Source organism: Anopheles coustani, chromosome 2, assembly GCF_943734705.1.
Source record: "Anopheles coustani chromosome 2, idAnoCousDA_361_x.2, whole genome shotgun sequence".
Taxonomy (NCBI): Eukaryota; Metazoa; Arthropoda; class Insecta; order Diptera; family Culicidae; genus Anopheles; species Anopheles coustani.
This window is the reverse complement of record NC_071289.1, coordinates 46,693,738-46,938,821: the sequence shown is the minus strand read 5'-3', so window position 1 is coordinate 46,938,821 and position 245,084 is coordinate 46,693,738. Positions and strand designations below refer to the sequence as shown.

At 42.4% G+C, this 245,084-nt stretch overlaps 13 protein-coding genes and 2 long non-coding RNA genes across 19 annotated transcripts; 6 read left to right on the top strand and 9 right to left on the bottom strand.

The window, feature by feature from the left end:
- Positions 1-24,404: 24,404 nt before the first annotated feature.
- Positions 24,405-25,346, bottom strand: LOC131262551 (transmembrane emp24 domain-containing protein 2). The gene is made up of 4 exons (XM_058264587.1): positions 25,156-25,346; positions 24,896-25,077; positions 24,674-24,826; positions 24,405-24,599 (listed from the first exon to the last, which is right to left on the bottom strand). The coding sequence occupies exons 1-4, from the start codon at positions 25,286-25,288 to the stop codon at positions 24,450-24,452; spliced, it is 618 nt and encodes a 205-aa protein (XP_058120570.1). The 5' UTR covers positions 25,289-25,346; the 3' UTR covers positions 24,405-24,449.
- A 1,524-nt stretch (positions 25,347-26,870) lies between these two features.
- LOC131262568 (uncharacterized) lies at positions 26,871-201,294 on the bottom strand. Its single transcript, XR_009178228.1, has 3 exons — positions 201,210-201,294; positions 27,554-27,661; positions 26,871-26,979 (listed from the first exon to the last, which is right to left on the bottom strand). It is a non-coding gene; the product is annotated as an uncharacterized LOC131262568 (long non-coding RNA).
- On the top strand, positions 28,912-32,628 carry LOC131262537 (succinate--CoA ligase [ADP-forming] subunit beta, mitochondrial). Its single transcript, XM_058264571.1, has 7 exons — positions 28,912-29,031; positions 29,404-29,495; positions 29,670-29,822; positions 29,908-30,070; positions 30,153-30,281; positions 30,347-30,482; positions 31,779-32,628. Exons 1-7 carry the CDS (start codon positions 28,966-28,968, stop codon positions 32,378-32,380), a joined length of 1,341 nt encoding a protein of 446 aa, XP_058120554.1. The 5' UTR covers positions 28,912-28,965; the 3' UTR covers positions 32,381-32,628.
- On the bottom strand, positions 32,662-38,357 carry LOC131262512 (transcription elongation regulator 1). The gene is made up of 7 exons (XM_058264535.1): positions 38,130-38,357; positions 37,454-38,027; positions 36,251-37,388; positions 36,037-36,187; positions 33,458-34,143; positions 33,229-33,391; positions 32,662-33,146 (listed from the first exon to the last, which is right to left on the bottom strand). The coding sequence occupies exons 1-7, from the start codon at positions 38,340-38,342 to the stop codon at positions 32,853-32,855; spliced, it is 3,219 nt and encodes a 1,072-aa protein (XP_058120518.1). The 5' UTR covers positions 38,343-38,357; the 3' UTR covers positions 32,662-32,852.
- On the top strand, positions 48,851-50,275 carry LOC131262556 (uncharacterized). 4 transcript variants are annotated; one of them, XM_058264598.1, is made up of 4 exons: positions 48,851-49,055; positions 49,502-49,673; positions 49,757-50,105; positions 50,197-50,275. In XM_058264598.1, the coding sequence occupies exons 1-3, from the start codon at positions 49,035-49,037 to the stop codon at positions 50,038-50,040; spliced, it is 477 nt and encodes a 158-aa protein (XP_058120581.1). In that variant the 5' UTR covers positions 48,851-49,034; the 3' UTR covers positions 50,041-50,105; positions 50,197-50,275. The 4 variants fall into 4 exon arrangements, 3 of the variants coding, with proteins under 3 accessions (XP_058120581.1, XP_058120579.1, XP_058120580.1); XM_058264596.1 differs by having other exon boundaries at positions 49,754-50,105; XR_009178224.1 differs by having other exon boundaries at positions 48,851-49,673; positions 49,734-50,105.
- Positions 51,017-53,613, top strand: LOC131262519 (THO complex subunit 5 homolog). Its single transcript, XM_058264543.1, has 4 exons — positions 51,017-51,233; positions 51,330-52,077; positions 52,149-53,227; positions 53,300-53,613. Exons 1-4 carry the CDS (start codon positions 51,105-51,107, stop codon positions 53,537-53,539), a joined length of 2,196 nt encoding a protein of 731 aa, XP_058120526.1. The 5' UTR covers positions 51,017-51,104; the 3' UTR covers positions 53,540-53,613.
- LOC131262513 (uncharacterized protein C05D11.1-like) lies at positions 53,993-57,763 on the bottom strand. Its single transcript, XM_058264536.1, has 6 exons — positions 56,516-57,763; positions 56,157-56,252; positions 55,717-56,049; positions 54,965-55,641; positions 54,548-54,884; positions 53,993-54,486 (listed from the first exon to the last, which is right to left on the bottom strand). The coding sequence occupies exons 1-6, from the start codon at positions 57,746-57,748 to the stop codon at positions 54,118-54,120; spliced, it is 3,045 nt and encodes a 1,014-aa protein (XP_058120519.1). The 5' UTR covers positions 57,749-57,763; the 3' UTR covers positions 53,993-54,117.
- Positions 67,813-68,212, bottom strand: LOC131262565 (uncharacterized). Its single transcript, XR_009178225.1, has 2 exons — positions 67,985-68,212; positions 67,813-67,911 (listed from the first exon to the last, which is right to left on the bottom strand). It is a non-coding gene; the product is annotated as an uncharacterized LOC131262565 (long non-coding RNA).
- LOC131262542 (oxygen-dependent coproporphyrinogen-III oxidase) lies at positions 71,624-73,164 on the top strand. The gene is made up of 3 exons (XM_058264576.1): positions 71,624-71,818; positions 71,899-72,901; positions 72,964-73,164. Exons 1-3 carry the CDS (start codon positions 71,727-71,729, stop codon positions 73,054-73,056), a joined length of 1,188 nt encoding a protein of 395 aa, XP_058120559.1. The 5' UTR covers positions 71,624-71,726; the 3' UTR covers positions 73,057-73,164.
- On the bottom strand, positions 89,525-96,565 carry LOC131262511 (eukaryotic translation initiation factor 4 gamma 2). Its single transcript, XM_058264534.1, has 5 exons — positions 96,203-96,565; positions 95,229-96,124; positions 92,254-94,657; positions 92,022-92,187; positions 89,525-90,207 (listed from the first exon to the last, which is right to left on the bottom strand). Exons 2-5 carry the CDS (start codon positions 95,972-95,974, stop codon positions 90,023-90,025), a joined length of 3,501 nt encoding a protein of 1,166 aa, XP_058120517.1. The 5' UTR covers positions 95,975-96,124; positions 96,203-96,565; the 3' UTR covers positions 89,525-90,022.
- Positions 184,684-192,022, bottom strand: LOC131262509 (condensin-2 complex subunit D3). The gene is made up of 7 exons (XM_058264531.1): positions 189,838-192,022; positions 189,613-189,763; positions 186,765-187,176; positions 186,512-186,698; positions 186,156-186,444; positions 185,662-186,063; positions 184,684-185,136 (listed from the first exon to the last, which is right to left on the bottom strand). Exons 1-7 carry the CDS (start codon positions 191,949-191,951, stop codon positions 184,783-184,785), a joined length of 3,909 nt encoding a protein of 1,302 aa, XP_058120514.1. The 5' UTR covers positions 191,952-192,022; the 3' UTR covers positions 184,684-184,782.
- Positions 195,939-197,396, top strand: LOC131262541 (F-box/WD repeat-containing protein 4). Its single transcript, XM_058264575.1, has 2 exons — positions 195,939-196,830; positions 196,892-197,396. The coding sequence occupies exons 1-2, from the start codon at positions 196,013-196,015 to the stop codon at positions 197,310-197,312; spliced, it is 1,239 nt and encodes a 412-aa protein (XP_058120558.1). The 5' UTR covers positions 195,939-196,012; the 3' UTR covers positions 197,313-197,396.
- LOC131262543 (vacuolar protein-sorting-associated protein 36) lies at positions 197,370-198,778 on the bottom strand. Its single transcript, XM_058264577.1, has 2 exons — positions 198,644-198,778; positions 197,370-198,447 (listed from the first exon to the last, which is right to left on the bottom strand). Exons 1-2 carry the CDS (start codon positions 198,737-198,739, stop codon positions 197,371-197,373), a joined length of 1,173 nt encoding a protein of 390 aa, XP_058120560.1. The 5' UTR covers positions 198,740-198,778; the 3' UTR covers position 197,370.
- A 2,546-nt stretch (positions 201,295-203,840) lies between the features above and the next one.
- On the bottom strand, positions 203,841-205,770 carry LOC131262538 (proteasomal ubiquitin receptor ADRM1 homolog). The gene is made up of 3 exons (XM_058264572.1): positions 205,596-205,770; positions 204,879-205,461; positions 203,841-204,787 (listed from the first exon to the last, which is right to left on the bottom strand). Exons 2-3 carry the CDS (start codon positions 205,424-205,426, stop codon positions 203,995-203,997), a joined length of 1,341 nt encoding a protein of 446 aa, XP_058120555.1. The 5' UTR covers positions 205,427-205,461; positions 205,596-205,770; the 3' UTR covers positions 203,841-203,994.
- Positions 205,771-207,197: 1,427 nt separating this feature from the next.
- Positions 207,198-225,282, top strand: LOC131262552 (oligoribonuclease, mitochondrial). 2 transcript variants are annotated; one of them, XM_058264588.1, is made up of 2 exons: positions 207,198-207,276; positions 224,664-225,282. In XM_058264588.1, the coding sequence occupies exon 2, from the start codon at positions 224,666-224,668 to the stop codon at positions 225,245-225,247; it is 582 nt and encodes a 193-aa protein (XP_058120571.1). In that variant the 5' UTR covers positions 207,198-207,276; positions 224,664-224,665; the 3' UTR covers positions 225,248-225,282. The 2 variants fall into 2 exon arrangements, with proteins under 2 accessions (XP_058120571.1, XP_058120572.1); XM_058264589.1 differs by having other exon boundaries at positions 207,245-207,276; positions 224,686-225,282.
- The last annotated feature ends 19,802 nt before the right edge of the window (positions 225,283-245,084 follow it).

Sequence of the window (245,084 nt, the reverse complement as noted above, 5' to 3'; positions counted from 1 at the left end):
GCCCGACCTTGCCTACTAGTTACCGTTCACTAGCTATTCATTTATATTTAACATTCTTCACAGATTTGGAAACAACTTGGAATATTCAATATATTGCTACATGTATCTCTATTTTAATCTCGTTTTTGAGCTAACTGTCTTTCATACCTGTTCTAAAACTGGTGATTACATTATTTGATCTAACAATGGAAAAAAGTAATATATACTTCATTTCTTTGCTCAAATTTAAAAAAAACAATGAGTCGTTACCATTTTTCAATGAATGTTTAACTTCAAAACGATAAATTAAAATAACTAGAGAATTTGAAGCATGCGACGAGGTAATCGAACAGGCGACTGGTAAAAAAGACATGACCCCGATAAACAGATCATTCTGTGTGCGGTGGGTGAGATAAAAGGTGATGGCTAAGGATGTTACTCTGGGGATCTTCCGACACTGCAAAGTACGGCACAGAGGAGGAAATTTACCATAGTGGAATAAAGTGGATGAACCTGTCTTTGGAATGTTGAACATTTGTGTCACATAATCTTCTCATCATCATTAGTATAAAAAAACTGCCACCATACGAAAAGCATGGAATAAAAGGCACTGATTTTGCACACTATTGTGATTTTAAAAAAATGTGCGCGTAATTTTTTTTTTCGTGCAGAGTAACATTTTTCATCACATCCACTTTGCACACACTATTTAATTGAAAAAGGTGTTGATGAATAAATAGAGATGTTGACACTTCACTGTGCTACCACAAATGCACAGCACAATAAACTGTGTGTGGTACCACAGTACGGCACACCAAAAAGTGTTACAGGAACAAAGGGCTCAAAAACATGTGAAGCGACCCAGCTGGTCCACCACCTTGCCGCCTCCAGTCCTTCCCGCCCGAAGCCTACAAACACCAGCTATTCCCGTGCCCGCGGACAAATTCAACCAATATGGGAAACGCAACGTACATCGTAATACCCCGAACCCCGAACCTCGAACCCGTGCAACCGCCACTCCCACCCGCGCCGCACAAACATCGGCAGACGAAACCCAAAACACAAAACACCGTGTCAGCAAAACCCTGGGAATCAGCGAGTGTCCACACCAGCACGCAGCTAGCAAGCCGCGTGCGTAAGGCAGAATCGTTATCACAGGAGCCGGACCACGCGTCAGCAAACGCAGAAGGTCGCACATGCCAATACGCCGCGGAGTTCGGATTACAAGCGTGTGCGCACCGAACACTGAAGATCGCGAACACCAACCTGCGTGGCCGCCGCATGATTCCGCGATGCATCAACACGAAGTTCGTATTACGAGCATGACCGCACTGAACACTGAAGATCGCGCACGCCAACCTGCGTGGCCACCGCATGATTTCGCGATGCATCAACACGCGCATGTACGCACCCAATGTCCGGAACCCGGGTTTCGGGTTACATCGAGGAATGCATCGCTACGACTGGAAGTTCGACCGAACAGGTTGATTCCTGTCGAAACGTGTCTTGATAAGCGCTGATAAGCGACGGAAACCAAAACAAGGAATGCCGCATCAGCTCGTTTCCTTTCGAAGCGTGGGAAGCGCTGCGTTGGCGGATTGGGCGAATTCGGGAACGCACGTTTTGATAAGCACTGATAAGCGGGAAGTGGAAGGAAGGTAGCGGTCCAGCGGGGTTAGCCAAATAGTATATAAGGAATCAGAATATTGTAATAAAGGCCGCAGTTTTGACCTGGAGGTGCCAGGGAGATATAGAACCTATCCTTGTTGCGTTTTAATTAAAAGTCCGTTTCCTCGCCGTTTGGAAGTCCGCTTCGCTTCTGATAGCAAAGTTAAAGGAAATTGGTAGAAGCCGTTCAGCCTGGCCACTCGGCGTCGCTTCATTTGGTGACAGCGGTGGGATTCTTATCCCAGTATCATTTAGTAGTGACCCGGTGGGTCGCGAAGGTGGTACAGTGAAGTATAGAAAAAAAAGGTAGTGACATTTAACAGAAAATTATAGTGTGGAAATAGTGAGTGCATTAAAAAGAAAATAAAAAGACTGTAGCAGCACGGCGAGAATCCTTCCAGTACGCAGGACAGCAGGCGGCATAATCTACAAAAACAAAACAACGTAGAGTCGCTGCACTTCATACGCAGGAAAGCGGACAACGGGGAATCGATCAACGCAGGACAACAGAGATCGACCCCTGAGATGAAAGCAACGCTATTGGTTTTATGGTGAGAATAGTGCCTTCCCAGGAACAACTAAATTGTGAGCCAGCAGCATTAGTTTTTTTTTTTTGCTGTTCTTTTTTTTTTGTCTTTTGATGAGAGAAAGACGACTTCGCAGTGAACAAGCTGAAAGAAGTAGGAAATGCAGGTAGTCGCAATAATTGGAGTTAGCTCCCTACCTATTGAAAGTGAAAGAGTCAATATATAGTGTACCTATTGCACCCAGTCTTAGAGAACTCGGGGAACGTAGTGAAAACGGTTTCAGCGAAAACAATCCGAGCGAGAAGATTAATTTACGGGCTTGAAAATGAGTGTAGCAAAAGATTACCCGATCACGAGTGTGATCGCGCGTATTCCTGAGTTTCGAGGCTCAGCGGATGAACTCGAGCAGTTCGTTAACCAGATAGACCGGATACATGAGCGTAATCTTGTAGAAGAAGATATACTACTTGACATAGTTTACTCTAAATTGAGGGGTGATGCAGTGGGACACTACTCTCGGATTAAAGCTGGTATATGGGCGGACCTAAAAGAGCTGCTTTGTCAGGAATTAGGAGTACAATATAGTGTTGAGGCTATATTCCACTTAACCGAAACATTATGCCAAAAGCCACAGGAAACGTTTCGGAAGTATAAAGATAGGGCCCGACAAATTGTGGAGTTGGTATCATCGTATGCACCAGACAACGAAGCATTGATGGAATATGCAAGTCGGCATATAAAACATCATTTTGTTACGGGGCTGAATGACGAAAATTTAAAAGTGCTAGCACTTATGCAAAACAATATGAAACTTGAAGCCCTCATGGATTATTTAGGAAAGATGCATGAAAATGTTGATCGGGTTGCAGAAGCGACAAGACGATTGAAAGCAGCGCAGGCACCTTACCCACCCTGGGATGGATATCGTGACTATGACTACAATCGTGATACAGGGTTTTCCGAGGTGTACGATGATAAGAATACGTCAGGTTGGCAGGATAGCAGATATTATGAAGAGCACAGACAGTATCGACAGCCTTTTGAAAATGAATGGCCACAAGCCGATCACAGCGGCGGAAATTACTATAGAAAAGATCATAGAGACGAAGGGAGACAGGATGGGTACGATGATAACATGGGGTCTGACATCAGATACGCATACGCAGATGCGAGGGATAGTCCACCACTAGGAAACCACCGAAGAAAAGTAAGGTTCGTTAATCATCCGGCGAACGAAGGTAATGATGAAAATGATTCAAAAAAACGAATAATTGGGGAACCCGGAAGCCCGCGGAGATTCTCCAAATTCCGAAAAAAATTGAAGAAGGAATGGAAGTTTAACTTACTAGCACAAGTATTCAAAAAAACAGGGCAGTAACAATCATCTACAACAGAAGAATTATACAGAGGCAAGAACAAGAAAAACAGAATTAGCTATACAAGTGCATCATCCGTTGAGCTCGTCTTCAAACAGACAAATATATGTCACTTTGTCTACTGTAGCAAACCCATCATACAATACCGAATATGTTATAGATACTGGTACAGAGGTGAATCTGCTAGACTACAAAATGGCACAAAAGATAGGCGTAACTCGATTGGATTTATAAGACCAAACGTCGTTAGTGGGAAAACCAGATCTCAATACATCGTTGATAGGAGTGTGCACTGTTGATCTACTTTTAGGAAATGTTGTATACCCCACCAAATTTCACGTAGTAATAGGGCTAGAAAGCTCGTCAGCTCGTTTAGGTATGGAATTCATCAACCAATATGTGGATGTGATAAACCTTGGACAAAAACACGTAGGGGTTACCAACGGTATTCTTAAGCATACCACTTCAAACAAGGAAGAAGAGCAGAAGAAGTTAGAAGAAGATCAAATAAAACAACGAGATGAAGAAAATGAGCAAACGATTGATGACACGAAGTTCGCATGCGATCATGAGAATCCTGAGAATGTCAAAACCTATACAGCAATAGATACGGAGCCTTTGAACAAAATTGCTAAGATTTGCCACAGCGTATTTCAGGCCAACAGAAAAATAAGCAAGAAGATAAAAATCCGCAGAGAACAGTATAGGTATTCGGAGGCTGCGAAGCCTCAGGACAAGAAACAAATTAAGAGGGTATCGTTACAGGAAATGGGGAGGTCAGACGAAAATCCGTGGATTTCTCCAACGTCTGCAATAAGTAAAAACGAGGACGTCAAGTGGTTACACTTTTATCCACCCTAAATAATTATTGGGTTTGAGTAGTTAATTTGTAAAGCGACACTGCAATGAATCGGCTAACCACAAGGAAAGATTAACGAAAAAAAAAAGAAAAAAAGAAAACCGACACTAAATACCGTTTAATATAACGAAGGAGCCAAAGTTGCTCAAATAAGAATAGCTAGGGACAGTTAAGACGTGATCGGAAACGCAAAAGAGCCAAACATGCTCAAGTAGGGACAGTTAGGGTCAGTTGAAAGCGTATTAATTCTACGGAACCGAAGGGGTTATGGCCGAGGAGTATCCGTACTCCCGGATTCCTTTAACCAACGATTGTTTTAGGGCTGGGTTCAACTCCCAGTGCCCATTCGGATTCCATAGGTTGCTAGGCAGAGAGGAAAGAAAAGAAGTAATAGGCCGCTCAACATAGCGAAGGAGCCAAAGATGCTCAATAGTATTGTGAAGGGGGAAAACCACGGACACCCACCTAAAGGACAGTAGGCCGCTCAACATAGCGAAGGAGCCAAAGATGCTCAATATTATTGAAAAGGGGGAAAACCACGGACACCCACCTAAAGGACAGTATGCCGCTCAAGTTAGCGAAGGGACCAACGATGTCCAATATCATTGTAAAGGGGGAAAACCACGGACACCCACCTATATTAAACTCATGCCGCTAGAGTAGCGAAGATAGATAGCAATGGGAAAACCGAAGACACCCATCAGTAGTAATGACGGAGAAAAGAGTTACAAATCAGTAGGGACAGTTAGGGAAAATGCTCAAACCTTAGTGGGAACGAACGGGTTATGGCCGAGGAGTATCCGTACTCCCGGATTCCTCTAACCAACGATTGTTTTAGGGCTGGGTTCAACTCCCAGTGCCCATTCGTTGCCCAGGGACAAGAAGCAGGAAGTATAAGAAAAAAAAAAAATAAAAAACACAAACCATATACCGCTCACGAATAGCGAGGGAGCCCTAGATGCTCGAAATTATTGTAAAATTGACCCCCGGATCCCCTGAAAGGAATGACTAATCACTGATGAAAAAGATAGTTAACTTCGAGTATGGATTAATCGTCGAAAAAAAAAAAAACTATGAAACTGAGAATCTAATAATATTAAGAATCGTAACTAAGTCGTCTACAAATTGCAACAGCAACTAGAAAGATATTAGTTTGAACACTGGGCGCGCTACACCGGGAACACCCCAACTCTGAAGGGCAGGACATCCCCGAAAGCCCCAACGTGTAACAACCGTACGCAACCACCTGGCGTATACGACCGCGAAGGGCAGGACATCCCCGAAAGCCCCAACGTGCACCAACTCATCGCGCGCAGGCACTAAGCGCAAACCGTCTCTCGACATTCCGGACACGCATGCATCCGGATTCGCAGAGGTCGGGCAGCTACATGAGACTCCTTTAAGGACGCTTGAAGGATGATCACCAAGCAGAAGATGACACCGTATCGGCAGCCGATGGGTCCACGGAGAACAACCTGATCCCGCCAATTTCCAACAAGCTCCAGATCTTTCTACTTTATATTTTTCCAGATCTGTGAGCTCGATTAAGTGTGGGGGAGAGCCCCACCGAACAACAAGTTGGCGAACCAGCCGTTTCGCTAACCACCGCCGCTCAGCTAGCTCAGATCTTCCTCTTCTAGGTAGATCTTTGAGCTCGAATAAGTGTGGGGGGATGAAGCGACCCAGCTGGTCCACCACCTTGCCGCCTCCAGTCCTTCCCGCCCGAAGCCTACAAACACCAGCTATTCCCGTGCCCGCGGACAAATTCAACCAATATGGGAAACGCAACGTACATCGTAATACCCCGAACCCCGAACCTCGAACCCGTGCAACCGCCACTCCCACCCGCGCCGCACAAACATCGGCAGACGAAACCCAAAACACAAAACACCGTGTCAGCAAAACCCTGGGAATCAGCGAGTGTCCACACCAGCACGCAGCTAGCAAGCCGCGTGCGTAAGGCAGAATCGTTATCACAGGAGCCGGACCACGCGTCAGCAAACGCAGAAGGTCGCACATGCCAATACGCCGCGGAGTTCGGATTACAAGCGTGTGCGCACCGAACACTGAAGATCGCGAACACCAACCTGCGTGGCCGCCGCATGATTCCGCGATGCATCAACACGAAGTTCGTATTACGAGCATGACCGCACTGAACACTGAAGATCGCGCACGCCAACCTGCGTGGCCACCGCATGATTTCGCGATGCATCAACACGCGCATGTACGCACCCAATGTCCGGAACCCGGGTTTCGGGTTACATCGAGGAATGCATCGCTACGACTGGAAGTTCGACCGAACAGGTTGATTCCTGTCGAAACGTGTCTTGATAAGCGCTGATAAGCGACGGAAACCAAAACAAGGAATGCCGCATCAGCTCGTTTCCTTTCGAAGCGTGGGAAGCGCTGCGTTGGCGGATTGGGCGAATTCGGGAACGCACGTTTTGATAAGCACTGATAAGCGGGAAGTGGAAGGAAGGTAGCGGTCCAGCGGGGTTAGCCAAATAGTATATAAGGAATCAGAATATTGTAATAAAGGCCGCAGTTTTGACCTGGAGGTGCCAGGGAGATATAGAACCTATCCTTGTTGCGTTTTAATTAAAAGTCCGTTTCCTCGCCGTTTGGAAGTCCGCTTCGCTTCTGATAGCAAAGTTAAAGGAAATTGGTAGAAGCCGTTCAGCCTGGCCACTCGGCGTCGCTTCACATGCAACACAATTACCATGAATTTTTTTCTAAATTTATAAAATTTCAATTTAGATTAAACTAAAAATTTTCAACAAGGACCCAAATTAAAATTGAACTTTAATTTTTCTTAATCATATTCCATTGGAAAGTTTTCATTTCCAGTTTTCAGCTTTATTTCATGACAAACCATCAATAACGAATATAATTTTCTATTAACCAAATTGACAAGTAATTTAAATTTTGACTTTTTTATTAAATATTATTTTAGTCCATTGAAATTGACAATCGTGATATGTTTGAAAAAGAAAAAAGAAAAAGTAATATCAAGAAATGTTATTATTTTTAAAAATGTGCTGGACATTTCTTTTGCTAATTCATTTCCAACGTCCTCAAACTGTTTTGAGAATTTTCCTCTTGTTTAACAAATAACAAACAAACATATCTTTACAATGATCTCTTAATTTACGTTAAGGGGTCAATCATACATTTTCTTCCAAAAACCACTGTACCTTTTATGCATTGAAGCACAATTAATATAATTTGAATCAGTCACGCATTTTCATATTTTTCATTTAATTTTATCCAAAAGTAAATTCACAAACTCATTCGGAAACAGCTGCTCAGTTAGCGTACCCTATAAGTCGCCTTTGGGTGAGTCATAAAACCATGTTGGTTCGGAGAAATGTACGAGCCAACGTACAGAAGGGTGGAGGAGTGGAGAATGGATTTGGAGGTGGCACAAAGGAGGGAGTTGTCTCTATAATCAATGAAGAATGAAAAGTATCCCTTCGTTTCGGTTGTAACAACCCTGGCCGATTTCCACATTTTCTTTGCAAAGTCGGCGAGATAAGAGATGCGCCAGGTTAGCAACGAGAGAAGCCCCGCATCCACATATGAATAACGGAATATAAAGGAATCATACCAGGTCCAGAGGAACCATATTGCATGCATGCACACCAAAAATTGCATTATTTTTTTATTTTGAGTTTTATAAAACAAATGATAAAAAATTACTAAAGTAGTTTACCCGATTTTTGAGTTTGGTCGACGACTAGATCATAAAAATTTTTACGGCTTGTCGTAACGAGCGCGCAAAAAAAGAACTCAAGAGAAAATAGCTAACAAAAATTCTAGTCTTTTATTGATTTATTTCCAAACTGCGTGATTTTAACCTTAAGCGCACTATTTATAAATTCAGTCCGGTGTCGATGGACGACCTAAGAAACAATTGATCTTTACGATCCCAGTAACCAGCCAGGTAATCACTGAAGATCCCTTTTTTGGTGTTTACATTATTGATCATGTCGATCGGTATTTTCTGAACCGAATTGGCAGGAGGAGTTAGGAACGAAAAGTGTTTCTAACAACATTAAAATATACCTGAATCCATAGCTAATTTTTCAATCGGGCACGCCACACACACCGCGGTTGCCGCAGCATCTCAAGCTCTACCGCTCCAGAGCTTTTTAAACCGCGTCAAGTATTCAACCCAGAAATGGTGGGTTTTTCGTTTTGTATGGGAATGACAACGCAGCGCGTTGTCAAAAAATTTGGATCGAGCACTTTTTTGAACGCCAGAAATGCCTTCAATTTCAAAAAAAGGGACGTTACAATTTTTGATACGAAGTTAATTTTTCAATAAACGATACCATGTTATTATTTATTGTTCGTGTTAAGATGGTATTCGTTATTCGCGATATTTTTAGTAGTTTATTATTCCAAAACTTCATGTGAATAATAAATGTTTCTTATTTTGATTTTACTTTCCCGTGTTGACAATGGTGAAAAGGATGGAAGGAATACTTCTAGAACAATTTAACTCTCTCGATGTGTTTTCTGGTTTGGTGGTACTTTAACATCCGGCATCCGGCGCGGTTCCTCCCGCATTTCCCATTCCATGTCTCTCACCGCAGAGACCGCTTTCTCTCCTCAAGGCTTCCAAAACTTTTCGCCACGCACTTTCCAAGCGTTTTCGTTGGCCAGGCTCAGTCGGCGGCCCCTGGCTCGACGGGCCTTGCTCATACCCCCCGTGACATCCTCACTTGCAACCTGCTGGAGATCAGCGAGGGTGTTTGGTGTGGTGCCTAATAACGGGCACTTGCTGTATGCTAACCATGTAAAATTATTCCTTCCCGTATCCTCTCATTCCATCTTCTTACTCCTTCAAGAAACCCTCAATCGCTTTGCACATTCAATTGTTCTGTGATATCCTTCAGACGATCCGCTGGGGTGACCCACCACGACTACTGTATTGGTAGCGCAGCTTTGTCGCGGGTATCGGCTGTCAAGGACCTTTGGGTGTGGCTGGACATCACCTTGTCCTTCTGCGTGCAGATTGATGATGTTGTATTCAAGGCCAACCGTACTCCGCGGCTTATTTATCCCCTAGCGTCGGAGGTACGGGACCCACGCTGCTTGCTGGCGCTTTACTGTTGCTGTTGTTGCGTATGCTTCCGTGGTATGGACCTCAACTGGTGTCATTGCCTTGGGACGGTTAAAGGCGTTTTAAATGATTGCAACTTTCACTTAACAGCAACTGTCAAACACTCATTTCACTCATGTGAAACCCAACTTAGCACGTCTAAACGCGAAATAAACAAACAATTTGAGTTGCGCAACTAAAATTTCACTTAACGTAGCCGGGCTGTAAATTTCTTTCACAGCAATGAAAGTTTCTTGACAGCTCGTGCAACTGACAGATCTAGAAGGCGTCAACAGTACAAAACCATTTAAAATGATAGTTAAACGAAATAATCAAAGTCGTTTTCTGCGATTTAAGTTCACTAGCATGATTCACAACGCTAAATGAATATTATTATTAATTTTAGAGATAAAATAATACAGCTCATTTACAATTCTTCATCATTTGTTTACCGACTCACCATTGCCGGTTGACAGTTAGCGTTAATTTGTTGTGAGTCGTGTAAACGCGTGATGCGTTCGGAAACTTTCAGTTCAGTGAAATGAAGACAACTGAAAGTTTCTCTTGCATGAAAGTTGCTGTCATTTATCTGCACCTTTAGAGGGGGTGCAAAGACGCTTCACGCGTCTGGCCGTAAGGTGTCTTCTCGGCTACAATGCCTGCTCCCTTCTGGCTCACGAGTCGCGATGTCTATTGTTGGGGCTATCCACGAGTCAGACTCGCCACCGGTACACTCAAGCTACTTTCATCGCCCAACTTCTCCTGCACTCCACTGACGCTCCGGAACTCCTGTCCCATATTCCTCTCTATGTCCCTTCCTATATCCTTCAGGAAAGGTCATCTCTCTGTATTCCCACAATCCGTACACATTTCTCCCGGAATGATCCATTTTGTCTGCGCCATGTCTTCCTTCAATACCTCTAGTCACCTGTTTGATTACAACGTCTCCATCCCTTCCTTTCACTCACGTCTTACCAATATAATAAATTCCATAATCAGAAAACGTTATAGAAGCGTTATAGCGTCGCATACATAAGTGTAAATTTTTAACGACCTAATACAGTTTCCCTATCATTGAAACGAGAGTATTAGAACACTCGTTTAGTTGTCCGTTATAGTTAACGTTGATTATTTGAATTGTTTTGAAAAGACAAATCAGAGCTTTCGGTAGAACGGGACATCTTTGGGAAAGAGCGAGAGGCTTCGCGGCTACGCAAAACGCGCTAGGATCAAGCAAATCGAGTAGTTTCTGCGTTGTCAAATTTGACAACGCGCTGCGGAACGCGGTCTGTGTGGCAGCGGCGAATAACAATGATGGACACATAGTCCGAACCTTATTTGGCATAGCAGTAAGAAAGCACTTGCTTGCAGAAAATTCGCAAAACGTGCCGCACTTTTACATGCCGAACTATTTGTAAATACAAAGACTTGTACGGAATTATTTTCTTATTTAATCTATCCTGCTTTTGCATATTTTTCATTAGTTTTCCATTCAAAACATCATCAACGTTTTATCAACACAAAGTAGGAGGCGCATGGTTTAGTAAAACCGTTATGTTCAAACCAATTAGTTTTTTTAAACTGAACCGATCTGACCGGTTGAAGCAGTTTTCTTGCGGAAGGTGAAAACTGGCCGCCATGCTTTAACTTTCATAAAAACTGCTTGTGTTGTACACAATTTTCTGTCCTGCTCTGGCGCACGGGCTAGGCTAGAAGGTTCGTCTGATTGCATACTTTGCGGAGTTAACTTAGGACTGTTGCATACATTGCGGTGTTAATTTGGCCGCTTACCTTTCTCGAGCAGCGGCTGCATTTTGCTAAGGCGGCTGCAAAATGACGTCACACATGCCATATGTTTACGTTTTGCTACCACCGACAGGGATCATGATATTATGATCAACGCTTAAGTAAGCATTTGAAACATTTTCTTTTGATTTTAGAATTGCATTCCATCATGAGATTTCGAAATGTCGTATTAAATTTGATTTTAAAAGCAAAATGCTATTATGCTGAAGACAAACCAATACAATTCGATTCAACTCATTTCAATTCTTGCTACTGAACATATTCAATCATATGTCATTCTAAGATTCAAAAATACGTTGCTTAATGTTGTACTTATGACACGGTTTCATCAACATGCGGTAAACATATTTTTTATAAAAAAAAACAAATTTTCATTGGAATACAGCTTAAAATTTTCTAATGACGTTTTCATTCAATTAATAGCCTGTTCCGAGCAATAACGTTAGAATTAAACAAAATAGACAAATTTTAACGACTTTTCATGCAAAACCGGAATACGCTAGCAACTTTCTGTTGAAAGCTAAATAAAGAGTAGCATTTCTTTTAAATTCAAAACAAATATGACAATTGTATGATTTAAGTTGAATCCGCCGTGGACAAAACAGTAAACCAACTACATTTGATTATATGTTTGACCAAATATTATTTAAAGCCAGTCGACGACAAGTGGGAAAAAACCCCTGGTACTTTATGTTCCTTTTGAAGCTTTCTCCAGTATATTTTAAATGTGTTATGGCCCGTTAAGTTCCATAGAACGCCATATCGTGGCTGAAAACCAGCGAGCACAAAGTCGTTGTTTTTCCTGGCAAGACTTGCGGCGTCTGGAGAAGTGTATAGCGTGCAGTTCATTTCGTAATTAAGCAACTTTATCAGAAAACAATCATAAAGAGTATGATTCAGTGGTTTGGACATACCCGGCCACAGTAAATCATGCTCAAATAGCATCGGAGGAATTAAACGGGTCAAACATAATTTAAATACCCCACATTTCTAACCCTCCGCATGCATCTCAACTAAAACCAATCGAAAACCCATGAACAGCACCCTAAGGTAGGACCTATTCCAACATTCTAAAGTCCAAACGGAGAAGCATTTGATCGTGAATGCCACACAACAACTGAAAAATCTCCTAAATCGCTAAAGTTTCAGCCAAGGACCGTAAGGACGCCGAAATATTTTTTGAAAGTACTTAAAAGATGAAGTTTTACAACAAAATTTACTTCATTCAATTAGCTTGGTTAACTTTTTTCTTATCGCAAATAAAAATTTGTCTATTTTTTAAATGCAAACGTTACATCAGTTCAGTGTTCTTCTATTGTTACAATGGTATAATATGATCCCAACAGTAAATTGGTGAAGATAAAACATCATCAAACAAATAGTGAAAAGCTATGCGAAAGTTTATCTGTATTTGATCTGCTGATCAGTCATGGCAAGAATTTGTGAGATCTACATATTGATATTCAATGAATCTTAGGTGTAAATTAGGAGTTATGCAAACACCATGCCACACTTTTCTGATCTATGTTCGTCAAAACGTATGGAATGATCCATGAATGAATTATCTGAATGAATTATTGATACCATTGCCGAAAACATTTGACGAAAACACAATGCTCTACTTGTGTAAAATGGCCAATGACCAATTCATGTCTGCAAATAGTTCATGTACAAGGAACCTGAGCAATAACTGGGATAACAATTGAAATATTTTTACGTTTTTGTTTGTTTTTTCGATTTAATACATTGGTCCTGCACAAGTTTTAACAATGTTCACAATATGCAGATTTTGATCCTCCAGACATTTTCCAGATAGTTGAGATCAGCATGATTATTCCGTCGGGAACTGTCAGTTTTCTCGACGCTGCCTCGTACAACAGGAAAACAACACTTTGAAAATAGTGAAAAAATGGCTAGCCTCGTCGTTTTGTTTTCGCGCAGAGTCTTAGTGGTGTCGTTTTGATCCTCGAGAAAATATCGACACGGCCAGCCACAAAACAATTTAGGCAGAAATTTGAATCCCTTATAGAACGAGACTGTTCAACAAACTATTTCTTAAAGTAAAATACCGATAATTAAGCTACGATTTTAACTTTACCATCAACAACGTGTTTACTTAAACACAATGAATATAATATTCTTTTAAATGCATATTGTATGGAAGCTTCTTGTTTACCAGTTTCTAAAAGTATTCATATCAGTCAAGACCTAAGCCATAACTAATTTATTGAAAATAATGTGAACAGTATAATATTAACGTAAAATATTTTAGATCTTTAATGACTCTAAGTTGTTTTGCGACATTTTCCGTTCAAGTAATTCTTGATAGATGAAAGTCATACGCCCGCGCGGCGCACAAGCACGACTCATACATTCGTCGATCTCAATTCCTAGGGAATGGCGCGACTTGAACGAAAAATTTACTGTCAGTCCTTAATATGGCAGTTAATGTATTAAACTATGTGAAATTTTCGTAGTCAGATTGATATATGCTGGCTGAAAGGAAATGCTGAGCTGATAGCAGCTATACCAACGAATCGTTGTAAATCAGATTATAAATACTTTTGAGTTTATGTAATGAGTTTCATTGTATAATATAAAGAATTTAAATATATTCATGTTGGCTTTAAGTAATATTAATAAAACAAAAACATTTATGGAATACAATCTCGCCAATAATTTATGACGAAAATTGAAACATTCATGGATTGGTCGTATTCATTTTTAATTTACACATTAATAATACACATATGTAACCATTCTACGGTATTAATGGAATGGACTGAGAGTTAAAAAAAGGACATCCAAATTCATTTTACTTAAACTTATACCACATTTACCCAACTTAAAACAGATAAAATATATTACCCAAGCTAAGTTAGAATACGTCATAACCAGCACGGTCAATTTGAAATTCTGTCAGTGCCATCTAGTGGCGTGCGCAGTTAGTGCGCGGCTAATTTAGCAATAACCGATTCATCAAAGACACAGTTTTGCATACAATGCGGCTGTTTAATAATGTCGCTCGCTTCCAGCTCGAATTCTGCTCGAAGTCGCTCAGCGCCGCACTCGTGAGAGGGGGGGGACATCATACTTTGTTCTTACCACCTATTTTTAAAACAAACCTTATGTATAATTGTGCAAAAGAAAAATACTTTTAATTTTTCTTTGCTTTTATTATGGATTCCAGGCCTTGTCAATCTGTCCACCGGCGCTCCAGTGATTTGTGCGGAGCTATTTTTGGTCGATCAATTTCCATTTTACGGCGTTTAGCGAAAAACAATAGTACAGGTCTGAAACTTTCACAACTTCATTGTTATTGTTTACTAATACTACTAAAAACATTAGTTTCCGGCTGACGCCACTAGAGGCGCCACAGTAGCGCGCTTTCTTTGGTTCAATTTAGTTATGGTCATCTATATATATAAAAGTCAACGTTGTCTGTATATATATATGTATGCACTCGCATCACGCAAAATCTACCAGGCCGATTTGTACCAAACTTGGCAGAAAGGTAGCTAATTTTCCATGGTTGAATGATCTGAACTTCGTTTGTTGATATTCCCATACCTCCCTACCCCTCCCGAACACCTACCCTCTAAAATTAATGAAAAACAATTATAGATCAACAATTATTGAACGAATTGTCACAAAAATTGGTACAAATACTGCTGACATATGGACATATCATGGGTTAAAACATCATCCATCTAGGGGAAGGGAAAAGGGGGGCTCTCATATTACCCCCTACCACAAAAATAGTAAAAATGCAATATGGGTATCAATTTCGAGTTATTTATGGTCTCTAAATCGAATAGCTTCACTCTTAATGTTCAATCTTACCTCAGACTCCCTTTGCGTTTCTCATTTTCAGTAAAAAAATAGCAATGCTCTAAACGAAAAAAAAAGTGCATACTTATCATATCATGTTACGCAAAATCTACTAAGTCTATCTGTACCAAACTTTACTGGAATGTTGTTAATTTTTTATTCTTTCGAATGCCCTCCTTCCCTGCCCCCCTTTCGAACACCTATCGCTTAAAATGATGAAAAATAATAATAATTCGTCATTTATGGAATGGATTCCTACAAAAATTGGACATACTATTTTAACATGTAGCCATCATGTGATAATATTTCATCCATTTGACGGAAGGGGTAAGGGGGGCAACCATCCTGCTTTTTAGCTCAACAATGGTTACAATGCAATATGGGTCATTTTCGAACAATTTGGGGTCACTTAATCGAATGGTCACAGTTTGAGTGCTCAATCTCATCTCTCCTACGTAATAAATATTCTCAATCATACAAAATCGGTCAAATCAAATCAACCAAACATAATTATAAGAAAGTCAATTTTTCAAGTGCGAAATCTCCAACATTCTTATGCCTCCTTCCTGCCTATAATTTTCAATCACCCAAACCAGGGTTCTCCAAACTTTTTTTAACACGGGCCGCTTTGGGTGGAATAACCGTAGCGTTAGGCCACATTTACTCAAGGAGGCGAGGGTCGTAGTTTGGAGACCTCTGACGTAAACGATAGAAAATATCTAAAAAAATATGATGCCACCTTACAACAGATGCGACGGATTAAAAAAAAAGACGCTATCTAACACCGTAAATATCGGGGTGATGATAGAAGTGCTCTTAAATAATCGTCGATTATCTGTTGTTTTGGTCCAACTGTGGTTTAGGCACAGTTTGTCTCATACTTGCTTTAATGGATTAATTTTAAATGCTTGCACTAAGCTGGAAGCACATTTAAGTAATGAATGCAAAATGTATATTTACATGGTTTCGTCGACTAAAGGTAATACTAAAATTTTCAGCACCAACACAATGCCAACACTCTTCAGTTTGGAATTTATTTCTACCCAGATGAAATCGGGTTAATCAGCTAGTACTTTATATAAATGGAGCAAGTGCATGCAATTCAATATGTAGAACATTTTATTACAAGCTTTTTATTCTGAGTATGTATTTTTAAATACATATTCCAAACGCTCGCACGACTACAAAACAATAAATGTATCGTTGTAAACCGTAAGAACGGTGTTTAATAATACTTGATCTTCTGACATGATTCTTCCCATAAAAATGATAATGACGAAATGAGGCAAATTCCAATACCTTCCAACAGCCTTCCAACAGCCAGATATTTTATCTATTTTCAATCCAGTAATACAAAAACACCATTGTTACATTTTCATGATGCAAATCTTTCAGTCCGTTTCCCGAAATGTCCTCCTGCTGGAGTGGATTGTTGGCCAAATTTTTCGATGCGGCCTGAGTCACGGTCTAACTATCACTGTGTATGTTTGTAGCTCCTCCGGAGAGATCCATTATGTGAATGCTGCTTTTTTTAAAACTAGTTCAAACGCACAACTTGAACCTTGCCGGATGTCTTCGTCAAGCACACATTGTTGTACGTAGCGTTGACGATAGCAGCAGCACTAGCCATCGTCCTACGAGCCGCAGCAGCCATGCTGATCGATGCCGGAATTCGCCCCCGCGACGGAAGGAGTTGTCTATGGTAGCAACTCGCGCCGATCCCGAGGACCGTAGCCGAACCGAGGAACGAGGAGGCGGGCTACTGCATCACCACCCGTTCCAGAAGTAGGGGCAGTCACGCTGCATGGGGAGGTGACAGCCGATGAGACTAGCCGCAGCCCTCTGACGTTAGCGGGCCGCTAACCGGCGGTAGGTCGTCCTGTAGGTGGCACCCGGCACAGATGTCGCGCAGCTGATGTGGCCAGACAGGAGCTTTCTAGCGCAAGAACTTTGGGAGAGCCCAAGCGCCTTTCGGCGTCAATGCTTTTCAATGAGCCATGCCCCAACCACTGGCTCAAAGCTCGCGGTAACGACCAGTGATGAAACGGGTAGCGCCCGTCAGGTGGTTTGGTCGGACAAAATCCGGCATTCGGAGTCGCGCCCGGATCTTTCGAAGATTCCCCTGATTTTAAACAAAAAAAGCACAGGTTGTTATACAAGCAATTATGTCTGAAGATGAAAGCGGGATCACTGCGTTGAGTTAAACTTCCGAACAATGATCCGAACATTTCCTCTACCTCAGCTGTGTCGTCTGCTGTTGCCAAACCTTCTTACGAAATGTTCTTTTCTTCACTGTGATGAATTTTTCACCCTTTTCGTTCATTGTATCGATGAAAAAACTCTGATCTATGATGCTACGATAGTCGGCTGCACGGAATAAACAATCAAATATTTACGATTCTTATCGTGCCTGTTTTGCTGTGACAGAAATACAATGCAAGGAAGAAAAATAAGAACCTTCAAAACCAGATTGAAAATCGCACGAAATGCACTTTAATCCCGCTTGACAGTATGTAACTACACGGACACAAGCAGAAACCAAGCGCAGTAAAAACCATTCAAACTCCTCAACCCTGCATCGTAAATTGAGGCATTCGGTCGTTTAAGCCAAACCTTGCAGATTGGGTCTACAACATCACGTAGCAAGCAGAGCAATGACGAAAGACAGAGACGTGGGTGTTCGAAAAAAGGAGGGACAATTTTTTATTTCGAATTTTCGAAATCCCCACTTTTTGACATATGCGGTCTTTTAACCGTGTTATTTAGACGTCTTTTAGTGGTCTTTTAATCGTTTAAAAGACCATTAAAGTGACGTTTGCAGCTTGGGAAGTTGCCGCGTACCTACCCCGTGCGAATCAGGACCTAGCAAGTAGCAAGTGGCAAGTAGCTACTTGCCACTGGAATAGAACCGAGTCTATTTGTCAGGCAAGTAGGTGGATGTATTGGTTAACAACTCGTGTAATTACAAGTTGTCAAACAAAGACTGTTTCATTTTCGTCATTTTTAGAGGATAATTATCCTGCAAAAAATTTGAATTTTTGTCAACCGGGAAGTGTGAAAGAAGTGATTGTCAGCCAGTACAGACAGCAGCTGATGTATAAAATGGACCACGGCGAAGATGCGGCTCCAAAGCAGAATGAAGGCCTAAACCTGTGGCCACAGCTTTTTGCCAAAAATAATACTTCAATGTTTGAATATACCACTTATATGAGCATACAATCTCATTAAAGTCTACTAGGAACAATATTTACTGTTCACATATAACAACGCAAGAGTCTGCGGCAAGAATCAAACTCGTTTGATTTTTTAGTACAGAAACCGCAAGGTCTTGCGTCTGCGGTGACAGCCCATGACAGCTCCTATCTCTCCCATGGGAAAAAACGCAACCGCATGCGGTTGCGCAAAGCTGTGACCAGGGGTTAACACCAGGGATGGAATAACGCTCGTGGTTAAACTAACGGATAAGTATTTAAACAATATCAGCAGTAAAATATTGTATTCCCGGTTGACAAAAATTCAAATTTTTTGCAGCTGTCATGTAGTACCAGCAAGTTTTTCCATGGCAGATTGCTGGGACTCTTGCTGGAACTACATAGTACCAGCAACAATGTCAATTTCTGTCAACCGGGTTGTATTTGATTGTTTTAATACTACTGTGTCCAAAAAGTAAGGTGACTTTGGTGCTCATACTGGGTGCGTCAAAGGTATTGGTGGATTGTTATTTTTTTATTGTTGCTATATGTGTTTTTGATTTTTACAGCAAGTTTCATGTAAAAATATTCATCCGGATAGGATATACGATTTATTTTGTGCGTTACTACACGTATGACCCTCGTTTGTCTAGTTTTTTGGTTCTGGCTTATTCCTGGCACGCTATTTATTCGATTGATTGATTGTTTTGCAGTCTGAAGCATAGTTCCAAGTCTCGTCTACAGTAATAATGCACTTCGTCTTGTCAATTTAGTCGGATAGCGCTGTTTCACCCACTTCAACGCAACGCCTTTTTTAAAAAAAAATCAGCGATTTTGGTAGCAGTCGAATTCCAGGCCCAAAACCTCCTCTAAAATGATATTTACTGATACTTTCGATAATTTAATATTATCGGTGAAGTCTCTAATCATCAATCGACGATTATTTAACATTGATTCCCTAATATTTTGAACGTGAGCTTCGTCAAATGATGAATCGTTGAGGATAATGTGTCGCATGACACCCTTTTGGCCATTGTGGCCCTGGCGGCCATTTTGGAATTCACTAAACCCGTAGCAAACTTGTTTTTTCGACATTACTGCATCGCCAAAAACCATTTCAACGAATCTGCAGCTAAAAATTAGTTACGCATACAAAATTTTAAGCAAATTTTTTGCTCCCCAAATGTGGCCAGAGACGAAAAACGAGGTTCATACGTGTAGTAGGGCACAAAAAAAATCATATCTCCTATCCTGATGAATATTTTTACATGAAATTTGCTGAAGAAGTCAAAAACACATATTGCAACAATAAAAAAATAACAATCCGCCAATACCTTGGACGCGCACAGTTTGCGTACCAAAGTCACCTTACTTTTTGGACACAGTAGTAAATTGTCATCCTCGCGATTTTAAACAGTTTTCTTGCATTCACCTTCCCGGATGTCGCAAAAATTGAATCGGACAGAGATAAAAGACAGGAGATCAGTAATGAAAGAGTGTGCCAGCAACACCCGCATATTTCGCTCCCAGATTATGACTGTGCGTTGGCGATCCCGTTCTGGCCCACTTGAACAGATAGCGTGCTGGTATCCTTCAGCAGCTCTCCCGGGAGAGCGCTGTGTGACATTGAGAGATCGCATGTTGTGTTCACTCGCAGCAGTGCTGAAGAACGAGAGCACTTCCTCAGTGCTCATAGCAAACGTTAAAACAGATTGCAGCCTCACTCTTACTCCTTGATAATTGGTACTCGGACATCGCGATCCTGTTCACTGCAAAGCAAAACGAGTTGCGCCAGATCTTGCAGTAACAGGCAGTGGATTTCTACTCCTTTCTTAAGTACACTCCGACTCAACTAACTTAATGACAATTTTCATATAAAAGAATAAATCCTGTTTTCTCTGTTCATGTAATACGTAAAAGTATAAAATAAATTAAATGAAAAAATAAATTTTCAAAACAACAGTTTTTCCTTAAACGTACTAAAAAATAAAAAATAATGTAAGTTAAATGACATATGTATTTATGTATCAGTTTTTTGTTTTTGTCATTATTCGCATAGCATCGTGGATGGCGATCGAACTGAGAGCAATCTCGATGCAATGCGAATAATGATCAAAACGAAAAACTGATACATAAATACATATGTCATTTAACTTACATTATTTTTTATTTTTTAGTACGTTTAAGGAAAAACTGTTGTTTTGAAAATTTATTTTTTCATTTGATTTATTATAACATACCAAAAACACATGCTTTTATTTGACAAGAAAGAAATGGGGTAGGAGAAGAAATAGCAGAGAGCAAGCGAAGCGGGAGCGAGGAAGCGCAGAGAGCGATGACGTCACAGCGTGCATTCTCTTCTGGCTTATACTTTGACTGTATACAAGCCAAGTACCCAATCGCAAAAATCGGATCCTGTTCGGACCTCTCACTCTAAATTTGCACTTTCTCTCTTGCTTCCACTCGCACAAGGGTATGCAACCACTTTCTGCCGCGGCACCGAGCTGCGAGTGTATTCGTGAGCCATGCATGAATTTACTCCCCGCATCACGCATCCCCTTTTTGGGTCCCACGAACTTGCATCGTTCGTTTCCTCCATTCTTCATGCCCCGCGGCCATTGCCCTGCGTCTGTCGATTTAAATCGCTTTCTGTCTTTTATGCGCTTTTTTTCTCTTTTGCTCATCTTTCGCTTCGCGCCAAAACTATGAAGTGACGTCACATTGCATTTGTTTAATACGATTTTAGTTATCACTTGCGGTAGATTTAAAACCATATTTGCGTTGATTACAAGTGAACAAAGTTTTCCAGTGTTTATAAAGTGCAAAATCATAATTTGCGTTGGACCAAAATGTCCGATCTTGATAGAATGAAAATAAACTGGCAATTTCAGTCGTAGGGTCGCAAAGTACCTGAAGATGGATTTACCAGTCGATGAAGAAGCAGGGTCAAGTGGATTGAGTGAGTGAAAATAATGATTTAGTAATATTGAATTAGTGTTAAAGCTTTATTTTCCAGTGTCACAACAATTACATGCCGTTAATCCTTCGGATAGCACCGATATGCCATCTGAACCACAAGAGCATCAAGGAGAAGGATCCATTCATTCCGAAGATCCGAACTTAACGGATTATTTAGAATCGAATTCTATTAGTATGACAGGATGTCCTCTTGTTATCTTTTATATGCACTCTGGCTGCAGCATGTTGCAGTTTCTTCATCAAAAAGTTAGCAACATGTTTGTCAGCTACTATTTTAATGCTCGTTACTGCCTATTTCCTTAAAAATACTCACCACCTCTTTAAAATTAATCAAACCTGTCGTTGCTTGCCTAGGTGTCCTACTGATACCCGACCAATTAATACTGGCAGAAAATGGCTTAGCAAAAATAATATCAATAGAATCGTGCATACAATTGGAAAGTTCTGCGCGCCTGACTTGACTTTGCAACCAAGCCAACAGTTTTCTTTTGAATTGAACGTTTTTTAAGTCATCTTCAAGCTTCAAAAGTTCTTCTGTGCTAGATATAGGAGAAAATTCAAAATCCGTCTACTTACGGATGAAGCCTTCTCTAGGCCATCTGACTGCCACCATCGTGTTCAAAGTGACATTCGTAGTCGCAGTGTTGCGCAGAACTAAATCCAGTTTGGCTTCGAGCCTCTCATTTTGAAGTCGAAGTTCTTTATTCTGATTTTCTAGTTTAGTGAACTTCTATTCAAATTTTTCAGACATAGACACGATGCCGTGTGGACGCGGCCTTAGAGTTTGCATTGTTGTATTGTTGTCCATTCTAATTGGATTTTGTGTAGAGCACAATGTGTGGGTAGGTAAAGCAAATGAATTGTATTTTTGCTTAACAATAACATTCTGCTAATTAATTTACACAGCTGTAAAACAAACAAATATAAAAAAGAAACACAAATAACTCCATCGCTTTTGGATCCATTGCTTCAGGATAGTTTGATGGTGATGATGATGGAAATGAAGAGCAAGGTTTGGATAAACAAATAATAATGAAAATAATGTAATTTAATCGATCTTGGATGCTGCTTGATCGATCACGAACGGTTCGATGACAGTTGACCAGTCGAACAAATTGCCGCTAGAGGGAAACTCCTGCTAAGGATGAGAGAGTAAGGACCAGTCGTTCTCACTCTACTATCTGGTATCTAGACAAGTTATTGAGGATGCATCAGGAAGCACTTGTATCAGCTGATACAAGTCAATGACCTGTGACAAATCCGAATTGGTTGGTGGATTTGAGAACGACCGTTCTTTCGTTCTGCATGCATAGAAAATTTTTAAACTTTGGCTCTAGTAAAATTATAGTCAATTTAAATGCGGAGAACTTTTTACACAAAGCGGAAAAAAAGCAAGAATCGATGTAATGGCACTAGATTCGAAAAATTATTAAATATTGGATTACGTAGCACTTTAAGGTGTAAACTGAATTATGCTTACATTCAAACATTTCGTTATTTATATTGAATCACCAACTGGTCATGCAGAAGAGCAGCCGATAGCACAACTGGAAAACACTTCGTTCCATGGGTAAATATAAACCATCAAATAACGATAATCAATTCTTACTTGCCTTCTTTCAGTAACAATTGCACCGTAAAAAGTTAGCTCTTCAATTAGAATAAAGGCTGATTCGCACGTCGGCAAGTGGCAAGTGCAAGTGGCAAGTTGCCGCGTACCTACCCCGTGCGAATCAGGACCTAGCAAGTGGCAAGTGGCAAGTAGCTACTTGCCACTGGAATAGAACCGAGTCTATTTTTCGGGCAAGTAGCTGGATGTATTGGTTGACAACTCGTGTAAATACAAGATGTCAAACAAAAACTGTTTCATTTTCGTGATTTGTTTAGGATAATTTTCGACTAATGTTCAAGAAATATTATTTGATCGTATCGTTGATCGATCTTTTCATTTATTGATGATGAAATAATGGTAAAATAAAATTTATTCGTTATTGTGTACTTGTGTGAGTGATCAAGTTACCGGCAAGTACTTGCCTGCAGTGCGAATGGCTACTTGCCACTTGCCTGCTTACTTGCCACTTGCACTTGCCGACGTGCGAATCAGCCTTAATATGATATGGCGCTTCCTTTCACGCCACCGCCACAGGCCCACAGGCACGAAATACCCGCGCGTGTAAGAGCAAACGAGAAGCAGACAGCTGTCTAGACTCTCTGAGTCAGCACGGAGCACGGAGCTAAAGTACAAAGCAGGAGAAATAATCGAAGAGAGGGAGAACACGGGCAAAACAAATACGACATAGATTTTTTTTTTATGCAACGCGTTTGTGACGTCATCAATCCGACATTACCCTAAACACACCGCAACACCGCAAAAATCGGGTGATGGCAAGTGCTCATGTGTGTGTATAACGCGGCGCGCTTCGACCGCGACACCCAAAAATCTTGAATTTGGCGATTGTTTAGGGGCTCAATTGGATATCCAATTTTTCTATGTGTAATATCCAATTTAGTATCCAAAACCCGCGTGTTCAAGTGACTGGGTATAAAAGCCGAGTTAAAGCCGTTTTTTTATATGGACTTCTGTCAGCGGGGACGAGAATCCATGGATTGCACTGCAGTTATTTCCTAGTCGCGTTTTACAAGGCGCGGTGGTTCTAGGGAAGTAAATTACTTCCGACAACTTGTTACCGATCGTTCTTGTGTGCTTTTATTTTTAAGCGAAACTAAATACGATTCACCTCCCTCAAAACCCACCTTGGGTTCACCACTCTTAGGACTCACCTAGGTCAAATCCAAGATTTGTTGTGCATAGGATGTTTTTTCAGATTCAGTCCACCACATTAGAAAGTAACGAAATGAACTGAATTGAAATGGTGTAATGGAACAACTTTTTTATGGTGCATACAGATTACCCATATAACTTACTTGGAAATACCTACCTTTACTGTGCATCGTGCGACTAGTAATTTGCTGCGTTTTTCATTTCGATCTTCTACCATGTTTTGGTACACATCCGCCATCCTTTACCTAACCAAGCATTTTTCGGATATCGATACAGCGACACTTAAAATGAGCTGGAAATGAGATATAGTCAATTTTATTTTCCACATAACCCTCACTGCTTTTTTATACTACTCTTTTAACCTCGAAAAATCGTTTGAGATAGTATACCTGCCCGACGGTCATGACAATGAGAACGATTGCTTCAAAGAACGACCACATTACTACGCGGGAGTTGGTACTTTCATTGATGGACCGATGGATGCGATCACGAACCTGGTCAATGTACAAAAGCGTATTCTCGGTCAGTAAGTGGAAATCGTTTGGCTAGTATCGCAGAAACTACTTACATGCATGTAATCTTGTTCGTGTTTAATGCTGGTTAAAGTGCCGGATAGTTCACGAATCATATCCTCCAATTTCGTGTGCCCTGCTTCTCCTTCATTCACCGCTCCTACAGTGCCCTTTGGGGCTTCTCCGATTTCCATTGAAAACATGACTACCTATCCAACAATTGGTATCATTGATTTAGATCGCACAAAACACATTGATAAGCAAGGATGTTCACTTACTTTCGGTGTTAAAGTTGACATTTTGTTGCTGAAGCAATAGTGGTACACACCGGTTTCATATGCCGAGAATGTATATTTTCCAGAAGATTCTTTTTCGCCTTGGTATATGACTTTCTGATCCGGACCACTAATACGCACTTCGATATCGAGGAATCCACCTTCAACTGTTTCGAACATAAGCCCTGAAATTAATCAAAGGATAAGTCTATCCGCCTGTAGTTGACTCCTACGTTTACAAAATATGAAGAGTTTTGACTCACCTAGCTTGGTTCCAGCTTCAGCTCGATCGAAGAAACATTCTTCTGAATGCGGATCTACTGTAATGAAATAGCCATTGATATGATTAACGAATTGTAGAAGACAAAATACGAGTACTTTAAGGTAAAAATTCATGTTGTTGATTATTTTGAGATAGTTTGCTAGCCACGTATTTCACTCCAACCCACACCACACAAAAATGCCAAAATGCCGATGTTCCCCACTACCAAGATAAATACAAACTATAAAAGGTAGGGGAATGTAGAGCATTTTGACGTCTAAACCAAGGCTACTCCCAAGGTTGGTATATGTGGAACGATTTCAGGTAAACATAACGCCATCGTGGAATTTATGATAAAGGCTGATTCGCACGTCGGCAAGTGCAAGTGGCAAGCAAGCAGGCAAGTGGCAAGTAGCAGTTCGCACTACAGGCAAGAAGGGGAAGGTGGGGCAAGACGCCTTGGTGGGGTAAGATGCCCGGCCTGTTTTACGCTGAATTAAGCCATTTAAAAATAATTAAAGTAATAGAATATGTTCATCAACGTATCTAATACAGCCTATGTAAATTTCACTGCACGAAATAACCATTTCAAAAAGAAAACGAGAAAAAACCAAATTGACTCTAAATGATCTAATATTTTGTCACTTTTATGTAAGGTGTGGCATCCTTTGATATTATATTTTTTAAATACCCAGGCCTTCTTTTACTACCTGATAATGGTATTTAACGAATACCGAACTCGGGGTCCACACTACAGCGCGACGTCCCGTCACGAAACGCGACGTCGCCTGACAGGCGGCCGAACTCCATACAAAAAAAATGTCGCACAAATCGCGCTAGTGTAGAAACAGCGAAAAACGCGTAATCGCGCTAGCTCTTTTACCAAAGTTTTTTCGGGTGCCGAAACGTAAACAAACTGCTCTTCAACAAGTAGGAGATGATGTGGAAATATATACTTCCTACGGCGGGAATTCAATAAAAAAATTTAGCCGAGTTTGCGCCCCAATGCGATACATATTTCCACATACTCTGCTACCTCTGTCGCGCTTGGAGTGCGCGATTGTTCTGCCGGAATTGGGCTACTTTTGTAACGGGACGTCGCGCTGAAGTGTGGACCACGAGGAAGAGAAACTGTTTTAAAATTCTCAAAATTTTAAATAAATTACATAAAACGGACGATCCTCAGAGTGGGGTAAGATGCACCGGCCGAGGTGTGGTAAGACGCTCTAGCATTCCAACACATTGTAAACAACCCAACGAGAAATTTTGGCGTTATTTTGGGGTAAAAGAATTCTCTTCAGAACTGCCCGCTCTTCTTTTCAGAACCCCTTTTTTACCCCTTCTTTTGCAGAAGATTTCCTATGCAATCTAGGCGTAAACCAACTTCTGAAAAGAGGGGTAAAACAATTCTCTTTATACTTGCGGGACGCCTCAAAAGAGAACGCTTTTGACGTGATTGTGCGTTTATAATATCTATTTCTGACTATACGCGCAAAAAACGTATACCCATTCGTAGTAGATTATATGAGCTGAGTTCAGGATATCTTTTCTTTCCCATAATAATTATTTTCATGCAGGAAAATATTTTTGTTTGTTTTATTGTTTTGATATATCGATAATAATAATAAATTATCGTCCGGTTCGGAAGGCGATCAGGCGAAACATCCCGAAATGGTCCGACCCCTCCTCTGGTTCGTGCTGGCAAACAGCGACCATGCAGGCTCCGTCGATGTACGATGTGCAGCACCACTTTGTCATGGCCAGTGAAAACACGTAGAACGCGTTGATGTTCGCTTGAAGCCGCTTCTTCCTCCTTGTCGAGACACTGAAATGTGTGAAAAGCGCGGAAAAATCATCATCAGTAAGAACTCTGCTGTGGGTTCTTACCGCGTGACTACATTAGGCGCACCATACCAGAAACTTGGTACGGTGGAGCTCCAGCGTACCATACCAAATGCAACCCAGCACTTCTGGGTTGGCTGACGATGGTGTGCTCGACAGAGCTCGATAAAGTGCTCGACTTTTCATATTGGTAAGAACTTGTCGAGCAGTTATCAGTTAATTTGTGGAGAGCGTCAACTATTTCGTTTTGAAAGAAGTTATACTGCATTCAATCCGTTGAAAAAATTATTCTCATCTTTTCTAAGTCGTGAAACAATGTGGTAAAACGAATCTTATTGATATTATTTGCCTGTAATTACCATCTGTAACCGTAAACTGCTGGATTCAGTTTGAATACATAAGGTGAGCAGGACAAAGCATAGGGTTAGAGTGAGAGGTTTTGTGACTACACTTGCAACGCTCGATTCTGACAGAAAAATAGGTTTTTGACACTTGGAGCGTACCAGTTTTTTGGTATGGTACGCCTAATGTAGTCACGCGGTTACACACGTACTTACTGTCTGGTGCGAGTTAACCCGGCCCCGGTTAACCACCCCGAGTCGGTCGATCCAAGCGCTGCTATTGAACACTGGCCACCGATACTATGTTACACCCGGTAACAACGGCTATAAGAAAAATCTAACAACTAATGAAACAACGAATACGCTGGTAAAAACACGGTCGAATGCTTGCTAGTTGGCCAGACTTGCACAGCAAACAGTAAACAGTAAACAAACAAAGGTTTGACAGCCAGTACCTCTTTCCACTGCGGTGCCTCCCAAAAAAAAAAAAAAATATTGGTAGGTTATGAGGAGTCCATGCCTACCAAAAATACACTTGGCAAGGTTCTTTTTGGTAGGCATGTATACCTTTAGTAGGAAAGTGCAGCAATGTTCTCCTTGGGAATGGGGCAGGACGCGCGGGCATTAAAACAAGAGCAAGTCGCACGGTGCCTCCAGTATCCACGCATTGTGGATTTAAATAAGTCTTATATTAAACATGTCATGTGAGTTTCATAGCAACGAATAGTTTTTAGTTCTTCATATGAAATTTGTGTTAATTTTTGATGATGTTCAACTGTGTTTTCATACCACAGATCATCTGGATTACAAAACGTCAAATTTTGACTCTGTCAAAAGTGCTATCTGCAAGGTTGATGTAATTGTAAAGGTAGGACTAAAGGGGGTTTTATAAAAGGCCAAAAACAGAGAACAGAAATTCAATAATTGTTCGGGATTCAGCAACAAATTTATACCCAAACTGTCTTTTGAATACTACATCACAAAATTCAATCCAATGTGGGTTACATGGGCTCAGTATCGGACTGCTTATTCGTGCCTCTGCATAGACTAACCTTTCAACAAGCAACTTTGGTCCATCTCCTGCTTGTTTTGGGTCGTCTTGCCCCAAGGTGTATAAATATAGAAGGTGACTTTATGTCGCTTTGGAAGGGGAGCCATCAAGATAAATACACACTATAAAAGGTAGTGGAATGTAGAGCATTTTGACGTCTACACTGCAAAAAATCGAAAAATAGCTTTTGACAGTATGCTGATACTCAAATTGGGCGGGAATCGTCCTTAGAAGATAAACAAACAACAACGCTTGAGAACCAAACACACCGATTCATCAATTGCTTTCATTTTGTTCGCATGGCAAATGTTTAAGTCACCTATTCAGTATTTAATCATCTTGGGTGCCATATTTGAGAAGAGTTGTGTCAAAAGCCCAATCCCTTTCCGATACCCCCTTCCCCCCAAACGAATCAAACCTGATCCGAATCTGTCCAATGGGGCTCAATCCTTTGGAATTCGTATAGGGATCGAATCTTCCAATCTTCCAAAAACCGATTCTGCCAACACTATCTTATTGTCTCGTAATCGCGGAAGGATTTCACGGAAAGGATAGTTGCTCGTAAATTGTTATCATAATGGCTGCTATTCTGCGTCGATCGAGCTTGCTGTTGGCGGATATTGCCACCAAATCGTCCCCTAAGGTAAGCGTAAGAAATTAATCCAAAACGCACACGTGGACGGTCAATCAACAAATTTCCTACATAAATAAATTTTTATGTAATATATTGTTAGTCACTTGCGTAGGAATGCTGTAGTGGTTGTTTTAAAAATAGCACTATATAAGAAGACATTGAAACTAATCCCTCCATTCCTGAATACACAATCTACAAAGTAGCAAAAATCAGGGATTATGCAATTCCACCTACCTTGCACCCTTTTCTTACACCCGTTTCTATCATGAACTGACGTTATTTTGCCAAGCTGTGACGTTACTGATCATGTGTTTCTCATGATTTATATATAAACATAGCAAAAAAGTTTTAGATCTAATGAAAATTTTATTCACACTACAGGTATTATCTGGTGGATCTCAACGGCGCCATCTTAATGTCCAGGAGCATGTTTCGTATAGCTTCCTTAACGAAGCGGGCATCCCAACCCCAAGGTAAGAAAAATGTATTTATGTATGCCTTATCACAAAAGCAGTAGACACTACGTGAACAAAATCAATTAGTTTTCAACTTGATTCATTTTCTTTCCCTGCTTACTGCGTTTCCCGTTGAATCGCGAACAAAGTGCAAAGTTGAATTTTCATTGTGATTTTTTTTTTCTCATGTAGATTTGGTGTAGCAACATCTGGTTCCGAGGCCGAAAAAATCGCAGCTGACTTGAAGACTAAAAATCTTGTACTGAAGGCGCAAGTTCTAGCCGGTGGTCGTGGAAAAGGCAGTTTCAAAAATGGGCTAAAAGGAGGTGTTCGTGTGGTGTTTTCGTAAGTATACCATGCATATTTGTACATAGGAATTTTTCTATGTTGTAATGTTACCAGCAACATCTAAATGTACAAACCATTATAGACCACAGGAAGCTAAGGAAATTTCGAGCAAAATGATTAATCAGCTTCTTGTAACCAAACAAACTGGTGCTGCCGGGCGTATTTGCAATTCGGTAATGGTGGCTGAACGGAAGTTCCCTCGTCGTGAATTTTACTTTGCTGTTATGATGGAAAGAGCCTTTAACGTAGGTCATATTGTTTCAAAAGCCACGGACTACTGAACCTTATCGAGCTTACAAAAGAGCATATTTGTAAAATTCCCCCTAGGGCCCAGTTCTCATAGCTTCTTCGCAAGGCGGTGTAAACATCGAAGAGGTTGCGGCAGAAAACCCAGATGCGATTGTCTACGAACCCATTGATATTAACAAAGGGTTGCAGAAGGATCAAGCGATCCAGGTAAATTTTATGAAAAAGATATATGTGTTAAGTAAGTTTTTTCAAACACTCAATTACGATTCTAGGTCGCTAAGAAGGTTGGACTGCAGGACAAACTTGAAGAAACAGCTAAAATGCTACTCAATATGTACGATCTGTTCGTGAAAAAAGATGTGCTATTGATTGAGATTAACCCGTATGCAGAAGATGCCGCGGAGACTTGTGAGTAGAGCGTTGAATCCTATATATAACCATTATAACATGACGAGTGAGCGTAGTAAAATTGAATTCCCCTGTCACATGCTACTATATTTCCTTAGATGCATACATACTCCAAAATCGTCTTAGCCTGTGTCAAAGTTGTCACTTGTAAATCTGAATTTTAAAATTTTAAACCTTTGGTGTGAAAATATTCTGATGTTTTGTGGCTTGAAAATCATACATACGTTAGATTACCGTTATTGCAGTAATCATATTTGTCATGTGACATGTGTTTCGTCTGTCAATACGATTTCCACTTACAAACGCAATAAATATTATAGATATAGTATTGTTTTTAACATATTTTTCGTCATTCTTCCCATATGCTATCAACATTGGTATTGGCATTGCCGCATTGGTATCGTGTACATAAAATTATCACTAATGAACGGAAACAATATACGATCCCCTTACAAATTATGCGTAAAACGTGTCTAACTTGCAACAAACATTATATGAACACATCTCATTGCCACATCGTTAGGTGAAGAGTGTAAGTAACTTTTATGATATAGCCCATAGTTTCCGGTATCACCACAAAATCTCACAGAAAATCAACGATCATAGCAAAACCCTAAAGTTCGTGTTCATACATTCCATTCCCGAAATGATAAAATTTTACGAAAGCAACGAACACTTGTGGATCGTTTATTTTTATGATTTTGAGGCCGATACTGTGTAACGTTGTGCATGATTAAAATTTATTTATTGATTCGTTTTGTTACATCTTTAATTAACTTTAATTTCTCATCAAATAAAGTAAGTTAATTGGAATTACCTTTCGGTTTTAAAGAAAGCATATTTGAAATATAGTCGAAAAAAAGCTAAATATTAAAATTAAACTTTGGTTTGTGATACCGATTGTGAAAAACAATCAATCCAGTCAAAAATAAAAGAACCCGGTTGACAGAAATTTAAATTGTTGCTGCTACTATGTAGTTCCAGCAAGAATCCCAGCAATCTGCCATGGAAAAATTTGCTGTAACTACATGACAGCTGTAAAAAATTTGTCAACCGGAAAGTAATTTTATGTACAAACCCAACCAAAGGTGTTAACATATCTCTTGCATGTTTTGTTACTCATTTTCATTTCTATTGTTTCCTTTTCATTTGGTTGTATGTTACTCAATTTATTTGCGTCTTGTCTTTGTTAACATAAGTAGCTTTTACTCTGTTTTATTTTTTGGTGTATGAGTTTTCGTAATCTTAAAAAATATTGAATAATTCAATGTTTCCTTTCATACGTTGTAATTCAAGATTTCGCTCTTGATGCTAAGATGCGCTTCGATGACAATGCCGAATTCCGTCAAAAAGAGCTATTCGCAAAGCGGGATCTCACGCAGGAGGATAAAAAGGAAGTGGAAGCTTCCAAATTTGATCTGAATTACATCGCCCTGGACGGTTCAATCGGATGCCTCGTAAATGGTGCTGGATTGGCGATGGCTACAATGGACATCATTAAGCTGCACGGTGGCGATCCAGCTAATTTCCTCGACGTTGGTGGTGGTGCGAGCGTGAAAGCAGTGAAAGAAGCTTTCAAAATCATCACATCCGACCCGAAAGTACACGCAATCCTTGTTAACATTTTCGGAGGTATCATGCGTTGCGACGTAATTGCTGAGGGTATTATTCAAGCTACGAAGGAGCTCAATATAAAAATGCCCATCATAGTGCGACTGCAAGGTACTAACGTGAACGAAGCGAAGGAACTTATTAAAAAATCGAAGCTACGCATCCTGCCCAAGGATGATTTGGATGAGGCGGCAATGTTGTCGGTGCATCTGGCGCAGATTGTACATCTTGCCCGGGAGGCCCACTTGGACGTAAGCTTCGAATTGCCCGATTCCTATGTTGTCTAAATTTTAATGAATAAATGATTGAGGTGTGCGAACACGCCAGACAATTAAAAAATATTAATAACGACGTGCATGTGTCAAGTAACGATACTAACTCTCACTATCTCTATTTATAATTTTTTGTGAATGTGTTTCACTCCGTATATCATATCGGCAAAAGTCATATGCAACAAAAAAAAAAAAAAAGAAATAAACGCACCATTAGACAATGTCTGCTGGACAAGAGATTGAAACGTTGTAAGAATGAAATTGCTGATATCAATAAAATTGAATAAACGTGGAACACTAATGACAATCCAAATTTATTTTATTTCTGTTTCATGACTCACAAAATTCCCCTTCGATTTTTAGGTGCAGTCACTCGATTCGTTAATCTAACTTTACATACCAATTATGGAAACTCCTTTTTGCTTATGCTAAGTTATTTTCTTGGGAGAGTAATTTTTGATCATTAAACAACGTTATGTTATCTTCATTATTTGCGTCGCAAGGATTCACTAGCAGTCGGCGGAGGTGGTGGGCCACGCTTTTGGAGGTCCTCGAGATGTCCTAAAATCATTTGTGTACGCTCTGGTGCAATGTGGTGCAGCACCAGGTAACGCCTGTCGTTTTGCAAAATGTTTTCCACCTCACGCAGGTGGTTCGAATTCTCTCGATAAAGCTCCAGACTTTTATGCGTAAGAAACTTACACTCTTGCAATAGTTCACGGAAAGCCAATTTTGCATTTGTCGTTTTATCTCTGATAAAGTCACGAAATTCGCGTTCTCCCTGAAAATTCGACCAAACAGGCTTATAGACAGGATATTCCAAACTCGTGGTAGTAACATGGCAACTAGCGAAGAATACTTACCCTTTCGCTACTGTTGTATTTCAAGTAACGCGGATCGTCACGAATAAGTTTCTTTATTTCCTTCCATTGGGACGTCAGTTCGAGCGACGGAATTTCTTCTAGCATTTCGCGGAATTTGTCCCGTTTCTTGCGCACAAGATTTGCAAGATGCTCATTAAAAAGTCTGAAAAATATTCAACCAAAAATAAGTACATGCTACAGCAAAATTTTCAAGTTTCAGCTACCTTACCTTTCACGATCGTCACGATCGAGCATGGCGATCAGTTCCCAGCGGTGATCTTTCTTTAGTAGTTTTTTTACTTCCTTCCATGTAAGATCGGCATTTCGTACCAGATCAACGAGCAATGCGTTAAAGTGCCGTATGGCTTCATCACGTTGATGGTGCTGGCGTTCTTTGTCGCGATCGCGTAAGTGGGTTGCCAATGTACGTTGAACTTCTTTTTCGCGTTCTTTGATGCTAGCCTCAGCTCGCAGCTTTCGATCGCGCTCTTTCTGCTGCCGCTCGATCTCGTCTTCGTCGGACGTGTTACATTCTTCTCCTTCGTCATCACCTTCGTTGTTTGCAAGAATAGCAGTTCCGTCCTCATTATTATTAACCTTTGCATTGCGACCAGATTCACGGTCATTTGATCGGCTTCGCTCATCTCGTGAACGTTCGATTGATTTTCTGTAGTTCTTATGTTCGCTCCGGCTATTTCTATCTTTGCTATCTTTTTCCTTTTCTTTCTCCTTGGCACGACGTTTTTCTTCCTTCAGCATCCTGATATGGTCCTCAAACATTTCTTCACGATCATGCTGCTCGGTAATAGCTTTGTATCTAATATCTCCTTCCAATCGTTTTCGAAGGTCACTAAATCGGGAATGCCGGTTGATGTCACTGCGCTCCCGTAACATTGCAATAAATTCTTTACGTGTCTATAAGATGGAGGAATTATTCATTATTTTGTTTATATTGGTTGAATGAAATGAACGAAGCTAAATTAAGGCAAAAACGATTTGCAACACAATCATTGTTAGTTGAATCAGTATCATTTTAATCGTCAAAATAATGATGAGAATGATTTTTTTTTCAAATTTTAGAATTCCCTTAATTTGTATAATAATTAATTCAATTAGGAAAATTTCTTGGATCTAACGCAATGAATGGTATCATCGCATGAATGATTAGGTAAATTTCTAGGATATAGGGGTGGCTGGGGTAATACGCACCCCTGGGGCAATACGCACCCCTTCCAATTTCCCTTGAAAGACGAGTTTTTAACGCGTAAAAAGTAGTCACTCTGTAAGATCAATCTAAAATATGTTCACCCTGTGAGTTTGGCAGCTCTACATCAACAGAAACGCGAAATAAACGCAAAACAAAATCATTCTCAGCTCAGACAGTTTTTGTTATAATGTGACGTACCATTCCGCTAAGGAATATTAAGTGCAAAAATCTATATTTACCCACGAGGAATACGAAATTTAGTGAATTGAGAATCAGTGCTTGAGACTGTTCATGAAAATTTCGGAAAGTATGCAGATTTACTCATATTTTAGTTGAAAATGTGTTCAACTATGAATGGGGGCAATATGCACCCAGTATGTCGGGGTAAAATGCACCAGTTTGTAAACAAACTATCTTTATTTGACGTTGGATGTTGCCTCTTTGTTGTGGTGCGTATTGCCTCTTTGTTATGGTGCGTATTGCCCCTTTGTTGTGGTGCGTATTGCCCCTTTGTTGGGGTGCGTATTACCCCTAGCACAGGTGCGTTTTGCCTCAACCAGATACAGATCGATCAAAAATTGAACTTTTTCAAAACTGAATAAATTACGATTTTCTTAGCTAAAAAAGCAAACATTCTTGAACTGGTAACTAGTTTGAACCTTTATGAATCCTATTCAGTGATAAAATCAACAATCAAGAGCCAACTTAATAGAAAATTTTATAGTTTTCCTTAAGGGGTGCGTATTACCCCATCCACCCCTACCGCAATGAATGGTATCATCGCATGAATGATTGTTGTAGACAAATACCAGTCGAAAGATGTAGGATAAGGTTGTCGACGATCGCTTTTTCGCATTGGGAAACGAGCGCGTATTAGGGTGAGCCACGCAACAGTATGTTTTCGACCGAAACTGCACTTTTATCCTACTTTGGTCGTTTCTAACACAATCATCCATTCGATACCTATCATTTTGGTAGATGCTAGAAAGCTACCAATTGACTAGTTAACCCGTTTGATATCCCACCATGAAGTGCTTTACAATAGACTTGCCGATTCAAGTAAACTAATTGATTAGCCTGTTGGTGATCAAATTGCTGTATGATATTGTCCTTTTTTGCCATAATACTCAAAGGTTTAACAGACTTGTCCATCCTTAGTACGTGATTAGAATTTCAAGCCTCACGTACAGGGAAGGAAAATGAGTTTGGTTAAGTTTTTGTCGCACGTTATGTTTCCTGCTTCGAAACACGTTCTTAAGTATTTGTAAACTTTTTTCATTATTTGACACTATTCGATGTACTTAAACCAAAGTGTTGCTTATTATTAGCAAATCATTGCTGATCACAATCACGAATAACACATATGCAAACTGACCATCATTTAATCAATAAAATCCTAAAATTTTTAGAAAAAAATATTTTTTCTTCGGTTCTAGACCAAAACCATACAAAAATGTAAAAAAAAAAACAGTGTGAAAATTTGTGAGCCATTTCCTCAACTTGGCAGGACTGTGAAGGGGCTAAAGACACATGGACGAATGCATGTCATAGCAATTTTAACCATTGATGTAAAGGTTGAGGAGATTGAACGGTTAACATACCTGTTCTTTTCGGTTCTGTTTTTCCTCCTTTTCGCGCTTCCTTACTTCGACAATGAACTCATTGAACAGACTTTCTCGCTCACGGATCTTTTCAATTACTCTGAAGCGCTCATCTTTACCAAATTTTTGAGCAAATTCACTAAACGATGATCTAGGTAAAAGAAAAATAGCAGTCAATTGCGACAACCACATCAACTTTGTTAAGCCTACTTACTTTCCATGCAAATGGGCTGATTCCATCAGGGCCCGAAAATCGTCACGCTTCTGACGCATTTTGTTACGTTTTTCGCGACGTTCTTCATCAGCGCGATCCTTGACGTACTTTTCGAATACTTGCTTGCGTTCCTTAGACGTCAGCAACAAATATCGCGGATCGAACACAATTTTATGCAGCTCTTTCTCCCATGTGCTAAAAGCAGAGACATCCTTTTCACGCAACATTTCGCGGAAAGACTTCATCCGCACATCCAACGGTATAAGAGTTCGTTCACGGGCAGCTCGCGCCTCGGCTTCCATTGCAATCACTTCTTTTTCCAGTTCATTGCCCGAACGCGAGGCGTTTTGCGTTGATTTCAGGGCAGTATCGACTTCTATCTTCAATCGCTTACTTGCATGGTCACCATTTTCTTCCCCACTGGAATCAGTGGTTTCCGTTGCCATCTTTCGAGTATCGTTGATATTTTTACTATTGTTAACAGTATGGGAAGCATCATCTCTTTCGGCAATAGCAGTTACCATGGCCGCACCAGGCGCAATCGTTAGTGCTTTGCTAGACACACTGTCCGTTTCTTTTGTTGCTGCAGCACTTCCAAGCAGCTCCAGTGGTGGAACAAGCACAGCCTTATCGACATCTGCCCGGTCTTTTAGTTCCTCCGGTCGCTCCCACACGGAAGTACGAGACGAAGGATTGTAGAAAAACACCCGACCATCTCCCGTCCAAACGACGCACCACGGTGTGCCACTTATTGGGTTGTGGTATATGGGACGGCTTTTATCCTGCGTTTTCATTACTTTAACACTTTCTTCTTCATCTTTGCGTTTCTTTTCTTGATCTGCCTTCCGTTTCCGCTCGTCCTCTGGAACTGACTTGTCATTTTTGGCCATAAACCCCAAGGGATCGAAAATTACACTAGTACCAGTGCCAACTGGTAGCTGCTGTAGTCGCATTCCGGAAATACCGTGCCCAGAGGAAGTCAATGGTGAAGGAAACTGCTGGATTTTTATACCTGTTGTCGATGTTTGTATAGACGACATGATGGGCAATTGAGGTGGAATTGGTGGTGCTAAAAATGGTGGCCCCGAGGAATTAACTTTAGCTTTCTGCTTAATGCTCCAAACAGTCAATTTTGCTTCTGTAAAATAGGATATATTGAAAGATAAATAGAGAAAAACATTGATGCATTCAATGCGTACATACTTTCGAGATCTCTTAATGCCTGCGGTTTCTCCCACACGCTTTCACCTTTTGAGGCGTTGTAAAAGAACGTACGTCCATCAGGCGCAGAATGTTCACTCCACACTTTCGCCTTGGCAACGATTGCAGGGTCAATTTCGTTCAATTTAATCTCAGTCATAGCCTGTTTGGCCACATCTACGGGATGATTTTGACCCATCATCCAAGCTTGACCATTGTTGACTGTGGATGGGTTCCACGGAGGAAAGTTAGGAAAATTTGGTGGTGGCATGCCGAACTGCGCCATCCCGAATGTAGGTGGAGGCCCGGAGAATCTTGGTGGATGAATAGCACTCTGTTGCAAGGGTAATGATGCAGTTGCATTAGAAGCAGGTACAACGTTCGTTACCGAGACAACATCAACGCCCTGTTGGTCTACAGTAGATTGCTGCGACTGTTGCTTATTTAGAACTTCTATTTCATCCTGTGTCATGATATTAACATTTGATCCTTCGGGGCGAGTCCATGTTGTCTCTCGGCTGATGGCATGATAGTAATACAACTTGCCATCAGTTGTTTTGGTTTCTACCCATAAGTCCTAAGCAAAATAAACATGTATATGTATACATTCATTAATAAAGCGGGCAAACATCCACACTAAACATTGCCAAAAAAAAAGTGAAGTATTGTTGATACTCACAGCAGTAGCGGGATTTTGTGTTTTTGATGGTGGGGTTCCAAGCAGAGAAGATGCAGCCACCGGGCTTGTTTTAGCAGATGTTTTACCGTCGTTATTTCCATCTGTACTAGATGCTGCAGGCGGTCGATGCATGAGTGGCTTTATTACCTGGTCACTTACTATTTCATTTTTCACTTCAGCGATAGATACATGATTTTCCCCTTCAGTACTCATGTTTCGCTCACGAACTCCAATTACACTGTGTTAACTTGGATAATTCAGAGAGAAAACTCAGAGCATTATTTTTCCAAAGCATCAACAATGTCGTGCGATATAGGGATCGATACAAATGAAAAGTGCTAAAACGAGATACGATAAGAAAATTATAAGGTGCACTAAGCTCTTCTGATTTGACGCAAACCCAGAGGGTAGAGTAGAACGTACTCTACCGTGGATTACTATCCAGGTAGGTTCATCCCGAACAAATCGCTTTGATTTTTTTAGAAAAAGAAAGGAAATTCGTTTTGTTTACGTTTTCAATTCGTCAGTTATTGATTTTCAAAAGTTGTTGTAATTTTTAATAGTGAGGAACAGTTCCGATTCGGCAGTGCATCAGAACGGATCGTTAGCAGTGCACGGGGTTCCTGAAATAGTTGGCGAAAAGTAAGGTAATCTTACGGCACGGCCGCATGGTGACGCCGAGCTGGAGCTCAACCCAACTAACAATTGACAAGCATCTTTGGAACATTCTGTCTGATCTTTAGAACGTTTTTCCACCTTCCAATAAACCGCTACATTAGGAAGTGTAACCCAGCCGTTTGAGTTTTGACAACTCATGGAGGCGGCCATTTTTACCGACGGTCAAACCCGGTGAAAAAGTATAGCGATAGAAATAAAAAAACGGTGATTTTAAAATAGTTTGTAGTTTCACTTGACGATCTTGCATCTCCCACTCTTTGGGATCAGCCACTGTATTTCCACCGGTCTCGCTTGTCATTAAGGTGCATCTACCCCAAGGTGTATAAATTAGAAGGTGAAGTCGTCCAGTGTAAAATGACATTTCATGACTTGACATAACACTTCTGGGGTATTCATATTGGTTTTGAGGGGGGGTATCGGGAAACGATTGGGTTTTTGACATAAAGCAAGCCGTAGACGTTACATATTAATCTGCACAGATGTTTGACGTCTACAGCCTTTCCGTAGCTATTTCCAACATCCCTCGAGATATTCGAGATATCTGGAGGGATGTTTGACAGACGATGGGTACGAGAGAACAAAGGAAATCTGTAGACGTCAAAGATCTGCACAGATTAATATGTGACGTCTACAGCCAGCTTAAGTCTTCTCAAATATGGCACCCCTTCCAAAGCGACATAAAGTCACCTTCTATATTTATACACCTTGCATCTACCCCAAGATGATTAAATACTGAGTAGGTGACTTTTTAAGAGGTATTTTTTTAGAAAATGGCGACCGTAGCTTTTGACAGCATGGTGATAAACAGCATAGAATGTAAACAACTATGCGAGTAACGAGAAGGTGCGTGAGGTGAAACTTCGATACATTTCGTCGAAAAATCGGTGACCCACTTCGGCCGACGGCTTCTTAAACATTTTCCATGCGAACAAAACGAAAGCAATTGAAGAATCGGTTTGTTTGGTTCTCGAGCGTTGTTGTTTGTTTATCTTCTAAGGACGATTCCCGCCAAATTTGAGTATCAGCATACTGTCAAAAGCTATTTTTCGATTTTTTGCAGTGTAGACGTCAAAATGCTCTACATTCCGCTAACTTATATAGTGTGTATTTATCTTGATCTACCCGCTAGGCAGCTCGAAATATCCTCAAAACGTGCTCCGCGCGAACAAACGTCCTCCATTTTTGTATGGGGATGAAACAAAAGGAGGACGTTTTTCGAGCAATCGTCCTCCTTGTCCTCCTCACCATACAAAACTGCTCGATGTTTGTGTCATGAAGGACGTTTTTGAGGACGATTTGCTCGAAATTGCCTAGCGGGTATTATTGTACAACCTATTAGAGGGGAATATGGATCGTTTGTTCCCAATCTTTTTATAACTAGTATTGTTGTTATACTCACTTGTGTTGGTGTTTGCTGCTTTTGAGGCTCGAACTGCTTGGGACAAGAAGAGGTATGTTGTTGTCGGCTCACCAAATCACATGAGCCACGCTCCGCTTCGACGATTGGTAGCTTAAAAGCCAATATCTATCAACAAACATTTTCAACAGGTGATGACTTATTTCTTGGCACAACGAAAAGCACCAGTCGGCTGTAAAAGTAGCCGCAATGTATCTGTATGTATCTGTATGCTGATGCACGGCTTTTGCTTTGATTCAGTATGTGCTGCCAAAAAGCGATTAAGTCTTTCTTTTTTATCAAGGTTTTCCAGGTGCGTCTTGTGGACCAACATTTGGATGCTTGCTATGGGTATTTCCGTGGAGATTTATGTCGGCGTATCACTTGCTGGAACATCGTTTTCATTGTGTGTTTCATTGATTTGGCTACTTTTCGTACTGAATGGTGCTTTTCGTTATTCCATGGTCAGTTTCATGATGTGATACTAGTTTTTTAAAGATAGGTTTTGTGTTTTCCATTTTGTTTATTTGTTTCTCTAGTGTTTATGTATACAAATAATCGACATCTCTTTTATCTGTAAAATTATTTCGGTGTTGAACGAATGGAACGAAAAATCAATATTTTGTGTATGTTGGATGCACAGATATGTTACATGTCTATATTATTCTTTCGATAGATTGATCATTTCTTAAACTTACTCCGCCAATGTATGAGATAAACATACAAATAAATAGTGACCCTCATCATCTACTTGGATGGACGCAAGCCCTCTTATTTCCCTGGCATCCCTTTAAAAACTAATGTGTGCGAATTCGGATTATATTCGGTAGTACACTAACAACTTCCATGTTTCCCATTGAAGTTTGTCACAGCTGAAAAACGACGTAACAAAGATGAGTAAAATAACGATTAGAGAGAAAGAAAGTCTTACCTTTAATAAATGCTCGTGCCGGAGCAGCAGCTATAATTCCACGAACTATTATCTCATGTTGCATTTCGATGATGTCTTAGAAACTCTTCGACCCTTAGCGGCTTCGTCGAGCCGCTGAAGATTGCCACTGAGTCACTTGCTCATGGATGTTCATAATAATTGACCAAATGTCCGGGCCGCGTCTGTGTAGTGGCAACCCATCGATAGATAAATTTAGAGATATCGCAGCAGGTAAAGTCACATTGCTAGAAATAAATAATAATTCAACATCACGATACGTGTTAGCGCATTCGACTAGTATTTCAATCATCTTACCTGAACCGTTTGGACAAACTACATAGGATGGCTTTGTGCCAATATAACCGATTGAATGTTGCACCCCACCCCCTTTTTTGGTGCAACACTTTGTCTCGTTATGAAGATCGAAAATTAACAAACGAGATGGTAACGATATGATAACGAGACAAAATTCGCCAGTTGGGCAAAGCCACGATGGAGCGAAGCCGGGAAAAAATCAAAGGTAAAAGAGTAAATGAGGCCCCGGCCGCCATGTTTTCGATCGTGGCTACACCTCTTGTGGACGTTTAAACTGAATGTATGCAATTGGTGATACATTAATTCGTTAAATTCAACCTACGAGTATTTGAATCGTAGTGTGTACCGTTAATTTCGGCTACGCAATCAACCTACGGGTGCGGTATGAGGGGGGCCCACGGGCCCCCCTTATTTCTCAAAACTATAACAAACTCTCTTTTTCAGTAGACCTAGCGCAGTCCGCTCGCTGCGCTCGCTGCGGGCGCGCCGCCGTTTCCAAATCATTTCTTCGGCTAAACTCATTGTTTCATGCTGTCCATCATGTGTGGTATAGTTAAGTTACTAGTAACTTACAGTAACTTAACATGTAAAAGTATATTAAACCGCATCCAACCTCCACTGCGTGATTAGCTTTTAAGCGAACCGTTAGCGATCAAATATTTGAAAAGCATGCATGCGTCGCGCTTTGCATAGCTTCAGGCGCTTAATGTGAACCAGTAGGAAGAGGAGAATCTAGCCCGGGGCCTCATTTACTCTTTTACCAAATCAAAAATTCATTTTTGGATTTCAGAAAAATGAAATATGTTTTTTTATGTAAGATGAAACTAAGAAATGACGCAAAAACTAGAGCCTCTGTTCTTCCAGATTCTGAGAAACAGCCCGTCGAAGTCAAGATTTGTGAAAATATTGGGTGAAAAATTGAAAAAAATCTATCAACTTTGAAGGTCTGTAACTCCTATAATAATGGCCGGAATCGAATTTCAGCTTACTCGGGGTCCACACTACAGCGCGACGTCCCGTCATGAAACGTGACGTCGCCTGACAGGCGGCCGAACTCCATACAAAAAAAATGTCGCACAAATCGCGCTAGTGTAGAAACAGCGAAAAACGCGACGTCGCGCTAGCCCTTGTCAAATGTCAATTCGAAACGTAAACAAAGCGACAGCAGGACAAAACGTAAACAAACCGAATCACAAACGCGAACAAAACGAGCAATATTCTTCACGAAACATCGGATTTTTCGTTGTACTACTTATTTTTAGGCTTCACAAATGTAACTCAGTTATCAAACTCCGTTTTAATTGATATTTTTACCAAAGTTTTTTCGGGTGCCGAAAAGTAAACGAACTGCTCTTCAACAAGTAGGAGATGATGTGGAAATATATACTTCCTACGGCGGGCCAAAATATCGTCGTTGTTTGTTTAAGTTTGTTGTCTCAGTGAATTTCAAATGTGGACGCGCCAAACTCACTCAGGGTGCATAAAATACGTAGCAAAACAAATATCATGCATTACTACCTCAAAATTCAATAAAAAACTTTAGCCGAGTTTTTGCTCCAATGTGATACATATTTCCACATACTCTCCTACCTCTGACGCGCTTGGCTTGCGCGATTGTTCTGCCGAAACTGGGCTACTTTTGAAACGGGACGTCGCGCTGCAGTATGGACCCCGAGTTATATAAAAAAAAAACCTTGCGCGATGTCACGTGAATCGCGCTAGGTATTTTTGCATGGAGTTCAGCGCCTGTCAGGCGACGTCGCCTTACGCGACGGTGCAGTCTGGAAAGCGTGTAAAAAAAGCCATGCGCGATGTCGCGCGAGTCGCGCTAGATTTTTTATTGCCCGCGACGGTGCAGTCTGAAAGCGTGTGACAGCTGTCAATCGACCGGATATGCGGTTTACAAGATTCATACAAGCGATTTACAAGGTTTATACAATGCTTGACGGCCGGCGTACGATCCGGACGTTACCGGGCCGCTACACGAACCGAAAACTCCAACCGAGAACTCAAAAACCGTATAAGTTTACGTCAAAATCTTCTCGGTTCGTGTAGCCGCGTTTTGTGGTACCAATTCTGTGAGCCACGCTACACGAGCCGCAAACTCAAAACTTTGCGGCGCAACGAGGTTTTTGTTTTTGATTTTTCAGTTACCTCAAAAATCTTCCTTCAAAGCAAACAAGATCTTATTTCAATTCACACAAAAAGTAAAAGATGGATAATCTGTTGAAGTGTGGCTAACTACCCTATCGCGGGTCATCGAGTTGAGTACCCAAAACTTGCAACAACGCAACAGGCGTATTGTGCGGAGGCAAGAAGATGGCAACCGTTTGCTGGACAATACTGTAGCAGAGCAAGCAAATGAAACTATAATTAACTTTCTTCGCATGAAGAAGGAAGATTTTGATGTTCTCAAGTTACATAAAAAGTGGTAGAATAAAATATTTTAATCTTTATCATTAAACTTTTTGAAACTTTTAGATTTTGGAATCAGTTGGTGGGCCGGACTTTGCGAACCCCTGATCTATAGTGAATTTATAATTGATATTCTAGCTATAAAATAACAAAATATTAACTAACCGTAACTACAAAAGAAACACGTAAATTTATCACCATATGTTCGTTTATTTGGTTTTTGAGATTTGTTATGTTTACATTTATTTCTTTTTCGTCTTCTTCTTCTGACGCATTTGAGTTTTCGGTTAGCTGCCAAAAACTTCTCGGGTGCAGTTTTCAGCTCACGGAGCTGAAAAGTTTTTGACGTAAACTTCTCGGTTGTTCCCCTCTTCTCGCCGAGAAGTTTTTGAGTTTTCGGGTCGTGTAGCGGGGCTCTATAAATATAGAAGGTGACTTTATGTCGCTTTGGAAGGGGTGCCATATTTGAGAAGACAGCCCAATCCTTTTCCGATACCCCCCCTCAAAACCCATATGAATACCCCAGAAGTGTTATGTCAAGTCATGAAATGTCATTTTACACTGGACGACTTCACCTTCTAATTTATACACCTTGGTTGTTTACATTCTATGCTGTTTTTCAAGGTGTATAAAATGGAAGGTGAAGTCGTCCAGTGTAAAATGATATTTCATGACTTGACATAACACTTCTGAGGTATTCACGAGGGTTTTGAGGGGGGGCATCGGAAAAGGATTGGGCTTTTGACACAACTCTTCTCAAATATGGCACCCCTTCCAAAGCGACATAAAGTCACCTTCTATATTTATACACCTTGGCTGTTTATCACCATGCTGTCAAAAGCCACGGTAGCCATTTTCTAAAAAAAATACCTGCTGAAAAGTCACCTATTCAGTATTTAATCATCTTGATCCCCATACAAAAAAGTAGGACGTTTGTTCGCACGTACGACGTTTTTAGAACGATATTTCGAGCTGCCAAGCTGTTTTCGGCTCGTTACCCAGGTGACAAAATTGACGGTTATTTTTGAAAAATGCAGTGAAATTGCCCTAAATCCCACCGATGTTTGAATGTATGGGTGCGGAATTTCGTATCGCCGTGTATATACACGGCCTGCCCAAGTGACAGAAAACACGATTTAGATAATTTTCGCCAGGCTTAGAAAGGGGCTGCATAGAAGATTAATAGCAGTCTTATTAAGCCAAAATTGCAAGTGTGTGCGTGAAAAATGAACCCACCGTGGGTGCACTGATCCGATCCTTACTATTATAAATTGAACCCTTCCATCCCAACTCCGTAACTGACAGCTCAAAGCCATCAAATCAAAACAAAATACAAATTCGAATTCAAACAGAGGATTTATTTTAACAATCTCAGCCGTTTTTCTGGAATAGTTTCTTCGCGTGTTCCAAAAACCGTCTAGTTGCAATTCGTAGTCATGAAACGAAAAAGACGAAAAGGTAAATATAGAAAAGTACAAATATACAAAAAATTACCTGTTTACATTTACCTTGCTTGCAAACAGGATAATCTTCCCCGATGAACTCGAATGCAACAAAATCGCAAACACTGCATTTATCGAGCTACCATGGAGTAAACCTGCTTCCTAGCTTGCTGCTCGTCCTGTATCACAGGGTTAGCTGCATCTGGCGGCGAACAGAGCGTCTGCATCATCATTGCATAAAGTTCATCCCTCGTCGATACAGTCACTGGAAATATTGGCCTACCCTGGCTTTCCAGCATTATTTTTGCTTGTATGTCCTGTCTCGTTTCCGAAATCATAGCCTCTACAAGCAGCAAACGCTCCACCACGGTCAATACGAGCAATGCAGAAACCTTCCGGCCTTTGTTGTTGAAACCTGCTGGACGGTTGCAAATAACACTTTTCAAATAAAAATTATCGAGTGCTGAAGCGATAACGCAAATAAATCAATAAACTTACCATAATCCTTGCTTGGCCCTGGGTAAACGTGTTGTTGGCTTTCATACTGCTGATCCACTCGCTGTTTAATCCGCCTTCTGATCGAGAAAATTAGAGTCGCATCTCTGTTTATCTTCGAACCACAATGTTGTTTTTGGTACATCATACATAGGTTATCTGCGTCATTTTCTTCAGCGTACTTCACACCCGGCGACTCGACACTGTTTCCAGCGCTGCTATCCAACTTTTCACTACGCTTTGTGAAAGTAACATCTTTTATCACCGACCTACCCGATTATTGAGAGGAAACATTCTCCTCGCTGCTGCTGCTGAGCGTGAAGGAAAACAACCCCGATTAAAGGTTGTGGCACTCAAGTGATGGATCGTAGAATCGCAGGACAGCATTTTTTTGCTCGAAATTCGCTTCGTGTTTAGCATATCGGTAATGAACTTGATCAGCTTCCTCGGCGCCAAATTGTCATCAACCGTAGCTTCGTGCTTCGTTGTGGTGGTAAGGGTGAGCCCGAATGAAATCCAAAACGAGAAAAATAGGAAAATGAATAAGCTTGTCACCTGAATCTTACGAACCTTTTCAATGTTAAACTCTTTTCGGATGTAACACTTCACGTTTGTCAACAGTGACTCCAGTACCATTTTGGTATCCTGCGGCGGAAGTGTCGTACCTATCGCGAAATTCTCCTGTACCACGTCCAACATCTACTGACGTGACGCCGACAATACTTCCGACCGTCCTTGATAATCGTACTGATGTATTGTATGTGCCCAGAATTTCACCAAGATATGGAAGTTAAACACCCGATTCCTCAGCAGCTTATGCAGTAGCTTTATGTTACCCAGGGACATCTCGTTTTGAATCGCTTCGATCAGCAATTCGAAAGCTATTGGCATCTTTTCGTCGAATATCCGCTGGTTGCACTATTGCAGCAGCGAACTGACGATGGCGATCACATCGTTCATCAGCACATTCTAATTGTTTGTTGCGAGTTTGTAGAGAATTCCCGAAGCCACCAAGTTCGTTGTGCGAAGTTCTACTTCTCAAAAAACCCTATATCGAATATGAAGTTCAAGAGATGGAATATTTAAAACCAAACTTCCTTCAACGGTTGTGATTTATTCACTCCCGCCGTGTCAACAAGTTTTGATACAAACCTCTGGTTTGTTGACGTTTTTTCATTCAACACCTACATTCGACCGACGTTGATGATGGTGCTAAATATGTTTCCGGAAAAGGCTTCTCTTACCTCTTTTCTTGTTATTCCATGAAAACATGTGTGATTAATAAAGATTATCATCTTTTATTTACGCTGAACAAGTCCGCACGATGCACAGTCGCATTACCAAATGAAAACACCAGTGACAGCTCAAAACTGATGCACAGCCAGCTTAGAAAAATGTTCAAGAAGAAAACATTCATCAGTCCGTGTATGTACACGGCGATACGAAATTCCGCACCCATACATTCAAACATCGGTGGGATTTAGGGCAATTTCACTGCATTTTTCAAAAATAACCGTCAATTTTGTCACCTGGGTGATGAATGTTTTCTTCTTGAACATTTTTCTAAGCTGGCTGTGAATCAGTTTTGAGCTGTCATTGGTGTTTTCATTTGGTAATGCTACTGTGCATCGTGCGGACTTGTTCAGCGTAAATAAAAGATGATAATCGTTATTAATCACACATGTTTTCATGGAATAACAAGAAAAAGGGTAAGAGAAGCCTTTTTCCGGAAACATATTTAGCATCATCATCAACGTCAGTCGAATGTAGGTGTTCAATGAAAAAACGTCAACAAACCAGAGGTTTGTATCAAAACTTGTTGACACGGCGGGAGTGAATAAATCACAACCGTTGAAGGAAGTTTTGTTTAAAATGTTCCATCTCTTGAACTTCATATTCGATATAGGGTTTTTTGAGAAGTAGAACTTCGCACAACGAACTTGGTGGCTTCGGGAATTCTCTACAAACTCGCAACAAACAAGGAGAATGTGCTGATGAACGATGTGATCGCCATCGTCAGTTCGCTGCTGCAATAGTGCAACCAGCGGATATTCGACGAAAAGGTGCCGATAGCTTTCGAATTGCTGATCGAAGCGATTCAAAACGAGATGTCCCTGGGTAACATAAAGCTACTAAGCTGCTGCGGAATCGGATGTTTAACTTCCGTATCTGGGTGAAATTCTGGGCACATACAATACATCAGTACGATTATCAAGGACGGTCGGAAGTACTGTCGGCGTCACGTCAGTAGATGTTGGACGTGGTACAGGAGAATTTCGCGATAGGTACGACACTTCCGCCGCAGGATACCAAAATGGTACTGGAGTCACTGTTGACAAACGTGAAGTGTTACATCCGAAAAGAGTTTAACATTGAAAAGGTTCGTAAGATTCAGGGGACAAGCTTATTCATTTTCCTATTTTTCTCGTTTTGGATTTCATTCGGGCTCACCCTTACCACCACAACGAAGCACGAGACTACGGTTGATGACACTTTGGCGCCGAGGAAGCTGATCAAGTTCATTACCGATATGCTAAACACGAAGCGAAATTCGAGCAAAAAAATGCTGTACTGCGTTTCTACGATCCATCACTTGAGTGCCACAACCTTTAATCGGGGTTGTTTTCCTTCACGCTGCCGTTCGAGCTGGAGCCGCACGTTATTTTGGGTTTGCGGGATCTCGACCTTGGGTCCGACACCGAGATGGCATACGCCGGGGCACTCTGTTTGATTTATCACACCAATCTGGCCAAACTGTCACTGAAGCTTGAAAATGCGCGACGGTTGATGATCAACACTTTTACCAAACCGAAAGCTCCGCAGATGATCGTGAAACAGATTGGCTGGCAGGAGTCGTTTGCTCGATTGTTGAACAAAAATCGGATGGAAAACCGCGTCCACGGAGGCGCGAAGGAGCAAAAGCAGGGTAATATTTTGATCGACATGGATGAGGTGGTCAAACGTGAAGGTGAATCGTCGGCGATCAATGGTGCTGGTGACGATCTGATACCTACACGTACACGACGGTGGCGGTAAGCATGGACCGAAATCGTTCATGTCTGAGGAGGCAATGGTGATCAAGGAGCAGGAGGATACGGTGTAAGATGCGGTGGTGAAGAATATCACCTCTTCGATCACTTCCGTCTACTTGGTGACAAACAGGACGCGATCGGTTCGCTAACGTTCGCTAAGTCGTAAGAAAAACTCGTCGCTCAGCAGCAGCAGCGAGGAGAATGTTTCCTCTCAATAATCGGGTAGGTCGGTGATGAAAGATGTTACTTTCACAAAGCGTAGTGAAAAGTTGGATAGCAGCGCTGGAAACAGTGTCGAGTCGCCGGGTGTGAAGTACGCTGAAGAAAATGACGCAGATAACCTCTTGTGCCTTGTAACGAGCAGTCTGTGGCTAGGTCAGACTGCATTAGCTTAACCATGCTCGCATCGTAGTTTGCGCTTGCATTCTCGAGATGGGTATTCAGGCTGGACTGATCGATCTTACTTGTCCTGCGGCACCGATAGAACGTAGCCCAATTGCCCTCTGGCATACGATCCAGTGGAAAAAGTGTTCTATGAAGCTACACGACGGAGTAATTTCGCTGCACTGTCATGGTACTCCTGCAGAGCATCAGCAATGACTGGACTGAAATGTCCCACCTGCGTCTCGGTCTGCGAATAACATATTTCCACATCTCTCTCGATTCAGCCGTTTGCACTGTACCAAAAACAACATTGTGGTTCGAAGATAAACAGAGATGCGACTCTAATTTTCTCGACCAGAAGGCGGATTAAACAGCGAGTGGATCAGCAGTATGAAAGCCAACAACACGTTTACCCAGGGCCAAGCAAGATTGTGATGAGGCAGTTTATCGATTATGGTAAGTTTACTGATTTATTTGCGTTATCGCTTCAGCACTCGATAATTTGTATTTGGAAAGTGTTATTTGCAACCGTCCAGCAGGTTTCAACAACAAATGCCGGAAGGTTTCTGCATTGCTCGTATTGACCGTGGTGGAGCGTTTGCTGCTTGTAGAGGCTATGATTTCGGAAACGAGACAGGACATACAAGCCAAAATAATGCTGGAAAGCCAGGGTAGGCCAATATTTCCATTGACTGTATCGACGAGGGATGAACTTTATGCAATGATGATGCAGACGCTCTGTTCGCCGCAAGATGCAGCTAACCCTATGATACAGGACGAGCAGCAAGCTAGGAAGCAGGTTTACTCCATGGTAGCTCGATAAATGCAGTGTTTGCGATTTTGTTGCATTCGAGTTCATCGGGGAAGATTATCCTGTTTGCAAGCAAGGTAAATGTAAACAGGTAATTTTTTGTATATTTGTACTTTTCTATATTTACCTTTTCGTATTTTTCGTTTCATGACTACGAATTGCAACTAGACGGTTTTTGGAACACGAGAAGAAACGATTCCAGAAAAACTGCTGAGATTGTTAAAATAAATCCTCTGTTTGAATTCGAATTTATATTTTGTTTTGATTTGATGGCTTTGAGCTGTCAGTTCCGGAGTTGGGATGGAAGGGTTCAATTTATAATAGTAAGGATCGGATCAGTGCACCCACGGTGGGTTCATTTTTCACGCACACACTTGCAATTTCGGCTTAATAAGTCTGCTATTAATCTTCTATGCAGCCCCTTTCTAAGCCTGGCGAAAATTATCTAAATCGTGTTTTCTGTCACTTGGGTACATGGTATGCTGAGACCTGTCTGTTAATTGACTTGGGTTCGACCCTAAGTAATTATTATACTCTTAAGCTGCGGATAGACGGATGCAATATTTCAATGCAATGAAATAAAATTTGACATTTATACCCAAAATGACAGTCATTGCAATATTTCTATGCGTATTTCATTGCAACATTGCAAAGATCCAAACGGGGAGGTTAAGCATCGAAATATTGCTTTCACTGTCATTTTTGGTAGTAATGTCAAATTTTATTTCATTCCCGCTAGGCAATTTCGAGCAAATCGTCCTCAAAAACGTCCTCCATGACACAAACATCGAGCAGTTTTGTATGGTGAGGAGGACAAGGAGGACGATTGCTCGAAAAACGTCCTCCTTTTGTTTCATCCCCATACAAAAATGGAGGACGTTTGTTCGCGCGGAGGACGTTTTGAGGACGATATTTCGAGCTGCCTAGCGGGTTGCAGTGAAATATTGCATCCGTCTATCCGCAGCTTTAGAACCCACCTTGGTTCGACCAACCTCGATCAAATTTTGTTGCAGCTTGTATTCGCATAGAAGCGTTTTCGGAAAATAAAAACCACCACCGTGCTTTGTATTATCAAAATGGTCAGCAAACTAGATGTAGTTGAGCGTGAAGTGGCTACCGATAAGAAACGCCGTAAGACTAGCGTAACTAACTCGGCAGAGAATGTCCTAGCGACCGCTAAAGTGAACAAGGAAGACGTTTACATGGTGTGTTTGATTAACTACAGTCGTCCGGCCGGCACTGGGGTTGAATTACATAAAACGAGCTGTTAAAATGTATTGGGCTATCATTTTTCATTACAGAATACTATCGCATGTGAGGAGCAGGAATCTATTGGAAGGTCTCCAGCTAAAGATGCCCAACTATTTCACAATACGTGCGAGGAACTGAGAATCTTATTCGGAGAGATAGCCAAGCTAAAGTTAGAAAGCAGCGAAGATTCAAAGGGCAAAATGACGGAAAAACGTATTGAGGGATCGTTGGCATTTGTGCTGTTAAAAAAATTGAACAGATTAGATAAAGTGCGTATTCGCGATGGTCGCGATGCTCTGCACAAAGAAAAACTACGTGTAGACAGCAACCGACTGCAGCTACAAAATCTTCTGTACGAAGCTGAGCATTTAAAGCGTGAAGTGCAGCGATGTTATCTTTTCAAGAGTCAAGACGAAGAAATTGAACTGGTTCCGGTAGAAGAGTTTTATGAACGAGCTCCGGAAACTGTTTCTCGTCCGGATCATACAAAAACAGACGAACATATCCGTCGCATCGCCCGGCTAGAGTGGGAACTACAACAACGGAAAGAACTCGACGCACAACTAAAGAAACTACAAACACTGAAAGATGCAGTTCAAAAGGATATCGTTTCCAAAACTGAAAGACTTGAATCTTTGGGGCCCCGTCTACGAGAGCTACTCGTTGCAACAAGACCCCTGCAAGAGGCTTTGGAAATGCCCATCGAAAGTGGATGGGAAATACTGAAGACCGTGAGGCTTTTATCTCAACCATTATATTTATTGTATGCTAACGTATCGGCCTACGGAGAAGCTTGTGGTAATGTATTGCGTTTTTTCAACAAGTTTTTTAAATCAACACATCCTCATTAAAATGTATTTCCTCCATAGACAACCTTATCTCTGCCACGATTCAAGGCGACGAAGAAGAAGCTAAACAGCTGGAAAATTCTCTTCAAGATGATGATTCTTTGAACCATGGATGTAACGATTCGGGGGTCTGCAACTTCCGTGATCGCGGAGATTCAGACAACGAAGAAAACGAGCATGAGCAAGAGCGTGGTATGAAAAAACGCGGTCATCATCGCGGGCAGACCAAGGCGAACCTGGCTGAGATCCGGAAGGAAAGACTATTTAAAGTGCATCCCCTCAGTGTAACAATCACCGTTCGAACACAGGATCAATCGTCAATGCCATCGGACACTCAAACTGGACCTGGACTTGCACTGACCTTTTCTTACTTGCCCAACATGAACGTGGTAACGGTAGATTGTGCGTTAACAGGGATACAGATATCAGGCGTTGCCGCTGGAGACGTCTTGGCCGTGGAAACGATATTAAATGAACTGTTTCCTGGAGACAACGGCGATGAGAGCCCAAATCCTAAAACAAAATATCAGCTTCAGGAGCTGTCTATTGAAACACCACTACAAATGGGGAAGCTGTTGGTTGAAAGTAACCTCGGAAGATCATTCCGTTGGGTACAAGAGCTGTGTGGACTGGAATTTATTTCCTCCTCTTACGAATGCCGACGTGATCGATACACTGGTACCAAAACCACAAATGCGAATGGTTGTCATGAAACTATTCCATCTATTATTCGCGCCATACGGAACCGATGGGAGTCGAGACTTAAATTGTACAAACAGATCCATGATCTGGAGAGCAAACTTATCGATACATCCACTAACGATGAGCGAGGACATTCAATCCGTATTTCCAGCTCGCTGCTACAGTGGAGCTCGATTTCGTTCGAAGATTACGTCGCATCTGGAGTGGCCAACGGATTTGTTGAAGATTCCGTTGCCACTGACAAAGATTTGTACTTCCGTGCAATCGTTATACGCGGTTCTGCCAAACTTGAATGTTACATTTGTGTATCATGCCGGTATCCGGAGGCTTCACCGTTGTGGTCGCTGTCGTTGAATTGGAATGGAAAACATACTGCCGCTGGCAATAGCTCCGTTAGAGTAGGTTTATCAATTTTATCAAAGATTGGTTTGCAAATAAAAATTTTTACTCGTCTGTTTTTTTCGTTGCAGGAAATGGAATACTGGGTAAATACCCTGTCAGCAAAAGACCACCCTCACAATGTTCTGCCAATGCAGCTTAAACGAGCAATGTCTTGCTTGGACGTATATCTTGAAACAGATGGCCAATTTTACACACCAGCAGAGTTTACGCAAGATAAAACCTTCCTAAAGCCTTACCGTGGACGAAGCCGCGCTAAACCTTTTCGCATTGCACCTAATGGTAGCAGCTCCCTGTTTACGCAAATATAAAAAAAACAAGTTGTCAAGTAAATCTATCAAGTTATACGGAAGTGGTTAAAAGAATTGTAATAAAACAATATTAATTTAGAACCCTAACAGTTCTATTTTTTAAGTTTTATGCTCAAGGATGCTTCCTATCCGGAGGTCCGCGATAGTCGAGCGGTTACGCCGGTTTACTTACACAACGTACATGCATTTATATACTTTCTTTCCCTAGACCTCGTTACTTACATGCTTCAAATGGTAAAATTGGATTCTATTTATTTGTTAAAGATTGGTATTCTTGGTTAGATTTCGGGGGTAATCGATAAACAACAACCTTTTGTACTTTATCTGCGTCTATCAGGACTTGATCTATTTGACGTTTCAGTAACGTGTTAGCAAGAAGCTGGTGGAATTTAATGAAAAAAAGTTTTCGTTGGTGAGGTCATCTAACATAGATCAATGAAAACTTTTTTATCCCACTCACGTGCAACTGAATTTTGATTCCTTTAGGAAAACAAATATTTTGGATTATCATTATTTTATGCATACGGTTTATTAAGTGTTGATGTTTAAAACTATGATGTTTTCGGAGCAAGTGGCTCCTACGCAAGAATGCTATTTTCTAGGCTTATTTCAACCTTCATCGAATATCCCATGGATTCGAAAGCGCTGGCGATATCAGCAGCTTTGTCCAGGTGACAAACGATGGCAGTACGCGTTTTGGGAACCGAAAAAAGATCTCGAACGTAGCGATTTCCAACCCGTATCAAGTCTTCTTTCGTCACCTTACCAACTTGTCGCACTAACGATTGATTGTAACCAGACGGAACCTGCTTGAATCTAGCCAGCAACGACGTCTGAACTACCTTTTCAATGCTGTTCTCACGAGCAATTATTTCAAAAATCAACGAACTTCTCGCCGACTCTAGGAGGGTTGAATCCCAATCAGCACTGGCGCTGAGCTGTTTTTCCTATGGAAAATAAATTGTATTAAAACACGCATGAAGATCGTTCAAACTCAAACCAATTTACCATGACCGATTCCGCTTCCTTGAACGCCGCAGCCACATTCGATGCACGGTAAAGAGTGAAGTAGAGCAGACCTTCATTGGGCCGTGGCACTATGTTGTATCCATAAGCGAATCCTTGACCACGGATCTGCCGCCATAGAGGGCCTTCTAGTTGGGTTAGGTACTGCAGAAACAGTAACAGCGGCACGTAGTCCTGATCGTTAAAATCAGTAATTGATCTGCATGTGCGGAATAGAAATGCACTTTCCACACTGCCCAGCCCAACGACGACTCCGGCGCGAGGATTAATTACATCATCTGCCGACATCATGTGGTTCCAATCTTGATTTGATGTGAATCTACAGAAAAAAGTAAACATATTCGATGTTTCTTTTAAAACAGTCGTTCGTGCTTTGTGGATTGCGTGCACCATGCGTACCGTTTAACAAAATTTTGCGATTCTTGGTCCCCGTGCACTAACTGCTTCCAAGGCGCCGACAAGTCGATGCCCATATCACTCATCATAGTCCAATCTGCTGCCATGTGGATGGCAAGATTCTCTGGTTTGGTTATAATGTTGCGTGCCTTATTGAGATTGTCGATAACCAGCTGGCCCCTTTCCGGGTCTCCTATCTGTTCCAGCAACGATGAAAGGAACTTGGATTGCTTCAGCAGCGAGCACATGCGAACGTTACTCTCATCGCGGTAGTACATTGCTTTCAGAATATCCTTCGCAATCGAGTTACCTTCTCGTTTGGCCTGGGACACCTCATTGATGAGCTTCGAGGCGCATACTTTTATCCTTTCAGTTGTAAATTCGGTCTTATGCAGCAATTCATTAATCAGTTCGATTCCCGTGGTGTACTTTTCACGCACCACCTGCATGTGTAGTGTGGCTGTGCTGGAATATGCTCCCACGCTGAATCGATTCGATGAGGTAAAACCCAATTCAGTGGCAGTCTCAACCGTGTTAGATTCCAGAGTTGATACTATTTCCTCGTATGGAATCAACGCATCACCTCGTCGTACTGGCGATTCGGTTAAAAGCTCCAACAACAAAACCATGTATGGGCGCAATTCAACACTCAACGTTTCCGTGTTCATAGTAACTTTTAGCTGAAAACAAAACAGAGAAAAGTTATGCGTAAAAATACATGTAAAACTATTTTAAATTCTAGAAGCTTTACTTACATAGCAAAAGTTGGTGTGCAAATCATATGCTTCAGTATAAACGGGCATTTCGGACAAGGTCAACCCGGGTGGGCTGATTTTATCAGTTGAACTATAAATTTGAACCGGGTAGAACTTTATGTCATTCGTCGAAGGAACGGGAACAGAAGTTATCATTTCGTCTGGCGGCGGAAGTTCATTTGCTCGCATTGCATCAGCTAGAGCTTTCTCCTTGCCCTGCAGACCATCTTTACCGAGCGACAGTCGTTGTGCTTCTAACCTGGTTAGTTCAACTTTCGCTATACGACGGTTTTCTTCGATGCTTGGTAGGGCTCGAACAACAACGTGTTTGTTCTGGGACATAGACAATGTTTGAAAGTGCATTAAATTTGTTTATCTTAGACATACTGTGGTTGGCATAGCATGTGGCCTATAGCAGGAAGGCTCTATCTTTTACTTACACTGATGAAATATTTTCTTAACAAGTTCAGCCAAAAGTTTTCATCCATTTCTTTCAACTTGGTCAGTTGGCGGTTTACATTCAGACGGGTTTCGAACTACAATAGAGATAAAATTAGTAATTTTTTTTTATAGCACGACATTTTCTTAGTTGGATAAGGCCTCCCTTCGAGGAGAGTTATTGTGACGGAAAGACGGTACATTATAGATCGGTGGTCAACCGTTCTTAATACCGTGGGTTTCCTCGTGCTACTGCACCCTCGTAGAATTGTTTAACTTAATTAAATTGTGTAAATGTAAAATGTTGTATAAACACGTATTAGTGTAAACACGAGATGTGTGTAGATCGAAGGCTACTTACTTCTTTGTCATCAGACCCGTACAAAACATCTCCTATAACATGAAAAGCGATATCATCATGAGGATTCGATTCCAAGCTGCTTAATGCTTCCAGCCTATACCTTTCGATGACATTCTTCAACCGCTGCATATCTAACTTTTCGTCCCCCTTCTCTATCGTTTGCAAGAGCAGTGTTAGTTTAGGAAATATGTTATCTTCCTTGCCAAGTGGAACATTTTCGAACGAAATGTACAGTAAAGAGACGGAGTTTTCAACTATACTGTAACCAACACGACTGGCATCGGGGTCACAATTTTCGATGAATTCTCGTTGGACTGGACTGCTGGACGTATCCGTGAGGTAGCGCAATAGCACCGAACATGCAGTCAAAGTCTCATATTCGGTCGTTGCCATAGGCCCCCTCCAAGCGACGTTTACCAAACCGCAATCTTCTTCGTCGGCCGGATACAGTATTTTGATATCTTTCGACTCGGCAAGTGGTTCGACTGGAGTTTGCCATGGCTTGGTGAACGATGGTAACTTGCCCTTAGACATAATTTTCTGCTCGATTGGTGCTAACGCCTTGAAAATATCATCCGGTTTTATTTGGCCGGTGATGATGATATACAAGTTATCTGGACGATAGAACGACGCATGGTAGGCTCGGACCTTCTCATTGGTCGTGGTTGTCCGCAGGTTACTCAGGATACCTCCAGTTTCAGCACTATAACCACAGTTCGGATACACTGCGCGAACCATTTCCAAATTTACTCTGGACTCGCCTGTGTTCTCTCGACCCTGCATTTCACAATAAACCACCCCACCGTCTTCGCCTTCTCCAGTTATGTGGTGAACTTCGGTAGTGAAACCCGAGTCAGTAAGGGTTGGGTAAAGAATGTGATCCAAGTATATCGGTAGCAGAGCAAGGAATCCTTCACTTCCAGCTGTCGTCATCGTATAGCATGTGTGGTCTCTATCGGTCCAAGCATTGGTACCAGATGCAAGGCAACGGTTAGCGACCAGGTCAAGAATACCTTTGTAAGGATACTTTTCGGACCCTAGGAAAATTAAATGTTCCAGTGTGTGCGGCAAACCATTGTCATCGTTCGCTTCGGTGGCTAGTGTAAAATAACCATTCACCACTGGCCCTTCCACTTCTCCAACAATCACGGTCAGCCCGGTGGTTTCCGAACGATACTTATGAACCGAGATAACCTCATTTGCCTTCACTGTGATCAGGTGGTTAAAACCCATATTGATCCAATAATGTTGCGAGAACAGTTGAAAGTAAATAGACGAACTCCTTTCCCGATTCGCTGTCTGAAAGACACTGAGAAGAACGCTTTAATTTATATTTTAAATGAAATAATACAGCACACTCGTCTAGTTACAATTGCGTACCAGAGGCTGGTTGTAAAATTGTCAGCACTATAATGATGAAATGTCAAAAAACAATATCAAGGTGGATCTACAAACGAGGTGGGTTCATTCCCAACCAGGAAAATCTGTCAAAAACATAGACGAGGGCGAGTAGAAGCACATTTCCCGCTGCAAGCGGACCGTCAATGTTTGAATGTGTGCATGGAACGGCAACGAATTCAGTGCAGTTCCAGTTCGGCGTCGCATCAGAGCGGATGGTTAGCAGTGCACGAGGTTCCTGAAAGGGTTAGCTGAAAAGTAAGGTTATCTTAGGCACGGCCGCGTGGTGTCGCCGAGCTGGAGCTCAAGTCAGAGAAATCCTAGCCGACGCACATCTCGTGCTGTTTGAGTAATCAAGCGGATCACGAGTTTCGTGCGATCTGACAAACGGAAGGAAATATTCCTTTCTTTTATGTTTTTGGGTTTAAAAGCTCTTTATTTTCTACTTAGACTCTTAGACAATAAAACATATTAAAATTATGGAACCCGTTGCGCTACACACGTCCGAACGCACCGGAGGTCAGGTAGCCAGAGAGCGAGGCCAACGCTTCGGCCCCGTCAGCTACGGCGATCCCTTTGTGATCCCGATCGTGGCATCACCCGAAGATGGAACTCATCTACGGAGAGCCCGGGTTCACGCTGCATCTTACTGGCGTATAACATCTCCCCCCTTTAAATTTGTCCGGTACAAGTCAAACCTACTAGGAACTTTTCTCCTACGAGAAGAGCGTCGTGGCTGCTGTACCGGTAACGGCTTTGGACCGGCAAATCTGGGTCTACCAGGAATCCTGCTGACGTGGGGATGCGATGAAGAAGATGCAGGTTCTGTTGCAAGAACGGGAACTGACGAAGATGCAGTCGGTGACGCTGACGATGACGCAGACGCTGGAACTAACGATGACACACCTGGTGCAGTAACTTGGACAGACGGTGACGATAGCGCACATTGTTGCGAAGACGATGATGCGGACGTTGACGATGAATTAGCCGTTGGTGTAGGACCTTTAGCGTGTAATGGTGGTATGTGCCATTCATCTAGTAAAATCTCTAAAGGCAACTGTTGTGGCTTTGTTGCAATAGGCGCGTCTCTAGTGCTGTGGGCGCGCTTCCGCATCTGATTGATATGCCGCCGAATGTTTCTGTTGTCTTCCGTGATCACTTCATACATAACTCTACCATGCCGATTCACTACTGTTCCAGCGATCCAGTTCCAGTTGTTACCAGAATACATTTTGACATATACTGGATCTGCGGGACGGAATTGTCTGGCAATTTCAGAAGATGGGTGCACTTTTACCGGAGAGGGCGGAGGCTTCAGTAACTCCAACGATGTTCGCAGCTTCCTTCCAAACATAACTTCGCCCGGAGTCCTTGAATGTAGACACGAATTGGGCGTGGAACGATACGTTACTAAGAAGGTGTCCAGTGCTTCCTTCATAGGACATCCTTCCCTTGAAATTTTCCTCACCGCTCGCTTAAAAGTGTCCACGAACCTCTCGGCCTGTCCGTTGGACTGTGGGTGATAAGGAGGCGTTCTGACGTGTTCTATTCCTTGTTGCATGCAGAAGTTTTGGAACTCAATACTGCTGAATTGCGTTCCATTATCGGAAACCAATGTTGTCGGGGCTCCAAACCGAGCAAAAATGCTTCGTAATAAATCAATAGTAACTGTCGACGTTGTGGTTGTCGTCCGAATGATTTCTGGCCATTTTGTGTACGAGTCCACCACCACCAGGAAGTACTCACCGTTCACTGGCCCTGCGTAATCAACGTGGACACGTTGCCACGGAGCAGTAGACTCTGGCCAGGGAGATGGATTGGAACGTGGAGCTGATTTGGCTTCCTGTTGACATGGCTGGCATGTATTGACCCACTCCTCAATGTCGCGGTCCATGGAGGGCCAATAAAAGTAGCTTCGTGCTAACGCTTTCATTCTCACTATGCCAGGGTGTCCGCGATGTATTTGACGAAGGCATTTTTGCTGCAGCTTCCGCGGAATCACCACTCTTTCTCCAAACAAGAGGCATCCGTCTACGGTTGTTAATGCCTCTTTCCTAGCATGAAGTCGTGACATCTCACCTTCATACGAACCACTCGGCCATCCAGTCTGTACGTATTGGTATGTCTTTTTTTAGAATACGGTCTGTTTTTGTTTCCTTTGCAACGTCGTGAAAGGTTAGTGGAATAGTTTCTAACGCTTTGACTGCTGTTTCTTTTATCTCTCTTTCCATAACTATGCTTGCTATCACGCAGTCTTCATCGGGCTTGTCGTGAGTATTTATGAGCCGCGATAGTAGATCAGCGTTTCCGAAGTTTTCGGAACGCACGTATTCAATGGTGAAATCGTAAGACAGTAAAGCGAGAGCGAATCGTTGCAACCGGTTCGCTGTGTGGACCGGAATGCCGGTTTTTGAGCCGAAAATTCTAAGTAGCGGCTGATGATCGGTTTGTAAATGGAAATGCCGGCCGAATATCATTTTGTGGAACTTCTTTACTGCGAATATTATTGCCAAGGCTTCGCGATCGATTTGGCTGTAGGCCTGCTCAGCCTTAGTTAGTGCTCTTGCTGCATGCTGCACCACCCGAACTGAACCGTCGCTATATACGTGGCTTAGCGTCGCACCAACACCCACCGAGGAAGCGTCGGCGGAAACCACGATTTTCTGTCTCGGGTCGTAATGAGCAAGTAGCAAGTTGGATGCCAATACGTCCTTGAATTTTTTAAAAGCTTGTTTGCACTGGCTTGTCCAACAAAAGGGTTTGTCTGCCTTTAAAAGTTCGTCCAAAGGATAGCGCAGTTTCCTCATGTTGGGAACGAACTTGCCATAGTAGTTAATGGCCCCTAGAAAGGCACGGACATCTGTGATGTTAGCAGGCTCTGGAAGACGGCGGATGACTTCGATTTTCTCTGGGCTAGGGCGTAGGCCGTCTTTGTCGATGATGTGTCCCAGGTACTGTATCTGCCGTGTACGAAAAACGCATTTTTCCTGACGTACGGTTAATCCATATTCTTGCATGCGTTTCAGGACCTTGGTTACGGCGGCATCATGTTCCTGCACAGTTGCTGCGCCGATTACTATATCGTCCAAATAACCGGAAACGCCTGTTAAGCCAGCCAGCATGGTGTCCATTAGCTGCTGGAAAGCGGCTGGCGCGATTTTGATTCCTGGCGGCAACCGATTATAAGTATATAAGCCGCGATGCGTGTTGATGGTCAGCATCGAGCGATATTGGGGTGCAATCTCCACTTGTAGGAAGGCATCTGACAAGTCGATCTTACTGAAAATGGTGCAGTTTGCCAACCGTGCGAAAATGTCCTCCGGCAGGGGTAAAGGATACTCGTAGGGCTGTAGTGCTGAGTTTAGCCCTGTACTGTAATCCCCGCAAATGCGAACTTGGCCGTTTCCCTTTCGAACCACCACTACCGGGGCTGCCCAATCGGATGATGTTACCGGGGTGATGACTTTTAGCTGCTCTAGTCGGTCGAGCTCGCGATTGACCGTGTCCTGAAGAGCGTACGCCACCGGTCGTTTGGGCCTAAAAACAGGAGCACAATTAGTATTTGGAACTATTGGTATATTTGCCCGAGTGCACAATCCTGTGCCGTTGAAGACTTTTGGAAACCGCTCGTGAAAGTTTCCGGACGAAACCGCCGACACTGCCAGGCTGCGGCAAAACTTGTCCATTGGCAGCGTCCATAAGTCCAAGGCATCCACGAGATCGGTTCCCAGGAGAAGAAGTCCGGCGTTTGCTACTCGTATTGTAGCCTCTGTAGATCGGTGTCCCATGCTGACTGTGCATGAGAACTCGCCGTCGAGATGCACGTTGCCCCCGGACGCAGATCGGGCGATGACAGATGGTGGAGCCAGATGAGGGCTACCAAGCTGCGTCCAGGCCGTCCGGTCGATGACGGTGATATCTGACGCTGTGTCGAGCTGCATCTCGAAACCGACACCATTGATGATGACTGCTGCGAAGCGACGCCGTTTTTGGACACTACGGACATCGACTGTGACCACCCGGATTGCTGTACGCCGCTTCCCATGGTGCTTTCCGGAATGGCGTCGGAAACGTTTCGGCTTGCAGAATCCGGTTTTATGACCGACCTTGTGGCAGGCGCCACACTTATTGGAACGGAAAGGACAGTCGCGGACCCAATGAAGCTCTCCGCAGAGCCAACACGCCGTTTTGGGTCCCGATTCCGTTGTAGGCCGCCGAAAACGTTGGTTAGCTGGTTTTCCACTTTGCACGGCAAGAACGCGATCGTGTGCGGGCGCTTCGATCCTGGCGCTGTCTTCCTTCAGCGTTACAATGCGGTTGCACTCTTCAGATAGTTGTTGCAGAGTGATTTCCGGGTGCTGCTCGATCCGTGCCAGAAGCTTTACACGGATGTCCCGGTCTTCTTCATCCTTCAGGCCGCTCACCAGCATAAGGCACTTAAATTGTTCCTCTGTCATGGCCGATAGCTCAGCATCCACACATGCCTTGTTGACCCGACAGGCGAAACCGAGTAAGTCCTCCCCTCGAGCTTTTGATGTATTGAAACATCTATGACGCTTGCTCAAAAGGGATTCCTTACTGCCGAATAGTCCCTTAAGTGTGGTTATGGTCTCGGCGAAGGTGAGGTCGCGGGAAGCGCGAGGGAGTATGAAACTAGTGAAGCGATTATGTTCGGCGGTGCCCAGCTTCCTCCCCAAAAGACGCACTTTTGCTGAATCGCTTAAACGGCAAGCGTCGCGATCGAAAAGGTCTTCGTAGCGGTCGTACCACGCTCCGAAAGTGATACCCGCCTCCGCGTCGTGATGGAATTCGGTGATGCTCTCCGCGAGTGCGTTCAAAATTATCTCCGGATCATTCGGCTCACGTTGGCTATCCGCTTGCTTTGCCATTGGCACTTGTTGTAGCATATTGGCCATCCATTGTTGCTGCTGAGATATTTGTTGCTGCAACAATTGCATCATTTGCAATATTACTCCGTTATCGCTGCTTGGGGACCCCGACGCGAGCTGTGGGAGCGATGGCGGCGCTGATGGATTTTGCGATGGCGCCGGGTGATGATGCTGCTCGGGCGTTGCCTCCGGGAGCGTATGCGGCATCGTGCCGTTTGGTGATGGCTGAAGCACGGACGATGCGGATGCGAACATTCCGGAGGATCTGCGCTGTTCGTCCGTGTGTTGTTCTGCTGCGTTGTTCATGTTCAGCGACGATCGTCTTTTTTTTTTTTAACACTTTCACGACACACGTTAAAAAAAAAAAATAAATAGTTCAATAAATAATCAACCGTTCACGAACACTAAACACGCTTAAACGGGGTTCAATCCACTACTATCCTCGTCGCCACTTTTATGTTTTTGGGTTTAAAAGCTCTTTATTTTCTACTTAGACTCTTAGACAATAAAACATATTAAAATTATGGAACCCGTTGCGCTACACACGTCCGAACGCACCGGAGGTCAGGTAGCCAGAGAGCGAGGCCAACGCTTCGGCCCCGTCAGCTACGGCGATCCCTTTGTGATCCCGATCGTGGCATCACCCGAAGATGGAACTCATCTACGGAGAGCCCGGGTTCACGCTGCATCTTACTGGCGTATAACACTTTCGTTACGGCGGGTGACCAGCCGTTTTTTGACTGCGCACTAGCGTGGTTGGCTAGCAGTGCTCCTGGCCGCATGGTGGCAGTCAAAAGGCGACGCCTACAGAAAATCGAAAACCACAGAAAATCAGGACATATGGCCTTTAGTTGCCAGTCCTTAACCTAAAGAGGTCTATGTCTCCAGGTTAGCTTGCGAAGGCCCAGGAAGCTGGATTCAATAGCCGTACTGGAGTAAATCCTCGACGAAGTGAAGAAGAAGAAGAACGAATTCAGTGCAAGAGGAGCTTTCATTATGGGCATTACACTCCTTCTTCTTCACTTCGGCGAGGATTTACGGCTATTGAATCCAGCTTCCTGGGCCTTCGCAAGCTAACCTGGAGACATAGACCTCTATTGGTTTAGGACTGGCAACTAAAGGCCATATGTCTGGTTTTCTGTGGTTTTCGATTTTCTGTAGGCGTCGCCTTTTGACTGCCACCATGCGGCCAGGAGCACTGCTAGCCAGCCACGCTAGTGCGCAGTCAAAATGCGGCTGTTCACCCGTCGTGACGAAAGGAATATATCCTTCCGTTTGTCAGATCGCACGAAACTCGTGATCCGCTTGATTACTCAAACAGCACGAGATGTGCGTCGGCTAGGATTTCTCTGACTTGAGCTCCAGCTCGGCGACATCACGCGGTCGTGCCTAAGTTAACCTTACTTTTAGTTAACCTACTGCTACCGTGACGAATAACCATGTTGAATGGATATGTAATTCAATGTATATTTATTGAAATAAACGAATATGTGTATTGAAATTATGAATTTATTGTTTACCGCGTGACTACATTAGGCGTACCATACCAAAAACTTGGTACGGTCGAGCTCAAGCGTACCATACCAAATGCAACCCAGCACTTCTGGGTTGGCTGGTTTGACACTTGGAGCGTACCAGTTTTTTGGTATGGTACGCCTAATGTAGTCACGCGGTTACATAAATTGAATACAGGTGAACGTCGATTATCCGGGGGTGTCGGGACCGAGAGGTCCACGGATAACCGAATTCCACGGATAATCGAACATATACTAAAATACGTTTATAATACCTGGTTTGAGTCTCGGCTAGTTCACTTTTGACCAGTTCCAGTAAGTTGATTAATCATAAAAAATGTTTGAATTAGGCAGCGCTCTGTGAACAGTCCAACAAACACGACAAACACGACAATGTTCGAAGGGTGCTCTGCGACTTGTCGTGAAGAACTGTCACTCTTCCAGCAGCAAGGTAGCAGAATAAACAAGGTATATACTGTTTCTCCGTGGGATACAGCCCTGCACGACAAAATCAAACTGTTTTGTTCTGTGTCGTGTTTGTCTGACATGTTCGATGCAGGTTGACAGAGCACCTCCATATGATTGCATGGATTTGATCGTTTTTTTTTTGTCGTGTTTGTCGTGTTTGTCTTGTTCGATAGCTCACAGAGCGCTGCCTTATTTTCCTATGGTATTTTTATTGCTATTTTCGATCCGATAAAATTTATTTGACACATTATTGCTACAAAATGTTGTGAACCAACCTAATATTCATGGAAACATGTTAGCCCGGTTGTGCAGTTGTCAGTTGCAAGACCCCCGGATAATCCGCCCACCGGTTAATCCGGCCCCGGATAATCGACGTCCGACTGTATATAAAAAAATGACCGCCTCTACTGCTTATGTGTGCGTGAAGCAGGTGTGTACATGTGTGCGTGCACTCATTGGCTAGGATTGACGGTCTTTCGTGCTTCCGTTAGACCCAAGATAAATACACACTATATAAGGTAGCGGAATGTAGAGCATTTTGACGTCTACACTGCAAAAAATCGAAAAATAGCTTTTGACAGTATGCTGATACTAAAATTTGGCGGGAATCGCCCTTAGAATATTAAACAAACAACAACGCTCGAGAACCAAACAAACCGATTCTTCAATAGCTTTTGTTTTGTTCGCATGGAAAATGTTTAAGAAGCCGTCGGCCGAAGTGGGTCACCGATTTTTCGACGAAATGTATCGAAGTTTCACCTCACGTACCTTCTTGTTACTCTTCTTCTTCTTCTTCTTTCGCTATGCGAGTCGGGGTATATCCTCCTACGCTAAGTCGAACGTTTGTTCCCTTACTCGTAATCAGAGGCGTACCGACTCTGTCCGAACTCCTATGAAGGGGCTCGTCCTTTAGGACCGGCTATAAAAGCCATATGTCCACCCAACGTCCACGGGAGGGATAATTCCTTCCGTTGTCAGGACACAAGAACTCGTGGTCCGCTTGATTGACTCAAACAGCACGAGATGTGCGGCAGCTAGGATTTGTCTGACCTGAGCTCCAGCTCGGCGTGACCACGCGGTCGTGCCGCAAGCTAACCTTACTTTTCCGCTAACCCTTTCAGGAAACTTGCGCACTGCTAACCTCCACTCTGATTCACTACCGAACTGGAACTGAGGCATGCCCGGTTCCAATTTTCTTTCGACTGGCATTTATATGTCAAAGTGGCGATTTGTTTACTTTTTGCTTTGTTGTTTGCAACGGATTTTGTTCGTTACTCTAGGATGAACAATACGCTAAATTCAAACATGAAAATGATCAAATAACTGCAAAAGCCATTTTGTGGAATTTTGCGTTATTACACGAGCGGTCATCATTTACATGTCAAACGCCCTGCCAGAGCCTACTTTGACAGTAAAAGGATGACCGGTTGACAAAAATTCAAATTTTTTGCAGCTGTCATGTAGTACCAGCAAGTTTTTCCATGGCAGATTGCTGGGACTCTTGCTGGAACTACATAGTACCAGCAACAATGTCAATTTCTGTCAACCGGGTGGAAAAATATGACAGATACATTCCTCGTCTAATAAGGGTATAAAGTAGTGATGAGAATAACAACTCTTTTTAGAGATTTGAATCAGAGTGAATAATCATAACGATGATTCGAATCTTTAAGTCACTCTTTTGTGATTTAAAACGTGAAAAATGACTTATTAACCTTCGAGGTGATTTGAAATCTTAACTGGGATTCGAATCCCAAAAGAATGAACGAGTGGGTTAAAGAGTCACTAGTCGCCATTGCGATTCGAATCCCAAGTTGTGATTCGAATCCCAAGTTGTGTTTCGAATCCCAAGTTGTGATTCGAATCCCAGTTTGGGAATCACTATATGGGATTCGAAACCCAAAAGAATGAACGAGTTGCTAAAAGAGTCGCTAGTCGCCCATGTAGTGATCCAAAACTGGGATTCGAATCACAACTTGGGATTCGAATCACAACTTGGGATTTGAATCTCTATGGCGACTAGCGACTCTTTTACCAACTCGTTCATTCTTTTGGGATTCGAATCCCAGTTAAGGGTTCAAATCAAAGGGAGTCACAAAAACTATATGTTAGGATTTAAATCGTTCATTCAATATTAAGATTCGAATCACTCACTCATTCTCACTCAGAGCGCACATCACTAGTATAAAGAGACATGTTTCCGGACGGCAATGTATTAATGCTAATTAGCACTTTGGAAAAGAGTAGAATGACCAAAAAAAGCGGAATGAACAAACAGTTAGACTAATGATTTGATAAGGTTTAGGTTTCCAAAACAAACAAATCGAATGAAAACATGAATACGTGCTTATAGTTTCCAAAAGCTGAATTTGATAGTTTGTCGGAGACAATGAAACTTTGTCGATGCGGAACTCGACGTATAGCGTTCCAACACTTTCCATTAAACCTAAACTTTCTCTAACAAGCACCGTATATCTTTTGTAGACGAACTTAGTACTGAACAAGTTTCCAACAATATTTTACTTTGTTTACCACAACACCATGCTGCTAGACGAGAATGCAACCTTTTACAATGCCTATGATAAAACTTAAATTTAGTATATAAAGAGTTTAGTCAGTATTTAAGGTCCTCAAATACGCGCAAGTAAAATGAAGTAACTCAAGTATTCACACCTCTCTTTAAATTCAGCTGAAAAGCATTGATGTTACCCATTATTTTTAAGCTATATTTAGCAAGGGTCAATGTCCCTAGGGTATGATAAGAACGTAATCGGAATTTGAGGTTAGACGAATATATTTTAGAAAGGTTCGTTGTGTCCGCTACGTCCACTCCATAATCCAGAACTGGGAAATCCTTCGCTCGGCAGTGTCGTGGATTGCACACAATACCAAACATGTTGAGACATTTGATTCATTCATATAGAGCATAAAATAAACGAAATTCTAGTCGATTCTCCCACATCAATGATCTCGAAGTATTCTAAAGTATCCGCATTTCTCAATATGAAATAAGCATATCCTTAGCTAATAAGTAGTGTAATGTATAGCTCTTATTTAATATGAAAGCGTTGATAATACCATCGTACCGTGATTGATTAAACCGTTCCTTCTTGTACCAAAACAGAAGCTAAAAATAGGAAACAAATAAAAAACTATAATATAAGATCTTCGATGTGATCTACACAAAAATTGATTATTACCTATTCGAATCGAAACGCAAAGCGCTAAGAAGGCGAATAGATTTTGTTGGACAGCTAGTCGCACTTTGCGTTTTTCCTCTGCGGCATCCGTCGGAGGAAGTCCGTGCATACGAAACATGATTTTACGCAACTAGTTTTACTTTTCAGTTTTACACAAGTAGTGTAAAAAACGTTTTGTTAAACAGAGCACGCGACGAGATGCGAATCTTTTTTTTTCTATAAGATGACAGGATGGCCAAAGAATATGAAATACAAGGAATAGTTGTTTGCATAGCAATTTGACATTACATCAAGATTACTAGAACTAGAGGTTGGATCACACAGCTTTTCATGTCTCTTTACCTTGTTGGTAATGATGACCAAAATACAAGGTGTATAAATTATCCCACCAACATTTCGCTATGGAAAAAGACCGCTGCTTTTCTGTGAAGTATTCGGCTACTTTTCCTATTAAACCCAAGGGGATTTTTGAAATATTTCCTGCGCCTGGTCCGACCCGTTTCCGCGTCGAAAACGGGTCGGTCCAGGGCACGATGCGCAGTAAATTTCGACCCGATTTGACAGCGATGTTGACGGGCTGTCAGATTCAAATTTGACCGCGTGACTACATTAAGCAACCCGTAGACTTTGCGAACTTGTACGTGCGAACAATTTGACAACCTGGCATTGCCTATGTTAAGGAAAGGAAAGGAAGATTTCCTCTTATATCTTCCTTTCCTTTCCTTTACATAGGCAATGCCTGGTTGTCAAATTGTTCGCGCGTACAAGTTCGCAACGTCTACGGGTTGCTTTAGGCGTACCATACCAAAAAACTGGTACGCTCCTAGTGTCAAAAACCGATTTTTCTGTCAGAATCGAGCGATGCAAGTGTAGGCTGAGTGAGGGTATTTTGGCCCACGTATGTAATTTTGGCCCACTAGAAAGTAGATCAATTATTTCAATGATTTCAAATAAAAATGCCCCCTGTAACGTCCGGATCGAACGCCGGCCGTCGAATTATAGAAACCTTACGATTATGAACCTTGTAAACCTATATGAACCTTGTAAATCGCGTATCCGGTCAATTGACATGTGTCAATTGACCGCATGGTAATGAAGTATCACTCTCTAATAAAACACACTTCATCATTGACCGCCGACGAGGTCGGACGTGCCCTAGTTGTTCGTTTTAACTGTTGGCTTTGCCGTTGTAATGTGCTTATAATCTCCGTACGTGGAGCCTTATTACTTTCTGTACTTATAATCTCCGTACGTGGAGCCTTATTGCTTATTTGTGCTTAATCTCCCTGTGTGGAGCCTTTTACTTATTTGCATCTCTTACCTCCGTACGTGGAGCCTTTCGATTATTACATCTCTACCATTAATGGCCGTTAGCCTTCCGGCCATTAAACGGAAAAAATTGTAATAAAATGTTCTACGTATTGCGCTTGCTCCATTTATATATGGCAACTGACTAAAAAAAATTGTCCAATCGAATGGTCTAGTGGTTAGGAGCGCTGAACACGAAATATGCAGTTGATGGTTTGATACACATGCAGGTATGTAATAAAAATCTACTAATACATATATGAAAATTTACATGCTTTCAGAAAAGGAAACTCTACAACAACACGTAGCAAGCAGAGCAATGACGAAGGACAGAGACGTGGGTGTTCGAAAAAAGGAGGGACAATTTTTTATTTCGAATTTTCAAAATCCCCACTTTTTTACCTATGCGGTCTTTTAACCGTGTTATTTAGACGTCTTTTAACGGTCTTTTAATCTATTAAAAGACCACTAAAAGACGTCTTTTAAAGTGACGTTTGCAGCTTGGGAACCCAAGGAGAACCCTGCTGCACTTGCCTACCAAAGGTATCCATGCCTACCTAAAAGAACCTTGCCAAGTGTATTTTTGGTAGGCATGGACACCTCATAACCTACCAATAATTTGTTTTGGGAGGCACCGCAGTGGAAAGAGGTACTGGCTGTCAAACCTTTGTTTGTTTACTGTTTACTGTGCAAGTCTGGCCAACTAGCTGCGAGTTAAGAATAACGCTTTCGCGGGTTTGGGTGTCGGAATCGGAGTGAAGTTTATTAAACAATGTGTTAAACAACATCATGAAACATGGTAGGAAAAGGGCAGGAAAGGAAACAGGATGAGACGATGACCCTTAGCGACAGGCGCCGAAACTGCAACTCAGTGTTAATAGTTGGTCGGTGTCGGTTGGACATCACGGCGATCATCGGTTGTTACCGGGTGTAACATAGCATCGGTGGCCCGTGTCCGATAGCAGCGCTTGGATCGACCGACTCGGGGTGGTTAACTCGCACCAGACAGTAAGTACGTGTGTAAGAACCCACAGCAGAGAGTTCTTACTGATGATGATTTGTCCGCACTTTTCACACATTTCAGTGTCTCGACAAGGAGGAAGAAGCGGCTTGAAATAAACATGAATGCATTCTACGTGTTTTCAATGGGCATGACGGAGTGGTGCTGCACATCGTACATCGAAGGAGCCTGCTACGATCCGTGGTCACTGTTTGCCAGCACGAACCAGAGGAGGCGTCGGACGATTTCTGAACATTTCCCCTGATTGCCTTCCGAACCGGACGATATGTATATTATATTATCGTTGTATCAAAATAATAAAACAATCAAAAATATGTTCCTCCATGAAAATAATTATTTTGGGAAAGAAAAGATATCCTGAACCCAGCTCATATAATCTACTACGAATGAGTATACGTTTTTTACGCGTATAGCCAGAAATAGGTGTTATAAACACGTTGCACAGTCACGTTGTCAAAACAGTTCTCTTTTGCGGTGTCCCGCAAGTATCAAGAGAATTGTTTTACCCTTCTTTTCAGAAGTGTTTTACATCCAAAATTGCATAGGAAATCTGCTGCAAAAGAAGGTGTAAAACACTTCTGAAAAGAAGAGCGATCAGGTCTCAAGAGAATTCTTTTACATCAAAATGACGCCAAAATTTCTCGTTGGGAAGTGTCCTGTTGGGGAATACTCGCGTGACAGACGACGACGCACTCGGTCGGGTTCACCTTCGCGCCCGGTCGGATAACCGCCTCGTTACAATCTGTTTGAATTTGAATGTGGTATTGAAGTTGAGTTTTGCTTACAGAGGTAAGTGGAAATCAATGTTTCATCATCACAACCAACAACAATTCGTAAGCAGATGGCAATGAGTGCAAAAAATACGTTTAATGTTTTCTTATTCAATCAGCGCGATTTGTTCTAAATGAACCAACCTTCTTTTTAACGGCGGACGATTAACGAATCGTTACTATGGCTATCGTACGATCGCATTATTTAACGTAGCTGGGGCCGAGTTAGATATTGAATGTGGCTTTGCAGAACGGTAATGTTTTGCCATGCCATTAATGATGCCAATATAGAGCGCAACTTGTCAGATGAAACCTGCTACTTGTTATTGTTTTGATGAGACTTTGGAATAAAAACCCGGGAAATGCTGTAAATAGATTCGGATCAAGTCAGAACCCAAACAAATCCCAATCGAATCAAATCTTTCAATCCATCATATGGGATTCGAATCTTTGGAATCCGTCTACGGATCGTATCTTCGGGTCTTCCGATCCGTATTCTGCCAACACTAGTAATCAGGAATTCTCGGCCTTTGAGGTAAAGGATCAGTTTTGTCTTTCATGACCACCGGTTCGCTTGTACAACTTTGGCGAATTTGGCGATAAGACATACTGTAGGTTACCTACTGAACATACATTGCTGCAAATGATTTCAAAACTGTTTCATAACAATGTGCGTCTTATCAGACGGCACATAGCGACTGCTACCGGCCCCAAGAGGAATTCATTTCTGATAAGGTAAACACTGGATTGATGATGCGCTGCATTTATCATGTTATGTATCATGTATGAATTTTGTAAATTTGCGCATTTTGTAGAATCGTTGGCAGTTCAGCATTTGTTGGAGGAAGCGTCTTGATAGCATACCAATGGATGAACCAAAAACGGGTGCACATGCTATCTGGTTCTGTAAATAAATTGGCCTCGGTAACTCGCTATATGGCTGAGCCAATAACTGATCGAAAGGTCCTTGATGCAAACCGGAACGATATGAAATGTCGAATGGAGGAGTTGGTAATGAAAATACAGCATGATTTTTGTCGTTCGCTCGAAGCAGAAGAGAACTTTGACAAAAAGTTTGTCGTTGATCGGTGGCAACGCAGTGAAGGGGGAGGCGGCATCACCTGCGTCCTACAAGATGGAGATGTGTTCGAGAAAGCCGGCGTTAACATTTCGGTCGTGCATGGCAACCTTCCTAAAGGAGCGATTCAGCAGATGCGGTCCCGTGGCAAGCAACTTGCTGATGGTGATCTTCCATTCTTCGCTGTAGGCGTTAGCGCCGTAATACATCCACGAAACCCAATGATACCAACCATACATTTCAACTATCGATACTTCGAGGTTACTGATTCAACAGGGGAAAAGCAATGGTGGTTTGGAGGTGGCACAGACCTCACTCCGTACTATTTAAATGAGGACGACGCAAAACATTTCCATCGGACTCTCAAAGAAGCGTGCGATCCGCATGATAAATCATATTATCCGAAATTCAAGGAGTGGTGCGATAAATATTTTTTCATCCCTCATCGCAACGAAAGTCGTGGAGTAGGAGGGATTTTCTTCGACGATTTGGACGGACCGGATGCAAAGCAGGCGTTTGATTTCGTGTCGTCTTGCGCCCACTCCGTAATTCCTTCATACTTGCCTCTGGTTCAACGACATAAAAACGATACCTATGGTACCAGACAGAGGCAATGGCAGCTTCTGCGTCGCGGTCGATACGTGGAGTTTAACCTCATCTACGACAGAGGCACAAAGTTTGGTCTGTACACACCCGGAGCGAGATACGAAAGTATTCTCATGTCCCTGCCTCTCCAAGCGGTAAATATCATGCTTGCTATTTTCGAACTATTCAATAACAAAATTTATGTTCTTATTTGTAGAAATGGGAATACATGAACATTCCAGAACAAGGGAGTGAAGAAGCAGTGATTATTGAAGTTCTCAAAAAGCCGAAGAATTGGTTGAATTTGTAGCACTGGACAGCAGTTTCTTTTTCTTATTTTTTTGTTATTGTAATATTTTTTATGTGAAATATATTCTTGTTATGCACTAACACAAGGAATAAACACAATACGTTGTTGCATAAATTTGAAAGTAAGGCATATCGATAAACATTGTTTTGAATCCGTAGGGAATCATCATTGACCCCGCGTCCACACGGCATCGTAGCGTAGCGATTTTGACACTTCGTCGTAGTGTAAATGTTGGTCGAGAGGCTTTACCCACGGCCATAAAAAATAGTTGAGACTACGACGTAGTGTCAAAATCGCTACGCTACGATGCCGTGTGGACGCGGGGTGAAATTAATTTATTTTCGTAAAATGTCGCTGTTATCACCGCCCTTGTGGTTTTAACATTGTGGACATGCTAATAATTAAAAATAATAAAAATAACTTGAAATAAAGGCTACCCCTAATATGTAATGTATGGTCTAGAACGGTAGGGCGTTGTAGATGTGACGGGTGAAATTTTTACAATATTTTGGAAAACACCTTCAAGCAAAGACAATTAACAGACAGGTCGCAGCATACCATGTAACGAGCCGAAAACCGTGGGAAAATTTTTGACAGTTGGTTAACATTTTGTTTACTTCTCACGAACAGCGAAGAAAGTGGGGTAAAACTGCAAATTTGGTATGTTTCATCAACAGAACAAAGAGTTGAGCGTTCGAAATATGTTCTGGAGGAAGGCTCCGTATAAGGCTTATTAATTAAGGCACACACTTAATTTCGGCAATCACAGCGAGCAAAAGGATCCATTTCCCATGATTTCACACAGAAGAGCAGTTTCTATCCGCAAGACCATGGATACTGTGATCTAGAATTACCAACTACCTATTTCGCGAAGATTTTGGCGGAGATCTCCCACAAGTAAGGCAGCGCTCTGTGAGCTATCGAACAAGACAAACGCGACAAACCCGACAAAAAAAAAAGATCAAATCCATGCAACCATATGGAGGTGCTCTGTCAACCTGCATCGAACATGTCAGACAAACACGACACAGAACAAAACAGTTTGATTTTGTCGTGCAGGGCTGTATCCCACTGTGAAACTGTTATACCTTGTGTATTCTGCTGCCTTGCTGCTCTGACATGTTCGATGCAGGTTGACAGAGCACCTCCATATGATTGCATGGATTTGATCGTTTTTTTTTTGTCGTGTTTGTCGTGTTTGTCTTGTTCGATAGCTCACAGAGCGCTGCCTAAGGCATTGCATGGATTTGATCGTTTTTTTTTTGTCGTGTTTGTCGTGTTTGTCTTGTTCGATAGCTCACAGAGCGCTGCCTAAGCTGGAAATTTTTGTAAACACTTTTTTAACCAACTGTCACAACAATGGAGGAGCAAAAATCAGCTATGACCCGACCTGTCTGTTAATTGTCTTTGCCTTCAAGTATTTTTTTTTTTTATGTGGCACGACATCCCCTAGTGGGACAAGGCCTCCCTCCGAAGAGAGTTTGAGTGACCGAAAGACGGTATATTATAGATCGGTGGTCAGCCGTACATAATACCGGAGGGTGCCAGAATCAAAATTCGATCCCACACCTGTGGTGTGGTGTTTCCTCGCGCTACCACTGCGCCATGGGCACCCCCGCCTTCAAGTATCTTCACTGAAAATTTCAAATCGATCCGACATACCTAGACCAGGGATTGGCACACGTTTTTCGAAAAGGGACAGATGATTAAAGAGAAACCAAAGGCGCGGGCCGGATTCTTTAAACGATGCTTCAATGTTTTCAAAGTAATACCCTTTGTAATGGAGAGTTGGACTTTCTAAAAAGCAAAGTTGCAAAAAAAGTGGTAAAAAAATTAAACATTTAAAATGTTATCGATAAACATATAACAGGAACACCTCGTTAAACAATTATCATCTTCATTTTGTCAGTCAAACCTGACATCGTGAACAAATCCTATAAAAATTGGAATGGGTTTTTAGTAAGAAGCACCTAAATATTCTTACGGGCCGTAAAAAATCATTTGGTGGGCCGGATTTGGCCCGCGGGCCGCACTTTGCCGACCCCTACGCTAGACGATGCCAATTGCAAGGTTAATCCCATGCAAAGTGATTACTATCCAGGTGGGTTCATCCCGAACAAATCGCCTTGATTTTTTTAGAAAAATCCCGCAAGGCAATTTGGAGCAAATCGTCCTAAAAAACGTCCTCCGTGACACAAACATCGAGCAGTTTTGTATGGTGTGTAGGACGAGCAGGGCGATTGCTCGAAAAACGTCCTCCATTTGTTTCATCCCCATACAAAAAAGTAGGACGTTTGTTCGCGTGTCGAACGTTTTGAGGACGATATTTCGAGCTGCCTAGCGGGATAAAGGAAAAATTTGACAATTTTTGTTTATGTTTACAACTTGCCAGTTGCTTCCAAAATTCTTTCCGAAAGTGTAAAAATGCCGTATTTATCCTGTTCAACTGTATTTTTTTGCAAAAATACAGGGTTTGACAGGCCAACATACAACTGGGGCAACGTTCCTTCTAAATCGCACCTTCTTTCAAAACAATAACAAAATTGAAGTTCTAACGTCAACTGGGTTATCGATCAGCATCACGCTGTAACTTGACACGGAGGGCGTAACCGATCAGTGTCAAAAAGGAACTTGTCAATGGAATGAGCGTTCTAGACAAGGCAGAAAATCATCACGCTTCTGATGTTTCATATTGTTGTACTTTTTTCATTGGAGTTTACCGCTGTAAATATTTTAAAAATCGCGCGCTTTTTTGTACGTCTGGTTTCACATACCTGGTGAATTTTACATATCTCAAGGAACTCGTTGAATTCGTTCTCACCCTCCATTGTTCAATACACAATGTAATTTCTCACTTGAATCTTCACAAGACACTTTTGCTACACTTTGTAATTCACCAGGTATGTGAAACCAAACGTACAAAAAAGCGCGCGATTTTTAAAATATTTACAGCGGTAAACTCCAATGAAAAAAGTACAACAATATGAAACATCAGAAGCGTGATGATTTTCTGCCTTGTCTAGAACGCTCATTCCATTGACAAGTTCCTTTTTGACACTGATCGGTTACGCCCTCCGTGTCAAGTTACAGCGTGATCCCGCTAGGCGATTTCGAGTACTTTCCTCCATCCGCAACCACTCCTGACCTATACTTTGGATGTTGTGTACAAGACTCGGCGCATGTTTTCTCCCTTACACGCCCAGGCTATTTTTTGCTATCTTCCTCTTCTGTGTTATGAACGTACCGCTTCGATCCCACATGGTGTATGAAACATGGTAGCTCGTGTCTGTACACTCGTGTGTTTCCTTGTGTTGGTACTAGAATTGCTCGACGATTCGGCGGAAATTTGACAAGTCCAAAGCGCCATTTGTAGTCAAGAGCAAGTCGGACTAACACGGTTGTGCACCAACGGCGCGGACCGAAAGTTTAAGGAGAAAAGAATCATTAAAAGACTACAGTGATTGACGCAAAGTGCTGGGAGTTGTCCCATCATGATGGAAAGTTTTAATATCGGGGTACGAAGGACTTCCAGCTGGCTGTTTGGAAGATCGGCTCGCACTTCGAGATGGCTGATCATTTTGCGGATGGCATGGAACTCCTTCGCGATCTCCGGTGGCCCTGGAGTGCCGGGTTCCTTTAGTGATAAAAGCAACTGTAATTTTTGTACCGTAAGTATTATTAGACTTTAATAATTAAAAGTGTTGAGTGCTGTCTTACCTTGAGTATGCGGCGGACATTTTTGTGTAAAGTGTATGAAACCTCAATCAAAAATTTGAATATTAAATAAATTTTTCATAGTTTTTCGAATTGGAGTCTGACATGTTTATTTTGCGCCACTATCCCGAAAGAAACCACGTATCACAACTACCTACATAAACCTGGGCTGCTCGTTTTCACTCACACACTCTCAAATAGCACAAATTGATGCACGCACACATCCCCATTTGCTTTTTTATTCGACTGCTCGAACGTCCTCCATCGTTCTACCGCGTGCAAGCTCCCATATAAAAACGTCCTCCCTTTACCCAGGCCCGAGGCCTGATGACACAAGTGGAGGACAACTTGCATGCGACCTCGCCTAGCGGGATGCTGATCGATAACCCAGTTGACGTTAGAACTTCAATTTTGTTATTTGAGGGTATTATGATTGGGTGCGCGGAAACGATGAACTTCTCGACGCTGGCCCATACAAAAGGTAAACAACACTTTGAAAAAAGCGAAAAATGGCTGGGCGTCTCGACGATCCAAAACGACGCCACCTGCGTGTCGAGACGATGCGCGGATACGAAACGACGCGCGTCGTTATCGTCGAGCAGTTTCAAGCACCTCCTGGTCGATGGATCTCTATAGACCGTATGTGTCCGAAGCATATGTGGGTTCTATGGATCTTGGTATTTACCAAGAACATGATAATTCAGGATGCACTTTTCATATCAACGTTGTGTTTAGACAAGTCACTTTGATTTATTTAGCCATTTAGCCATAGTATAAAACACACCAATAACTCGATCGTTTTGAAAATTGATTAAAAATCAAAGTGCTCGAAACTTGTTAAAAACTATATATTTATATACCTTGAAATACTTGTATAAATACCCAGGTTGCTATTCGAGCAAATATGCGGAAACTTTCGAGCAATAACGCGGAACTGGATCATAATACCCTCAATTGTTTTGAAAGAAGGTGCGATTTTGAAGGAACGTTGCCCCAGTTGTATGTTGGCCTGTCAAACCCTGTAACTCATGGAATGTGAAAAAATGCGATATGAAGAAGATATCGTAAATTTAACAAACACGTTTCGTGTAGCATTGTAGCAACAAAGTGTTGTGCCAAACATATGTGCCTTTGGATGACCAAACCGCTTTACCCATCTCGTCAAACCTCATTTACTAGATGACTTTGCAACATATCGTATATGGAACTGTGTCCTCAACCCCTGGTCACAGCTTTGCGCAACCGCATGCGGTTACGTTTTTTTCCCATGGGAGAGATCAAGGTGGGTCCTAAGGGAGGTGAGCTCAAAGGCCTGGTCGTGGCAGCCATTTTGAAATTAATTTTTGACAATCGTTCCTGGTTTTGTTTACCTACAAAAGGATAACGACGCGTTAGCAAGCTGCTGGTTCCAGTTGATACGGTTACCGGAAGACTCTGCCCTCATTAGCCACAACTTTACTGAGGACACAGTTCCATCTACGATGCATTGCAAAGTCATCTAGTAAATGAGGTTGGACGAGATGGGTAATGCGGTTAGGTCGTCCAAAGGCACATATGTTAACACTTTGTTGCTACAATGCTACACGAAACGTGTTAGTTAAAACGGCAATATCTTCATTATATCACATTTTTTCCCATTCCATGAGTTATTTTTGCAAAAAACAGCTGAACAGGATAAATACGGCTTTCTTACGCTATCGGAAAGAACTTTGGAAACAACAACTGGCAAATTGTAAGCATAAACAAAACCCGAAACGATTGTCAAATTTTTCCTTTATTTTTCTAAAAAAATCGAGGCGATTTGTTCGGGATGAACCCACCTGGATAGTAATCACTTTGGCCGCCACATACTGTTACCACCCTGCTACACGAGCCGCAAACTCCAACCGCAGACTCAAAAACCGTATAAGTTTACGTCAAAATCTGTGCGGTTCGTGTAGCCGCGAGTTAACTGAAAAATCAAAAACAAAAACCTCTTTGCGCCGCAAAGTTTTTGAGTTTGCGGCTCGTGTATCGGGGTTCTTATGGTTTTCTTTGGGTTTAAATGGTTTTTTTATTTGCTATCAGTTTTAGGGCATGGAGTCTTTTTTGTGCTTTGTTGGTGATTTCTTGTGCGTGTTTTTGAAAGTTAAGCTTTCCGTCAATCCAGGCTCCTAGGTATTTTATGGCTGTTACTTTTTCGATTTGCTTGTCTTGTATGTTTATGTTTAGGCTTTGGTTTTTTCTTTTTCATCCGAATAGCATATATTTAGTTTTTTCAGCGTTAATACTTAGCTCCAGGTGTTCTATTTCCTCGATAAAGGTATTTGTTATTTGTTGTAGTTTTTCTTGTAGGTCTGATAGGTTGTCTCCTGTTTCGATGATGCAGAAATCGTCGGCATATTGGAGTAGCTATTTTGTATATATGCTAAAAAGTGCTGGGGAGAGTACGTCTCCCTGAGGAAGTCCGTCCGATATTAGTTTGTTAATCTTTTTCTCGTAGACCGTTATTGTTATGGTTCTATTGTTTAGTAGTGCAGCTACCCATCAGGTGAGTTCCATTGGCATTCCGTTGAGTTCCATGATCTCTATGAGTTTGTCAGTACATACATTGTTATATGCGTTAGTAGGATCGATAAACATTACACCCGTTAGTTTGCGGCGTGATTTGATCAAAGAAACTGCAATGCTCAAATGGTTTTGACATTTCTATTTGCTTTATCATTTACCACACAACCTTGAGTACAACAGCCTTGGTGTTACCCAGCGAACGGCGCCCAGCGAACGGCGGTACACTGAAAATCGAGCAGTTTTTTGCCTTTTTCTTTCGCACCCCCCGATTTCCGCTTAACGGGGGGTCGGATTATACGTACACAACGTTGAGTCAGAAGTGGCACGCACACCAAGAGCGCCAGGCAAAAAAAGAACAAAAACATAGTTGCTCTCTTATTCCGCTCTCTACTATGCCCAGCCCCACTCTTTCTCCCAGCTCGTCTTCAATTCTCACCAATGCGTCTTTTTCTACTATTTAGTCGTCATGTTGTCTCGATAGGATAAGTCAGTGCTATAATTGCTCTGGGCTATTTGTCATTTGCCGATGCCCGAGGTTTAACATCCAATAATAACCTACGAGGAATGGACATCGGTTTCTATGACGTTCCATTCTCTCTCCCATCACGGCGCACGATGTGTTCGATGCATGCATGGGGTATTGTTTTGATTGCGGAATGAAATTGCGTGAAGCTAATTGAATGAAATTGCAAACATGAAACTAAGTTATTTCTTTATTTGTCGTTTAACTTCCTCTTCTACTTTGTTTTCCGTACTTTTCACTATAGAATTGAATAAATGAAAGAACAACATTAAAAAACGATTAAAAATAATGAATTGCAATGGGCTGAAATACGGTAGTAATGCGTCTTCACATTAACGCAACCACCGCAATAATGCCGTTAATCGCTCTATGCACGTGTCAGCATGAGTAAAGGTCCATTGGATTTCGGTTCATGGAAGTGAGCCAGAGCCTTCCCGATAATTTTCGCCATTCACATTATTGAAACAAACAGAACCGTATAGCGATTGCTACTAATTTGTAACTTGATATTTGAAATCGAATTTAAATCTGGAGACCTCTACATTGCTCAGCAATCAGCTGTGCCAATAACATAGAAAACTCAGAGCACATTTGAGGCATGCTCTTTTTGCACACAGCAGAAAGCATTGAAAGAGAATCCTCAACACGCATACCATGCATATGCCTTCCGTTTCACCCACACCATCAACCGATTTTTATTCCGCGTTAACCACAAATGCATGACCCAATGAGGAAGAAAGAGTCAGGGCATACCATCAATAGCAACTATCTTGTTCTTGTCCACAGTAGAGGGTCGCGGAGGTGGGATTCTCCCTACCCCTCGCCTGTAAAATGAACTGATTCGAGCAAAACCGTTCGCAGGGCGGTACACTGAAAATCGAGCAGTTTTTTGCCTTTCGGACCCCCCGATTTCCGCTTAACGGGGGGTCGGATTACACGCACACAACGTTGAGTCAGAGGTGACACGCACACCAAGCGCGCCAGAAAAAAAGAGAGCAAAAACATAGTTGCTCTCGTATTCCGCGCTCTACTATGTCCAGCCCCACTCTTTCTCCCAGCTTGTCTTTAATTTCACCAATGCGTCTTTTTCTACTATTTAGTCGTGATGTTGTCTCGATGGAATAAGTCAGTGCTATAATTGCTCTGGGCTATTTGTCAGTTGCCGATGCCCGAGGTTTAACATCCAATATTAACCTACGAGGAATGGACATTGGTTTCCATGACGTTCCATTCTCTCTCCCAGCACGGATGGTTTCGCTTACAGCTGTTCGACGTTAATTATATGAATCGTGTTTGTGTTCGATGCATGCATGGGGTATTGTTTTGATTGCGGAATGAAATTTCGTGAAGCTAATTGAATGAAATTGCATACATGAAACTAAGTTATTTCTTTATTTGTCGTTTAACTTCCTCTTCTACTTTGTTTTCCGCACTTTTCACTATAGAATTGAATAAATGAAAGAACAACATTAAAACAACGATTAAAAATAATGAATTGCTATGGGCTGAAATACGGTAGTAATGCGTCTTTACATTAACGCAACCACCGCAATAATGCCGTTAATCGCTCTATGCACGTGTCAGCATGAGTAAAGGTCCATTGGATTTCGGTTCATGGAAATGAGCCAGAGTCACATTATTGAAACAAACAGAACCGTACAGCGATTGCTACTTATTTCAAACTTGATATTTGAAATCGAATTTAAATCTGGAGACCTCTACATTGTTCAGCAATCAGCTGTGCCAATAACATAGAAAACTCAGAGCACATTTGAGGCATGCTCTTTTTGCACACAGCAGAAAGCATTGAAAGAGAATCCACAAATGCATGACCCAATGAGGAAGAAAGAGTCAGGGCATAGCATCAATAGCAGCTATCTTGTTCTTGTCCACAGTAGAGGGTCGCGGAGGTGATATTCTCCCTACCCCTCGCCTGTAAAATCAACTGATTCGAGCAAAACCGTTCGCAGGGTAGCTATCGAAACGCCTTTGCTGAGTTGGGTTGATGATTCTGTGAAGTAAAATCGTTGGCCAAAAAATGTATAAAAAGTGTTTTTATTGGTGATGTGTCGTAAGCAATCTACAATGAAACCAACATTGGGAAGTAAGATTCCTTATACAGGTAAGTGTTGTTCATAATTTTTCAGTATAGCAACGAAATACCTCCAGCATTAGCCGATGTTCCAGCATTCAGGGTAAGTGGAGTAGAATTGTAATTGTCCATTCAAAGGTTCTAATGGAATTGCTTGTCTGTTCTTTTCTTTCCAGAAGGTATGTAATTAGAAACTGTATTAACCCAACTGGCGGATTTTATCTTGTTAACATATTGTTATCAAGTTGTTAGTTAATTTTTTTTAAAGACAAAGTGTTGCACCAAACAAGGGGGTGGGGTGCAACATTCAATCGGTTATTTTGTGGTGGTGTTAGTGTCAAACAGGGGGTTATGAAGGTGTGCGTGTTATTTTACCATATTTGCATGCACACATTTATATAATGCGTTTCGGATATCGAATGAGAAAACAGTGTTGTGTTCTGCGCAATCCATCGACGCGGAAATTTCTATTCTGTATTAAATTCGGATTCTACTTCTACACTCTGCTCTCCCGGAACACTAAGGGCGACTTCTTCCTCCGGTGTTATTTCTGTGGAACGAAACAAACAAAGGAAAGGAATTAACGAATCGCTCTTTTAACGGTCATGATGTTGCTCTATCACACTGTTTACTTACCGATTCCAAGATGCTTCCAAACGATCAAACTTCTCATCCGTTTTACGGACCAGATCGTTCATGAGCTGACGCCGACGCGGACTTGTTGATGGATGCACTTTTTCTCCTTTAAGTTTCCCATTGGGCACCATGAACTTTGGAAAAACACTTTACACTTTTCAACACGACTGTTCTGGCGCTAGATGTTTTGAAGACTGAAAACTTCACCGTGCCGCTATTGACAGTTGGCGCGTGATGGCATTCATACAAACGTACTTTTTATTCTGTACATGATTGACCGACATAAAGTGCACGAACACATTTGCGGGTCGCTGTGCAGTGTGGGAATGCTACACGATCGGTTCCGCTATTGCAATGTGTCAGACTGAAAGGGAAGATGTGAAAGGGCAGATGTGACTTCTCCCCTAGCACGCCGGTTCATCATTAGAACGAGTAGGAAGACAAAGTGTGTAAGAGATAGCTGACAGTACTGGACTTAAGAGGGTTGCAATGTGGGAAAACGGGGTAATGTTGCATGTCGCCGTCAGTTGGGAAATGACTGAATAAATGACTGATTATGACTAGTGTTATTTAGTCAAAACGTGAGCGGTTTTGAGCGACCCTCCCCTGAATTGAGTGATTCCCCTCTTCACACCACTCTCTCCTCTCCCCTTCTCCCTTCCTCTACCATTCGTCTGCACCCACCCAGTCTCGTAAGCCCTTAACGGGCAGGCATGACCAACAAGCTCGTTTACACCAAGGAGAAGATACTTAATAGTCAAACAAATCATTTGTTATTTAGCTAGCACAAATGTATTTGTCTACTTTGACATTAGCCGCTTTTCTGTGGGATTTTTATGAATCTCCTTGATTGCAAATCTCACAGGTGAAACGATATTTCCACTTAAATTAAATCAAACATTCCATGGTCTGGAATGTTGTGCGCTCCGTAAGTTCCTAAACCATCAGAGCCATTTTTGTAGGGAACACTAGGTTATCCGGAACGACAATAACTTTCGTTTCTCAAAAAATTATCGTCGGTTCGCGTTGTAGAAACCTTTTGTTTTGCAGATGTCCGGAAACGAACAAAATTTTCACTTCTTCTTCTTCTTCACTTCGGCGAGGATTTACTCCAGTACGGCTATTGAATCCAGCTTCCTGGGCCTTCGCAAGCTAACCTGGAGACATAGACCTCTTTAGGTTAAGGACTGGCAACTAAAGGCCATATGTCCTGATTTTCTGTGGTTTTCGATTTTCTGTAGGCGTCGCCTTTTGACTGCCACCATGCGGCCAGGAGCACTGCTTGCCAACCACGCTAGTGCGCAGTCAAATTGTGGCTGTTCACCCACCGTCACGAAAGGAATATTTCCTTCCTCAAACAGCACGAGATGTGCGTCGGCTAGGATTTCTCTGACTTGAGCTCCAGCTCGGCGACACACCGTGCCTAAGATAACCTTACTTTTCAGCTTACCCTTTCAGGAACCTCGTGCACTGCTAACCATCCGCTCTGATGCGACGCCGAACTGGAACTGCAAAATTTTCACAAATGCTTTGTTTTGCCACTTTTTTGCATTGCTTTGTGTCGGCAAGCCACCCTACTACCAATTTTGAATGAACTTAGGCCTATCCCCGTGGATCGGAGCGAGACGCAGCGACTGACTTGTGCTCCGTCGCATTCGCGCTGCAGCGCCGAAATTTTTCAACCCGCTCTTGAGTGAAACTTTGCATGAAGAATGAAATAAAGCGACGGATGGAAAGCATAAACCGTTACAGTTTGAACGGAAAGTTTATTTATTACCTTTGGATGGCACCGGCGCTGCCAACAACGGTAGAACATTTTCCAATGTAAACAACATTGACGCTTTCAAATCTATTATCGATGCACAATAAAGAGAAGAAATAAAACAAAAAAAGCCCCTTAATGGTTATTCCTAGCCAAGTGCATCACTCAGAAAAAAGATAGTCCCACTAAATACCTATGCCATAATATTTATATCATCTCAATCGCCTCAGAAATGATTGTGTTTTAGATGATCAAAGATGTATGAATTCAAAAGCATTCGAAGCATTCTCGTGCGGTCTCTTCAAAGCAACACTCGATAGAATAAAGAATCCTTCGACAGAATTTCTATATGTGGGTATGTTTTCATTTACGTTATTACAAAATCGTGTAAGTGTTACATACCTATAATGACAACGAGAAAATAGACAAATATAATTCAATTTATTGATGATATTTATCAGTTAGCTCGGAACGATCTGTTTGCGCATGCACATGCACATGCATATCAGCAATTCCTGCGTTAGGAAAACAAATTACAAGTTTGCCAGTTGCTGGCTCAAATTATGTTCTAAGAAGGGTGGATGCGATATTTTTTCTCTCCCGTATTCAATTTTTACTCTTCTCCCGCAGTTGCTACCATTGCTACCGCTGTACGTTTTACACCTGTGAATGCATATCAAAGGTAAACGAATGCATATCAAACTAACATATGTTCGGCTATTCACAAAGTGTGTCCATTATATTCAAAACATCAAAAATATATCTCAGCAATACATTGATCTTTTGAATCAATGATCTCGAATGGCAATTATTGCGAGGTGTTTGACGTTAGAGATTAATGTTCGCCATTTGATATTTGAAATATAGAATTCTTTTTTGAGTTTTATCTTCGGGCGTGAAAGATGTTCAACAGTGGGGCGTTTTATTTTTTAAATAATCGACATAGACTGTCCTTATACCGATTAAATCTTGATTAGTAACGAACGTTTGCATTTCGGGAATAACGTTGACATTTAAAAAATGAGACAAATTTTAACGACTTTTCATGAAAAAACGGAACACGTTAGAAACTTTCTGTTAAAAGCAAATTAAAGAGTAGCATTTCGTTTAAATTTAAAACAAGTTTGACAACAACCATCTACGTTTGATTGTGTGTTAAACATCCAGCTTATTAGCGGACCACGTGACCAACGATTGTTTAAAACCAGATGGCGACAAGTGGTTAAAAAGCCTAGTATTTTATATTACTTTTGAAGCTTGTTACAGTAGTTTTAAAGCCAAAATTTTATGTTTTTTTAATATAATAAATTTTAAAAGTGAAAATCAGCGAGAAGGATTTGCCCAAAGTCGCTGTTCGGACATACATAGCCACAGTAAATCATGCGTAAAGAGGATCGGAGGAGTTGAATGGGTCAAATATAATTGAAATATCCCTATCAACTACAACCAATCGAAAAAAAAAAAACATTTACAACAACTGAAAACATTCCTACATGGTTGGTTTGGTTGGCTACGCCAAAGTTTCGGCCAAGGCCAACTGGCCGTCGGAAGTTATTTTGAAAGTACTAAAATCTTAATCTTACAATAAAATTTACTTTATTCAATATGCTGGGTTGACTTTTTTCTTATCGTCGACGAAATTTGTCTATTTTTTAATGCAAACGTTAAGGCCGTGTTTCTCAGTTCAAAGGTTAATTACAAAGTAACGGTAATCTTTGTCCGGTAGTGGTTAATTTTCTATCCAGCTGAGCAGTTGCTACACGAGTTTATGTATTTATATTAGGGTTACCAGCATTAAAAAAACGAATGCATTTTGACTAAGGAGTGCCATTAACCTGCTCTCTTTTAAACTGTCAATACATGATTTCACCTTATGCTGAGAAACGAATATGTTTCCGGCGGAAGAAGATGTTGGAGCGCATTTTGCACACAAAACTCGCTTTTGATAAGAGCTAGATTTTTATCCGTTACTTCCGAATGCTGTCTCCAATCGGTGTATAGATCTGTGTGTAGATCTTTACTAGTTTCCAAAAGACGTAATCTCATGAAACAATCAAATGCTAAGCAATGAAAAATGCGATGCGACATCGAAATCTGAAAAAAAATCATTGCAACTTGCAGTTGGATGTAGCGGATGTGGGTAAGCTGTGCAATTAGTTTTTACCAGATTTTGGCATGGCCTATCTTTGTAAAAGTAATTTCTTATCTGTAACATATTGCAAGCTAGGTATGAACCAAAGTTCGTGGAGGAAAAAGTACATCTTTGATCATTCGTATTGTTCTTTGCTCCGTTCTTTCGTTTTGCATGTTCTTAACGTATAAAGCACATGTTACACAAAAAACATGCAACTTAGTCGCTTGGTCACTGTTAATGACGCCGGCAGTACACTGCGCCTAGCGCCAGTTTGTATTTAAATTTAAATCAAACATTTTGCGGTCATATTTGAGTACCTTTTATTACATGTTAAAAATGTGACGAACAACTGTAATGATAACACAAAGAAATTCCATGCGCATATGTATATTTAATGCTGCGCGAAAATATAACAAAGATAATCATACGGTGCGATCGGTTGTCGCCACACCAGTGTGGCAAAACAAGAATCAGCTGGTTCTTGTTAAAGTTCTTGCACACATTGCCAATGTTGGCGCCAACTTTCACTGCCAATATGCAGATTCTATGGTATCGCCATCTGTCGGAAAAGTTTGCAACCAAATCTTGCTCAACCAAAAAATTTTGGTTGCAACCTCGCCAATGTTTGACAATTCAATATTACCTAGTACAGAAATGGTAAACAAACCAGTATACCAAGCGTAAACAACCATTCGCATTCAAACACAACTGGTGTTGTTTATTTTTAATGTAAAAACGAGTATAGAATGAAATTTCTTCTTCTTCGGTTTTGCGAGCTAGATTGTATCCTCCTGTGACAGGTCACCCTTTCACATTCAGAGGCTTACTTGCTCTTTGAAAGCTTTGACAGTAGAGTCATATCGCTTGGTTGTGTATATTGTGTCTGTCTATGTTTATACAAACTATTGGAAAGATTCAGCGCTCGCCCGTTTGAATTGTGCTCTGTTTGAGTAGTGTTCCGAAAAAGGTTTCATGCATGCTGCATTAGATGTTATTACTATCCATGAAGTTGATTATTCCTTTTATCGTTTCTCCGGACTTATCCTTCCAGTGTCTTGCCAGTCTATCGAATGTGCAGTATTTGTTATTTGCTCTTTCTGATTCATATTCATAGAATGAAATTTAAAACAATGTTGTCGTCGCCAACTTGTCGACAACTTGCGCTGATACTTCACACATGAGCAATGCCAAGGTAAGCTATTCTGACAGAAAAACAGAGGTTGTCAAGTATTGCTTTGGTATTACCTTGGCAGGCATTGCTCAGGTGTGCAAGAGTTTTTAGCGGTTCTATTTACAAGGTCAACGCGCGTGCGTTATACACATGTGTGTATCAAGCGACGCGTGCGTGCAAACACCAAAGCGATTAAAGAAAACCCTAGTTAAACCCGAGGGTGTACAAGAATCTCGGTGGACTACTGGAACAATTCGAGATTAACACCTCACACGCTTCGGACTGGCAGAATCAAATGGTAAGTAAAAACTTTAATAACAAAGACAAATATATACATCATTCACTCTCAGGCAACATATCAACTCCCAAAGCCGAAGGAACGGCGGAACACCTGCTACCAGGCGAGCAGAACACATCAGGAGGTTACAAGAGGACCGCAGAGGGGAGCGAGGCAGCAGAACGAGAAAGGCAGAACAGAACAGAAGAAAGAGAAACAAACGGAACAAGAGTTGTGAAATGTTTTTTGAATTTTTTCACATTGTTTTGCAAAGGTTCAAAACAAAGCTTAAATTTGTTGAATTATTTCATTAATTATTTCATACGCTTCAATTATTTCATGAACTCCGGTGCTGCATCAGAAATGAACGGAGCTGCTTTAATAGGAAAAGTAGCCGAACACTTCACAGAAAAGCAGCGGTCATTTTCCATAGCGAAATGTTGGTGGGGCATGTTTGGATGTGCACTGCTGCGCTCGCCGTCGATGGTTTGCGATGAATTACCAACGGAACGGAAAGCAGTGAAAATGAACGTAGCGTGTAATATTACCTCAGAATATCTAGTTAGCTCACATCATGCGTTAAAAACATTTAGAGACAACCCTTAGAGAAAGAAAACTAATCGTACGATTGCATAATCAATGAAAGTCATCCTAAGAGATCGAAAAACTTGTGGACAGACTCCGTTCTCTAGTTTGATAGGTGATTAATCGATACTCCGTTCTAAAAACATTAAAAAATAAGCGATAAGGTCGTCCACGAGGTTTAACCGTATAAGATCAGAGGTATTTAATCCGAGCAATCAAACCAAACGCAAAGTGAGTGCAACAATAGTAGGGGCAGTAACACTTCAGTGATGAGGCAATTGATGGGGCCTACATTCAAATTTGGAAAGACGATTGAGCACAAAAAGTGCCGAGAAATTAGAACTACAAGGGAGATACAAGATAACGATCTTAAGCACACAGTCCTAAATACCAAGTTATGGCTCCTTCATAATGTCAACTCTCCATTCGCCCCCACAGAGTCCAGATATGAACCTGATAGAACATCTATGGAAGATCTAAGATGATTCTATTCGTAAACGGGCAATCTCTAACAAGGATGAGTTGAAATGCACATTGCAAGAAGAATCGGACAGAGCACAACCCACATTCTATGCTGATATAGATGAGAATAGTAAGGGATGATAAAATTATTTTTTTTTTGAGCGTTCCGCCGCTCTTTCAGTTTCATTTTATTTATTTTACTCTGATTGTTAGCATCCGGTAGATTTTGCAAAAAAAAAATCATATTTATAATGTAATGGTGAATGTTATTTTGATCACTCATCTACTATTTATTAAGTTGTTCATGCAGCTAACCACTCGAATGTGAATGATGAACATTTGAGTAGCGTCGACCATCTTCTTCAAAACTCTCTAGTCTCTGTTACAGTATTATTTGACGCAAGAATCTCTTTAAACAAGTGTGTACTTGCATTATATGACTTGCCACGAAATACCGTGTGTGTGGCAGCGTTTTCAATATGTTTTTTTAGAGGAAGATAAAATTTTCGAATATTTCTTGGAACCGTTGTAATATTACCGATCAATATCAATACAAGAAGCATGAATCGTCGTACTAGATGCGTTTATACCATATTCAAAAGAGTACCATTTGCTCCAAATTAGATTACGTCACGAAATGTACTATATAACAAAATTCTCTACAGAGCGGAAATGAAAAAAATAAAATATCGCAATCTACATAATCCTGTTGCTGTCCATTAGAGGGCAGAAGAAAATAAAATAAAATCTTTTAAGTGATACGGTTTAAATCCTCACCATCGTTAATGTTTCGCCTTAAAAATCGTCTGACTGCCAAACTAAAACACCGGTAATCGAAAGATGCCCCAAAACGCTGCTTTTGGCTTACATCATTTATCAAAAAACGTCCTCCCAGTTATCTTAGTAAATCATAAAAGTAGCATGACATAAAACTACTCAAAGTCAAAATAGTCTATCTCAATAGAAAAATTAGCAAAGGAGAGCAGCGTTGATTTAATTCACACTTGATTTGACTTGCTACTAACGCTTGTACCATTCATATCTCTTCTATATTAGCAAATTAATCTTCCTCTTCGTCGTCTTCATCTTCTGCTTCGGCCAGCCATGTAAGCCACTGATTGACCTGGAATAGTGCTTTGCCTTTGCCTGGGTATGTATCAGTGACATCTTCCTTGTACCGCAGAAAAGCATCCTCTTCGATAACACTCATTTCGTACATCTCTTGGAACCAACGCAACAGGACTCCTAAGGAATAAAGCAATTTAAACATGTCAATAACTGCAGTAGTGTACAGGGGTGTGCACACGTCGTCTACGCGTTCTTCGGGCGCGGCTAACGCGCAGACGAAGTGTGCGGTTTAGCTTCGGCAAAATCCGGAAAAAAAACTCCTGCAGCGAGAGTGAGCAGCAATACAGTTGGTCCCCGCAGTACGCGAATGTTTGGGACCGGACGCAATAGCGTATATCGAATTTTCGCGTATTGAGGATTTCCTCTGCCATTTCGTTTATACCTCATATTGAAGAGTTGACACTGAGAGGGAACCGCTTATTTAACATATCTTTTATCGAAATCACTAATAAGCGTTCCATTTCTTACATTGCATAATTATGTCTCTGTTAAAAAGTGCATATTAAAAACTTCATTCTACCAAAACAAAGTAAAATTGACTAGTCAGAACTCAAGCAACGCTATAAGCTGTCAGTTGTAAAAAATCGCGTATTGCGAATTCGCGTATATCGAGTATCGCGTACTGCGGGGACCAACTGTATACTGCTTTCCTTTGCAACCGTACAGGAAGCAAGGTAAATTTGGGATGTTTACGCATACTTCCTTATAAGTAACGTACATCCCTAGATGCGCATCTTTGGTTTTTCTTTAATTGTTTTACCATGAAGGAAATTTAATCATTTTGGTTGCTGTTTTCTCATGAAGAACTACAATGTTGGACACAAGTTGTACAGGTTTTCAGAGCTCCCATTCCTGCTGCAGACAGTTTTTTCTGTTACTGTTGGTGGAGCCGGAAAGGAAAGAGTATTACAATTGTTTCTTTTAATTTGTCACCAAATACTAGAGCCCCTAGTTGGGCGCTAAGGTTTCTGGTTGCTGTTTTAATCTGACGGTGTATGCAAACTTTTGAATGGCCCCTCGTACTCCAGTGGGTCTCAAGTTGCAAGTCCGCCCTATTTTGATATGACCTTCAAAGGACTTTTCGTATGAGTACGAAACGGCTCACACCAAACCAGACCAACGCTAGCGTAAAATGCCTGATCTTTGTATCAGCCGCAAGGTCATACAGAACCATATAACTGGTAAAAATAGCGCTATCTTGCAATTTAGGATAACCAAAACAAGCATTCCTAATGGACGTTTAAATTCCGTTCTTTAACGAAAAAACAATAGAAACAGGGAAACACATTTATATTGATCAACAGTTACCTATCATACGATTCCTTTATCAGAAAACCTGTTTGATTGGAATTTTAAGGAATACTTTTATCAGTGTATCTATATCAACTTCAAAATTTATTCATTTTTGTACTCACTACCACCTACGTAATGTAGGTCAGCCGTTCCGGGCTCATACAAAGTCTTAATGTCATAAGCCCAATGATTTTTATTTTATTGCAATGAACTCATGACAGCGCTTATGTTTTTCGATAACGCTTTCAAATGTATGTTTTTATAAAATGTTTTTCATTGGTCTGTTGGCTCTACAAGAGATAACAGCTACCAAAATAATTAAAATTCCTCCATGGCCAACCTACTAGAGAAAACCCAATGCTGCGCATCTAGGGATGTAAGGCGTTTTTAAGATTGTGTGCGTAAACATCCTAAAATCCGGAGTGCAGCTCAGATTTTACATTGCTTCCTGTACGGTTGCAAAGGAAAGTAGTATAGTGCCGCTCACTCTCGCTGTAGGAGTTTCTTTCGGGGAGGAGTTTTGCTAACACGCGCACGTCGTCTGCGCGTTCTTCGGCCCCGAAGAACGCGCACACGTCGTCTGCACCCCCGGTACGGAGAAACAATTTCATTATTAGTAATCATGGGCAGACACATACCTTTGGGATAGCCGATGTCATACCAGTAAACTTGAATTGCGTATATAGCGATCAGTTGTAGATCAATATTGCTGTGCAGGAAAGCATGCAGCACGGGGCAGTACTTGGTGAAAATTTCCTTTTCTTTTTCGACTCGCTTTCTTTCCTCCTCCAGTTTGCTTGATTCCTACAAGAATCGTAAATTAAAGAAAATAAATAGAATGTGGAAAATAAGTAACACCGCGCGTGCTACCTGACTGATGTACTTCAGCAGCACCGTCATAACGGCCGTGATGAATCCAGGATCCGTATAACAAATCGCTTCGACATTTTCCTTGATCCACTTGTAGAAATGTTGTGGGTTGTCGTCCAACAGAATCTGCTTCCACAGCTCGGACTGCACGCGTAACAACGGGTATATGAAGCTAAGATTGCGATCCTCCAGTATCTCGGCCATACGTTCTTTATTGCGATCACACTCAGGCAAACTGGTCATCAAATTAACCTTGCTCTTGTTAAACATCTCCTGTAACACCGGTTTGCCGAGCTGTTTGTGTAGATGCTGCAGGACGAGCAAGAAGAGTGGATAGTGTTGTCCATTGTCCGTGTAGCTCGAAATGTCTGTTAGTTTGCAAAGATTAACGGATACCGCACGGGCCAGCAGTGATGCTATGATAGTAGTGATCTTAGGAATAGTTTTTTCTTTTTCACTAATTCCGTTCACCACCGACTTGAAGGCTTCGAGAACAGCACTGTTGGACAGCTTTGCCTCCTTACGCAACACCTGCAGAAACTCGATCGTCTTCGTATGGAAAGGTTCATTACGGTCGAGAACTTCATTCAGAATTTTGATAATCGCATCCCGCATAAACTTTTCCGGAATTTTCAGCGCACTAAATGCGTCTACTAACTCCTCCATCAATGACAGTTTGCGACATTCTTCCTCTGAAGGGCCTTTCTCTTGCACCGGAGGAGATTGTTCAATTATGTTTTCTTTGATCTGTTCTTGGTCGACGAATAGAACTGCATTTGTCTCTTTGTTGGTCTCCGAACCAACGTCAACTTTTTCTTCCATTCCAAGCTCTCCAGCAGTCGTTTCATTTGCCTCAAACTGTTGTGTTTTAAAATCCCGGGTCTCTTGTGAGTCAAGCCCCGTTTCTTGTTTAGCTGTATCGATAAAAGAGGAGCTGTCAGGGTGCGAAGAAGTAGTTTCGGATAAACTTTCCCTCTTTTCATCCTCAGAACCCTCCTCCTGTTCAGTTGTAGTGGGGGGCTTATCATTCGACTGCTTATCGACCACCTCTATAACAATCTCTTGCACCGCTTTATTTTTTTCATTATTGGAAGCAGGCTCTTTTGAACTTCCTATTTCATTAATGTTATGTTGTTGTTCATCCTCAGCGATTTGTTGTTTTATGTTCTCCAGCAATACATCACTCACAAATGCCGCAACCCGCACTAGGTATTCGTCCTTACCCGGTCCCTTATCTTTTTTGTTTTTCTTCTCGAGCTTCTCTGAAGATGCCTGCTTAATAATCATTTGCTCGTTCTGTACCAAGTTGTTTGCAGGTGAAGCAGGAGTATTCGGGCCGGTTGTAGACATAACATTCGATGTGGTCGACGAATGTGCTTGGCTATCGTAGTGCCGATTGTTATGCGAATGCCCATCGTGTGGCATGAGTGATCTCTCGCTACCGCCATTTATTACGCCGTGCCCTCGTTGCTGTTGATGACCTCCATGATGTTCGTGTTGTTGGGTGTAATAATGTTGCTGAGAGTCTTCGTGATGATATTGATGTTTTTGATTATGCTGAAGCTGATTATTATGATGATAATTGGTATTCATTCCAGTACCTGCTATCGATCGAGGATTGATTCCATGGGACACGTGTTGCTGCTGCTGGTGGTGATGATGATGGCCCATCGTGATGGATGATGCGTTCTGATTTACATTCGATATTCCTCCTGCACTACGACCAGAACTCATCACGTTGGAGTTGTTTCCTACTGCACTGTTGTTAATTTGACTATTATTAGCAACAGAGTTGGGCATTGAAGAGCTGCCAGAGACCCCAGAACCATCGAAGCTAGATCCTGCGTTGCTGCCTCCCGAAAAGGCACTACTGTTGATCTGGCTAGCATTACGCTGTTCGCTCAGTAATGTACGAGTGGTCAGAGGCGATGAAAACTCGTTCACAGATTGGGAATTGTAAGTAATTTTGCTACCGCCACCAACACCGCCAACTCCCATCGGAGAAGAAATGGGCAGCTGTGTTTTTATGTTCATATTTGCCTTAAACAGTAAGCTGTTGGGTGTTGGACGCATTTGTAACTCTTCAACTGGATTTTGTGGCGGAGTCATCAGATTGCGTTTGAAGCGTGGAGCCAAATCCTTGTTGTTCATCATGTTGGAGTTGCCGTACGGAGAGTTGTGGGATCCACTGCTACTATCTCGGATAGAACCACCGCTACCTCCACCACCACCGCCTTGATGATGGTGATGGTTATTGCTGTGCTTGTTGTAACGCATGTTGTTGCCATAATTGTTCTGGTTGGTGCGATTATTATGCATACGGTAGTTTCCACCTCCACCACCTCCACCGCCACCATTGTCTCGATGATCTCGGTTTCCATAACCATTCGACGATTGATTATAGCTGGTATGAATACAATTGTTTACGTTTATTAAATGTATGCCAATGATATCACTACACATTACAAAGTAATTAAAAAAGTATAACGTAAAAAATTTAAAACAATCACTGAACTTATTTTGATTTTTGGAAAAGCATAAACATCAATTAATATTGGTAAACTTATCGCGACTTGGCTAAGCCTGAGTAATAAACGTTCAGTCAGTAACCTCCATAAGTCTCCTTCAGTAGAGATGAGCACTGATTAAGCAGCAGTAACGTGACGACACACCACGATAAAAATCGTAAACACAAACCTCGATTCTAATATGGTAAACCCATGCACGAATGGGACGCGGTGCGGTCAAGTCCCACATAAGCACTCCACACATAAACATTGGATATAGAACAGTTGCACAAAAAGTGCTTAGTTTGATTTGGTCGCTCTTCTGAAACCAATTGTTGTTGTAAAAACAAAATGATGTGAAAATTACAGAAAATCTGGAGTGTTACCTTTCTAGCCTACAATTTTCTTGTCGCATATGCTCTATTGGAAGGGATACTTTAACAAAATGGTACATATCTGAACACTCACCTAGGAAGTAACGGGGAAGGACTCGAAACACCCAGCAAATTGAAGCCATCGTTGAGATGCTGCAGATTCAACGTAAATTTGCTAATCCAGTCGCGCTGCTCGCTACGATCGTTATTACGATAATCCCGATCGCGGTTGCGCAGGTGGTTAAGTCCTGGTGGAAGCACGTCGTCGTCATGATTCAACTCCTGTATCGGGGCCGGACCCTCGACCAGGGCCACCTTACGGGGAGTCCAGTTGTTTTTGCGCAACTCGATTAGATCGCGTAGCATAAACCGGATACGCGGTGGAAACTTCGACGACAGCGAGTACTGTTCCATCCTATCGAAGTACTGATCCATCAGCTGTTTTCCCAACTCTGTATCCAGATTCTTTCCACATGTCCGAATGAGCTGGGCCAAACATTCCATGTCCTCGCAGTTCTTCTCCGTCGACGAGCTTGACTTGTTGGTGAACAGCGAGCGGAGCATCTTGTGTAAATGCGGTTCGGCCAGCATGTCGAGTTTGTATAGCTCGCCAATGAACTTAACGTTGCCCAGTATTTTCTGTTTAGCGACATTTTTCTTTTCCTCCAAATCATCGGTGAGTGTGCTTTCAGAATTGATAATCTTCTCACTGTATTGTACGCGATTTTCAAACTTATCGCGACAAACGTTCAGCAAAATCTGCAGAAAAGTGCTCGATTTGTTCTTATCGATGTCGGTTTCTAGCTCTTTCTCAATGCGCTTGCACAACTGCGCATACATAGACGAATATTTCGGTTCATCTAAAGCTTTGTCGAAGATCAGCAGGATAACACCATTCAAAATTTTCGACGAGTTAAGATCTAGTTTAAGCAATTCATCACTAAGTTTCTGAAATTTTTCTGGTGTAAGTTTGTTTAGAATACCGCGAACCTGTTGATGATAAGTAAAAATAGAATTAAATTAACGGTTTTATGTTGTTTTTTTCTATTAAATAGTGATGATAGTTACTTTTCGAAAAATCGAATCAATTCTGGCCTCTTCAGTGAGTCCATGTTGCGGTCTCAGGGATGGAGGGACCCAGCGTCGGCTAGCGGGGGGGACTGGATTTTCCCTCCCCGTGGCGCGAGACTCTGTCCCCGTTTGCCTCGGGTCTTCCGTCTTGAAGGTTGGCGAAGCACCAGCAGTAGGATATGCACTCCGCAACCCAACTGACGGTGGAACCGCTATCTTTTCTATTTTTCCCGGAATGGTGAACGAAGCAAACTGACTACTGTTTCCGCGCAGATTCCACTGCTGTTGCACTGCGGTTGTTTTTCGGTGGTTATGTACTGCTTTCGTTGCGGACTGAATCGTATCCCCCTGTGGCTGCGCTTTAAATTAAAGCGCAATCAAACCAACGACGAAAAGTCCGAAGAGTCTTATTTGGACACAAGTAATAGTTTTGATAGTTTACAGCTGAGCCAATGCACCAAATTGCTATTCGAATGTGTCCGTCTAGGTTTGCGTGTGCGATAGCAACAGAAAAAATGAGACGACAAATTAAATCTTCAAATAACTGTTACGTGCTACGCTTTCCGTTGCTGAAGACGTAAACAAAGAAAAACACGTACCGAAACCTAGACGAAGCCTCCAAAATGAACGCTATACACGACTCGTTCTTCCACACTCGGTCAACTCGATCGTCCGATCACACTTCGACGGAATCTGTTCCCAAACACACGAGACTCACCAGAGATGGCTTTACCATGAATTGGAAAACACTATGCCTGCAAAAAAACAAACAAACAATATATTAGCAAAGCAATCCAAGCAGTACGTAATTAAATATTATATACTTTTTTATTTATGATAGCGTAAGTGCGAGTCTGGTTGCCTGTGCTATTATTTAATTTAGATCGTGTAAAAAATTATCCAATACCACAATGACCGCAAACTACAACCATATTCAATTTGTTGAGATCAATGTTTGCTACAGTAACTGTTGATTTAAATCGAACCAATAGTTTTCCAAGCAAAATACAGTTGGTCCCCGCAGTACGCGAATGTTTAGGACCGAACACAATAGCGTATATCGAATTTTCGCGTATTGCGGATTGCCTTTGCCATATCGTTTATACATCATACTGAAGAGTTGACACTGAGAGGGAACCGCTTTTTAAACATATCGTCTATCTAAATCACTAAAGTGATCCATTTCATCTATTTTATCAAAACTCTGTTAAAAAGAGCCTATTAAAAACTTCATTCTACCAGAACAAAGTAAAATTCTTCTAATCAGAACTCAAGCAACGCTATGAGCTATCAGTTGTAAAAATTCGCGAATATCGAATATAGCGTACTGCGGGGACATACCGTATACATTTTTATTCAGTTTCCGAAATTTCTCCTACTTGCTCGAAGCAACTCTGCGTCCAGGCAAGCGCGTCGTCTAGCGCGTGCCGAAAGTGACCTAAAATATGTCAGTTTGACAGGTTTAAGATCACATTCTGGACACGGACGCGTCGGACGCACCACGTCTATTTTCGGCCGAACATATTTCGTCACAATTTTAATCTTGGAAAAATGATAAATATAGTTTGCAAGAGGATCCGCGACAACCGAGCGGTAGCGCCGGTTAGAAAATCAGCCCATGAGCGCCGGGGCTCACCACCTCGACGGCGTGGGTTCGAATCCCAACCGAGACCGGACCCTCCCCTGTACGAGAGGACTGACTATCCACGTACAACAGGGAAACAAGTCTCGTAAGCCCTTAGCGCAGGCATGACCAAGAGGTCGTTACGCCAAGAAGAAGAATGGTATTTAACGAATACCGAAGAGAAACTGTTTTAATATCCTCAAAATTTTAAATAAATGACAAAAAACGAACGATCCTCATTTTGGGGCAAGATGCACCGGCGGTCCAGGTGGGGCAAGACGCCCTAGCATTCAAAATGTAAACAATGGGGCAAGATGCAAGAGTAAATCAAAGTTCGGTGAACGGATCCAAGCATTCTTGATTTAAATATGTCTTATGTTGAACATCTGATGTGAGTTTTATAGTAAAGAATATTTATTAGATCTACATACGAAATTTGGATAATTCTTTGTGATGTTGAACTGTGTTTTCAATCCACCGATCATCTGGATTACAAAACGTCAAACTTTGACTCTGTCAGAAGTGCTACCTGCAAGGTTGATGTAATTATAAAGGTTGGGCTAAGGCGGTTTGTTTATAAATGCACAGATCCGTGAAAATATTCAATAATTGTTCGGAAATCAACAACGAACTTATACCCAAATTGTCTTTTGAATGCTACACCAAAAAATTCAAAAGAATGTGGGTTACACGGGTAACCGCAGGTCTACACGGCGCTGCGACTTTCCTGCGACCACGGAAGTGTCAAATGTACCCAGGTACATTTTGTATCGAATATTCAGTTTTTCTGTACTTCAGACCAAATATATTTTTGTCTAGATGTTGCATCGATTTGAAATTTTGAGTAACGATATTTAAGAGTATTTTCCAAAACATTGGGTAAATTTTGTAATTTTAGAAATTCATTACGAATATTAACCCCTTCACAGTTTTGCGCAATGGAATTTTGTACTGCATTGGATTTTTTTGTCGCACGTTTTGTTTCTACTTTCGTTGCGCGTCGTTTATTTCGCGTGTACCTGCTTCGAAAACACGTTCTTACGTGTTTGTAAACTTGTATTCGGATACTGCTCGGATCTCTCACTCTAAATCTGCACCTTCTCTCTTGCTACCACTCCCACAAGGGTATGCAACCACTTTCAATCGCGGGCTGTGACTATATGCGTGAGCCATGCATGAATCAATTCATCACCCTAAACCAGGGATTGGCACACGTTTTTCAAATAGGCTTCAATGTTTTCAAAGTAATACCCTTTGTAATGGAGAGTGGATCTTTCTAAAAAGCAAAGTTACATAAAAAGTGGTAAAAGATAAAACATTTAAAATGTTATCGATAAACATATAACAGGAACACCTCGTTAAACAATTATCATCTTCATTTTGTCAGTCAAACCTGACATCGTGAACAAATCCTATAAAAATTGGAATGGGTTTTTAGTATGAAGCACCTAAATATTCTTACGGGCCGGATAAAATCATTTGGCGGGCCAAAAATCTTGATTTTGGCGATTGTTTTGGAGCTAAATCGGATATCCATTTTTCTATGTGTAATATCCAATTAAATATCCAAAACCCGCGTGTTCAAGTGACTCGGTTGCTGATCTCAATAACAAATATTGCATATGCAAACTGACCATCATTTAACAATTAGACGGCCGCACAATTCACGGTGTCGCAACGCTTTGTGATCGGCACTTTTGCACTAGTTCCTCTGTATCTGGCCGCAATGTTAGATAATTCTTTTTCAATCTTGATTAGAATTTACGAACGAACAGCAACGCGCCCTGTGAAATTTGTTTACTTTCCATTTGATATTTGTTTAAATCCAGTCGTCTGTGGTGCGTGTCTGGTGACAGCGTTGACAGCACACCAAAATGATGTGATCGGATGCAAACTGAAACGGAGCCATTACATCGATAGATGTACCCGGCCGTCAGAGTGTTAATAAAAAAAATTCTCAAAATTTTTCGGAAAATATAATTTTTTTTTTATTTTTAGATCAAAAATACAAAAACTCAAAATAACAGTGACAAATTTTTGAGCCATTTTCTCAACTTGGCTGGACTGTGAATGGGTTAATTTGAGCTTCAAAAAAAAGTCACCACTCACAGACACGGACTTTTAAAATTGATGATGGGTAGCGATTCCGGCTTTTGCACTGAATCGTTAACTGAATAGAACTTCTAGTGAAATTATAGCCAATAATGCAGTTCGCTATACAATAAAAAGTTTGTAGGAAGACAATGTTGAGTACTTGAATGCTTTCTTAAATTGTTTTCTTAAGCCGGCACGCACATCAGTAATGTACAGTACCGCACTATCTTTTAACACGTTAAGCGCTACGTTGGTCCTGTGGGGCCGACAGTGTTCTTTCTCGTAAGCCGGCGTCGCTCTGCTCGAACCGACAGAGCACGCTAGGTAGGCCAGCGTTGCTACGAATAGCTGGCAGAACGGAAAGCAGGGCAATTTTGGCAAAGCGCTTATCGTGTTAACAGAAAAACCAAGCGTCAGTTCTGCATTGATGCGTTGGTGTAGTCAACGATTCAACATTTTTCCCGCGAGTTTTCATACAATGGATTCAAGGGAAAGTCTTATAGAATTGTGTTGCTTCTCGATACGCACATCATTGGTTATGATGAATAATCAAAAGTCATGAATCATGCAACTTTCGGGTCGTATCGTTAAATATATGTTCGCCACAGACAAAGTCCTTGGAAATGAGTCATTTTCTTATGAAATTCTCCATACCTTTAATTCAGGCTGATAGCCAATCCAAAATGCCGTTACTACCAATAGATTGGTTCATATGACTGTCAGTACTTTCTACGACTCACAGTTATCAAGATTCATACAAAGTTTTCTTTATTAAATAAGCAACGCGTCTTAACATTTACCATTCCTAATTTAAGCACAGAAACTACTCCTAACGAAATCCAACCTTCATCTGGTTCGATAGGATACTATTCTCGAGCTTTCGACTCGTATTTTCTTACGATGATGATCAATTTTTTCATTTGTTCCTGCGTTTTTTTCGCTTCCTCTAAGGAAGTTCCTGCTTTCCTTCACATTCCATTATGTATTTCACTACCATCATTTCAGCTCATCTCACCCATACCAATTTCAATCTCATGCACACGCGCTACGGGTTTCCCATTTAAGAAGGGTAAATTAAAGCCAAAGTCGCATGGCGTTACATTTTTTTAATGATTACATGAGAGCATCTTGGTGGCTTGTTTAAAATTATAAATTTGTACTGAACTTTCTAAAGCCATTTTGCAATTAGTAAGCACTTCGTTTTTTCGTTTGTGCAGAGAAGAAGGACGTAAGTTTTGAGAGTTAATTCTGTAAAAACCAAGTTGTTTCAGAGTGTAAGTGTAATCGGTTTCAGATTCGCACAGGTATTGGTGAGCAAAATGAACGGCATAATCAATGTTCGACGAGAATTGAATCATCCGAATCTTGAAATGCTTGACCAGCTATAAAAATCCGATTGAACATCCGATACATCCATTTTGGAATATCATCAAATAATTTTAATGGAATATCTCACCACAGCACATGGCATCAGCACCACCATTTTTCAGCCTGCATTCAAGACACTGTGTGGACTTTCATTGCTTCTAAATGCACTACACATTACACCTTACGCCCATTATGTTAAAGTTGTGACTTTGTATGTGTTAGCTTGAAGTGAACAAAAACGACTCTTAATTTTCGTGGTTCTAAATCTTCCTGATATCTAGGAAATTTTGAAGTGACTGTCTGGTGTCTTCTTCTGCAGCGCCATTACCTACACCACAAAAACCTCGAAACCTATCCTCTTTGTTCACACGCGCCAAGCTAAGGGCTGAAGACCTTGCCGTCTTTGCACATGGTATGTTCCTAGATATTTTGACAAACACGGACTATATAGATAGAGTGAGAATACTTCGATTTGCAACTAGGTCATCAAATAAGATTATCAGAATACAAACATTTCTTTGTAATATTCACAAGAAAATCAAAAAATTAATGTCATTTAGTACACTTACAATAGCCACGACGATGCTGCTCGTGTGTCACTGAACAACTGAATAGTGTTGGCAGAATCGGGATTCGAAAGACTCGAAGACTCGCTCCGTTGACGGATTGCAAGGGTTGTACCTCCTTTGACGGATTCGAATCGTATTAGCTTCACTTGGGAGTTGAATCAGAATTGATTGGTTTGGGACTCGAACTGATTCGATTCTTGATTTTAATCAAAGTGATTACTATCCAGGTGGGTTCATCCCGAACAAATAGCCTTGATTATTTTAGAAAAATAGAGGAAGAATTAGACAATCGTTCCGGGTTTTGTTTATGTTTCCAATTTGCCAGTTGTTGTTTCCAAAGTTCTTTCCGATAGCGTAAGAATGCCGTATTTATCCTGTTCAGCTGTTTTTTGCAAAAATAACTCATGGAATGTGAAAAATGCGATATAATGAAGATATTGTTGTGTTAACAAACACGTTTCGTGTAGGATTCTAGCAACAAATTTGTTAACATATGTGCCTTTGGACGACCTAACCGCTTTATCCATCTCGTCCAACCTCATTTACTAGATGACTTCCCGGTTGACAAAAATTCATATTTTTTGCAGCTGTCATGTAGTACCAGCAAGTTTTTCCATGGCAGATTGCTGGGACTCTTGCTGGAACTACATAGTACCAGCAACAATGTCAATTTCTGTCAACCGGGTTTGCAATATTTCGTAGATGGAACTGTGCCCTCAGTAAAGTTGTGGCTAATGAGGGCAGAGTCTTCCGGTAACCGTATCAACTGGAACCAGCAGCTTGCTAACGCGTCGTAATCCTTTTGTTGGTAAACAAAACCAGGAACGATTGTCAAAAATTAATTCCAAAATGGCTGCTACGACCAGGCCTTTGAGCTCACCTCCCTTAGGACCCACCTTGATTTTAATCAGACTTGCTCCGAATCTATTTGAATTCGATGTAACTCGATCAGAGGTGTTCTTTCTATCTATATTACGTCAGAAACTTTTCAGCTCCGTGAGCTGAAAACTGCACCCCGCTAGGCAATTTCGAGTAAATCGTCCTCAAAAACGTCCTCCATGACACAAACATCGAGCAGTTTTGTATGGTGAGGAGGACAAGGAGGACGATTGCTCGAAAAACGTCCTCCTTATGTTTCATCCTCATACAAAAATGGAGGACGTTTGTTCGCGCGGAGGACGTTTTGAGAACGATATTTCGAGCTGCCTAGCGGGACCTGCAAAGTTTTTGGCAGCTAACCGCAAAATCAAATGCGCCAGAAGAAGAAGATGAAGAAGAAATAAATGTAAACATAACAAATCTCAAAAACAAAATAAACGAACATATGGTGATAAATTTACGTGTTTATTTCGCAGCTACAGTAATATTTTGTCATTTTATAGCTAGAATATCAATTATAAATTCACTATAGATCAGGGGTCGGCAAAGTCCGGTCCACCAACTGATTTTATCCAAAAGTTTCAAAAAGTTGAATGATAAAGATTAAAATATTTTATCCTACCTCTTTTTATGTAACTTGAGAACATCAAAATTTTCCTTCTTCATGCGAAGAAAGTTAATTATAGTTTCATTTGCTTGCTCTGCTACAGTATTGTTCAGCAAACGGTTGCCATATTCTTGCCTACGCACAATACGCCTGTTGCGATGCCTGTTGCGTTGTTGCAAGTTTTGGGTACTCAACTCGATGACCCGCGATAGGGTAGTTAGCCACACTTCACTCATCAACAGATTATCCATCTTTTACTTTTTGTGTGAATTGAAATAAGATCTTGTTAGCTTTGAAGGAAGATTTTTGAGTTAACTGAAAAATCAAAAACCAAAACCTCTTTGCGCCGCAAAGTTTTTGAGTTTGCGGCTCGTGTAGCGTGGCTCACAGAATTGGTACCGCAAAACGCGGCTACACGAACCGCAAAGATTTTGACGTAAACTTATACGGTTTTTGAGTTTGCGGTTGGAGTTTGCGGCTCGTGTAGCAGGGCGGTATAAGTTTACGTTACCAATCTTTTATTCTTTTATCTTTATTCTTTTTATGTTCTTTCACTTTTATGTTTATCAGTACACGTAAATTACATAATTATCCATAGACTATATTTACTAGAACGATCACGTACACTTTAAAACCAGAGGTCCTTGGCCTAAAACTTAATGCTTAGTTTACACGAGGCGCAAAACTCTGAAAACACAGGCGAAAATATCATTTTTTCTGTCACTTTTTTTCGCTTCGTGTAGACGTTCCTATCCGTGAGCCGATGCAGATGTAAGCGCATTCAATGTTGATTTGATTGTTTAATTGTAAAAAAAACAGCACAGATGTATTGTGTACACCGAAATCTTATCAACAACCACTGTACATTATTAAAAACAACTATTTTCCATCCACCGGCACTCTATACCAGGTGCGCAAATCTATTTTTCACTCGTCGACCGAAAAACAGATTTTCGCTTACTTTGACAGTTGACTGGCCAACTGACAGCATTTTACCGCTAACTCACAGCATTTTGCCGTTTGGTTGGTTGCTTGCGCTTTGTGTAGACTAAGCATAACGGTACATAAAACAGGCGCCACGCGCGGCTCGTCCGTGCCCGATCCTCTTCCGATCCCCAGCCGAAGTCAACTGGTCGACGGACGCTGCGCATTGACCCCGATGGATAGCAGGAACCCACATCAGCTGATAACGGCGAGTTATCAATGAGTGGCCCAAAGCTTATCCATCGGGTCAGGTCCTATCACAACATCTCCCCCTTTTAATTTAGACGATACTCGTCGAGCCTACGTGGGGGTCTTCTAGGCCTAGAAGACCGGCGTGGTTCTTGTATCGGCTGCCGTCGTCTGCTAGTCACGAAAGGGACTGGACGTGGAGATGCAACCGTATCCGATGTGATGATTTGCTGCCCTGCAGGAGAAATCGGCCTTGTTTCCTGCGGCGCCGGATCGATGAGCAAATCCAACGGCAATCGGTTCGGCTCTACGGTATTACTAGGTGCATTAATTGACGTGGCAGCACCGCGCTCTCTAAGCTGATTCAGGTGACGGCGATGCACCTTGCGATCCTCGGTCTCCACCTCGAACATCACCGTGCCTAGTTCTCGTACAATCCGTGCTGGAACCCACCGCCAAGAGTTTCTAGCATACATCTTGGTATAAACGGCGTCACCGCTACCGAACCGTTTATCGCCCACTGGCGGTGCTTCCTTTTCTGCGGAGGGAGGTTTCAATAGTTCTAGGGCGGTCCGAACCTTTCGCCCCAGCATAGCCTCCGCCGGAGTTTGGCCATTTCTTACAACCGGGTTGGGAGTCATCCGATAAGATGCAAGGAAAATATCAAGTGATTCCTCTCGTGTGGCTCCACCTTCGTGGATCTTTTGCATTTTTCTTTTTAGCGTGTCCACGAAACGCTCAGCTTGCCCATTCGATTGAGGATGAAACGGCGCGGTTTTCACGTGCTCTATGCCGTTTCTGCAACAGTAGTCCTCAAACTCGAACGATACGAACTGGGGTCCATTATCGCTGACCAACGTTTCGGGATAGCCAAATCTTGCGAAGATGCCCCGCATCATCGCAATAGTAGCCTTTGTCGTAGTGCTACACGTCCTTACTACCTGTGGCCACTTTGCATGCGCATCAACCATTACCAAAAAGTAATCACCGTCAACTGGACCGGCATAATCGATGTGGATGCGCTCCCAGGGCTTCTTGGTAGCTGGCCAGGAAACGGGTTTCTCACGCGGGGAGGACTTCGATGCTACTGCACAGGCGTGGCATGTTTTCACGTACTCGGCAATGTCTCTATCTATGCTTGGCCAGTACACATAACTGCGAGCCACCGCCTTCATCCTTTGGATCCCTGGATGTCCTTCGATCCCTGGATGTCCAGCTGGTCGAAGCAACGCCGCTGTAGCTTTCTTGGGATGACCACCCTCTCCCCGAACAAAATACTTCCCCGGAACGTGGATAAGGCCTCGCTTCTGTGGAAAAAGCGAGCCAAATCTTCGCCGTATGATTTGTCTCGCGGCCAACCTTCCATAATGTATTTTGTTACTTGCCGCAGTACCGGGTCGGATTCCGTTGCCTTCGCAACATCTCTAAAACGAAGCGGAAACACGTTAATACAGTTTATTACAACAGAACTCACGTCCTCTTCCAACTCAGCGCTTGCAATGATGTACTCTGGATCTGGTTTTGCGTGCTCCCTTATTAGCCTTGAGAGCACGTCCGCGTTGCCAAATTGATCCGTTTTAACATATTCGATGCTAAAATCGTACAGTTGAAGCTGCAGAGCAAAACGCTGTAACCTGTTGGCTGTGTAAACAGGTATGCCCTTGTTGGAGCCGAAAATGCGCAACAGTGGTCGATGATCCGTCTGCAACCGGAAATGGCGTCCGTACAGCATTTTATGGAATTTCTTAACGGCAAAGATGTTCGCTAGACCTTCACGATCGATCTGACTGTACCCTGCTTCTGCCTTCGTTAGGGCTCGTGAAGCATGCTGCACCACCTTCATCGATCCATCAGCAAATCTATGGCTGATCGTTGCGCCTAGACCAACCGACGAAGCATCCGCAGAAACCACTATTTCCGCGCTGGGGTCGTAATGCGTCAGGAGCAGGTCGGAGGCCAGTATCTCTTTAAATTTCCGAAAGGCATCTTCGCACTCGCGTGTCCATTCAAATTGTGACTCGTTTTTCAGCAGCACATCCAGAGGGTACCGAAGGTCTCTCATCTTTGGAACGAACTTCCCGTAATAATTCACGGCTCCTAAAAAGGATCGTACTTCACTCACATTCCTTGGCGCCGGCAACTCGTGAATTACTGCTATCTTTTCGGGATTCGGTCTGAGACCCTGGCTATCAACGATGAACCCCAAATACTCAATTTGAGTCATTTTGAATGCACACTTTTCCGCGCGGATGGTAAATCCGTAATCTTCGATGCGCCGGAAAAGGTTTAGAAGGTTCTCATCGTGCTCACGCTCTGTTCTTCCTCCCACGACTACGTCGTCCATGTACCCGGATGTACGATTCAATCCGGCGAGCATTGCATCCATCAGCTGCTGGAATGCCGCTGGCGCAATCTTTATCCCGGGTGGCAGGCGGATGTAATGGTATAGCCCGCGATGCGTATTTATCGTAAGTAACGGACGATACTGCTCATTTATTTCCACCTGCAGGAACGCGTCCGAAAGGTCAATTTTGCTGAAAAACTGGCACTGAGCAAGTGTTGCAAAAATATCCTCTGGAAGTGGTAGTGGATACTCATGGGACTGGAGAGCTGAGTTCAAGCCAGTTGAATAATCTCCACATATTCTTATACTGCCGTTCTGTTTCCTCACTACCACGATTGGGGCTGCCCAATCCGAATAGTCCGTTCTGGTGATAACACCCAAGTCTTGCAGGCGGTCTAGCTCTTTTTCCACAATAGCTTGCATCGCGTATGCAACCGGACGTTTGGGACAAAATACTGAACGGTGATTATCCTTCAGCCGCAGCTGAATATTTGCCTTAGTGCACAATCCACTTCCACTAAACATTTTAGGGAACTTGCTTTCCCATTTTAGCGCTTCTGTACTTATCGCGTTACAAAAGTGGTCCATTGGCACCGACCCGAGCTGGAACTGCTCGATCGCATCTGCTCCCAGAAGCTGCAAGTCTGCTGGTATGACGCGAATAACGATGACCTCCCAGCCCGAAAAATTGAGAGAATTTGTATGGGGATTCTCCGTCTCAGATCGGCTGCGATCGTCGGTTCCGGATAGCTCGCTTGTAAGCGGGAAGTCAGCACTTCAGCACCCGAAGCAGATTGATAAAAAAAACAAAAAGCTACACCCACACCCACACGCTTTGCTATCGTTCATATTTTTCCCTGTTTCTTATCACACGTTTCTACTTCCAGAACGGATAGTCAGCTGTAGGGTTCTGAATGAATGCCAGTTCATTTCTAATTTTGGATACGAATCGAATAATTGAACCAAGGAGGGTGTGAAAAGTTCTAGAGTAAATTTACTTAAGCGCGCTACCGGTATTTAAAAAGTAATTTCCCGCTCATTCAAATAAGAAGGTTAACTTTCCAGTGAAAAAAATGGATCTTGTAGCGACAAGTTCAAGTTATGTTTCTTACTCTACGAAGCAAATGTATTTCATGTTAGATTTCTTATTGTCTGATCTGCGAGCAAACATTTTCCGCATCACGATAAATTCAACAAGAAGACAGAATCATATTTCATGTTGAATTATCAGTTGGAAATCAATCAATTGATTTGAAAAATCGATCGCTGCCGTTGGCAAAATTTTCAAATCTAGAAAGCGATCGGCAGTTCGAACTGCCGGAGCGAACATTCGAGGGACCGGGTGTGTGGAACCTGAAGCGGCGGTGTCGGGACGAGGTGGGGAATCGGAAACTTTAAAACGACGACAATTCTTCCACCTCGCGCTGGCCCGACTGCGTTGATAGACGCGGCAATGGAAGGAGGTGGAGAGGAGGATCCTCTATCGGGTCTGGCGAAGTAAAAATGGGTGACTCGGAAGAATTGATGGACGAGGGAAATGAAGCACGGCGAAGAGGGGTAAAAACCGAAGGTTCGTAGGCTGCTTTCTAGTGGACAGAAGCGAGATGGCGCCATACAAAGTGCTTGAGGTAACTCAATCTTGCGGGCTGGGCTTTGTCCTGTCGCCAATCGTTACCCTTGCCGTGAATTCCCCATCCAGCTGCAGCTGCGAGCCAGACGCTGTCCTCGCGCATACTCCTACCGGCTTCAATGTTGGCCTACCCAACTGGTCCCATGCACTCCGTCCAACCACCGTGATGTCCGAACCGGTGTCGAGCTGCATGCGCACCTTCTTGTTGCCGATCAGAAGGTTGACGAATTTCCTTGCTTGCGTCACCTTGCAGACGTTGATCGTAACAAACCGTGTCTCTACCGGAGTGCGCCTGTTCCATCTCTTGGATTTTCGCCGCTGGCGCCTACCGTTTTGTTGGTTGCAGAAACCCTCTCTATGGCCCGTTTTGTTACAGTCACGGCACTTATGTTGGGCATAAGAACAGTTTCTTGCCCAATGGGTACCTCCACACAACCAACAAGGCCCAGCCGGCTTGTTGCGAGTTTCTCGATACACGCCACGTTCTTGCCGCCATTTTCCTCCTTGATCTTGACCAGGCGACTGGTATCGTGGTCCTCTGGCCCTTAGCGCCAGGACGCGATCATTAGTTTTTGCTGCAATCATCGCGCTGTCGATTTTAAGACTCACGATCCGTTGACATTCCGCAGAAAGTTGCTCTAATGTAACGTCGTTTCGCTCCTCGATTCGAGACAGAAGTTCGCTCGTTCGCACTTCAGCGTCGGCTTCGTCTTTCAATCCGCAAACGAGCATTAAACATTTAAACTGCTCTTCGCTCAAACGAAACTAAGTCCTCGTTCCGCGACTTTGTAAGCTGCAAACAAGTGTATCGCTTACTAACGAGCGACTCTGCTTTTCCGAAAAGAGCTGTTAACCTTTTCGTAGTATCGACGAACGACAAGTCACGAGGGACACTCGGCAAGATAAAACTAGTGTACCGGGCGTACTCGGCGGGTCCCAGCTTGCGTATCCGCAAACGCACTTTAGCTGCATCGTCGAGGCAAACCATGCACCGAAAGTTACGTCCGATTCCGCCTCGTAACGAAACTCCGTGATGCTACTCGATAAAGCATCCATAATCACCTCGGGATTGCTGGGAACACTATTTGTCGGCTGGGAAGGCTGTGATGCGGATTTCGGCTGCTGCAGCAATTGGGCGAATAACTGATGCTGTTGTTGCATCTGCTGCTGCTGTTGTTGCATCTGCTGCTGCATCTGCTGCTGCTGTTGCTGCATTTGCTGCTGCATCATCTGCATCATTTGGGCCAGCATCGCAAAATCAAAATTCTGCCCAGGCGCTCCGGATGACGCGGCAAAATTATTCTGCAATGGCTGCGCGGATGCACTTTGCGATGGAGGCTGCGTCCATGACGCTTGGTTTTCGTTGGCGGGCTGCGCGGATGCGCTTTGCAATGGAGCCTGTGGCCATGGCACTTGGTTTTCGTTGGCGGGCTGCAAATGATGTTGCCCGGGAACAACACTACCAGAGCGGATCGCGGATGATCGACTCTCGTCCCCTTCCACTGGAAACTCGGATGCACCGCTTCCGTTAACGCTCATCCTTCGCCTTTTTGCCCGTGGACGCGGAATTTTGTCTTCACTGTGCACGCTCGTACCAAAAGTCTTGTGTCTTTAATGCACACGTTCACAAAAAGCGATTTTTTTTACTCGTCGCCACTTTTATGTTCTTTCACTTTTATGTTTATCAGTACACGTAAATTACATAATTATCCATAGACTATATTTACTAGAACGATCACGTACACTTTAAAAACAGAGGTCCTTGGCCTAAAACTTAACGGTACATAAAACAGACGCCACGCGCGGCTCGTCCGTGCCCGATCCTCTTCCGATCCCCAGCCGAAGTCAACTGGTCGACGGACGCTGCGCATTGACCCCGATGGATAGCAGGAACCCACATCAGCTTATAACGGCGAGTTATCAGTGAGTGGCCCAAAGCTTATCCATCAGGTCAGGTCCTATCACAACAATTCTGGTAAAATTTTCGGTAAAAGAGTTAATGAGACCCCGGACTAGATTCGGTAAAAGAGTAAATGAGGCCTCGGCCGCCATGTTTTCGATCGTGGCTACACCTCTCGTGGACGTTCAAACTGAATGTATGCAATTGGTGATACATTCATTCGTTAAATTCAACCTACGAGTATTTGAACCGTACCCGGTTGACAAAAATTCAAATATTTTGCAGCTGTCATGTAGTACCAGCAAGTTTTTCCATGGCAGATTGCTGGGATTCTTGCTGGAACTACATAGTACCAGCAACAATGTCAATTTCTGTCAACCGTGTAGAGTGTACCGTTAATTTCGGCTACGCAATCAACCTAGTAGTGCGGTATGAGGGGGGCCCACGGGCTCCCCTTATTTCTCAAAACTATAACAAACTCTCTTTTTCGGTAGACCCTCTAGCCTATTATAAATTCTACAATCGTTCGTCATGTCCCAAGTAACATTTTCAAGACCTATTAGACTTTAACAAGTTTTATCAATGTTTTAACATGGGTGTACCAAGTCCAATTGGTTTTATAGAGGTTTCTCAGCAGGCAAAATAGTTTTAATAATTTTGACATCCTTCAAACCTTTTGAGGATAGCTATAAAACCGCTCATTAAGTCTAAAATCTTAGTAGACTTGAAGAGTCTGTAAATACGCTGTTAAGTCCTTCTTAAAACCTTCTCTTAAAACCAATCAGTGATTTTTGGTCTAGAAAAGGTTTTAAGGGATGGTTTTGACAACGTTCTGTAGAGTGGGCCCTCTTACACTTAAAACGGGTTTATGAAGGTTTTATCACAGCCTTTAAGATATTTTACTCTTAAGATGAGACTTAATGATGAGCATGAACAACATCGTTAGAACCATGATAAAACTTAAAATGTTACTTGGGTTGGATAGGTTGTGTTTTCTTATTTTTTGGCCGTTTAAAGTGGGTTTTCGTTTCAAATATTCACCACAATTGGGTTTTCTCTACTTATTTATGACCCAAAACAAAAACAAACTAGCAACAAAATGACTTTTCAATAACATTCTTAATGCAATCTTAAGGATTCCCCCACCAGACTACGTTAAGTCTGTATGGTTTTAATACGCATTGTCATTGATTGGTTTTGAGAGAAGGTTTTAAGAAGGACTTAACAGCGTATTTACAGACTCTTCAAGTCTACTAAGATTTTAGACTTAATGAGCGGTTTTATAGCTATCCTCAAAAGGTTTAAAGGATGTTAAAATTATTAAAACTTTATCTTCGTTGACAGTTGTCAGTTGTTTTGGTTGGACACTTTCATATCTGCTCGCGTGAAATTGTATTTTTACCATACCAATTTTTCTCCTCGAAACGCTACGAACCGTTCAAACGTTATACAAGCCATTCGGGTAGAGCACGGACTACGATCGGATAAAATCCGTTCGACGGTCGGTGAAAAATGAACTCTGTGCGTTTATACCTTATATGTTCAAAGGTTCCTTTGAAGCCTCCAGCTTCGTTTATACCTAAGGTGCTCAAGTGTTTCCATGAAGTGGATGATTGTTTCTTTTCAAACGAAGTCGTTGGTTATTATTTCAATAATTATACAAAATGATGATAAATTCATAAAAAAAACTACAATTAGGATCCTCTGAAAAGCAATTGACACTCTTTTTTCAATAAGAATTTTCAAATGTACGAATTCGTTAAGAATCCGCGGCATAAAACCTCGCGGATTTCTTCCCATACAAACGGGAACGAACGGATTTGCGAAAAGAGTTCATTTCGTTCATATGCAAAATGCCCCACCAGCAAGAACCGTTTCGATCGCGAACCGGTCACGCCTTCGCCGTGGATCAGAAAGTGACGCATACACCAGTCAAATTTGCCGTCGCACTCGCACCGCCGGCGTTCAAAATTTCCGGTTGGGAAACGATATAACCGATTCGATTTTGTATCGAGCGCTCGTTAAAAATTGCATACCTGCAGGCCCAACTAACATTTTAAATTTTATCATTTTTTTTTTCTGACGATGTTGTTCATGCTCATCATTAAGTCTCATCTTAAGAGTAAAATATCTTAAAAGCTGTGATAAAACCTTCATAAACCCGTTTGAAGTGTAAGAGGGCCCACTCTACAGAACGTTGTCAAAACCATCCCTTAAAACCTTTTCTAGACCAAAAATCACTGATTGGTTTTAAGAAGGACTTAACAGCGTATTTACAGACTCTTCAAGTCTACTAAGATTTTAGACTTAATGAGCGGTTTTATAGCTATCCTCAAAAGGTTTTAAGAATGTCAAAATTATAAAAACTATTTTGCCTGCTGAGAAACCTCTATAAAACCAATTGGACTTGGTACACCCATGTTAAAACATTGATAAAGCTTGCTAAAGTCTAAGGCCGCTAATAGACGGCGCGCGTCCGACGCGTCCGCGTCCCGAATGTTATCGAACATCAGTCAAAATGGGGTCTAATTGACGTTTAACGAATTGTCATCTACCCGCGTCGGACGCGCATCGTCTAGCTAACCACCCGCCATTGTTGACGCGCGTCGCCAGCTTAAAAACATTTTATTTTAAGTATTTAAGAAGAAAAACTCATTCTTTCTTAGCGTGGCAGGTGTGATGTGTGTTTTTATACAACATCCACTCAACGAACTAATTATAACGGAACATTTATATTGAAACGTCAACGGACGCGCTAGCGCGAGGAACGCAGAGTTGCTTGTTCGGAGCAACTCTGCGTCCAGGCAGGCGCGTTGGACGCGCGCCGTCTATAATCGGCCTAATAGGTCTTGGAAATGTTACTTGGGGGGACTCTGTGCGGAAATCGTATGGGAAACGGTATCACCGATTCGAATTGTATGTGAGAGCGAAGAATGGAGAACGTAAAATGTATTTACATACGTATGTTCGGTGTGTTCGCGCGTCTTCCACACGTTTTTTTCATGCATTTGTTTTGTTTATGGTCCGTTCTACCATTCCATGCAGCGAACAGTCGGAAAGAAAACTACACGTAGCTTAAAAAATGCATGATATAAATTTCAAAATACACCGTTTTGGTTTATCGTAGCTAAACACAATCCGAAAACAGAATCTTAACCTGAAAAGAATCTTTTCAACTCAGGTCATAGCTCCTAAATCGCTTAACAACTGATGGAGTTTTGACGGAGCAAAGATCAATGCATTTGAAAGCATTTGCAACATTGCCATATAGTTTTTACAAAACAACAACTGGTAGAAAGATGTCTCTTTGGACAAAAATGGTACCTGCGAGCAGAAATCATGCGTTTAACTCGTTGTTTGAAAAAATCGGTCACAGTTCAACATCAATGAAAATAACAAGCGCATAACATACGCCGTGGTGCAAAACATAACGTTTGTAACGGAAACAAAGTACAACAAAGACACAATCGAGTCATTTATAATATTTATATGTTGTATTTATAACCTGAAAGTAAAGTTGATGAATTTAAAATTCTGACGACCACGTTGAATTTTTAATCCAACCATGCACTTTCTCTTTTTCAATCAACAAACAAACAAATCACAACTTTTCCATTGCATCAGGCTCAAGTAGTGCCAGGCTCAAAGCACTTTCTATGAAAGGTGGAAGCAATGCACAATTAAACTATGTGCATTTCCTGCGCTTAAAGGAAAGGTACAAAATAACGGTATTATTTTTCCAGCCTTGATTACTCCTCTCATGTAGATGCTACATCCGATAATGCTGTATGTTTTGCAACAATGTCACCAACACTGAATAATTGAATGCATACTGTGGCACCCGGTGCAAATGAAGGTGCGATAATCCTACGATAACGATAACGGATGCTGGATGAAACAAAGGCTCCACAGACAATAGGGCTTGACAGATCGAAGAGCGACAGATGCAGTACCGGTACGGACTGAACCACGTGCGGAACGAGCAGACGAGTAGTAAAGAAGTAAAGATAAATAAAGAAACCAATTAAGTGAATTTAATTGACCATAGTGGGTACAACAGTGGCGACGAGAACGGCGACGTGAAAAACCCAAAATCAGACACGGGAAAGCTAAGTTTAGTTAAGAAACCGAGTAAGGACCCCTGGAACACTGCGCTTCGGGGCTGCCGCTGCATATTCACGCGCATCCCCCGAAACACTGCACGAAGTAAAGCCAGCCAAATTGTGGCCAAATCGGGACACGAATATTCAGAAAGATTTGGTTGGAAATTTCCGAAGCAAAACCGAAGTTGCCGCGGCAAAAACGAAAAATGGTGGCCCCTTTCGGGGCCCTCGCTCTTTTTCTCTTCTCTTCCTTCTACACATTCTCATGTCTCGAGCTGTTACGCGGAATTGAACCGCGTTGTTTCCACTCCGGCCTCTGCGCACCTACCGCAAGACCGTCGCTCTTTGTTGAGAACGGTGTGCTAAAGGCCCAATATATATCTACTGCGTAGTCGTTTGTATGGACTGTATGGGAATGCATCGTTCGCGCTCAACCCGCTCTAGCCATTTAAACCTCTCGCGGAGCGAATTCATATGGCCACCGCGTTTCGGTTTTTGCTCTTCATTTAGCGATCGCTTGCGCTGCGTACGTAAGAATGAATGACCGCTCGCGCTGGGTATACTCGTACGGGTACCCGTACGTACGTATTCGACCGCGCTGGGTATACCCGTGCGGGTACCCGTACGTCCGTATTCGACCGCGCTGGGTATTCGACTGGTCTACGATTGCTCGCGCTGGGTCTTCGAAGACCCGATCGCGCAGGGCATTTAAACTTCGTACCGTATTGCATTGCGCATGCGCACTTTGATGCACAAACCTCGATTTTTCAGTTCGGATCAGCTGCCGCGGCAACAGATGGGCGCGGTAAGGAGAGATTTCTGGCAGTGGCGGGACGGGGGAATTTCTGCGTTGGTGTAAAAGAGACAAGAATATCACCATCTCGCTCTGGCCCATTGAATTCCCTATCTCCACCCGAAGCTATTGCTGGTAGGGATGCATATGCCGGGATTATGCAGCGAAAGCCGAAGATTATGCAGCGAAAGCCGAAGATAAAAACCGAAGTTGCCACGACAAAAACGAAAAATGGAGGCCCCTTTCGGGGCCCTCCCTCTTTTTTTCTTCTCTTCCTTCCACACATTTTCATGTCTCGAGCTGTTACGCGGAATTGAACCGCGTTGTTTCCACTCCGGTCTCTGCGCACCTACCGCAAGACCGTCGCTCTTTGTTGAGAACGGTGCGCTAAAGGCCCAATATATATCTACTGCGTAGCCGTATGTATGAACTGTATGGGAATGCATCGGTATACGCTCAACCCGCTCTAGCCATTTAAACCTCTCGCGGAGCGAATTCATATGGCCACCGCGTTTGCTTTGCTCTTCATATAGCGATCGCTTGCGCTGCGTACGTATGAATGAATGACCGCTCGCGCTGGGTATACTCGTACGGGTACCCATACGTCCGCATTCGACCGCGCTGGGTATTCGACTGGTCTACGATTGCTCGCGCTGGGTTTTCGATCGCTCGCGCTGGGTTTTCGAAGACCCGATCGCGCAGGCCATTTAACCCTACCAGCCATAGCTTCGGGTGGAGATAGGGAATTCAATGGGCCAGAGCGAGATTGTGATATTCTTGTCTCTTTTAAACCAACGCAGAAATTCCCCCGTCCCGCCACTGCCAGAAATCTCTCCTTACCGCGCCCATCTGTTGCCGCGGCAGCCGATCCGAACTGAAAAATCGAGGTTTGTGCATCAAAGTGCGCATGCGCAATGCAATACGGTACGAAGTTTAAATGCCCTGCGCGATCGGGTCTTCGAAGAAGCAGCGCGAGCGATCGAAAACCCAGCGCGAGCAATCGTAGACCAGTCGAATACCCAGCGCGGTCGAATACGGACGTACGGGTACCCGTACGGGTATACCCAGCGCGAGCGGTCATTCATTCATAAGTACGTAGCGCAAGCGATCGCTAAATGAAGAGCAAAAACCGAAACGCGGTGGCCATATGAATTCGCTCCGCGAGAGGTTTAAATGGCTAGAGCGGGTTGAGCGTATACCGATGCATTCCCATACAGTCCATACAAACGACTACACAGTAGATATATATTGGGCCTTTAGCACACCGTTCTCAACAAAGAGCGACGGTCTTGCGGTAGGTGCGCAGAGACCGGAGTGGAAACAACGCGGTTCAAGTCCGCGTAAACAGCTCGAGACATGAGAATGTGTAGAAGGAAGAGAAGAGAAAAAGAGCAAAGGCCCCGAAAGGGGCCTCCATTTTTCGTTTTTGTTGCAGCAACTTCGGTTTTGCTTCGGCAATTTCCAACCAAATCTTTCTGAATATTCGTGTCCCGATTGAGCCACAATTTGGCTGGCTTTACTTCGTGCAGTGTTTCGGGGGAAACTTCGTACCGTATTGCATTGCGCATGCGCACTTTGATGCACAAACCTCGATTTTTCAGTTCGGATCGGCTGCCGCGGCAACAGATGGGCGCGGTAAGGAGAGATTTCTGGCAGTGGCGGGACGGGGGAATTTCTGCGTTGGTGTAAAAGAGACAAGAATATCACCATCTCGCTCTTGCCCATTGAATTCCCTATCTCGACCCGAAGCTTGTGGCGCTTGGGAATCACAAACCTCAATTTTTCAGTTCGGATCGGCTGCCGTGGCAGCAGATGGGCGCGGTGGCCAAAGATTTCTGGCGGTGGCGGGACGGGGGAATTTCTGCATTGGTGTAAAAGAGACAAGTCTATCACCATCTCGCTCTTGCCCATTGATTTTCTATCTCGACCCGAAGCTAATGTTGGTAGGGGAAGTAAGTAAAGAAAGGCGTATGCAAAGCCGAAAGGTATGCAAGCCGAGGAAAGGCGTATGCAAAGTAGTGATGAGCGGGTCGACCCGAACCTATCGGGTCGGAGCGATCCGTAACCGACCCGGAGCGCTCCGGGTCGAACTCTCGATTCCAACGACTCCGGGTCGACCCGTGGGTGCAACGACTCCGGGTCGACCGGTAGGTGCAGCTGCCCATATGCGAGTTCGACCCGTTGGTTCGGGTCGACCCGTAGGTGCAACGAGTTCGGGTCGACCCGTAGGTGCAACGACTCCGGGTCGACCGGTAGGTGCAGCTGCCCATATGCGAGTTCGACCCGTTGGTTCGGGTCGACCCGTAGGTGCAACGAGTTCGGGTCGACCCGTAGGTGCAACGACTCCGGGTCGACCAGTAGGTGCAGCTGTCCATATGCGAGTTCGACCCGTTGGTTCGGGTCGACCCGTAGGTGCAACGAGTTCGGGTCGACCCGTAGGTGCAACGACTCCGGGTCGACCAGTAGGTGCAGCTGTCCATATGCGAGTTCGACCCGTTGGTTCGGGTCGACCCGAACTCGTTGCACCTACGGGTCGGAATCGATTCTTCTAGGGACGGACTCGATTCCGGGTCGATCCGTGAAAAGAATCGTAAGACTCATCACTAATGCAAAGCCAAAGGCGTATGCAAGCCGAAGAAAGGCGTATGCAAAGCCAAAGGCGTATGCAAGCCGAAGAAAGGCGTATGCAAAGCCAAAGGCGTATGCAAGCCGAAGAAAGGCGTATGCAAAGCCAAAGGCGTATGCAAAGCCAAAGGCGTATGCAAAGCCAAAGGCGTATGCAAGCCGAAGAAAGGCGTATGCAAAGCCAAAGGCGTATGCAAGCCGAAGAAAGGCGTATGCAAAGCCAAAGGCGTATGCAAGCCGAAGAAAGGCGTATGCAAAACCAAAGGTGTATGCAAGCCGGAAAAAAGGCGTATGCAGAGCCAAAGGTGTATGCAAGCCGGGGAAAAGGAGTAGGGAAGCCGAGTATAGATGTATGGGGGATGAAAAATATGATAAATCATTTCAGGAAGATGGAGAAGTTCGAGATCCCACCATTCGCGTTCAAATCGTTGCCGCAGAACGAGGTCCGCGGACAATGGACGAAATGGAAGAGGAATCTCGAGTACGTGGTTGCTGCGAGCGGAGAGACCAATAAAACACGGCTGAAGTACGTGTTATTGGCGAGGGCTGGACCAGATGTGCAGGATGTTTTCCAGTCGATTCCAGAGGCGGACGTGCAAGAGAATGAGGATGGCACAGTAGACCCATTCCAGGTGGCGTTGGATAAACTGGACCAATATTTTGCACCGAAGCATCATGAGTCAATGGAGCGACATATTTTTTGGACCTTGAGACCGGAATCAAACGAGAATTTGGAAAAGTTCATGCTTGGGGCGCGAGAACAAGCATATAAATGCAACTTCGGAAGGTCATCACAGGAGAGTCGGGACATCAGCGTAATCGACAAGATCATATTGTTGGCCCCGACAGATCTGAAAGAGAGACTGCTCCAAAAGGGATCCTTAGAACTGGACGAGGTATTTAGGATGGTTGCGGCTCATCAGGCTGTTAAATTTCAGGCCAGCCACATGACGGCAACGGAATACGCAGCAGCCCCAGGACCAAGTGGGCTAAATAGACAGGGGACCGAAATAAACCAGCTTCAAAACTCGTCTCGACCGCGAGTCGAATGCAGCCGTTGTGGATACCATGGCCATGTTTCATACGATCCAAAATGCCCGGCCAGAGACAAAGAATGTAAATTATGTAAGCGGAAAGGTCATTTCGCAACGAAATGCAAAACGGCTGGTGCAAAGGGGTCTCCTTTCACTCGGAGTTTGCTCTCCGATAGAACAAAGAAACCTCCTCAACGTCCATACAAAGTCCGGAGGATCGAAGAAGAAGAGACAGGAGGCAAACAAGAACAAGAACCTCAGCAAAGTTTTATATTTGCAATCGGAGATGGAGATGAGTTTATTTGGGTGAAAATCGGAGGAGTAATGACCCAAGTATTAATAAACTCGGGTTGTAACAAAAACATCATAGACGACAAGACGTGGGAGCGCTTGAAAGCCCAAGGAGCCAGCATTAGGAATCCCACAACGGAAGTAGATCACCAGTTCCGTGCATATGGGAACCAAGCCCTACCATTGGAAGTCCTCGGTATGTTCGACTCAACAATCGAAATCGAGAACGACAACCACCGTACTAGTGAGGGAGCACGATTCTACGTGGTTAAAAATGGTAGCCAGGCACTCCTTGGGAAGGAAACCGCTAGGCTACTAAACGTGCTCCGATTGGGACCTCCGAAGGAAGCTGAGGAACGAACGCTCCAAATTGCGGCTAGAAGAACATTTCCCAAAATGAAAGGAATCAAACTGTGTATCCCCATCGACAAGTCGATAACCCCAATCGCCCAACACGCTAGGAGGCCTCCTCTAGCATTGCTGAACCGCATAGCCGAGAAACTCGACCACCTGGAGAAAACAGGAATCATAGAGAAGGTCGAGAGTTATAGTGACTGGGTATCCCCACTAGTGGTTATAATTAAAGACAACGGAGACCTGAGACTATGTGTGGATATGCGGATGGCGAACAAGGCCGTCAAACGGGAACACCACTTAATGCCAACGATTGACGATTTCTTACCAAGGCTCAAGTCTGCCAAAATTTTTTCGAGACTAGATATCAAGGATGCGTTTCATCAGATAGAATTGGACGAGTCGAGCCGACATATTACCACCTTTATTACGCACCGAGGAATGTATCGCTATAAAAGGCTAATGTTCGGAATTAGCTGTGCGCCGGAAATGTTTCAGAAGATCATGGAGCAGTTATTGGCGACTTGTGAGAACGTGATAAATTTTATCGACGACATTTTCGTTTTTGGGGAGAACGAAGAAGAGCACAACCGTTGCCTGCAGAAAGTGCTAGCCGTTTTGAAAAACCGGAACGTTCTTCTTAATACGGATAAATGTCTTTTTAGAGTCACTGAGGTGAAGTTTTTAGGACACCAAATTTCGGATCAAGGAATTTATCCAGCGGACGATAAGATCTCGGCCCTGAAAGCTTTTAGACCACCCAAAGATGCCGAAGAGCTAAGGAGTTTTCTGGGCATGGTTACGTACGTAGGAAGATTTCTGCCAAATTTGGGAACAGTATCGGCACCACTCCGTGAACTAACCCGACAGGGAACACCATTTCAATGGAATAAGGTCCACAATGAATGCTTCGAGAGACTTAAAAGCATGATCACCGCCGCGAAGCATCTGAAATTTTTTGATAACACATTACGAACAAGAGTCATCGCCGATGCTTCTCCGGTTGCGATGGGAGCAGTGCTGATCCAATTCAAGAATCAAAACAGTGACGAAGATCCACGGGTAATTTCATATGCTAGCAAGAGTCTTTCTGCCACGGAACAGCGCTACTGCCAAACAGAAAAGGAGGCTTTGGCTCTCGTGTGGGCCGTAGAAAGATTTGCTACATATTTGATCGGTCGCAAGTTTGAATTGGAAACAGACCACAAACCATTAGAGAAGATTTTCTCCTCGATATCAAGACCATGTCCGAGGATAGAACGCTGGGTTCTGCGCTTACAATCCTTCAACTATGAGGTAAAATATCGGAAGGGTTCAAGCAACATTGCCGACCCGCTGTCTCGGTTAAATGATCATCTACCAGCCGAACCCGATAACAAGAATCACCACGAGAAGTTTTTGGTATTGGCAATTTTGGAATCAGCTGCTATCGACATCAGCGAAATCGAAGAAGAGTCAAGGAAGGACATCGAGCTCACATTAGTCAGAGATAGTTTACGCAGCGGAACGTGGACGAACATCGAAACTAAACTGTATGAACCATTTCAGGGAGAACTGGGTGTCGTCGAAGACTTAGTAGTACGAGGGAATAAAATGGTAATTCCAAAAAGCCTGCGGAAGCGCTTCCTTCAGCTGGCACATGAAGGACACCCAGGGGAATCGGCGATGAAACGGAGACTTCGCGAAAGAGTATGGTGGCCAGGAATGGACAAAGAGACTATCAAGTGGGTAGCAGGGTGCGAAGGATGCCGATTAGTAGGTCTACCCCAAAAACCCGAACCTCTGCGCAGACGACCTTTACCGGAAGAAGCATGGACAGATGTGGCGATTGATTTTCTTGGTCCGTTACCCTCCGGAGAATATATCCTTGTCATCATTGACTACTTCAGCAAGTATAAGGAGATCGAAATCATGACAAGAATTACAGCAAGTGAGACAGTCGACCGTCTACATAAAATTTTTAGGCGGTTAGGATTTCCAAGAACGATTACCCTCGACAACGGGAAACAATTTGTTAGTCGGGAGTTTGGAGACTACTGTAAACAAAAAGGGATCTTCTTGAACCACAGCACCCCATACTGGCCTCAACAGAATGGAGAAGTCGAGCGACAAAACCGTTCGTTATTGAAGCGCCTTCAAATCAGCTGTGCGTTGAAACGGAATTGGCGGCAGGACCTGGACGACTATCTTACAATGTACTATTCTACACCACATTCAGCCACCGGTAAGACTCCAACGGAACTCCTATTAGGTCGCACCATACGAACCAAGATACCCTCACTGAAAGACATCCAATCGGCCCCACCGAACGAAGAGTTTCGTGATCGTGATTGGGTTCAAAAATATCAATCCATCGATCGGGAGAACTCCAGGCGACACGCCAAGGAATCGCTGATTGAAACCGGAGATAAAGTTCTGATGCAAAACCTACAACCTGAAAACAAATTATGCACAACATACATCCCCAAGCAATTCACAGTCTTAAGCAAGGAGGGGACACGAGTGACAGTCCAGAACGACGAAACTGGAAGTGTTTTTCAGCGAAATTCAGCGCATCTTAAGCGTATCGACCACCCGGGTGATCACCCGCCGGTTAATGAACCAGTTATCGAACCCCAAGTCTCATTACCCACACAGAGACACACATCAGAGGATTCATCTACCGAGAGGCCCGGGATGAATGGCAGTACCGATTCGGCTAGACCGAAACGATCAACTCACCGTCCTTCCAAACTAGACGATTACGTCTAACAGCGGGGCAGAAGGAGAGACAGCACGTCTCGAGAAAAAGGGAGATGTGGCACCCGGTGCAAATGAAGGTGCGATAATCCTACGATAACGATAACGGATGCTGGATGAAACAAAGGCTCCACAGACAATAGGGCTTGACAGATCGAAGAGCGACAGATGCAGTACCGGTACGGACTGAACCACGTGCGGAACGAGCAGACGAGTAGTAAAGAAGTAAAGATAAATAAAGAAACCGATCAAGTGAATTTAATTAACCATAGTGGGTACAACAGGGTCAATTAACATATCTTCATTTTCTTTGTCCACTATGGTAAAAAAAGGTCTGTGACGATGGCTGGAAAGCAAAGCTTTTTCGTATTATGTTGTCTATAGCCTAAAGAAATCGAACTTAGAATTGGATCACTACTGTGTATAGCCCGCATAAAGGTATCTTCTAAATTATTCTCCCTAGACGATATTCTTGCATGTGCTGCCCTATCTGACCAGAAACATTTATGACGCGCTTCTAATGCTTCTTCTCCTAAACACCCAAGTGGAATAAGGGTCTGCAATATAATATCCCGGGCGTGTGCCAACACTTTATGTACTGTGGCCGGTATTTTAAACCAACTATATAGTGACAAAAATTTACGATAAGTATCTTTGCAATACGAGTCAAATTTGTCAGTATTTATAACTTTCTGGCTGCTTATGGTTATCAATATATTCCTAAACCTTTCTATCACATCTTTATCGACATTAAGAACAGTACTAGCAAGTGCAGGGTCGAAAAATATTCGACGACAAACATTCCCTGAGGTGCTTGTTCCTGACGATCCTGCTCGAGGTTGGTCAACTCTCACACCGAATGCATCGTAGAGGTTTTGTCGAATTATTGTTTTCTGCGCTTCATATTCTGCGGTACTCATGAGTAATCCTCCATTTCTTAAATGGGACTCTTTAGGAAATATTTAATAAACACTGAAGAAACCGCAACCAGCAATGTAGTGAGGATATGCCATGCATTAATTCAGAAGGTTGTGGGGTAAATCCTGTTTCAAGCAAAGTTAGATCACTTATCTGAACAGGAGTTGCACCACAAATAGGACAACGCATGCCTTGTTGTTCCGTGATCATTGATAAAAAAAAAATGATTACACACAGCTTGACAGCTATGATAACCGACTGATAAGCGTGTTTACATAGTAGAATAAAGAACTTGACTGTTTAGATCATTTTGTTTTCAAATCTTTTTCATTGTTTTTTCATAGAGACCAGGAACGATTAGCTGAGTGTTTTTTTTCGAAATTACGGTTGGGGTTGATCCGGGTCCTATGTTTCTAAACGCTAATTAGACCAGAACACATCGAAACATTTTTTTGCTGCATTATCAAAGTTGAAAAAGCGTATTTTTTCCATAATGCCACACAGTTTTACTTAGCAAAAGTGAGAAAGACATGGTAAATGTGCATATTAAATATTTTTTTATGAAAGCTTAACATATTACCTTTCCAACGATGTATAAAACATCATGGTCATAGTTTAAATACTTGTAAAACGATTGCCATCAAGCAAGCATTAAAAGTTCTGTAGCGCGGACCATTTTTTATCACTTTTTTGACTTTGACAGATTATTTCTCGAAATCTACTAGTCCTAAAAGGCTAATAATTTGGATTGGTCTTAGTTAACTTGTCTACTGCAAGGAAATGTAACTGAATTTATCATACTCTCCATCGCCTAATGTCCGCCTTTTCCCCATAGTGCATTCTTTTAATGCACTGATGCTATCGAGCCTGCCACGGTCATACGACGGACTGCTGGTTGCATTGGAGAGTCGGCCGGATGCTGACCTCACTGTTGACTTCGTCAAAGAAAAGCTGCTGGACGAAGGGCGTCGACGGGCGAATGGTGTGGAAGACGAAAAGGCGTTGTTATTTGGGAGTTATAATGTTTATAACAAGACCGGCGACAGGATGAAGAAAAAGCAATGCCACTACTGCAAAGGGGATGGACACATCCGAAAGGATTGTAAAAAGTGACTGGCGGACAAAAGGGCGAAAGAGACTAGCGACAGAGCGAACGTCACTGCGGCAGTGCAGCAGGAAGATAGAGCAGACGTTTGTTTGTTTGTCGGCAAGTCACATGAGAAAGGAGTATGGTGCTTCGATTCGGGTGCCACTTCCCATATGACGAGCGATGAATCTATCTTGAAACAGATTGATAAAACGAAACGAACAGCTATACTATTGGCCAATGGACAGTCCATCAAGTCGGCTGGTGTCGGATGTAGCCAAGTAGTGTCCGTGAACGGCACTGGTGTCCGAATGAATGTTTCGCTGAACAACGTGTACCATGTACCTTCGCTCGCAACAAATTTGCTATCGGTGAGTAAAATTGCCGATTTGGGATTTGAAGTTGTCTTCGATAAATCTGGTTGCAGAGTCGTAAAAGGCGAAGAGGTGCTGTTAGTGGGCGAACGCACAGGCGGCCTATATCACCTCAAGCGATTTTCGGAGCAAATCATGCTAGCGAGTAACAACCACGGTACTCCCTGCATACACCTGTGGCATAGTCGCCTTGGGCACCGTGACACTGAAGCAGTAACAAAGATTGTGCGAAACAATTTGGGGAGCGGCTTGAAAATTGACCACTGCGACGTGAAGTCCGTTTGCAGATCGTGCTGCGAGGGGAAGATGAGCCGTGAATCGTTCCCAAAAGTTTCATCTTCGAGAGCTTCTACTGTCGGCAAGCTGGTTCATACGGACTTGGGAGGTCCCATTGAGGTGCGAACGGTGCGCGGTAGCCGGTTCTATCTGACAATGGTAGATGACCACAGCCGGTACACCGTGATTTATCTCATGCAGAATAAATCCGAAGCCGAGGATCGAATCCGAGAATACTGCGCTTTGGTGAAAAATCAGTTCGGTAATTATCCCAAGGTCATTCGATCAGACGGTGGTGGAGAGTATGGCAGTAACTCTCTGAGAAAGTACTTTGCCGACCATGGTATTGTACATCACCAAACGGCACCGTATTCTCCTCAACAGAACGGGGTGGCCGAACGTAAAAACCGCTACCTTCTGGAAATGATGTGCTACATGCTGGCAGATTCCAATTTGGATAAGGTGTTCTGGGGTGAAGCGATTACGACTGCCAACTATCTGCAGAATCCCTTGCCATCCTCCTCAGTGGCATCCACACCTTATGAGCTATGGCACCGAAAGAGGCCAACGTACGAACATCTTCGTATATTTGGGTCAGAAGCTTTCGTACATGTCCCCAAAGAAAAACGCAGAAAGCTGGACAAAAAGGCAGAAAAAAAGGTAATCAAACACAAGGCCCGTCTGGTAGCTCAAGGCTATTCTCAGCAGTACGGCGAGGATTATGACCAGGTATTCGCTCCCGTAACTAGCTACACGACTCTTCGTATGCTGCTTGCTCTGGCTTCTAAAGCAAAACTGGCACTTCGGCATTTCGATATAAAAACGGCATATTTGTATGGTGATCTTGATCAAGAGCTGTTCATGCGACAACCACCTGGATATGAGGTGAAAAGAAAAGAGCATTTGGTTTGCCGTCTAAAGAAGAGCATTTACGGGTTTAAACAGTCGGCATGCTGTTGGAACCAAAAGCTGCACAGTGTCGTGGTGAAGATAGGTTTCCAACAAGGTGATGCTGATAAGTGCTTGTATACAAAAGTCGTTGAAGGGAAGAAAGTGTACATACAGTCTGACAAGAAAGTATCCGTACAGTCATCAATTTCAACTTTAAGCCTAGTTATCTCAGCGACTACGAGACCTATGACAATCATTTAAACGACATCTCGTAGATAAACTTCTATTCTATCCAATGAGGTCTTAACATTTCAAAAAAGTTACTTGTAGGTCACTTTGCTCTAACGAAACCCCAAAAAAGGCTCAAAATCGATGACAAAAAAGTATTCGTACACCCGGCTTTCTTGACCAAAAACACCGGTTTGGTGAGGTTCTAGTAGTCAAAGTATCAACCTAACTATTATTTCGAGTTATTAAGGGTCTAAAAGAATGGCGGCATCAATTTTATATCATCATTTAACGTGAAATGGCCAGTGAAACTTGGCATACAGCTGCAACCAATAGAGAGCTATCTTTTTCATGTGATGTCAAGGGAACCTAACATGGCAAGTTGATGAACTCTGTGGCAAATCTCATGCTAAGTCTCAGGAACTTATAATTTGTCGAATTAACCAGGGTACAACTAGACTGAACCCTGCAAACAGACATCTTTCGTGGTTAGTCAATCGCTATGAGGTGGTGATTGCTCGAAAAGCTATGAAGTCCTCCATACTTAGAGTTCTCAAACATGACGAACGAAGTGTCTAGATCACCAATCATATGATTTGGATTACAACTCTTAAGAAGGTTTTTTGGAAATAACAATAACATTGCATAATTGTACGTTGCAAATTATTCGTTTCTAAGGAAAGAATAAGGGAGACTGGGGATTTGCAAATCGCTGTATTTTGATGTCATTGGCGTGTCGGCACAGTGTTTTATACACTACATACAGACTTCATACATACAAAATTAAGCAATTTTGGCCAAAAAAACGAACAACAATAGAGACTTAACGTCGAACTCAATCATCAATATGAGCAACGTTGTTCCAACTATAAAACACAGTAGTTGAAAGTATGTGTTATGGCGTTCGGAGGCCATTAATCAAACTGGAAACATTGAACTAATTATAAATCATCTGTAGGACATGGTCTACTTCGCCCATTTTATTCTTTGGACAAGCCAACCCTTGGTAAAAGTTTAGATGTTCTACAATGTTCTCTCTGAGTAAAATAACGATCCTAAGAATAGGTCATGTATTGTCCAAGAGTGACCACTTTATGAGATCATACAAGTGTTGACGATAGTCGAAAAGTGTCCGGAATAGATCTCTATACAACATTTGTCGAAAGATGCCTAGATCTACCATCAACGGAACATTATCCTGATCTTAGTAGACATCTTTAGAACTATTGTGGAATCGGGTCAAATTTCCAGCATATTTCTAAAAGAAAACTGGTAGAAATTATTTCTTGGCACTTACAGGCTATTATTGAGGCAAGTGGCATTGATTGCACCATATTGGCACATCATGTACGGATGGCACATCATCAATACTCATCATGTACGGATACTTTTTTGTCATCGATTTTGAGCCTTTTTTGGGGTTTCTTAAAGTTGAAATTGATGACTGTACGGATACTTTCTTGATACACTGTATTAGTATATGTGGACGATATGTTGGTCGGGAGTGTGGATGAAACTATCATCGACTCAGTGTATCAGGCGTTGACCAATCTCTTTGATATGACTGATCTCGGACATGTGAGCTATTTTTTGGGACTTCAAATCGAGCGTAAAAACGGTGATTATAGTGTTTGTCTAGAGAACTATATAGATCAACTTATTTGGAAGTTTGGATTGAGTGATGCGAAAATAGCGAAAACACCGATGGACGAAGGGTTTTTGGCTGGCGGCTGGTGGACGACGGATCTGGCGGTGAACTGATTGGCTATTCGGATGCGGACTGGGCCAGTGACACCAACACGAGGAAATCGACAACAGGGTACGCATTCTGCTACGCAAGCGGTGCTGTGACATGGGCCAGTCGTAAACAGGCTAGTGTCACATTGTCCTCCATGGAGTCAGAATTCGTCGCTTTGAGTGAGGCTACACAGGAGTTGGTCTAGCTTCGACGATTGATGGAAGACATGGGCGAGCGTTTGGATGGACCAGTAAGAGTGCTAGAGGACAACCAGAGCTGTATTCGCTTCGTGAACGCCGATCGGACCAATCGTCGTTCGAAGCATATCGAGACCAAGGAGCATTTCGTCAAGCAGCAGTGTGCGTCAGGACTTCTGGTGCTTGAATACTGCCCTACCGAAAATATGGTGGCCGACGTTCTTACCAAGCCCCTGGGAAACATGAAGCTACGAAAGTTTTCAGGAATGCTTGGACTGTCAACGAAGGATGTCACAATTGGTTGAGGAGGAGTGTTGTGAAAGCAACCAATGTGTCGTTACGTTACGTTACGTTACGTTACTACTGTCATTATGACACGATGTGACGTTCAAGAAGCGCGAAAATTTATATTTCTTCTACTGAATTCCGCTGAACTGTTCAGATGTGAAGCTGAGTTACTTTTGCTAATAAAAGTTGTTTCCTTGTAGTTCGCCGTTGTAAATCTATATTGTACTGCGGTGAATCTCTGCCCAATAGAGAGGACCGGGCGAGCGATCTACTGGCGGATGACCGGCGGAGAGGACCGGGCGAACGATCCATCGGCGGACGGCCGGCGGAGAAGACCAGGCAGGACATCGTGGAACAGTCGGCGGCGAAAAGCGATCTTCCCAACGTAGGCAGTACGCGGAACGCGACAACCAACGAGCCCGAGAAAGCCAGCGCAGTAAGTAAACATGGAGCTTAATTATAAACAAAATCCGAATGGGAATTGCAAGTTATGCGCAAATTCCGATGATTGGAACAAACTGATCCATTGCATAGAGTGCGATCGGTTTCTTCACCAATCATGCGTAGAAGCGCTGAAGTTCAAGGCAGTCGCAAAGGGTTTTATCTGCCCTAAGTGCAAGAATGCTGCAGAAGAAAGAAAGGAGAGCCGAGAAGCTCTGATGCAGACGCAAAAATTATTACAGGAGAAAATAGACAAAGAGAAAGTAGAAAGGGAAAAAGCAGTCAAGATAGAGCAGGAAATAGAAAGGCTTCAAGAGGAAGTAAAAAGGGAACAAGAGGAAGCTGAAGAGACCACAAGCTTCATATATGAGCCAGGTCATAATTCAACCGCAAATGAGGACGTTAAATTGCTTGCGGAAAGCATCGCCTCAATGGTAAAGGCATGGACGACAAAAACGGACAAAACAGAACTTTCCGAGCTTCCAGATTTTTGCGGAAGCTATAAGACTTGGCCGCGTTTTAAACGCATGTATGACGAAACCACGAAGGCCGGTAAATTTTCGAATCTAGAGAACCTCACCAGGCTACAAAAGCACCTAAAGGGTGATGCACTACGCTCAGTTAGCGTGCTGATGCTGAACTCCGACAATGTTACCGAAATTTTTAAACGTCTGGAAAGACTCTACGGCAATCCAGACAATATTTACTCAGCACTATTGAATGAATTGCTGGCCGTTAAAAATCCCTCACTAGACAATCCAGCATCATTTATAAAATTTTCAAACGCGCTCCATGACTTGATCGATAATATGACGATGCTCAAGCAAGGCGAATACCTCAACGATAGAAGGCTTCTTAAAGACCTCGACGCCAGGTTGCCGGTTGACCTACGAAACAAATGGCTTGCCGATTCACTTTCCAAAAAAAACGAATTTACAACCCTTTTGGACGCTAAATGGCTGAAACCATCCGAAGACTTGGCTACGGTTCTGGTAGCCAGCGATGAAGAATCAAAAAATGACACCCGCCACATGACACCCAAAAGTTGTCCTAGGTCAAGGGGGTGCTTCCCAGCCCGCAAGATTGAGTTACCTCAAGCACTTTGTATGGCGCTATCTCGCTTCTGTCCACTAAAAAGCAGCCTACGAAACTTCGGTTTTTACCCCTCTTCACCGTGCTCCATTTCCCTCGTCCATCAATTCTTCCGAGTCACCCATTTTTACTTCGCCAGACCCGATAGAGGATCCTCCTCTCCACCTCCTTCCATTACCGCGTCTATCAACGCAGTCGGGCCAGCGAGGTGGAAAGGGGTGTGCACACGTCGTCTGCGCGTTCTTCGGGCGCGCCTAACGCGCAGACGAGGTGTGCGGATTAGCTTCGGCAAAATGCGAAAAAAACTACTGCAGCGAGAGTGAGCAGCAATATACTGCTTTCCTTTGCAACCGTACAGGAGGCAAGGTAAATTTGGAATATTTACGCATACTACCTTATAAGTAACGTACATCCCTAGATGCACATCTTTGGTTTTTCTTCAATTGTTTTACCATGAAGGATATTTAATCATTTTGGTTGCTGTTTTCTCATGAAGAACTACAATGTTGGACACAAGTTGTACACCACATCCATTTCTCATTTTTGAGCCTCTGTATTTCCCATTGCACGGCTTATAGTGCATATTTCATAAAATTTCGTCAAAGCCGCTTAGCTAAAGGTAAAGGTAAAGGTCCTACACTCTAACCCGTAAAGCAGTCCTAGATCATGATATACAAACTGTGCCGACGGATAGCTCAAATCGTAGGTCATATAGCTTGTTCCGGAGCTGTCTCACATATGTCATACCTTGAGTTCATCACTGAACAGCACATTTCGCTAATGGACTACACCTTAGTGAGCAAATTCAAGCCGAGCCTGGCAATGCTGCACGCTGAGCTTCGACTGTTGCTAGAAGAAGGCTGCTTGATTCGGTAACCTCTGACCGATGTTCTCAGTGACGGACAACTGCAGTTCCATTATGACTCGCGCAGCTGAGGAATATGGTTCCGTTCTATGATCAATGCTGTCTTCTGAGTATTATAAGCAACACTGCGTAGGGATTCAAGAAATATAAATTTTATGTCATGTAAATCTTTTGTCTAAAACTGTTGCAGTCTTAAGAACAAACGTTTTGTAGCTAGGACATTTTAAAGAGCTAACGAAAATAGGCGCTCTTCTAAACTCATAGCAGCAAAATAATAGCCGCGGTGCTATAACACAACGGTTCCAACACATCACGTGCCAACTGCAAAGTCGCACTTCGAATTAAGACCCCTTGGGGTACGAAAGGCCGACTACGGTATCTTTTTAACGAACTTTCTAAGAAAGGGACATACTAGGAGGCCCATAATTTAGCGACATATCATGAGAAACAATTATAATACTCTTTCCTTTCATGCTCCTCCAACAGTAACAGAAAAAAAAACTGGCAGCAGCGGGAATGGGAACTCCGAAAACCCGAACATTTTCTTATCCTGTCGCTCTTCTGGTAGGCACCCCCGAAACACTGCACGAAGTAAAGCCAGCCAAATTGTGGCCAAATCGGGACACGAATATTCAGAAAGATTTGGTTGGAAATTTCCGAAGCAAAACCGAAGTTGCCGCGGCAAAAACGAAAAATGGTGGCCCTTTTCGGGGCCCTCGCTCTTTTTCTCTTCTCTTCCTTCTACAATTTCTCATGTCTCGAGCTGTTACGCGGAATTGAACCGCGTTGTTTCCACTCCGGCCTCTGCGCACCTACCGCAAGACCGTCGCTCTTTGTTGAGAACGGTGTGCTAAAGGCCCAATATATAAGTTATGATCGTTGCCTCAAGATTATTATAAAAAAATATAATTTTTATTTAAGTATAATTACTGATTCACGACTATTACAATTTTTATTTGGGATTGAACCTGTTCTGTCTGTTCCTAGCTAGAGACTGAGGTTTAACTTGTTATGAAGCCCTTTTATAGCGCTGCCGTGGCTGCTCCGGGTGGTCTTCTGTTTCGACGTGTTGCTCTGCGATTGGTGACGAAGTCTTTCTCACAGTCGTTGTTCTGCACAATTCATGTCTCAACTCGTTCGCGATCGTCGTCAGGTTTCTGCGTCGAGTGGTCATGTCCTGTCGCGAGGGTTCGCGCTAGTGTCTGCGTTGAGTGGTTGCATCCGTAGCGAGGGTTCTCATAGAATGCGGTGACATCCTGTCGCGAGGGTGGAATATGATACGTTGGCTGGTTTCCTGTCGTAACGCCTCCCCCCTAAGATTGGTCGGTCGTCCTCGATCGGCTAGTATGAAGAGCAAACCGTGGGATCTGCAATATCTTCAGCGGTACCGTTGCTGGCTGCGAGAAAGATGATTCCTCTTGTCTTCCGGTGATTTGCAGGATGGTTTTGTTGCTTTCTTGTTTGTTTCTGTTTTTGAGAAGCTTAAATGCCATGCACGTTAGAATGCTGATGACGCTGACGATTCCTATGAATCCGTAACTGATGGTCTGGTGAGTTTTACTCAGGGTTGATCGAATGTGGTTTAACTTTTGCAAGTTTTCTATGTTTAGTTGCTGAACTTCCTGCGCTAGCGTTGGAGTTTCTATCCTATTAACCACTTTAGCGTATATTGGTGCTAGATACTCCATTTCGAATATTCTTTGGGGTGCGTTTGAGAATGTTTGATTTCGAATGGTTATGGTGCAATTGGTTACCTCGATTATCATTGGTTTGTTAATCGTTTTGTTTCCAATGCAATTGTCTGTGATGAGCACATCTTCGACCGTATCTATTAGCACTATACTTTGCTTAATTTCAACTATGCGTGTTGGGCTTTTCCCTTTTGAGAATTTACACTCTGCTGTACGGTGTGTGAGCATGTTGAAAATGCATTCGTCTCTTATGGGGGCTGTACTTTCGCATAGTTCGCAGATGCTGTTTTGTGCGAAGATTTCGTCATGATTTTTCGCAACTAGATGGATGTTGGTGTTGAGCATGGAACCGTTGGAGTTTACTGTTTCCAGGCGCAACAGATCGAAGGGTTCTTCGTGAAGTTTAGGAATTTTAATCAGCAGGATGATGCGATTGTTGCTGAATGATAGACTGGTTGTCACGTACTGCAGGGCTTCGTCTAGCAATTCTATTGTAATGCCTTGTTCCCTAAGCTTATTGAAGATGAATATTTTCTCTGGATCTGATAGAATGTTTTTGTTGAGAAGGTTCATTTTTGCAAATGCTACTTGTTCTTCTATATCTTCTAACAGTTTGACAATGTTCTCGGTATTGAATATTAAGTTTACGAATTCCAAATCCATTGTATTTTTATCCGTTTGATTTTTCTTTGAAGCGAGCTCTAAGTCAATTAATTTGAGGGATACTGTGATTTTGTTGATCCTATCTTGATATAAACTGTTGATGTTTATCTGCTTTTCCTGATTCGACTCTAGCTCTTTTAAAGTTTTATCGATAAGCTCGAGGTCTTCAATATCTGGGTTTCCGGCTATGTATTTGATAGCTGTCCCTAGCATATTAATAAGCGCTCGTTTCTTCCTTCTCACTTGAAGTGCGTTAAGTTTTCGCTTTGCTATTTCGATCTTTCTTTTCAAAGTATCTTCGAGGTGATCGGAACTATTGTAGAGTGTTCTTGCTTGATCTATCAGTTGTAAGTTTCCTCTGATTATTTGTAGGTCTATCTCATGTACCAATCTATCGTAGCCTGTTTTTATCCTAACTTTTCCTAATGTGAATGCTATTAGGCCATTGCTACTATTAGCGTCTTTGTATGTGTTCGCATTAACTAATGCTATGATTAGCAATCTGTAAGTGATTCGAGGGGAAAAAAAACCGTTATTAGTTTGTTAGTTATTAAGTGTTGGTAAATTATTTGGTTAATTATTAGTTCCTCGTGGTATTATGTTGGTTAATTTCAAAGTTAGTAAGTGTGATATTTCTTAATAACTATCCGCTAATCGTCTTTTTGATGCGGTTTTTGTGTATTTTGACGTTGTTTTCGTCTTTGAAGGTTAATATGTTATCTGTTTTAACCGTCGCGATTTTGAATGGATTTTTATCCTTTGTTAGTCTTTGTGAGTTTTTGATGATAACGTTCTCTCCTATTTGCAGTTGAACGGGATCGTTTCTACTTTGGTTAGATTTCTCAAGTTTAGCTTGCCTCTTGCTGAGTTCAACTTTAATAGCTGATTGCAACTTTCTGCTTTTCTCCTGTATTTCTTCTGTATTAGTGCTGTTAGTGGTGTTAAATACAATTTCTCTTGGTTTTGCTTTTGTTGCCTCATGGAACGTATTGTTATAGATGTCAATAGCGACATTGACATGTTCCTCTAGGGTTAGTTCGCTGTACTTGGGTTTAGTTGTTCTAAAAATCTCGATTAGGGTCGAGTGAAAGCGTTCAATGATTCCATTAGAGCTGGAGCTGCTTGCAAAATGTATTGCTATTCCAAGATCGTCGAGGAATCCGATGAAGTCTATCGATCTGAATGAAGGTTCCTGGTCGCATATTATTGTTTCTGGTCGTCCAAATTGACGTATATGCTCGGAAAATGCTTGTTTAATGTCGATTATTGTTCTAGTTTCCAATGGGATTGCATTGGCAAATTTAGAAAAAGAATCGATTACGGTTAGCCATTTTTTTCCTTGGAGAAAGAAAATGTCGATATGGACTCTATTGAATGGTTTATCTCCCGTTGTGCTTTTCTGAATTAACCTTGGGGGTTTTCTGTTGTATTTTGCCTTTTTGCAGATTTCGCATGAATTAACGAAAATTTTAACTTTCCGGTCTATCTGTGGGAAGAAATAACTTTGTAAAATTTGCAATTTATTCTCCTTCGTTCCTCGGTGTCCATGGTTGTGCGTTTCTCTGACCACATCATCTTGCTCGTTGTCCATTCTCAGGTCTGTTAAAAGGATCTCTGAAATAAATACTTTGAACAATCTATTGGATGAGAAGTGTTTCCGGAACGTTTCTTGAACCAGTTGCGTTAAAGAAATAGGTAGTAGAAGGCAGTTAGTTCCTTTTGGGTTAAGAAATCGTTTAAACAGGTCTACTATTGCTTCTTCAGTGTATGTTGCTTTGATTATTGTATGTCTGTGGTATTTAGGGAAGATTTGCTCGTAGGCTTCCATTTCAATATGACTGATTTTGAGAATGATTTGATTTCTGAAAACATTTAAGGGTTTTTCGGTACATGGAATGAAATAATCATCGCTAGTGTCTGCGGAATGTACAGTCATATCGTCTGACTCTGATTCCGAAGGTTCAGCGTGTACTGAAAGAGGGTTGAGATTTATCTCCTCTGTTCTTATACGTGAGAGTGCGTCGGCAATTACGTTTTGTTTGCCTGGTTTGTAGATAATTTCATAATCAAACTCTTCTAACATTAGCCGCCATCTGATGATTTTGTTGTTTGCGTTCGTAAGACTGAACGTTAAAGGTTGGTGGTCGGTGTACAATTTAAATTTTCTTCCGTAAAGGTAGGGTCTAAAGTGTTTCACTGCCCAAATGATTGCCAATAGTTCTTTCTCGGTTGTTGAGTATCGTTCTTCTGTTTTATTGAGTGTACGTGATGCGTCTGCGGGTCTGTCTTGGCCTATTGATCCTTGGGATAAGACTGCTCCAATAGCGAAATCGCTTGCATCTGTGGTGAGGATAAATTCCTTTGAAAAATCCGGGTATATTAGAATTGGGTCGAGGGTAAGAATCTTCTTACATTTCTCGAAACATTTGACTATTTCGGGGGTCATTTCGATTTCTACTTCTTTTCTGAGAAGGTTTGTTAGCGGTTTGACGAGTTTTGCAAAATCTTTTATGAATCTTCTATAGTATCCGAGGATGCCCAAAAATTGTCGGATATCCTTTTCTGTTTTTGGTATTGGCCATGACCTGATTACCTCAATTTTGTCGTTGTTCGGTTTCACGCCATGTTCCGTGACGGTGTGACCTAGAAATTGGACTTCTTTTCTAAAAAATTCGCATTTTTCGTGTTGTATTTTTAAGTTGGCTTCTTTGAGTTTACGGAAAATTTGTGAAATATGGACTTTGTGTTCTTGGAATGAGGGTGAGAAAATTATTATATCGTCCATATAGACGAGACAGAATTTCCCTAAGTGTTCTCTAAGAATGCAGTCCATTACCCGTTGAAACGTGGCTGGAGCGTTCTTGAGACCGAAAGGCATCCGAGTGAACTCGTATTTTCCGGAATTCACAGAAAATGCGGTTTTCTCCATGTCTTCGTTCGCGAGTTGAATTTGGTGGAATCCTGAAACCAAATCTACTGTTGAGAAATAGCATGCTCTTCCTAGTTTGTCCAAGATGTCTGTAATATCTGGAATCGGATATTTGTCATTTATTGTTTTTTCGTTTAGTTTCCTATAATCTATTACTAAGCGAAACTTCTTTTTCCCTGATGAGTCGGTCTTTTTTGGTACGACCCATACTGGAGAGGTGTAAGGTGAGATTGATTCTCTGATGATTCCGTCATTTAGCATTTTTTTCACTTGTTGTTTGACTTCCTCTTCGAAAATTTGGGGGTACTTGTACGACTTCGTGTGGATTGGAATGTTATCTACCGTCCTGATGTTGTGTTTAATTTTGTGTGTGAAAGATAGTTTAGAATTTTCATCGTATAGTATCTCTTTGTACTCTCTCATGAGTTGCTTTAGTGCCTGTTCCTCTTCTTTATTCATGTGATCTTTCCTGAAATTTGCATCAAAGGGTAGGTTTTCTGGAGTATTTGCGTTCTTCATTACGTTACATTCGCTGGTTTCGATATTGATTTCGTTCAGGTTGATTTCGAGTGAATTTTCTGAGGTTTTATTTCTAATGGCTACAACTGCTTCTCCCGATTGAGCTCTGTAAAGTCCCGGTAGAATTGAGAAATTTTGAAAGTTTTGTTCGTTCTCCACTAAAAAGTCTTTGTTTGTCCTGACCTTGATTTTGATAAATTGTGATTCATGCTCGTTGAAATTTATTTTTTGAATTTCTGGATATCTTTTGTTAAGGTTAAATGTTTTCCTTCCAACCTTGAGATTGTTCTTGGCGATGTCCAGTTTTGCATTTAATTCCCTAAGTGTTTCGTATCCTATTAAGCCATCGAAAAAATTGTGGAATTTGAAAACAAAAAATTTTACTTTCTTTCGCACGCCGAAAACGTCGAATGAAGCTGATTTATTTATGCTGTGTGTACCTTTGATATTTGTAACCTTTATCCCTTCTTCGTCTTTGCAGTTTTCTATATTTACGTGGTCTGGGGAGATATAGTTTTTGTTTGCGCCAGTGTCGACGAGAAATTTTAAAGCTCCTTTTGTTGTATTGATTTGAAGGTATGGAATGAAATTATTATTTTTTAGGTTTTTTGTGGTTTTTCCTCGGCCTGCCGAAAATTTAGCTCGTCCGATATGAAATAATCGTCGTCTTCAGAGTCGATTTCCGGTGGAGGTTCCTGATCTTCTTCTATTCCTTCGTGGTTGTTCACGACAACTTTTGACCTATGAGTTCTCATGGAGACATCCTCGTCTGGGATGTTTTTGTATACCTCGGTGGGTTTGGCTTTAAATCTGTCTGACCTGTTTGCCGGTGGGTACATATTTGTTTTTATTGGTTGATTCGGATATTGTTTCTTTTGTTCTGGTTGCCTGATGCTATTTTTCTCTAACTTTTGGCGGTACGCTGCGTTTGAATATTGCATAGTGTAGGTATGTGCTTCCTCTAATGATTCGGGCTTGTGGCTCCTGACAATCATCGAAAGGTTGTCCCCTAAGCCGTCCACGTAGCGTGTGGTGCTTATCAATCCAATAAAAGCGTTGATCTGCTTCGTGGCACCTTTGAATTCGTCAGTCGAATTCGCTGTGCTCTTGATTGCTGTGTCTATCTGTTTAAGTTTGTTGAAGTATTCGGTAATTGTTTTCTTACCGAGTGTTATATAAAAAAGGGATTGGATGTGAGATGCTAGATCCCTCTTATCCCCGTAGGAGTGCAGTAACACATCCTTAATGTCGATCCAGTCGCTGGGATTTCCCGCTGCGATCAAGATTTCTCTAGCCTCTCCCGTGATTTTGCTTTTAACAGCCCTGATCAACTGAGGGTAGATCGGTTCTTCTTTGCATTCTTTAAAGAGATCGAGAGTGTCTTCCACTTCTTCAATCCATGCGAGTGTTTCTCTTCTGTTCCCTGAGAAAAGGGAAATATTTTTGATGGGGTCCGGAGTCTTGTAGTAAGTAAACGGATCCACCACCGGTCTGCTTTTAATGAAGTTCAGTTGTTCCAGGAGGGAACGCTGGTTTTCGGAAAGTTGGGCAATATGTGCCATCAACTCCTCGTTGGTTGCCATTATACCTCTGTTTTTGAGAAAAATGGTCTCTCTACTGCTGTTTCCGGTTTTACCTATGGTCAGCGTTTTCTTTGTTGTTAACACTGCGAATCACCCACTAAGGCGAATTATTTTATGCACAAATAATTCCCACTTATTTTTATGCGCAAAATAAGGTGCTTGTTCCGCAGGGGTTAGCGTTTGAAAATTTATTCACAATTTTCGTTACACTTGGTAGAATTTTTAAACAATTATTTTATTCGCAAATAGTCGTCTCTACCGGTTTTGGGGTTTGTATCAGTGTTGGAGGAATTTATGCACAATTCTCACTTCACTAAATACTTACAGGATGATTATCATCGTCCCGGAGTCTGCTGGATTGTCCGACGGGTTCGGTTCAGGGTTCCTTAGCTGCTTCTTCCTGGTGTGCTTAGATGGCGGGGGGTCCTCTACTCGGGGTGTTTTACTCCGATGCTTTCGCGGGGCCACTGACGATAAGAGTTTTTTTTTGCAATTATCTTCCACTGTTCACTTTCACTTCACAGGATTTTTCACGCTAAGCCGTACGACTGCGCCAGTTATGATCGTTGCCTCAAGATTATTATAAAAAAATATAATTTTTATTTAAGTATAATTACTGATTCACGACTATTACAATTTTTATTTGGGATTGAACCTGTTCTGTCTGTTCCTAGCTAGAGACTGAGGTTTAACTTGTTATGAAGCCCTTTTATAGCGCTGCCGTGGCTGCTCCGGGTGGTCTTCTGTTTCGACGTGTTGCTCTGCGATTGGTGACGAAGTCTTTCTCACAGTCGTTGTTCTGCACAATTCATGTCTCAACTCGTTCGCGATCGTCGTCAGGTTTCTGCGTCGAGTGGTCATGTCCTGTCGCGAGGGTTCGCGCTAGTGTCTGCGTTGAGTGGTTGCATCCGTAGCGAGGGTTCTCATAGAATGCGGTGACATCCTGTCGCGAGGGTGGAATATGATACGTTGGCTGGTTTCCTGTCGTAACGTATATCTACTGCGTAGTCGTTTGTATGGACTGTATGGGAATGCATCGTTCGCGCTCAACCCGCTCTAGCCATTTAAACCTCTCGCGGAGCGAATTCATATGGCCACCGCGTTTCGGTTTTTGCTCTTCATTTAGCGATCGCTTGCGCTGCGTACGTATGCATGAATGACCGCTCGCGCTGGGTATACCCGTACGGGTACCCGTACGTACGTATTCGACCGCGCTGGGTATACCCGTACGGGTATCCGTACGTCCGTATTCGACCGCGCTGGGTATTCGACTGGTCTACGATTGCTCGCGCTGGGTTTTCGATCGCTCGCGCTGGGTCTTCGAAGACCCGATCGCGCAGGGCATTTAAACTTCGTACATGCAACTTGCGCATGCGCACTTTGATGACTTCACACATGAGGATTCGGCTAGCCAATCACAAAAATCGATTTTGCAGTTCGGATCGGCTGCCGCGGCAACAGATGGGCGCGGTAAGGAGAGATTTCTGGCGGTGGCGGGACGGGGAAATTTCTGCGTTGGTGTAAAAGAGACAAGGATCCCTAGCGCCACAAGCTTCGGGTCGAGGTAGGAAATCAATGGGCAAGAGCGAGATGGTGATAGCCTTGTCTCTTTTACACCAACGCAGCAATTCCCCTGTCTCGCCACCGCCAGAAATCTCTGGCCACCGCGCCCATCTGGTGCCGCGGCAGCCGATACGAACTGAAAAATCGAGGTTTGTGATTGGCTAGCCGAATCCTGATGTGTGAAGTCATCAAAGTGCGCATGCGCAAGTTGCATGTACTAAGTTTAAATGCCCTGCGCGATCGGGTCTTCGAAGACCCAGCGCGAGCGATCGAAAACCCAGCGCGAACAATCGTAGACCAGTCGAATACCCAGCGCGGTCGAATACGGACGTATGGGTACCCGTGCGGGTATACCCAGCGCGAGCGGTCATTCATTCATACGTACGCAGCGCAAGCGATCGCTAAATGAAGAGCAAAAACCGAAACGCGGTGGCCATATGAATTCGCTCCGCGAGAGGTTTAAATGGCTAGAGCGGGTTGAGCGTATACCGATGCATTCCCATACAGCCCATACAAACGGCTACGCAGTAGATATATATTGGGCCTTTAGCACACCGTTCTCAACAAAGAGCTACGGTCTTGCGGTAGGTGCGCAGAGACCGGAGTGGAAACAACGCGGTTCAAGTCCGCGTAAACAGCTCGAGACATGAGAATGTGTAGAAGGAAGAGAAGAGAAAAAGAGCGCCGGGCCCCGAAGGGGCCTCCATTTTTCGTTTTTGCCGCGGCAACTTCGGTTTTGCTTCGGTTTAGGTGTCGCGATAAATCTGAAAACGAAGTAAAAGTCACCATGCGTACGAAGCGCGTTTTACAAAGCGCGGTGGCGCTCGGGATATCACCATCTCGCTCTTGCCCATTGATTTCCAGCCTCAACCCGAAGCTAAGGCTGGTAGGGCAATGAATAACACGAAGGTTGCCGAAACCGGCGCGAAAGGTTCCGAGCAATTTTTTTCACCACCACTGCTTTGATTTGTGTACGTACACGAAATGCCGAAATCGTTACTTCTCTCTTTATCCTATGGCAATTTTTGTTCTTCCATCTTCCTCCGATGTATGTTCGGCACATGCAAAAAGAACGAAGTACTGAGAAAAATGCCGATGAAACAGTTTCGAGAGAGAAGAAAGAACAAAAATGATTATATGAAAAAGGGGGACGTAATGAGTTCGGTGTTTCGTGTACGTACACAAATCAAAGCAGACCCAATCAACAAAATCCACAAAATCAGCCCTAGTCTGAGAAGTCTAATAGACTTCTCAGATTGTGGAGTTAGGAAGTTATTATCAGAACTTTTCCGAACGCTTTTCGCGCGCTCGCGAGCCTCTCGTGAGCACACCTCGGTTCGCTGCAGCGAAAACAAGAACTAAAAAAGCGGGGACACATTGAAAAAGCAAAGACGCATTAAACCGATTCGCAAAACATTCAAAACAATTCTGTTCTAAACTCCTCTTCCTAATTTGTCCTTGCTATTTGTAGTTCCCTCTATCGTCATGTTCATTCCCTCTATTGGGTCTTGCTGTTTTTATTTCACTCTGTCGATATTTCTTTCAACTATTATTTTTCTGGATGTTGGTCATGGTCATGTGGTGTCAATCTGTCTTAGTCGTGTGTGTGTATTAATGTGCACTGTTGGAGAATCAATGTTGGATGCGCAGTTGAAGGAAACTCACACCAATTGGAGCAGCCTGTGAAAAGTTGAGAAATTGTAAGTTCCGTATATATGTGATAGTGTACATACCTTCTTTGGAGTTGATCAGTGGTTTTCTGCGTTCTTCGTCAGGATGCATCGCGTTGAACCGCGGCGGGTTATAAATAGCACCGTGCAACAGTGCAATATAAACTAGCGGGTTTCTCTTTTTAGGATTCTGAAAAAAATGTTTCCTCGGATTCTACCGCAAAGCCCGTGGTTCAAACAAGTGTATCGAAGCGTCATTTGATTACACATCATAAAACCGTTAAAGTGTCCAAATCAACGCCATCACCGTTAATTTGGCTGGCTCCAAATCCTCCACCACAAGCATTTAAAGAAAATGACGTGTCGGCACTACATTGGCAAAATTAGACCACTTGCTGGATACAAGTATTTCGCGAGCATCACTTCGCGTTCGATCGTCTTTTGAATTTAAGCCCCTGGAAAATGTGCAGGAGTTGGAACAGTTTTATGCTGCTCCAGGGAACCGCGAGGAGTATGCGCGTCAGATGGAAACCTGACTGCTCAGTGTAAATAGTGATGTTGACTGTCGAGTTCGGCTCAATAGTGCCGTAGAATCACTGTTTGTAGTAGCTAGACTGCATCATAACGACATTAGAAATCCTGTTGCTCGCCGTTTGAGGGAGTAAGTTCGGTGTAGATATGTATATTTATATAGTTAATAAAATTGTTTATTCAATGTAATTATTCTGTACATAGTTTTGCAATATTTGAAAGGATTCATGTATATATTAAACTTTATTTTTCTATCACGAAATAAAACTACTCGTTTCATTTAATAATTCAATGTTTTCTTTCAATAACAATAAACCAAAAAGTCTGTTCTGTAAAGGGTTGGATCCGACGCCTCCTGAAGGCTACTATAGGCTCTCCTCCCCAACTCCTACTCAATACGTCCGCGACTTACAGAACGGTAACTTGTCGCCTAAATATCCAAGCTTGGGTACACGGGGAAACCCACCCCCTTGGGCGGATGGGCGGCAAGGCTGAATTGAGAGGGGGAATGGACTGCTACTTGCTAGTAGTTCATCCCCGAGCGTCTGTTCTCCATGTTAGGAGCGGCTCGAACCAGCGTCTGTTCCCCATGTTAGGGGCGGCTGTACACCCTGTCCTGGCATCCTACGGGACGTAAAACAGCTAGGATGCGTTGTTCCACCGACGAGATAGGAGGCGGGGGGAGAGGCCTTGCAAGCCACCCCCTGTACATTTGCAACGAACAGTCATCAAAAAGAAAACCCGATTTGGACCAATCATGCCAGACCTACGCGACGAAAAAAGGACTACGATTGGAAACTCGGTACATGGAACTGCAGGTCTCTTACCTCACCCGGGAGTACCAGAATACTCGCAGAAGAAGTGAGAGCCCGCGGCTTTGAAATAGTAGCACTTCAGGAGGTTCGCTGGAAGGGAGTTTCGGAGCGCCGCTACCGCAGCGATTGCATGATCTACCAGAGTGGTGGAGACAAGCACGAGCTCGGTACGGCGTTCCTTGTTATGGGTGCTATGAGGAAGCGTGTGATCGGATGGTGGCCGATCAACGACAGGATGTGCAGGTTGAGGATACGTGGACGTTTCTTCAACCTGAGCATTATTAATGTGCACAGCCCGCACCTTGGGAGCAGCGATGACGACAAGGACGCCTTCTATACGCAGCTGGAAAGGGAGTACGACCGCTGCCCACAACATGATGTGAAGATCGTCATCGGAGACCTAAACGCTCAGGTCGGGCGAGAGGAGGCCTATAAACCTACGATTGGTAGCTTTAGTGTCCACCAGCTAACCAACGACAACGGCCTCCGGCTCATAAATTTCGCATCCTCGAGGCACATGAACATCCGTAGCACCTTCTTCCAGCACAAACCTCGTTTCAGCTACACCTGGAGATCACCACAGCAGACATATTCCCAAATAGACCACGTTCTCATAGACGGAAGGCACTTCTCGGACATCATCGACGTACGTACGTACAGGGGCGCAAACGTCGACTCGGACCACTTCCTGGTTATGGTGAAGCTACGGCAGAAGCTCTGCGCTGTCAACACACTGCGTCACCGGCCTACCCCACGCCTAAACACGGATCGGCTGCGAACACCTGCTGTTGCCGAGGGCTACGCGATAGCGCTTGGGGAAGCGCTACCGGACAACATCGCGACCGCCACAATGTCCCTCGATGACCACTGGCGTATGGTGGAGCGAGTCATCAGCAGCACAGCCGAGCAGACACTGGGCCATAAGCCACGTAACCAGAGGAAAGAGTGGTTCGATGACGAGTGCAGGCGGGCACTATCCGAGAAGAACGCAGCGCGCGCCCGAATGCTGCAGAATTGAGCAGCACATTAGCCAGGAGGTAGATGACGAGGTGCTCCCACCATCCTTGGACGAAGTCACTAGTGCCATCAAGCAGCTGAAACAGAACAAAGCAGCTGGCAGCGATGGGCTGGTGGCAGAACTATTCAAGATGGGTTCGGTAGAGCTTGCCGTCAGTATGCACCAGCTAATTGTGAAAATCTGGGAGCAGGAAATGATACCGGAGGACTGGAAGCTGGGTGTCATCCACCCAGTGTACAAGAAGGGTGACAAAATGGACTGTGCCAACTTTCGAGCCATCACAGTCCTCAATGCCGCCTACAAAATCCTATCCCAGATACTCTTCTGCAGACTCGCGCCCCTTGCTACAGATTTCGTCGGAAGCTACCAAGCTGGGTTTGTTGGAGGCAAATCCACCACCGACCAGATCTTCACTCTACGGCAGATCCTCCAGAAGTGCCGGGAGCACCAGATCCCGACGCACCACCTCTTCATCGACTTCAAGGCGGCCTACGATACCATAGACAGGAAGGAGCTATGGAAGACCATGCGGCAGTACAGCTTCCCCGAGAAGCTGGTTCGGCTGTTAGAGGCCACAATTTTTTTTTTTTTTTGACGAGGGTTCACATTGGCGTGGCCCCGTAGGACCACAACCAACACTAATCCCCCCTCTTGCCTTTTTGCTTTCCATCCCGCCATGCACCTGCACGGTAGAGGCATGGATGGAAAAGGCATCTGTCCTTAGGCTAAAATCTCAGTTTACGGACGCTGTGGCACGCAACTAACACCTGAAGGGTGAAAGCGCATGTCTCTGAAGGACTAACAGGTTTCCCAAGCCTTCATCCACGGACTCGGTGCAGTGCAACTTAAGCGGCTCAGGAGGTTGATCCGACAGCTGGCTTATCTGACACCACTACCTCCTAAAAACCCGAAATGAGGACTTGCTTTTGGTCCTGAGGTATGGCCTCTCCTCACTTACTGCACTTGGCGTGCTTGACTCTTTCTGCGCTTTTGCGCCCTCTTTCTGCACTTGCGTGCCCTCCTTCACTTCTGCACTTGACGTGCCCTCCTTGCACTTTCGTGCCTGTATGTGCCACGATTGATCCACCGTTCTGCTGCTGGCCGAGACCAGCAACCCCAGGAAAAGCGCAAGGCAGCTCCTTCGTGTCCGGTGGATCGCTCGATGGCGAACGCATCAGTCGGGGCCCCCACACGTAGGCTCTGGCGACTTCTGCGGCGTGAATCTTCAAGGAGAGTGAGTCCCTTCCGAAACACTCCCTACGTCTTCGCGGTCCAGTCCGCTGACATAGGGTCAATCCTAACCTCCCTCACTCGGAGAGGCTCAACAGACCAGAGGGCTAGATATCAAAAAGCAGGATTAAAGATACCTTACAAGGCCCGTTCCGTCTGCGGCACACTACCATACCCCGTCCAGTCATGATCAAGAATGCTACAGTGTTGGGCCACCGAGCAGACATAGAAATACACCTTCGAGAGTTTCACTCTGATAGTGCACGAGAGGGCGGATATCCCTCCCACCCAGATCTCTGTTCGTCACCCCTGTTTCCAGGGGGTCCAGTGGCGCCACGAGGAGGCCAGTATTCCAGGCGTTCACGCCGTCACACCGTTTGACCGGAATGACCCCACATTGACTGCGAGCCCGTTAGAGGCCACAATGGAGGGGGTGCTGTGTAAGGTGAGGATTTCGAACATGCTGTCGGATCCGTTCGAATCTCACCGGGGGCTGAGGCAAGGTGATGGACTCTCCTGCCTTCTATTCAACATCGCTCTGGAAGGTGTCATGAGAAGCGCGGGCTTCGACATCCGTGGCACGATTTTCACCCGCTCTCTCCAATTCCTCGGCTTCGCGGATGACATCGACATCATCGGGCGGAACACTAGGACGGTGTGCGAGGCGTACACCCGACTGAAACGCGAGGCCGCAAGGATTGGACTAATGATCAATGCGACGAAAACAAAGTACCTGCTCGTCGGAGGCTCTGACAGTGACAGAGCCAGGCTGGGGAGCAGTGTATCAGTGGACGGCGACGAAATTGAGGTAGTAGAGGAGTTTTGCTACCTCGGCACTGTCGTAACTCCGGACAACAACGTGAGCTGTGAAATCCGGAGGCGCATTGTTCAGGGGAATCGTGCCTACTATGGACTCCACAAACTCCTGCGGTCCAGATGGCTTCTCCCACACACGAAATGTGTCATATACCGCACGCTGATAAGACCGGTCGTTCTCTATGGGCATGAATCCTGGACTCTGCTCACGGAGGACGCCAACGCCCTCGCAGTCTTCGAGAGGCGCGTGCTGCGGTCTATCTTTGGTGGTGTGTACGAGCAGGGCGTGTGGAGGAGAAGAATGAACCACGAGTTAGCTGAGCTGTATGGCGAGCCGGACATCCTGACGGTGGCGAAGGCCGGCAGGATTCGTTGGTTGGGGCATGTCATGAGGATGCCGGACTCATGCCCCACCAAGAAGGTGCTCACCAGCGACCCGCCCGGCACGAGACGACGAGAAGCTCAGCGAGCTCGGTGGATGGACCAAGTGGAGCAGAACCTGCGAGACATCGGATGCGACCGGGGTTGGAGGGCTGCAGCCATGGACCGAGCTACCTGGAGAACGATTGGTGACCAGGCCATGTCAGCACGACGTGCTCAACTGCGAGCGGGCCATTGAAGAAGAAGAAGAAGAAGAAACCAAAAAGTGTGCTAATATAACAAATAAACAAAAATGCTGCTATCTCTGCTGTCCCATTAACAACTTGTTCTAAGCTCTTCTATCCTGATCGGGGCTTGCGTTTCAACGTTTGCATGTAGCTTTCAAACCGATAGGATGAAATGGTTTCAAGGTTGCCAAACTTTGAAACGTCATTGACTACATGCAACAGTTGATGAACATTGCTTGATATATGGCCAGGTCCGTACACGGTATCAAACTCAACGCTCAAGTAATGTTCCCGCAAGCCGCCAATGTTGACTATAAACGTTTGACGAGAACAGAATAATAGCACAAAAGTACAGCATAAAGTGGTCGTACGCTTTATGATCTAAATTGTCCCTCAATATTCCTACCCTTGAATAGTGCATGAAGTTTTGGAATTCTGTTTCTTTCCAATACCCTAAACATTCCAAGGATCAATAACGAATCTCGATTCACTTCGGATGGTAACTTTATCTGATCTGAATTTTTTGTTGATCGCTTCTTTCTGCGGTGGAGTCCAGCGATGCTCAGAGCCATGTCGTCCATTATACCATCCCATCAGAAGTTGTTTCATGATGCCGTGATCCAGCAGATTTAGCCTGTCTTCTATGATTATGTCCTCTATCATATTCAGATTTTTTATGTCTAGCACCGTATTTCTTCACAGATTTCCATTACAAATTCTTCATACTATCAAACTCGTCGACTTCGTCATCTGAAAGGATGGACGGCAAAATATTCCCCGTCTCCGGAAGCTCTGGTGGCTCTAAAACAATATTAAGCAAAATAAAGTTATACACTGTTTATTAACACTAATATCTCAGAAACGTTTAATATTTACTTGAAGGCCGAACACTTGTACTAGATTCTGGTTGACCAGCACGGTCTTCACTTTGCATTTGTGCACTATTACATTCTGGCATCTTTGCACGATCTTTGTACAAAGAGCTGGTTTGTTTGATGTGTTAAGAAAACTGTGGTTTGTTTGCTCATGCATTTTTAAATCTTTGTGAATCGAAAGTAGATTCGATGATTGATTATTGTCGACAGTTTTCCAACGTTTAACTATATATACACGTATCATTTCACTCGTGTTAAACTCTGCTTCTGTTTTGATGCATCCAAACACCGGATAAACAAAACAAGACTCCACGAGCTGACAACTATAGAAATCGAAGGAGGAAAAATATGGCGCCACCTTGGATTTAAAAATAATGCATCAGTTGCGTACTGTTAATGCGTTATTTTATAGTAATAAATTAAATTTATCGCTACATTATCGTAACAAATTTAATTATGTAATAAAAATGCGATATTTTCTCCAGCAAAGCATGATATTTTCTCATTTGTGATTGGAAATATTAAATCGTTTTTTCAATCCTGACGAAATTTGCATAGTTCATACTGAAGACCAACAGATGACGCTACTGTAGGGACAACATCCAGCAACTCCAACAACAACACCATACAAAACTTCGGGATAGTTCTAAAACCGGTTCAGTTTGCTGTCTGGGGAGGTAGTGAAACAAATTGTTCGGAACCTTTCGGGCCGGTTTCGGTAACCTTCGGCTTTTCTATTGGCTACCAGAAGAGCGACAGGATAAGAAAATGTTCGGGTTTTCTGAACTCTCACTTCCGCTGCAGGCAAGATTTTCTGTTACTGTTGGAGGACCCGGAAAGGAATGAGTATTACAATTGTTTCTTTTTTGGCGCTAAAGTTGCTGGTTGCTGTTGTAATCTGACGGTGTATGCAAACTTTTGAATGGCCTCTCGTACTCCCGTGGGTCTCAAGTTGCAAGTCTGCCCTATTTTGACATGACCTTCAGAGGACTTTTTGTATGAGTACGAAACGGCTCACACCAAACTAGACTAACGCTAGAGCAAAATGCCTCAATTTTGTATCAGCCGCAAGGTCATACAGAACGATATAATTGGTAAAAATAGCGCTATCTTGCGATGTAGGATAACTAAAACAAACATTCGTAATAAACTTATAAATTCCGTTCATTAACGAGAAAACAATAGAACCAGGGAATAAAACACATTTATATTGATTTACAGTTACTGTTACGGACGGACGATAGGTCTCGTTCGAGTTAAAAAATTGGTTCTCAAATTGGCATGTCAAAATATAAAATTTATACACAGACCCCACAGACAAGAATATAAAAGTAAAGGAAGGAGCAAATAGCCAACAAAGATGGCCATAAAATGCTTGGATTGGCCAGAAAAGGTTGTTGGTTTAACACAGAACAACCACGAGTAAAGTTTAGGATAAACGCAAAAGCATAGAAACAGCGATTACCGCTGTCGTTGCACCAATGCAAACTCGCATGTAGATAACGGTAAAGGAAACGATTGTTACTTTCGGTACCAAGTACAATCGTGGATCAAAATACACATGACTTCCCGGATACGATTCATCGGGAACGAGATGTGTAAGCATGCGTGCAACGACAGCGCTAAACGTATGGCGCGACAAATATTAGTAATTAAATCAAAACATGGCTTGCTCAACGCGTGGGAGCAAAGACCGGGAAAGCGAGATCGCTTAAAACTACAAAGTCAAGACGCCACACGCCATGCGTACGCGAAACAAATTTCACATAAACAAATTTCAACAATAAAACATTGTAGAACGAACGATCGCTAGCGGGCGCGATCTAACAATGTTTTAACAAGTACAACATTCAGCATAACCAAATTCCAACATTGTAGAAGGGATCGCGAGCGGGCGCGATCTAACATGTTGTAACGAGAACAAAATTCAGCTAACCAATAAAACATTGTAGAAAGAATCGCGAGCGTGCGCGATCTAACAATGTTTTATCCAGTACAAAATCCAGATAACCGAATTCCAACGATACAACATTGTAGAAGGAACGATCGAACGTAGCGAGAGCGCGTTGACGAACGTTGCGCTCCGACCGACCTCGTAAACAATCTTCAATTGTTTACGCGATCGACATAAGGGTTCAAGTACAGGGCCAGCATAAGATTCGAATACGTGACCAAATCATGCGAAAGTCAGTGAGTCAGGCCAAAACATAATCATCTAAACCAAAACAACAATGTAGTTACAAAGGCCAATGTTCGATTTCAAGTTCAACAGAAAAACTGCGAATATGTTCTAACGAACATGAATGAACAAGTTGGAACAGGAATTTACGTTAATCTAACGCAACTGCAAACAAATCTGGATTCTGGAGTGAGATCTTCTAACTCGCTCGCGCTCTTTAGTCCATAGAAACCATTTAGGTATATAAGACGGACAAAATTGGAATAAAATCAGACTTTCATGGGAATCCATCCGAGGCGGTCACCTTGACCGTCTTGGTACGAGACTCGTGGATGTTCTCATCATCTTAACCTCGACGTTTTAGAGGAAAGGAAGTCCGGTCTAATTATTTTTTACCCTTTCAGCAACCTTACCCTAAGAACTTAGGAAATCTTGAGAGCGTCCCCTCCGGCGTCGGCATAGTCACGGCACGGACCAAACTCTCGGGAAATCCACAAGTTCAATTCCCTCCTTACCCCAAGGGCTTAGGAAATTTCGAGAGCGTCCCCTCCGGCGTCGGCGTAGTCACGGCACGGACCAAACTCCCGAAAAATCCGCGAGTCCAATTCCAATCCGGTTACGATTTCTCCGTTGTCGGCGTAGTCACGACGCGGACCGATCGTACCAAATCAACCTTTCTATCCCAGTCCGAAAGACTTAGGAAAATTCGAGAGCGTCTCCTCCGGCGTCGGCGTAGTCACGGCACGGACCAAACTCTCGAAAGATCCAAAGTTCTATCCCATCCTCGGTCGCGATTTCTCCGTTGTCGGCGTAGTCACGGCGCGGACCGATCGTACCGAAAAGCCAACTTCCTAACCCTATCCGAAAGACTTAACGATAATTCGTTGGAATCTCTCTCCGTTGGCGGCATAGTCACGTCGCGGACCGAATTCTCGGATATCGTCAAGTCCAGGTTTTAGTATCACACGTTGTTTTCTCCGGTGTCGGCATAGTCACGGCCCGGACCGAACACGTTGATACTAAAGCCGAAGGAGTCGAGTGCGTTAAAAGGTGTTCGCGTTGGAGACGACTAACGCGCACGGTCAAGCTACCTTCGCGCTTGATCGGACAATCCCACGTCGTTACATGGTGGCTCCAGAGAGGAGTACAACATCGCGCGCGGTTGTACTCGTGAGCGAATTCACAAGGTGTGCTGTCGCCTAAGAACAGCAGTAGTGAAAAGGTGTGCTGTCACCTGAAGAACAGCTGTTGTGACTGACTCAAAGTGAAGTTTGTGAGCAGTATTGTGAAATTCGTATAAGTGACTTCTCAAGGTACAAAGTGCAGTACAGTGAAGTTCAGTGAGCAAGTGAAGTGAAAGTGCTTAAAAGGACACGACTGAAGTCGCTGCACTGTTTCGAGTTAACGCTCGAATGCAGCGAAAGAGTGAACTGCGACTCTTCTGACCCAGGCCAATTAGGGCCTGTGCCGCGCCAGCATATTGTCGACATAGTAATTCCTTCAGTTCGTATAAGGGAAGAGAAAATTCTCTCGGCCAACATATCCCCACCAGTTAAGCCGGAGAACTCTTCAGGTGTTTGCACAGTAGCAAAGAGATTATAATCTCCGGTCGCCTAAAGGTAAGGGACCGCACCACTGCCAAAACGGCATTAAAAACGGCACTGAAGCCTCTGTCCGGGATAGCAGAGGACGAGTGAACTTCGACTCCTCGGAATCAGGGAAACGGGCCTGGTTCAACGGTTGAGAGAGTACGACTCAGTAACTCCTTCAGAGTCCAAATTGGACAAGGGCCGGTTGACGCTTGATAGCCTCAACAGCGTAGGGAATCGCAGGACGTGATCCCTACGAACGATCGAAATTCGTCGATCATAGAATCTCTCAAACGGGAGGGATAAACAGAACGAGGGGCTTTGCTCGTGCTGTCAAGAGTTTTCTACCAGTTTCCTACGGTCCTGATCCCTACAAATGATCTAAATGCATCGATCATAGAATCTCTCAACGGGAGGGATTAAAATTGGCTCCAGGTAACCCCAAAGTGCAATCACGTGCGTTACCAGGCCAAACCGCGAACGGTTCACGGATCTAAATGCATCGATCAATGAGTCTCTCACAAGGAGAGATTGGCGACGCCACGGGACGTCGACCACCGAAGGAAATGGCTTAGGATAGCCTTAACAGCGAAGGGAAAGAGTGCCTACGTCCGATCTAAAGGCCTTGATCGAAGAATCTCTCAGCAGGAGGGATTAACGTCGCAAAGTGACGTCGACTATCAGGAACTGGCTCCTGGTAACCCCAAAGGTTAGTGCAATCACGTGCGTTACCAGGCCAAACCGCGAACGAAACACCAGTGTCAAGTGTTAAACCGCGGACAAATAAATGAGGTGGAAGTAGAGCTCCGAAGCAGACACGAGGCACCTGAAAACTGGATCATCTATGGAACAACGAACTAGCTAACGAAGGAAGGCGAGGAGGAAACACCAGGTATGGAGTTATTTCAAATTCATAGGAATTTGAATGACAGGTAAGCAAATCATATTATTGTCAGCTCCATAAAATCTAATCGCAACGAACAATGAAAAGACCCATGAAAAAGGGCAAGACAGGGCCAAACAAGGAATAGAAACAATTCCAAAGCAGATCCCGAAAAAAGGAAAATCACAGAACAAAAATTAGTGATTCGGGTGTTTGGCAGGAAGTAATGGAACATGGTTTGTCACAAGGCAAAACAATAAGGCATCTTAAGATGCGCAAAGGCGTAAACACGTCTATTCGGTAACAACCCGAACTAATAAATAACCATGCCATAAATAAAAAACTTCAAATACATACTATCAAGTGTTACAGGAATCTTGATCAACACATTGCAAGTTAAAACTTACCAGTTCTTAATTCACACATCTTGCAAAACAAAACATAAAACCAAAAGGTTTCAAACAAAGGAAAACAGGTCAACTGATGGAGGTGTTAAAAGGAATACGCCGCATTCTGGAATCACTGACTACAATATAAACTAACCTGGCGTGGTTGGTTTATTAATATTTAGCACAGCCCAAAATGGGTTAACTAATACTATCTCCTTTCATGAGATTTAATTTCAGGAACACACCTCTAGTGCAACTACAGAAGCTCCAATCGATTACGGAGTAACAATCCCAGGCCGGTAAAGGTAAAACCTGAGACGCAGAGTGGTCAAGGCATCCGGCCAAGGGGACAAATGGCCGCAAAAACAAGCAAGTATAATCAAGCTCAATCAGGCAGGATTGAGAAAACGGCACCGGCTTACCCGGTAGAAGACATGCCAATTTCAAACAAAACTGACAAAGGTTAAAGTAACCAAACGAGGTAGTTCACTAGTATGCGCACAACAAAGTTAATACATAATAAAAACAAGTATAAAAAGTAGAAGGATCATGCGATAGGAACATGCCAATAAAGGACGGCATTAGGATCCATTCTTGAAAGTAGTTTGAAGGGATTGATTCTCACGATTGGACCACGAGTGCCGATTCAACAGCGTGTACAACCATAGGACATCCTGGACAACGGCAACGCTGAAGTCGATTGGCGACTTGCAGCAACACTCAACGGTCAACCTTGCGTCAGGTCTCAACAAAGTAACCAGAGAGAGAGAGAAAGAGAGAAGCTGTCTGCTGAAAACACCATTTCGACAGAATCTTCAAAACTAGAAAGCTGCTCACTAGACGACGCAGCACGCTATCATCAGAGAAAATGGTTCACCGCAGTCATCGGTTAAGGACGTGGTGGCCACACGATACTTCAGCCGGAGACTACGAAGCACCTAACGTTACACCCGTAGACGCGTTCGATTCACACCAACGTCCGCATCTACCAGAAACAATAGATCAAGGAGGAAGAGAATGCCATCGAGACACATGCGAGTATCGCACACAACAGGCAGTGCGTCAAATACTGAAACGGCAGTACCAACAACAACACTGGTATTGCATACGATCAACAGAAGATGGACCAACCGCCATTAATGTCCATCTCGCTGATCCCGACGACTACAAGCAGAAGCACATCCGCATCCTTCACTATGGATACAACTCACCTACTTCCGATCGTATCGAGTACGTTCGGCTACTTCACTTCGCTGCCCGCCTCGTAATAATCCGGTACAAGTTACAATATGACCGGTTTCGGCGGGAGCATCATCTGTAAACAGCAAGCGCATATGCAGACTCGTGGCATCAGCTGTAAACGAAACAATTCCGTCCACGGCAACAAGACGCGAACGCAAGAGTGACTCGCAATCTACTCAATAAACGTCCAAAATTGTAAACCGATGTAAACATAGTTACATCAAGCGCCTGTATTTACATGCCGAGGAGACGAACGTCACGTCTCCATTTGGCATCTTCGAACACAAACAGCAAGGCAGACGACTAGACATGCCAAGGGCAAGGGCAACTCGTCAATATTCGGCTGCAACTAAAGTATGCATCGTCAGCTTCATCTCGACAACAAACGACAAGCAGCAGAGAACCACGATCGACCAGCTCCACATAAGTTTATTCAACGAGCATCGAATAACTGACCTGACGCAACGCAAAGGTTCACAACGCAGCGACGACTGTGGCAGAACGAAGACATCCAACCACGCAGCGAGGAAGCAGAGGCACGAATCGGAGCAAGAATCAATCCCAACTTGAGTAACGCATAACAAATAACGAATAACATTGCGCAATCAAAATATCATAAGGACAGATAGATATTTCGAAGGTCGCGTTTTAAAGGTTACTTAAAAAATAACATTTTACAAAGCGAGATATCGTCCTACACTGTAGCGTAAAACTTAGTATACTCGCGTTTTACGAGGGGCGGTGTTACGGACGGACGATAGGTCTCGTTCGAGTTAAAAAATTGGTTCTCAAATTGGCATGTCAAAATATAAAATTTATACACAGACCCCACAGACAAGAATATAAAAGTAAAGGAAGGAGCAAATAGCCAACAAAGATGGCCATAAAATGCTTGGATTGGCCAGAAAAGGTTGTTGGTTTAACACAGAACAACCACGAGTAAAGTTTAGGATAAACGCAAAAGCATAGAAACAGCGATTACCGCTGTCGTTGCACCAATGCAAACTCGCATGTAGATAACGGTAAAGGAAACGATTGTTACTTTCGGTACCAAGTACAATCGTGGATCAAAATACACATGACTTCCCGGATACGATTCATCGGGAACGAGATGTGTAAGCATGCGTGCAACGACAGCGCTAAACGTATGGCGCGACAAATATTAGTAATTAAATCAAAACATGGCTTGCTCAACGCGTGGGAGCAAAGACCGGGAAAGCGAGATCGCTTAAAACTACAAAGTCAAGACGCCACACGCCATGCGTACGCGAAACAAATTTCACATAAACAAATTTCAACAATAAAACATTGTAGAACGAACGATCGCTAGCGGGCGCGATCTAACAATGTTTTAACAAGTACAAAATTCAGCATAACCAAATTCCAACATTGTAGAAGGGATCGCGAGCGGGCGCGATCTAACATGTTGTAACGAGAACAAAATTCAGCTAACCAATAAAACATTGTAGAAAGAATCGCGAGCGTGCGCGATCTAACAATGTTTTATCCAGTACAAAATCCAGATAACCGAATTCCAACGATACAACATTGTAGAAGGAACGATCGAACGTAGCGAGAGCGCGTTGACGAACGTTGCGCTCCGACCGACCTCGTAAACAATCTTCAATTGTTTACGCGATCGACATAAGGGTTCAAGTACAGGGCCAGCATAAGATTCGAATACGTGACCAAATCATGCGAAAGTCAGTGAGTCAGGCCAAAACATAATCATCTAAACCAAAACAACAATGTAGTTACAAAGGCCAATGTTCGATTTCAAGTTCAACAGAAAAACTGCGAATATGTTCTAACGAACATGAATGAACAAGTTGGAACAGGAATTTACGTTAATCTAACGCAACTGCAAACAAATCTGGATTCTGGAGTGAGATCTTCTAACTCGCTCGCGCTCTTTAGTCCATAGAAACCATTTAGGTATATAAGACGGACAAAATTGGAATAAAATCAGACTTTCATGGGAATCCATCCGAGGCGGTCACCTTGACCGTCTTGGTACGAGACTCGTGGATGTTCTCATCATCTTAACCTCGACGTTTTAGAGGAAAGGAAGTCCGGTCTAATTATTTTTTACCCTTTCAGCAACCTTACCCTAAGAACTTAGGAAATCTTGAGAGCGTCCCCTCCGGCGTCGGCATAGTCACGGCACGGACCAAACTCTCGGGAAATCCACAAGTTCAATTCCCTCCTTACCCCAAGGGCTTAGGAAATTTCGAGAGCGTCCCCTCCGGCGTCGGCGTAGTCACGGCACGGACCAAACTCTCGAAAGATCCAAAGTTCTATCCCATCCTCGGTCGCGATTTCTCCGTTGTCGGCGTAGTCACGGCGCGGACCGATCGTACCGAAAAGCCAACTTCCTAACCCTATCCGAAAGACTTAACGATAATTCGTTGGAATCTCTCTCCGTTGGCGGCATAGTCACGTCGCGGACCGAATTCTCGGATATCGTCAAGTCCAGGTTTTAGTATCACACGTTGTTTTCTCCGGTGTCGGCATACTCACGGCCCGGACCGAACACGTTGATACTAAAGCCGAAGGAGTCGAGTGCGTTAAAAGGTGTTCGCGTTGGAGACGACTAACGCACACGGTCAAGCTACCTTCGCGCTTGATCGGACAATCCCACGTCGTTACAGTTACCGACCATACGATTCCTGTATCGGAAAACTTGTTTGATTGGTATTCTAATGAATACTTTTATCTGTGTATCTATATCAACTTCAAAATGTATTCATTTTTGTACCCACTATCATCTAAGTAATATACATGAAAAGCTGAGGCGATCCAACTTGTAGTTCCAGTAATGTAGGCCAGCCGTTTCGGGCTAATACAAAAAGTCCTCTGAAAGTGATATGAAAACAGGGCATTTGAGAAGATTGGTTGCATGAATGTCTGAAGGGCTCAACCTCTCGGTATTGTCCTCCAACCATAATGTCATGAGCCCAATTATTTTTATTTTACTGCAATGAACTCATGACAGTGCTTATGTTTTTCGATAACGCTTTCAAATGCCCTTTTCTTAAAATGTTGTTCATTGGTCTGTTGGCTCTACAAGAAATAACAGCTACCAAAATAATTAAAATTTCTCCATGGCTAACCCACTAGAGAAAACCCAAAGCTGCGCATCTAGGGATGTAAGGCGTTTTTAAGATTGTGTGCGTAAACATCCTAAAATCCGGAGTGCAGCTCAGATTTTACGTTGCTTCCTGTACGGTTGCAAAGGAAAGCAGTATATTGCTGCTCACTCTCGCTGCAGGAGTTTTTTTCGGGGAGGAGTTTCGCTAACCCGCGCACTTCGTCTGCGCGTTCTTCGGACCCGAAGAACGCGCACACGTCGTCTGCACCCCCGGGAAGAATTGTCGTCGTTTTATAGCTTGCCGATTCCCCACCTCGTCTCAACACCGCCGCTTCAGGTTCCACACAACCGGTCCTCGAATGTTCGCTCCGGCAATTCGCTTTCATTGATTCAAAACTTTGCCAACGGCAGCGATCGATTTTTCAAATCGATTGATTGATTTCCAACTGATAATACAACCGATTACAACGTTTTCATTGCACGTTGTTAGCCAACGATGATTCTCTAAATATTTGTTGAATTTATCTGTCGGCCGGAAAATGTCTGCCCGCAGATCGGAAAATAAGAAACCAAACATGAAATACATTTGCTTCGCAGAGTAAGAAAAGTACCATGAACTTACATACATACACATACATACTTACATTACAACAATTCATAACGCGTCACAAAATCACAAAAAACATGCCATTTTGTCAAATACCTGATCGATTTACTATTCATAATTTCAAAAAGTAATCAATCCGAAATAGTTCGATTCACATGGTCAACGAACATCTGATCAAAACGCACGACGTATCGGTGGGTAAAACAAAACCGATGCAGAGCTTTGATAAAACGCTGTTGCGAACGAAACGCTGCAGCGACTGCGAAGAAAGAAAAGCGAAAAGGCGAAAGCAAAACCGCACGCCCGCTCTCCAGTGTTTATGATGCAGTTTTAACGGCGGGAGGAATCCACTATCAAATAGCCTAACCGGTAGCGCGCTTTACTCTAGAACTTTTCACACCCTCCCTGGTTCAATCACTCGATTCGTATCCAAAAATAGAAATGAACTGGCCAGTCAAAGCATTCATTCAGAACCCCACAACTGACCATCCGTTTTGGAAGTAGGAACGTGTGATAAGAACCAGGGAAATGAACGATAGCAAAGCGTGTGGGTGCCCAGCCCGCAAGATTGAGTTACCTCAAGCACTTTGTATGGCGCCATCTCGCTTCTGTCCACTAGAAAGCAGCCTACGAAACTTCGGTTTTTACCCCTCTTCGCCGTGCTCCATTTCCCTCGTCCATCAATTCTTCCGAGTCACCCATTTTTACTTCGCCAGACCCGATAGAGGATCCTCCTCTCCACCTCCGTCCATTACCGCGTCTATCAACGCAGTCGGGCCAGCGAGGTGGAAGAATTGTCGTTGTTTTAAAGTTTCCGATTCCCCACCTCGTCCCAACACCGCCGCTTCAGGTTCCACACACCCGGTCCTCGAATGTTCGCTCCGGCAGTTCGAACTGCCGATAGCTTTCTAGATTCAAAACTTTGGCAACGGCCGCGATCGATTTTTCAAATCAATTGATTGATTTTCAACTGATAATACAACCGTTTACAACGTTTGCACGTTGTTATCCTCAAAATATTTGGTGAATTTATCGTGATGCGGAAAATGTTTGCTCGCAGATCAGACAATAAGAAATCTAACATGAAAAACATTTGCTTTGCAGATGAGAAACATAACTTGAACTTGTCGCTACAAGATCCATGTTATTCACTGGAAAGTCAACCACCTTATTTGAATGAGCGGGAAATTACTTTTTTTTACAATTCATATCGCGTCACAAAATCACAAAAAAAATGCTCACCATTTTGCCAAATACCTGATCGATTTAATATTCAAAATTTCATAAAGTAATCAATCCGAAATAGTTCGATTCACATGGTCAACGAACATCTAATCAAAACGCACGACGTATCGGTGGGTAAAACAAAACCGATGCAGAGCTTTGATAAAACGCTGCTGCGAACGAAACGCTGCAGCGACTGCGAAGAAAGCGAAAGAAAAGCGAACAGGCAAAAGCAAAACCGCACGCCCGCTGGCCATTGTTTATGTTGCAGTTTTAACGGCGGGAGGAATCCACTATCAAATAGCCTAACCGGTAGCGCGCTTTACTCTAGAACTTTTCACACCCTCCCTGGTTCAATCACTCGATTCGTATCCAAAAATAGAAATGAACTGGCCAGTCAAAGCATTCATTCAGAACCCTACAGCTGACCATCCGTTCTGGTAGTAGAAACGTGTGATAAGAAACAGGGAAAGAAAGCGTGTGCGTGGGTGTGTGGGTGGGGCGTAGCTTTTTGTTTTTTTTATCAATCTGCTTCGGGTGCTGAAGTGCTGACTTCCCGCTTACAAGCGAGATATCCGGAACCGACGATCGCAGCCGATCTGCGACGGAGAATTCCCATACAAATTCTCTCAATTTTTCGGGCTGGGTGTGAGTGTAGCTTTTTGTTTTTTTTTTAATCTGCTTCGGGTGCTGAAGTGCTGACTTCCCGCTTACAAGCGAGCTATCCGGAACCGACGATCGCAGCCGATCTGCGACGGAGAATTCCCATACAAATTCTCTCAATTCTGCGGGCTGGGTTGCTATGTGGGTATCAACACGAGACGCTCCATTGCAAACAATTATACGGCAGGTCACCCCCGAAACACTGCTCGAAGTAAAGCCAGCCAAATTGTGGCTCAATCGGGACACGAATATTCAGAAAGATTTGGTTGGAAATTGCCGAAGCAAAATCGAAGTTGCCGCAGCAAAAACGAAAAATGGAGGCCCCTTTCGGGGCCTTTGCTCTTTTTCTCTTCTCTTCCTTCTACACATTCTCATGTCTCGAGCTGTTTACGCGGACTTGAACCGCGTTGTTTCCACTCCGGTCTCTGCGCACCTACCGCAAGACCGTCGCTCTTTGTTGAGAACGGTGTGCTAAAGGCCCAATATATAATTATATTATACTCAGCTATCCTGCACGAACCGCAGCATTGAATTGAGTTATATAAACGCTGAGCCGCGAGATAAGCTCTAGCGAAGCTTCGTGAAGCTGCAGCGTCGAGTAAATCTTCCTTCTGCGTTCAGCCGCCTACCGGATCGGTCGTTTTGATACATTTACAGTTTTTCAGATGATATCATAACCGTAGCAGTATTTATTCCAACTGCAGCACTTGATATTCCAACAGCGTCAGTTGATTTTATAACGCAATCATGTTTATTATAACTGTGTCAGTTGAAATCAGAATCGTAGCAGTTGATATTATAATCCTGCGTACAGCAGGTTGAACGAAGTACGTAACTAATGCGTATAAACGAGTGTCGCGCGAATGACAGCCCAAAGTTGATCAATGTATCAGGTGGACTCATCTTGAATAAAACACTTTGATTTAATTAAAAAAACAATTCAAAAAATTTTTCATCTGCATGCCGATTGGTATTATTTTCACTAGCGAGCAGATTCCTCAGTTAGTAGAGACCAACGAGAGCTGCTTCTTAGGGCAACCGTTTAAAGTAGCAATGGCAACATGATAGTTTATTATAGTGTTGTGTCAAATCCACTTCAATATGCGTGCCATGACAATGCTATGAGCCCACCTCTCTCAGGAGTCACCTTATGGCAGTCAACATACGACAGGCAAACTGTGAACAGTACAACAGCCAACAGAAGACAGGTGTAAGTTTATTCAAAAATTATTTGATGGTGTTTTTCTTATAACCAAAAAACATTAAGTTTTTAATTAAATTAGTTATAATCAAAATTAGTCAAATCAGTTATTGTAAACAATCGTAAGAAGAAGTAAACAAGATGTGTAGTTTCATAGTAAGATAGTATGGAGCTGAGATCTGTTGTTGATTTCATTTGTACTTCTGGGTATTCTACCAAACAGAACATAAAGAAAAGATTGTCTTTTGCTACATTAGCTTCATAGTAAGATACGAATCATAAGAGTGAATGAAGAGGAAATGAATAAGACGATTTAGAAAAACTTGTCAATTAACACATACAACGATTACCCTTAGCAATGGAGGAATTTGAAAATCAACTGTATCCAATCGGCATGGACGAATCAACGGCTGAATATGAAGTGGAACCAGTGGCTGGACCATCCCGACGCCAGGTTGTAAGAAGGAGTGGTCCCGAAAGTCAAATCAGAAAAAGGACGACAACCACTAACGCCGATAGAGAGCGGATTGTGAACGCATATTTAAACGGCAGTAACGTAAAAACAATAAGCGAATTGTTTGACATCAAACTTCCGACCGTATACCATATCCTTCAAGTCTACAAAAAAACTGGCAAAATAGAGGCTGCAAAACGTGGTGGAAATCATGCAAAAATACTATCCGGGGATATTATATCAAGCATCCAAAAGTGGATCGATGAGGACTGCACTATTACATTACAACAACTATCAGATAAGATTTGGGAGATGTTTAATGTTCGTGCAAGCAAGTCCACCATAGCCCGACAGATCAAAGGATTCAATTATACCCTAAAACGGCTTCACTTAATACCAGAGCGCCGGAATAATCATGACACCGTTCAGCAAAGAAAGGAATATGCGACCCGGTTGTATGATAATATTCATGAATTTTCGGATGCAGGAATGGTATTTGTAGATGAAGTAGGATTTAATGTTTCCATGAGGACCTCCATGGGACGATCAGCAAAAGGGAGTCCAGCAGTTACCGTTGTCCCAGCGATCCGTTCCAGAAACATATCCATTGTCTGTGCAATGAACAAAAATGGTATTTTACATTTTGTTATCCACCATAGAGCTATCAATCGTGAAAGTTTCAAAAATTTTATCATTGAGCTCAAAGAAATACTCCGCTCAAAAAATATTAATCGTTCTGCAATAGTCATGGACAACGTTCCATTTCATAAAAGTACCGAAGTTAAAGAAGCAATAGATGACGAAGAAGATCTTGCCGTTTATTTACCACCTTACTCTCCATTCCTAAACCCCATAGAAAATTTATTCAGCAAGTGGAAAAATTCAGTACGAAGATCGAACCCACAGAACGAAGAGGAACTTATGCTGGCTATAGAAAATAGTGCCAGGACAATTACGTCCGAAGACTGTGAAGGTTATATAAAAAATATGTGGAATTATGTATCCCGATGCTTCCGAGGAGAAGAAATTTTTGATTAGCAATATTTAGAGTTAGTTTAGTTGTTGAAGCTATGGATTCTATTACGTTCCTTTAAGTTAAATGTTTCATGAAATGTTTTTTTTTACAATCTTGAGCTATTTTATGTTATGAAATGTTACTGAATTTATTTTTAGCATTAAGTTTTGCTTTTGTAACATTTAAGGTTGAACTTCATTTGATATTTGAATTTAAATGTTATGGGCCGCTGCTCATATTAAAAGACTTTTTTCAAGGTTGTGTTTAAATATGCAATGAAATAGTATTTACAAAATGCGTGTCTGAACTAATAAAAAAATATGAATTTGCCGTTTAGTCTTTGCTTCCAGGGGGGATTTTGCTCGGGCACACAGCTATTGACTAGTTAGTGGTTCCAATCTATTCTCAGTGCCCAACACAGGCCAGCCTCTGCTCCTCTCTCCACATGGTTTGCAGCTTCGTCGCCATCCATCGCATTCCTGTTCCAACTACTTCCAAGTTTTCCTCAGAGGCACACATCACACTCCGTTAGGTTTCCCGTCCTTAACAATGCTTCACATCTCTGCGCCATCTTCACGCGTTCGTCGCGAAAATTACGGAGCAAATAAGCTAGTCCATTGAAAAATAATTTAGTGCCGATGATAGGTTTAATTTCTACTGATCTTAATAAATATTATTATTACTTTTAATAAAAATCAACCTGTAAAATGTTCACAGAACAGATTTCAGCTATCTAAGCTTCAAAATTGAAATCAAATGTAAACTTTTTGGGCTTACGCTTAGTGCACCCGTCTTTTTAAATGTAAACACCAGCGTCATTCGCGCGACACACGTTTATACGCATTAGTTACGTACTTCGTTCAACCTGCTGTACGCAGGATTATAATATCAACTGCTACGATTCTGATTTCAACTGACACAGTTATAATAAACATGATTGCGTTATAAAATCAACTGACGCTGTTGGAATATCATGTGCTGCAGTTGGAATAAATACTGCAACGGTTATGATATCATCTGAAAAACCCTGTAAGTAATAAACCCTTCCTATCGTGACCCACGACTATAATTGGCGCAGCCGGTAAAATAGTTAACGTAGGGCGATTTGTGGTGCCGCCGTTCCAATAGACATAACCTTCACACCGTTTGGTAATCGTGAACAAAGAAGCAGAGCAAAAGGGCTCATCTCCTAATGTGGAGAGAAAATATTAGTGAAGAATCTGACGACGTTATCTCCGAAACTAAATCATTGGAATCCATCGATTATCTTCCTTCTGCTTGTGAAATTCCAATTGAAAATCTTTCTATGACGGAAACAATGGAAGCAAGTAACGGTAATATGGAGCTCGTATATGCGTAAGTGAGAGAATTAACTAACGCGTTATCTGCCATGAGTGCAAAGTTAGTAGAACACGAAAAATTACTAGGTGAAAAAAAAACTAGTGCCACGCAAGAAACAAGTGTTGTTTGTACAGAAAATCTCTTCAAGATTCCCGATCCTATAAAAATGCTACCGACGTTTAACGGAAACAGAAAACACGTGGTAGCCTGGCTGAATACAACCGAAGAAACACTAGCCGTTTTCAAGGACGTTGTGTCAGAAAAGTTGTACAAAATGTACTTTCAAGCAGTTTTGAACAAAATAGAAGGGCAAGCTAGAGATGTGCTTTGTGTAAACGGGTACCCGTCGAGTTTTGGAGAGCTGAGAGACATTTTAATCAATGCTCTCACGGACAAAAGGGACTTGTCGTCGTATAATTGCCAATTATGGCATAACCGAATGGAGGGTACTATCGAAGAACATTTTAAGAAAACGAAGCAAATAGTGTTTAACATCAAAGGAATAGCTAAACAAAATGTAAAGTACAATTTACATTGGGAAGCAATTAACGATTTCATCGACGAATATAGCTTGGCAGCGTACATGAGTGGCTTGAAAAAACCGTACTTTAGCTTTGTTCAAGCAGCATGTCCTAAAAGTATAGATGAAGCTCTTGCGTTTTTGTGTAAATTTTCATCTAAAGAGATGAATAGAACCTTACGTCACAGCTCAGGGCAATCTGATAAAAACAGCTACGCTGGCAGACAATTTAAAAATACCCTTGCGAACGAACGCAAAACGGATGGCAGAAATTCGACCGACCAGCCGATGGAGGTAGACTCAGTTAGAAGTCGTCTCACCTTAAATAAAAGAACAGTAAATAATAACGAAACAATTCAAGAGGAAGAGGAAGAACAGTTTGTAAAATTTTGGCAGGCTCTACCCTCAACAGAGGACGGTTGAAAAATTTTATCCCATATATCGAGTGTGTTAACTCTATTTCTGGAGAAGTGATTAAATTATTAATTGATACTGGTGCAAATAAGAACATCCTCCGGCCCGGAGTGATAAAAAAAATTAATGAGGCTTCTCCTTCAGTTATAAAAAATATTAACGGAGAATTTCGGGTTAATAAAATCGGACGAGCCAATCTGCTAGGTAATAAATTACCTATCCAATCCTATTATGAATTGGATTTTCATAAATTTTTTGATGGAATATTAGGGTCCGAGTACATGTCCGAAACTGCAGCCAAAATTGATTTCGAAAAAGAAACTGTGTCAATTCTAACAACAATTTTTCCGTTTAAGAAATACTATCCATCTGTGAAGGTTTATCATCATATTGCTACAATTGACACCACTAAGGATGGGGAATGGTTTGTCCCTACGTTTCAAAAACTTGTTGGCGGTATTTATGTAGAACCAGGACTCTATAAATCGAGTAAAAGTAAATGTACCATAAAAATTATTTCCACTTCTCCGACAAAACCAGAAAATCTAGGACGTTTTGGATTGATAGTCAATAACTTCGAGGCAATAACTCCCATCCCTCTTCATAAGGAAGGCAGTTTACACAGAAAAGAATTGGAAAACATAGTTCGTACAAAACACTTATCGGATTATGAGCGAAACGAACTATTGAATATAATTCATGCGAATCAAGGAGTGCTTTTAAAACCCAATGAAAAATTGACTGCTTCCAACATAGTTAAACACAAGATAATCACAAAGGATGAGGAACCTACTTATACAAAAAGCTACAGATATCCTCATAACTTAAAACATGACGTGGAAGAGCAAATCAGAGAACTATTAGAAAACGGCATAATTTCCCCATCTAGTAGTCCATACTCGTCACCTGTATGGGTTGTACCCAAAAAACAGGATGCATCCGGAAAAAAGAAAATACGAGTAGTAATAGACTACCGAAAGCTAAACGACAAAACGGTAAATGATAAATTTCCAATGCCACATATAGAGGAAATTTTAGACAACCTAGGCAAATCATGTTATTTTACTACGTTAGACCTTAAATCTGGGTTCCATCAAATCGAGATGGATCCATTGTATCGTGAGAAAACAGCTTTTAGCACCTCAACCGGGCACTATGAGTTTAATAGAATGCCGTTTGGGTTTAAAAATGCCCCGGCCACTTTCCAGCGAGCAATGAACAGCGTTCTTACCGATTTAATAGGAAAAGTTTGTTTTGTTTATCTGGACGACATAATAGTAATCGGTAAAGATTTAACGTCTCATTTGAAAAATCTATCAACTGTATTGAAACGCCTGGCATCGTTTAACTTAAAAATACAGCTCGATAAGTGCGAATTTATGCGTAGAGAAACCGAGTTTTTGGGACATATTATTACACCCCAAGGAATAAGGCCCAACCCAGACAAAGTTAAGAAAATTTTAGAATGGAGCATTCCTAAAACAAAGAAAGAAGTCAAACAATTTCTTGGGCTTGCAGGTTTTTACCGCAAATTTATTAAAGACTTCTCCAAAATTACGCGACCCTTATCTAGTTGTTTAAAGAAAGACGCAAAGCTAGATGTAGGTAATGAGGAATATTTAAAAGCATTCGAAAATCTGAAGACCATACTATCATCAGATCAAGTGTTAGCCTTCCCTGATTTTGAGGAACCATTCATTGTTACAACGGATGCCAGTAACCACGCATTAGGGGCTGTGCTATCATAAATACAATGCGGTCAAGAAAAGCCGATTGCATTCTGTTAGGACTTGTCCTAACGAGCGCGGATAAAAAGAAACTAAAAGGATTTATGGGTGCGCTTACTAGAGCGGACCAAAAATTTAGCCTTTATTTCTCGTAAAATTCATTCGCGACTGGCCATTTTTGCCCCGACTTCCCTTATTTATAAACTCGACCCGGAGGCGATGGCCGACCTCAAGGGTCATCGATCGGCGATCAGTCAGCTGATCGCCGAAGTTCCCTTTTTCGGTGTTGTCATCATCTGGTCGGTTTATCTTTTCTGAGCCGAATTGACAGCTGGTGTTGGGAATGAAAAACTGTTCCTAACACATTCGGTAGCAGAACGTTGAATGATACTGAACAGCGGTATTCAACAACCGAAAAGGAGGCTTTAGCGATTGTCTGGGCCGTTGAAAAATATAAGCCATACCTTTATGGTCGCAAGTTCACGCTTGTAACGGACCATAAACCATTAGTTTTCATTAAGTCTTGCTCCAAAAATGCAAAAATATTGCGATGGCGCTTAGAATTAGAAAATTATGAATTTGAGATTAAGTACAAGGAAGGAAAGGCAAACGTAGTTGCGGATGCACTTAGTAGGAAACCGATGGATGAAATTTTGGTGAACACAAATACGAGACAATCTGTTTATCCACATCCTTCTACTAGTACGAAAGCTGATTCAACTAGTAACACTGTACATTCAGCGAAAACGTCAGGGGACTACTACATACATCATACAGAAAGACCAATCAATTATTTTAAAAATCAAATAGTTTTTCAACATGGAGAAGAAAATTCTGAAATACAAGAAACTCCATTCCCACTCTTTAAAAGGTCTGTAATAACGAGACGAGCATTTGAGGAGAGTGATATACATGAAATACTGCTCAGATTACATAACGGCAGGCAATCTGCAATACATGCCCCGAACACATTGTTATCTCTTGTTCAACAAGTTTATAAAAAGTATTTTCATAAAAAAGGGCATTTTGTACTCACATCAATAAAAGTAGAAGATGTAACAATAGAACAACGCCAAGATGATATTGTCAGAAAAGAACACGAGAGAGCCCATCGCGGTATACGAGAAGTTGAGCAGCAAATAAGGAGAGCATATTTTTTTCCAAACATGTTAAGCAAAATACGTAAATTTAATAATTCTTGTACGTTTTGCTTCGAACACAAGTATGAACGTAAGCCATACAATATTAAAATCACGCCTAGGCCAATCGAATCGGCACCATTTCATAGAATTCACGTTGATATTTTTGGCATTGACAAAAATTATTACTTAACCATAATATGCTTTTTTTCAAAACATCTGCAAGCCATTAAAATAAATTCCAGAAATACCACAGATATCCAAGCAGCATTAAGCCAATATTTCTCCAATTTTGGAATTCCAAGAACGATCGTATGTGATCATGAAAATTCATTTAAAAGTATTCAGCTCTCTGATTTTTTGGGCAAATTGGATATCAGCGTCGATTTTGCATCATCGTCAGAATCAAATGGACAAATTGAAAAAACACATAGCACTTTGATTGAATTATATAACACTAATAAGCATAAGTTCCCAGATTTAAGCTCTGACGCAACGTTCCCTTTGATAATAGCAATGTACAACGAAACAATACATTCTGCTACTGGGTTTGCACCAAATGAAATAATTTTTAACAAAACAAATGCGATTGATCCTGTGGAAAAAAATCAAACGGCAAATACCCTATTTACGAAAGTTTCTAAAAATTAAAAAAAAGCGTATGAATACATGAGTAGGAATAACCCCAAAAGAGAGAATCCCCCGAAAGTGAATATAAATGAACCTGTGTACATTAAGAGAGGCACTAGGAAAAAATTAGATTCTAGGTTTATTAGATATAACTGTAAAGCAGAGAATGATAAAACTATAACAACCATTCGGAATATCAAAAGGAATAAGGAAAAATTGAAGCGAATTAGGAAAACCTAGGGTAGTTTTTTGTCTTAAGATTTTATTATTAAAATAGAATAAGAGTTGTACGTATTATAACGTTTTATGAAAAAAATCATCTTTCACATCGACTGGCCGAGGACGTCCGTCTTCCACCCCCGGGAGGAATTATATTATACTCAGCTATCCTGCACGAACCGCAGCATTGAATTGAGTTGTATAAACGCTGAGCCGCGAGATAAGCTCAAGCGAAGCTTCGTGAAGCTGTAGCGTCGAGTAGATCTTCCTTCTGCGTTCAGCCGCCTACCGGATCGGTCGTTTTGATAAGTAATAAACCCTTCCTATCGTGACCCACGACTATAATTATATATCTACTGCGTAGCCGTTTGTATGGCAATTGCTATGTGGGTATCAACACGAGACGCTCCATTGCAAACAATTATACGGCAGGTCAGTGGACGAGAAGTGGAGCATCTTGAAACGAAGTAACGTATGTGCAAATTGTTGTCAGCACAACAACCAGATCGCCCAAAATCGACCCTATCATGATCAATAGCCTCACGGCCACGACAGCTGAAAAATAATTTTCACCCGAAAAAAACCGGTTTTTTTTCGCTTCAACACCGTTTTCACGACGTTCACCATGGCCGGGCTCTTTATCGTAGGGCACTCACAACACTGTCTTTTATCAGAAGATTTTGGATGAAATTGATAATTCTTTAATTAATATATCAAATAAACGTTCAATATTTGCTAGACTCGGTGATAATACGCACCACGGCAGAACAGTTTGCTTAGATTTGAACTGTCAAAACATTTTCACCCTTTTTTCGCTACTATTTTCGTGGTCCATCCACAGATTTTGAAAAACTTTTTCGGCACTCACAGTCGCGAAAAAGTGAGTGCCGAAAAAGTTTTTCGCCTCTCGTGGCCGTGAGGCTAAAGAAAAAAGAAGTGTGTGAGGCGGTAAAGCGCCAAGTTACATCAACTTTGCGCGATGCCACCACCACTACATTGAGAGCCCCTCCTGTACCGAAGGTTATCATTGAGAAGCCTTCGCCGGTGAGTGCTAAGGAGAAGGGGAGTGAGAGCTTTGCTACAGTAGTGGCCAAAAAAAGTGGGGCAGATAATAGTTTGAAAAATAAGGTTCAAACTATTATTAGTAATTTCGACGTGGGAAGAGCTAATACCAAGCCCACAGCAACCAAGAGTGTTGTGAAGGAGGCTGGCTCTGGGCCCAAAAAAGGTAAAACAGACGTGGCTAAAGTGGCAGAGCAAAAACTCTCCAAGTCTTTAGTAATTGTACCGAAGGTGGATCAATCTTGCGACAAGACAAGAGTTGATCTACGCGCCCGTTTGGATCCGAGGAAGCAGCAGGTTTCGGACTTCCGTAATGGTAGAAAAGGTCAGGTTTTTGTACAGTGTCCTGCATCCGCGTTAGATGAAGTTAGCAAGGAGGTGCAGTCCAAACTCGGGGATGCTTATTCCGTTCGTTTACCGTTGTCCAGAGTAAGGATAATGGGAATGACGGAGAAGTATTCTGGTGAGGATGTGATAGCACTTCTGAAGGAACAGAATGCAGGGATCCCGTTCGCGACACTGGAGCTTGTTGGAATGTACGAAAGTAGGTTCTACAAGTACCAGAAGTACAATGTCGCGATCGATGTAGACAAGGAATCGGCACAATGTCTAGAGGACCTCAAAAAGGTCAAAATAGGTTTTGACAGTTGTGCGATAAGCACTTCTGTTCATGTATTGCGATGTTTCCGGTGCGGGCAGTTTGGGCACAAGAGCACCGAGTGCAATAAGGAGGAAGCCTGCTCTAGGTGCAGTGGTGCACACAGGACGTCGGAATGTAAGTCGGCGGCCTTAAAATGTGTGAACTGCGTGTTGGCGGGTTCAATGGGGAGCACGGAACATGCTGCTTTTAGTAGCGAGTGCCCCATATACAAAAAACAGGTATCAAAGATTGCTAAGCATTCCCAATAGCAGAGATTGCTGGGGATAGGACAGCGATATGAAATCATGTATTGCAATGTCGCTGGCCTATCGTCAAGCTATGTTCTGTTACGCGACTCGGTAGAAAGGATGCAACCCGCGTTGGTCCTTCTATCTGAGACGCATATAACGGAGTGCGAAGCATTTGATCAGTTTAGTATACCGGGGTACAGGGCCGACACAGGGGGGGTTGCAGTTTATGCTGGGAACTCGGTTGCCTTGAAGGTGATTCTAAACGAGTCGCTGGAAGGCAACTGGTTTTTGGGGTTTACTGTGACTCGAGGCATGGCGGCTGCAAACTATGGCGTTCTGTATCACTCACCTAGTTCAAGTGACTCACGATTTGTCGAAATTCTGGAGGACTGGTTAGACAGATTTCTAGATTTTGGCAAGCGTAATGTCTTGGTTGGGGACTTCAACATTGATTGGTTCAATGATGTGAGGTCCGAAAAATTGAAGAAACTTATGGACTCGGTGTGCCTGAACCAGAAGGTTAGTGCAGCTACCCGTATTACGAAGAATAGCAGGACATTGATTGACCATGTGTATTGCAACACAGACTCAATTAGCGTGGTAACAGATGCTTGTGCAAAAATATCTGATCATGAAACTTTGCTTTTAAACTTGAATGATGAACGTTTCAGGACAGTTCAAAAACAAGTTAAATGCTGGAATAGGTACTCTAAAGAGGGTCTTTGTCAGGCAGTCACTTTGGGTCTACAGAGGGAAACTACAAATTTCCATGAAGCTGCAGATCTATTGAAGGATACACTAGAGAGTGCTATGAATAGTTTAGTTTATGAAAGGACCGTGGAGACTAGATACTCTGGCAGATGGTATACGTTGGCTCTGGAACGTCTAAAGCGGAAAAGAGACAAAGTGTACAAAAAATTTGTTCGGACTAATCTGGCTTCACATTGGTGTGAGTACACTAAGCTAAGAAACGAGTACAGTAGGTCTTTAAAAACTACTCGTGAGGAATACTTCTGTTACGAACGGACGATATGTTTCGTTCATTTTTTAGGATTTCGCTTAACCGAATTATGCAAGAAATTAAATTTGAAGGAATGTAGGTAGAATACCCCCTTTAAAGTGCGACGAGATCGCCAGGCGCAGAAAATCGCGCCGGAAACATATTTTTTATGTTTTACGATAGGGACCCTTCGGAAGAACTTGCGCGCTTAACTGAAATCTACAACGATAAAGATCGTGTTTCCAACGCCCGTTAATTTAGGACAGCGCGAAGGATACGAGAATAAGGATAAGCGGCGATAACCGATAACGCGGTACCAACGGGACAGCCCGTAAACCTCGCTAGGCTTAGATCTTACATGTAAACTCTCGGTACGTTCGCGATCGTGATCCTAAATAAACACGATAAGGAAAGGATACGACGCGTCGGTACCAAGAGGTTTAGGCGATGCGTGTGGTCGACTAACGAAATGAAACGAAGATAAGACCCACGCAACGATGCGTTCGAAAGCGAGATCAGGCTAAGATCATAAACATCGGGACTCGCAAGGATTCCAAAAAAAAAAAAAAAAACTTAAGTAAACGAGATAAAATCCAGGTCGCAATTTCCACGCGGAAAGAGTAGAATAGAAGATCGCGTAACGAGGATCGAACCGTACCAGGAAATCTCGCATGTTAGAGCGAGATCCTCTATCTCGCTTACGTTCATTAGAAGATAAGGAGCGTTTTAGTATATAAGCGCTCAAAACTTTGAATAAATCTGTTATTTTCACCAGCACTCTTGTTTCAACCACCGAGCAGTGCAGACGTGTTTGCAGCAACCTACCTCCAGCATTCAGTGCAGTGAAAGTGCTTGTGAAAATCAGTCGTGTTTTCAGCTACCTGCCTCGAGCATACAGCTTCAAGTACCTGTGAAAGTGACTTTACCTGTGAGTGTGTACAAGTACCTGTGAGTTTGAGAGTGACGGAAGTGAATCTCTGAAGGTGGAATTTTGGACGGACTCTAACATTTGTGTGGTGAAAAGAAAATTTTCTCCAAGTCACTGACACCCGCCCAGGATATGGCGGGTCATACACCGCCTTGGGGAGATCCTTCTCCCCGAGAAAATCAACGTGGACGCCTAGCACCGGAATGGATGGACCCGAAAGGAGTAAATGGCGAACTCCTTTACTTAATCCTACAAGCACCAGAAGGACTCCAGCTGCCGAAAAACCCGTTCCTCATCAGCAAAAGTTTAACCAGCATTGTAGGCGATATGGAACCCTGCGCTCCGATCAACAAAGGAACCAGGTATTTATTAAAAACCAGATCTAAGAACCAATTTGACAAACTACAGACAATCACGCAGCTATCGGACAATACCCCCGTACTGATCACGGAACACCCATTTTTAAACCGCGTGCAATGTGTCATCACATGCCCGGAACTGTGCGGACTAGAAGACGAGGAAATCCTGAAAAACCTAGTGGACCAAAAAGTGACAGTAGTACGACGATTCCTACGACGAAACAATACCGAAACGACAAAAACCAACTCATTTTTACTGACGGTAGACTCAGTAGTTGTTCCCACGACCATTCGTATTGGACTCCTACAAGTCAAAACTCGGACCTACTATCCAAGACCAATGCAATGCTTCAACTGCGCCAAATTTGGCCACAGCAAAGCAAAATGCCCGTCGCCTGTTCCAGTTTGCAAAAACTGTAACCAGGACGAGCACGGCAATTGTAACGCTGCCCCAAAATGTAAAAACTGCGGAGGAGAGAATAACTCTCTGAGTCGCTCCTGTTCGCATTACATAAACGAACAAAGCATCATCAACATTAAAATTGACCGTGGAATTACTTATTTCGAAGCAAGGAAAATACACGAAGAACAAAAACAAAAATCTTTAAACAACCGACTTGACGCATCGAAGACAATCGACCCACGAGACAAGCAAATCTCCGAACTCACTTCCTTGGTAGCAGCCCTCCAACTGCAAATAAAAACACTTACGGAAAAACTCGAACAAAACAACACAACCACCGAAACTGAAGACACTGAAGAATCCGACGAAGAGATGTCCACCGCGACATCTGACTCCGAAACTTCAAACTCCACCTCGAACAATACACAGGAACACGAAACGAAAACAACCCAAAAACGCAGAAACACCCGACCAAACTCATCCGAAGAAGACCTTCGCTTAACGAACAAAAAATCACAGAAACTTGCACCCAAACAAAGCGACACCCAAAACACTCCCAAGAAAGACACCAAAAAGAACAAAAAGCGGAACGGCTAACAAACACACACGAGTTAGACTCAAAGAAACGACCCTAGCAAGCCCCAAGACACATTCTAACGGACCTACGCTCTTAAACAAACTATCTGAATAAGAAAACAACCCCCTTTTTAAAAATGACAAACAAATTAGCACTACAATGGAACATACGTAGCATCAACTCGAATATTAACAACCTCCTACTTTTAATTGACAAACATTCACCGATAATTATATCATTACAAGAAGCATACCCCCGAAGACACATAAACAACAATTACAAATGGTATTTCAAAGAATCCAATCCACCCCATCACAATGTCTGCCTAGGCATACACAAAGACTATCCTCACAAAACACTCAACACCAACACAGACCTCCCTGCCGTAGCAGTACAACTAAAATGCCCAATCAAAGCCACCTTCATCAGCATCTATCTCCAAAACCAAAACATTCCTAATCTCAACTCAAAACTACAAGACCTAATAGACAAAGTTCCCAAACCAGTCGTCTTTCTTGGAGATTTCAACAGTCATCATCCCATTTGGGGTGGTAGCCATATCACGCCACGCGGGAGGGTGATAGTTGATTTTTCCATCAGAAATGACCTCATAATAACCAATCCAAACAAACCTACCAGAATCTCATCACACAACGGACATCAAAGCACACTCGACTTGGCAATACTATCCTCCCAATTAACACAACAACTACAAACAGACGTAGAAACCGACACGCATGGCAGCGATCATTTCCCTGTCATGCTGCAACTCAAAGACAATCCTTCCGAATCCCAACTTCGCCCAAAGTACATATATCAACAAGCCGACTGGACTGGTTACCAACATGAAATAGACTTTTGCACAACTTATCAACAAAACTGGACAGCAGATCAATTTACAAATCTCATTCAACAAACAGCAAATAGATTCATTCCCCAAAGTTCCAACAAACCAAGAAAACGACGCAACCCCTGGTGGAATGCGGACGTAGCCCAAGCCGTAAAATCCCGTAGAAAAGCCCTAAGGATGCTCCGTCGAGCAACCAAAAACAACCCTCCAACAACCCCTCACATCCTAGCTTTAGCAGAAACATATCGGACAGCCAACAAACAAGCAAAAATAATTACAGAAAAGGCAAAAGAAGACTCTCGAGGACGTTTCGTTGAAGAAATAAACCCAGACATGACCTGTCAAGAAATGTGGCAACGGGTTTCTCTCCTCAACGGAACTTACAAAAAACCCAAACCAATCCTTTACCTGAATAACACGTACACCACAGACCCAGCAGTAATAGCAGAAACTTTCAACGAACATTTTTACAATACCTCGTCTACCCAACAATACTCAATCCCATTCCAAAGAACCAAACAGACAGCAGAACTCCACGAACTCAATTTTCCTACCCAAACGAACGCTCCCTACAACAAACCTTTCGACGCTGCAGAACTTACCTGGGCACTCTACAAGTGCAAAGGAAAGTCTGCAGGACCAGACGACATCGGCTACCCACTGCTCCAAAATCTACCCCACTCAGGAAAACTGACCCTCTTATCCATATACAACGACATCTGGCACACTGGCAATATACCCTCGAACTGGAAAAATAGTTTAATAGTCCCCATACCCAAACCAGACAAAAACCCACACGAAGCAACAAACTATCGCCCCATATCACTCTTAAACTGCGTAGGAAAAGTGCTAGAGAGAATGGTAAATCGTCGTTTGGTTTACATTCTCGAAAGCCAAAACCTGCTCAGCGACGCTCAGCACGCTTATCGTGCAGGGCGCGGTACAGAATCCTACTTCGCCTCATTAGAAACAATAATCCAGAAATCTTTTTCCAAAAATGAACACATCTCCTGTGCAACAATAGACATCTCCAAGGCTTTTGATCGAGCATGGAGATACCCGATTTTAGATCAGTTATCGCGCTGGGGCATCGGAGGAAACCTTGCTTCCTTCATCTCCAGCTTTCTCTCAGACCGAACCTTTCAGACAATAATAGGAAACACCCGATCATCAGTAAGACAGTTAGAAAATGGTGTCCCTCAAGGCGCCATTCTCTCCCCTACACTATTCAACATCACAACACAGACACTTATAAACTCACTCCCAGAAAACATCACGCCACTCATATACGCCGACGATATCCTTCTGATAGCTACCGGCTCAACACCGAAACAAACACAACAATCTCTTCAGAAAGGACTCAACAAATTACAACAGTGGTCCCGCTTCACGGGCTACGACATTTCCCCTGAGAAAAGCAAAATTATTTGTTTTTCCCAATTTTCTGCCCGCCGCTCAAAACCACTATACATCAATAACACCAGAATTCCTAACGTAACAAAAACCAAAATTCTAGGAGTAGTCATTGACTCAACTCTTAGCTTCATACCACACACTCAATATCTCCAATCTTCCACCAAAAACAAACTACAGCTGTTCAAGTATCTAGGCTGCGGTAAAAAGCGAGCTTCTCGCGAAACCCTGCTGAAGATCATGAACGGCTGGCTTGTTCCGAAAATACTATTTGGCGCCGAACTCTACTCTAGAGGCGGCCCCAACATCCAAAACAAAGTAGAGAAAATATACAACCAGGCCCTGAGACAAATCTCAGGAGCTTTCCGCACCAGTCCCATACCTTCGTTAATCTGCGAATCCGGACAGCTCCCTTTCAGTCACATTTTACTCAATAGACTAGTATCAGCACAAGCACGACTCAACGAGAAAAATTTCCCAGCTCAGCCCCTCACCAACAGAACCAAAACCCTCTTCAAACAAATTACCACCAAAGAACTCTTAGAAATAGAAAAACTAAACAGACTCAAAGACAGACCCTGGAACGCAACAAAACCCAACATAGACTGGACAATGAAAGACATTAAAAAGGACAACTACAACCCCACCATTGCTCAACAACTCTTCCAGCAGCTCATCAATGGCAAGTACAAAACACATCACCACATCTACACAGACGGTTCCGTTCAAGCGAATGAAACCGAATGTGGAATATACTCGGAAACTACATCTAGCAGTCTTAAACTCAATAATAATTTATCGATCTTTTCCGCAGAAGCTTTAGCCCTCCTAATAGCAGCCGATGAGGCCACAATAGACAACAAAGCTAACGTTATATTTACAGATTCCGCAAGCGCACTTCAAGCAATAGAAAAAGGAACATCAAGACATCCCTACATACAATCCATAGACGAACACCTAGCCACTCGGAACATCACCCTTTGCTGGATACCGAGTCACATGGGAATCGCTGGAAACGAAGCCGCCGACCGATTGGCGAACGAAGGTCGAGCGAAACCGGACACCATCGAGACACCCTTCCCGAAGAGAGACCTCCTCCGCTGGGCCCAAGACGAAGTACGCTCATCTTGGGAACGCAAATGGAGATCGCTCATCGACGCCAAACTTCACAGCATCAAACCAACCACACTACCATGGAATGACACACCCAAACCACGCGACCAACGGATCCTCACCCGCATCAGAATAGGACACACCCGACTGACTCATAGCTACCTTTTCACGAAGAACAGCCCACCACCAATGTGCATCACCTGTGGATGCCAGCTCACCGTCAATCATATCATAGTTGAATGCAGAGCCCATACTACAGCCAGACAGCAATTCAACATCCCACTTAACATAGAATCCGCCCTCAGCAACGACCCCACAAGCGAAGACAACATCATACAATTTTTGAAAGAAATTAAAATATATAAAGAAATTTAACAGAAAGGAAAGAATAAATAAAAATGAAAAACAAACCTAATCTTAAATTTAAATTAAGGCAATATTGTTCCCCTCCCCACCCAATCCTTTCCTTAAACTATCCCATGATTCCAAACATTTCCCTAATATGAAACTTTAATTTAAGATAGAGATGAATGTCGCCGTTAAGGCGCAAAATCTCTTTAATAAAAAAAAAAAAAAAAAAATAATAATATTTTCACCAGGACACCTACGAGTAAAGTACCCGAAATTCTTTACTCCAAGCACCGAAAATCCGAAATACCCCGAAACCCTTCCAAGCTTACGCTAGATTCTGCTCTGTTCAGCGGCACGTCACGCTGCAGACCGGCTTCTCGTAAGAACCTTCCTAAAAAACTTAGAGAAAATTCCGAAGGCTTCTCTCCGATGTCGGCACGTCACGGCTCGGACGGAACTTTAGAAAATTCGACAAGTTTCCCGCTTTCTGCGTGGTCCTCTCCGTTGTCGGCACGTCACGACTCGGACCGGTCATACTAAGGCATCCCAATTCCTCGTCCAAAAAGAGTTAGGATAACTCGCGAAACACCTCTCCGTTCAGCGGCACGTCACGCTGCGGACCGGGTTCTCGATTTGCCCTAACTTCAGATCTCCGTATCACACGCTGTTTGCACCGTTGTTGGCACGTCACAACACGGGCCGAACACGTTGATACCGAAATCGAAGGACTTCCAAATCCGGCGAAAATTCTCGCGTGAGAAACGACGACGCACTCGGTCGGGTTCACCTTCGCGCCCGCTCGGACAACCGCCTCGTTACAACTTCTGTTACGGACGGACGATATGTTTCGTTCGTGATACCAACGGATAGGAAATTTCACCCCCGACCGCGAGTAAAGAAAAAAAACAATGTATAAGAAAGTAGAGAAAATGGGAAAAGACATAGGTCAACATTCTCCCGTCACAAGCCAAGAAAGGTTAGGACAAGAAGGTCATAACAAAGAAAGAAGATGCGAGAATGACGTAAGTAGGAAAACCCGAAATATTTGATGTTTTCCAGATGGAAAACTATGCGTACATAGCAAGTAGGAATACAATCGTGAGCATTGAAGCCGCGTGGGATCTTTTAGGAATAAGCGACAATGCATGATGTCGCAAGAGAACGAGCATGCATGAGCTCGAGAGACCAAAAAAGGTCAATTAGAAACCACAATGTTTCACACGATTGATAAACTTACGAACCCCAGCATAGCCACGTCAACGTGACGATAACCAGACGCCCCACGCGATGAAGGGTTAAAATCTTAGCGCGATCAACGTGATCGAGCAACGAAGCGTCACATGGGTTGATATCGATCGACGCTGCAACCCCTCGCTTTCTCATTAGGAGAAAGTGAGACGTTTAGGAAAAAAGGACGCGTGACAGGAGCAGAATACCGCGTAACTTTCTCACGATACGCAGGGGGCAATCTGGAATTACAGCGAGATCTTCTATCTTCTTTACACTTATTGATCAAATGTAACCGAAATAGTTTATAAGCGCTCGAAAATTTGAATAAACTAGTTATTTTCACCAGGACACCTACGAGTAAAGTACCGAAATTCTTGCTCAAGTTCTAAATCCGAAATACCCCGAAACCCTTCCAATCTTACGCTCGATTCTGCTCTGTTCAGCGGCACGTCACGCTGCAGACCGGCTTCTCGTAAGAACCTTCCTAAAAAACTTAGAGAAAATCCTGAAGGCTTCTCTCCGACGTCGGCAAGTCACGGCTCGGACGGAACTTTAGAAGATTCAATAAGTTTCCCGCTTCTGCGAGGTCCTCTCCGCTGCCGGCAAGTCACGGCTCGGACCGGTCACGCTGACAAGCATTCCCAACTCCTTGTCCGAAAAGAGTTAAGGACAATTCGCGGAACACCTCTCCGTTCAGCGGCACGTCACGCTGCGGACCGGGTTCTCGGTTTCCCTTAACTTTAGATCAAGGTATCACTCGCTGTTTGCACCGTTGTTGGCACGTCACAACACGGGCCGAACACGTTGATACCGAAATCGACGGACCTCCAAATCCGGTGAAGATTCTCGCGTTAGGAACGACGACGCACTCAGTTGAGTTTACCTTCGCGCTCGGCTGGACAATCCGCTTCGTTACAACTTCAATAGGGAAATTAGCAAGCATCAGGGTAATAGTAGGGAACTTTGGAAACTTCTTAAAAGCATGTTAAAACCCGACGAGAATACAGCTTCATGTGTGAAATTCGATAATTTCGAGTCCGATGAGGCGGTGATCGCAGCAGGGTTCAACAACTTTTTTGTGAATAGCGTCACACTTGTTAACAGCAACATTCCGACGGTAGACGAACCAGTCGAGCTGAGACAAGTTGATGCTCCCAGGCATAGATTTTCTTTTCAACCAATAGACATGAGCAAGCTTAGGCAGATATGTTTTGACCTGACCAAAACGGCAGGAATAGGGAATGTAAATGCAAAAACTTTGCAGGATTGCTTTCATGTAGCGGGGGAGACGCCCCTGGATTTGATTAACCAATCGATGGAGAGGGGTGTTTTTCCGGAGACATGGAAGGAGTCATTGGTTGTACCTATTCCAAAGCTGACTGGAGCTATCAAAGCGGAAGAGTTCCGCCCCATCAACATGCTTCACACTGTCGAAAAGGTCCTGGAGGTTGTTATCAAAGACCAATTGGTGCAATACCTGGACCAGACCGGCCTGCTGGCCCGGGAGCAGTCGGGATATCGGGAAGGACATTCCTGTGAAACTGCGCTGAACCTGGTGCGTGCGAAGTGGAAGGGGTTGATGGACAGTGGACAGCCGGTGCTTGCAGTTTTCTTGGATCTAAAGCGGGCATTTGAAACAATATCGAGACCCTTGTTGCTCACAACACTTCCACGATTCGGTATTGAGGGGAAGGAACTCAGTTGGTTCAGCGATTATCTGACAGGTAGAACCCAGAGGACAATTTTCAAAAAATCTGTTTCAGATCCCATTGAAAACACCCTTGAGGTTCCACAAGGAAGTGTTCTTGGACCAATTTTGTTTATCATGTATATAAATGACATGAAGCAGGTCTTACGTTCCTGCGAGATAAATCTTTTTGCTGATGACACAGTAATATTTATATCGCGAAAGGACGTGAAACAGGCAGAGTCCCTTTTAAATGCAGACTTGGTGGCTCTGGATGGCTGGTTGAAATACAAGAAACTCACATTAAACATTAGTAAAACACACTACATGGTGATATCGAGGAGGGAGTGGATCGGATCCATTGCCATCAACACGGAACCAATTGACCGAGTCTCCCAGGTGAAATATTTGGGAGTCATTCTTGACGACGGACTTACATTCAGTGCACATATTGATGGGGTCATCGCTAAGGTGGCAAAGAAGTGTGGGGTGATAAGTAGACTGGGGAACAACCTAAATTTTTTTGGGAAAGTTCACCTCTACAAATCAATTATCTCACCACGTTTTGATTTTTGTCCATCAATATTGTTCCTCGGCAATCGGACACAGCTCAAAAGGTTGCAAAAAGTGCAAAATAGGGTAATGAGGTTAGTGTTGTGTTGTAGTCGGTACACGCCGTCTGCTGTTATGCTGGATGTCCTGCAATGGATGTCGGTAGAGCAGCGGATAGTGTATCACACTATGATACTAATATTCAAACTCCTGAGGGGCTTGTTACCGGGGTACCTTGGAGAAAGAGTAGTTAGGGGTTCTGACGTTCACCGGTACAACACTCGAAGGGCTCATGATCCTAGAACGTCGAACTTTTCAACAGTATTTGCTAGAAATTCTTTGTTTTGTAAAGGTATACAATGGTATAACAGCATGCCTAGAGAGATTGCCGAGGCTGCAAACGTTCGCGAGTTCAAGCGCTTGTGTGCCGTATACGTTAAGCAGGTTGTTAAGTAGCACCCAGTAGAATGTGTAATGTCTCGTAGTTGTCTATTGTGAAAATTTAATGTTTGTAAGCATCGCACTTGTCATCACGATCTCACAGATGATGATGATGAGATTTTTGTTTTGCAAATTTAAATGTAAATAAAAAAAAAATGGAACAACATATCTTTGAGACACGCGCGCGTAAAAGTGGAAATTTGAAGTTGATCTTTCTGTAGGAACTGCATCAGTCGCTCTTGTGCAATCACGTGGCAGGCGCCTCGAATTCATCCATTGATGATATTTTCGACGTGACCAACTGTTTCACGGATAAGGTTTGCTTAATTTGCCAATCCTGGAAAGTGGTAACTCCCCTCCATATGTTGGATAAGGGAGATACCGGCTACACGAATAGGAGAGAGCATTTTTTGGGCGTGCACTCCGGAGAGCGGTTCCACGACTCCTGTCTTATGGAAGTTGTGCTAACCGCTGTACGCAAGGAAAAGAGAGCTGACTGGTCTTTTTCGTGAAGGGTCACTTTGATCCCACCACTTCGTGACTTGCCTTGGATATTGCTTACAAATATCTTATGATAACTCCGCCATTCTCAAACCTGTGTTGGGGTAAGAGGTGGGACTCATCATCATCATCATCATCATCATGGACAAACGGGAATACCCATGAAGAGAAAAATAGTCAAACGGCCGACTTAAAAATGGAAGGTACAAACGGAATGGTGTTCGATATCAAGGGGTTGCGAAGCGTGGACGAACTCGACCTCCCGCTTCAAACTGTAGACGCGAATATGTTAGCAAAGAGATATGCACATTTAACACTAGAATCCAAATTGGGGTCATTTCACTAGAATCCAAATTGGAATTCAATTTTGGGGTTAGAATCCAAATTGGGGGCAATGTATTCTAGTGTTAAGAGGGATAAAGCTCGAGAGCTACAAGAATGCACTACCTACGGTGCTTCTTGGACTGCCGCACTCCCATCTCATACGCGGAACTAGCCACCGAGAGGGAAAGCCTTACGAGCCGATTGCACAAGAAACCCGACTAGGATGGGTAGTGTTTGGGGGAGATCAGAGTTTTAAATCAAAGACCAACTTGTTTATGGTCCAAGAAAAGGAGAAACTAAAAGAAAATTATTTAAATCAGCTTACGTGGGGACACTTTTCGACAGAAGAGTTCAGAATGAACCCTACTCCGAACAAATCCCCGAAACAGAAAGAAAGAGCTCGCGCCACAGTGAACTACCTCAAGGATCAAGAAATCTCTTTCAAGCACATTTTTTCAAGCGTTTCATTTGAAGACGTAAAATCGACTAAAAAGGACGAAGTTGTCACGTCAAAAGAGACCAAGCCAGTGCACACTACGAAGACACTAGAAAAAACTGACTGGAGTGTCATCAACACCGACTGGTGTTCAAATTGGAATCGACTGAAACGATCACTAGCCATAGGACTAAAATACATCGAATGGCTAAAGGCAAAAGCCACAGGTACCGCATTTTCTACAGTAATCCGTATCAGAGCTGGACAGGGCCGAAATGCTTCTCCTAAAGAAGGCCCAGTGGGAAAAGTATACAACCGAAATGACTCAGCTTTCCTTAGGAAACGCGATCAATAGCCGCAGTTCCATTCGCAGGCTCAATCCCATAATAGACGAAAAAGGGGTACTTAGATCCAAACGCAGACAGGAACGCATAGAGTTTCTGAAGTACGATGCAAAAATGCCGATCATACTTCCAAAAATGCACCATGTAACTAACCTTATTTTGGCGAGAAAACCGTGGAAACGGTGGGTAACTGAATATCTACCGAAACTCTCCGAACGAGAGAAACGGGGCAGCCCATCAAAACCACTAACAGTAGGTAAAGATGTTACCTTCCCGGACGAACAGAAAAAGGGGAAGTGGGTCAAGGGAATAGTCTGCGAAGTATTCCCTGGGAAAGACAGACAGATTAGATCCGCACGCATTAGAGTTGGAGACCTAGAGGTTACGAAGCCTACAGTAAAATTAGCCATCCTAGACGTTCAAAGGGGTGAAGAAGAAAACAAAACAACGCAAGAAAACAATAATACTAAAGATAGGGAAAACAAGACATTTCCACATTGGGGAAGAAAACGTCGTATAGACATACAAGCCATTAAAGATAGAGCTGCCGAACTTGAAGCTATCGTCCCCAAAAAGAAACCCAGAAAATCAATTCGGGCAGCAAAATGGAAAAATTATTGTTACTTGTCTCCTCCGGATAAATAGAGTAGAAATCAGCCTAACGTATAGCATCAAAAGCGAAGTCTTCAGAACGAATTTCAAATCTCAGGCCTACCTGTCTAATCTAATACAAAAGCAAACCGAAAACACTAAAGGCATTTCGAAGATAGTAATAATATCAGTGACCTCGGCTATGATCGGCGCTGTACTTATAACGACAATGATAATAATTAAATTAAAAGCACGAGCCAAGCGCACCTTAAAACCACCACCCTTTAGAGCCCCCGAAGAATACGAATTGTAACTCCTCTACGCGGATTTACGGGGGTGGGGATGTCGCCAACGGAAGCAAAACCATCGACGAGGCGCATCGCCAGTAGGTCAGCCAGTAGGGTCTGAAAAGGCGGTTTCGCCGACGGACGCGAAACCGCCGACGAGGCGCATCGCCAGTAGGACGGTCGATAGGAGCCGGACAAAATGCCGACCAAGTAAATCAGTAAACCGGGCAAAAAACCAACTGTAACTAGGTTATGAATGACTATATAAGCTTAAACAGATGACCAATAAAGTGAGTATTCGATAAACGACAACTCGCCTATTAGCTCCTTCGTCGGTAAAAGTGCCACCCGTCGAGGGAAACGCGTCAAGCGTAACACCGAACCTTTAACACGTTGACTGCCACGCTTATTTTGGTCGTGTTTACCTGCAGGTCAAACTTTTTCTTCATGCAATATCGCTCACTATCATTTTTGATAGCCATGGCCTGCTGGGAAGTGCACAGGTGCTCGAAGCGCACACACACAGCTCGGCAATTGATATTTTTCTGGTGTTTTGCCTTTAAAACCATATTGTTTATTTCTATTAACGTTATTATTAAATATATAGCGCCTCAAGATTTCTCCAATAACCGGCTTACGTTTTAGCAGCGCGACTGCATCCGTCTCATTCACCCAATAGACACGCAATGACATTTAGCTAAAGAGACAAAGCGATTCACATGTGATTCAATAAACAAAAACCTTCCACTAAAACAGCTTGTAACTTTTTTGATACCACAGTTATTTTAAAATCAACCACAAATTAAGCTAGACAGGAGATGAAACTATGTAACTACCAAAGGATTTGTAGGTAAGAGTTGTCATTTCAAAGATATAGTACTTCAAAAATCATGGTAGGTGGCTATCAAAACTGATAGCCATGGCCCCCAGGAAACATCATTGGCTATCAAAAATGATAGCCATGGCAGTCAACGTGTTAAACCACCAAACCTCCACAACCTTGTTTGGTCATGCCTGCCCCGTTAAGGGCTTACGAAACTTTTTACCCTATGTGTACGTGGATAGTCAGTCCTCTCGTACAGGGGAGGGTCCGGTCTCGGTTGGGATTCGAAACCACGCCGTCGAGGTGGTGAGCCCCGGCGCTACCGCTCGGCTGTCGCGGACCCCCATTCCCGAAAGATCCCGCGGGTACATTACGCGTAATGTATCGTGAATTGAAACGTGAGCTTTTCAAATATTGAAAAATTGACTACATATATGCGAGTGTTCCTGCAAATCTGTTCAGAGCCGTAAACGTTTTTTCTACAGGATAGCTAGGATTTAGAAAAGGACAAATTTCTCCTGCTATTTGCCAGATTTACAATTTTGGCTGCCTAATGCTAATGACTCCAGCTGGACCATTGTGCTCATACAAATTAATTGAGCATGTTGAAAATGAAAACGAAGCCGTGAAATTCAGTGGAATTTCAAAACATTCTTTGGACTTGCTTGATATACCGAGATTTACCTGATCTGCTTAAAGATGGTATTGTTATGTGTCGACATCATCATGCACCTATGAATCTATTGGGCTTCCTTGAGTTCCAATATTTTATTATTCCATTATTAGCGTATTATTAAAATGAGACGAAGCGAAGTTCGTTGGGTCAGCTTGTATGAAATAAATTTCCTGCCAATTTAAATGTCGTGTAGAATTTCAATACCGATATCATTTGCATCTTGCATATACTCTTCTTCATCGGAACCGAGGTTGTTTATTTCTGTGTTTAAACCTCTTTTTAAATCTTTTCTTTTACTCGAATTTTGTTTGAGATCTTGTTTATCATCCGTTGCTTTCATCAGTGCCCTCCAGAAATTCATTGGTTTGGCAAATTCTACCAAAGAACGAAAGTTTCTAGCAATTGCAGTAGCAAATTCATTTAATCGATGATTTGCAGCTTCTGTTTTGTCTGGTTCAACTTTTTGAATATAGTTAAGCACCTCTTGTTGGAAACTGTAATAAATGGCAATCATTTTCTCCGTAGTTGTCGCCTAGAAAATTAAAACAAAAAGCATTAGTAAATATTTCCAAACTAACTCATTTGAGATTATTTAAATATATAGAATTAGGTTTTATCATGTTTTATCACGTTTTATTAGGTTGCATGCACTTGAGACATAAATATTAGTTTGATAACTATTAGTGATCGGAATCGATCGAACTCCGTGCTGAGGCTTTCAGAGTATAAAATTTACATACATCCCAGATCATATACTAAAGTTATGCTCTGTCTTTGCTCTTGATTGAACACATAAAATCGTGTCTATGATAGTAATTTGTGCAGTAACACAACTTGCGGTAACATACATTTATATACAGAACTGTTTCTACGACATTCCCACACATAATTAATTAAACGATGATAAATTTGTGTTAAAATCTACATAAACATTATTTAGGTAGTACGATCGCTCTTCATTTAATAATGAATGAACGATTGTTACTTATGCCATTCTTTAGCAATACCACATCATTAAAACATAGTAGAAGCAGTGATGACTATCCGCCATACTTACAATTTCTTTATCAATTTGAGCCTGGGCAGTTTTTAACTTTTTTGAAGCAGATGGTCCATCTTCTTGGTGTTCTATTGTATCTTCTTCGTTCCTCGTGTTTCCGATCTTTGACATTTTTAATTTGTCACGTTCATAGGCTTTACACATCATTGTGAATACATAAAGTAAATCAAGGAGCGTTGCAACACCTTGTGAACATTCAACATATTTTCCTTTTGATAGCTGGTGATGAATTTTATTCACATTCTTTAAAAGTTTAAGCAAACTGCTGTCATCTATATTTTCTGCGAAAAAATCGTAGATCGCACATCGTTTTCGTAATGAATCCTCCGAGCTGCCTGCTAAATCGCATGTTTCGCATGAGAATTCAGAAGCCGGAAACATGTCTCTTTCTGCATATTGCTTCAGAAACGGCAGTTAGAAGAAAGATATATAGAAAGTTTTTTTACTGTAAAACAAAATACTTTGCAGCAACATCTCAAAACAATACTTACCAAATAGTTATTGAAGGCGTATACACATTCCAGCAAGGAAACTTTCAACATATTTTCATTTTTTGAATGGACGTACTGCTGAATGACGTAGAGTGCTTGAGCGGCAATCTGTTCATCTTCATCAATAATTAATTTAAGTATGTTCAGTAACACACCACCACGCATTTTAACATAATCCTGTAGAATTAATTCATTTAGATTATTTAAGGCCACACTCCGCACGGTCAAATAACTAGAGCTTAACTGCCCAATGACCGTTTTAATTGACGAATCCACCAAAGATGTGTGCCTACAACGAATAAAAGTTGAATTATGAAAAGCGACATCCTTTGTCTCTTCGGAAACCGCAGTATTACCGCTTGCAAAGATCTGAGAAAGCTGTGATCAATGTGCATATAATGCTTTCATTTATATTTTTGAACAACAGTATCTTGTTGAAATCTGCAACAACTGTTGAAGCCACCGCTCCATCGCGTAAACCAAATCTAGCCAGCACGATTATTGTTACATTGATTTTCCTATTTTGATCAGTCTGCATGGACACTGCAACGCAGAACGAAACAAATGTATCAAAAATAATGCAAACTATGGTTTAATATGTTTACTTACACAACTTTTCATTTGATGCAATTAGTGATAGATATTTCTGCAATATGTTTAATATGTTTTGATCTGGTTTATCATTAAGGTCTGTTGATGATTCCGTGTAAACAAGTAAACTAATAAGATAACGCTCATTTGTCATGTGCATACTGGCGTAATGCGAATGATAGTGTAGAAGATATTCTGCGCTACTGTCACGTATGCTAGTAATCCAATTTTCGCTGACAGTACCATCTGATTTCTCTTTGATCATGCAACACAAGCTGTATATGTCACTAACTAAAGAAATGTTGGTGCTTCCAGTTCGCAGTAAATCACTTAAAATTTTAAATAAATGGTTTAACCCAGCACGAGTAAAATCAGTCAGCCAAGATTTTATAACAGAAAGTATGTATTGTAGGCATATTGGAGAATTGTACTGAAAGGAAAAGAGAATATTAACGTAAGAGCACTAGAAAGGTGAACGGGCTAATTCTGTGATCCAATCTAGCGATACAGTGTAGGGGAAAAATCTACAAGCATTTGCATTACTCGGGGTCCACACTGCAGCGCGACGTCCCGTTTCAAAAGTAGCCCAGTTTCGGCAGAACAATCGCGCAAGCCAAGCGCGACAGAGGTAGGGGAGTATGTGGAAATATGTATCAAATTGGGGCGCAAACTCGGCTAAAATATTTTGTTGAATTTTGAGATAGTAATGAATGATATTTCTTTAGCTACGTATTTTATGCACCCTGAGTGAGTTTGGCACTTCTACATATGAAATTCACTGAGAAAACCACCTAAAACAACCATCGACGATATTTTGCCCCGCCGTAGGAGGTATATATTTCTCCGGCATCTCCTACTTATTGAGAGCAGTTTTTTTACGTTTCGGCACCTGAAAACACTTTGGTAAAATTATCAATAAAACCTGAGTTTCATAACTGAATTACATTTGTGAAGCCTAGAAATAAGTAGTACAACGAAAAATCCGATGTTTCGTGGAGAATATTGCTTCTTCTTCTTCTTTCGCTATGCGAGTCGGGGTATATCCTCCTACGCTAAGTCGAACGTTTGTTCCCTTACTCGTAATCAGAGGCGTACCGACTCTGTCCGAACTCCTATGAAGGGGCTCGTCCTTTAGGACCGGCTAATAATAGCCATATGTCCACCCGCCGGCCACGGGAGGGATAATTCCTTCCGTTGTCAGGACACAAGAACTCGTGGTCCGCTTGATTGACTCAAACAGAACGAGATGTGCGGCAGCTAGGATTTTTCTGACCTGAGCTCCAGCTCGGCGTGACCACGCGGTCGTGCCGTAACCTTACTTTTCCGCTAACCCTTTCAGGAACTGCACTGCTAACCTCCGCTCTGATTCACTGCCGAACTGAAACTGGAGAATATTGCTCGTTTTGTTCGCGTTTGTGATTCGGTTTGTTTACGTTTTGTCCAGCTGTCGGCTTGTTTTCGTTTCGAATTGACATTTGACAAGGGCTAGCGCGACGTCGCGTTTTTCGCTGTTTCTACACTAGCGTGAATTGTGCGACTTTTTTTTGTATGGAGTTCTACCGCCTGTCAGGTGACGTCGCGTTTTGTGACGGGACGTCGCGCTGTAGTGTGGACCCCGAGTTACACGGTTTTGCATGGAGTTCAGCGCCTGTCAGGCGACGTCGCGTTACGCGACGGTGCAGTCTGGAAAGCGTGATACTCGGGGTCCACACTACAGCGCGACGTCCCGTCACGAACCGTGACGTCGCCTGACAGGCGCCCGAACTCCATACAAAAAAAATGTCGCACAAATCGCGCTAGTGTAGAAACAGCGAAAAACGCGGCGTCGCGCTAGCTCTTGTCAAATGTCAATTCGAAACGTAAACAAACCGACAGCTGGACAAAACGTAAACAAACCGAATCACAAACGCCAGTTCCAGTTCGGTAGTGAATCAGAGCGGGGGTTAGCAGTGTACAAGTTTCCTGAAAGGGTTAGCGGAAAAGTAAGGTTACGGCACGACCGCGTGGTCACGCCGAGCTGGAGCTCAGGTCAGACAAATCCTAGCTGCCGCACATCTCGTGCTGTTTGAGTAAATCAAGCGGACCACGAGTTCTTGTGTCCTGACAACGGAAGGAATTATCCCTCCCGTGGACGGCGGGTAGACATATGGCTTTTACAGCCGGTCCTAAAGGACAAGCCCCTTCATAGGAGTTCGGACAGAGTCGGTACGCCTCTGATTACGAGTAAGGGAACAAACGTTCGACTTAGCGTAGGAGGATATACCCCGACTCGCATAGCGAAAGAAGAAGAAGAAGAATCACAAACGCGTACAAAACGAGCAATATTCTTCACGAAACATCGGAGTTTTCGTTGTACTACTTATTTTTATCCTTCACAAATGTAATTCAGTTATCAAACACCGTTTTAATTGATATTTTTACCAAAGTTTTTTCGGGTGCCGAAACGTAAACAAACTGCTCTTCAACAAGTAGGAGATGATGTAGAAATATATACTTCCTACGGCGGGCCAAAATATCGTCGTTGTTTTTTTAATTTTGTTTTCTCAATGAATTTTAAATATAGAAGCGCCAAACTCACTCAGGGTGCATAAAATACGTAGCTAAGCAAATATCATGCATTACTACCTCAAAATTCAATACAAAATTTTAGCCGAGTTTGCGCCCCAATGTGATACATATTTCCACATACTCTCCTACCTCTGTCGCGCTTGGCTTGCGCGATTGTTCTGCCGAAATTGGGCTACTTTTGAAACGGGACGTCACGGTGCAGTGTGGACCCCGAGTTAGACTCGTTGTATACTGAGGGCACGGTCGCACTGATATCTATTTTAAGCTCTTAACATAGCGATAAATTGTGAACGTTTACCGTATCTTGCTGCAGAATATCGCACATTGTTTTTATAACCACGTCTGGATTGCGAGATTTCATTTTGCAAGCAATAATGGATAGTATTATCCATGCTTCGCTGCAGTTTACCGTGAAGATGTGTGATTCTATGATGCTTAAATTTGTTGGCCTAAAATGGCAAAAATTAAATATTTGAGATTATAATCTATTCCCAGTATCAATTTATTTGACGACGACACTTACGTGAGTATTGATTTCTGTATCCAGGATTCGACAGCAGCTTTGAGCACATTTATCTTTCCAAGAACAAGTATTGCTCTCACAATCATCCATGGCGTAAAAATTTTCCCAGTGGATGAGTCTTCGAAACGGCACATGTTGTCAAACACATTTGTTTTCAAACTTTCCATAGCGGATTCCTTGAGTTTTTGATCTACGTCGTCCATAAAAAACAACAGGCATTTGGACCACAATTTGATAAGAGGAAGGTAATTTGGATACAGGCCTATCAATTTATTCAATACATTTAAAGTTGTGCGTCGCATCAGCATGACGGGATCTTTCGCCAGCTTTATAATGATGCTCTCGAACACGGGATCATCTATTCTATTTCGATCTAGCTCCAAAATGCACTCCAAACAAGACAGAGCTACTCGTCGGATGGCAGACATGGGAGAAAGTGTTGCTTCATGTATTATGTTAGGCAATAATTTAAGAATGTCATTAATAATTTCTAAACCTTCAATATGCGAAGCGGCTGCTATAGGAACTTGCAAAGTTCTGCTTGTATTAGCCACTTTATTAGATGTAGTGTTGTTAGTGGACTGTTTTTTAAATTTTAGTACATTTCTCGATATCCCTAATTCAAGTTCTGCTGTTTGATACAATTCTTCCACGTCATTTAATATTAGATAGTTTATTTCGTCTTCATCCGCATTTGGTCGATAGAAAGCACTGTGAAAAATTTCCTTGATGATTTTGTTGCCATTTTGTAACATTCGTAGCAGACATTGAAAGGCTTTTTGCTTTACCGTGTTTGACTTTTCAAGAAGTTTGTTATACAAAATTCGAATCATCTCAATTTCACGCGGCACTTTTGATATCTCTGACTGAAATAGTTCCCAGTCAACAATGCAATCCACCGTAGCTAGCCTGCTGACCAGTTCTATAATATTTATTCGAGTACTGCTCTCGACATTTGTCTCAATCGCTTTCAAATAATCCACTATCGAAACATTGCATTTACTAAATATTGCCAATTCATATTTTACCGCGATATCCAAAAGGTAAGCAAAACTATCAGGACGCTGAAACACTTTGGGCGTGTTTGTTAGGACGGATTTAATAAAGTTGGTCAACACCTCAGCCGTATCTTTGGGGTATTGTTCAAGCAATCGTATGAAGAAATTGTACACCTGAAATGCTTCAGGGGCGCATTTAAACTCTACTGTGTACAATACAGCTGTTTTATTCAGAATCATGCTTATGTTGGTGGAACAATTGTCATGAGCATCATGCTCTGGAAGACACATTACACTCATCGTTGAATAAATTTTATCTACCAACTGCTCAGCCTCTACACGATTCCACGCATGTTTAGCACAGAAAGTAATTAGACTTGTCATTGACTTAATCATTTGAATTTTGGTGGATTCACAATTTTTTAGAGTCATGCAACGAAGTAGCAATTGTACATCGTCTAACAGCGGTATGTAATCCAAAAGCAACCGATTTTCCTCAGCTGTGGAAAATGCGCGTACATTGAATTTTTCCGAATATTTTGGATCGCGAAGCTGTCTGATCACTTGAAAAACATCGAAGGTTTTCGACAGCACGTATTCATTAAATGCTATTGTTTGTTTTTGACCTGGTGTACTCAGAAGCACAATATAAAGTCTTGCAGCACTTAAAGCTAGCCTACGATGGGTAACTTTGGTAGGATCATATTCTGCAAGGCTTACTAATCCGTAGATAAACGCAAGGAACTGATCCATGTCTAGTTTTTTTGTTAGGTACTGCCAATTGTCGTACTGATCAAAAATGCCAGCTCTGATGCGCAAATTTTCCACTTCTCGAATAATATCGTGCATTAAGTCAAGTAAATCAGGTGCTTGTGTGGATTTTTGAATCATAGGCATATCCATAAAATTCCGTCCGGATACAGTTTGTTGGTGGCTTTCGTTGCTATTTTCTTCATCATCACTTTCATTGTTGCTCCGGACTAAAGCGCTTACACCTTGAGCTTTTCCCGATTCCTTCAGTTTGTTACAAAGATGATCAACGAGTTCAATCGATGTTGACGAATCAAAATAAGTCGGTAATTGATCCAACAGCATGTGCACGTGCGGTGGTGCCATTGTGATTTCACGAGTAAATATGACTGAACATCAAAACACTAAATGCACATCAAGGTTAAAGGTTTGTCGAAATAAACTATGTTAACACCTAGCCATCTTGAAAGTATATTGAGCACAAGGCTAGGTTACTCTCAAGGTTGGTTCATATGGAGCAATTTGACAGCTCAGCACAGCGCCATCTTGGAATCAAGATAAATACACACTATATAAGGTAGCGGAATGTAGAGCATTTTGACGTCTACACTGCAAAAACTCGAAAAATAGCTTTTGACAGTATGCTGATACTCAAATTTGGCGGGAATCGTCCTTAGAAGATAAACAAACAACAACGCTCGAGGACCAATCAAACCGATTCTTCAATTGCTTTCGTTTTGTTCGCATGGAAAATATTTAAGAAGCCGTCGGCCGTAGTGGGTCACCGTTGTTTCGACGAAATGTATCGAAGTTTCAACTCACGTACCTTCTCTTTACTCGCATAGTTGTTTACATTTTATGCTGTTTATCACCATGCTGTCAAAAGCCACGGTCGCCATTTTCTAAAAATATACCTCCTAAAAAGTCACCTATTCAGTATTTAATCATCTTGCTTGGAATTTACAGAGAAGGGTCAACCCCTGGTCACAGCTTTGCGCCACCGCATGCGGTTGCGTTTTTTTCCCATGGGAGAGATAGGAGCTGTCATGGGCTGTCACCGCAGACGCAAGACCTTGCGGTTTCTGTACTTAAAAATCAAACGAGTTTGATTCTTGCCACAGACTCTCGCGTTTTTATATGTCAACAGTAAATATTGTTCCTAGTAGACTTTAATGAGATTGTATGCTCATATAAGTGGTACAGTTGGTCCCCGCAGTACGCGAATGTTTGGGACCGAACGCAATCGCGTATATCGAATTTTCACGTATTGCGGATTTCCTCTGTCATATCGTTTATACTTCATAATAAAGAGTTAAAACATAAACATGGTAGAAGAAATTATGTAAACAGCTCAAGCTAGGTGTTCTTTTCACACGTATAGTGCCCAATCGTAATTATAAATCAAAATACGTACATACAATAAAAAATGTAAACTAAATATGCATTGAAATAATAATTCATACCTAATCTATTATATTTGCTTCACAAATGTTGCATGATGTGTTGAAAACTTACAATTTTTTTATAAAACTATCCATTGATAATTGTTTTTTGATGGTTTTCTTCTCATTAAAACTTTTCCTAACTTCTAAATTTGGTATGGGCGAAATCGAGGTGACACCAAATTAGGAGTTTGCATGCAAGTTTTTGCCTAGTGGGAGATATTCGTCATGGGACAGTCAAAGATAAACAAAATGGCGGCTAGCAATAGCCCTTTATCGAACCAAACTAAACTGTTCTTGGTCTACATGGTGTCTGACAATCATCTGTCAGAATAATGAGTCACAACCGGTTGACAGAAATTGACATTGTTGCTGGTACTATGTAGTTCGAGCAAGAGTCCCAGCAATCTGCCATGGAAAAACTTGCTGGTACTACATGACAGCTGCAAAAAATTTGAATTTTTGTCAACCGGGCAGCAATTTCTTGTCAGTTCCAAACCAGATTTCCTTGCATTTTTTTTGGCCCACTTTTGCATAGAAATTAAAATTATTTCTCGTACTCCAAAAATTCAAGTAACGTTTTGATGATTCCTAAAAACACTCTTCTTCTTCTTCTTCTTCTTCGTCGAGGATTTACACCAGTAGGGCTATTGAATCCAGCTTCCTGGGCGTTCGCAAGCTAATCTGGTGACATAGACCTCTATTAATGTTAAAGGACCGGCTGCTAAGGCCATATATCTTTTTTTTCTGTGTGGTAACTTATTATGTTTGTGCTCATCCATAGAATGTCACTTGTGGCTTATCATTTTGTTAACTTCACCTTCTAATTTATACACCTTGATATTCATCACTGTTTGTGTTTTCTGTTTATACTATCTGTCTGTAGGGTCGACTACCTTTTCTGTTGGTTGTTGGCTTACCAGCTTTTTCATTCTGGTAACGGGGTTTATCACCCAACCCGGTTGACGACAAATGTCAGTTCACCCTGATTTTGGGTCCCCGCATCCAAAAATCTGTACTTCTCCCCCCCTCAACTCTATGATTAGAAATGAGAATGTGTGCGTTGGTTGTTTTCTTGGGGAGAGAAAAGGTGCGAATGCGTCCTATGTATATTCTATCCTTTGCAACCATGCAACACCAAACTATCGCCAAATGCTTACTGTGTCATATACCGTGTGTCCTTCTTCTTAAAACTTGCTTCAAATTTATCTTCACTTATGCCATCTTTTTGTCGGTCAATTTTAAATTTTTTGCAATGAAATACCATATGTCGAGCTGTCTTTGGAGTTTCACATATATCACAGTTTCCGTCTTCCACTATTTTCATTATGTTGAGCCAAAAGTTGCTATGTTCATGGCCTGCTAATAGTCTATTTAAAACTCTGATCTCGCTTGCTTTTAGGAATGTGTTATGGTGCCACATTTTCTTTTCTAGTACTTGTTGAAATATATAAAATTCCTAAAAACACTTAAAGCTTTAAAAAAACAATACTTCAGAATTTTTTACGCAGAGGTTCCTTATATCTCAAGGTGGGCGAACTATCTGCTGACAGCATGATTTTTTGAAAAAGCGACAGCTTCGTAGTTTTAAGCGATTTTCTCGAAAAATATTGATGCTTCGCCTCCAAATTTGGTATTTAACAAGAATAAATTGACCTCACCACTAAAAAAAATGTTAGGGGGCATTTTTATTTGAAATCATGGAAATAATTGATCTACTTTCTAGTGGGCCAAAATTACATACGTGGGCCAAAATACCCTCACTCAGCCTAATTGAGCTCTTTTCTAGTGGGCGAAAATTACATACATCCCTCTTCTTCTTCTTCTTCACTTCGTCGAGGATTTACTCCAGTACGGCTATTGAATCCAGCTTCCTGGGCCTTCGCAAGCTAACCTGGAGACATAGACCTCTTTAGGTTAAGGACTGGCAACTAAAGGCCATATGTCCTGATTTTCTGTGGTTTTCGATTTTCTGTAGGCGTCGCCTTTTGACTGCCACCATGCGGCCAGGAGCACTGCTAGCCAACCACGCTAGTGAGCAGTCAAAATGCGGCTGTTCACCCGCCGTAACGAAAGGAATATTTCCTTCCGTTTGTCAGATCGCACGAAACTCGTGATCCGCTTGATTACTCAAACAGCACGAGATGTGCGTCGGCTAGGATTTCTCTGACTTGAGCTCCAGCTCGGCGACACCACGCGGCCGTGCCTAAGATAACCTTACTTTTCAGCTAACCCTTTCAGGAACCTCGTGCACTGCTAACCATCCGCTCTGATGTGACGCCGAACTGGAACTGTTACATACATCCCAGTCTAAAATTTTCAGCCAGTGCCCGAATCTCTCGCTCTAATCTCGCATTCGCTCTTGCTTCCACCATTTTTTATCTTTTTTCAAAGTGTTGTTTACCTTTTGTATGGGACCGCGGCGAGGAATCTGACAGTTCGTGTCGTTTCGGTCCTCCCAATTGAAATACCCTCAATAGTTAATGAAAAGTAAGGTTATCTCCGCCGCATGGTGACGCCGAGCTGGAGCTCAAGTCAGCCCGGTTCTAAAGGTAGAGCCCCTTCATAGGAGTTCGGACAGAACGCCTCTGATTACGAGCAAGGGATCAAATTGTTCGAATTAGCGTAGGAAGATATACCCCGACTCGTATAACGAAAGAAGCCGAAGAAGAAGGAATGAACCCACCTATTACCTATTTCGCTTGAGAGTTTTTTGCTCCCATATACTACCAGAATATTTGTAAACACTTTTTCAACCAACTGTCACAACAATGGCGGAGCGGAAAATAGATTTGACCCGACCTCTCTTTTTACTGATCTTCCTATTACCACAGCCTCCGATTTGCCGGTCTTGATGGTCTTGAAACTTATGTCAAAATTTAAGAAAAGTAAACAAAGCGTTTTCTACACAGTTTTTTCTCACGTACGTATCGCTCGTAATAAACGGCTAACGAAGTATAGCAACATATCATTATTGGAACGATAATGTGTGTTGTCACTGAAGCCATCCCTGTGTTTCTAAGTACCACGCTCTGCGATTTAGATGAATATTCCTTGGGACACGTGTTTTTATATCTTGCCGTTCCTGATCTTGATAACTGTATGCTGGTGTGCCGGAAATTTAAGCGGATTATTCAGCAATTTGTTCTCCCTAAAAAATGCATTCATGCGCTTGTAGCTGGCAATGGCAATGGAATAAATTTAAGTCCTAATAGATACACACCTCGAAAGCGTGTGAAAATAGACGAAAATTGGTGCAATGGACGTTATGAAGAGCGCACATACTTTCATCACAATATCATGTATATATCCCAGATGACAATTGATAAGGATTGGCTCTACATGACCCATGGGGGCCGTCTACAGGCTCATCGAAGAACTAAAGACCGATATTTGATAGATACCAGAAGCAGCTGGGTGATTGGTGATATCCGCGATTCGGATATTTCCAGTTTGGCAAGAGAAAATAGTTCTTTTTTCGCTGGCCGTATGGATGGCAACGTTGTGGTTTATGATCGTTCAACCCAGCATCATGTGATTCAACGAATATCGAATGATATCATAACGGCGGTAGACTTACATGGAAATGTCTACGCTGTTACCACGAAAAACCAATCTACCTACATACTACGTTGTTCCAATGAAAAGCTGGATATACTCGATGATGGTGAAGGCCCCTTGCTACAACTCAACTACTCTTACGCGGAACCGTATGAAACAATTAAACTAAACAGTGACCGGTTAGCGGCTGGAAAATTTCACAGTAGTAAACATGAAGCACTACAGTTAATAGATCTATGCAGGTAATCGGAAAATTTTAAGCATTAAACTTGTATACATGGTTGTTTTTATTCTTTATTATAGCTGCACGATTACAAAGTTGAACTCAAAAACGATGGCAGTTTATGATGTGCTATGGAAGGACGACAATTGTATTCTCTCTGGAAACTTCGACACTACTTTACGCCTCATTGATACGCGAACAGGGAATGATGAAGCCTGCTGGTCAGATCCATATAATGCATCGATTTACTGTTTAAATTATAATGGATCGTATGCAGTTCACTGTGGTTTGAAATATCACTACCGTACAAATCTTTATGATTTGCGCGTTCCAAAACGCTGCATTCAAATGTATTTTCCTTCAAAGAAAAATAGGAATTACTCACCAGTTTATAGCATTGCTGCTGATTGCAGTCTGCTGTTCATCGTCACCGATCATAATTTGCGGATACTCAATTTTGATGCAGACTGGGCGATTGCAAAAGACTATGCTGCTATTTAGCAGCAACGTTAAGTGTTTCGAGATGTAATCTTTGAAATAAAGGTGCAAAGAAGAGTGATTAATAAAAAAATTTATTAGAGTAAAAACGTAATCCAGCAATCGAGTCATCACGACATAATTTTCCTAATGCCTCCGCAGTTAGTAAACGCTCCCGCGCTAGAATTAGTGATATACTTTCCAAACGAGCTAATTCATCGGCACTAAGAGAAATTTGCATTTCAACCAATTGTAATGTTCGTTGCGCTATCAATTCGTCATCATGGGACTCAAGTTGCAAAACTATCGCACCGCTAGGAAAACATCGAAGAGTTATGGGTGCTGAGAGCAGTTTGCAAGCTTCCAATAAATCTTCTGGGGAAAGCAGCTCCAACCCACGTGCCCGATTTACGCGGCAGTAAACATCAGCCAGAGACATCATTCCGCCGGCTTCCGTAATAGGATCTAAAAGCATCTCACATAGCTGCTGTGAAAGCTTTAGGAAGTATTCCGAGTTGCTTCTTGTGCTATCTCTCGTTACAGGGTCGTTTATTCCTAGACTCATCAAATATGTCTTAAACCGCACTGTTTCATCTTCCGAAATTTCGCCATTTCGCTCACGAATCTTGATACTGACCATCTTCGTGACAGCGACTATATCTTTGGCCATTATCATCAGTTTGCTGAGGTCTTGAAAGGCAAGGGAGATGCTTTCATCGGTTTGCTTTTGCTTTTCGGCCAAATTTCGTTCGATTCCCATTATTCCAGTGCGTAATTTACGACGAGTCGGATCTGTACTAGGAGCTTCCGATGTTCCTGCTTGGTTAGATTGTATCCCAGCTTCCCAAATTCGAGTGTTGATGGTCGCGTGAAGTGCTTGAACGAAAGCAGGGCTTACACCATTACGTCCAGAAATTTTGACAAAAGATGCACTACTATGATCCATTGGACCTGGTTTCTTATCGGGCGCATTCGGGCTCAACCGTAAGATCGTTCTCTTTTTCTTTCCGAACAACATCGAACTAGCTTCTTCTTCATTCACAGAGCTCACATAGCTCAGTTTTAGCGCTAAAGCATTTCCCCCGCGGGCAATATCTCCATTGCGACCCCAAAGCATTCTGTGGCTGGTTAAAACAATCTCTCCATCCTCGAAGTTTGTCTGAAAAAAGAAACGCAAGAGTTGTAAACAGAATTTTGCCCTTTTCACTTCCATTAAGTTCTACGTTAAAGATTTTATGTACTTTTTAACCATACCAGGCCAAGTTCAATCATACATCCAAATATTGTATACATGGATTATTAGGTTTAACTTATCATTCACATAGATATTTCAAGGATAATTTTAAGGTGCTTACTTTTTCGTCGCCATCATATAATTTTATATTGCGATCTTTTGCAACGAAAGTTTCATCTTCGGTTAGTCGAGCCTGGCAATATTCAAAACGATTCATTTTCGAAGGATTATGGGTCAGACTAGAAATCAATGAAAATCTAATTGTAAAGAACACTAGGTCAATGGCGTCTTTTGGTTTTGACCAAGATAAATACACACTATATAAGGTAGCGGAATGTAGAGCTTTTTGACGTCTACACTGCCAAAAATCGAAAAATAGCTTTTGACAGTATGCTGATACTCAAATTTGGCGGGAATCGTCCTTAGAAGATAAACAAACAACAACGCTCGAGGACCAAACAAACCGATTCTTCAATTGCTTTCGTTTTGTTCGCATGGAAAATATTTAAGAAGCCGTCGGCCGTAGTGGGTCACCGTTGTTTCGACGAAATGTATCGAAGTTTCAACTCACGTACCTTCTCTTTACTCGCATAGTTGTTTACATTTTATGCTGTTTATCACCATGCTGTCAAAAGCCACGGTCGCCCAAGGTGGGTCCTAAGGGAGGTGAGCTCAAAGACCGTGGCAGCCATTTTGAAATTAATTTTTGACAATCGTTCCTGGTTTTGTTTTGTTTCCAGTTGATACGGTTACCGGAAGACTCTGCCCTCATTAGCCACAACTTTACTGAGGAAACAGTTCCATCTACGATATATTGCAAAGTCATCTTGTAAATGAGGTTGGACGAGATGGGTAATGCGGTTAGGTCGTCCAAAGGCACATATGTTAACACTTTGTTGTTACAATGCTACACGAAACGTGTTTGTTAAAACGACAATATCTTCATTATATCGCATTTTTTCCCATTCCATGAGTTATTTTTGCAAAAAACAGCTGAACAGGATAAATACGGTATTCTTACGCTATCGGAAAGAACTTTGGAAACAACACCTGACAAATTGGAAACATAAACAAAACCCGGAACGATTGTCAAATTTTTCCTTTATTTTTCTAAAAAAATCAATGCGATTTGTTCGGGATGAACCCACCTGGATAGCAATCACTTTGCGGTCGCCAATTTCTAAAAGAATGCCTCCTAAAAAGTCACCTATTCAGTATTTAATGATCTTGGTTTTGACAGTCAAGATTACCCAGCGAACGGAAGAAGATACCCGGTTGACGACAAATGTCAGTTCACCCTGATTTTGGGTCCCCGCATCCAAAAATCTGTGTTTCTCCCCCCCTTAGCTCTATGATTAGAAATGAGAATGTGTGCGTTGGTCGTTTTCTTAGGGTGACCCCGCGTCCACACGGCATCGTAGCGTAGCGATTTTGACACTCCGTCGTAGTCTCAACTATTTTTTATGGCCGTGGCTAAAGCCTCTCGACCAACATTTTCACTACGACGGAGTGTCAAAATCGCTACGCTACTATGCCGTGTGGACGCGGGGTGAGAAAAGGTGCGAATGCGTCCTATGCATATTCTATCCTTTGCAACCATGCAACACCAAACTATCGCCAAATGCTTACTGTGTCGTTATACGCGTATACGCACGTACTTACGTACGAATAGTATTTGAGATATGTGAGTGTGTTTCTTGTTGGAGTGACCAGAGCATCATGTATTTGCGCATTCTGGCCATAGCAATCTCAGAGTGCAGGCGCAAGACCATTGAGCATCAAGTGTTATGATCGTGCCATTAATACTGTTGAGGTAAGAACAAACTAATAAACTTATGAAAATGATGGAAATCTAGGTAATTTAAATCAGTAACATTCTAACTTTTTTTACTTTTAGGAATGAAAAGCAAAGCTAAAGAATGCGTCGAATGGTGCATGAGCTGGATCGCATATGCAGTTAAGAATTGGATCTTTCTGGGACGGCAAGTCCACTGCAGAAGCCGGAAGTCTACACTGGTAAGTCAGAAAACAGTGTGATCGCAAATATCCGAAAAATAAACATCCGATGACTCAATTCTCAAAAAACAAATGTTTTGATTTCACCGCAGCATTCTGCGGGTAGCAGAAAATATCACATTCGTAGAATATACCATATACACACACACACCTACACGCGAGCTAGTCTCACCCACACCACCAAGCAAACCAATGCAAATGTGTGCGGCAATACATGGGCGATCCATCAAATTTTGACTTGCTGGGAGGTTGCTGGGACTCTTGCTGGAAGTACATGACAGCAGCAGAAAATTTGAATTTCCGTCAACCGGGACGTAGAACGCGTTGATGTTCACTTGAAGCCGCTTCTTCCTCCTTGTCGAGACACTGAAATGTGTGAAAAGCGCGGAAAAATCATCATCAGTAAGAACTCTGCTGTGGGTTCTTATACACGTACTTACTGTCTGGTGCGAGTTAACCCGGCCCCGGTTAACCACCCCGAGTCGGTCGATCCAAGCGATCCATCGAACACTGGCCAGCGATACTATGTTACACCCGATAACAACGGCTATAAGAAAAATCTAACAACTAATGAAACAACGAATACGCTGGTAAAAACACGGTCGAATGCTTGCTAGTTGGCCAGACTTGCAAAGTAAACAGTAAACAAACAAAGATTTGACAGCCAGTACCTCTTTCCACTGCGGTGCCTCCCAAAAAAAATTATTGGTAGGTTATGAGGAGTCCATGCCTACCAAAAATACATTTGGCAAGGTTCTTTTTGGTAGGCATGTATACCTTTGGTAGGAAAGTGCAGCAAGGTTCTCCTTGGGTTGTCCATTCGTTTTCTTCAGCAATATTTATGCAAAGTACTCATTGTATACCTACAAATAAATGTGTATTTTTTGAAAAAAAATATATGCTCGGTATTCGCCCTGCATAGAAAAAAAACTAGGTGAGGCTATCATTTTGGGCGCAGTGTAGTGGAGTTTAAAAATGCAACATAACTACAATTACTTTGTTTAATCCCTAGTTTTTGACTTGAGACAAACCCAAATGCTTTAGAGACATAGCCAGATGAGTTAGAGACGCAATGAAATGAGTTAGAGACAACAGTCGATGAGCTATTTCAATACCACACCCGGTTGACAAAAATTCTAATTTTTTGCAGCTGTCATGTAGTACCAGCAAGTTTTTCCATGGCAGATTGCTGGGACTCTTGCTGGAACTACATAGTACCAGCAACAATGTCAATTTCTGTCAACCGGGCATGCTTTAGAGACAACACTTGAAGAGCTATTTTAAAATAACGTGCGTTAGAGACAAAATCACCCGCTTTCGAGACAAAGTTGGCTGGCAACGTCTGTAATGAGATTGTATACTCAGATAAGTGGTATTTTCAAAACTTAAAGTATTTTTTGGAGAAGAAAACTGTGTTCGTTTGTCATTTCAAAAACGCAAACGCAAGACCTGGCGTAAAGCTGTGACCAGGGGTTAACAAGGTTAGTTCAAGTTATCTTGGGTACACCTCAAAAAAGAACTCTTTTGACAACGTGACTGTGCGTTTATAACACATGCGTGGCAAAAAATGTTCGCTCATCCGCTGTAGGTGGGATTCGAGTCTTTTGAATCCGTCTAGGGAATCTTCGAATCTTCCGAACCCGATTTGACCAACACTACTTGCCATGGCCATTGCAGTACCGACGGTCACGAGTACAGTTTAGATTATAACATTTATCACAAGTTTTTGTGAACTATCTCTATTTTCTGCTAAAACACAGTTTTGGTACAGTTTATAACTATGTCTAAATCAAAACAGAATAAACACACAATTTCAAAGGAGGTAAAGCATTAAATCAGCTACTAATCCAAGTGTTACCAGTGCAGTAAATTATTAAATATACTTTATCTTTGTATCAGGAACAACGAGCTGAGTATCGCACCTTCAAGACTGTATTCTTTTATTGCATTCTAATAATCGTGGTCCCAGTGTTAACATTTTTCGCCTCCAAACAATGGCTCTTTGATGGATTACTACAACTTTCAAACGTGACCAGCAACATTTACTCCGCAGTGAGCGCTGTGGTTGCCCTGCATGTCGCGTTATTTCTGTTTATTTATAAAGCTTATTTCACTGTTAGCGTTGAAAGCGTTGTAAGCAGTAGTAGAGGTGTAAAAATTGCATTAAAAGAAGACTAGCGTCCTCAATGTAGCTTTAAGGATTGCCTAAACATCATACATTTCCGTAAATTTATGCTGTCATCATGATAATAAACCTGTGTGAATTTGAAAAAGTATGTATGAACTTAAATTTGGGCAGACATTGTTATTATGAAAGGAAGATCGTTAGATTTTAATATTTCTAGGTACGAGCCATACGCATACTGATCAGGTCGTCGATTAACACTGAACAGTGTGACGAATATTCCGACTTTTGTGAATGCTACGTATTAGAAGGCAACGAACCAATCCTAGAACGAACACCTAAAATCTGTTGATTTTGGTTATTCTTTCAAGCTGACACCTCAAATTGGCCAATGTATTTGCCTAACACGTTGTAATATAACAAAGCATTTAAATACCTACAAATTCTTTACAAGAATGGATTGTATCCGAAATGTAAAGTACATTTATCAACTGTACTTTGATTCCATTCCATAAGGGGGTTCCTTGCATATGAAAATCAGCCTTGGACAACATTAATTTCTTGAAGTGAACCTTCTCTAGGATTTTCGCGACGAAGAAAAATGCACAACATTAAGTTTCATGAGAAACATTGAAAGGAATGTGTAAGGTTTGGTTGTTTTATCTATGTTGCAAGATTTGGTAAATATGTTGCTTCAAAGAAAGAACTAATGTAATATTTAGAAATCCAATTCGACGTTATTTGATAACTAATGTTCATTAGCTGTTCCATCGTATGGATAAGGTATTGATGGACGATCTGATACAATAAAAAGAATTATCAGTTCAAATATGGTTCATTACATTTATAGTGTGCTACAAACACCAAAAAATTAATAATTTGTTTACTCAATTGTGGTTGTGGGGGTTCGCGTCTACCGGGATCGCGGCTCACCATATCGGCGGCGTGGGATCGAAATCAACCGAGACCGGACCCTCCAATGTACGAAAGGACTGACTATCCACGTACACAAAGGGAAACAGTCTGGTAAGCCCTTAAAAAGAGGTTTGGCATGATCAAGACACCTATTAAGCTAACGGGCAGGCAGGCCTGACGATGGTCGTTACGCCAAGAAGTTGATTGTGATTATATGCAAAGTGATTTACTTCAAACTTCAAAATGCCAAAACAACAGAACATCTTATGTCCATCAGCCTAAGTAATCAAACTCATCGCGACATATTTATTTCCGATTTCATTAGTAGATAGTTTGAAAAAGATTAAAACACGAAAATGGTTAAAAGATGAGTAAAGCAATCGCCTGTTTTCTGTTCGCCTGTAGACAGACCATTTTTATCCTGCCATCTCATCGTCTTGGTCTTTCTTATCTCCCTTGCGATGCCCGTTTTCTTCCTTCGTTTTCTGTTGTTCACCACCAGTTGCGGTCGGTACAGCAGATTGCTTACCACTTACAGAGCCTGTGCTCTCGGACTGAACTCTATCAATGTTTTCCAATGCTTTCACAAACTGTTCCAAATCCCCTGCATTTGCTGCAGCCACAGCTTCTTCGTTAAGCTTAAATTGCGAAACGACAGGTCCCAGCTGCCCGGATTGTAGAGCATTAGAAAACATGGATAACGCCTGATGGAATTGCGGTGATGATATTGTTTCCTTCAGTTGTTCCTTTTTGTCATCGTCACCCTCCAGTTGAGGTAGGTGTTCCACTAACGCATCTACCTTTTCTTGGTCGGCAATGATCGAGGTGAGCGTGTCTGTGTTCACGGCAGAAGCAAGATCGATATTACGATGCTGACCAGCTCCAGCAATACCAGAAGTGTTGATGCCAGATAAGTAGTTTTGTAGATCAGACAGCAAAATTCTGGCACCACCGTCTGTAGCTGATGAATCGGTACTTCCAGTAGCACGTGAATTTGGAGTGCTCGATGAAGAGCCAGTGGACGCGGTTGTAGCACTCGTTTTCGAGCTGCTGGAGGTTTTTTTCGGAGCGCGTGGCGTAGAAGGTGCATTAAGTGCCGCGTTTGGAGTAGAGGTTGAACCGCCGGTATTGTTAGCTCCCGATAGATTACTGCGATTCGATGGAGAAGCGGCGCTGGTTCGGCTGCTTGAATTACCGGAAGATGATCGACTAAAATAAAACAAAAACATTACAATACTTGAATGTGACGTAAAATGCTTTGCGCAACATCCGCAACTCTAAATTTGAAGTTTTCACTTACGTCATTGATCCAAGAAGACTGCTCAATCCGCCCATCTGACCAACACCGCCGAACAATTGCATTATCTGCTGCTGTGACATGTTGTTCAACATATACTGCAAGTCTCCATTGTCACTGCTTCCGTTTCTACCTCCAGAACCGATGGTGTTGCCCGAAGGTGGATTATTGATCACCTCATTGATTCGACGGCACCATTCCTCGTCGCGATCTGTTTTAGGTTCTTGCATCCAGAAAAACAGCTTGCGGCTGGATGATTTGAATTTCAACACAAACACTCGTCCATTCTTCACATATTCGAGTTTTTTAAACTCGCAGTCGTCCGGGAAGAGGATCAAATCATCTTCAACTGTTCCAGTTGTACGATCTTTCCAGCAGAAGTGTATCAAACCGTCCTCCGCTTGATACACATAGACCAATCCTTTGCGATTATCAGGATGCACCATCTTGTTAACCATATTCATCCGACCAGCACGGAACTCCACGAGATGTCTGTTCCCACCGGAACTACCACCGACCGTGTTGCCGCTTCCAAAAATGGGACCACTCATTTTGCCGTTAACGATGATACTCGCACAGTATGACACTGGACAATTTTGTGGCAACCAGGTAAAAAGAAATGATTCATATTATTCATATGCTGTTGCTCCAGCTTTCATCATAACCATCTACGAAGGCAAACGAAGAATGCTACGCAACAATATAATACAACACACTTACCAGTTTATTTCGGGGATGCTTTCCTCTGTTGTGATCCCAGAACACTAAAGACCAGGCGATGGATGGAAGTTACGAATTTCAAGTTCTACCCTTAATAATAGACAAACCGATGCGTAACTAACTTTCTTCGTAGCATACGCGACACTTTGTTCCATCAAATGGTGAATTATTGCTCAGTCATCTAAAATAGTGATGCAAAGTCGGAGCGGGATTGATCGTTTTATCGGAAGTCTACTGGGAGCTTTTCAATCATATTCCGGAACAGGATTTTATCGCGGGTCGTTTGCGAATTGATGGATTTCAAACTTGCATGATGCTTGCTATCAAAGCCATCAACAAAGTTACACCAATCCACAAAACTAAGCAACGCTGATGAACGCCATCGCAGGAGCAGCTTCCGTAATTACATCTTCCGATTGTGCTGGCTATATGTGCAATACTTATACATCACAAAATGTATAAGAAATGATCCAGTTATGGATTAATTTTGCACCAAGCACAATGTACAAATTTCTCCTTCAATTGTGCTATCTCGTTCACTCTTGTTGGACCTGTGTTTGCTTGTCATGTGCTCTTATTTTTTTATGTTCTTGCCAAGGCTGATTGCTGAACAATGTAGAGGAGCTAAGTTTATAAACTTAGCTTCTCAAAGGATTTATATAAAATATTACTACAATTTTTAAGGTTAAATTTCTTTTGCTTATGGAATAAAAACTTTTTAGAACTAATAACAGATCAACAGTCAAAGTGTTAAGGTGCCAATAGTAAATATTCTTCCAAGTACAATTTAATGAGATTGTATACTCATATAAACGGGATTTTTACAAGTTAAAGTTTTATTTGGGGCAGAAAACTGTGTTAATTTGACAGATGAAAAACGCCAAGATATGCGTATGCGTAAATAATGCGTAAATAATAATAATGTAATGTATGCGTATGTGGCTCTTTTGGCAGTAAAATTCTGCCCGGTTGTCAGAAATTTAAATTGTTGCTGGTACTATGTAGTTCCAGCAAGAGTCCCAGCAATCTGCCATGGAAAAACTTGCTGGTACTACATGACAGCTGCAAAAAATTTGAGTTTTTGTCAACCGGGTGGGGAATGATGACACTACAGTCTGTTCCCGAGTTACGCGGATTATGGGGACCAGAGAAATCCGCGTATCTCGAATTTCCGCGTATCTCGAATATTGCTTGACACATAGTTTATACTAGGAGTTAAGAGATCGAGCTCTTGTGTACATGTATCATAGAATATTCAAAAATTTTCTTTGTTCATTAATATGAATGCAATGCAAGCGTATTCAAACAACATAAATTACAACAAACGAAATAAAAAGCGTAAGTTATGCAAATGTGTAATTTACATATTTATTCGTGTGGTTGTACATCTCAGGAATTTAAATCGATGTAATAAACCCAATCTACTGTCAAACTTTGAAAACCGCGTATCTCCGAATCCGCGTAAGTCGAGAACCGCGTAACTCGAGAACAGACTGTATAAGCCCTCGTTTACCAAGGGTATTTCTGGGATGGGATTCGAATCTTAGGAATCAGTCTAGGGATCGAATTTTCGAGTTTTCCGAATCTCGATTCACCCAACACTACAGATGGTGTTAACTTTCCGTATCACATGTCAGGTGACACTTGTCGAGACATTTTCAACGTTATTTTGGCCTGTTTGGTAAGTTGGAAAATCGTAAAATGAAAAGTTACACAAAATGTAAATGGTGTTTGCCATGACTGCTTCTTAGAATACTGCCAGTTTTTGTTTGAATAAGCTTTAATGTGAAATTAATACAACATCCAAACCAAGGTGGGTTCTAAGGGTAGTAATCACTTTGATCCAAGATGAATAAATGCTGAATAGGTGACTTTTTAGGAGGTATTTTTTTAGAAAATGGCGACCGTGATTTTTGACAACATGGTGATAAACAGCATAGAATGTAAACAACTATGCAAGTAACCAGAAGGTACGTGAGGTGAAACTTCGACACATTTGGTCGAAAAATCGGTAAACCACCATCGGCGAACAAAATGAAAGCAATTGAAGAATCGGTTTGTTTGGTTCTCAAGCGTTGTTTGTTTATCTTCTAAGGACGATTCCCGCCAAATTTGAGTATCAGCATACTGCCAAAAGCTATTTTTCAATTTTTTTCCAGTGTAGGCGTCAAAATGCTCTACATTCCGCTACCTTATATAGTGTGTTTTAGTGTGTGTAGTGTGTTTATCTTGCTTTGATTCCAACGAGCCTTTGACAGCTTATTCCGCTAAGTTCGGCTTTGTGTTTATGGAACGCTTGCCATCCGTGCAGTATTGTGTCTGTTGTTCATAACCCGGTTGACAAAAATTCAAATTTTTTGCAGCTGTCATGTTTTTCCATGGCAGATTGCTGGGACTCTTGCTGGAACTACATACAGTCTGTTCCCGAGTTACGCGGATAATGGGGACCAGGGAAATCCGCGTATCTCGAATATTTGAGGGTATTTTAATTGGGAGCGCAGAAACGATACGAATTGTCAGATTTCTCGTCGCGGTCCCATACAAAAGGTAAACAACACCTTTGAAAAAAGCGAAAAAATGGCTAGCCGCGTCGTTTCGTTTCCGCGCATCGTCTCGACACGTAGGTGGCGTCGTTTTGGATCGTCGAGACGGCCAGCCATTTTTTCGCTTTTTTCAAAGTGTTGTTTACCTTTTGTATGGGGCAGTGTCGAGAAGTGTATCGTTTCCGCGCTCCCAATTGTAATACCCTCAATTGCTTGACACATAGTTTATACTAGGAGTTAAGAGATCGAGCTCTTGTGTACATGTATCATAGAATATTCAAAATTTTTCTTTGTTCATTAATATGAATGCAATGCAAGCGTATTCAAACAACATAAATTACAACAAACGAAATAAAAAGCGTAAGTTATGCAAATGTGTAATTTACATATTTATTCGTGTGGTTGTACATCTCAGGAATTTAAATCTATGTAATAAACCCAATCTACTGTCAAATTTTGAAAACCGCGTATCTCCGAATCCGCGTAAGTCGAGAACCGCGTAACTCGAGAGCAGACTGTACAGTCTGCTGCAAGTAAAATCGGACACTCGAAAAATGAGACGATCTGCTGTCTTTCCACAAGCCTACAGCATTCCCGGAACCGAATGTTGACCTTCAACGTATACATTTCTTTTCATCAACTCTTCCTCTATGTAAGAAAATTGAAAACGGAATCAAAATCTATTGTTTTACTGAGATACGGCCCAAAATGTGGGCGAAGACCCGAAAAGCGGACACGCAAGTAAAATCGGACAGGTAATTTTCTTTGCCGTTTGGTGCACTTTAAGTGGCCGCATGTCGTGCTAGCAGCACATTTATGAGTTGGCCACTATTGTTCTTTGTATTTATTTTATAGGTACCAACATTATCATTAAAAAACCACGCAGAAAATAACAATAAGTTGGTGTGTGTGAAAATGAAAAATGTTACTATTTCAGTGTGAAGTATTTGCAATGTTTTTGTTTAAACTTAACTGACAATAATTGTTTATCATAATTTACTGACACAATTTACTTTATGTAATGTAAATAATCTAAACAGGTGATTAAAATTCAATCTTTTCTTTAGTTTTCACTTGTAGCGATAAAAACTTGTACCCGTTTTGGCTCGCTTCCGACTTAATTTTGGTAATTTTCTTTACATAAACTCTACAGTTCATGTCTTTAAATTTTCTCAAGAAGTTTTAAATTGGTTTGTAGTCATACAACCAACAGCACAAGTTCCTACAACTGCTTTGTTACCCACAAGCGTATTGTTATTAGATAGCGGTATTGAGCAGTTTGGGTAGTTCAATAATACCCATAATCTAGCATCCAGTAATGCGTGTTTTGAATTATAATCTTGATAGAATACAAAAAATTACCTCAAATGTTAGTTATTAGGTTCTAGGTTTTGACTTAATTTTGAGAATATTGATATAATACACCTTGTTCATGATGCCGTGTATGACTGCTGCTTCCCAGGGACTTCGACGGAGTTAGAATACCATATGATTGATTAATCATGTGCAAACTTCAAAAAATTTTTTACTGATATGAAAGCTAATGGATAATACCTTTGACTATGTAAATATGTTTGATGAATTTTCTTCATTTAATCGTTGTTTTCTTACTTTATTGACTCTTCTTTTCATGTTTCCAAGCGGGTTACTGGGCTATGGTTCATTAATTTGGTTAAACCAAGGGCTTCAGTAATGAAATTAACAAACTTTCATTTCACAAGATTATCCAATTCTATTCTGCGTTCATCGCAGCTAGTTTACCTTCATGTTTGGGCCATATTACTGATCATAATCTGGGCATAAGCCCATTTGATACTAACAAGTTTAGGTTCGTTGCTTCTGGTTCAAATTTGAGTATTTTGTTTCATGATTTTGTTGTCTACCTTGCAACTAGAAAGAACAATAGAGGCCAACTCATAAATGTGGTGCTAGAACGACATGCGGCCACTTAAAGTGCACCAAACGGCAAAGAAAATTACCTGTCCAATTTTACTTGCGTGTCCGCTTTTCGGGTCTTCGCCCACATTTTGGGCCGTATCTCAGTAAAACAATAGATTTTGATTCCGTTTTCAATTTTCTTACATAGAGGAAGAGTTGATGAAAAGAAATGTATACGTTGAAGGTCAATATTCGGTTCCGGGAATGCTGTAGGCTTGCGGTAAGACAGCAGATCGTCTCATTTTTCGAGTGTCCGATTTTACTTGCAGCAGACTGTACCCTGCGAACGGTTTTGCTCGAATCAGTTCATTTTACAGGCGAGGGGTAGGGAGAATATCACCTCCGCGACCCTCTACTGTGGACAAGAACAAGATAGCTGCTATTGATGCTATGCCCTGACTCTTTCTTCCTCATTGGGTCATGCATTTGTGGTTAACGCGGAATAAAAACCGGTTGATGGTGTGCGTGAAGCGGAAGGCATATGCATTGTATGCGTGTTGCGGGTTCTCTTTCAATGCTTTCTGCTATGTGCAAAAAGAGCATGCCTCAAATGTGCTATCTCCTTCATTCTTATTGGACCTATATAAAAAGGTAATCGGATGTAAATCGGAATATACAGCTTGGAAACACGTGGACCTTTCCGTAGCAAGCGCACAACTTTATTGAATACTAAAAAAAGGATACACGAGAAAAGGACTTCTGACATTCGAGTGTCAAAGTGACACTTCCCACCTCGATGCAGGGGTTGCCTACTCTAACACCCCCACTCAACCGCTGCACTTTGCCAAACCTATGGCTGAACAGTTTCGCCGAAACTCAGAAGTCGGCAACCCTTTCGTCAACATGTCCGCCTGTTGCTCCGCTGTAGGGATGTATTCAAGGACAATCCGTTTGTCTCTAACCAAGTCCTTCAGAAAGAACAGCTTCACGTCAACATGTTTTAGCCTTCCAAGACCCTTGGAGTCTTCCACGATGCTGATTGTTGACTGATTATCCTCGAAATAAGTCACCGGATAATTCACCTTGCACCCAAGGTCACAAAGTAGTCGCGACATCCAAACACCATGGCAAACCGCAACACACAAAGCCGTCAGTTCAGCTTCCGTCGAAGATAGCGCCACACTCTGCTGCTTCCGAGTGATCCATGCCACAGTAGACCCAAACGTTTTGAAAACGCTTCCGCTTACCGACCGTCTATCGTTGGGGTCACCAGCCCAGTCCGCATCCGAGTACACCTCTAGCGCTGTTCCTTTACCTCTGCGGTAAACAAGGCCCACATCTAGAGAACCTTGTATGTAGCGAAGGATTCTCTTCAGATGTGTCCAATGCTCATCCGTTGGACAACTCTGATACTGGCTGAATAAGTTCACTGCTGCTGCCAGATCAGGTCTTGTTGTTTGAGCTGCGTACATCAAACAACCCACCAATTCGCGATATGGTTGCACCGTACGGTTTTCCTCTGTGCCTCTTAACAGTTTCAGCCGATTCTCGATTGGTGTCGAACAAGGTTTGCACGTCTCCATTTTGAATCGCCGCAAAACATCCTGGAGATAATTTCGCTGATGAATCTGCATCACGCCTTGTTCCATGTCGTAGCTGATATTCATTCCGAGAAAACACTTAATTTCGCCTATGTCTTTCATCTCAAATTCGTTCGAAAGGCATTCTTTCACACGCTCTACAGCCTCTAACGTCGATCCTACGATCACAAGATCATCTACGTACAGCACGATAATAGCTTTATCATTCTTCGTTGATCGTGTATACAGGCACTGATCAGTTAGGCTTCGCTGAAAACCCAGACGATCATGAATGAAGCTATCAAACCGATCGTTCCATGCCTTTGACGCCTGCTTCAGGCCGTACAGAGACTTCCGCAAACGGCACACAAGATTTCCATCCCTCTGGAACCCTTCAGGCTGCGTCATGAAAATCTCCTCCGTTATCGTGCCATTCAAAAATGCGGTGCGCACATCCATTTGATGCACGATCATTTTCTTTTCATTCGCGTATGCTAAGACCGTTCTGAGAGTGTCCAATCTAGCAACTGGAGAATAAGTTTCGTTATAGTCAAAACCATAGCGCTGACTAAATCCTCTAGCCACCAAGCGGGCTTTATAACGGCAAGGCTGACCGTCCATGCCGCGCTTCACTGCAAACACCCACTTACAGGTAATAGGTGTTCTACCCTCCGGTAGCTTTACCAACTCCCAGGTCTTGTTTCGGGATAAAGATTGCATTTCTTCGTCTACCGCAACCTTCCATTCACTCCAATCATCACGCTGACGAGCTTCACCCAGTGAGGTTGGAAGATTTTCCACATAACTCGTGGCATTTAACGCAAACGCTGCATATCCCATCGCATAATCCTTATGCCACTCAGGAGGCTTACGCTGCCGCTTCGACGTTTCATCATCATCAATCGCTTCAATTCCCACATCGGAACTCAAGCTAGGAGCAGTTTCATATTCACCAGATTCGTTGTCAAGATCCGTGTCTCTCACCTCGTCTTCCAACTCAGCATCAGCTGATTCATGCGCCGAACCATCGTCAGCTACAGTCGTTGAGAAGAAATCATCCGGAGACACATCTTCAACTCCTTCTGTACTAGTATGACATCCTTCCAGGAACACCACATCGCGTGCATGGACTATTTCCCTCTGCTTCGGATTCCATACTCGATAGCCATTCACAGAGTAGCCGACTAAAACCCCTTTCCATGCTTTGGCATCAAGCTTACCACGTTGTTCCTTCGGAATGTGAACGTAAACACCACATCCAAAAATACGAAGCTTTGCCAAATCGGGTTTCTTGCCTTCCCAACGTTCGTATGGAGTCTTCTTGCCTTCAATCGCGTTCGTAGGGCTACGATTGAGGAGATATGCAGCTGTCTGAACAGCTTGCCCCCAAAACCGCTTGTCAATTCCGGAATCCTGCAGCATGGTCCTGGCCTTGTCTATTAAGGTACGGTTCATCCTCTCGCTTACCCCATTCTGCTGAGGCGTATGCGGAACCGTCCATTCCACCACGACACCCTTCTGCTTTAGGTACTGGTCGAACTGCTTGCTTCGGTATTCACCGCCATTGTCACAGCGCAAGCGACTGATCCGTTGTCCAAACTTCGCCGTAACAATAGCCTCATATTCGCGGAAACGATCAAATACCTCATTCTTGGACTGAATCAGGAAAACCATACAGAAATGGCTCCAATCATCCACAAAAGACACGAAGTATTTAGCGCCATTCACACCGATCGAGGTAATCGGACCGCATACATCCGAATGTATGAGTTCTAACACGCGCGACGATCGTTTCTCTTTACGCGACGGAAACGGATTCCGTGTTTGTTTACCGACCAAACAAGATTCGCAAACTACCACACTCTTATCTGAACATTTCACTTTCAGTCCGGAAACCATTTCATCGACAATTAATTGCTTTATACTGCGCACGTTCAAATGTCCGAGCCGCTTATGCCACAATTCAAGTTCTTTTGACACTCGACCCGACGTCAACATAGAATTTTCTCCGCGCCGTACACAGCAAAAATCAAGCTTATACAGCTTTCCGACCCGTGAACCACACGCGACAATTTCGGCACCGCGACGAATTTGTACTTTGCCTTTTTCGTACACCACTGTCATTCCAGCAGCATCGACACGAATAACCGAAAAAAGATTACAACGCAAATCCGGTACATATAAAACATTACGTACCACGCATTCAATTTTCTTTCCACTTACGACTCGCAAAACTTTAACGTTGCCCGCGTATTCCGCACAAATTGTCACGCCATCCTTTGCTATTGCAATTTCTATAGGTTCATCTAACCGCCACATTTCGTCGAAAAACGTTTTATCGTTCACCAAGTGATCAGAACAGCCCGAATCTATATACCACTCCATTTTGTCCTGTTCTGCATTCACTCCGACAAAACTCACACTCGCATCACTTACATGCGCTTTCGATGCATTAGTGTTTCCTTTTCTTTTGTTCGGGCATTCCGACACTTTATGCCCCACCATTTTGCAGCCAAAACACTTAACCTTATCTTTCTGCTGCCAACGCGACCTAGAGCCAGAAAAAGCAGCTTCATTCCTCGGCTCACTCAAAACTGCACCTTTCCGCTTCGTTTCCTCGTCAAGCAACCGGCATTTGACGAATTCCAAGGAAAGTTGCTCCTCCGGCATCGTTTCGATCGCCGTTACTACGGCTGAATACGACGAATCCAGCGTCAACAGAAGATGGCATACAATGTCAAGCTCATCCAATTCCGCACCGGTCGCTCGATATTCACGCACAAGCTTGTCAAACACCAAGAAATGTTGCTGAAGGCTTCCACCATCGAACCGCAGGGAGAGCATTTTCCGCTTAAGGTGCATTCTACTCGCGATGCTCTTACGTTCGAAAACCTTTTGCAACGCATCCCACACATCCTTCGGCGACTTTTTATCTTGGATGTATTCCAGCTGAGAGTCATGAATCCGCGACACCAGCAGCGACTTGCATTTTCTGTCCATCTTTGCCCGCTTCTCCCGTTCCAGCTCCTTCCTCCTCTTGACTTCGGCCGTGTCTCCTGCCTTTTCCTTAAGCTCGTCCATCTCGCTGGCGTTGTTGCAAACACATTCTAAAAGTTCGTGCTCCTCCAGCAGGATCGTCATCCGGAACTTCCAGGCGGAGTAGTTGTTGCCGTCAAAGAGAGGCAGAAACAATTTTTCCGATTTATCCTCCATCGCTCGGACAAGATTAAAGCAGTGTGTTGATAAGCAATGCTAAGTGTCCTGGGCCCATAACCTTAAAAAGGTAATCGGATGTAAATCGGAATATACAGCTTGGAAACACGTGGACCTTTCCGTAGCAAGCGCACAACTTTATTGAATACTAAAAAAAGGATACACGAGAAAAGGACTTCTGACATTCGAGTGTCAAAGTGACACTTCCCACCTCGATGCAGGGGTTGCCTACTCTAACACTATATTTGTTTATCATGTGCTCTGAGTTTTCTATGTTATTGGCACAGCTGATTGCTGAGCAATGTAGAGGTCTCCAGATTTAAATTCGATTTCAAATATCAAGTTTGAAATTAGTAGCAATCGCTGTACGGTTCTGTTTGTTTCAATAATGTGAATGGCGAAAATTAACGCAAAGGCTCTGGCTCATTTCCATGAACCAAAATCCAATGGACCTTTACTCATGCTGACACGTGCATAGAGCGATTAACGGCATTATTGCGGTGGTTGCGTTAATGTGAAGACGCATTACTACCGTATTTCAGCCCATAGCAATTCATTATTTTTAATCGTTGTTTTAATGTTGTTATTTCATTTATTCAATTCTATAGTGAAAAGTACGGAAAACAAAATAGAAGAGGAAGTTAAACGACAAATAAAGAAATTACTTAGTTTCATGTATGCAATTGCATTCCATTAGCTTCACGCAATTTCATTCCGCAATCAAAACAATACCCCATGCATGCATCGAACACATACACCATTCATATCATTAACGTCGAACAGCTGTAAGCGAAACCATCCGTGCGAAACCAGAGCGGAGCAAAGTCGTGCGCCGTGATGGGAGAGAGAATGGAACGTCATGGAAACCGATGTCCATTCCTCGTAGGTTAATATTGGATGTTAAACCTCGGGCATCGGCAACTGACAAATAGCCCAGAGCAATTATAGCACTGACTTATCCTATCGAGACAACATGACGACTAAATAGTAGAAAAAGACGCATTGGTGAGAATTGAAGACGAGCTGGGAGAAAGAGTGGGGCTGGAGATGGTAGAGAGCTGAATACGAGAGCAACTATGTTTTTGCTCTCTTTTTTTTGGCGCGCTTGGTGTGCGTGTCACCTCTGACTCAACGTTGTGTTCGTGTAATCCGACCCCCCGTTAAGCGGATATCGGGGGGTCCGAATAAAAAGGCAAAAACCTGCTCGATATTCAGTGTACCGCCGTTCGCTGGGTAGTACCAGCAACAATGTCAATTTCTGTCAACCGGGAAGTTTTATCGCGAGACTACATTAAACCTGTGGTCACTGCTTTCCGCAACCGCATGCGGTTGCGTTTTTGATCTGTCAAACGAGCACAGCTTTTCACCAAAAATAATACTTTAATGTTTGAATATACCACTTATATGAGCATACAATCTCATTAAAGTCTACTAGGAACAATATTTACTGTTGACATATAAAAACGCAAGAGTCTGCGGCAAGAATCAAACTCATTTGATTTTTTGGTACAGAAACCGCAAGGTCTTGCGTCTGCGGTGACAGCCCATGACAGCTCCTATCTCTCCCATGGGAAAAAACGCAACCGCATGCGGTTGCGCAAAGCTATGACCAGGGGTTAACCCCTTCACAGTCCAGCCAAGTTGAGAAAATGGCTCAAAAAATTGTCACACTGTTTTTTTGCGTTTTTGTATAGTTTTGATCTAGAAACGAAGAAAAAATTATATTTTCCGAAAAGTTTTGGAAATTTTTTGATTAAATGATGGTCTGTTTGCATTATTTGTTATTGTGATCAGCAAAAAAACTACCGATAATAAACATAAATTGGGTTCAATTGCATCGATTAGTGTCAAATAAATGAATAAACGTGTACAATCACGAAAGAACATGTTTTCGAAGCAGGTGCACACGAAAAAAAAACCGCGCAACGAACGTAGGCACAAAACGAGCGAAAAAGAACTGCCCGAGCCAGGCTCGGGCAAAGCAGTACAAATTCCACTCGCTTGCCCGAGCCAGGCATGGGCAAAACTGTGAAGGGGTTCTTCTTCTTCTTCTTGGCGTAACGACCTCTTGGTCATGCCTGCCCGTTAAGGGCTTACGAGACTTGTTTCCCTGTTGTACGTGGATAGTCAGTCCTCTCGTACAGGGGAGGGTCCGGTCTCGGTTGGGATTCGAACCCACGCCGTCGAGGTGGTGAGCCCCGGCGCTCATGGGCCGATTTTCTAACCGGCGCTACCGCTCGGCTGTCGCGGACCCCCCCGCGGTGAAGGGGTTAAGCGTGCCATAGCAAACATTTGGTACGGTCTAGCTACAGCGTACAGTCTGTTCTCGAGTTACGCGGTTCTCGACTTACGCGGATTCGGAGATACGCGGTTTTCAAAATTTGACAGTAGATTAGGTTTATTACATCGATTTAAATTCCTGAGATGTACAACCACACGAATAAATATGTAAATTATGCATTTGCATAACTTACGCTGTTTATTTCGATTGTTGCAATTTATGTTGTTTGAATACGCTTGCATTGCATTCATATTAATGGACAAAGAAAAAAATTTTATATCCTATGATACATGTACACAAGAGCTGGATCTCTTACCTCCTAGTATAAACTATGTGTCAAGCAATATTCGAGATACGCGGAAATTCGAGATACGCGGATTTCTCTGGTCCCCATTATCCGCGTAAGTCGGATACTGACTGTACCATATGGTACCATCCCGGCTGCACAAAGTTGCATCGATTTCTGTCACCCCCGCGATACAAACGGTGGCTTAAACTGCGGCTTAAACTGTTGCTTAAAGAGAATAAGTTTTAGCTGCTGTTTTGAGTGCTGGTGCTCATTGTGAGTGGTTTTGTGAGTTAATTTCCTGCATCTCGTACCCCTCCCTCTCCCGTATCCCTCCAATATCCCCATATATACATACAGCCGTTGCCAGCCAACTTTGCCTCAAAAGCAGGTGATTTTGCCTCTAACGCACGTTATTTTGAAATAGCTCATCAACTGTTGTCTCTAAAGCAACTGGTATAGAAATAGCTCATTGACAGTTTTCTCTAACGCATCTCATTTTGTCTATAACTCATCTGACTATGCCTCTAGCGCAGGCAAGGATAAAAATAAGGAAAAACCCAAGTAATTGTGGTTATGATACATTGTAAGACTCCTGGAACAATAAACATTATTATTTTGATATACTTTAAAGCTATTCTTATGTATTTGTAAATAGTTTTGCGTTTAATTTTTATACGTGCCTGCATACGTATCAACTAAGAAGCCTGCATTGCGGTGTTCAACTCGGCGGCATAAACGTACTTGCTTGGATTAATGTATGTCACTTGACAGCTATTGCCTAGTGGATCCATTCCTCCTAGGTTAATATTGGATGTTAAACCTCGCCCACTAGGCAAAAACTTGCATGCTAACTCCTAATTTTGTGTCACCTCGATTTTGCTCATATAAAATTGAGGAGTTATGAGGAGTTTTGAGTTTTGAGTGTTGGTGCGAACCATGGAATGTATGTATGTAGTAGTGATAAATGGTTTCTTTCGCTTGATTTCGTAAAATAAAAATGTCAGGCTCAAATTGGAAAAATTATGAAATATTTATTTAACTCTCAAAAAACACTTTTCAAATACTCACGTATAATACTCTAGGAAGTAGAAGAATTCACGGGAACTGTTTATCGTTTCGGGTGTATGAAACATCCGGACACAATAAGCCATCGTAAACAAGCACTCGTCTATCGATCGATTTGGTTGTAATTGTCTAAAACTGGAGTGAGATTTCATTACGCTGCAACTGGTACGAAATGAATATCGGCATGCTTGTGCTTACCCTTTTTAACAAGGTCAGGATTGGCGACACCGATTGCGTCGGAACTTCCGACTCCGACTTTGCTGCCTCGGATGTAGTTTCCCCGGTCGCTTTGTCGGCTTCCTGAGATGCTGCTTTCCTTACTTTTTACAGTTGAGTGTCTCCATCGAACTGAAGATAAAAATGTTCTGGAATCACTAAAAGAAATTACAGATCCGCAGAAACTAAAACAATTACCACGATTAGCTTTGCTTTTGCGTGTGTTCAACTCACTTCTTGTTGTGATACAGATCCGGCTTCTCGAACTTGTCATTTTCTCTTCCCATGTACGGTTCCACTAACACAGACAAATTTTTGAATCGCTGTGGCCAAACACGGGAAGTTACGTTTACACCACCCGGGTTGGATCCAACAGAACGTTGAATTATACAGATGAGCGGGACAGACGATGACGAGCTACATGCTAAAAAAAGATGGCATACTCGACATCTTGTGTGCAAAGACCAAAGTATGGGCCAAGAGGGGTCGGGGGTGGGAAAACTTGTATGGTAACGGCTAAATTGACTAGTGGGCGGGCATCGCCAACTGACCAATAGCCCAGAGTGATTATTGCACTGACTTATCCTATCGAGACAACATGAAGACGAAATAGTAGAAAAAGACGCATTGGTGAGAATTGAAGACGAGCTGGGAGAAAGAGTGGGACTGGGCATAGTAGAGAGCGGAATACGAGACCAACTATGTTTTTGCTCTTTTTTTGCCTGGCGTGTTTAGTGTGCGTGCCACCTCTGACTCAACGTTGTGTGCGTGTAATCCGACCCCCCGTTAAGCGGAAATTGGGGGGTCTGAAAGAAAAAGGCACGTGGTCCTTTTTGACGCATCGATCCTGTCATCTCCAACTATCGCCTGAATCGAGCAGTTGCCCGCTAGGCAGCTCGAAATATCGTACAAAAAGTGCTACTTTTTTGTATGGGGGTGAAACAAATGCAGGACGTTTTCGAGCAGTCGTCCTACTTCGTTCTACTTCATTTTCATTCATTTTTTTTCCTGTGTTTATAAAAATGCGCCTACGCAATCATCCTGTGTAGTATGAGAGGGACTCTCGAGCCCCACGACAGTCGAGCGGTTGTGCCGGATAAAAAATCGGGCCATGAACGCCGGGGCTCACCACCTCAACGGCGTGGGTTCGAATCCCAACGGAGACTGGACCCTTCCCTATACGAGAAGACTGATTATCCATGTACACAAAGGGTAAAAGTCTTGTAAAAAATGGTAAAAGTCTTGCCCCTGATAAAAAGGGCAGGCATGGTTAACGCGATCGTTACTTCAAGAAGAAGAAGAAGAATATAATAAATTGGAGGTGCTCATGGCGTAGGAGCCACGCTACACGAGCCGCAAACTCAAAAACTTTGCGGCGCAAAGAGGGGAACAGCCGAAAAGTTTACGTCAGAAACATTTCAGCTCCGTGAGCTGAAAACTGCACCCGCAAAGTTTTTGGCAGCTAACCGCAAACTCAAATGCGCCAGAAGAAGAAGATGAAGAAGAAATAAATGTAAATATAACAAATCTCAAAAACAAAATAAACGAACATGTGGTGATAAATTTACGTGTTTATTTTGCAGCTACAGTAATATTTTGTCATTTTATAGCTAGAATATCAATTATAAATTCACCATAGATCAGGGGTCGGCAAAGTCCGGCCCACCAACTGATTTTATTCAAAAGTTTCAAAAAGTTTAATGATAAAGATTAAAATATTTTATCCTACCACTTTTTACGTAACTTGAGAACATCAAAATCTTCCTTCTTCATGCGAAGAAAGTTAATTATACAGGCTGGCCCCGGTTTTCGCCGACCCCGGTTTTCGTCGTTTGACAAACCGTTCGAAGCTGGTTTATAGTAGCGTGCTTTGTTCTTAACTCATACGATTCAATGCATTTTGTATGACAGAAGATCCGAACATGGACTCATAAACGAGTGATGCAGGTTTTCTGCTTCAGACTGCTTTGCTCAAGCAAAAATATCTTCCAATTGAAGCACTGAATGTATTATTGTAAACCTACGCGGCATGGAAACCAAGAAAGTTAAACGTAGTATAAAACGATTGATGGCCATTGATTTGGTGATAAAACACACAAACTTTGTTATAGTTTGAAGAACACCTTCATAACAACCACTGAAAATTCAGACGAGAAGAATGTACATAAGTAACGTTTGTTTTGTGTTAGTCAAGTTTTGAGTAGGTATTATAAACGTAAGAAATTTAGTCCGCTAGCCCCGGTTTTCGTCGCTGTCAAAGTACCGTTTGGTGACGAACACCGGGGCCAGCCTGTAGTTTCATTTGCTTGCTCTGCTACAGTATTGTCCAGCAAACGGTTGCCATCTTCTTGCCTACGCACAATACGCCTGTTGCGTTGCCTGTTGCGTTGTTGCAAGTTTTGGGTACTCAACTCGATGACCCGCGATAGGGTAATTAGCCACACTTCACTCATCAACAGATTATCCATCTTTTACTTTTTGTGTGCATTGAAATAAGATCTTGTTTGCTTTGAAGGAAGATTTTTGAGTTAACTGAAAAATCAAAAACAAAAACCTCTTTTTGTTGGCGCTGCCAAGTTTTTGAGTTTGCGGCTCGTGTAGCGTGGCTCACAGAATTGGTACCGCAAAACGCGGCTACACGAACCGCAAAGATTTTGACGTAAACTTATACGGTTTTTGAGTTTGCGGTTGGAGTTTGCGGCTCGTGTAGCAGGCCGGTAGCAGTCCCCGGTGTACATAAACTTGCATGCAATCACTGAACGCCATACATTAGAATTACTGAACCCCATATACTTGAATCACTGAACGCCAAGCGATAGGAGTCTTTTTGATATATGGCGTTCAGTAATTCGACAAATGAGGGGAAGGAACTCACTCCCCTTCTGTTATGTGTTACCCCTCCTCGTTCCTCCCTTCCCTAATTTTTCCCCAAACCCTCCGGGTCACCCAATGCCCACGAGGGAAATGTCATCCGAAAATGTAAACAACTATTTTGGAATTTATCTTTAGGTTATGTTACAGTTTTATCAATTTAATTTCTCTTTTTACACTTCACTGGCACTACTCCTAGGTCAACTTCTGGCAAAACCTGCAAAAGAAGAAAGACTATATCACTTATTAGAGCATTGAGTGCAAGAGCATTGACAATACTGAAGCACGACCAATTTTCATCTGCTTTACATGTTTAAATGAACGCACACACTTTATTAATCAATCTTATCCGTGTAATGAGCTTGGTAAGATTGAAAACAACTATTTTTCACACTTATATTTTCACTGCACTCGACGCACGCCAAGTGCTGCTGGCAGCTATCAACACTGAACTAGAGCTGGAACGTCGGAGCTGGATCGTATGAATTCATTTGCTCCCTATTGGAAATTTTTTAATCCGACCGTAAATTCAGTTTTATTGGCACCTCATATTGCATTATGAAGATTCATTGTGCATAAAGATTGACCCACTCGTTGGTAAGTGGCAATTGACTAGCATGCAGACAATTTTATGAAAGCTGTTCGCTCCGGAGCAATCATTTACCTGTAACAAATTGTTTGAAAGCTTGTAATTACAGAAGCTGTGAAATAATATAGCCACCTAATTACCAGCTCCTTGCTCACACGGGACAGGCATCAATCACTTGCCAATTTCAGGCCTTACTGCGTACTTGCCTGAGCAATCAAGTTATCTTTCCGACGCACGAGTCAACTATAAAAAGTAGTATCTGATCGAGCAGCGAATATAATTCTAATATTCGTTTTGTCCGTGACTTAATCAGTTGCATAAAATAATGAATAAATGAATAAAGATTAGGGTGTTATAATACCATATTTTTTTTATCTATGAAAGGACTCGCTCCTTTGCTGGATCGGATGCGAAGATGTCATTCTTTTCTGGAGCTATCCCACCACTACACTGATTTGTCTTTAGACAGCAGGAATGCTGACGGCTACTCTGGAAAAATACGATGGTCAAAAATAAATCTAATTGGTGAGCAAAAAACGTGTTTGCGAAGAAATAACCCATAAAAAAATATGTTTGATTGGATACTATTTACAGTCTACTCTCGATAATTAGAAGTTGGAGGGACCCAGAAAAAAGTTCGATTTATCGAGAGTTCGAATTATCAAGAGTGGTAGGAAATAAGCAGCTACGGTTGTTGAGTTATGAACTGGAAATAAGTATGCGTGTATTGATTTACCCACCGTTTTCGCTAACTGTTTTTTCTTCAATTTTCTTTGTGCACCTTCCTACAAAGCGGTTGTGGCCCAAATATGTCCGTCCGCCCGTCTACACCATGTAGCCTAATTCGGACGAAAATCTTCGTCCGCGTTCAACAGAGTGTTACTCGGGGTCCACACTACAGCGCGACGTCGCCTGACAGGCGCTGAACTCCATGCAAAAAAAATCTAGCGCGACTCGCGGGAGATCGCGCAAGGTTTTTTTTTATATGGAGTTCAGCTCCTGTCAGGCGAAGTCGCGCTGTAGTGTGGACCCCGAGTTACAGGGCACCCGCAATGTATCGCGTTCTATTACGTTTCAACTTGCTCAGAACTTCGAATTGTTGGGAGTTGAGTGGATACAGCTTCGAATTATCGCGTGAAGAGAGCAACCTAGCTTCGAATTTTACTTCGCTTTATCGAGTGTACCAAATTGTATTGTTTTTATTCGAAATAGTGAGAGTTTTCCAAGGGACTACTGATATACTTCGAATTTTAGAGAGTTTCAAATTATCAAACGTTTGAATTATCGAGAGTCGACTGTATTTGTTAGTGCGTCCGGTTGTATATATTAATCAATCGCACTAAAAATCGGCAGTAACATTGTAGAAAATATCCGGAATAAAATTTTGACCAGATGTAAATCAAACCTTCCTACTGTGTCAAATGTAGTTAGGATTCGAGGGGAGTGAGAGATATTTGAACCATAGCTGCCATAGGGGGTGAAGCAGGAAGACGGTGGGTGAGCAGTAGTGATGAGCGGGTCGACCCGAACCTATCGGGTCGTGCGATCCGTAACCGACCCGGAGCGCTCCGGGTCGAACTCTCGATTCCAACGACTCCGGGTCGACCCGTGGGTGCAACGAGTTCGGGTCGACCGGTAGGTGCAGCTGCCCATATGCGAGTTCGACCCGTTGGTTCGGGTCGTCCCGTAGGTGCAACGAGTTTGGGTCGACCAATAGGTGCAGCTGCCCATATGCGAGTTCGAACCTTTGGTTCGGGTCGACCCGTAGGTGCAACGAGTTCGGGTCGACCCGTGGGTGCAACGATTCCGGGTCGACCAGTAGGTGCAGCTGTCCATATGCGAGTTCGACCCGTTGGTTCGGGTCGACCCGAACTCGTTGCACCTACGGGTCAGAATCGATTCTTCTAGGGACGGACTCGATTCCGGGTCGATCCGTGAAAAGAATCGTAAGACTCATCACTAGTGAGCAGTTGTGTGCAAGCAGTAGTTTGTTGGGTAGGGTGGGTAAAACAGTCAGTGAAACGGATGGAAATTGTGTGCAAGCACTCATTTTGTACCGCGGGGGTAGCGCGAGGGAACACCACGCCATAGTCTGTCTAGTCTGGCACACCCTGATGTTTCGAACACGCTTTCCAGACTGCACCGTCGCGTAACGCGACGTCGCCTGACAGGTGCTGAACTCCATGCAAAAAAAACCTAGCGCGATTCGCGCGACATCGCGCAAGGTTTTTTTTATATCGAGTTCAGCTCCTATCAGGCGACGTCGCGCTGTAGTGTGGACCCCGAGGAACAACCATCGATCTATAATGTACTGTCTATCGGCCACAGCATAACTCTCTTCCGAGAGAATGCCTAGTCCCAGTAGGGAATGTTTTTCCACTTAAAAAAGTATTTAAGAAATTGCGATTATAAATGTTTCAACACTTGTTTCTTGTTTCTTCATTTTTGTATAGTATGCTAATTTAATAGTTCTAAGCTATTCAAATTGTAAAACCAGTTGTTAAATGTTTTTTTAATGTTCGGTTTTTCCCATTCTGTTACAGTTATGCTTCGAATTATTCGCAGGAACATGTCAGCTTTAATCAACGCGAACAACATTATTTGGATCGATTTAGAAATGACTGGTTTAAACGTAGAAGAAGATCGAATTCTGGAGATGGCCTGTATCATCACCGATGGCGATTTGAACATTGTGGCGAAAGGACCTAATTTAGTTGTTCACGAGTCAGATGCAGTTTTGGCAAACATGAATGATTGGTGCAAAGAACATCATGCGAAGACACAACTTATAGATGCAGTGAGAAAATCTACGTACTCAGTGCAACAAGTTGAAAAGGAAATGCTAAATTTCATAAAGCAGTACTGTCCGGAGCGTAGTTGCCCGATAGCCGGTAACAGCATTTATATGGATCGGTTATTTCTCAAAAAATATATGCCAGGTCTTGATGAATACGCACATTATCGTGTGATCGATATAAGCACCATCAAAGAACTATGCAAGCGTTGGAATAAGTTGGCTTATGAATCAGCCCCGCCAAAACAATTTGTTCATCGGTCTTTAAATGATATTGAGGAGAGCATCGGTGAATTGAAGTATTATAGAGAAACATTTATGAAGACAAAATAAATACCATCAATTGGAAGCACGATGCACACGAACAATATTTTTTTCATTTTTTTAGCCTTAAAATAATTGTTTGAGATTTTCAAGTTGAAATACATTCGACATATAGATATGATAGCGACTACCCAACGAGAAATTTTGGTGTTATTCAGGTGTAAAAGAATTCTCTGCAGAACTGCCTGCTCTTCTTTTCAGAATTCTTCTTCTTCTTCTTCTCTTCGGCGAGGATTTTCTCCAGTACGGCCATTGAATCCAGCTTCCTAGGCCTTCGAAAAATTTTCAGTGAAGATACTTGAGGGTATTTTCCAAAATATTATACAGTTTTTATAATTTTAAGAATTCATAAAGTACATTAATTTGAGGTTCCAACAAAAATCACCTTTCAGATCTACAACCATTTATCTGTGTAGTTCATGCTTTTTACATAGAAGTTTGCCTTTTATGTAGTTTAGTACTGATACCTTTGCACTAAGATTCTCAACTATTCAAATTTTTTTGTAAAGTTACAAAAAATATTTTAAAAATTAATAAACTTTCAGTCGCTTCATGCTTCAACTGAAAACACATTTTTCCGTTATTTTATTCTTTTTTGGAATGTTGCTCCTAGTAATTCTGGTATGTGTCTGTTCTGTTTTATCTATTCTAAGGGTTGCAACGTCCGACCAATATCATATATGATATGTACCCGGTTGGCAGAAATTGACATTGTTGCTGGTACTATGCAAGGTGTATAAATTAGAAGGTGAAGTCGTCCAGTGTAAAATGACATTTCATGACTTGACATAACACTTCTGGGGTATTCATATGGATTTTGAGGGGGGTATCGGAAAAGGATTGGGCTTTTGACATAACTCCTCTCAAATATGGCACCCCTTCTAAAGCGACATAAAGTCACCTTCTATATTTATACACCTTGGGTACTATGTACTTCCAGCAAGAGTCCCAGCAATCTGCCATGGAAAAACTTGCTGATACTACATGACAGCTGCAAAAAATTAGAATTTTTGTCAACCGGGTATGAAACCCTATAAGGTTCATCCAGACGACAGCAATGTTTCTCGGCAATGTTGACGTTTATCGTATTCGTACACGACTTCGTTGACTGTATGTGTGTGCCAAGCAACATTGACGAACGAATTGACGAGCTATCCATGGGTCGATGGATCAGCTAGAAACATTGACTAGCAATGTTGACAGCGATCCGTTTGGCATTCAACAAGGTAACGAAGCTATGCTATATCCTGTACGAACCTTAAGTAAATTATTAATTAGAACGAGTCAGTTTCATTTGGGCAAGTGTTGGTTCACTTTTTCTATCATGCCACTAATTAAATTCACTTTTGTGATGTTAACTAGTTACCATTTGTTGTTACTTTCTCATGATACATATTTTACCAAGATAACTATATACCATGAAAAATATTTAGAAACCTTGAACATTGTTGGTAACATTGATGAACATTGATTGCCATCGTATGGACAGAATACACCATTTTTGCACATGGCTGACAACCATGTTTGAATGTGTGCGATAGATTGACGGAAAGATTGCCATCGTCTGGATGAACCTATAGGGTTCTTGTGGGTTGTCTGACATCTGTTATGACGGTGGCTGCGACCACCAACTGTCATGGACATGTCATGCAGGTGGCTGCGTCCGTCACTAGCTGTGAAACTGTCAACCGAACTGTGATATCCCGTGGAACACATTGATACACCAGGGTTAAACACGTCCGTTCTTTATTCCCGTTTTCCAACGACTGACCCCAACTCAGCTCTCTCCACTTGATACCTGTTCCGCTCTCATCACCTAATATCTAGGTATAATACCTAATACCTAGTAGCTACTATACCACATCCTCCCCCTGCACTATGGAGCGAAAAGAGCAAATTGCCGGGATAAAATTGGGAACCAAATGTTTTGCAATTTTTTCATTGTAATATCGTGTAATACTATTATATTACACGAAATTATGATGTTTCTGGACAATCCCGCCAGGTGGCGCAGCAAAAACCACACATTTTTGGACTTTTCTATGGGTGCATTATTTTATCAATCTTTTTTTATATTAACTTAAAGATTTTTTTAGTTTTATGTAAAACAAACAAATTTACAACAAAATTTTCGTTCAAAATATTGTCATCTGGAAAATAATTGATATTTAAAGCATCTAACGTGGACATAACGTCTCCTAACGAAGAGAAAACTATCTGAATATTAGGAACTTGTACCATCATCTACTTGGTTTTGAATTGGCAAGGGTCTGTTATTATTTGAGGAGCTGTAATCTACGAAGAATGTTTTAACTGCGTCTGGGTATGGGATTTGTTTTATATTTTTCATCGATTTAGCCAGGGATATTGTTGAAATGTATGGATCGGATGATTCTAATGCTCTCATAAAAATGTCTTTAATATTTCTACATTTTACGGGCGTGTTCCCTTCTATTCCTTCTGTATATTTTATTTCTACCTTCTGCTGCTTCCTCTTCTTAGGATTCCAATGGAGCTTTTTTTTAATTTTATTTCACCTACATGCGCAAGAACTTTATGGGCAGTAGAAGGCATTTTGTACCAATTGTAATGATGTTTGTAAAACATGTATGTGTCTTTGCAATATAGACTAATAGTTTTTGGATTTAAAGGCTGTGAACATTTGATGGCTATTAAAATATTTTGAAACCTTTCTATAAGTTCTGTTTCTATTTGCAAAATATCACTCAATTTTTCTATGCTTGAAAAAGCCCGACGAGAAACATTTCCCGTCTTACTATTTCCACCCATTTGCTTTGGCTCATCTAATTTAACACCAAATTTTTGTACATCTTTTCCAATACAATTTTTTTCGATCATTGTACTTGTTTTTATAATTTTTAGTAACCTTCCATTTTTTAAATTCAATTCTGTACGAAATGTGAAGCAAGCATTCGAAAAATATCACTCAACAGTGCAGTGGTGATATTCCATAAGATAAATTCTCAGGATTTGGTATAAATCCATTTTCTAAGTGCTCTACACTGTTCATTTCTGTTGGTTTTGCACCACATATACAACATGTTTGCATAGACAGAGTGTTGGTTAACTATACCAAATTTTTTCCATCAATTAAACTCATGTAATCGGCCCATGAGCGCTGGGGCTCACCACCTCGACGGCGTGGGTTCGAATCCCAACCGAGAACGGACCCTCCCCTGTACGAGAGGACTGACTATCCACGTACAACAAGGAAACAAGTCTCGTAAGCCCTTAACGGGCAGGCATGACCAAGAGGTCGTTACGCCAAGAAGAAGAGAAGAAACTCATAAAATATGAATAGTTTACTGCCGCATAATTTGTTTCATTAAGCTGAATTGTGTAAGGGACCAACCTGGTTATTTGGCTTTTGATTTCGTCTACTGTTTGTATAACTTTATCTTTTGATAACAAACTTTTACAAACTCGATAACAATTGGCCTGCAAATCCTAACACTTTGGTGCATCAAGTTTATCCAGTTGATATCTGAATTGTCACCAATGAACGAAAGGCGGATAGGCGTTAATGCCGATACTAGTAAATCTGTCTGATGCAGTATTCTCGCCGGAACCATGAAACGGTTGATTGTAAATGCTGTGTCCACTAGATCCGTCACTGCCCCACGAGCACAATAATACGACGCTTAGTGAATCACCCAAAGAAGATGAAAGGTGCCGCAAGATTTCTGCTTTTTGCATTTCAATTATTCCACACGCAGTGTGATTGATGCTTACGGTTTGATGCTTACTTTACTTTCAATGAACTCTAACGCATACCTAATGTTTTGCAAAACGTTTATGATATCAAAACGTATATGATGTGTAAGGTGTAAGGTGTACAAACAGAATAAAGTGTAAGTGTAGGGTACATTATTCTGTGGAATTTTGGGTATAAAAAGATGGGTTTGTGAGCTGTAGAACAAGTAAAAGCGACCTGATACATTCAAAGCAAACCAAACCAAATTTCATTCTTTGCCAGTGACTTGGCTTGTCTTTCCCCTTTTACGTGATGTTCAACCAATACCCTGCTTCACATTTTTCATTGAATGAGAATTTCAAATATTTCTTACCACACATGATGCTGCATATGGCATGATGGAGACGCCTAGTAGGTGATAAACTATAAACCTCACATACGAAATTTAAAAAAACAGGTAAAGTTCGCGCGTATATGCAAAAAAACCATCACTTATTGTTACAAAACATTCTGAACTATGTTTATGTTTATGTTTATTGTGGGGGACAGTCCGGCCATCCTGTGGCTAAGACATATCAAATAAATAGTTTTTACAAAATAGTTTATACAACAAAGTTTTTACAAAATAGGGGAATGACGCGAGGGGCAAGTTGAAGTCGAACAGGTCGCCTGCTTCGTTGACCGCGGCACACATAGCATTCATTGGCTCGTTTTGTCCAGACTGCGTACGGGCATAGCTAGTGGCTAACAGTGCTCGGGGACGAAGAGAGCGTGAAGGCGCGTGGAAATTTACAGTCTCAAGGAGTACGGGGGCATCAATAGACCCATTTAAAAGCTTAAAAACAAACATCCGCTGGGCGTTAACTCTCCTATTGGCGAGTGGCTCCAACCCGAGCAGCAGGCAGCGCGTGGCATACGGGGGTAACGAGTCCCGATCGGCCCAAGGTAGCATTCCAACTGCAACTCGCGTCATTTTCCGCTGGATGGCTTCCAGGCGATTTATCCACACCTGCGCGGTCGGTTGCCAAACAACTGCGCCGTATTCTAGTATTGACCGCACTAGTGCACAGAATAACGTCTTAGTGCAGACCGGATCCCGGAGCTCCTTTGTTATTCTCAATACTAAATTGAGCATCTGTTTGCCCCTTTCAATAATGCTATTATATTGCGCAATGAAGTCCAGGCGACGGTCAAGCAGTACCCCAAGATCACGGATGACTTGGACTCGTTCTAGTGGGATATTGCCGATGGAGTAAGGGAAGCTTATTGGATTGCGTGCTCTTGTGAAGGTGATTGCCTGGCATTTGCAGATGCTCAACGATAGGCCGTTATTGATACATCAACTATTGATGCTATCAACGTGCTGCTGTAGCTGATCACAATCGCTTGTAGATTGGACGCCCGCGAATAATTTGATGTCGTCCGCGTACATCAAGTGCCTACATACCGGAATCACTGCGGTCACATCGTTAATAAAAAGCAAAAAGAGTAGCGGACCGAGATTACTGCCCTGTGGCAGGCCAGATGTACTAATCACTGTGCGAGAGGTTTGTGCTTCTACCTTTATGTTATACTTCCGCTCAGAGATGTAGGATTGCAGCCGTTCCGTTACTGTAATTCTACCTGCACCCGTAATTTCCATTACCTCATGTAGCGACTCTTTATACACAGCTTCCGTCTTACTGCCGTTTTCTCTCATCACTAAAACGGTATCTCCTTTAGTTATACTTAACGGTTTAGCCCCTCGTTTTACATCTTCTCTCCTATTCCATTGAAATTTCACAAGCTTATCCCTATCACGAAGCTCCTCGTCATCTACCTGTCTAACATTTACTTTCGGGTTCGGTAGCCTGTACCTTAATGCTCTTCCAAACATTAGCTCCGCTGGCGGAATCTTTGTTGTATGATGTGGCCATGAGTTATAGTCCGCCACATATTCCGTCAGTGCCTCGCTCCAACTTTTCTTCTCTAAACGCGCTATTATCACAACTTTATTTATGCTTTGCATTCCACGTTCGTCTAATCCATTTTCTGTAGGGTTTAAGGGCGTGCTTTGGGTTAGTTTAATTCCCCAAACATTTCCACATACAGTTCTTTTTGAAACGCTTGATACCTTTCTATCTGGTTCGGCCATCCATTCTCCTTTGGTAACCAATCTATAACCATTTTTAGAGTAGCATCCTTTTGAATTTCTATTCTAACCTGATCTGAGTTTAGCGCCAACAACTGGTCATTGATTCCATCCAAACATGCACTAACACAACAAAGTTCATGCAGTTCTTCACCAGACTCAAACTGAGGATCCCCTGTCGATCTATGTACACTAATTGTAGCGCCGATGCCGTTTGGAAACTCAGTAATGACAACTCGGCACCTTTTATGACAAAAAATGTACCCCACGTTTTGTTCTTGTTACTCTCTCCTATAGATATCATTGCCTTGAACGAGCATTCTACGTCTACTACCGTCGAACTTCCATAACTACGTAATGTCGTTTCTGGATGCGGTTGCCAGTCACGCACACTAGACTGCGAGTGCGCTCTGATGTCCCATCAGGTCTTTGGTATGACTGTGTTGACTGACGCTCCGGTGTCCACCAAAAAATCCACCTCCACTGCTCCAATCTTGCATATGATCCTGAGTGGATCGCTTACCATCAGCTTCGGGGTTGGTTTGTTTAGCAACCGAGAACGAAATTTAAAACAAAATAGGAAATAGCAATATCGTTAATACACTAGTTAGCACACGTCAACCACATTATGAATCTGCTATGCAGTTTTTTTTTTTTAATTATTTGCCTTTGATACCCTTCTTCTACGTTGCAACAAGCAGCAAAATGTCCAATGGCACCAAAACGGAAACATACTGTCCTAGCCGCGCCGCACTTTCCCCATGAGTGCATTTTATCACACCTTTGACACTTGTAAACACCTTCATTCTTCCATTTATTGGAACTGCCACCTCGTCCCCACGATAAATTGTTCCTCTGATTTCTTTCCCTGAACGAAACATATCTTTCTCTTTCGGGCATTCTTGAAGTTACCGCCGCTACGTAGTTTTCATTTTCAGTAATGCTCTTGGAATTACTTGTTGCTATACGGGTTTCCACTTCTTTCTTTTCCATTCTCACGAAATCCAAGTGTTTTCCGTGTTTTATGAGCTTGTCCAAATCATTACCTAATAAATCAGACACTTCAAAAAGCTTTTCTGAGATTTGCGGTATGGACCGCCTGCACTAACTCCTCTGTTTTATTCTCATACGAAAGTGCCCAAAATTTCGTTTGCGCTTCCAATCTTACTATCCAATCCGAAAATGTTTCTCCCGTTCCCATTTTCATTTCTCGTAACTTCATTCTCTCTTTGCCCTCATCACACATGCCCCTGAAAAATTCATCCCCACCTTTTAATGTTTCTTCATAAACGCAACCACTATTTCTGACTCGATTTTCCTACATTTCTATAATGTTCAGCAAATAGCTTCCCGCAAACACTTTCAGGCCTATCAATTTCTTCTCGGAGTCCACTTCACCTTTACAATTTACAATTCTTTCATATTGTCCTATAAAACGTGCCCACTCGGCTTTCCTCTCTTGTATCGGCAAGTCTTCCACAAACGGTTTTAGGGGCCAAGCCCCGGCCAGAAAATCACTTTTTCCTTGTTTTTCGCACCTTTCCATCCCACTATCGTTTCCAACTTCCCAGTCTGCACTGTCCTCCTATCGTCCAACCACCCATTTCTTCCTTTAGCTCCATCGTCGCACGAAATTCTCGTCAAACTCTCCGCGATGTTATTCCTTCACTACTTCAGCGACTACTGAAACTGATTATCTAATTCTGACCCGAACCTCCTTCCGACTTGTCGTATCACGTTTTGCTCCATATTGCACCAGCATTATACTGGTCTATTCCAGCGAATTGCCACGTGTGAGTCCTCCTTTTTGCGCCGTTGTTCGTGCCTGGTACGTTACCTGTTGTCTGCAGACTATACGTATCGTACTATACCGTCTCGACAAAAACGAGTGGGCTGCGCACGATTCCGTAGAATTTGGGCGATCGCTTCCGCTCGTACCATACTGCAGAACCAATTCGAACGTGTCGTCTATGCGCGTGCTTCATCGGAATGTGCGAAACCCATTCTTCGAACCTTATACACCAACTTACCTCACCTTGCCGAGGGACATGAGCTGAACTCGGTTACCATCTCGGTTTTTTTTTTTTTTTTTGCGAGGGACCATGAGCTACACTCGGTTACCAACTCGACTTACACGTTGCACGAGGGACCATGAGCTAAACTCGGTTACCAACTCGTCTTGCACGTTGCACGAGGGACCATGTGCTAAACTCGGTTACCATCTCGATATTTTTTTTGTTTTGCGAGGGACCATGAGCTACACTCGGTTACCAACTCGACTTACACGTTGCACGAGGGACCATGAGCTACACTCGGTTACCAACTCGTCTTGGACGTTGCACGAGGGACCATGAGCTAAACTCGGATACCAACTCGGCTTATATTTTTTTTTCCACATTACTATCCTCGGTATTTGTCACGTTTCTTTCACTCTCAAGAATCCTTCACGATTCTCCACCCGGACTTTCAGATCTCCTGGCAGGATCGCCAATGTGATATCCCGTGGAACACATTGATACACCAGGGTTAAACACGTCCATTCTTTATTCCCGTTCTCCAACGACTGACCCCAACTCAGCTCTCTCCACTTGATACCTGTTCCGCTCTCATCACCTAATACCTAGGTATAATACCTAATACCTAGTAGCTACTATACCACACGAACGTCGAGGAATAAACCACGAGGCTCACTCTCTTTCGGAGCCGACCGTCGAACTGAGCAGACGAGTCGTGTATGTATCTTCGGTCCTTACCCGAGTAACAAGAATATCCATGTTGCGCTATGAAAAGGGCGTTTTTCATGGTATCATCAGGATCCTGATGGAACCTGCGAAATATGTAGGTTGCGTGACAAAAACGACGTGACGCGATGTTTTTTATACAATGCGCGATGTTTTAATGGAGGCGATGTTTTCAATATATAGTCATCATATAAAAAGGAAAATTCCCGAGTCGTAATTTTCTATTAAATGAACATTTTTTATTCAAATATATTTATAAACCACGTTACACACCGCTTATTCGCCAGGAGCAGCCGGCTTTACTGCAAAAATCAGCCATCCCCGCACGGAACTTGCATTCCACCGCGTGAAGACACCGCGGTTGGGCTTCTGGTGCCGCTGCTGCTTGCGTTGAACTTTGGAAGAGAAAATGCATAAAAATTAGCACAGTTTTGGATTCTTTCTGATTATCATTTATCACAATAACGTTTACTTACCGAATATTAACGAAAACTGCCGCTATATTACTATATTCTTCGCATTTTTGGTAAACTGCAATTTCACTCTGCAAGCGGTGGCAAAATCCAAACAACTCTGCTGACAGCAGGCAAAACTGCCCAAGGCTCATAGAGCTGTAGGTTGGTTTACTTTGGCTTGTTGACATTTGGTTCGAATTCATAATTAATTGTCAAAATAATATATTATTTTTTCTTCATTGCTTGGTAATTATGAGCAGTGTTTGAAGTGATCATTGATATCAAACTGAACACATTGATTCTATTTTGCGCAATATTTGGATCTGGTTCACTTATTTCGCTTTCAGTCACTTAAAAAAGTGTTTTTTGATTATCCACTACACTTCTACGACTGAAAGTAATAGCTCGATAGAAGACCCATGTTTTTGACATAATATTTTGTTTCTTTACATTATGAATCATGATGAATCATGGTATGAGTGATGTATAGCGATTGTTTTGGTTTTTCGCATTCGCTGTAATCAATTAAGCCGTAGACAAAGAACATAATAGCGTTACGTTGTCGATAGGCGGCTGTGCGAGCGATCGTTCTTACTCTCGCAACTGCTCAAGATAAAACAAGTGCAGTGCCAATTTTCAACCTATTGATCGAGTATATTTACTGAAGCAAGAAGTTCAAGAACTTCCTGCGAAGTTTGATTTCGCCTGAGATGCGCGAGAGAAAGTCCCTTACTGCGTTTAACGCAGCAATACATAGAAAATACTGACAGTTAAGAAAACTGATTTCACTGGTATTTAATATAACTCATTTTTTAAGAGCCTTCATCGTAGCCATGGTTAAATTTTGATATGAATCAATTCTCCGATTCAACTTCAGGGTTTTTATGGTTTGAAATGTTTAACGACATTTACCAAACCTACCCTGTTTAATGCGCCTTGGTCCGAACCTGTCCGTGTTGCAGTTCTATCTGCAAGTATGGGTCCATCAGGGGTGGGATGGGGAAATTCCTCCTGATGCATCGCTTCGTCGCGGTGTTTTGTTCGCGATGTTGTGCTACCGCTTGCAAGTATAGACTCGCGGAGAGGAGCACTGGGGTAGCACTTTCATCGCCCGGGCGTTTTGTATGGAAAAAGTTGCACCTAAACCCGCCGTCGCGCAACTTTGTTCGTTGGGTAGTGTGTATCATTCCGAAATGGATTGACTTTAGTTTTATCCGTAAACGTCACCATGCAGTTGTTCCTGATTCTTCCTGACTATGGTGTGGTGCAAGCCCTTCACCGGACCTCTACAAGATTAACTTTTCCATAACTCTCACTTATACTTGGCTTTTGTTGTACCTCGAATCACATACATAGTCGAACGATGTGAAGGTGCAATGCATTTCGTTTTGCCAAAATTTGAAGCAGTGTCGGATCCTGTCTGTAGACTAAATTACTAACCACTAACTACTTGCATCCGATCAATACTCGTTAAAACGAAAGTAGCTTTTAGTGTAAGTTCATCAAGTTACCACTAAGCTTGACCGTACTACTGTACCATGGATGCACTCTAAGTTAAACAAAACGAATGTTTTTAAAGACAACAACAACAGTTCTGATGATGATGTTATTGAAAATATTGAGTCAATGCCAAGTAGAACACAGAAGTCCTTGGAGGATGTTTGCAAACCTCACCCAGCCAGCCAAAATGAACGCAATTCACCCGCATACACCCATAAAACGAAGTATCTATAAGAATTGCTATAGCAGTTGCACTAGCCTTTGCTATACACATCCGGTGTTCATGAAAATTCATCGGGAATTCATTCCAGCAAAACATGAACCCCGCTTCCCCCTTGGTGGCCCTAACTCTTCTCTCGCACTTACGCCGCCGCATGGTCTTCGTGCTAGCTATCTGCATGCTCCTCGCTGTGTCTGCGCTCCTGGTAGTTCCTTTTCGCTTGGGTCTTCAGATGTTTGTGGCTGGAGTCGAACACTAACTGGCGGCCATCGGTGAATACTGAAAGTATAATACACGATACACGCGTGGCCAAAGCCCGCGCCTGGATTGCATGGATTGTAATAGACTTTTTATCTACAGGAGTGCTGACGCCCAAAACGATTAAAAGTCTTTACTATCACCGGAGTTGTTGGACAGGAGTTGGTGCGTGATGGATGCGCTAGAGCCCCATCAGTTTTAAATAATGGTTAAAAAAATTATGGTCGGTTTTGAAATTCTTAATTTATTGTAACATATTTTTGACGGGGCCCGAGTATACTAGGGCTAGCTTGACTTAACGTTATAACGGCAAGACAAACATGTTCACCATGTCAATCAACTTAATTTTGTTCATAACGCATTGCCTAACATTTCTACTTGATGTCGTTAAAAACATACAGCGAGTTATACCAAATATGCTAGCAATTATCAAATATCGAATTTCAGTGCAACAAATGCCAGCCAGCTACTCTTGCAACGCATGAACCGGATTTAGCCACTCCGCACCATGAACACTTGTCTGGACAAAATTATAAAACTCAATTTCTTATTCGCTTTTGACAAAAAATGTTTGCTTGTTATACAGAAAGAAATATACAAATATGCCTTTTTAGTTGGGCACAAATGTGTCACTACAAAATGTTCAACTTTGATTCAAATGTGGAACATTTTATATCAATTGTTATTCGCGGCATATTGCATTCTGTCCGTCATGGTGCCCAAAGTGCGGGTCGGCGCATGCGTGGGACGGCGTGGGTTCATGAACGTCGGTCGGCGCATGCGCCGAATTAGCCACTCCACACCATGAACACTTGTCTGGACAAAATTATAAAACTCAATTTCTTATTCGCGTTTGACAAAAAATGTTAGCTTTTTATGCAGAAAGACACATACAAATATGCCATTTTAGTTGTGCACAAATGTGTCACTACAAAATGTTTAACTTTGATTCAAATGCGGAACATTTCATATCAATTATTATTCGCGGCACATTGCATTCTGTCCGTCATGGTGCCCAAAGTGCGGGTCGGCGCATGCGTGGAACGGCGTGGGTTCATGAACTTCGGTCGGCGCATGAACGATTGGATTTACGCAGTGAACGTCCGGTCTTACAGACCCCACCAACATTTCGCTATGGAAAATGACCGCTGCTTTTCTGTGAAGTGTTCGGCTACTTTTCCTATTAAAGCAGCTCCGTTCATTTCTGATGCAGCACCGGAGTTCATGAAATAATTGAAGCGTATGAAATAATTAATGAAATAATTCAACAAATTTAAGCATTGTTTTGAACCTTTGCAAAAAAATGTGAAAAAATTCAAAAAACATTTCACAACTCTTGTTCCGTTTGTTTCTCTTTCTTCTGTTCTGTTCTGCCTTTCTCGTTCTGCTGCCTCGCTCCCCTCTGCGGTCCTCTTGTAACCTCCTGATGTGTTCTGCTCGCCTGGTAGCAGGTGTTCCGCCGTTCCTTCGGCTTTGGGAGTTGATATGTTGCCTGAGGGTGAAAGATGTATATATTTGTCTTTGTTATTAAAGTTTTTACTTACCATTTGATTCTGCCAGTCCGAAGCGTGTGGGGTATTAATCTCGAATTGTTCCAGTAGTCCACCGAGATTCTTGTACACCCTCGGGTTTAACTAGGGTTTTCTTTGACCGCTTTGGTGTTTGCGTGACAGTACACGGACGCGTCGCTTGATACACACATGTGTATAACGCACGCGCGTTGACCTTGTAAATAGAACCGCTAACAAGAACCAGCTGATTCTTGTTTTGCCACACTCGTGTGGCGACAACCGATCGCACCGTATGATTATTTTTGTTATATTTTCGCGCAGCATTAAATATACATATGCGCATGGAATTTCTTTGTGTTATCATTACAGTTGTTCGTCACATTTTTAACATGTAATAAAAGGTACTAAAATATGACCGCAAAATGTTTGATTTAAATTTCAATACAAACTGACGCTAGGCCCAGTGTACTGCCGGCGTCATTAACAGTGACCAAGCGCTTAAGTTGCATGTTTTTTATGTAACATGTGCTTTATACGTTAAGAACATGCAAACCAAAAGTGGATGCGGAGCAAGAACAGTACGAATGATGAAAGATGTACTTTTTCCTCTACGAGGAACTTTGCTTCATGCTTGATCGCAAAATACGAGGAACTTTTTCCTCTACGAGGAACTTTGCTTCATATCTAGCTTGAAATATATTACAGATAAGAAATTACTTTTACAAAGATAGGCCATGCCAAAATCTGGTTAAAAACTAACTGCACAGCTTACCTACATCCACTACATCCAACTGCAAGTTGTAATGATTTTTTTTTTCAGATTTCGATGTCGCCTCGCATTTTTCATTGCTTAGCATTTGATTGTTTCATGAGATTACGTCTTTTGGAAACTAGTAAAGATCTACACATAAATCTATAAACCAATTGGAGACAGCATTCGGAAGTAACGGATAAAAATCTAGTTCTTATCAAAAGCTACTTTTGTGTGCAAAATGCGCTCCAACATCTTCTTCTGCCGGAGACATAATCGTTTCCCAGCATAAGGTGAAATCATGTATTGACAGTTTAAAAGAGAGCAGGTTGATGGCACTCCTTAGTCAAAATGCATTCGTTTTTTTAATGCTGGTAACCCTAATATAAATACATAAACTCGTGTAGCAACTGCTCAGCTGGATAGAAAATTAACCACTACCGGACAAAGATTACCGTTACTTTGTAATTAACCTTTGAACTGAGAAACACGGCCTTAACGTTTGCATAAAAAAATAGACAAATTTCGTCGACGATAAGAAAAAAGTCAACCCAGTATATTGAATAAAGTAAATTTTATTGTAAGATTAAGATTTTAGTACTTTCAAAATAACTTCCGACGGCCAGTTGGCCTTGGCCGAAACTTTGGCATAGCCAACCAAACCAACCATGTAGGAATGTTTTCAGTTGTTGTAAATGTTTTTTTTTCGATTGGTTGTAGTTGATAGGGATATTTCAATTATATTTGACCCCTTCAACTCCTCCGATCCTCTTTACGCATGATTTACTGTGGCTATGTATGTCCAAACCACTGAATTGTCGTTATCGTGTTTTCTGATAAAGTGGATTTATTCCGGAAGACACTGCACACTATAACTTCTCCATACGCCGGAAGTCTTGACAGGAAGAACAGCGACTTTGGGCAAATCCTTCTCGCTGATTTTCAGCCACGATATGCCGTTCTATGGGAGTTTAGCGACCACAAAACACTTTTAATATACTGTAACAAGCTTCAAAAGTAATATAAAATGCTAGGCTTTTTTACCACTTGTCGCCATCCGGATTTAAATAATCGTTTGTCACGTGGTCCGCTATTAAGCTGGATGTTTAACACACAATCAAACGTAGATGGTTGTTGTCAGACTTGTTTTAAATTTAAACGAAATGCTACTCTTTAATTTGCTTTTAACAGAAAGTAGCTAACGTGTTCCGTTTTTTCATGAAAAGTGGTTAAAATTTGTCTCATATTTTAAATGCCAACGTTATTGTAATATTCCCGAAATGCAAACGTTCGTCACTAATCAAGATTTAATCGGTATAAGGACAGTCTATGTCGATTATTTTAAAAATAAAACGCCCCACTGTTGGACCTCTTTCACGCCCGAAGATAAAACTCGAAAAAGAATTCTATATTTCAAATATCAAATTGCGAACATGAATCTTTAACATCAAACACCTAGCAATAGTTGGCGTTCGAGATCATTGATTCAAATGATCAATGTATCGCTGGGATATATTTTTGATGTTTTGAATATAATGGACACACTTTGTGAATAGCCGATCATATGTTAGTTTGATATGCATTCGTTTATTCACAGGTGTAAAACGTGCAGCGGTAGCAATGGTAGCAACTGCGGGAGAAGAGTAAAAATTGATTGCGGGAGAAAAAAATATCGCATCCACCCTCCTTAGAACATAACTTAAGCCAGCAACTAGCAAACTCGTAATATGTTTTTGTAGCGCAGGAATTGCTGATATGCATGTGCATGTGCATGCACAAACAGATCGTTCCGAGCTAACAGATAAATATCATCAATAAATTGAATAATATTTGTCTATTTTCTCGTTGTCATTATAGGTATGTAACACTTATACGATTTTGTAATAACGTAAATGAAAACATACCCACATATAGAAATTATGTAGAAGGATTCTTTATTCTATCGAGTGTTGCTTTGAAGAGACCGCACGAGAATGCTTCGAATGCTTTTGAAATCATACATTTTGGACTAAAACACAATTATTTCTGAGGCGATTGAGATTATATAAATATTATTGCATAGGTATTTAGTGGAACTATCTTTTGTCTGAATGATGCACTTGGCTAGGAATAACCATTAAGGAGCAATTTTGTTTTATTTCTTCTCTTTTTTGTGCATCGATAATAGATTTGAAAGCGTCAATGTTGTTTACATTGGAAAATGTTCTACCGTTGGTGGCAGCGCTGGTGCCGGTAAATAAACTTTCCGTTCAAACTGTAACGGTTTATGCTTTCCATCCGTCGCTTTATTTCATTTTTCATGCAAAGTTTCACTCAACAGCGGGTTGAAAAATTTCGGCACTGCAGCGCGAATGCGACAGAGCATAAGTCAGTCGCTGCGTCTCGCTCCGATCCACGGGGATAGGCCTGAGTTCATTCAAAATTGGTAGTAGGGCAATACATCCAAAGATCGAGCGATTTTGATGAATTTGAGGGTAAATCATGAATTTTTCTATTCATTTGGCTGGCTGGGCAGACCCATCCAACACAAAATGAACATTTCTCCATACAAAATGGGTCCCGGTTTTGTCAACGGTTCTTTCAACGATCGTCCAGTTAAACCGGGATAATTCATTCGGAGCAAAGCCGGCAAAAACGAAAAAGAGGAGAGCCCTGATGGGCCCCCTTCTCTCTTCTGCCTTCTACAACACTCTCATGCCTCGAGCACACAGCGGGATTCGAACCCAACCTCTCCAACTCCGGTCTGTGTACGCTAACCACTAGACCGGCGCTCTTGCTTGAGAATGGCGCGCTAAATGTACAATATATATCTAGCTACATGCGTTTGCATGCATCGTTAGCGATCGCTAGCGTCCCATCCAACACAAAATGAACATTTCTCCATACAAAATGGGTCCCGGTTTTGTCAACGGTTCTTTCAACGATCGTCCAGTTAAACCGGGATAATTCATTCGGAGCAAAGCCGGCAAAAACGAAAAAGAGGAGAGCCCTGATGGGCCCCCTTCTCTCTTCTGCCTTCTACAACACTCTCATGCCTCGAGCACACAGCGGGATTCGAACCCAACCTCTCCAACTCCGGTCTGTGTACGCTAACCACTAGACCGGCGCTCTTGCTTGAGAATGGCGCGCTAAATGTACAATATATATCTAGCTACATGCGTTTGCATGCATCGTTAGCGATCGCTAGCGTAGGCCTCAACCAAGAGCAGGCCATTTAAGGCTCTCGCGGGGTCTTCGCGTACACTCTCTGCACTGCCGTACGGTGGAGAGCGTGTAATTGTATGGAGCGAATTGCGCTCTTTGAGGGCTTCGCACTTGTTTGTATCCACGCGTGCTCAGACTTCATACAAGTTTTGCTCACTCTTCATATAAGTTACGCTCGCGGGCGGGTCGAAAATTGTCGGCCCTGCAGCGCGAATGCGACGGAGCATAAGTCAGTCGCTGCGTCTCGCTCCGATCCACGGGGATAGGCCTGAGTTCATTCAAAATTGGTAGTAGGGGAAGCGCGCCATAATAAACAAAAATGAACAGAACAGTTTAGAAGAAGAACAATTACAGTTTGGAAGAAGTGACTGCATTGAAAAGCGCAAAAAAAGCACGACAGTGCTTTGTTGAAAGTTGTCTTATATTGCTGTAAGTAATAGTAAATAGAATATTGTTAGAAACACTTTTGTTTCTAACGCCAGTTGTCAATCCGGCCAAAACACAGTGCCCGGTGAAAGTGATAAGCGAAAAAACTTGAACTCGTTTGCGATCTTGCTTGATATGCATGTCGTTGGGCATACTATAATTCCATTACGCTCTTCATTCTTTTTACTTTAACTATTCCTTATTATTATTATTATTATTAGGTTCTTTATTCAAGATTCAACAGGTGAATTACCCCAATGAATCATCAGTTTTAATACAGTATACAAAACAATCTTCACTTAACATTTATAACTAATTACTACGCCAACATTGAACAAGTGATTCCTTAACAGTAACAGAGGTTCGGTTAAAGTCTATTATATTGCTAAACTTATTCACAGAACGACACATTGCGAGTATCGGAGCATTTTCAGCGTACCTCGTTGTAGTTGGATTCACATATAGGAACTCATTATTACGCGTGGAATACACAGGAACACGAACAGGACATTGACTCAAAATATATGGTGCATCTATTTCACCAGTCAGCAATTTGAACATAAACATGGCTTGAGCCACACCTCTCCTATGTTCAAGGGGCTGCAGACCGAGAAGCAAGCAACGAGTCTGGTAATCAGGCAGAGGGCCGCTAGTCCACCAAGGAAGCCTACGTAAGGCGACGCGAGTAAATTTACGTTGAATGGACTCTATCCTCTGGTTATCTTTCTGTTACCCTTTACTCGATCCCTACATCTTTCCTCTTTTCTACTCTCCTTACTGAGACTCTGAGGTGTCTCTAACGTCCATCACATATGTTATTTAAAGCTCTGATTTGTTTTAGTTAGTACAATATTGAATCCTTGAACCTTGCTGGGACGCGGACGTTTCTTTGGGGTTTATTATGTGTAGCATGATCTGATCTTGATTCTACTTCTGTATGTTCCGCCCCGTCTTCCGATGCTACGCTGTATTCTCGGCAACTTTACGTTTTACGTCGTTTATGCTCCTAGTCAACCTATTGCCCGCCTCATTTACGATCACAACCTTCGCACCCTCTCTTGTTAGAACCTAGAAAATTTTGGGTCGGTCTTCCTTTTCCGAGGGATAGCTACCACCACTCTATCTCCGACTGTAATGTCGCTTCCTTTGGCTCCCCGATGTTTATCGGCGAACTTTTTGATTGTAGTTTTGCTGCTGTGTCGTCCTCGCGGTCTAGAGCTGTGTTGTCGTTCCACAAGCTTGGAAACGTTCCACGATAACGTCATCCCACGAGTAGCTCAAAGGGTGTAACACCTAGCCGGGAATGATGCTTACGCGTGTTGTGGACGTACTCATCCGTAGCTTCGTATGCCTTCAGTGGTCTATCCGACACATCCTTCGTCACCAGCTCTGTTTTTGATAACGCTTTTCTTTTCATATTGAAATGCTGTTCTCTGGAACAATTGGCATATCCGTAGGTTTTTTATGGGCCCTCCTCCCACTACTGCACCTGGTATATCCTAGAATCGAGAATAAGTAATTATTATTGTAAATAATAATAACGCCGTTTTTGATAACGCATATAGAAATGCTTTTCTCTGGTACAATATGCGTATCCGTAGGTCCTATTTCGCCCTTAACCACTACACCAATTTGGCGAATAACTGCGTACTTCCCGATATATACCGCAATTCAAAGTGTATGGAGTTTGGTTTTTTTTCCTACCGTTTCTGCTGTTAACTTTGTCCTCCTTATAACAATCACTACGGTGCACCTGCTATTGCCCGTTCATCTAAAAGTAGTTTCTCCAAAACCGGCCGACAAGAACTATTCCACGAATCACCGCATCCGCTTTGTCCGCTGTTCCATTTCTCAACTTCTGATAACTCCACTGGCTACGATACATATAAGCACATATGTGTACCTCCTTAGAACCAGTAGCATGAGAATAAACTACTTGTGATCCACAATTAGACTTCCAGACGGAACACACTACCGTTTCTCTGGAAAAAACGCATGATAGCTCCAAGTATCGCGATCGGTAAAAAATCAGTATTTGTGAACCAAATTTACGCGTTCCACAACTTTTCAAAACGTTCCACCTGCCATACTCCCGTCTTCTTGGAAAGTATGAGCATCCACCTGCACTTCCAGACCGAACACACCACCGTTTCTCTGGGAAAAACGCATGATAGCTCCAAGTATCGCGATCGGTAAAAATCAGTATGCTTGGACCAACTTTACGCGTTCCGTAACTTCTCAAACGTTCCCCTTGCAATACTTCTCAAGTACGAGCGTCCACCTGCACTTCCAGACAGAACACACTCCCGTTGCTGCGTTCAACCACTTTTCAAAACGTTCCACCTGCAATACTCTCAACAGAAATAACATTCACTTGCTACCTCTTCCATTGTCCTACCTCTTCCATATGTCTCAACTTCTGGTACCCTCACGGGGGACTTATTTAACCCTCACAGGGGGCTTCTTTTACCCTGCAGGGGACTTATTTTACCCTTCCAGGGGACTTCTTTTACCCTCCCAGGGGACTTCTTTTACCCTCACAGGGGGCTTCTTTTACCCTCACCGGGGACTTCTTTTACCCTCACAGGGGACTTTTCTTTTACACTCACAGGGGACTTATTTTACACTCACAGGGGACTTCTTTTACCCTCACAGGGGACTTATTTGACCCTCACAGGGGACTTCTTTTACCCTCACAGGGGACTTCTTTTACCCTCACAGGGGACTTATGACTTTTAATTGTTCACTTACCGACATGCGCCATTGTCGTGATCGCTTGCCATTATTTCTTTCATTTTAACTCTTTATCTCTTCCTTTTTTTGCTTTTGCACAACTGTACTCTTCAAAGCTACCCCGCTGACAGAAGTCCATATAAAAAAACGGCTTTAACTCGGCTTTTACTTGGCTTGTATACAGTCAAAGTATAAGCCAGA

Excerpts from the sequence above, each read along its gene's own strand:
- LOC131262551 (XM_058264587.1), bottom strand. The coding sequence starts at position 25,288 with ATGAATTTTTACCTTAAAGTACTCGTATTTTGTCTTCTACAATTCGTT. Across the intron at positions 25,078-25,155 it reads TGAAGCTGGAACCAAGCTAG|GGCTTATGTTCGAAACAGTT; the intron begins GTGAGTCAAAAC and ends GATTAATTTCAG. Across the intron at positions 24,600-24,673 it reads ACGAACAAGATTACATGCAT|GTTCGTGATCGCATCCATCG; the intron begins GTAAGTAGTTTC and ends TACATTGACCAG.
- LOC131262537 (XM_058264571.1), top strand. The coding sequence starts at position 28,966 with ATGGCTGCTATTCTGCGTCGATCGAGCTTGCTGTTGGCGGATATTGCC. Across the intron at positions 29,496-29,669 it reads GCGGGCATCCCAACCCCAAG|ATTTGGTGTAGCAACATCTG; the intron begins GTAAGAAAAATG and ends TTTCTCATGTAG. Across the intron at positions 30,483-31,778 it reads AGAAGATGCCGCGGAGACTT|ATTTCGCTCTTGATGCTAAG; the intron begins GTGAGTAGAGCG and ends TTGTAATTCAAG.
- LOC131262512 (XM_058264535.1), bottom strand. The coding sequence starts at position 38,342 with ATGAGTACTGAAGGGGAAAATCATGTATCTATCGCTGAAGTGAAAAAT. Across the intron at positions 38,028-38,129 it reads CACAAAATCCCGCTACTGCT|GACTTATGGGTAGAAACCAA; the intron begins GTGAGTATCAAC and ends TATTTTGCTTAG. Across the intron at positions 34,144-36,036 it reads AACAGAACCGAAAAGAACAG|ACACGTAAAGAATTTATTGC; the intron begins GTATGTTAACCG and ends TCCATCTTATAG.
- LOC131262556 (XM_058264596.1), top strand. The coding sequence starts at position 49,035 with ATGTTTCCTCTCAATAATCGG. Across the intron at positions 49,056-49,501 it reads TGTTTCCTCTCAATAATCGG|CCGTTTGCACTGTACCAAAA; the intron begins GTAGGTCGGTGA and ends CTCTCGATTCAG. Across the intron at positions 49,674-49,753 it reads GAGGCAGTTTATCGATTATG|CAGGTTTCAACAACAAATGC; the intron begins GTAAGTTTACTG and ends GCAACCGTCCAG.
- LOC131262519 (XM_058264543.1), top strand. The coding sequence starts at position 51,105 with ATGGTCAGCAAACTAGATGTAGTTGAGCGTGAAGTGGCTACCGATAAG. Across the intron at positions 52,078-52,148 it reads GGCCTACGGAGAAGCTTGTG|ACAACCTTATCTCTGCCACG; the intron begins GTAATGTATTGC and ends TTTCCTCCATAG. Across the intron at positions 53,228-53,299 it reads CTGGCAATAGCTCCGTTAGA|GAAATGGAATACTGGGTAAA; the intron begins GTAGGTTTATCA and ends TTTTCGTTGCAG.
- LOC131262513 (XM_058264536.1), bottom strand. The coding sequence starts at position 57,748 with ATGGGTTTTAACCACCTGATCACAGTGAAGGCAAATGAGGTTATCTCG. Across the intron at positions 56,253-56,515 it reads ACGGGTCTGATGACAAAGAA|TTCGAAACCCGTCTGAATGT; the intron begins GTAAGTAGCCTT and ends TCTCTATTGTAG. Across the intron at positions 54,487-54,547 it reads AGGAAGCGGAATCGGTCATG|GAAAAACAGCTCAGCGCCAG; the intron begins GTAAATTGGTTT and ends TATTTTCCATAG.
- LOC131262542 (XM_058264576.1), top strand. The coding sequence starts at position 71,727 with ATGATTTCAAAACTGTTTCATAACAATGTGCGTCTTATCAGACGGCAC. Across the intron at positions 71,819-71,898 it reads AGGAATTCATTTCTGATAAG|AATCGTTGGCAGTTCAGCAT; the intron begins GTAAACACTGGA and ends CGCATTTTGTAG. Across the intron at positions 72,902-72,963 it reads TGTCCCTGCCTCTCCAAGCG|AAATGGGAATACATGAACAT; the intron begins GTAAATATCATG and ends TCTTATTTGTAG.
- LOC131262511 (XM_058264534.1), bottom strand. The coding sequence starts at position 95,974 with ATGTATGCGCAGTTGTGCAAGCGCATTGAGAAAGAGCTAGAAACCGAC. Across the intron at positions 94,658-95,228 it reads CCTTCCCCGTTACTTCCTAG|CTATAATCAATCGTCGAATG; the intron begins GTGAGTGTTCAG and ends TATTCATACCAG. Across the intron at positions 90,208-92,021 it reads TGACATCGGCTATCCCAAAG|GAGTCCTGTTGCGTTGGTTC; the intron begins GTATGTGTCTGC and ends TTTATTCCTTAG.
- LOC131262509 (XM_058264531.1), bottom strand. The coding sequence starts at position 191,951 with ATGGCACCACCGCACGTGCACATGCTGTTGGATCAATTACCGACTTAT. Across the intron at positions 187,177-189,612 it reads ATATTCTGCAGCAAGATACG|TACAATTCTCCAATATGCCT; the intron begins GTAAACGTTCAC and ends TTTTCCTTTCAG. Across the intron at positions 186,064-186,155 it reads ACGCCTTCAATAACTATTTG|CAATATGCAGAAAGAGACAT; the intron begins GTAAGTATTGTT and ends CCGTTTCTGAAG.
- LOC131262541 (XM_058264575.1), top strand. The coding sequence starts at position 196,013 with ATGTGTGTTGTCACTGAAGCCATCCCTGTGTTTCTAAGTACCACGCTC. Across the intron at positions 196,831-196,891 it reads CAGTTAATAGATCTATGCAG|CTGCACGATTACAAAGTTGA; the intron begins GTAATCGGAAAA and ends TCTTTATTATAG.
- LOC131262543 (XM_058264577.1), bottom strand. The coding sequence starts at position 198,739 with ATGAATCGTTTTGAATATTGCCAGGCTCGACTAACCGAAGATGAAACT. Across the intron at positions 198,448-198,643 it reads TATATGATGGCGACGAAAAA|ACAAACTTCGAGGATGGAGA; the intron begins GTAAGCACCTTA and ends TTCTTTTTTCAG.
- LOC131262538 (XM_058264572.1), bottom strand. The coding sequence starts at position 205,426 with ATGAGTGGTCCCATTTTTGGAAGCGGCAACACGGTCGGTGGTAGTTCC. Across the intron at positions 204,788-204,878 it reads AGTCTTCTTGGATCAATGAC|TCGATCATCTTCCGGTAATT; the intron begins GTAAGTGAAAAC and ends GTTTTATTTTAG.
- LOC131262552 (XM_058264588.1), top strand. The coding sequence starts at position 224,666 with ATGCTTCGAATTATTCGCAGGAACATGTCAGCTTTAATCAACGCGAAC.